The sequence below is a fragment of the Artibeus jamaicensis genome, unplaced genomic scaffold (genome assembly GCF_021234435.1).
Source record: "Artibeus jamaicensis isolate MK-2021 breed Jamaican fruit bat unplaced genomic scaffold, CSHL_Jam_final contig_519, whole genome shotgun sequence".
NCBI classification, from domain to species: Eukaryota; Metazoa; Chordata; class Mammalia; order Chiroptera; family Phyllostomidae; genus Artibeus; species Artibeus jamaicensis.
The window spans coordinates 1,441,772-1,685,564 of record NW_026521871.1 but is presented as its reverse complement, the minus strand read 5'-3'; the positions used below and the strand labels follow the sequence as shown (position 1 = coordinate 1,685,564).

At 40.2% G+C, this 243,793-nt stretch overlaps 1 protein-coding gene and 1 pseudogene across 3 annotated transcripts; both read right to left on the bottom strand.

Annotated features, from left to right (window-relative positions):
• Positions 1–3,227: 3,227 nt before the first annotated feature.
• On the bottom strand, positions 3,228–187,407 carry ADAMTS9 (ADAM metallopeptidase with thrombospondin type 1 motif 9). Of its 3 annotated transcripts, XM_037136121.2 has the most exons (40): positions 187,293–187,407; positions 186,372–186,775; positions 181,226–181,388; positions 147,699–147,985; positions 144,922–145,005; positions 144,719–144,834; positions 143,761–143,801; positions 143,561–143,666; positions 138,160–138,306; positions 136,790–136,931; positions 134,722–134,835; positions 128,747–128,892; positions 118,864–119,045; positions 118,639–118,775; positions 116,987–117,104; positions 116,643–116,738; positions 108,622–108,788; positions 108,396–108,525; positions 107,195–107,321; positions 99,262–99,472; positions 98,639–98,803; positions 96,496–96,660; positions 93,287–93,406; positions 91,471–91,575; positions 91,168–91,335; positions 89,090–89,359; positions 84,352–84,513; positions 82,032–82,208; positions 54,317–54,484; positions 46,172–46,345; positions 32,990–33,163; positions 29,170–29,364; positions 28,030–28,162; positions 27,471–27,565; positions 27,261–27,355; positions 27,036–27,169; positions 25,051–25,142; positions 20,429–20,533; positions 7,026–7,120; positions 3,228–4,698 (listed from the first exon to the last, which is right to left on the bottom strand). In XM_037136121.2, exons 1-39 carry the CDS (start codon positions 187,405–187,407, stop codon positions 7,031–7,033), a joined length of 5,820 nt encoding a protein of 1,939 aa, XP_036992016.2. In that variant the 3' UTR covers positions 3,228–4,698; positions 7,026–7,030. The 3 variants fall into 3 exon arrangements, with proteins under 3 accessions (XP_036992016.2, XP_036992017.2, XP_036992018.2); XM_037136122.2 differs by lacking the exon at positions 144,922–145,005; XM_037136123.2 differs by lacking the exon at positions 46,172–46,345 and having other exon boundaries at positions 187,293–187,400.
• Positions 69,691–73,630, bottom strand: LOC128628029 (tubulin beta-3 chain-like; annotated as a pseudogene).
• Positions 187,408–243,793: the final 56,386 nt, after the last annotated feature.

Here is a 243,793-nt window from a genome sequence, read left to right as displayed (position 1 = left end):
TCAACCTTCCTTCCTTCCTCCCAGGACAGAAGCCTTACCTCCGCTTGTCAGTGGCTGGGTGCATGGTTTCCAGCCTCTCTTGCAACAACATGAGCTTATGCATCTAAACAATTGCCAATAAATTGTGAATAAAAGTTATTCTTTAACTTCCAGGTCTTGTCTCAAAATGATTGTCCCCTTTTTGCAGGCTAGACACAGACATGGTGAGGATGAGCTGTATAAGAACAATGCCTTTGACAATGGCCAAGCCACAAATAGAAGGAGCCTGAGTCCTCTGATGCCACGCTGAACAGAGTCACCTACTAGGCCCAACTGCCTGTTGACCTCAGCACAGCAGACAAGAGAGGAATAAATGCTCATCTTATTTCGGGGTCTCTTTGCCATAGCCTCTGTTATGAAGTGCATTGTCTTCTGAGGTTTTATATGTTGGAGCCCTAACTCCTGATGTGACTGTATCTGGAGCTAGGACTCATAAGGGGGTTAGGGTTAAAAGAGGTCATAAGGATGGGACCCTAATAGAATAGGACAGGGTCCTTAGAAGAGGAAGAGACAGCAGATCTCTCTCTCTCCCTCTCCTTCTTTACACTGAGGAAAGGCCATGTGGGGACACAGCAAGAAGAAGACTGTATACAAGCAGCAATGAGAAGCCTCACCAGAAACCATCCATAGCAGCACCTTGATCTTGAACTTCTAGCCTGTGAGAAAATAGATTTCTGTAGCCTAAGCCACCCAATCTGTGGCATTTTAATATGATAGCCCTAGAGGGTGGCCCCCTAGTCCATACCCTAGTATACTGCTGCACCTCCAGTGCCCAGAACAGAGTAGAGATGTAATACTTATTATTTGGATAAATAAACATGAGTAGAATACAAACTCAATATTTAACTTGTACAGTGATGTAAAAATTAAAGAATTAATGGATTCTAGCAGATTGGATCTGTCCATTTACCCACCCACCCAGTCACCTTTCCATCAACCCTGTTTGTATTTGGAGGTAAAGTGAGACCTCATCTTGGGCTTGGACCAGTCAGTGCCTTCCCCCCCACAGCCCACCCTGAACCTATACATCATCAGTGCCTGTTCATTTTGCCACCCATATCGCTGTAATTTTCTACCTTTACAATGGTCACAGCTCTAGCCCAGATTCTGTGATCTCATTTGCTCTGATAACTATTACCAAAGCATTCCCTCCCCAGTCTCTGTACCTGAATCTGCTGAAGAGACTTCTACTCGCCTCTTTCAAATCCACTTGCCTTCTTTTCTAGGAACTGATCCCTCACTGTATGCAGTTTGACAGTGCACTCTGTGAAACAACCCCATTTCCCCCAATGCCCCAGCAGCTTGGGTGCAGCCACATGACTAAATTCTGGCTGAGGAGCTATAAGTGGAATCTGTGGGTGAGGTTTTTAAAAAACTCTTAAGAAGGATAGAGATCTGGGACCAATCACTTTTTATACTTCCACTCACTCCATTTTTCTTGTGACCTGGAATTTGGAAGCAATTGCTGGAGGTCTAGCAGCCACATTGAAGTAAAGAAGATTGAGAAGTAGAGAAAAAAAAACTCTGTCCCTGGAGATTTTGTGGAGCTGCCACACCACCCCTGGATTGCCTCTCTCTAGGTTTATTTTACTTACCAGCGAAATACACTTTTCAGTGTGAAAGCCGTTGCAGTCAGTCTCTGTAATCAGCAGTTGAACACAGTTCCTAATTGTCACAGCAACTGGGCCTTAACAGCTGTCAGCTCACACTTGTTAAAAATACACATTTTGAGGGCGGCTCTTTTGCCACCACTGGTGCAGTGCTCAAAGGGTCTTCAGAGAACACTTAATCCTGCAGGATATATGGGTGGACTATCAATAGCCTCATTTTACAGATGAAGAAACCAAGGCTTGGATCATTCAGTTAGCAGATACTAGAGAAAGGATGAGAACCCAGGTTTCCGATGATGTTGAAGAATGACAAGGGACTGGGACTATGGTGTGAGCTATGGGACTTGAAAATTTCATACATGTATGTATACACATGTGCATGTATACAAGTGCTCACATGTGCATGTATGTGCATGCATACACATGCATCCAAACACACATACACAATTGGAGTCTATCTGCTGCTTTTGCTTGTCTCCATACCATCTAACCCTTCTCTGATAGCAAAACCCTTTTCTTCTGGAAAGTGTCTTTTTTTTCCAACTGAAGCTGTCAATCACTGGACATGTGATCCCACCCTCCCTGGACTATGTAAGGGGTCCAGAAGTGGCCTTGTAACCCAGCCAGACAGAGTTCTTTGGAGACTGCCACATATTCACTGTACAGGAATATGGGCCTATTTACATCTCAAAGGCTCTGCCTCCTTATCTACAGAATGATGTAAATCTATGCTTGCTCTCCTTGGCAGCTGTGAGGATGAGCTAAAACAACTCAGTGAAGAGCCTGGTATATGGTGAATATACACCTACTATTAGATTTCTTTGGAAATATCTCATTCCTCTGGACACCATCAGTCTACAGTATATAAATTGCTGTTACAAAAATTGACAATTAAGCTTCCAAATCCCACTTAAATCTAGTTTGCTAGCTCATTTGTTCCCTATCACACAGACAAGAGGTTTATATCCCTGATTTTCAGAAAAAAACACTTCACCTGATTTCAGTGATAAAAAGACAGACTTGGGGGACAATTCGAGTCCCTTATCTGTCTCTAAAACAGCAACTATATGGATGGGGTTAAGAAAATCTGCATTTCTTTTCAATCTGACAATCTTAAAAACTAGAGACATTTTTACTCCATCAAGAATCAAAAGAAGTTAAAGAAACATGAACAGTGAAAGGACAGCAAACTCACAGTTATTAACAACCACACCTAAAACAAAAGCAAACTAAAAGGACAGCTAGATCAGGAGTGGAAACATAGAAATGAAGATCTCAAGGAGGGTTAGCCACAGGGGAGTGGGAGGAGGAGATGGGGGGAGAAGGTACAGAAAATAAGTAGCATAGACAATAGATAGAAAATAGATGGGGGGGCAAGAATAGCATGGGAAATATAGAATCTAAAGGACTTGAGACACATGGTCATAAACTAAAGGGAGGGTAATGGTGGGGATGGGGGGGTAGGGTGGAGGGGAATGAAGGGGGGAATAGAACAACTGTAACAGCATAATCAATAAAAAAATTTAAAAAAAAAGAATCCAGAAACCACGTGCAACAGAAATGTTTGAATGTGGTCATGGTATTTATTCATAGCATATTTTCACAATGTGTTAATAGTGGAGAATAGCACATATTCATACGCTGAGTATAACTTCTCCTGGAGCACTCTGGAGTGTGGAGGGTTGGAGAACACTGCCTGTGTTTTCTAATCTCTTTGGTGTTTAGAAGTGGGCAGGATTCCTCCAAGCAAGTGTCTGCCAGGGGGCATTGGCAATGACTTCCCTCCGACCAGGTTGGGAAGGGCAGAAAGACCGTGGCTTTGGCACTTCCATTTTGGAAAGAAGTAACAGTGGTGTAATGGATGATCAGAAAGACTCAGGTATCTTGTACTCCAGAGTTCATTTCTTGTCACCAATGACAGTTCCTGCAGTAGCCATGAAAACTGGCAGGGTCTTAGGCTCACAGCCTGAAGACAAGTCACATCACTGGCAGAGGCACGCAAGAGGCAACGACTAAGAACCTGGGTCTGAACTTCGCCGGGTATTCTGGGCTGGCTGAAGGCTGCCCCCATCCTGTGCATCCTCTGTCTTGGAACTGGTAAACCTGTACATCACTTCAGAATATCTTGGCAAAATGTTGAGAGGACCTCACTTTCTCAAGGTCACTGTGTAATGAGGTTGCTGGTGGAACCCTCCATTTATCCACAGGAGGACTAAGGCACCATGAACTGAAGCAAAGCATATTAATAACAATAACAATAAAAAGAATCGAGTATAACACTTTCCCCAAAAAGGCATGTCCCAAAATAAGGGTAAACAGCTGGTCTTACTTTATCCAAATGATTATGTCCATTGGAAATGCGCTTCATTCCTCCCTTTTATTAAATGTGTTTACATTTCTGCATCTGATGATCACTTAAATATTAGCACCAAGGCAGAAATTTTGTTCCCAGAGATCACATGAAAGTAAAAAGATACCTAGTGTAATTAATAGCTGGTATAATCTGTGACATCATTAAATTCTTTCTCGGCTAATGATGCTTCCATAGAAATGTCAAAAATACCCCTGTAGCACCATGATGATGACTAGATTGTTTTAAAAAAAACAAATTAAAATTTAAAAAATTAACAATAAAACATTTACAGAGAGAAGGTAAACAATAGTGTACCGTGATAATGAAGGATCACTTTTGTCATAATACTACATATAATGTAGAGTACGTAAAATGCAGTGGTCTGACTGCAAGAAACAAAATAATGCAAAAGGCAGTCATAATAGAATCATTTTACGTACAAAAATATTACATACATCACAATAAATAATTCAAACATAAATATTAAACTTTACATCATTAGAATACTCCACAGATATACACACACATACACAGATATATATATGTGTGTGCATATGTGTATATATGCATTTGTATATACACACACACACAAGCATACATGGCCACACACACATGCACACACACGCCCGAATTTAAGGTGGAGGTATTGCATTATGATCCTTCATCCATCCCATCATGGCTTCCTCGTCAGAGCACCTGAAAACAAATAAACCGACCAAGATAGGTAAATCTCCTTTCTTAAATGCCATGTCAAAAGTAGGTAATCCATACATTTTTACATATTCAACTTAAAAACCATTATTTTCTTTAGATTTTAAAACTTATGTATGTCTGCTATCAGAAACATGAAATATTTCAGGACAGCATAAAGAATGGAAAAATCACTGGCTTGAAATTCCAACCTAAGATAACCCTCTTCAAATATCAGTATATTTTCTTCCAGCCTTTTTTTCTATACATACATGTAAATATTATGTAAAACACATACACAACTTTATTTACTAGATATAAAATATATAAAATACACATATAATGGGGATCCCTAGTGGATACTTTCTGACTTTGCCTGCCTTCATCCCATCTCCCCATTTCTGATAACAAACACCTTCTTGTGCTTTGGGAATATGTCTCTTTCAAGTGAAGCTGTCAGTTATGCAACTCTAGGTGGGTACATGATCTCCATTTCCTGGACATTGTGATTGGTTCAGAAGTGGCCATGTGACTCAATCAGAGCCAGAGTTCTTGTGCAAAATGGATGCTGGGGGTGAGCATTCACTTGGGATCAGAGCTGTAAGGATGATGTAAGCCTAGAGGTGCCAGAGGTCATGGTGTGGGGGAGATGATCTGCTTGAGAATGAAGCCACTTAAGAGACAAGCATTGCTGACTGATGGAGAAAGAGTCTGATGACTTTGTTTGAGCCTCTGGACCCAGCCATGCCTGAAGTTAGACCACTACTTGTATAGCTTGGTTATTTAAGACAAGAAGTTTCCTTTTTTCTTTTGCCTCTCACAATGGAAATAATCCTAGCTTAAGACCATGACTTTGAATAAGATATTTAATTAAACACTGAAATACTGATTTATAAATGTCAACTAGGAATTCCTGTGTCAGGATCTTGAAGGCTTTATAGGGTAATGGGCTGCTGGAATCCTGAGGACAGTTGTAGTGGGTGCTCATATGGGTAGGCTGAGTTCATCTCTTGTAGCTTAGGCACTGAGATGAGAAAAAGAGTGACTGATTCCGTCCTCTGACCAGCAGAGGCAGCACTTGCTGGCATAATGTAGTTAGACCAGGAATTGTCAAATTTTAACATGTATGACTCTCTGGGGAATTTGTTAAAATGCAAATTCTGGTTTCATAGGTCTAGGATGACTCCTAAGATTCTGCATTTTTAACAAGTTCCCACTGTGCACTGAAAGTGTGTGCAACAGTGCAGTAATGAGAGCAGTGGCTTTTGTATAGAATATGCCGGGGTTCTGTCAAAGGACCTCATTGTGCCCACAGGCAGGCTACTTAACTGCTGTGGGGCCCAGCTTCCATCTGTAACATGAGGATTGCAGCCCCATTATTGTGGCTTTCTTGTGAAGATTCAATGAAATAATGCCTAGTGCTCAGGCACAAAGAAAGTGTTTAGCATGGTACCTGACACACAGGGTGCAGTGAACACCCTTCATATTATTATTACTATATTTCTAGGCAGTATTTTGCAAAGGTTGATCTGAGTCATCTGCATCAGAATTCCTTGCACTACAGATACAGATTCCTGAGTCTACAAGAGACCCAATGAAACCGGACCTCTGGAGATGGATCCCAGTAAGCAGCATTTTTAATAAGCACTGCAGAGAAATCTGATGATGCAGGAAGCCTGGGGACCTCAAGGGTGGAGGGCAGATGAGAAGGAGAGAAAAAGGCAGGATAATGCTGAGATGCTTAATAGTCATCCGTCTTAGGGCAACAGACCTGATCACATTTGTTAATCATTAGGCCTCAGAAAGAATGAGATAGAAAGTTAGAAATGTAGAGAGAAAGAAGGAAGGACAGAAAGAGAGAGAAGGAAAGAAGGAAGGAAGGAAGGAAGGAAGGAAGGAAGGAAGGAAGGAAGGAAGGAAGGAAGGGAGGAAGGAAAGAAGGAAGGAAGGAAGGAAGGAAGGAAGGAAGGAAGGAAGGAAGGAAGGAAGGAGATAGAGAGAGGGAGAGAAGGAAGAAGGGGGGGAGAGAGAGACAGAGAAGGGGCCCTGACTGGTGTGGCTCAGTGGGTTGAGCACCATCTTGCAAAGCAAAAGGTCACCAGTTGAATTCTTGGTCAGGGCACATGCCTGGGTTGTGGGCTCAGTCTGGGTCTGGGTGTGTGTGAGAGGCAAGTGATCAGTTTCTCTCTTACTGATGAGAAACTGATGTTTCTCTTCCTCCTTATCTTCCTCCTTCCCCTCTAAGAATACATAAATTTAAAAAATCTTAAAGAGGAAGGAAGGAAGGAAGGAAGGAAGGAAGGAAGGGAGGAAGGAAGGAAAAATTGACTTACCTTAACTATAAAACTCGAACCTCCAGGCCAGTACCCGAGGATGGAGTACATTTTCCACAGTAACCACCACATGTTCCTACAACTCGGGTACCATCCTGCAAGGAGAGGCATGATCTTAGACTTCCTGTTTGGCTAGTGTTTCCAGGATTTGCACTGGCTTTACAGAAAATCATGTTTGAGCACACCAGAGGTAGGCCTGTTGAATGAAAGCAAAGCCCAGCACGCTCACCATGGTGTAAAGCAGGGTTGGCGACCACTGGGCTCAATCCAGCCAGCCACCCACTTGTGTATGGCCCACATGTTAAGAATAATGTTTACATTTTCAAATGGTTGAGAGGAAGCAAACCAAAAATAATACTTCTTGACATGTGAAGATTTTATGAAATTCAAATTTCACTGTCCATTAAGTTATATTGGAACATAGCCACGTTCATCCATTTGCCTAATATCTACAGCTGCCAGCCTGCCATGACGGCAGGCCTGAGTGCCTGCGACGGCTCTCCTGCTTCACACACTACACAGCACACAGAATGTCACAGTGACACTCTTCCAAGGGGACCATGTTTTGAGTGCCATATTTATTGCTGTATCATAGCATTTTGCTTAACTTTTTAAAATTACCAGTGTATACCATCATGCCAAACAAGAAAAGTGGATTCTGAATGTTAGACTTTTAATGTACAGCAATGTGTGACTATGTTATAAATTGAGAGAGCAAAGCATTGCATTTATCATGCAATGACATCACAGCTGTGCTAGAAGAATAGACTCTGCACCGACATTACCATGCAGGCTTTGCCACAATATTCCCAACTCACGGGAAAGTTATGGTCAGAAGTTCAGAAAATTTAAAAAGGAGTATCTCAGCATAGGACAATTTCTTCACAAAAATAAAAATGAGTAAAAATAAAAAATGAAATGAGTAAGTTTCCAAGTGGCTCATTTGTTAGCCAAACAATGGAAACAGTTACCCAGGGTGAGTTAATGAAGCCTTGTTTTATTGCAGCAGCTGAAGAAACGTGTCGAGAAAACAAACCCACTTAAGACTACCATCCTTTTGGCAAGGACAGCCACTCCAAACGTTAACATTGGCATTGGCAGCGACATTAATTAATCAATTAAAAAAGGAGGCAAATAATTTTGAGTAATTTTCTTTGGCTCTTCATGAACTGGTACATGTTATTGATACTTCTCAGTTGTTCACTGGAGCAGCTGGTGCCACATAGGATGTGACCAAAGACTATGCCTCCATGAAGAGTCCATGTGGAGCAAATCCAGGTGAGAAAATGTCAAAGAGGCTGAGAAACACAAGTGCAGAACAACTAAGTGCAATCTGTGAGACGGGTTGACAATGATGGTGGGGGGGAAACCTCTGGGAGCAGAAAGAACTTTAGCCAGTCAAATCTACAAAGCGTGTGGAATGTCACAGGTTCAAAGCTTATTCACTGTGTCATCCAGCAGCTGGTGCTCTGTGGAAAATGTTCCGGTCTCTGAGGGGTGCAGAACCAGCAGTGCCCAGGGGGAACTCCTTTGCTCTCACAAACTTAATTAACCATCACTGGTTTTGTAAACTTTTCATTAGATCTAGAAGCTGGACACCCTGACATGTCCTACTAGAAGCAGTTTGATGACTTAGCAGTGATTACATTTTATTGTGAGTTGTTGAGCTCAGTGCTGGGATTAAAATTTTTCTGAATGAGAACTGCACTCAATCACTGCGACTGAACCCTTAATGGCTTTGGACATTAGCTTTTGCTACAGACTCGATAGCATTTCTTAATGAATTGACTCTAAAATTACAAGGCAAAACTGCCACTTACAGGCCAAACTCATACTGTGATAAAGTCATTCCAATAACAGCTAACATTCTTGAATCATAAGTAATAGTGAGCCATTTTATGAACTTCCTGTTCTGTTCAAAGGTAAGATGAGAAGCTACATCTCCATCCCACACAAATTCACGGTGGAGGTGTTTTCCAAGCAGGAACTGCGGTTCCAGCAGTAGTTTTCTGTACTTTGATGTAAGTGCAATGAAGATTTTCAAACTTCAAAAATCAAATTATTTATTTATTTTTTAAATTTAATTAATTAATTAATTAATTTATTTATTTAATTTTATTTAGTTACTTTTCAAGTACATTTTTTTCCCTTCCCCCCCCGCCCAGTCTCCCCCCTCCCTCCCATTCCCCCCCACCCCCAGTCCTCATCTCTGTGTCTTTCATACTTGTTCCTCAAAATCCCTCCCCCTTTTTCCCCTTAAGTTCCCTTCCCTCTCCCCTCTGGTCGCTGCCCACTTGTTCTCTATTTCAGCGTCTTTGTTTTTATTCTGTTTGCTTGTTTGTTTTATTCTTTAGCTTCCTGTCAAAGGTGAGATCATATGGTATTTGTCCTTCAATGCCTGGCCTATTTCACTCAGCATAATGCTTTCCAGTTCCATCCATGTTGTTGCAAAAGGTAGTAGCTCCTTCTTTCTCTCTGCTGCATAAAATTCCATGGTGTATATGTACCACAATTTTTGGATCCATTCATTTACTGATGGGCACCTAGGTTGCTTCCAACTCTTGGCTATTGTAAATTGTGCTGCTATGAACATTGTGGTGCATAGGTTCTTTGAAATTGATGTTTTAGGATTCTTGGGGTATAATCCTAGCAGTGGAATTGCTGGGTCAAAAGGCAGGTAAATTTTTATTTTTCTGAGAAAATTCCATACTGTTTTCCATAATGGTTGTACCAGTCTACAATCCCACCAACAGTGTACTAAGGACCCCTTTTCCCCACAACTTCTCCAACATTTGTTGTTTGTTGCTTGTTTATGATAACCATCCTGACTGGTGTAAAGTGGTATCTCATTGTGGTTTTAATTTGCATCTCTCTGATAGCTAACGATATTGAGCATCTCTTCATGTGTCTCTGAATGTTCTGTATGTCCTCCTTGGAGAAGTGTTTGTTCAAGTCCTTTTCCCATTTTTTAATTGGGTTGGGTGTCTTCTTAGAGTGGAGTCGTGTAAGTTCTTTGTATATTTTGGAGATTAAACCTTTGTCTGAGGTATCATTGGCAAATATGTTTTCCCATACAGTTGGTTGTCTTTTTAATTTAATACTGTTTTCTTTAGCCATGCAGAAGCTTTTTATTTTGATGAGATCCCATTTGTTTATTCTTTCCTTTATATTCCTTGCTCTAGGGCACATATCCGTAAAAATGTTGCTGCGTGGAATATCTGAGATTTTCTTGCCAATGTTCTCCTCTAGGACTTTAATGGTGTCATGGCTTATATTTAAGTCTTTTATCCACCTTGAATTTATTTTGGTGTATGGTGTAAGTTGGTGCTCAAGTTTCATTTTTTTGCATGTAGCTGTCCAGTTCTCCCAACACCATTTGCTGAAGAGGCTATCTTTCCTCCATTTTATGTTACTGCCCCCTTTGTCGAATATTAATTGACTGTAGAGGGTTGGGTTGATTTCTGGGCTCTCTGTTCTGTTCCATTGGTCTATGTGCCTGTTTTTATGCCAGTACCAGGCTGTTTTGATTACAGTGGCCTTGTAATACAGTTTGATATCAGGTATTGTGATCCCTCCTACTTTGTTCTTCTTTCTCAAAAGAGCAGCTGCTATTCGGGCTCGTTTATGATTCCATATAAATTTTTGAAGTGTTTGTTCTATGTCTGTGAAATACGCCATTGGTACTTTAATAGGTATTGCATTGAATCTGTATATTGCTTTGGCTAGTATGGACATTTTGATGATGTTAATTCTTCCAATCCATGAACAAGGTATATGTTTCCATTTGTTTGTGTCTTCCTTGATTTCGTTCTTCAGTGCTGTGTAGTTTTCTGCATACAGGTCTTTTACCTCTTTGGTTAGGTTTATTCCCAGATATTTTATTTTTCTTTTTGCTATATCGAATGGGATTTTTTCCTTGATTTCTGCTTCTGCTGATTCATTGTTTGTATACAAAAATGCCTTTGATTTCTGGATATTGACTTTGTATCCTGCTGTTTTGCCAAACTCATTAATTAGTTTGAGCAGTTTTTGGGTAGAGTCTATAGGATTTTCCATGTACACTATCATGTCATCTGCAAACAGTGACAATTTTGTTTCCTCCTTTCCTATTTGGATGCCTTTTATTTCCTTTTCCTGCCTGATCGCTGTGGCCAAAACTTCTAATACTATATTGAATAGGAGTGGTGAAAGTGGACATCCTTGTCTTGTTCCTGATCTTAGTGGAAAAGCTTTTAGTTTTTGTCCATTGAGTATGATATTGGCTGTAGGTTTCTCATAAATGGCCTTTATTATATTGAGGAATGTTCCCTCTATTCCCATTTTGCTGAGTGTTTTTTATCATAAATGGGTGTTGTACCTTATCGAAAGCTTTTTCTGCGTCTATTGATATGATCATGTGGTTTTTGTCCTTGCTTTTGTTTATGTGATGAATTACATTTACTGTTTTGCGAATGTTGAACCATCCTTGCATCCCTGGGATGAATCCCACTTGGTCAGGGTGTATAATCTTTTGGATATATTGTTGGATGCGATTTGCTAATATTTTGTTGAGGATTTTAGCGTCTATGTTCATCAGCGATATTGGCCTGTAGTTTTCTTTCTTTGTTGTATCTCTATCTGGTTTTGGAATTAGGATGATGCTGGCTTCATAAAAGGAGTTAGGGAGTTTTCCATCCTTTTGTATTTTTTGGAATAGTCTGTGAAGAATGGGGGTTAGCTCTTCCTTAAATGCTTTGTAGAATTCTCCTGTGAATCCATCTGGTCCAGGGCTTTTGTGTGATGGGAGTTTTTTGATTACTGCTTCAATTTCTTTTGCTGTTATTGGTCTATTCAGGTGTTCTACTTCTTTTTCATTGAGTTTTGGGAGATTATATTTTTCTAGAAATGTGTCCATTTCCCCTAGGTTCTCAAATTTCTTGGCATACAGTTCTTCATAGTAATTTCTTACAATCCTCTCTATTTCTGTGGTATCAGTTGTAATCTCTCCTCTTTCATTTCTGATTGTGTTTATTTGTGTCCGTTCCCTTCTTTTCTTGATGAGCCTACTTAAAGGCTTGTCTATTTTGTTTATTTTTTCAAAGAACCAACTCCTGGATTCATTGATCTTTAGAATTGTACTTTTAGTCTCTATGTCATTTAGTTCTGCTCTGATCTTAGTTATTTCCTTCCTTCTACTTGCTTTGGGCTGTTTTTGTTGTTGTTCCTCGAGTTCTTGCAGGCGTAGAGTAAGTTCATTTGTCTGAAATGTTTCTGTTTTCTTTAGGTAGGCCTGTATTGCTATAAACTTCCCTCTCAGGACTGCCTTGGCTGTATCCCATAAGTTTTGGGTTGTTGTGAGATCATTTTCATTTGTTTCCAGAAACTTTTTGATTTCTTCCCTAATTTCATTCTTGACCCATTCATTGTTTAATAGCATACTGTTCAGTCTCCATGATTTTGGGTGTTTTGGGTTTTTTCCTTTGGGGTTGGTTTCCAGTTTCAGTCCCTTATGGTCAGAGAAAATGCTTGGTATGATTTCAATATTCTTGAATTTGTTGAGGCTTGTTTTGTGCCCTATCATGTGATCTATCTTTGAGAATGTTCCATGTGCATTTGAAAAGAATGTGTATTTAGCTTCTTTGGGGTGAAGAGCTCTGTATATATCAGTTAGGTCCATTTCATCAAGGGTGTTGTTTAATGCCGCAATGTCTTTGTTGATATTTTGTTTGGAAGATTTGTCCATTTTTGATAGTGGGGTGTTAAAATCCCCCACTATAATTGTGTTGCTGTCTATATGTTTCTTGAATTCCTCTAAGATTTTCCTTATATATTTTGGTGCTCCTATGTTGGGTGCATATATATTTATGATGTTAATGTCTTCTTGGTGGATTCTTCCCTTGAGTATTATGAAGTGACCTTCTGGGTCACTCTTTATGGCTCTTTTTTTGAAGTCTATTTTGTCTGATATGAGAATTGCTACCCTGGCTTTTTTTTCTTGTCCGTTTGCTTGGAAAATTTGTTTCCAGCCTTTGATCAAAAATCAATTTAATGAGCCCTGGCTGGTGTGGCTTAGTGGATTGAGCACAGGCTGCAAACCAAAGGGTCACGGTTCAATTCCCAGTCAGGGCACATGCCTGGGTTGCAGGCCCAATCAACAGTGGGGGCATGTGAGAGGCAACTACACACTGATGTTTCTCTCCCTCTCTTTCTCCTTCCCTTCCCCTCTCTCCGAAAAAAAAGAAGAAATAAAATATTTAAAAAATCAATTTAATAAGATAATTGAGGAGCTTTATCTCATCTTCAATTGCAACTGATTAATCCGTAATGTTAACATGTTAACAATTGTCAACAGAAAAATCTTATAGAATTCTGTGCTTGCTAAGCATAAATACAATCGATTAAAACTATATAATTGTTGGCAATGCTTATTTGTGCTAAAAAATTTATATAAAGATAAAAATCACACTTCCAATCGGCATTTATAGGTAAACATTTGTAACCAATTTTGATAATAGAGAACACTAATTAAGCAAAACGTTATTTTCTCAACATTCTATTCTTCTCATCGGTAGGTCTATACTAAAAATATACTCAATTATTATTATTTTAAATTCAACCAATAAAAATTTTGTGCAAATTTAACTCTTATCATACAAACACATATATACTATCACTGATTTTTGCCTGTTGGCTGGCAAAGTCTAAAATATTTACTCTCTGGCCCTTCACAGAAAAAGTTTTCCGCCCCTTGATTTAAAGTATTTTGTGGAGTCTCCAGATATCATTGTTGCCCTCTGCCCCCCCATCTCTGAATGTCTTCGGGTTGTTTTTCTGACATGCCCCTCGCCACATTCCTGTTCCTGGACTTCTCTTTCTCTTCCTCTTCCTCTCTGCGTGCATTGGACCATGCCACCTTTTGACTGGTAGATTCTTCAAAACCCAAGCCAGAGACCATGTCCTCTGAGATACCTTCCTGACGCAGTTACCTGCCACACGACATCCTGTAAAGCTAGGTGATTCTTTCTTTATATCTGTCTTCCTACTAGAGTGGAAGCCCCATGATGGGAAGGCAATGTCTTGTTAAAATTCCAGAGTCTCCAGAACCAACCACAATATACAGGGTAGGGCAAAAGTAGGCTTACGGTTCTTCATATTGAAGATAATACAAAAATTAATAAATAATAATACAAGAATAAATTCTGTGTTTCATATAATTGCAACTATATGCCCTACCCTGTATGGGTCAGAGTAATACTAGATACATGTTTGTTGGATGAATGAATGAAAGAAGCTGAAGCTCAAGCTGAAGTACACTCTTCTTTTTTATCTGCAATTCAGATTGCTCTGCTAATTAGTTCTTGTAACTCTGTACCATGCGATGAGAACTTTTTTAACCGTGGCATCATATTGTGTTGTGTAAACTTACCACACCCTGCTAGAGTCCCACCCACCCCTTCCCCCTCCCTGTACAGTGTCTGGCATCTCACACACTTCTGTAGTCCGCTTGTGAGATAGCTCTGTGATGGGCCGTACCTGTGCCTGAACTTTGGGCTACATGCACAGAACTGGGTCAAAAGGCATGAAGATTTGGTTCTTTTCGATAAACTAGGAAAGTCTCTTGCAAACAATAGATGACCTTATTTTAAAAACTGCCAATTCAACAAATAAAGAGAACAAAATAGTTTCTCTCTCTCTTTGATTTGCATACCTTGGATTTGTTGGAGGTTTCTATCACCCTCACGGTCCTGGCAGCCCCTGTGAGTGCTGCAGCTGGTCTGACCCCACCAACCAGATCTGACCCCAGGCCAACCTTCTCCCCAGGCTGAACTAGTGGGATGGTGGTCTTAAGGACGCCAATATGTTATGAATGACTTCTGTCACGTCAGAGCTTATGTTTTACCTATACTCTCTCCTGCCCCAGCAGTGAGATAACAGACAGCTTGTGCTATATCTTTAAATAACCTTTAAGCCTCAGTTTCCTGTGGCACCTGTAAGTGGGGATAATATCAGTTTCCCCTGACAGGTTTGCTATAAGTCAACAAATGCGTGTAAAGTGCTTAGCCTGCTACTTAGCCTAGTATTCACGCTCAGCAAACACTGACTGTGTTTGTCATACAGGTACATTTTATGTATGGATGCCCATCATTGCCTATTTTTATGGAGATGAGGAGAAGTCTGGGTAATTATAAAATTGCTGGTAATGACTTTGCAATTTTCATGTTATATCATTAATTGAGACTGTTAATTTGATTGAGATAAAAGCTGACTCAAAACTTATTTTTATTATAGAACAAAAAACCCCTGAAAAATGCATAACATAAACATGGTTGTCATGGAAACAGTGTCTGTTTCAGAAAAAAAATCTATTTTCCAGTACTTTAGAAGCACCCTCTCTCCCTCAATAGAAGAGTGGTTGTAAATCATTTTCATTTCTTCATTAAAACAAATGAAGCTTTCTAAAAATAAAGCTTACTAATCTTTCAATGAATATTTTCTTAGCCAGCATGGTTTGAGCTCTTACATGTAATTAAGATGAATGACTCTCTGTCCCATTAAGGATAGTTTCTATTTCACACATTTTCCTAATTTCTCTGTTCTCTCAGTCAGTATAAAAGGGAAGGTGTCCATGTGACTTAGGAAAGCCAGCACCTCTTGGACTGAAGTGTGCTTATTCACGTTCCTTTGGAGTGTGCTGGTGGTGAGAATGCCCATAAAACATGGTATGTGTCTGATATACCTTTTCTAATACAACTGCAGACAGTTACAGACATACAGATATATGGATAAACATTGTCTAATTTCTACAGGAATGCACAGGATAAATATATCATATAAGATATGACTTTACTGGTCTGTAGTATGATGTTTACACTCGGCGGGTGGCTGTATATTCACAGTGAATTGTGGGTTAGCAGCAGCCCGTGGTGGGTAGAGACCTGATTCCGTACCACACACATTTACCTCCTGTTATGGTCACTCTGCTGGCTGTGAATGAACTGAAATACAGGCACCAGCCCATCTCCTCCTCTATGGCAGTGCAGTTTCACTCATCTGAATTTCAGAGCAAGTCCTAGATGTACAGCTTCTCCCCAGCACAAGAAAGGTCAGAGGGGCCCTGGGGCCAGGCAGCCAGGTCTTGGAAACACAGGCCTCTGGCTCCACAACCCCCCAGGTGCACAAGGAAGCACAAAGACCTGTGGGCACCTCTCCCATCCAGCATGAAGTGAACCCCGCTTCCTTCTGCATGGCTCTGAAGGCTGTTCCAGAAGTGACTCCCAGACAGAGCTATTCTGCAAAGGGGTATGGAGATGCAGGGCACTTCTGGACGGGCTGAGGGCCGGTTCAGACCCTGAGCACACCCACCATGTGTTCAGTGTGCACAGAATGTTACTGCAGAGGAGCTCAGAATTTCAACATCTTCTCCCCAATCTCACATCTGAACCATGCTCCCCATTCTGTCTGTCTGTCTCTCACACACAAGCAGAAGAGAAGCACATCATCCCCTGAGCCACGTAGGTGCAGCCAAAGCCTTTGCCTGGAAGTCCATCCCTGGGCCAAGGCGGTGTCCCACATGCCTCACTTCTGGGTGGGGTGGGAGCTCGCGTGGACAGAATCCACGAGGTGCTGTGTGTTCTAGCCAGGTCCAAGTTCAGCCTTGGATCAGACCTGACCTTCTGCTTTTTATCTCAAGCAAGCCTGCTTCCTTTGTCACGTCCACCAACTTCTAAAACCTATGGTAAGCCTCAGGGCTATGAAAATGTTGTAACTTTAATGGCTAATATTAATAGTGGGCACACGGACTGTCCTGTGACATGCAAACAGCTTTATTATTATTTATTATCCTAACTCATTATTATGAACACCATGGGATAAGGGCTACCAAGATTTCTTATTTTACAGATAAAGAACTCAAGGCCCCCAAGAAGGTAAGTAACTTTAGCAACACCAACACGGCAGAGCCAGGAAGCGCATGCTCAGGAGATCCAACTTAACAGTTTGCTCAGAGGTCAAGCTCTGCAGCTGCCATGGGCTGGGCTGCTGCTGGCAGTGGTGGGAGGGGTGCACGAGTTCTACCACCAAAAACATCACACACTCACTTACACTCTATCCACCTTCTCAAGTTACCTGCATAAGAATTTGATGAGCACAAAGAGAAATGGGATTTCTGTGAGTGCTGTAGCTGGTCTGACCCCAGCAACCAGATCTGATCCCAGGCCAACCTTCTCCCCAGGCTGAACGAGTGAGATGGTGGTCTTAAGGATGCCAATAGGTCATGAATGACTTCCGTCACATCAGAGCTTATGGGCTGGAGAAATGGGATTTGATGTATATACCTTGCCCAGTAAATAGTAGCTATTTTGGTTATGAAACTATATTTATTAGTTAAGAATAGGAGAATTCTTTGTATTACAGACATGGGAGGCAACAATGAACTAATGTTGAGACTTATTTTTACCAGTTTTGTTCCTGATGGTGAGACATCATCCTTGCCCTCCATGTGGTTCTGGAGATTCAGTTTTACCCTGAATGACTAGAATTTTCCTTTAGTTTTGCTTGGAAAAAACATTTTATTGCCCAGTGGGTTTGGAAAATTGAGGTTTTCTTTGTTTCTTTCCCTCTGTAGCTCTCAGCAGAAAAGTGAAGGGCAGTGAGGAGTGACCATCTGAGGGCTGAGTCCAAGCAGGGCAGTTGGGAGAGGGCTGTGACTCCTGAGGGGCAAGTGACTTGGGGGTAGGGCTGGTCCTGGTGGAAGGAGGGCATGGAGTACTTTTCCAAAGAGCGTTTCATGGGACACTAGTTGTTCAGGTCAATTAAAAGGGGTAACTTTGAAAAGAAGGTTGTATTTGGTTTAACTTATGTTGGTGGTTCTCAATACCTGGTCTCACCACGGCATCACATCCCCCAGGCACTTGCTGGAAATGTCCTGTTGGGGCCGACCCGCTGCTGGCTGTGTTTCAGTCAGTCCTGGAGGGGGTGCTCATGCAGGTTCGGGTTTGAGAACCACTGATTTAGGGGAACACGGGTTTGAAGAGTCACACAGATTTCCCTCCTGTATACTATACTCCGACCTGTAATATCCCAGTGCTTACTGAAACTCGTCAAGAAGGAAATAAAACAGCAATTTCCTTCTGAGTGTCTTTGGCTAAGGGTGAGGGGGGGGCATTTTCACGGAGCGTCCCTAGCGCATGGGTCTCTGCGGACTGGACAGCATGTCAGGCCCAGAGAACCGCATTTCTAGAGCCTGCTCTTAGCTAGAGACCTCTCAGTGCAGAGGAGGCATGAGGAATGCTCTGCAGTCCCAGGAGATTAATTTTGAGCTCAGGTTGTCTGAGCTGTCACGGAACACCAAGGTTTAAAAAGAAAATGCTGACAGGCAGTTGTGGAACCAATTCCCTCCAGCACATGGGGAACTTGGCCCAAGGCTCTGTGATCTTGGCCAGGTAGCAATCATTGTTTCCACGAGGTGGCGCTCCTGCCATAATTATTTTTTGCTTCAGGGTTGGGGAGCAGCCTCTGATTTTGGCCTGGTAGTAATCACTGTTTCCATAAAGTGGTGCTCCCGGCTATAATTATTTTTAGTTTCCCGAGTAAAACTGCAATATTGACTCTGGCTGCCAAATGGAGTTGAAACTTATGTTACACAGTTTACATAGATGACTTCCCACATAATCATGCTTCATGTCTGACCATGTTTGGAGCAGTTAATTATTTTTTGTTCCCATGGGTCACTGAAAACACAATAATATATGGACCCTGGATGGCAGGGTCCTACCCCGGAGGGGTAGGAAAGAGCATTACAATTTCAGGGCACATTCTAAAGCACGTGTGTGCTCTCAGCTGTCTTTATTCCTCAGTGCAAGGAAAAGTATATAATGATTAATTTATGAGCAATCAATTACATTACAGGTAATCAATTGGCTTAGAGACAAGAGGGAGTGAGTTAGCTTTTTTTCATAAACACAAATATAACCCCGGCAGCTTAAAATGAGGCATCAAGAAACTTGGATTTTCCTGGGAAGTTACAGTGGGGTCTTTCTTCCTGTCCCGGGGGAAGCAGACTGAGCTATTTCTTTATAGTCTGATTCTAATAGGGTTTAGCAAATAAAAATACTGGATGCCCAACAGAGCCATGTTTCAAATAACAAATACTTTTTAGAATAAGCACGCCTCATGTGATGTTTAAGGCACAGGAAGAACTGCTCCTTGTTTATTTAAAATTCAAATTTAACTGGGCACGATGTATTCTGTCTGGCAACCCTACTGTGGAATAACACCCTACTTTCCAGTTCTCTTTTCCCCACTCCTGTCCTCCCATTTCTGAGGGGACTCTGAGGTAGGGGTCACAGCGAGGCAGGACAGGGGCCACGGGCTGTCCTCCGGCAAGTTTCCCACTTGTCCACAGGTCAGGGTGGTCATTCTGCCACAGGAACTCCAGATTCTGCCTCTGCTTCAGAGATTCCCATTCAGTGACTCTGGCGGGGCCAGGGCACTTGCACTTTCAACTCTGCCTGGTGATTCTAATGTACATCCAGGCTAAGGTCAGGGCTTAAGCTGTACCGTGGTAATGAATCACCCAGCAACTTTATCCAGCTGCAGAAGCTGACTCAGAGGCTCTGGGGCCCCAGAAACTGCACTGCAACGACTTCCCAGGTGATCCTGATGCTCTACATCAGTGACTTTCCCCCCAGGGTGCTGCAAGAGTTTTTAAAACATGCAATACCTGACTATTTAGTCTGGGGCACTGACCTCTTTTCCCTTAGATTGTTAAATAACAAAATGACAACATCCAACACAATAATGGTGGATTATGAATGGATCAAAATTATACCTCACGTATTTTTGTCAGATCAGCAGAATATATATTTTGGGTGTGCCACAGAATTTTAATAATTAGTTTATATGTGCCACGAGAGGAAAAAAGGTTTAAAATCACTGCTCTACATGGACCAGGCCTTGAGTAGTAAGATTTAAGAGCATGAGAAACATTATTGTAGAAACTGTTTTTCTGACTCTTCAGAAAGTTGACCTAAGTTATCCTTTCCTTTCAGCCCCCTCCGCATCTCAATTTTTCTTAAATATCCCTTTCCCTGGGTTCATAAAAGGGAATCTTACGGTGACTAATTGCAAGGAGTCGGACACACACTCTCTTGGTGGCTGCGTGCTGCTTCCAGCTCTGTGGCAGCATCCTTCTCATGACCTGACTGGTTCACAGGCTCCCATCTGCAGGGAGAATTCCCTGGGAGACAAGCAAGGCTCTCTTCCTTGCTTTCACCTATATACCCTTTGCCTTTGGTTTATTTCCTAAATTTTCTAACATTTTGAAAAATGGTTTGAGGAAGTGGGGAAGCACATTCATACCACCACAGAGGCCAGGACTAAAGAGAGAAAACAAAACTCACCCCCCAGCTAATAAGGACCCTTACCAGTGACTTCTTAATGTCAGAGACTGCATAGTTCCCTTGTGATATCCATCTGGCAGATTCAGTTAAAGAAAGGCCTGTTCCATAAAGGTTGATGCTAAAACGACCCTGGAAAAATAAGACGATACAAGAGATTTTTAGTCCACGTGATGCCCAAGTTGTTAAAACGTAACTTTGAAAGGAAATGGGTAGTAATTAATAACGATAGCTACTAATTATTGAGGGTTTTTTTTTGGGGGGGTGTAAGTCTGGGCCAGGAACTTTACAAACATCATGTCATCCATCTTCGCAAGAGCTCTATGAAAGAAGTTTTCTTTACAGATGGGGAAACTGAGGCCCAGCAGAGGTGATTAACTTCTTCAGGATGCGGTGCGAATCCAACTCAGATTTTCCTGACTTCAAAGTCTTCACTCTCAGCCTAACACAGCAATCCTGATGTTGCTCATAATTATCAGATTCCTTCAGGAACAAAATGCCACAGTGTAATTTTTCTAACAAGATCTCGCCGCCAAAGCTTCCTGGGCTTCAGCTCTGGGCACACTGCCTTACTAAGCACAGCAGGGCGGGACTTCAAAGGAGAGGCGCAGTCTCCAGGATGTCCAGCAGAGGGCGCACGTGGCCTGCTCCAGGTCCTTGGGACCAGGCCGCCCCCACTGGGCACAAGGAACCCACAGCTTCCAAGAATCTCCAGGGTTCCTTAGGAAACGTGACCTCGGCAGTTTCCATATTTATTTCTAAGGAGACGGTGCGGTAGCGATTTTTCTCTTGCTCTTCCCATCTGTTTCTGTTCTCTCCCTCTCTCTTTCAAAAATTACTCTGCAGAGGCAACTGAAATAGTGTCTTCTTAAGGTTTCTTTCTCCACATGAACAGTTTCGAAGTTAAAAATGTTCAGCACGAACATGCTCAGGGTGAATGCTTCCTCTCTGAGCCTTCCTTACACTTCAGTATTTCCTTACACCTCAGTATTTTGTCGAAAGTCTTTATTTAATAAAGCAAGGAGGCGCCGCGATCTGGAGACTCAACAGCCAATCAGTCCTGTGTAAGTTCACAGGGCCATGTAAAGCTCTTTACACCGGCAATGAGCCACTGGGCACATTTTTTCACCCATGAGAACCTCAGCTTGTCCATCTGTAAAATAGAAGGTAGTGGCAGCCCTATTTTATAGGGTCTGGTAAGCGAGCTAAACTGGAGCTGGAGGGTTGTGATTGGTATGTTAGCTTTCCCTGACAGGGGTTTGCGATAAGTTCAGGCTGAATTAGGTGTAGATTTGTGACATCTGCCAGGCCACAGCGGGCAGCCTCAATTCCGTGGGTCCTGACATACAAATTAACTTTCTCAGATCTAACCTGTCAATAACAGGGGGTTAGATAGAATGTATAGTGCACCTAACTCATTATCCGGAGAGAACTGATATTTTAAAATGTGTTCTGGAAATTATTCTGTGACAGCACTCTGCAGTGTTGGGGGTGGTTAATTTGAGCAGCCTCAACACCCAAGTGTCCCTGATTGTAACAGTACTGAGGTGCAGAGCCCTCCCTTGCCTGGCCTCCTCGGGCTTCTGTGTGCCCAGTTGTCTGGCACATAGCCAGACTGTCTCCTCAATCTGGCTTCTATGTGCCAGAATGTCCCACCAGACCAAGTTCTTATCTCTCTGTCACCCCTGCCCTGAGGGGTGCGTCCACACCCGTGTGATGACCAGACCACACTGTTGCCAAGGACTCCTCTCATTTCTCCCTCCCCAGCCTGCTTCCTAGGCACACTGCCTGTCCTACCTGCACTCCAGGTCAACTGGATCTGCTTAGATGTCAAAGTGCTTGGAGGGTCCAGTCCCCTGAACCGGCTCCTAGCCTGAGAATGCCCCTCTAGCCCCTGACCTGGGTGTTCAGTGTCTGAGTACACTCCACACACAGATCTGCCATCTCGAGCAGGGCAGGTGATACACCTGAATGGAACACACCTTCCTCCTCGCTCTTTCCTCCTTTTCTGGTTCAGGATTTGCATTGTCAGTGAGTGCCCTAGCTGATGATTGGCACTCTAGAAGTTTGGCACTGCCAGAGGAATAAAGGCTTCATGTCCTGTCGAGCTCTAGTCTGGGACATCTTTGCCCCCAAGGCCTTATCTTCAGAGTCTAAATGGCAGTAGTTTTACCTACTACTTTCTGTTGCTTATTTAAAAGAGAAAACATAATGGAGTCATCCATACACTGATGACCCAGAAAAGCTTGTAAAGGGTGTGCCTTAGACGGAGAGTTTGTCCTCTGCTCAGACAAAAGTGAACTCTTCAGAAATCTCGCCAGGAAACAGCCAGACAGGGATGCCTGCCGTGTGTACTCAGACACCTGAGATCAAATCCAGCCTCTACTGAGCACCAGAGGCGTGGGTTTGGCAAGTGGCTGAAATGCTCCACACCTCAGTATTCCTACCTGTGAACAGGGAGCATTTCCTGTCAAGGGAGACTGCAGGGATTACATACGGCGCTGACTTGAAACTGACAGGCACAGGGCCTACAGCCTGGTGAACACAATCAGTGCTACTCATCCCAGCCTCGAAAAAAGGAATAATAATGTCATATCCACTAGGATCAGGAATTTTCCCCTCTGTTTATTTTTAAAATATTTTGTGTCTTTATTTTTGGAGAGAGAGGAAGGGAGGGAGGAAGAAAGGGAAAGAAACATAAATGTGAAAGAGAAACATTGGTTGGCTGCCTCTTGCATTCACTCCAACTGGGGACCGAGTCCACAACCCAGGCACGTGCCCTGATGGGGAATTGAACCAGTGACCTTGAGAAGCAACCGAGCCACACTGGTCAGGGCTGATGAGGATTTAAAAAAAAAGATAATCTGGCTATATTTTCAGGTGAGGGCTTTTGGAGGATCCACCTTATTAATAAATAACCCCCCCCAAACGCCAGCAATGGGCGAGGAGAGAGAAGCAGACTGTCAAACAGAGCATCCGCCTGCTCCGGGGTCTGTGGGCTCACTAGGTCGGGGTGGACCATCTGCTCTCAGGCAGCCCACATGATCCTGCGTTCCGGCCCTTTCCTGGAAAACTGATTTGAAAAACTCACGCCTTTCATTTATATAGTTAGTGTTCGATAAATGTTTAAGGAGAAGAATTCTTTAAGTACCCAATGTGGTTTGAAGAATGGGCTGGAAAAAAATACAAATTAGCCTTTCACTGGCTTTGGGGTTTTTCACTTAGCAATTGCTTCAGTGTCAGGATTTAGCAAATCAATCTGTTCATTTGTTTATGAATTATTAAAGCAAATGAATGCAAATGAACTCCATTTGCTTAAGCTTCCTAAAGGATGTGCATGTGGAAAGGAGAACCCTGAGACTTGAAAAAGGCGGGACAGGACCAGTCTGTTAGCCGTTGGAATGAAGCCCTTACCTGTGGGGTTTTGAGAGTCATCAGCTACTCTAAAGAAACTACACTTCAAAAGTTTTCAATTCCTGGGTAATGGAGAAAAGGCCCTTTTTACAATTATGTCTTTTGTTTATTTTCTTTCACCCCTGAGAGCTTCCTTTTCACTTCTCTAAAACATTTAGCAATGCTTTCTAAATCTTGGGGCTGAGAAAATACTTCTTACAAGAAAATTCAGATGTGTTTGTCTTTGGATGGTCCCTGTGGTTGGGTGTAAATCTATCCTGGGATTCGGAAGGCATCACCCAATCTCGAGCCTTTCCAAGGTGCACAGGCAGAGTGGGAAATTCCAGACACAGAGTGTAACAACAGCCTTGTGAAGAACTGATGCAAGCCAAAGAAAAAATAGGGGCCAAGTTCTCCTGTCCGGAATCACCCAACTCATCGTTCGTCCTGACTTCTCACTGCAGAAGATTCTTGCAAAGACTGGTGGCTGTCTTACCGAGTTAGCCCAGGCTGAGGGTCACGGCATGTTTCAGAAGGCAAGTTAAAACCTGTCACACCTCTAAGGAGGCACGAGGGTGTGGAACTGCAACGTGGGCAGGCAGACTGCATCGGCTGTGCTGCTGAGGCGCGAGTACAGTGGAAGACGCGGTGTTCCTGCTCTGAACACTGCGTGGTTTATATACATCTGAAGTCAGGGTGACAGCGTTTCTATATCATGTAGTAGTTGGGATTTTCTAGCGCTGACAGTGGGGTGCTGGAGTGCATTTGTACTGGCTGTTGAGAGCTGATCGTATCTCTCCTCAGCTCTCCATTTAGTGACATATGTTGATGGCTTGAAATCAGTAAAGCAGGTGGTGGGAAGATACTTGCACCATGGAAATCGGCAAATGCTACAAAGCAGGGTTGTTGTTTTTCTTTTCCTTGGAGAGTTAGTCACTAAACATTTACCAGCATGTCACTGACTTTATAATACTCATTTTATTAGCTACCATCATTTGCTTAACCAAGCCATCCAGTATCCACCATCTAATTTGTTTCTACATTTTCACCATTGTAATAGATGCATTTTGCTAAATGGAGAGGGTTGGCAGGTAGCTGTAATCATTTCCTAGGAAACAGTCCTAGGAGTAGAATCAGACTAGACTGAAGAGCTGTGAGCATTTGAGGAGCCAAGCCCACTTCCTCAGCAGCTGTGCTGAGTGCATTCCCAGGCACAGAAGCCGCCCAGGGTGTCTGGGGGCGGGCTCCCAGCTTACCTGTGGGCACTTGCTGGCGCTGTAGCAGTCTCCAGCCGTGGCAAAAGGCACAGGATGCCCTTCGCTTGTCCTTGCAAACTGTAAGTCAGTGGCTGTGGGGTTTGGAGACGGGTTAAAGGGAGAAGAGAGGTGACAGGGGGAGAGTAGGGAAGGGACAGGATATTAGCAAGGAGAGAACAGGGAAGAAGAATAGCCAGAGAAGTGGTAAGAGGAGTGGGAGAGGGGAAAAAACAAAAAGTATGATTAGTGAGCAAATGGATCCAGATGTGCTCTGGCTTTTTCCTCATTATACTGTGGTTCTGAGAGCCTCTCCCCGGGTTTTATGTCCTGTCTCCTTACCGCAAGGAAGCCAAAAAGGGGGTTCAGGATGGCTTTGGAATTCATTCCTATATAAATAAATATGGGAACTGCCTTGCTTAAACGGAGACTAATGGGAAGACTGTGAGCCCCTGCACGTGGGCTGGCCTGCGAGACTTCAGGACCTGGGAAGCAAGTTGGAAAAGCGTTCCAGCCACTTCAGAGTTATTCCCTGCGGCTTCCTCTGTCCTCCCGTGGCCCAGGCACTATTATTGCCAAAATGTGGAGCAATTAGAACCCACATCTTGAAAGTATTAATGGCAGTTTCTCAAGTTTGGGGTTGACTTCTAGTTTTTTTTTAAGCCAATAAAAACAATGCTTATGTTTTTAACCATCTTGTAGCTCCTGAGACCAGCTCTGCAATTGGGGGGCCAGGAGGCAGGCTGAGAACCCTGCAAAGCTGTTGCTGGTGGAACCGGAATCAGGGGCAGACTTTCACCTTTCTGCCTTGTCTTTCTGGGATCTTCTGCAGTTAACCCTGTTTTGGTGCGAGGAAGATCTGGGTCCCCTGTCCTGTAGGAAAGGGGCCCTGGAAGAAGCTGGGGGGCAGCAGGGATGTGGGGGTGGTGGGGTGTTTCTAAGTGAGAAACTGCAGACCCTTTGCCATTAGCCCTGATCGGTCCAGCTAAAAGCAATGAGCACTGTCTTGGCACAAATCAAGTTTAATGCACCTCAAGAGGAAAGTGGTGTGGTATTATGGGTGCGGTGTTAATGAGGAAAATTAATTATCCATTATTTCTGTTTGGCTATCTGAGCTGTTTTTAACCACTCCTGTGATGAATGCCCCTAACAAAACTGCAGTGTTGGCCAGAGTATGAAATCAGTCCACTCGCAGGCCAGTTTAAAAAAAGGTACCGTATTTTTGGGACTATAAGATGCACCGGACCATAAGACGCACCTAGGTTTTAGAGGAGGAAAAAATTTTGAAGCAAAAAATGTGGTAAAATATTTAATGACATAAATAACATAATATTTCACCAATGTAAATGTAAACTACATTTACGAGCCAGGTACGCTACATTTGGACTATAAAACACACCTCCATTTCCCTCCCAAATTTTGGGGGAAAAGTGCGTGTTATATTCTGAAAAGTATGGCAGTTCTTTGCTGCATTTTTTTCTGTGTCAACCAACAATCAAATAAAATTAGTTTTGTGCCCATCCACGTGTCACACTGTGCCGGGGGAAGCAGTGGGGAGTGGACGGGCCGCGTGCCTGTGTGCGTTCCGGGCTTTGCACCTGCTCTTTCTCTGCTACGCCCACACAGGTGCATCTGCCTGGCCAGCTCCTACTTGGCCTTGGGGACTCAGTTTTGATGTCGTATTTTGAGGATGCTGCTCTGACTCCACCACTGCAATGGGGCCCTTTCAATATGCTTACATCTCCTCCCTTCGTTTATTCATTACACGTCTGAGAGAGCAGTTTCCAGGCTGAGGTGCAGCAGGGAACAGAAAGGAGCAAGCCTGACCTCAGGGGGCTTAGGACAGCAAGTCCTAAAGGACAGTAAGAGGGACACTAAGCGGGACAGTAAGTCCCTCTTTGCATCCTGGGCTCCTTGCCCCAGCCTCCATGCTCACTGAATGGAGAGACGCATGAACACATTAACACGTGATGTCCCACTGAACCTACTTATTATCTGCATGGTGATCAGGTCTATTCTGATTTTCTGGAAGCTAGAAAACCCAGCTGCTGTGTAGTCCTTCCGACACTGGCAGTCATCACGGCGGCTCCCGTTGTAGGGGCATTCGGTGGGGTTGTGCAACCTGCATCACAAGGAGAACGATCTGATGAGGATGGGAGGGTGTTTCCAGGGGTCTCTGGGGGCCTGGCCCCTCTGGGCCTGAGCTCTCCTACCTGTACCCATAGACCTCGGAGAAGTTCTCAGTGTCACCACGGACCAGGGTCAGGTACTCCTTGGGGTGGTCAGACTGCATCCCCGCACAGAATATCTGAAAGGCAGACCAGAAAGAACCCCACGGGGGTGGCTCAGAAAGGGGAAGCTGAGAGCCAGGGTCACTCACTCAGAAGACGGTTGAGGAATAAGGCCTGGCGTCTGATGTTCACCTTCAGGGGCTTTCCTTTGATGGTCAGAAAATATTCACCATCTTCGGTGGCACCATTCAGTCTTCTTACCTCCTTGCAGTTCTGGGGTAACTCGCCTAGAAAAAGTGAGATGCAAAAATGATGTGTGATGTTCCACAGTAGGCTGTGCCTCCTTATGAAGTGAATTAACTGTTTACACTGAAGCTGTTCAGAAAAGGGGGAAAGTTCCTTCCTTTCCTTTTTTTCTTTAAGATTTTATTTATGTATTTTTTAGAGAGAGAAAAAGGAAGGGAGGGGGGAGAGAGAAGGAGAGAGAGAAAGAAACATGGGCGTGCCAAAGGCACATTGATTGGTTGCCTCTTGCAGGCCCAGAAGCAGGGACCTGGCCAGAACCCAGGCACGTGCCCTGACTGTGAATAGAACTGGGGACCTTTCAGTTTGCACCACAAACTGAGCCACACCAGTCAGGGCAAGGGGACAACTTCTGTAAAATAAACTTTACATTTCCAAAATGGGAAGGCGAACAAATAGAGAAACCCTGTTCTTGCTTCCAAAAGATGGCTTCGCTTGGCCAACTTACAGTTATAGGTATTATGGCAGGTTTTTCTCTCCTCTGGCTTCAGATCATCGGGACATAAGTGGCTGGGCTGGTCCTCATTGGTTAAACATTGCACAGATCTGTGTCTCACTCCAGTGCCACAGGACACCGAGCACTACAAGGCAGAGCAGAATCAGTGATACGGTCCCTGAACCCGGGAGGCCTGGTCTTCCATGGTGCGGTGCCCCGGGCCCGACGGCATGTACAGGGTGTCATTTTAGAACCTCTGTTACCAAAACAAATAGCTGAGAAAACTGAGCACTTACTATGGACCCATCCCTGTGTTGAGCTTTATATTACACATTTATGTAGATCTACCTACCTACATACATAGTTCCTTACGTATTCATACATATGATATATATAATTCCATATTCTCATTTAGGCCTTATAGTAACCCTGAGATAGCGCTTCCATTATTCTATTTTTACAGAGGGGAGATTGGGGCTCAAATGTTAAGAAATTTGTTCGAGGTCATGGTAGAGCCAGGATTCAAAAGCTAGTGGTTTTCAGTTGCTCCTGTATTTTTGCCTGGTCACTTTATGACACTGAGCAATCAAGAGGCCAGGGGCTGTGGAGACTTCCCAGTGCAGCTCCAGTTTAAAATATCCTCACTGTAACCCCTAATGCAATGAGGAATTCCTGATGCCATGCAGAAGAACTAGAACACACAGACTTCTTAGCAACAGGAGCAGCAACTAAAACTCACTAAGTGACAAAGTGCTGGGTGCTTTTCAATCTTAAATTGTGGAGAATATATGAAACTTAAAACAGGTCATTATAATCTAAGTGCTTTTTCTGTGTTAACCACTTCCATCTGAATCACAGACACCCATTTTGCAGATGAGTGAACTGACACTCAGAAGTTCTGAACTTGACCAAGGTCATCGGACAGGGAAGTGGCCAAACCAGGAATCAGGCAAAGGCTGCCTGGCTTCAGAGCGTGTACGTTAAGCACCCAACCAGCCACACCACCAAAGGAGCCCATTTCGAGTGCTAACTGCTGTTTCTCATCAGGGTCTCTTCTAGAAGAATGACTCTGGGTAGGTCAGGCAGGCCACTTTTAAGACAGGGTTTTCAATCCAAAAGCTTTCCTATTTGATAACTCAGCCATCTACTTACGCTTCCCCAGTTGCCCACTCTCCAGGTGGCCGAGATGGGGCACTCTTTCAGGTAGCAGGGGTGCACACTGGGGGGCTGTGTCCCCGGGCAGTTGGTGGCAGTTTGGTGGCCATACTCATAATTCTCCTTCCCGGTGTAAATCTCACTACAGGACACGAGCCTTTGCTTGTAGCCCTTTCCGCAGGTCACTGAGCACTGAGGAGAGAGGAGGGGAGAGGCTGGAGCAGGGCCCGGGGGCGGCCGCAGCGCACCCCTACCCCACCTGGCAGGCTGAACCCGTGACAGTGCTGCCGAGGCTCTCAGCTTATTAGCCCGTATGCTTGGAGCAGCAGCCCCTAGCACGCAGGACACAGGTGCCCTACATGACGTGCACTGCCACCACCTCCGCGTGGGTCTAGTGCTCCCACTGCCCCTGTGCGGTGGGTGGGGGGACCTCAAGTCTCTTCTCTGGGTTCAAGGGCAGAGGGCAAAGGTGGGGGCTGAACTCCAGCTGTCATTGGTTCAATGACAACCCACACACTGGCTGACAAAGCATGTTTTTCTAAACCTACAATGACCACAACAGAGAACTGACCAAGTGGGATGGAGAGAGAGCCAGAGCCCATCTGAGAAGAATGTGAAATCCAAGCACTCAGCCAAAAGAGGACCCTGGGACAGTTTCCATTCCTAGTCAATGCCCCCTGCTTTTCCATCTGACTTCCAGCTAATGTCCTTCTCTCTTCCCTCTCCGTGGCCACATATATTGACTAAAATGTTACCTTTCTGCTTCTCTCTCTCCCTCTCTTTCATGCAGTCATCTAGCCTTTTTGCCATAATTAGAATGCATTTAACAATACTGAGAGATACAGAAAAGGAGAAGGAACAAATGTCTTATTAGTGTCCCAGCTCCCTTCTGTGATGGGACATCTAATTGGTTGCTTATAGTCTCTTCAACACCCCCAGCTAAGTATTTTATATAATAGATTATTTAAAAGTAAGTCTGAATTACAACAAATTTAGTTTTGATGATGTTTTCAGTCAGAGTCACCAGACAACTGGCCATCCCCAGTGCGGGTGTCACTTCAGGCTCCCTGAGGAGGGCACGGGGGCAGGGGTGGGAGCAGGGGCAGCCAGCCCCCTGTGGTGTGTGCTGCTCTTCTGGGGGGAGGGACCGACGCTTCCATCAGTTCCTACTTGCCATTAAAAGCCACAGTGTGCTCTTTCCTAACATCCCCTGAGCTGTTACTTTAAGCCACATGGCTTTCCTTTCCTGAAACTTTTCCAGGGAGAAGTCTTTTCCTGAAGCCGTCCCCTGAGGCAGCTGGGGTGGGGGGGTTGGGAGGGAATGGGGAGGCGGGGGACGAACAGGCCCAGCCAGAAGCACGCAGAGCATTCCTTCCAGCTGGCTCGAGACCTGCACACACGATGCTGTGGGTACATTTCTTCCTTCTTTGGCTGTGCTTTTCAAATGCCCGAAGACCCAGCTGACATCATGCCAGGGCCCTGGGAGTCTAGTCTGGGGCATTTCATGTGTGGACAGGTGGCTAACAAATGCCCTGTTCTAGGTGTAGGTATTTTAGAGTGTCCACCCCAGCACTGGGTGCCGTGCCCTCAGTCTGTACAAATTCCAACAGGGCTGCACGTCAGAGAAGGAAGGCAAGTCCTGGGAACTGGATCCCAGCGAAACAGAAACTGAAGCAGCCCCGTGGCCACCGATGCCGTGATGCAGTGGCAAGCAGGCCTTTGCTGACGGAACTGAACCCAAACATGGTCAGGTTTTATTCTGAGGCCTCCACATCTCCGAAAAGAATCTGGAAAGAACACGTGCTGCCTCTGGTCTCCTTAGTGCATTTCGGACCAGAGGTTAGACATGTAGGAGACTCCCTCTGGGGAGGGGAGGGCGGCGCAAGGGCAGGAAAACCTTACTGTTGGTTCTCTTTGCTTTGGGGTCACATGCTCGTTTCACCATGAATGTGGCTTACTTTCTACTTGGAAAATAACAGTGATGTAAAATAAAACAGTAAGATTGTGGGCTCCCTGCCTCAGTTATCCACTCAGGCCCAACAGGGAGATGTACCGGCCAGGGCTGAGGGAACCCCTCCTTTCCAATCTGGCCGCAGCCTTCTGGGATTCAGGTGGGGCTGTGTGCAGACCACAGTACCCAGAACGCCAGCGGAGAGTGCTCTTCTAGAGGGAATTCCGGTTCTGTCCCTTTGGCACCATTTCCTGTGCAGGTCCCTCCCTCCTCTAGTTCCTTGCACCTGTGGGAGGCCCTGTCTCCAACCCTCTAAACTTTGCACATTTGTAGATTTTTCTGAATCTCTGATACATCTGAGAATTTGCAGATATGTGGTAGGCTATTTTTTCTTTTTCATTTAAAAAAATCATCCTCTACATCTCACCTTTTAGGGGTTAAGATTAAGGTTTTATTAAAGTTGTAGTGGTAACATGACTCAAATCTTAGAAAGAAACCAAAACTCTTTTGGCAGAATAAGAGCAACACACCAAAGACTGGCTCAGGTGATGGGAGTGTCCCGGGAATGACCGGGGGGTTGGCAGCACCCCTGGCCTACCAGACGTCAGGAGCATCCCATCTCCCCAGGTTGTGACAACCCAAAATGTCTCCAGACATTGTCAAATGTCCCCCTGGGGGGACAGAAGACAAAATGACTGGCGTAGAGGGAAGGACGGAGATGCAGAGTTAGAAAAGACTTTAGTATACCTTTAGTACAGAAATAATAAAACACTCAACACACTCAAACTTGAAGAGACCCAGTGACAGCGAGCACCTTTGCTATGAGCCCAGGTGCTTCCCTTTCCCATCTCTAGATTTTTTGGGGGGCAAAGGGCCACTGGTTTTGATGTTATAGATCTTTCAGTATTTGAAAATATCATGAAGTTTGAATATAGAATATAATCATGCCATTATTACTATTGGTGGATTAATAATAAAAGTGTCCAGATAGGCACTGTATCTGGAGGAGATAGGGAAAGATGGATACTTGAGGCCCTGGCTGATGTAGCTCAGTGGATTGAGCCCAGGCCTGTGAACCAAAGGGTCACTGGTTCAATTCCCAGTCAGGGCACATGCCTGGGTTGTGGGCCAGGTCTCCAGTAGGGGACATGTCAGAGGCAAGCACACATTGATATTTCTCTCTCTCTTTTTCTCCCTCCCTTCCCCTCTGTCTAAAAATAAATTTTTAAAAACATTAAAAAAAGATACTTGAGATTCCTTGGATAATATGGAGAATTATTCTGTTCTTTGGAATCAGAGGTTGTTAAATGGGTAACCCACATCTGGCCCATGAATGTGTCTGGTTTGCCCCCTCCAATGTTTCAAATGGAATAATCTGAGTCCACAGTTTAACATTAGGAGATCTCACATTTACTTCCAGATTCGTGCCCTCTCTTGAAAAGTCAAGTTTGGTAAGACCAGGCCTGCATTTCTGCACAGCCTCAGCTGCAGTGGGACACAGCCTGTCCTGCTACACACCATGTACTGATTTGTCTTCCTGACACTGAGACATCTTCTTATACTTAGTTCTTTTCAGGCACTGAGAAGCATTTCATGAATTTGCAGCCCATGTAATAATTTCTTCCTACTCACACCAACAGGACATCAAGATGAATCACGGAATGAAAAGTTGAGGGGAGCTCAGACCACCCGGTGCATCTCCCCCAATATGTACCTGTGGGGCTCTGGCCTGGGAAGGAGGAGGGACTTGTTGTTGGAGGACTCGGTGCTCATAGGCAGAACTGGCCAGTGGGTCAAGTCTCCCACATCCCTGCCTTCATCACTCTGTTCCCTGAAAACTACAGTAACAGAATCCCCAGGATGTACCTCCGACCATTCTCCTGTGATCCAGACATATTCGCAGGGTTGCAGACTACAGCTCTCCCGGTCGGCAGGTCGCTTGCTGCTGTCGCAGTGCATGCCATGAACCTCGCTGCCTTTTTCTTCATCCACACACATCACCCTGCGGTACCTGGAGCCTTCGCCACAAGTCTTGGTACACTATTAAAGACAAACGAAACAAGTGTTGATGTGGAATAATAGAATGACATCCTGTTGTTATATGTAAGTTATCTATTATATGTAGAAAAATAATATCCCGTTGTTATAATTATTTGTTTTCCTGTCTATAGCCTCTTAAGACCATGAGGTCTCTGAGGCCAGGGGTTATCAGAGAACTCAAACTTTTACCCAGTCCCCTGCAACACTCTCCTGGCACGTCGAGAAGCATTCAGTGAGTGGCTGTCTGAATGCAGGAAGGAAACTGGAAAGGAATGAATGTCAGATGTGGAAAGGACTTGTTTATTTCAAATACCCACTCAAACATGGAATCTTTTAAAAACTATGGTCAAGTGGTTTTCAAACTCTTATTTCCTCCTTTCCCTGACTCAACAGGTGGCTAAATACCTCTTGAGTCAGGAAAGTCATTACTTGTCTAAGTGGCCCATTTCATCTTAAAACAGAAATAAACATATCTCTGCAGATTCAGTGTCTTGTCTTAGTGGTTGAATCCAGAGCAGCATGAAGGACGTGTTTCATTTCTCACCAGTGAGTCCCTTTTAGGGACTTGATGAGAGCTTTTCCTGTGGCCCCTACAGCCCTCTCTTCTCTAGGCAAACTGCTCTCATTTTTAGTCAATTTTCACCAAGATCCTAGTAAGTGTCAGGCCCTGGGGTGGGTCCTGGGTGAACAAAAGTGCACACAGTGGCATAGCCACTGCTCTTGCAGAGGACTGTGTATCTCCGTAGCAAGGACAAACATTAAAGACTGAGGGAGCTAGGCAGTGAGGGTTAGTAGTTGCTCTGATCTCCATTTTTCAGATGAAGAAAGTGAGGCTATAGTGAGCCTGAGTATCTTGTCCCAGGTCATACATCTCTTCATGGGGTAGAAGGGACTGATATTTTTATTCCCATGAACCAAGTGAGGAAAACAGAGAAGTTGGTATGTTTTATCCTAGGATGACCTATCTCTATGCTGTCCACTTGAGTTTCAGAGTCAATTCAACTCAAAATTCTTTTTTGAGAAAATTGAACAGACACATGCATGCGACCCCCCCCAAAAAAAAAACAAACCCAGGTCACCTTATTATGCCATGTACAAGAATAAACTCAAAGTAGATTAAAGACTTAAACATAAGACCCCAAACCATAAAGCTCCCAAAAGAAAATATAGGCAGCAAAATCTCTGACATTTCTCTTAGCAATATTTTTTTTTCTGATATATCTCCTTGGGTAAGAGAAACAAAAGAAAAAAAAATAAACAACTGGAATTACATCAAACTAAAATGTTTTTACACAGCAAAGGAAACCACCAACAAAACTAAAAAAAAAAAACACTGAATGGGAGAAGATGTTTACTGATGAAACATCTGATAAGGGGTTAATATCCAAAATTTATAAATAACTCAAACAACTCAACAACAAAATACCAAGCAATCCAATTAAAAAATGAGCAAAGGATCTGAATAGACACTTCTCTAACAATGGCCAATAGTCACATGAAAAGATGCTCAATGTCACTAATCATCAGAGAAATGCAAATGAAAACCACAATGAGATATCGCCTTACACCTGTCAGGATGGCTGTCATTAATAAATCCACATACAAGTGGCGGTGAGGATGTGGAGAAAGAGGAACCCTTTTTCACTGTTGGTGGGAATGCAGACTGGTGCAGCCACTGTGAAAGGCAGTGTGGAGGACCCTCAAAAATGAAAAATAGCATTGTTTATGAATCATTCCATTTCTGGGTATATATTCAAAGAGACTTAAAACACTAATTTGAAAGGATATATGCACCCCTATGTTAACTGCAGTGTTATTTACAATAGTCAAGATATGGAAGAAACCCAAGCTCCCATCAAGAGATGAGTAGATAAAAAAAGTGGTAGTACCTATATACAAAAAATATTACTCAGCTATAAAAAGAATGAAATCTTACCATTTGTGACAGTATGGGTAGACCTAGAGGTTATTATGCTTAGTGAAATAAGTCAGTCAGAGAAAGGTACCATATGATTTCACATATATGTGGAATCTTGGGAACAAAATAAACAAACAAACAGAACTGAAACAGACTCATAGATGCAGAGAACAGACAGATGGTTTGCCAGATGGGAGGGTGGTAGGGGGACTGGGTGGAAAATACAAAGGGATTAATAAATATGAATTGGTAAAAAATAGTCATAAGGAATGTAAAGTACCGCATAAAGAATACAGTCAATAATGTAGTAACTTTGTATGGTGCCAGATGGGAACTTGAAATATCAGAAGGAACACTTTGTAAAGTATATAATTGTCTAAGCACTATGTGTACACCTGAAACTAATACAAAATAATATCAGTATAAACTGTAATTGAAAAATAAAATTAAAAAAGAAATTCTTTCCTGAGATGCTTCTTGTTTTTCTTGACCCGTTGAGCAGTCACCCTCCATCCCCATCCTCCCAGCCCATGGCAACCACGTCTCTGCTTTCTGTCTCTATGAATTTGCCTATTTTAGGTATTTCATGTGAGTGGAATTAGCCTGTGTGTGTCCTTTCGTGAGTGGCTTGTTTCATTTAGCATAAGGTTTTCAAGGTTCTTCCATGTTAAGCATGTATCTTGTCTATGGCTAAATAATAGTCCATTGTATGGATATACCACATTTTGTTCAAATGTTGATGGACACGTGGGTTGTTTCCTCCTTTTGACTACTGCAAACAGTGCTGCTGCGGACATGCATGTGCAAGGGTTAAGACCTGATTTCAATTCTTTTGGGTACATCCCTAGGAGCGGAAACGCTGGGTCACATTGTATTCCTGTCTTTTGTGAGCCACTTCGTTTTTCAGGAAGTAGAAGGTGTATATGGTATGTCCTGTAGTCCCTTATCATTTACAAACTTGACTCATTTATTTTTCCTGCTTGGAAGAAAGCCTCAATATCTAAAATGTGAAGTTATATGCAATTTTTTCTGGGGCGCAAACATGAATCAAAAGCACTATAAGATGAGCACAAGGGAGCAAATCCCTTCCAGCCAGTGCAGGAGGCTGGCTGGGTCCAGTTCCGAGCTCAACCCCAGCACAGTGGGTTTTGGGTTTTCTGTGCCCCCGGAGGATGCTGGAAATGACTGTGAAGTAATAACATTTTCATTTCTTCATTTAAAAAATGCCAAGTATGTTAGGGAGCCACTGAATGTTACAAAACAAAACATGGTTAATCCGTGCTGTGTAGATATACGCAGAAGAAATGCTTAACTCCCCTTAGAGAAAGGAATTCATTAGAACGTAGGTGACTCAGAAGATCTCATTGAGCAGACAACCTGTACTAACCCTTCCAGTGTCCTGTCATTTTCACTGACTCATAGGGCTTTCATCTGTGTCAGTGAGTAACAGGTTAGAGCAGAAATACAAGGATTACTAAATACTTTCTGCTTGTTAAGTGTCTCTCTCTAGGGCTTGAAGAATGTTTAACTACTATAAATACTCCTTTGCCAATGGTAGAAAAGGGAGTTGGGAAACCTTATCTGGTGTAAAAACACCCAAACTTGTAGAAGATTTTTATGAGTTTATTTGAGCCAAACTGACGTCAATTGCCAGGAAGTAAAATCTCAATGGATTGAGAAAATGCTCTGAAGAGTGGCAATTTTGCAGCTTATTCTATACATTAAAATCAAAGGAGGAAATGTAAGGGGGTTACAGGAAATCCATTGGTGATAGATTAGGGTGGTGGGAGAAAGCAAAGTGGGGAAATCTCTGAGATTGGATAAAAAGTAAAAGGAAGAGACACATACTTCTTTTACATAGATAGTACAGGATAGATAATAATTAACATTTACAGCTTTTTTTTTATGGTATTCGGGGGAAACAAGGTAACAATGACGGGTACTTGAGTCTCTTCTCTGGTGCAGAGGGTGTGGCCTGAGGGGTCTGGAAAAGGAAATCACTCTGACATTTGAAAGGTATGTTATCTTAGATGCAAAAGGACAACAGACAGGCTCACTTAAGTAAACACTGACCTTTGTCAAGGAAGCTACAGGCCTAGGACGTGACTACCCTCAGGACCCTCTTTTACTTAGAAATTTTTATGTTCAGACCTTTGTATGTGGTTACTTTTAGGTCCCTGAGTTTGTAGGACCCACCCTGCTGGCGTTCCGTTCCTTGAGTTTGTCAGGTTTAGTATGTGGACGTTTTAGTCCACAATTGAGTATAACTTTTAGAAAAACAGAAATAAGTAACTGACAATGCTCAAAGCTTTAGAATTAGTCAACAGAAACTCTAAAATCACACAGCAAGTCTTTTCTCCTGGAGTCCTACATCTTAACTAGAGCATGACTCTCTGGGTGACCAGAAAGCGAGCCCAGTCCCATGCTGTGGATTTTATCAGCCTTTGGTAATATCACTTCCCCACTGTGATTTATGAAATCTTTCCTTTCTTGTAGAAAATGATCTAGAAATGTCCTGAAAAACAGCTAGAAAGATCAACTAGCCTCATTTTAATTCTAACAGGTTTTCTCAAATTTCATTTTACAGCTTTTAGGAAAAAGTATACCAACTGTCTAAGTCATACCACCAGCCTTCTGGAAATCCAGCCACACTGGGATTGAGAAAGCAAATAACCCCGGCACTGGGCTGAACTGGGTAGCTGACCCATAGTCTCATAGGCTACGTGAGCCTTTAAATGTGTTGAAATTAGCAGGAGCAGGGTTGGGGAATAACTTTCCAAATGTGAGGGTAAGACCTAAAATAAACGTTTAATGTACTATTTTATTAAGCTAGGTAGGTTGGCCACAGGGTAAAGGTCTAAAAATGGTTATTTGAGAAACTGTCTTTCCTTTAATTAAAGATTGCAATCAAGCTGCTTTACACTCTTTTGGTGAGATTCCCTCACCGTTGTGAGGGTTGGGGGTGAAAATCACTTCATATTCATGTTTTCTACCTTTTAAGGTTATCGCTTTTCTTCACCAGTGAAAGAATCTGTTGTGCTGTTTCCAGGGCCAGCTATCATTGTCAGGGAGTGTGAGCACAGACAAGTCACAGGACAAATGCAGAACCTCACAGCACCGTGTTCTGTGTGCTGTGCAAAGGTTTTTGTGCTAAGGAACAGTGTTGACAATTTATCTAACCTGGCTGTAAATGACAGGAAAAGGGGTCTTTAAGTTACCAACAGTTTTTATTCTCAAAGCTTATGTTACAGTCAGAATGTGAATTTTTGAACACCTTTTGCACACTTTTACCCCAAAATAGTATATTGTGCGTAGGAAAAAGGCAGGCACAATACTGTGGAGACATTTCATAACGTTAAAGTCATTCACACTTTCAGCCAGTACTTTCAGCTGGCCAATTCTGTGCTGGGTGCCTGGGGACAGCCCTGACATCCTCTTACTCCCCTTCTCTCTTTATTAGGACACCCGGGGTGGCTACTTCTCACAGTCTGGGGTCCACGGGTCAGGATAACAGGTTAACTGGTGGCCCTCGGCTTTAATGTTTAGGGTGCTTTATGTAGCTGTGTGAGCAGATGTGGGTTCACAACAGTGATTGTGACAGAGGAAGGAGCCATCAAGGTCTTCTGCAGTTGTGACAGCAGAAGAGGACAAGGGTGGGAGTTCCCACAGTGCTGAAAAGGATGCTGCATAGCAGGGGACAAAGAGGAGGAGTGCGGGTGTTGGTGAGTGAATCAGGCAAGGAGGAGACGGCTGCCCGCTCAGGAGGGGCTCTGCATGCATGGAGGCTAGAGGTGAAAGTCAAGGGGAAGTGGGGCCAGGATGATGACAGCCCTTTGGAGTTGTTAGAGCCTTCAGTCTGAGATAGGAATTCCAGAAGGTGGGCAGAGGTCAGGTCTTGAAGGGGCCTGTAAACCTCCTACACTGTTCCGAAGAAAATCCACACCCTCGCCCTGGCCTACCGGGCACAGCATAACCCAGCCACTCGCGCAGTCCAACTTCAGATCAGCATCTCATCCCCACTCCCGCTGCTCAGGCCATGCTCTGCTTTTCTATGCAATGGCACTGGGCTCTGTCCTTTTTCTTTCTTCAGTGTGGAATCACCTTCTCTTGCCCTTTGCCCCCTGACCACCCTACAGAGGTAGGCCTGACCTGTCATTCTCTGTCTCTCTCAGCATCTAGTTTCTTTCCCATCATGGCACTTTTCACAATCAGCAATTTCATGAAACATGTTTGTTTGCTTGTTTTCTCTGTCAACCCCACCATGGCAATTCTATGATCTATTCTGCAACCCTGATGCACACCTACTTACCTGGCACTGTAGTAGGTGTTGTGGGTACTTGATAAAGATTTGTTGAATGAATAAAAGAGTTAATATCTAGCCCTTGTACATACATCAAAACCTGATCACTCTCTATTGGAAACTTGATAAAATCATTATATCATCTGACCAAGGACTTGCTGCTCTAACTTTTCTGTGTTAAGAAGATAAACTTGGAAATCACTCCACAGCTGATCTCAATAAAAGTTCTTAGAATCCAAATATGTATGAGTGACCCAAGTCCCTGCCTTGGGCTAAACAGCTGTGGGGTGGGCAGCTCTGCAAAGGCCAGACATCTGAGCACAGCTTGTCCGTGGCACTGTGACAAGGAAATAAAACAGCTGTACTTATAAGAAAACAGAGTTTGCTTGACTGTTCTAAAAGACATTCTAAAGATTTAAAGAAGAAAGGCTATCAATTAGTAGACACTGTTCTTTAATGTCTTTTTCCTTCCTTCCTTCCTTCCTTCCTTCCTTCCTTCCTTCCTTCCTTCCTTCCTTCCTTCCTTCCTTCCTTCCTTCCTCCCTCCCTCCCTCCCTCCCTCCCTCCCTCCCTCCCTCCCTCCCAACTCTCTTTTTGTCCCTCCATTCATTTTATTCATTCAACAAGTGCCTTCAATGCTCTAGGTGCTGTGTTGAATGCGGGGTGGGGGGGAACTAGTGAATAGGCTCTCTGACCCCAAACAGCAGATAACACAGATAAGGAAAGCAGGCAACAACAATTCAGACTGGAGCTGCTACAGCAGAGTATTTCCAGGGGGGAGTAAGAATAGTAGAGGTCCGTCTGAGAAAGTCACTAGTGTGGAGGGGTGATCAGCATGGGCTCCTGAGAAAAAGTGATGTCTTGGCTCAGGCTCGAAGGATGCACATGGGCAACTGAAGTAAGGGAAAGAGCAGGGCAGCCTTGTGATACAGAGTTCCTGGGGAGGAGAGAGAGAGTATTCCAGGCAAAGATTAAAAAAGAAAACAGAAAACTTGCAAGTCCTGGGAAATTTATTTATTAGTGCTAAGAGATGCATAAGCCACATACAGTTCAAATTTGATAGAAAACCCTCTGCAACTGTAAGAAAAACTTTGTCAAATTATAATACTATTAATAAGTGAATCCTTTATGATTTTATAATCATAAAGAAATTTTTAAAGTATTCATTTTTCTTTTTTAAAATTCCAACAACCTCATGAGCATTAAAAGCCTAAAGTGAGTAAAACTGATCACTGTGAGGCCAAGTATCTAGCCTAATATTAAAAGCCCAACATTGTGATAATGGAGGCTAAGCTGAAGCACTGGTTATCACCTGAACTCTCCACCGAGGCTACTATACTGAAGAGAAGCAGCATTGGCGGAAGATCTAAAATGTGCAGAACCCCCTCATTTATTCTCACTTAATCTTCAGCACCACCCTTCAATCCCTTTAACAAAGTCTGCCCTATAATCCCCATTTAGCAGATGAGCTAAAGAGAGATAAGGAGCCCAGAGCCCAGAGATAAGAATTCGATTTCTGGCCCTGGCTAGCAAGGCTCAGTGGATTGAGTGCCAGCCTGCAAACCAAAGGGTTGCTGGTTCAAAGGGTACATGCCTGGGTTGCAGGCCATGTCCTCAGTAGGGGGCGGGTGTGAGGCAACCACACATTGAAGTGTTTCTCTCCTTCTCTTTCTCCCTCCCTTCCCCTCTCCCTAAAAATAAATAAATAAATGAAATCTTAAAAAAAAAAAAAAGAAGTCAATTTCTCAGAAGAACACATGGAATGATCTTTTGTTAACAAATAATACTTCCAGGGCATAAACAAAATGATACACTAATGTCTGGATAGAATATTTTTCTCTTCTCCAATTATTTTGCCCTACATCTGAAAATCCAGGGGCTATACTGTGCTGCCATGAAGGCACACTGATGTCTCTTCCGCCCACATAGCCAACAGGCCTCACAATAAACAAAAGTGCTCCAGCATCATTGAGACCCCCATCCACTCAGTTCAACCACATGGCTTAAGGTCTGATCACCAACCAACTGGACCAAGAATTTTATTTTTAGAAGTAGGTGGGGGTGATCACCCAGTCAAGGGAATTCTACTTTGATGCCAACTCTGCAGTGAGAGGCTGGAAAAGCCATTAAGAAGGAAATAAAATTATTCAAGTTAGGTAACTGAAAGGCAGGGGAATATAAAGATTCAGAGCATGTGTTCAGAGGTCAGGCTGCTAGGCTTTGAATCCCAGCCTTATTACCTGGTAAATGCATAAACTTGGATGAATTAACCTATCTAAGCCTCAAGTTTCCTCACCTTTAAGTGAGGATAGAAATTTAATTACTACATTAGAGACTTATGGAAAAGGCTAAATGAGGTTCTCCACATAGTGTTCAGTCTATAGCTTAAATGATAAGATGTATGATAAGATGATTTAAAATCATCATCAGTTGTGGGGCCATTGTGCTATACAACTCTAGTGGGTACCTCTGCTATTGCAGCCTATAGAAACAGCACCTCCAGAGTTGTGCAGTGCACAGCATGAGTGGCTGTATAAAATATGTTGATGATGCTATTGTATGTATGCAGAACTTATACTTCTCAAGGTGGATGTGTGGTTTCTCTCTCAAAAAGAGGAGGGTGCCATTTGCTATGTGCCTAGCATGAAATGCATCTTGTCAACAAACAGGCAAATTTTAATAGTTGAGAGGGGGAAGCAAAAGAGGAAAGTGTACACTCAGAAAGCAAACAAGAGCTCTGATGGCTGCCAAGGACTACTAAGAGAAAGACAATTTGCTGTAAAGGGGTGGGCTGGGGAAACCTCCCGTTCAGTGGGCTCTCAGGCTGTGCCTTGGCAAGCTCACTGACATCAAGTCAAAGAGTCACTAGATGAAGGGAGGAAAGTCAAGACTGATGCCTGCCCCAACTAGGTATCAGGTTAAATGTCACAGAGTGAGTGGGTGAGAGAGGAGGTGGGAGGAAGAAAGAAGGTGAAAGCCCAAAGGAAAGAGATGACTGCAAACAATGGGACCATTAGTGGGGAGGAGGGAGAGGGAAGGATAGGTCTGGAAGGCTAGATCCCCACACATTTGAAGCCTATAGTTCTTTAAAAAAATCCCATTTAAAATTGCATCAAAAAATTAAACTAGGAATAAATTTATTCATGAAGGTGAAAGATCAGTACACTGAAAACTGTAAGACACTGATAAAAGAAACTGAAGAAGACACAAATAAATTAAAAGATATTCTATTCTCCTGAACTGCGATCTTGACAAAGAACAGCAAAGCTGGAGGCATCATGCTCCCTGGTTTCAACCTATAATACAAAGCTATAGTAATCAAAACAGTATGTTACTGGCATAAAAATAACACACATATCAATGGAATAGAATAGAGTACCTAGAAATAAACCCACACATATATATGTTGGGATGATTTATTACAAAGGAGCCAAGAATATACAAAGGGGAAAGGACAGTCTCTTCAATAACAGTGTTAGGATAATAGCTACCTGCAAAAGAATCAAATGGGACCCCATATCTTACCTCATACACAAAAATCAATTCAAAATGGATGAAAGACTTGAACATAACACCTGAAACCATGACACTCCTAATAGAAAACATAGGGGTAAGTTTCTTGACATCAATCTTGGCAATGATTTTTTGGATTGACACCCAAAACAAAGGCAGCAAAGGCAAAATAAACAAGTGGGACCACATCAGACTAAAAATAGGCAAAGGACCTGAACAGACATTTCTCAAAAGAAGACATACAAAATGGCCAATAGGTATATGAAAAGGCACTCAACATCACAAATCATCAAGGAAATGTAACTCAAAACCAGAATAGATATCACCTCACACCTGATAGAATGGCTATCATCAAGAAGACAAGAAATAACAAGTGTTGGTGACGATATGGAAAAAAGGGAACCCTTGTGCACTGTTGGTAGGAGTATGAATTGGTGCAGCCACTGTGGAAAACAGTATGGGGGTTCCTCAGAAAATTGCAACCAGAGCAACCAAATGAGGCAGTGACCACACTTCTGGTTATTTATCCAAAGAAAACAAAGTCACTAACTCAAAAGGATGTATGTACCCTATGTTTATTGCAGCAATATTTACAACAGCCAAGATATGGAAGCAACCTAAGTGTCCACTGACGGATAAAACATACAGAAAATACAGTCTCTCTATCTCTCTCAATTATACATATACTTTATTCACACATATATATATGAATATAATTTAGCCATTAAAAAAGGAAATCCTACCATCTGCAACAACATGGATGAATCTTGAAGGCATTATGGTGATATAAATCAGACAGAGAAAGACAAATACTGTATGATATTACTTATATGTAGAATATTTAAAATACCAAACTTACAAATATGGAGAAGCTGGTCAAAATGTAGAAACTTTCAGTTATAAGATAAGTAAATCCTGGGATGTAATGTCTATCATGGTGACTATGGTTGACAATACCATATTGTATATTTAAAATTTGCCAAGAGAGTAGATCTTAAAACTTTTCAGCATAAGAAAGACAATTTGTAGGTATGTGAGGTAACCAAGTGAAGTAAGTTGGATGGAAAAGGGCGAGAACCATATGATTTCACTTATATGGTTCACTATAGCTAATAGTATCAGTATTTAGCTATATAGCTATACCATTTCACTATAGTTAGTGGATATTAACTACAACTTACTGTAGTAATTATTTTGCAATATATACATATATAAAATCATCATGTTTTCACCAAAAATGAATATAATACTATATGTCAATTATATTCAATAAAACTGGAAAAAAGTGGAATAGCCACAGTACTAGTATGAAATAATAATAAAAAAAGCACACAGTATAGTATTTCATAATGTTCTAAGAGAATGAATATAGTATTGAGTCTTGATTCTTCCATTTGCTAGCTATGTGGCATTTGGACAAATGACATTGGCTCTCTGAACCTCATTTTCCTTAACTGAAAAATGGGGTCATAATAATAATGCCCACTTTGTCTAGTGGTTATAAAGATTAAGTGAGGTGGTGAACAAAAAGCACTTAACGCCATGCAGGCCACAATTTACCCCTGTTATAAAAATTCCTCCTGGTAGTAAATTTCTGTCTTACTATTTGTATCTCTAAACCTTTTACAGAATGCATTTTCTTTTTCACATTTGAACTTACTGGGATAACATTGGTCAATGACACTATGTAAATTTCAGGTGTACAACTTCATAATCTGGCATCTGAACACTGTATTATATGCTTACCACCTGAAGTCAGTCTCCTGCCATCACTGTATTTGACCCCCTTTATCTTCTTCAACCTCCCCACCTCCTTTCCCTCTATTAACCACCACACTGTTGTCTGTGTCTATGAGTTTACTTCTCGCTTGTTTGATTAGTTGGTTGCTTTCAGTCTATATTCCACATAGGAGTGAAATCAAATGGCTCTTGCACTTTTCCATCTGATTTACTTCACTTATCATGATACCCTCAAAATCCAATATGTTGTCACTATAACTTACTGTAGTAATTATTTTGCAATATATCAAATCATCATATTTTCACCAAAATTTATATAATACTATATGTCAATTATATTCAATAAAACTGGAAAAAAGTGGAATTGCACTTTTCCACCTGACTTACTTCACTTAGCATGATACCCTCAAAATCCAACCGTGTTGTCACAAATGGCAATATTTCATCTTTTTAATGGCTGAGTAGCAGTCTATTGTAGACGCAGGGTGGGACAAAAGGAGGTTTACAGTTGTGAGCACGTAAAACACAGAGTTTATTCTTGTGTTATTATTTATTAATTATTGTATTATTTGTATTTCATGTGAAACAGTTTATTCTCATATTATTTATTAATTATTGTAGTATTTATTTGTATTTCAACTGTAAACATACTTTTGCCCACCACTCTGTATTTACTACATCTTCTTTATCTAGTCATCTGTTGAAGGACACATGAGTTGTTTCCATGTCTTAGCTATTGTGAATAACAGTATGCATTTTCTATTTCATTCCAATATCAGTGGACATGGTTTTGCTTCCTAAAGCTCTTTCCCCCCTATTCTACCATTGAATTTTCTGTTCTGGATACAGAGGTTAGCTCCTATTAATGTCTTACCTTTTTAGCCAGACTTTTCCTTAGGGACAGTTAGTATATTCTTTGACAAAACATTAATATTGTTAATTAATAATGTTAATAATGTTAATTAACATAATAATGTTGACTAAACATTAACATTTTCTTTAACCAAACATTAAGTGGGAGAAAAACAAGTCTATTTCATCAACAGAGCAATTCTTCAGATTCCATGATTTTCTTAATGTTGTGAAATACTTCACTAATTAATTAATCGGGGTTTCTGGTGAGGGCCTCTCTCCTACCTGACAGCCAAGGTCTGGGAGGAGGAGGAATATAGTCCTACTGGAGTCTGACCGTGGCTGTCTGCCACAGAACAACCAAGTCGAGATACACGTGTTTAAAATATTTCATTCATTTCCCTTCCTCCTGTGACAGTTAGCTGCATGCATTTGGCCTAACGCCCGTTAAAGGTCTCTGGAGGCAGCCAGAGTAGGAACATTCAAGGACTCAGACAGAGGAATTTTGAAAAAAGGAGGAGCCATCCCAGCCTGGTGGGAGTGAGCTGCCTGCCTCTGACCACAAACCTTTGGGAGCAAGCCAGCCTGGTCACTGTGCTTGAAGGCTTCACAGGGGATAGATGTGATGATAGCAAGGGGGTTGAGTGAAATGCCTGGCAAGTGACCACTTCATGGCTCTACTTACTTCTTGCCATTCCTCTGCCCTCCAAGCATAGAGAGGACACAGCGGGGCTTGGCAGGTGCGCTCCGACTCGGGTCTGACGTAGGGGTTGCACTCGGTCTCGCTGCCTACCTTGCGTGTTCCCATCTGACAGCCCACATTTCTCCGCTGCACGCCTTGGCCACAGGACACAGAGCACTAAGAAGACAAGAGTGTGTAAGTGGCAGCTTTGGGTCTTTGGGTCTTTGGGTGTGTGTGTGTGTGTGTGTGTGTGTGTGTGTGGTAGGGGGAGCCACAGACCTGAGGAATGCACCCCTAATCCAATGCCTTTCACAGCTATCACAAGGATTTCTAATTTCTAATGAACAGACCCAAAGTAAGGTCTTAAATCTGCAAACTCACTGCCTATCAGTATTGATGAGTGAGGAAGGTATTCAAGTTTCAGGAATCTCTAAAGTTACCAAAATTTTAGGACAATTGAAGAGACTGAGACAGATCATTAGGAAACATTTAGTACAACCTAGAAATAGAGCTGCCATGTGAAATAAAAATCCCAAGTAATTTCTATCTCAGAGGATTTGAGGTTCTTCTAAAGTAGAACTACAGAACTCTACCAGAATAATTTCTTGGCAGGTTAAGAGTATAGCCCAAGGAGCTGAAACTTTTAGGACCTTGTATGTAGAATTATTTTCTCCAGTCTCTTCCTTTTCTTGCTCTGGAGACAGAGGAATTTTTCTAAACTATGGAATTCACCAGTATCTTTGTCTATCTACAACCTAAGTTGACTACATAAAAATAAAAGCTGAGAAGGAAAAAAACATTTCCTTAGGCACGATGTTTCAGCTCTCAACAAATACTGTTCATCAGGCTGAAGCATTTGGTCGACCAAGTTGCAAAACACCATATTAAACCTGCAATTAACTTTCCTCTAAATTAATTTTTAAATGTTTTTTTCATTGATGGATTTTATAATCTCACTTACAGTCAGGCCAAAAATTATACTCTTTATTAAGGCTTTGACAGAAATGAAAGGCGCCATCTGATTGAAAAAAAACCCCAGCATACTATTATACTTAGCAAGTTGAAATTTTTACCAAGTTTTTCTGATAGCTTTGCCTCCATTAATTTGCCTGGCATTGAGAAAACAAGTTTAACATACATTAAAGCCATATGCCTAAGAGGAAGTCTTAATAAAAAATAGAACCATGCTATTTTAAATTAGGAAAAAAAATGTTGTCCAATTAACCTGCAGTAAGACTCCTCTCATTCTGAGCTAATGGAAATGTGGTATCAAGTACACCCACTGAATTTTGCTGAATATTAATTGTATTGCCATTTCAGATTTCCAGATCATAGGCACCTCGGGAAATCGCATTGTTTCAGATGAGTCTAAGCTAGGCAGGAACTCAAATGTTCACAGCAAAGCCAGCTAAAGAGAGGAAATGTTTTGGCGCAACACAGCTATTATTGTTTGGATTTAATTGTATTAATTGGATTTAAGGAGTTTGTGACCCACAAAAAACAGACTTTTAAGGTCATCATATGCTGATGGAACCGGGGGTGCCAGGACACAAGTGACTGCTTTATCTACAGAGAATGGCCATATAATGTTATGGGAGCCACACGTATAATATTTCCCATTGATTACCCTGGAAATGAATGAATGGTAGCACGGGAGAGTTACCACATCAATGAGAGAAACATTCAAACGCTGTCATCATCAGCAAACAACAACCCAAAAAGCCTTTGGCTATTTGAATTTGGGGTCTAAAATGTAAAACTGTACATGTCCAGAACAATGTATCCAAATGGCAATACAAAGGAAGAAAAGGAACATTTACATAAACAAATTTGAGTTGGGCACAGGGTTGACACATATTCAGAAGCTCACGATGCCTTAATAGCCTAAGGAAGAAGGAAATGACATTAAAGACTTTTAGACTGCATACTATTCAGGCTGTAAGTCAATGAAACCTCTTTTTAGTCCTATCATTATTGAGTAAATTACATATGGTTGGACAAAGGGAAAGTATTAAGAGCCCTAAGTGTGCAACATTTAAAAAATCACTTCCTTCAATGTTTGATAATTTTTCAAAAAGGCAAATAGAGACACAGGGAAGTTCAATTACATAATATATCTTTGTGGCTTCTGATTTTTATTATGTCGAAACCAGCTTTGAAATAATGCAAAAAAGTTTCAGCCTGACTTAAATGCACAACAGGCACAAGCTCTGCCTTTCTGCATCCTGCATCCACTGTAATCTTTGTCCAAATGAAGCAAACCGCCTCAGCTCCTTGTCTGGGCTCCAGTTTTCCTCCTGTGCTGTCTCAGGGGACGCAACAATTTGCATACACAGCCAGCCAGGCTTGCTTGGTGAATTCTGAGAGATTTGTGCAGAAACCCCATGAATAAAACAACATGAAAAAAACCTCGGTATGATCCTGGAGGTGGTGATGGTGGTGATATGTGCACTTGCATGTGCTTAATTCTTCTGGTTTTACTTACTACATCTTTTGGTTAGTTTGTAGAGAAAAAAAGATGAGCAGTCTCTATTAATGTGTTCCCCACAGCCATCATTCTGCGCAGTACTCTATTTGTGCAGGTTTAAAAGTAGATGTTTTTAGTTCCGAACTACTGAGCCGGGAGCTGTTTCATCTCTCTACAGTCCCTGCTGTGCAGAGCTACTATGCAGAACTCACTGACTTGATGCTTATTTACTTCCATAGATAAAAAGAATCTCTGCGGAAGTTCGGATGCTTGGGGAATCATAATATACACTTGAAACCCTGGAAAGAATTTCAGATACTTTCTTCTAGTATTACAGTGGTCACATTATTTAAAGGAGAGGCTAGCTTGAAAAATAACTATATGAACCAACTATAATAATATAATTGGTAACAACAGAAATAGCAAACTTTTACTTAGCATTTACTACGTACCAGTCTCTAAAAGAGGGTTTCTCAACCTAATAATTCCTTTTGGTTACAGACTGTATCGTGCATTACAGGAAGTCGAGCAGCACTGCTGGACTCTGCCCACTAGGTGTCAGTTGCATTTCCCTTGCCCCGCCTCGTGGTGGCAACCAAAGCTGTCTCCAGACATAGCCAAATGTCCCAAGGGCTACAAATTCACCCTGGCTGAGAGCTGATCCCAATGTTAAGCATTTTACATAAAATACCTTTTGTATTTTTTAGTAAATTTTAGGCAGGTATTCTGCAAGTAAATTAAGCAAAGAACAGAGATAATTACTCTAACTCACTCAAAACAAGAAAAACAAAGTCAAAGTAAATTCTGTCCCAAGCAATGTACTGAGGATAGGTACTGTGGACACCAGTTTTAAAATACAATACTAACAGGATGCAGCCTTCTGCACAGTGTCAGGTAGAGTGCAGGTGGGAAGCCTGTATGCAGGCAATTCAACACCAATGCTCATAGCTCAAACACAAACACAGTCATGAGAGCACACATCTATCTTTAAAGCAACTCCACTTCTCACTGACCAGATGCATATGATTTCCTTGATTTCTCAAAAGATGAAGCTACGTATTTTCCATGTTTCTCACTTAAATACTTGCAGAATACTTCAGAATATGACACCACAGCTTCTGTTCTCATTGTAGTTAAGACAAAAGCCTTGTCCTAGCTGGTTTAGCTCAGTGGATTGAGTGCTGGCCTATGGACTGAAAGTCTGCCAGTTCGATTCCCAGCCAGGGCACATGCCTGGGATATTGGCTAGGTCCCCGGTTGTGTGAGAGGCAACTGATTAATGTTTCTCTCACACATGTTTCTCTCTCTTTCTCCTCTCTCCAAAAATAAATAAATAAAAATCTGAAAAAAAAGGTAAAAATCCTAACTCCAAGTGGCTGGTTGATTCCTAATGCAATCGCCAGCTTCTGTTTTGAAGCTGAATTGAAGAGATGGAAAAAAATGAATGATTTCCCTCAATCGAAGACAGCACTGATTGTAAGCACAGCATTATGTTTGTATCAGTGAGACAAAAAAACAACAGCTATTAATTAAATCATGGCATTCCAATTGAGTTGTAGCCCCATCCTGACCACTGAGATGGTAAAGAATAAAAAAAGGCAGGTAATTCAGGCTTGATGAATGATCCACTGAATAAATTCATGACTTATAAATTCTAATTGAATCATTTATTGTTTTTGTTTCTGATCTTCATTTTTTTTTAAAAGGCCTTCTGTTAGGAACGGGATAAGGTAAAGAAATGTCACTCTGGAATGCTTTTTTATTGTGACAAGACAGAGCTGAGCCAGGAATTTGATGCTGATGTTTGCCTTAAAATTTCATAGGCACCTAACCTTAGTTCTTGATCATGTAAACAAATTGAACATGAACTTTTGAAAAAAAGATGCTTTAAAACTATAGTGAGGATGCTTTTCAAGAAAAGCATTCCTTTCTTTGGAGACTTTTTCTTTACAATTTCAAGATTTTCAAAAGATGTAGGTTAAATAAAACATTTCACTTTAAATCTCAAAGTGCCAATTTTCAGGGAGAGACTATGAAGATTAGTATAACTACCCTAGACTCCTATCCCAATATTCTATATGTCTTATCAGCAGGCATTTTGACAGGATGAGAAATTGCACTAATTATTCTTCCTACCTTGAAGAAGAGATGACCAGAAAATAGCTATCAGCAGAAAACAAAGGGACCAGATGTAAAATCTTCTAAATTTGGTGCAAATGGATAATCATTACTCTTGCTTTAATATCACTGCCTTAGGGATATTCCTGTTTACTACCAGATCATTAGTAAGCCAACAATCTTTAATCATGTAGACCATCTTTCTCCATCAGCCACCGGGTCTGAGTACTTTTAGGTATACTTTTAAATTGCAGAAATTGAATTTTGCATAAGCAGCACCTTGTCTTGCCTGCTTTTATAAATAATTCATTTCTGCAAATCAAATTAGGGCATTTAAAAGCTAGCCACAGACCATTACATAACTATGTGTACTTGTATCTTCTACAAAAGAAACTAGACTTTTCTAAGCAATTACTTTGAACAGATATGGTCTTTTGTGGAGAGGCATTCTGAAAATCCTGTTACCTTATGTTTGAAAAACAAAAACCACTCAGGACAACTAAATAATGAAGACATAGCCAACTTATCAGATACACAGTTCAAAACACTGGTTATCAAGATGCTCCAGGAACTCACTGGGCACTCCAACAGCATAAAAAAGACCCAGGCAGCAATGAAGTTTGCATTATGTGAAATAAAGAAAAATCTACAGGGAACCAACAGTGATAAAAAAGAAGCCAGGACTCAAATCAATGGTTTGGTGCAGAAGAAAGAAATAAACTTTCAACCAGAACAGAATAAAGAAACAAGAATTCAAAAAAATGAGGAGAGGGTGAGGAACCTCTAAGGCATCTTTAAACTTTCCAACACCCAAATCATAGGGGTGCCAGGAGGAGAAGAGGAAGATCAAGAAATTGAAAATTTATTTGAAAAAATAATGAAAGGAAACTTCCCCAATCTGGCAAAGGAAATAGACTTTCAGGAAGTCCGGGAAGCTCAGAGAGCCCCAAAGACATTGGACACAAGGAAGAGCACACCAAGGCACATCATAATTACATTACTCTAAATTAAAGAGCAGGAGAGAATCTTAAAAGCAGCAAGAGAAAAGGACAGTGTTACCTACAAAGGAGTTCCCATAAGACTGTCTTCTGATTTCTTAAAAGAAACCTTGCAAGCAAGAAGGGGCTAGAAAGAAGTATTCCAAGGAAAGGCAAGGACATACATCCAAGATTACTCTATCCATCAAAACTTTCATTTAGAATAGAAGCCAGATAAAGTGCTTCCCAGATAAGGTCAAGTTAAAGAAGGTCATCATCGCCCAGCCCTTATTATATGAAATGTGAAAGGGACAAGATAAAAACTATGAACAGTAAAATGACAAACTCACAGCTATTAACAACTGAACCTAAAAAACCCCCAAAAACAAAAAACAAACTAACAACTATGACAGGAACAGAATCACAGAAATGGAGATCACTTGGAGGGTTTTCAGTGGGAGAGTGGGAGGTGAAGGGGGGTGAAAAGGTACAGAGAATAAGTAGCACAGACAAGGGGAGGTTAAGAATAGTAGAGAAAATGTAGAAGCCAAAGAACTTATATGTACGACCCATGACATGAACTGAAGTGGGGAAATGTGGGTGGGTGGGGGTGTGCAGGGCAGAGGGGAATAAAAGGGGGGAAATGGGACAACTGTAATAGCATAATCAATAAAATATATTTAAAAAATCAATTGATTGTCACACACAAAAAATCCAACCCACTCAGGGTTCAAACATAATCATTACAGCTTTGTGAGGAATTTGAGACTTCCCATCGAGATCACAGGATACTGCAATAAAACTCACACTGTGTTTACCAATAAAGAGAGGAAGATTCTTTTGACTATCTTTTTATCAAAAGAATTGGACTTTAAAATGAGCATCATTTTACATGCTGTAAACTTAATATTCGGGGCAAGATGCAAATGGATAAATTGAAGCTGAGGAACCTAAAGAAAAGTAAGAGCATGGAAGTCTACAATAGGACAAGCTAATTAGTGTGGTTTCTTAAGTAAGGTTAACTGTGGACATTTACATGAATTGAACAGCTCCCCAAATCAAAGGCCTAGGAGTTGGGGATGACAGGAGTCACTTAGACAACCATTAAGGAAGACTGGTATGAAGCACTGCCTTGAAAGTGCATCCCTCAAGGAAACCAAAGGAGGATATGCCTCTGGCTGGGCACAGGTGCTTTGAGGATTAAATTAAAACAAAGGCGAAAACAAACATGATCAATATCTTAAAAGCCTTGAGAGGATCAGAGTCCTCTCTGCTGGAGAATGATGCAGAGAAGTGAAATACAGCTGGGAGGCATCAGGGACAATGATGCCACCTCAGAGCACTTAAGAAAAATTCACATTTCTAGGGGAAATGTGAATTTCATAGAAAATTACCAGCCATGTAGAAATGAAGGATTTTTCAGTTCCTTCTCACATTAATATGGATGCCCAATTCTTCTATGGGCCTTAGGTATCAAGATGTAGGCTGTGGAAAAATCAATCTGGAGGCTGCCAACCTTGAACCTAGTTTTTTAAAAAACTGATTCTAAAGAATATCCGCATGGTTCTTCACTGTCTGGAAGAACCACAAATTCACTCAGATCTCCTTGAATCAAAGCAATGGAGAGAAGGGAGCAACATGAAATACAGAATAAGTGAAAAGAAATTCAGCCTTAATTACTTTTAAGTAAGCACCTCCAACCACTCTGAGAAAATGAACAGGTGTGGAGTGATGAGATTTACTTTAAGGACCACATGCCAGTGACTTCAGTTCATGTATCCATTGTTTATAAAGAAATAGAAGTTTTGAGAATTTCTTCTTAAATGCATCAGGGAGACTCTCACACCCAATTTCTGACTAAATTACCAAACGTTTAGAATTAGCAGAGTCTAACCATAATCAGTTTCTTGGGCAGTAACACCCTACCCCTTATACACACATCACACTTATCCAAACAAATTATTCTTGAGAGCCTATGAGATTCAAGGACATGGCATTCGTTATTGCATTAAATCATCATAAGAACTAGGTGAAGTAGGCTCAGGAAGGTTAAAGAAATCACCCAACGTTACATAAACTAGGAAACGACAGAGAACTAACCTGCTGTCCCCCACCTCTCTTATATACAAGTAAATGGGGAAAGAAATAGTCTCTAATACTTTATATTGACAAGCCCTTTCTTTAAGAACCTTGGAAGTAAATTCGGACTCATTTCCTGCCGGGTGACTATTGTCAACTTCACTGCAATGTGAATTAGTGGTTTTCTAAGTAGTGAATGATAATACAAATGCCATTAGGACAGCATTGAGCAGCTACTCTGCTAAATGTCTGATACCTACACCTGCTACCACTGAGAATTAATCCGCACAACCACTCTACTGCAGGTAGCATTCAAGGTGCCAAGGACTGAGGGCACTTGCCCGAGATTCCGCAGCTAATAAGTATCCTCACAGAGATTCTTCCCTCCCAGTCCCCGAGCTCCCCTCTGAAAAAAGAAAACTAGGCACAGGAACACAGACCAACATGCTGGTCTCAGCCACATGCCTGAAGGTAATGAAGCAGTCATAGAGGAGAAGCATTGCTCACCTGACTCCAGGCGCCAGCCTTCCACTTGGGGCATCTTCCTCCTCGGCACTTTCTGTGCCCATTTGGCTTAGCAAGGTGTTTACAGTAATCACTTTCTAAATGGCTTCCATCTTTTGCCATGCAGTAAACATTTCGTTGTTTATGCCCTCGACCACAAGAGACAGAACACTGAAATATAAAGCAATGGCAAGGTTGTTGTTGTTTTTTTTAATCACAGTGAGTTTGATAAAATTGTGTGTTGTGAGATGTTAAGATCATGCTTAACAGGAGTTACCATCCCCCCATTTCCAGCGCCATTTTGCATAACATCTCAAGGCACAACCTGGAAGGCAAGTAGCATTGGGGGGAAAAGTGTCTACAGCATTGTAGCAGCAATCCTGTGTAGTGTTTGGGGCCAGAGTGGGCAAATCTGGATAATTTAGGCCAGGAATGAAGCCCACAGACCTGAAATTGCCATGCAATTCTGATTTAAAGAATTCATCTTACTATGAATAAGGACTTCTTTTCATGTCTCATTTCATGCAGTCTCTGACCAAGATATTTCTTCAACAAAATGCCTCATGAGTCACTGATTTGGATAAAGTTGCATTTCCAAAATACAGCTGTGTCCAATTTCCTAATTAAATGATAGGAGGAAGCTCTTCGCCATTTTTCAGAGGATAAAGTCTCAATTTGGGGAGGGAGGCATTACCTTTCAACTTCGGTCTGCAGGTTCACTGAACTGTTTTAAATGTGACCTTGTCTGACCACATCTAAGCAATCTGACTTTGATTTCAGATTAGGTTTCTCAAAAAGGTTTAAGAATCAAAGTGCCCAGGGAGTTAAGACAAAAATTTGATATGACAGCTTCTTGTAGAACAGGCAACAGGCTGCCCGAGTGAATGCCTGAGATATTCAACTTCCATTGCCTCATTAGCAATTATAGGAGTCATTACTACTTGGCTTATAAGCTTGCTGGCTCAGGTTTTCATGACACATTATTTCCCAATATATAACGTTCTTGCTTTCCAGAGGGAAATGAGTTTAAGAATGAAGGAAAATGTGAAAATGCAATGAAAACATATTTCAAGTGCCATTTCCTTCTATTCAATATTTCTTATTCCCTCTACTAACTCTGTGACTTTGTTAACTTAAATCACTAAAGTGCCCTTTCATGTGTCATAGATAAATAGCACTATGTAAAACATGCAGCCTGATATCAATTCAACCACCATTACCATCCAAGCATGCTCAAAGTTATACCATTCATAAACTTGCCAGACATGTTTTTCTAGTAAATACAAACCATCATAAAAATTTCAGTAGTAGCTGATAGATTTAAAATATGTATTTTAACAGGTGTGATGCTAACTTTTTATTTTAAGAGATGGTTACATTGCTGTTTTCAATTGGGCTCTCATCTTCTGTGTATTATAATTTGGTGCAGTCATTCTGGAAACCTTAATAGAGTAGACAGTGTGGAAGGAAGGAGCCAACTCTGAATATCTATACCAAAACTAAAATATCCATAATTCAACTTACAGTGTTCTAAAGTGCCTTAAGACTTTGGGATATGATTCTAGAAGGCTTTTAGGATGAAGTTCCCAGAAATCTTCCTATAAACCAGTGATCTAATGACTTGCACACAGGTATTCCCCGTTATTAGTAACTAATTTTAATATTAAAAATGTTACTTTGATAAGAAAATAACATAAGGTCACAATTAGAATTTGGGGTGAGTTCACTTGTTCATTCAACATTTATTAAGCACATACTAAATTCTAGGAATTATGCCATGCATTGGGGGTATAGTGATGAAAAAAACTGATAATATTACTCCTGTCTTCATAGAAGCTTATAGACCAGTGAGGAAAAACAGCATTAATCAAGTGATAAAAAAAATAAATGCTTATTAGTTGAGCTGAGTGTTATAAAAGAAATGGTCTGGAGTGGTTAGAAGAGGGCTCCCTGAGAAGACATTCCCTGGGGCCAGAGCGTGCAGAACTCACAGATTACAACAATGTATTTGGATTTTATTCAGCATGCAATGGGAAATCACTGAAGAGTTTTTAAGTCAGGGTAAGACATGGTCTTATTTTTCTTCAAAAATTCCACCTTGAACACTGAGTGAATGATGGCCAGGAATGTAAGTGTGACTGAAAACAAGAAAACTGCTCAGGAAGCTATTGCACTTATCCAAACAAGAGGTGACGGTGGCTTAGGATAGGGTGTAGCACTACAGTTTGGGGTTGGTGGATTTACAACACTTTTTTTAAAAGTAGAAATGATAGTACCTGATGGATCAGCTGTGGGGTGGAGGAAAGAAGGCAGAGTCAAGGATGATTTCTAAATTTCTGGTATAGGCAACTGGATAGATAAATGACAGTTATGGAGATAGGGGAAACGACATTGGGAGTCAAGCATGTATTTATTTGTAGACAATAAGATTGGCTTAAAGGAGACAGATTTATGGATGAGAACATTTGGTTTATTAGGGTGAAGACACAGACATAGCTGTCTTCGAGTAATCAGATGAACACGGATGAATTTAAAGCAAGTCTATGCTCAGGGATAGTCATTTCAACATAGAAGCAGTACAAACTGTCCCTTAATATCGAGAGAAAGCAGGGAGTCGACAGAAATAATGATTTAGTAATCTAAATCAGTGGTCATTGGAAGAGGTAGCCTAAAAGTAGTCAGCAATCTTCAGAGGCAGAATTAGAAAAGGCACAGCTTGCTCACATTACTTATATGCCAGGCACTGCTCTAAGACTTGAAATGCATTATCTCATTTAATCACCCCAATAACCATAGAGATAACTGTCAGGAACAGTAACAGCACAATGAACACAGTTAAATTGCCAGGATCACTGACAATTCATCTGAGGTGCAACCAACATCTTATTTATTGCCCATGAAATGAAGATGAGTGAGTAAATTTATAAACATGTTGACTTAAAGACTGTGTATTAGCTGGATTAGGTGGGTCTCACCCATTTCTATATACATTTTTCTTGTTTGGGACCTCAATGTAACTGTCTTGGAAAAAGAACTCAAGATTTTGGCAGGACTCATTGCATATACTATTTGCCTACAATTGTTAGGATCTAAAAGCAATTAGAAAATGCTCCGTGTATCCAATCTGATAGAAAAACTCTTTTCATTTTGTGTTTTTTAATTTACCAGTGAAGAAAAGCAGCTGCTCACGGAAATTTTCATATCCAACAGTTCACTGGGTTATGACCCAGTTATGACTTCATAAAAGAGCTAAGACTTTGATAATCAAATGAACACAAGTTTCAGCTCTATATTCTGAGGGAAATTTCCATCTGATCATTTCTAGTCCTTTCCCAGGCACTGACTTTTGCATTGCCATGTGTCACTGAGAGAATAGTTACATTTAGTGTGTCACCTAGTACATGTTATTTATTGGCTACATATCTGAGCATTCTTGCTCTGGAAAATATTTAATTCTTTGACTTTGCAGCTAAAATAGCCTCCTGGTTTGCCAATAGAAATGTGACATTTATTTTTCCTCTGAGGAAACAACCCAAGTTGTTTAGGAGAATGATTTCCCCACCCTCAACCTGGAGCAAGACTCCCTCCCAAACAATGTAATCTCTGCTTGTTACTTAGAAATGTCAAGATCTGCATCTCAGATGCCTGGTCTCTCAAGGTTTCTGTGAGGTCTTTGGAAGGGGATGTTTAATGTGGAGCTTTGTTCAGGTGTTGTTTTACCACTTGTTACAATCTAAGGTCTATGAATCTGAAATCCTTGCATTTGAGCTCCTCTGGGGAAAACAAAACTCAAGGCATGGGCAGTCTGCTTGTAACCTCTACAAAAGGCATGCCCCTTCTGAGTGTTAGCTCCAGTGTGGGTGTGGATTTGGGTCTGGTGTGCTGTCCCTGGCCTTTCACTTATATTGAAGGGCATAATCTCTCAGTCCTCAAGAAGCCAAAAAACAACCCCAGTGTGTGCCTGGAAGAGACGGGCTGAAGACCTAAAGACAATGAGAACCCTGAAGTTGCTGAGGCTGCTGAGAACCTGAGCATCCAAATGAAGATAGAGGACCACCACAGAACTGGTAAGGACTACATAGGAGGAATAACAAGGGGAGGGTGGAGGTCAGGGATGCACACAGAATAGGGCTAGAAGGAAGCTTCTCAGAGGGGCTGAAATATGGTGGGTGGAGTGTGAACCAGGATGGCTGGGTTACAGCAGATGCCTCCTAAATGTGAGTTAATACATGGTCATGGTCCAGGAGGATGGCCCTTACTATGTCTGGGCACAGTTTTGTTTATCTAGGTGATTCTCATCTCCAAGTGATCTAGATACATGAGATTCTGTGTACATGAAATGTGTCTCAGAGGATGGTGATCAGCTAGTCTATATTTCCAAGCACAGGACTGGCTGACAGCAAGGTAGAAATCAGGAAGCACTGAGTGGCCATAGGAAAGGTTATATACCAGAGCCATTAAATCAAGACTCTCCTAATCTAAAAATTTTTGACAATTGGAAAGCTAACCATCACTCCAAGACTGGTGGGCAAAGTTCAGTTTTGAGACAAGAGACCTTTAATTATTATTCAAGGCCTTTCTCTGTGATGCTCTAAAACATGATAATAACCTCTAAATCACTTCATTTAAAATGTTTGGTTGTGTCTTTTCATAACAATAACCAGGTCTTCTTGATTCTACTCTCATTTTAACTTTGTTTAACAAAACATAAAGTCAACCTCATCTGGAAAGTATGCTATCAGAATGATGCAACGCTTGCACCCACAGTTCAGCCGCCTTTGCTAGTCACAGGCTGAATGAAGTGAGTGCTGTGTATCACACTGTCCAGAAAGGTAAAGGTAAAGGGATACCAGCCTGTACCTGCTGCTACACTGAAAAAAGAAAGTGAGCACAAAGATATAGATTTCAGGATCAATGTTTCAAATACTAATCAATGCAAGGTGTGGAAGACCACATGGCCTTGTCTCATCGCAAAGAACTAGCAGCAACTCGCACAGGTTTATTTACTGCCTTCCACACTGCAGGCAGTCAGCAAATATGCATGGAAATGAATGAACCCATAACTCCTGGAGCCATCACGGAAGTGAGGAAATGCCATATTTTCCTAAAGGTAAACAAAGATAAAACCACCTAGAATCTGCCCCACAGTGCTAAATGCTGAACTGATCTGGCATAAGCTATTTAGTTGCAGAAAGGCGCCCCCAAGAGCATTCCTTCCATTGGAGCACGACTATCCTAAGAATCCTAAAACATCAATATCAAAGAACCTCTGCACCACAATGTTCATAGCAGCACAATTTACAATAGCCAAGAGTTGGAAGCAACCTAGGTGCCCATCAGTAAACGAATGGATCAAAAAATTGTGGTACATATACACAATGGAATTCTATGCTGCAGAGAGAAAGAAGGAGCTACTACCTTTTGCAACAACATGGATGGAACTGGAAAGCATTATGCTGAGTGAAATAGGCCAGGTGCTGAAAGAAAAATACCATATGATCTCACCTTTAACAGGAAGCTAAACAACAAAACAAACAAGCAAGCAGAAAAAAAAAACAAAGACACTGAAATAGAGAACAAAGGGATAGTGACCAGAGGGGAGAAGGAAGGGAAGTTAAGGGGGAAAAAGGGGGAGGGATTTGGAGGAACAAATAGGAAGGACACAGGGATGAGAACTGGGGGGGGTGGAAATGGGAGGGAGGTGGGGAGCAAGGGGCGGGGGAGGCTGGGATGGGAAAAATAGACAAAAAACTGTACTTGAAAAATAACTAAATAAAATCAATTAAAATTAAAAAAAGAAAGAAAGAAAAAAAAGAAATCATACTAGACACCTTCTACTGAACACTCACCATGAGTGGGAAGGGAAATGGGGCTGAAGGTGAACTTTGTGGCTCAGGCACTGCTAGGGCTCCTTTCCACAGATAAGGAAACTGAGGACTAAAGGGGTGACGTCACTTGCCTAGGCTCACAGACATAAGGTTAGGCTTCAAATCCAGCACCTCTGCCTCTTGAGCCACCGTTTTCTTCCTCATGTTCTACTGAAGAAAGGGTCTAGTTAAGAAAACAGGCTGCTCACCTCTGCTTACCCAAGGTGCCAACAGAAAACAAGGATCTCAGAGCAGTGTTTCTGAAGACTATTTTAGAGACCTCTGATTCCTTGGTCTCCCAAGAAAAGAGTAGCTAAGCAATGTTAGTATTTTGACTTTAATATGTTCTCCACCACATCATTAGCACCCTGGGAAGAAAGGCACTATGAAGAGCAAATATATAATCACATCAGTAAAGGGCCACATTTCCCTTTGGCCAAAGCCACACCCCATTTTCTCTTGGTCGTTTTTTAGGGTTTGTCTACCCTCTGGGGCGTGCCAGATACCGCATGGTAAATGACTGTTTTCCATCACTGGTGAAGGGTTCTTTGTGTGGTCATGAATGGAAGGTTGCAGGTTGTAAATTCTGGCCTGCTGAATCACCAAGGACTATTCTCTCAAATGTCTGAGCTGTACAGCATCTCAAATATTATTCAGTGCCTCTATTTATTTTACAAATTCAGCACTAGAGAAAAGGAGACACCGCATGCTCACAGTGAGGGAGGAGTACATGGAGGTTCAGGACTATGAGCGCCTGTCCCTAGTACACAATACTATTCACTGCCCATCACACTGGGGATTTGTGGTCAGTTCCAGAGTTCTGCACATGCTGCTCAGGAACCACAGCTAACCAGACAACTGATTCTTCCTATTCCGAGTCAGTGATGCTCACAGAGAGCTAGCAGGATGGACAGGGACTAGAGAAGCAAGCACAGTTTCTGCACCTCTGGCCTTGACATATAGTAAACACCAGTAGGAACAAGAGTTAGTACAACCATCTCTTGTTCTGAGGTACCAGTCAAGAAAAAATTCCAAGGGGTCCGTATGCATTCAGGAGCCCAGGAAATGACAGCTCACTGTCTTCACCTCGCTCTGAGATGCAGCATCTCAAGGCATATGTTTTAGAGTCGGAACTAAGCTGGAGTGCCCTCTACTATTTTATGCTGGTGCCATTTGGGATGGGTGACTTAACCTTTCTTGGTTGAGGTTTGTTCTCTATAAATGGACACAACAGTATTACCTATATTCAGTAAAGTTGTGCACAATTAGTGAGTCAATGCATGCAGACAAAGCTCTGTTTGTTTGGGCTGAACACTATAAAAATCAAAACACACTCACTATTACCAGACTAAATCTTCTATTCAGTGGAGTCTTTTAGACTATCTCCTAACATGCTGTTAAAAAGGTGAGCATTTTTTAAAAAGTATGTGTTAACTAATGGAACCTAAGATTAATATTCTAACTCAGGAATTTGCTGGGTGAAGGAGGGACTTAATCTGGCAAAATCTCACCTGTGGGCATGGGTGAGAGCTTCCCTTTCCCAAGGTCACAGAGAAGCGTACAGAGCAGGCATAAGTGTTGAAATGCCTTCTCTGCTGCTGGGCCCTTCCACTCTTACAGACCGTCCCTCACTCACATAGTCTCTTCTAACCACAGAAGACAGGAACAAGTGAGGGAAAGAAAGACCACCTCCGAATGCCACATCTCTTTTCTGCTCCATGATTTCTTGCTCTCACTTATTATCTCAAAAGCTACTCCTGTTTCTCATGTGTTTTTATTATGTTTTTTAAATGTCCTGAAAAACAGATTCAACATCAGTGATCATCATTACTGAATACATATCCATTCACTTCTCTGCTCTGGTCACAGTTCTTTGTCAAAAAACATCTTATTAACAGGTATGACACATTTAGGAATTTTTTATAGGGACTCTCACAACACAAGAATGGCTCTGAATGGGGGCATCATGGAACCAAAGTGACTTAGGCGGAAGGAGAAAAAGCTTTGCCAGGGAACAAGGGCTATTATGTCAGGGCGTAAAGCCAGTGCTGACAGGCCTGCCTGTGGCTGTTGATGTCCAGGACCACCATGGCACTTCATTCCTTGAAAAGGAGCTGAGAAAGCCTAAGGCTGGCAGGGAGCACCACGGTAGAAGGCAGATGCAGAGTCACAGTCTCCCAGCTAGAGCGGGTATTAGGCCACCATCCCATCCCCATTGCCCCGACATCCCCAGCCTTTGCAGTGCTACAAAGGTCTAAGACTGCAAGAGAAATGGCACTAGGATCCACATGTCAGCATTTGGCACACACTTGTAGGTTGCCATCAATACTATAGCCAACTAGGTGTCCTTGTATGTGCCTCCTTAAGACAAGGGCAGTGCCAGGCAAGTGGGGGAGACCGGAAAAGGTGCGCGCTTGTGCCCACCACCTCTCATTACTCCCAAGAATTACGAGGCACAGCTTCCCCCTCCCAACCTCAAAATAAAGTAAATTTATACAGGGAGGGGTATAAATTGTAACATTAAATATAGCACTATATGAGATGATCTATGTAGGTTGCGAAACTCAAATTGAGGTTATTTTTGTTCTGTAAGAATTTAAATACTAGTTTTTCTACTTACAAGGATAGAAAACAAAAACCAAGCAAATCTGCACAAGCAGCTTCTTATGGCTTCGATTGTGGCTACATCCAGTGGTGCCCCAGGAACTTGAGGCATCTTATATTGCCAGGCTCTGTGACCCCTGCCATGCCCTCCAATTCCCCACTCCCAAGCACTTTTTATACAACTCTTTTTATACAACTTCTTTTCCCTTTCAGCATCATGCATGATGATTACTTGTAACTGACTTCAGCAAAATAACGATATTGGCATTTTTCAGGAAAGAGATGAAGATGGTACAAAGACCCATACTCTGTGCTTGCCACAGGATTATCTATGAAGGTAGCTTGGAAGACAGGGAGGATAGTGGGGGAGATATTTGTTCCAGGATCCTCATTCTCACCTGTTGCAAAGGTAAGCAAAGAAGTGTCCAAGTACGTAACAGATGGAAAAGCTGTGACTGATGAGAATGGTGACCAAAGTTTCTTGGCATTCTGAAGGTGGACTGTGATTGAAAGCCCAGGTAGGAGGGCTCAAGTCTCCCTGGAGATGTCATTCTGCTAGAAGATGACTGTGCTCAGGAACACCCACTTGTGACTCGTGCTACTGTCACAGGCACCCAGAAAGCTTAAAGCATCTTTGGGAATGCCTCTACAGAGAACCATGCAGGTGGTCTCTGGACTTTCATGTACCTAACCAATGTCCAGCCCTTGCATCACTTCCTTCTACCAAAGAGCTAGTCTATGTTTCATTTAGTAATTTGAAAGATACTAGGACAGAGTTGGATTAATTGCATTTTCCAGTTTTGCTCCTCCACCAATCTGGTGTGAAAAGGACATCTTTACATCCCAACACATGAAGCATCTTAACTCTGAAAAATTTACAACTTTTTCTGAAAAGTAGTCCATGTAATCAATTTCCTTTTGGGTAGATATCAATGCTACCTAAGAACTCAGATGTGCATATATATCTGAGTTTGTATCCAGAGAAATATATCTCAGAAGGAGGGGAAAGGTCTTTTTAAGCATTATTAAATTAGATGCTCATCCTCCAACTTTGCATTGCTGTACTGAGAGTTCAGATAAGACCAAGTCACTGTCAATATGCACTATTCAAGTTCTTGGTGGCTTTCCTTGTCTCCTCGTCCTGCTTATCTCTTGGTAAAGAATTGGCTCAAAAGTACCACTATAAAAGAACGAGTAGAAGCAATAAAAACTAGCTAAGGTGTAAGTGGCTCATGACATGGAAGACTTAGCATTAGAAGTGGCTAAAATTATGTTTGATGGTTTTATGTGAATTTAAATTATTCCGATACTACACTGACTTATTCAAATGGAAATACGAGGATTTAGGCAGAAGAAGATAATAGTTATAAACTTGGTTTTGGAGTCAGTCAGACCTGGTTTGACCAATACTCTCTTTAACTTTGTGCAAGATACTTAACCCAGCAAGTATTTCTTTCCCATTTTGTTCACTTAGAGGTATGAAATAATGGCTAATAAGCACCTCAAACTAAACATGTTCAAAACAGAAGCCCTGGTCTTCTCTGCAACTCTGTTCTTCCTACAGCCTTCCCCATTCCCATCAACGGAAACTGCATCCTCCCACTTGTCCAGTGCATGGCACTTGGAGTCATTGCAACTCCTTCCTTTCTCTTGTTCCCATATCTGAGTGTTCAGCTGATCCTTCAGCGGTACCTTAAAAATACATCAGACTCTCATCACTTTCACCACTTTCATTGTGAACATTCTCATCTGAGTTACTGCAGTGGCTTCCTAATGGTCTCTCTGCTTCTATATTTGTTCCTCCTCTAACGTCTTCTAAATTCAGAAGCCAGAATCATTCTTTTAAAACAAATTCATGTTCCTTCTCAATCCCCTCTTCCCTCAATAGCTTCCTACTTCATTGAGCATAAGAAAACCCTCGTCCAATGTTCTAACCTCCTGTGGCATACCTCCACATTCCTCTTCCACAACTGTATCTCTATTTCATATTCCATCCCATCCCCTCTCTCATAGTCGTACCTACCTCCTTGCTATCACCAAGATATGCATGGTGTACTCCTGTCTCCAGGTCTGACCCTGGAATACTCTTCTCCCAAAGGTTTTCCCAAATCTTTGCTTGAATGTCAGCTTCCAAGTGGAGACTTGCCCGACATCCTTCAAATTACAGTTTCTCCCTCCTCTTCCTTGCTATTTCTATTCCTCTTCTCTAATTTATTTTTTACCTATGTCACTAGTCACTTTCACAATATATAGTTTACCCTTTCTTTCTTGTTTGTTATCTATAGTTTATCTCCCCAACCCCAATAGAATGTAAGCTCAGTGAATTCAAGGATTTTTGTGTTTTATTTGCTGCTATATCCCCAGCAGCTAGAGCAGTGCCTGGCTTATAGAAAACACTCAAATACTTATGGGATACATAAATGAATGCATGAATCAGTGAATGAATACATCTAAAAGAATCTAGAAGCACTTCTATCACAAGAACTTTTAAGGATTGAGTAAACATTCTGCACAATGCTTAGCTCACTATACAGACCAAATGAATAACTATTGCTCCTTCCGATTGCCTGTGTCTATTCAGTCCAAAACCAGCTAAGCACTCTTGTGGTTTAATACTTAATTTATGGTTACTAGACTAAATACTTCGCTGGGGACATCTAAAAGAAAGGTTATCTGAGAATGTGATATAAGATAACAGATGGCAAGCAGCAGCAGGCAGGAGCTCAGAATGCTCCACTGACCTGCAAAGCCAAGACTGACATGGAAACCTTGGCTCTGAGCCACGGATACCACCACATTCCCTGGGTGTCACAGAACATATCTCTTCCCCAAAGATGTCACCCTAGAATGATACCTTTGACAGGTGGGAAAATGTAGATATACAGATTTAAAATAGACTACAAAGGAATGTAATAGACAAGAATGGATTCTATCGAGGCCAGGTATTATCTATTTCCATTCCAGGGGGAAACATCTGTAAGCAGAAAACTGAAAACTCATACTTTTGTTCCAAAACATTGTGTCAAAATGTTCAACCTGATTTTTTAAAGTTTTCTTTCATTTAGAAAAAGGCCTTAAAATTATACAATACCCAGGACTACAAAACCAGCATGAGTCCTGAGATCTTGTAACTGTACAGTGAATTTGACAGAAATGAATCATTGCCACTGCCTGCACACTCTCTACAAACTAGCCACTACAAGCCTCTCTTTTAAGGGGATAATTGCTACCTAAATACTAGGATCAGGCCATGTCTAGAAAGAGCTAGTTTTCTCTTTGTAAAAAAATTTTTAAAAAGATTTTCAGAGACAGAGAGAGAGAGAGAGGGAGGGGGAGAGAGAAACATCCACTTATTTACACACTCATTGGTTGATTCTTGTATGTGCCCTGAATGTGGATCAATCCTGCAAATTTGGAATATTGGGATGATGCTCTAACCACCAGAGCTACCTGGCCAGGGAAAGATCTAGTTTTCTTAGTCCTGTAGACCTCTCTGTGCAAATGTGCAGAATAGCATGTCGTGCTGTTCTAGGGAGCTGTAAATGTCCAAACCGTCCAGGGACAGGCAACCCTTTTCAGAGCTCTGGTCTGGGAACTCCAGGTAAGCAAGTCCAATTTCTGAGTTCCTTTAAAATCCACTCAAAACAAAGTGCAGTGTTAAAATTGTTTTACTCAAAATTGTAACGATTTAGCTACCTCTCACTTTTGATAACTAAAATAAACAAAACCAGGGGCCTGGCTAAAAACCTGTGGGAAACATTCAGATCCTAAGGACTAAGCATCCATGGCTTTTAAAATGCAGAGGAGCACTAAACTGGTTTCCACTTGGACAAGAGACTGTTTCTTTTATGTGTCACACATCAAAATCAGTATTTCTAAAAGTTTTGAAAGCCTTACCAGAAAGGAAGTGGGAAAACATGGGGATTGGGGGTCAGTACGTCTGGAATCCAAGATGTTTATAAGATGTTGGGAAACTTGCTTAGCCTCCCTGCAGCTCAGTTTTCCTACCTGCATAATAAGATCCATTTTGCAAGGATTACATGAGGATTAGCGGTAATGCATATAAAGTACCAAACCAGGGCTTGGCTCATAGCGGATGCTCAGTAAATGGGGACCTTTGCTATTATTTCTCCACTTCCAGTCAATTCTACCTGGTCAACTTCAGATGGGCACCTTTGTGTGCCACATCAAGAAATGTAAGACTGGCCCTGGCTGGTATAGCTCAGTGGATTGAGCATAGGCCTGCGAACCAGAGGATTGCTGTTCGATTTCCAGTCAGGGCACATGCCTGGGTTGCAGGCCAGTTCCCTGCAAGCTATTTCCCAGCAGGGGAAGCACTAGAGGCAACCATACATTGATGTTTCTCTCCCTCTCTCCTTCCCTTCCCCTCTAAAGATAAATAAATAAAATCTTAGAAAAAAAGACTGGTTATCATTTGGTGACTGTGATATGGAAAAGCTCATTATTTTGAGAAGTGAGCTTTTCATTGGTAGCTGTGTCTTCTCACTTATTTTTTCACTAAAGATTTGCATGTGTCCAATTTATAACCCAGAAATCACTGGTAAGTTTATAATTAGGTAACAGGCAAAACTCAATATCTAATTTAATTAATTAATTAATTAATTAATTTCCTCACTGGAGGATAGGTTTTTATTGATTTGAGAGAGAGAGAGAGAGAGAGAGAGAAAGAGAGAGAGAGAGAAACATTGATAAGTCGTCTCCTGTATGTGCCCCAGGTAGGGATTAAACCCACGACTGAGGTATGTGTCCTGACTGGGAATCAAACCTTCAACATTGTTGGTGTACAGGACCACCTGATCCACCAGGCCAGGAATCAATTTCTAATTTTAAAGGGCTTTTTACACAGTCCATTAGTAATTTAAGGTTTCACTTAATTCTGGAAGGTGGCACCAACTTGTCCGGTGAAGAACCAAGACCTCTTATACACTGGGCACCAGTGTGCATCTCTTCTTTTAATAAAAATTTCCATGGTTTTCCATCAAATAACATTTAAACTTTGTCAGAAAGGTCCAGTATTTCATTAGAGCTTAGGTCCTATCATAAAATTTCTGATGTTGATGACAGTGTCTTGGGTTCATTTTGCTTCCTTTTCCTCTACTGATAGATTTCTTCTCCAGTCTCCATACTTTGGAGTCACTACTAGTTTTTATGGCCATTGCTAGTGATGTTTTTGAAGGAGAACAGCTGAGATTGATTTTTCTCATAGGCCCAGGAGATGTATCACCTAAATGTTCTCTGACCCACCAATCTTAGAATTGTGCCTGTTATTGAGTCTATGTATGTGTGTCTGTGTGGCGTGAGATGATTTGGAAAGTGGAAAAGGACCATGTGGAGAGGCAGAACTTCAGAAACTTTCTTCCCCAGAAATTCATGTACTGAAAAGCCAAATTAATGCCACACATCTGGGAAAGCGGAGCATCTATGAATAGATTCCTCTGGCAGGTTCAAAACAAAACAAAACAACAAACAGGTGGGGAAATAATGAAGGACAAAAGCTGATGTAATGATTTATCTTCCCCAAGAGGAAGAAGGAAACAAGTTTATAATCTCAAAGACCCTCTGACTTAAAAAAATAGGGACTGTTATGAAACATATTTGGGAAATGCTGCAGACCATACATGAGACTGTGAGAAGGAAAGTTCTTCTGTAAGAAGTCCATAAAATTATGGGAGTTGGGGTGATATTATTGCCAAGGGGACATCTGGCAATGCCTGAAGACATTCTTGGTTATCACAAAGAAGAAGAAATGCTATTGGCATTCATGCCACAGTGCCCACAACCAAGAATTACATAGTCCAAAATGTCAGTAGTACTGAGGTTAGGAAACGTTGCTTCATATCTGTTTACAAACCACAGAATACTTTCTGTGCCACCCCCTATCTTAGTCCTCAATCAGAAAACCAGTCTGCTGTTTCTTAGATAAAAGATGAACTAGGATTAATCCTACTCTTAAAAAAGTACCCCCCCCATCTAAATATTCAACTCTTGACACCAGTTCCTAGATACAGTTGGGCCACTGCATATGTGCTGATTCTATCCTGGATGAGGGAGGTACTGTTTGAAATATAAAATCAAAAGAAACACATACATGTGAACTATCTGTGTTATCAGAATGATCCAAATTTATAACATGTTGGAGTAACCCTGGTTTTCTTAGAGATGTTCATCCTCATGTTATGTCTTTCTTTCCAAAGTGGTCACTCCTGTCCATGTTGCCATGCGGAGTGCCTGTGGGTCACCTGGGGTGCATTTGCATGTCTCTACAACTCCCCTCCTTCCTCCAAAACAAGAAGAAGTGACACTGCTGCTTGGTTTGCAAATTCAGTCTGGTGAGATGATTTGGAGACTCTGGCATCTTAGTTTATCTTGAGAATCTCTGACTGACTTTGATGGCTTCCTGAGATCCCACACGTAATATTTTATGAAAAATTTAACTCTCCAGAGAGAAGTGCTTTCTAACGGCTAACCAGTGTCATTCAACAAGGCTTGTGACTGTGCCTTCAACTCTGACTTTTGACTATGAGTCCTTTTTCTCTTCACCAGATGTCTCCACAGAGTTTCTCAATCTTAGCACTATTTCAGCACTTTGGGTGAGATAATTCATTGTTGTTGAGGGCTATGCTCTGTATGTAAAATGCTCAGCAACATCCCTGGTTTCTTTTCTTTCCTTTTTTTTTTTTTGCACTATCAAAATGCTTTAATGATAGTGCCTGTATAGCATGTGACGTCAAGACAGGCAGAAGAGCAGGTACACACAGTGAGACGGGGCTCTCAGAGACAGGTTGTGAGTGAATGAAGAGTTTTCATAGCTTCCACGCTTTCCTGGGTACCAGACAGCTCTAGGCTACCTTCTTCTCTCCTTCCTCCTCAAACTTGCCCTCCTCTTCATCCATGGCATCCTAGTACAAGATAGCTGCTAATTTTATTCTAGATATTAAGCATTTGCTTGTTCACTTCCTTGGTGGGCATGAGGCCCCTGAAAACAGCTGCCATGGCCAGGGGGCACAACAGGGTGCAGGTTGCAGGCGGCCATCATGTTCTCAGCGTTGAACATCTGCTGGGTGATCTCAGGGACCATCAGGGCCCAGTACTGCTGGCTGCCCTGGCTGGTGAGCAGGTGGTAAAGCTGGGCATGAAGAAGTACAGGTAGGGGAAAGGCATCATGTTGACAGCCAGCATAGAGCTGGCCAGGAAAGTGCAGGCAGGTGGTGACCCCACTCATGGTGACTGATGCTAGGTGGTTCAGGTCATCATAGGTGGGTGTGACCAGCTTTAGGATTCTGAAGCAGATGTCATACAGGGCCTTGTTGTCCATGCAGTAGGTCTTGTCTGTGTTCTCTACTAGTTGGTGGACTGAGAGGGTGGCGTTGTACGGTTGTATTATGGTGTCCAACACCTTGGGCAAGGGCACCATGCTGAAGGTGTTCATGATGCTGTCTGGGTGCTCCTCCCTGACCTTGCTGATTAGGAGGGTACCCATCCCAGACCCAGCCCTGCCCCCAACCCAAGGAGTAGGTTCGGTGGAAGCCCTGCAGGCAGTCACAGCTTTGGCCTCCTTCCTCGCGACCCCAGCACCAAATTGACAAGCTCCAGATCTTCCCTTTAGTGCCCCTTGGCCCATTTGCTCCTGGCACCACTCTGACCAAAGACAAAGCTGTCCAGCCATAAGATTGAAGGGCCCCACACACACACAAGGGTGCCCAGCTCCAAGTTCATGAGCATGGGGGCGTGGGCACAAGCTTGCCACCAGTGGCCTCATTGCAGTACACATTGATCTGCTCCAGCTGCAGGTTGCAGTCCCCATGGTAAGTGCTAGTAGGGTGGACACCAAACATCCCTTACCACCTCCCAGAACTTAGCACTGATCTCACTGCAGCACTGGCTGGCTTGCAGGTGCACAATCTTCCTCACGGCAGAATTGGCAGCAAGTGTGAAAAGACAAAGCAAGAACCCAGAAGTGGCACACAGAATGCTCCACGTACCTGGTTTCTAATGACTAGAGACCAGCAACATCCAGAACTCACTTGGGACAACTAACAGTATCTCCAGACATTTCCCAGTGTCCACTGAGGGTAAAAATTGCTTCCAGTTGAGAATCACTGAATTATCCAGAGGCTTTGAGAAAGTCCTTTAACAAGCTCTCAAAACTGAATTGATTTTAATTGACAGGGCAAGGCACACAGAGCCTCTTTGTGAATGGCCTGCTGAACATCAATCCAACAAGGTCAAGACCTTAGGCTAGAGAGTCAGGAAGCCCTGATCTATAGAGAAAATGACCTGTACATTGTGAAATCAATTCCCATGTATAGCCATGAAGATGCTAACTACCATGAACAAACATGATCTTCTGCACAGCACTTCCTCCCTGACATTTTCCATGACCTGTTTTGTTGCTAAGGGGACCCTGATGGTTCATGTCTGATTAAGAGACAACCAATGAGGAGAAAGTAATGATTCCATTAAGAAATGGAAAACTGAAATGCAGGAATAGGTGAGTTGGTTGGAGAGCTTTTGTTAAGTGCAAGGAAAACAAACAGTACACATTTTTGTTTTCAAAGGAATCTGGGCTTTGACTGGGAGCAGTGGATAGAATATATGAGTCTGTATATGTCCAAGTATACTGACAAGACTTGCTATGAAAATGTGTTATTTCCCTGGGAAAAGGGGAGAAAAAAAAGAAACAACAGCATTCCCAGAGGCTTTTCATTTCAGCTGCCTGGGTGGGAGGAGGTGAAGGGAGGGAGGGAGAAGGAGACAAGAAGAGAAAGCCACAGGGAACAAAAGCCAATAAAAAATGAGGAAAGGTTCTGTTTATGCTGAGCTCTGGCTAGAGTATCCATTTTTATTATGATGTTACAGCACAAATCTGAGATTGAAAACTGCTCTGTAAAATGTGTCAAAAATTTTAAAGTCCTGAAATAAGTCCAGACCTACTACTTGTGAAGTAAAATACACTTTTAACATATTTATGTTTTTCTAAGAAAAATTTTAAAGTGACGTATTTTGAAAATTTTCAAATTTAAAAAGAAATGGCAAGAGCATACCAAGAACTCTTAACCCACTTACCCAGATCCCCCAACTTCCAACATTTTACCACACACTCCTTCTTACCTACACATACATATACGTATGCCAGTATTATTTTATCTTTTCCTGGACAATTTGAGAGCAGTTTTTAGACATAATGTCCCATCACCTCCAAAACACCAGTTTCCCCAAGTCAGGGACATCTCTTACATAAATACCATACAGCTGCCTAAGTCAGGAAATCACTGACACAACAGCATTGTCCAATCCTATGCATTTTTAAATGATTCCTTCCTACAAATTATCCCTTATTTCCACGTTTCTAGGCTAACACAATAAGGAGTTCAGCTCCTGCGTAACTAGACTCATTCATTCATTTCTATGTTGTTTACAGGTATACCCACATTGAGAAAAGCAGCAGGTTTGAACAGCGGGCCTCTCCAGCCCAAAGGAAATTAAAGTTTGGGTGAATTAAATAAATGCTTTGGGAAACACATTTTTCACTTCTACTGTCTGTGTCTACATTTCTTCCTCTGTCTATCTAAGAAAAAGTAACCAAACCCACTCTTTTTTCCCTGTTATATTTTCCCTCCCTTCATCTTACACAGCTCCCAACCATAACCAAGTCTTATCATTCACCTGCTACATGGACCAGGAGAGACAGCGGCAGTGGGGAACCGGGGTGAAGACAGGAAGAGAATGCAAGGCCAGAATCCAGAATGGCTGGCTGTGCTACCAGTGGGAATGAGTAAGGCTTGCCAAAAGTAGAATTCCACTCTTGAAGCTTAGCTTCAGCTCCAAAAATAGTTTGGGAGATATCTCAAAGCACTTCATTTGTTTTAGCTCAACTAGAGAGTTATTAGTGGGAGATAACATTTTAATAATTTTAATTTTATCATTTCAGAGTTTACTTGTAACACAATAGCACGCATGTTCTACAACAAGCCTTATCATCACGAACATCTGCAAATTCCCTTATGGGCTTTAACAAATTCTAACTTATCATCCCGATTATCTCTATATCTACCAAATAAAGAAAACACTTAGATTTATTACCTCGAGTTATTGTATTTCTTTTTGTATATTAAAATGTCAGAAATATCACCTAAATTTGTGCTTGCTCAGTACCACATGCTTCCCCCCACCTCAGAATCATCTAGAAGGCCCAAATTTTGCACTTTACTACTTGGTTTAATTTTAAAGGAAACTGTTTTCTCGTATGTATTCCCTTATATAGCTCTGAGCAAAATTTGTAAATGGCTCATTAATTCCAGAATGTTTCAAGTAGTTACAACCCAGGAGAACAGAAAATCTTAGATGGTAGCCTTTCTCTTTCCACAGAGGATGCATTTTACCACTTCGCCAACTGAACATTATTCTGAGATTATGCACTGGTTAATACCAGGGGTTTTAAAGTCAGAGATCCCTGGTTCAAATTCTGCTTCAGCTACTTCCTAGCAGTGTGACCGAAAACCAACTGGTTAACTTTTCTGATGGTGTTATCTTCATCAAATAGAGAAGGTTAAATTAGATTATGTGAGTAAACTGCTTTGGCACATTTCCTAGAAAAAAGTAAATGTTTCAAAATGTGGTTGATACATTAAAGAAAAAACAAAGTCCTCCCTAAAATTATGGAGGGAAATGTGGTAGATACTTAAGACAGACATGAGCAGAGGAAGCTGAGCCAGGTACAGGTAACCATGGCAGAAAGCCATGGGTATCTAGCAATGGGCAAAATAGGGAAAACAAGATCTTGTCCTCAGGGTTACCTTTCCTCCCCTAGCATATTGCTGGTCATCCGGTTTTGACTTCCTGACTTTTCATATTGCTAGTCTTGTGGTTTCAAACCTCTCCCAACATTTCATATCACTGGTCATGCAGTCTAACCCTTCCCTGACCTTTTGTGCCCTGGCATGTCACTAGTCATGAGGTAGACTCCTTGGAGGGGGAACAAGGGGTCTGGGAGTGGCCTCATGTGATTCCCTTGTGGGCCCTTGCAAGACCACTCCCTTAAGCATTAAGCCCTAGGGATAACATCTGGCTCTCAGTTGTGTTTCAGCTACAGGCCCAGAAAAGCAGCAAATCCAGACAAAGGTGCCATGGCTGACATCAGGGCCAGTTGCACTGACTCATGACTGCCTGCCTTCGTGCTGACCAATCAATCAGTGGAGACCATGAGCCTTAGAGGACACACCTGGAAAGCTGATGGATATTCTATTGAGATCCCCCCCTGGGACCTCCCCTAAAATCTCTTCCCTTGAAAGCCCTTAGGATGGAGGACCCAGCACACTCTGCCCCTTGAGAGCACACTCGAATTGTTTCCATCCCCCCCTTACGCCTCATTGGTGTGCTGCCTTTGCCTTTCTTTCTCCTAAGTCCCAAGGGCCCTTCTTTTGCCTCTGTAACTTGTTTTCTGACTCCATAACTTCTTGTACCTCTATGAATTTTAAATAAACTTTTTCTCATGGTTCGAGTCTTCACTCTGAATTCTTTCTTAGCCAGAATTCAAGTATTGAGGTTGCTGAACCAACGTCCAGTCTGACTCCAACTGTCTAACACCTGGTGCCATTTTCCCCACCAACAGGAGTACATTGTGCAAAACTGAAGGAGGGAAAAACTGTTCTTTGTGGATTACTGGAGCTATCCATTCATCCACTTTTTGAGATATTTCAGAGGACAGTGGCTCAGGAAGAATTTTTTAAATTGTTTCCCATTTTAGTGCACAGATAACCTGAGAATAAGCATAATAAATTTGTAAGAGCTTTTAAAAAACAAACCACCTGAATGCTTTAGTTTAATTCAGGACATTGCCCTACAGGAAAAAATAAACAAATTTTATCTGGCCACTGGAAAAGGGAATTGATGACATCATAAGTCAATTTGCAGCCAATGTCATTGCATACACTTTAATTTTGGGGGCATCAGTATGGAATATGAATGTTAATGAACCCACAAGGGTTTTCTTAACATTGCAGAAACTAAGTTTTGGGAAGTTAAATGATGACAATTACAGTGATGGAAGAGACATTACATTAACTTTGCTTCTTCTGAAGTATCTTTGAAACAGAGCCCTGCAAGGCTAATCAGCTCAACCTTCACCTACTGGGCTCAGTAAATGTGAAAAGAAAGCTTCCACAAGGTGGCTACCTGGTGGTTTTCATTTTTGCCTTCTCCTAAAAAGCATCAATCAAGCCTTGCCCTTTCAGCCCACTGAACATATAAAACATTCTTTCTCCTTAACTGAACTTACTGCCACGATGAACTTGAACTCTGGGATGCACAAGAGGAGCATTTGTTTTAACAGCTGTTTTCACATTGCGGCTCTGGAGTTACTACTCCCAAGACAGCTGGTTCTGATAGCCTCTCTTTTTTATTGTCCTGTTTTTTTCTAAAGCCCAGCTGTCAGGGAACACCCACTGAAGTGTTTCAGAACAAAGGCACAACACAGAAGAGACTATGGCAAGAGAATGTTACTCATTGCAGGGAAGGGCATCCTACGTAGGGCCTCATATGCTGATACAGGGTTTTTCTCCCCAACTTATTTTTATAAGTTTATTGACTTCTTTCCTAGTTTATTATTAATTGTTAAAGTTGCACTCTTGCCTGAGGTTGCCTTGGCCAATATAGTAGTCACCAGTTACAGATGGCTGTTTGAATTTAGAGTAATTAAAATTAAATACAATTCAAAATACACTTCTTGTGGAATGTAGCCACATTTCAAGTGCTCAATATTAGCCCATGTGGCTAGTGGCTTCCATATCAGAGAACAAAAATAGAAAACATTTCCATCATGATAGAGTTACTGGGCCATATTGGCCAAAGCACAATCTCTTTCTAAGAGGAGAAAAAGGAATGCAGATTTGGCTAAGAGTGATGGCTTTGTAGAGTCAGCCAATGCTGACTATCTTCCATGCAATTTCCTGCACACTCTTTTCTGGGCTGCCCATGCTCTACTATATAAATTCCTGGAAAGGGAAGTTGTGGTCAGTAAAATCATTCATGAAAACGATCCCACTTTAGAGGAAACAACAAGAAGCAAAGGTGGTGGGTGGCAACACACAGATTCCAGATCTTATTGTATCCACTGCATAACAAAGGGGGAACTTGCTCTTGGCCACAACTTCCCACTTGTGTGTGGAGGCTGAGAACTGTGGCAGGGAAAGGCAGCCAGCCCAGCCCTCCACTTATCCTGGCTCTCAGACCACTGAACGCACTTCCAGGTTCCAGTGTAAAAGTGAGTAGAAGGATATTCCCTGCTAGGAGGTTTTTAAATGTTCCATGCCATCAGCCAGGGAGCATTCTTCCCTGAAATGGCTGGGCAATTGCACATTTAAAAGGAAAGATAGGATCGATAATTTGTATTTATTAAACAAAGTTCATGAGCAGCCATAAAGAGTATATATAATATGTTATATAAATAATATACACACATATAATATTGTATACACACATATATTATATATACACATATACGCATATACATATGTACATATACACATATATACATATGTGTATACAATCTAGACATATATAATAATATACATATTTATACATATGGGCAAAAATAGGTTTACAGTTGTGAGTATGTGAAACATTTATCCTTGTCCTATTAATTTATTATTTTATTATTTATTATTATTAACATAATTTTGCCCACCTCTCTCTATATATCCTAATAGCAATATATATTTTTACTTTTATGGTTGTAGTGAGACTGCCAGGGGAAAAAAGGGTCTATTCTTTAATTACATGTGTAATTTTATTCCTTTAACTCTGACTTTTCTCTTTCTCCACTAGAATGAATAGCTGACTTGTTTAGTGCTATATCCTTAGCATCTAGAATGGTGCCTGGCTCACAGCAGGCACATAAAAAGTATTTGATGAAAAATGAATGACTTTTATTTTTTAAGGAATGACCCAGAGTTTTTTACTCCCCCTTCATAAAATGAATGTTCCTCAACTGAATCTACTCATCAGGATTGCCTGCCAGCCAATCAGACTTGGACTCACCTCTACCTCCCACCCTGAATTCCAGACCCAGTGGGCAGCTCTCTGATGTGCGTCAGCACCAGGACCTGCCCTCTTCCTCAGAGTCTCATCAGCCTCCAACCCCTGACCCGCCCATCCTCACCTCTGGACTTTATAAAACTGTAAGAGTAGAAATCTGTCAAGCTGTCACAAAATATCAGCCGTCAGAAGGCATACAATCACTACAAATACTAGGAGGGAAAAGGACAGCTAAGTTTTACATCCAGTAAAATAGATGCAGGGCAGCGTTGGACTTGTTTTGAACACATTTTCAGAAGAGAGGTTTATAAAGTCTTAATCTACACTGAATTCAAGTAAATTTAATAATTTTATATGTTGTGATGTTTTGATTAAAAAAGTTATCTTATTTTTATACTCCAATTTGATAAGCCAAACAAATAATGTGTTTATTTCTTTTTTAAAAGGCACTCAAACAGTATGTTTAAAACGTGTCTTTGTTAGTAAAAACATCTCATATTTATAAAAAATGTATATGTATTTAATGTGATATTCCTTGTGGTCAAATCTTTACATCATGGTCCTAATCTGGCTAACATTATACCTTTAAAATGAAACAGAGATGTGTTTTGCCATTCCCTCAACATAACTAGCTATTTGAAGTATTCCTACCTGCTGGTTATAGGCATTTACCAATCACAGTGCTAAATTTGGGTTTCCTGTCATTGGAGTGAAATGGGCACTGTTCGCTCAGTAGTGTTGAGGTTCGATGGGGTGTCTGTTAGGCACATCCTTTACTGAATGTGAACAGGAGTTTAAATGTTCCTTTTGAACATAGGTTGTTTGTTTCTATCAAGATAAGTGGGATTAATATAGCTAGTGTACTGACATTGGAGTCCTATCACTAAGGCAGATTATCATACAGTCAAATATATTTATAAAAACACCTCTGTCACAGGGTAACATGGGGTTTGAAAGTGATGTGTATCTGCTTGATATGGCTTGGTACATAGTTAATGCTCAGTAAATTTTAGCTATAATCATCTGTTTTCAAGAGTTACTAGTTTCACCTTATAAAGTTATTATTTCTACCTTATTCAGCACCTTATAAAATGTGAAACTCATATAAAAAACTCCCTTACTTTAGTCCTTTCACCCTCAATTACCATAATAAGCGATAATGAAAACTGGAGGCTTCCTAGGGGGATGTGCAATCAATAGGAGACTGGGCTCACCTTTATGATTTATAATTTTTTGAAAAGCGTGACTTTCTTAAAAGTTACAAGCTTATTGTTCCAGTATTTTCTTTATTTCTCTTTAGTAAGAAATGCTTTCTGAAATGTACTGCAGGCAGGCAAATAACAGAACTGACAAATGTTGAAGTATTTTACTGTTACCTGAACACAAAGAATAAGGCATGATGAAATTTATACACTTCAGGTGAGCTCTTTCCTATACCTAGTCCTCTTACATGTATAGAATTATTTCTTCTAATCACTAATTCTATCTTCTGGCTATGTTTTATTATTATCTACAAATTCAATAAATGGAGCATTAATATTTCATAGTTCAGGCTCAATAAATCAGGACAACAGTATTAAAAAAGAAAAAAACCAACAAATGTTAAGCCTCATATATTTTCATTTATATCCTAAGCATCATTTCCAATTCAAGAATATTTGAAAAAGTATTCCCCTTTAGATTATACATTTTAAACTATCCAGTTACATAAAGATTGCCATTTGGCTACTCAGATTTGGAGAGGGATGGTACAGGGTGAAGGCAAATAAAATTAAAGTGTACCTTTTGAAAATCAAAAGAAACATACAAATGAATTTCTAATTCACATAGCCTATTGACTTTACAGTCTGCTAATAAACACCAATTTTTAAACATTACATATAAAGTTAAATAACATAGAAAAAATAAATTATACTTTATTATATAAACACATAGAAATCTGTACTGCTCAAAATGTTCAGATAATACTAGGCTTGGTTGTTTAAAGCTGTATTCAGAAAATATGAGTGATATTTATATTCTTTATTTTTTACTAGAGAGAAATGCAGTGAGGTGACAAAATCGCTGATGTCAAACATTTCCTCTTTCTACCTACAAGAGCTGCAAACTTTAATATGAAAATGAGGTAGACAAAATTCATAAATTGGCCAGGCAGAAACAAAAGCACCATTCCTTTGTGAAATCATAAATTCTCATTGTTTGGGTTAACAAGCATTATTCCGAAGCACCTAAAGCAAGGCTGAGAGAACACTTTTAGGTTCGTCATGGAAAACAAAATGAGCAATTTCTCCTATAAAAGGCTAGTCTGCAAGATGATCAGCTAGCAGATACAAGGAGCAAGGCAAAAGAGGTATGCCATGGGACCAGCTTGGATGGGTAACATCCCTCACCTAGCCACTTTTTTCACTTTAATTATCTTGACGAGTCAGTTTCTCTAAAAGTGTGGATTTCTAACCTACTTTGAGATGCATTTGATAGTACACAGTCCTCTTTCCAATGTATCTCTCTAGACAGGGTATGTGTGCATTCACTACACAGTCAGCTCCTGAGGCTGGCCTAGGAGCTTATCAGTGGAAGAACCTGATTTCAAAAACAAAACAGTCTCAACTAATAGTGCAAGGACACATTATAAAGAAGGCAGAAAAGGCTGAATTTTTGGAGGATGTTTCTCACAATCAATTTATAGTGACTTGAGGTAGAACTAAGGGCCTAAAACAGGTACTTGAACCCTATGTTCACAGGAGCTTCAGTTTAGAGACTAAAACTAACACCGTTTTGGAATTTCTTTCCTAACTATTGCTCCTTAGTAACGATTGTTGAACTAAGCTGTCTCCATTTCGAGTTTGGAAAAAGCCTACTCACGATGGCAGCTGCTTCTCTGTGTTATCTCCAGCCTGGGAGTCCTTGGGGACAGAAAGCAAGCTGCTGAAGGACTAATCGTTAGCCTTGGTCTTTGATAAATTTAGTCTGCTTTCTGTTGCAAGCAACATGTTAGTACCTCATATATACTTTTTGTTGTTCATTTTACTGTCAGTTATAATAATGAAGCACCACAGAAGTGGCTTATGGATGTTGACACAATTCACTGAGGTATGCTTTAGAATTGCTATGAAATTGTACCAATGCATCCACAAAAATCAACATAAAAGTAAAATGAAAATCCTACAGTAAGAATCTGAAAAATTGCCCTCACACACATACATTTAAGTAATATAAATATATCTATTTAAATAAAGTGGTTTTGATTGAATTTTTAAAAAAATCACAAATGTCTTGAAGGAGTGACCTTGCTGCTAGGCTGCAGAGGTATTTAAATACATATTTGAATAATGACCACTTTATAAAGTAAGCATTAAAATCATAGAGGCAGCAAAAATATTTTAGAAATCCATGTATTTCTTTCTGTGCATAACAGAGGATTAAAATCTCTATCTTTTTCTCTCTGTGTTTCAGAAAACTCTGTGCGGTCCAAGAAGAACAACTATAGTAAAAATGAAACCCTTAAAATCTTCAGTTAAATTAAATAGCAGATTGTATTTAAAATTTTAAGCTCTTAAAATATGTGTGGGGTAGGGTGGTGATCCTGTGTAAAAAATTTTGAACAGTATTTAGAGAGTGTTCAAAGAAGAGAATGCTGTGGAAACTAATGCGTATATATTATATTGTATATGATACATACATGTATATCATATACAGTATACAACATGTATTCTATTATTATATTGCATTATACATGCATACACCCCTCCCCCTGAAGGTTAGGTGACATTTTTTTGATTGAATTAAAGAAAGACAATGTTTTAGAGAGCCAGTTGAGTTTTTGAAACATAATTCTGCTGTGGTGGTGTTCTTGACTGAGTAAATAGGGTGAAAATATAAAGGGCTCAAGGGGGAGAATTTCATGAAGAATAGTACGTAATAGGCAAATTAGAGAAGTTAAGAATGTCCAAGGATGTTCCTGACAATCTGAGGTTATTTCCAATCTTTTTCAAAGTGTTTGCTTTTGGGTGGGGGACAGTGGCAATCTGGCTGATGAATGCTCCAGGTAAACATTCATCTGACCCTGGCATTTCTTAAGCCCTTGCATAAAAGCCTACAGCTCAGCTAAATAGTACCAGTTGAGACGATTCTCTAAATGCCTCTAGATTTCTACTTAATACAAAGGACAGAGGTTGTATAGCTAGTGCTCTCCCTTCAGACACTGAAACCCTTGATTATGAGAAGCATCAACTGGTATTAGGCATGCCACGTCAGTTAATCTGCTCTTTAGCTGGTTCCAGGAATGGGTAAGACTTTTCCTAGAATCATATAAAAATTTCTGGATATGACTTAATAGAACATAATTTCAGCTTTAGTGCAATTACTGTATTTAAAGGAATGTTTAGTATGAAACAGCCCTAATGGCTCCACAGGTTGTGGCACAACTTAGCCAAAGTATCGTTTTCTTATTGCTGATCCTTCTGTTTGCCCAGAGCTGCCCCGGACATTTGCATAGTGTTTACAGTGGAAACCTGTCTCACAATGTCAACTAAGCAGACAGGAGAGGAAGCCCAGGACCAAAGCAAGAAATAGTCTCAAATGGGCTTTTTGTCTTCGTGGGAAACATTTCAGACACAATGAAAAGCATCAGGTCAATGAGTGCGCTGTTGGCCTATTGTGTATTTCAAATGATTTAAGTCTATTTTATGAATACAATCTTTGTGGTGATTGTGTTGAGAGTTGTACCTGAGTCACACAGTGGCAAATTATAGTCAATGAAAAAAACAATGCTTTGGCTTCAATAAGCAGGAATCCTCCCAAAGTCAAAAACAACAGCAGCTTTGAAAAAGAAAGTATGCCTGCTATTGAGTTGCCTGTTTAAATCACTTTGGAGCTTAACAATTACACTAAGTTATTTTGTTTCTTTAAAAAAATCCATATATATATAGTCTAGTCCCTCTATGAAAAGAAGCTTTGGCTTGGCTATTGGCACCACTCTTGTATGAGGTACATGTTTTCTGTAAAGTCACATTGGCAATAAACAATCAATTCCGTTGCATATCAATATGAAGAAAATGAAAATAATATACTGTTTATCACACAGTTTCAGGAATGCCCTTGTGAGCATCTGTTGCAGAGGAATGCCCCAGAGTACATTGGAATTGGCTATATTAGTTAGATAGTTTGGCTAACAAACATTAATAGTGCCGTACCGAACTCCAAGGGCCAGTGCTCCATGCAGCATCTTGAGGACAAGCATGTGTGTTACACAGCTCACGATCTGGAGGCTTATCAAGAATTTCACAGCTCAGATCTGGAAACTGTTCACTGCTGGGTCGCTGACACACCACCAGTCTTGTTCGCAAGCCTCCACCGCATGGCTTAGAACACTGCAAAAAGGAAAAAGAAGGCTACAGTTGTTTTGTCTGAAGAGCCAATGGCAAATTTTCTTTTCCCATAAGAAATATTTCTTAGTTGAACTCCATTTTGGCACGGGGCAAGGTAAGTCTTTACTTCAGTGTGCAAAGAAGCACACTGAATTACCCAAAGTAGTATCTACAACAGCTCTCTACCTCAATGGTAGGTATATTTTACTGAGTGCTACCTCTTCACCTGCACTCAATGCTTATGATCTCATCAAGAGGAGAGAATAATTATTTGCCCTATTCTATATATGGGGCAACTAAGCTTAAAAGAGGTTAATTAACTTGATCAAGGTCAACCGAATAACAAGCGTTTAGGATAGGATTACAGTATACAAAACCAAAAATCAAATATCCCAAACCCACCCAGTACCACATAAAAGAAATAATGACTTAGCCAGTTTTATTTCCTGGAAACTTTTAAGAAGCTGTCACCAACCTCTGGCTATCATGTGACTTCAATCTCCAAAGACCTTTATGATGTCAAAATATTTTACATTACCTTCGAATCTTAGAATAACTATGACCTTCCCTGAGAATGAATAAACAGCATGATGGGAATGTTGGATCAAGTTTTGACTCCTGGCAGATCCAAACTTCTGAGGCAGGAACAAGTTGTATTTCTTGGATAGGAAACTGCTGTGCTCACATCCAGGAACACTGAGATTTGGTTTCCCTGCTGTGTCAAGGCCAGATCTCCCACAGAATGTGGAATGATCTGGTCCGTGCTGAAAGCAAGCATCCCAGTGAATGCGTGTATTCTCCTGGCTTCAGTCCAATTACAGAAGCTTAATCATGGGTCCCACGGGACAAAACGTTTTGAGGAGTTTTGGGAAAGCCATACTACATGACTCGCAAAGCCTGACTCTCCCTTCCTGCCTTTGAGCCAAGCCCTCCAGAATGACGCACTGTCAACGAAAGTCAACAAAAACCTCTGTGATGACTGCCTATGACTACTGGGTTACGTGTATGAAACCATGAAATGTGAACATATGATTTCGGTTAGGCAGGAGGGTGCACTAATGTGCCTGTTCATCTCATTTGTCTTTTCCCCCTCTTGGCACTGGAATCTCCAAGATGTTAATCCTCATGTTTTATTTTATGAACTTTACAGTCAAGACAGAACAACTCAACAAGCTTTAAATATGTGATCTCTCTGTAAATTCAAGAGAACAAAACATTAAGTATATAAGCCCTACATGTAATAGTGGCCCAGTAGCCCATTTAATAATGATAGTAATAATAATGATAATAATTATTACTACTAATAATTATCACTTTTATCATAGCAGTCATCTTAGCTCGAAGGCTATGTGATAGGCATTTGATATGCAGCATCTCTTATACTAGCCACAAAGATGATGAATTTGATGACTTTATCATCCCTGTTTATAGAAGAGGATGCAAATGTTTGGCAAAGTTACATTTTGCCAAGGCCACGTAGCTTATATGAGTCAGGGTTGGGAATGGTACCCAATTTTCTCTGGTTCAAATACTCCACTGCCCTTCACCAGTCAGACTCTTTAAAATGGTCTAAAAAGTAAGAACAGGCAACTTTTTAGGAAGGTCTAAAAAGTAACAGCTAAAGAATTTCACTATTTGAGAATACACAGCTAATTATTTACTTCATGTTTAAAAGGAGTCATCTTTGATAGGAAAAATAGCACCCATTCATTCTGGTTTCATTGGGGGTTTAAAATAATGGGAGACATTATGCTTTGAGAATAAGAGTGACATCCCAAACATCCCAAAACTCTGAAGAAGATGTCAAAATTTCTGTTAACTAATTTAACACACACTTTCAATCAGTTTACAGGCCTCCACCTTTTTTTTAACTAGCAGAGGTTAACAATTTAAACGAGCATTTATCTGAATTCTTTCCTAATTTTCCTCTCCAGTGTAATCAAGCTGTCTATATAATTAGTCATGAACCCATTTTTAAAGTAGTTTAGCATTAAGACAGGTCTTCTAGTTAATCTCAAATCAAGAAGCTTTCACTGGAACTAATTCTTCTTCCTTCAAATAAACTACGAACAATAACACAGTTTGGTCATACAAAATTACGTGTCTGTTTTTTCCAAAGGCTGTATAAATGGACTTTTACTCTCACCTCTCCCCAGCTGCCATAAGCCCACTGAGGACATGGCCCAGACTCGCAGGCTCTTTGCTCATCGGGTTTGATTCTCTCCACACAGTCACTTGCGGTGTATCCGTTCTCATCCTGACATACAACGACACGGCGCTGCCACCCTCCAGCACAGGTGCTAGAACACTGAACATATCAGACATCAGTCGACAGGTTAATCCCCACCTCCATTTCCACTTTAGGATCACAAAAAACAGCTGACTGAAAGGTCAGAGACAAAAGTGACAGAAATCGTCCACAGTGGACAGAAAGCAGTTGTGAGATGTCCCCTCCTGTGGGGTTGTTTGATGTAGAAGGTCTTAAATACCTGAGGGGCAGGAACATGGCTTCTCCTTTGCACAGGTTAGGCTTTGAATAGGTGTTCAGTAAATGTCTAATGTAGGTATTTGGTAAATGCCGGTGTCCAGAAAATGTCTAATGAGTGATAATGTGTTGTTATTTCCAAAACAGCCCTATTTATGGTCCTCCTTTATCTTCTCTGCATTCCTGACAGGTACACAGGTATTGAATGACACCACACCTACTGAGACATTCTTTTCTTTTCAAAACTACCAGTGATTATTTAGAACCAATATTTTACTTCCCTTTCAACATAGGCATCAAATTACATGGCTTAACTAATAGCCAGTTGTTGAAATTAAGCTTTCATATTAACTCATTCATTTATATGGAATACCACTTTGACATCATTTTCTCACAGGTAATGATGCCATCTCTCCCTTAATTATAGAGTCTACCTTAGTGGCTGGTGGTAGCAAGATTTATTTTCATTCTTTCTGTGTATTTCCCAATGAACTTCACTGAATTTTATATGGATAAACCTCTCTTCAAATGGACATTCAGTCTAGCACCCCTCTCATGCTTGTCACAGAATTATGCTTGCATTTCAGCTAATTTCCCACACAAGCTTCTCAAAGCTCTTTTATTTATCTACATCTTGAGTGTTTTTTCCATAACTTTGTTATCTTTTGAAACTCAATGTGTTTGCTAGTATCCTTCAATCTGACACTTAACAGTTTGCCTATAAAAAAACCATCTAGTTCTCAAAGCAATGCAATTCCCACGAGTTATCACATCAAAATGCATTTGCAACAGTGTTTTGAGTTCCAGGTTCTAATGGCTGCTTTGTGCTTTCTATCAAACCTCAGCACACACCTGTGTTATTTCAAAATGCCTGTAAATTTTGCTGGTCAGCTACTTTTTGCTGGTCAGCTTCTTTCATACAATGTTGTGAATATATTTTGCTCATCATATTGGACCTCAGTTCAATTTCCCTACTTATGCTTGTCAAATTATGAGAGGTTTAAAAATATATTGAGCTTAATTAAAAAAATATGCATAGAGCAAGAAAATAGATTTATGAATTCTGTCTGAGAAAATATTTAGGTAATTTTTGATTTAGGTAAATTTTTAATGTTTTAAAATATTCTACCTCTATTCTCAGATGGTTCTGGTATACTTACTCTAAACTTGAAATATTTTTTCCTACTTTTGAAACAGCTTAGTCCATAATAAAAAAAAACACAGAGAACTATTATGTTAATTGGCTTTGTCTGAGGACCAGAATTTGAAATGTTTGGAAGGAACTTCCATACTATAAATAGATTTGGAATACACATATTTTGGCCCTTGCATTTTCCCCTTCACAACAAAATCTTGTGTTATTCTTTTATTATGTTTCCTGTGAGTGCGTGGCCCAACAAAATGGTAAACCATTTGAGGGAAGGCTCTGTCACCATTCATATCCCTGTTAACGCCCATGGCACTGGTCACAGGATTTATTGCCTGGTCCCATTCCAGTTCCTGGAAGAAGCAGCTCTATAAGACTTCTCTACCTTCTCTTCCTTTTTACCCTCTCATCAATATGGCCTACTGGAGCAAGGATGGATAGCTGATCCAAGACAAACTAATCTACAGCTGCCCAATGACCAGTCAGATGTTTCCTCCTGTGGATCTGACCAAAGAGATGGAGACAGTGCTCAGCTGGGGCCAAGCAATTGAACTGCACAGCCCTGCAACCACACTGCACAGCTCTAAACCCACGGTCAGCATAGGTCTTTACCCTCCCACACGCAGGTTCAGTGTTGTACCTGATCTTCTCCAGGTTCACTTTTGTCTTTTTTGATTAACAGGGATTCTTAGTTCAAGGACTATGTTGCAGAATTTCATTCTGCACTTCTTTTGTTGACAATGTTCTTTAGATGACATATATTTCTAGGTAGATATTTCTTTGAACAAACCCTGTACCTATCATCCCCACTGGACAAAAAAAAAAAAAGGGTAAATGGCCTTTAAAGAAGGAAGAGGTAATGGGCATCTTCTTTTCTTAGTTGCCTCATATACTCACCCTACGTCTGGCAGCCCAATTCTCCCATAAAGAATGATTCCTCCAGCAATGGATGCCACCTTAGTGGGACTGTCTATTACAATACTCTGCCCTGCCCTGGTTAAGGTGTGAGCAAGTGGAACAAGCTGGACAATCAAACTTTCCTGGGAATTTGAATCTTGAGTAGAGTAACTCAAGGGTGGTTCAGAGGTAAAGGGGATTCATTAACAGAGAAACTCCTTAAAGAAGTTATCCTTTAGTTACTGCTCCCCCTAGAGCAGGATTGGGCAAAACACAATATAGGAGCCAAATTTGGCCTACAATCTGTTTTTATAAACAAAGTTTTATTGGAACATAGCCATGACCATTCCTTTATTGTCCATGCCTGCTTTTGTGCTACAGCAGCAGAGCTGGTTAGTTGTGACAGAGACTGTATGGTACACAAAGATAAAAATATATTCTATCTGTCTTCTTGCAGAAAAAAATTGGCAAGACCTGAGCTAGATCCCTGAACATGCACTGGTTTCTGCCTGTACTGGGGCTAAACAGTTTTGTTGGCTTTGCTTTCAATTGAAAGAGTCAGTTTCTTTTCTTCTGCTTGCAACTAGAGACCCCTAACTGATAATAATACATGGAAAGCCTCATACTGGGTTCAAGTTTATACAGAAGTCTACTGTAAAACAAGGTTCTTTCTCCAGAACCCAGGGTAAACTTGAGATTCCCACTCTCTAGTGCTTATGATTCTTTGCTGCCTTTTCTGCCACAGAAGGCACACACATACAGTTTGCACATCCCACACACTCCTGGGAGGAGGGCAGGCATTCCAAGGGAGGCCTGAAAGATCACAGTGTCCAACTTCAGCTTTACTTAAATTAGAAAAAAAATCACCAAACACAAAACAGGCACAATGGGGAAAAGAATGGTGGTGCCCATTGCTGCAAAAAGGTTACCTAATCCCCCCTAATTGGGAATTCTGCCTGGGGCAGAATCATTCAGTCTCGAAGGAATGTATCACTCCCTAAATGCAGTCCTAAATAGGAGCAGCTTTAAAATGTTTTAAAAAAATTTCTAGTGCTATCACTTGAACACACACTCAAGTTCTGAATTTTTCAATTAGAAAAATTGTGGGACACCTAGTGATTAGTTACCCTTTGATTTCTCAGAACCAAAGTCACTTCTGAGCCAGGCGAAGGAACATGAAGAGGAAAACAAGCCAGGAGAACGAGAGGCCGGAAGGTCCCTACAGCTTGCTTGGCAGATATGCAGCAGCTACTCGCAAACATGAAGGAGCTACTCAGAATTCCTAGGAAAGTCAGTCTGATTTACTGAAACAACTGGCTGAAAAACAGTCTCCTTCTAATCCAGAAATAATTGGTCCAGAAATAATTAAACACAATTAGCAGTACTGGAAGGAAATGGACAGTAAATAATTTAAGCGAAGACCCCAGAGTGATGAATAAACCCTTAATCCTCACACCAACCAGGGCCAGTGCTTCCTCCCCCTGCCTGCAGTTTCATTCCACATAACCAACATTCCACAATGTAACTATTTTTATTGGAAAATTATGTAGCAAAAAATTAAAAACATTTAAAAGCATATTTTTCCTTTGAATATTAAATATTTTTCAAGGTCTTCCTATTTTGAAGGACAATGGTAACGATAAAGATTATTGCTGACATCTATTAAGGTCTCACTCTGTGGCAGGCAGAGTGCAAAGCACTTTATTTGCATCAATGAGTTTAATTCTTACACCCCAAGAAAGCCAGAATTATGGTTAACTTTGTTTTACAGATGACAAAACTGAGGCTTGAAGAGCAGAGGGGACCTGCCAAAGTCCACAAGTTACAGTACTTCTCCCCTTACACACAGCTTTTACCTAGCCTCCTCTCTCTCCCCACCCCATCCAGGACCATGATCTATTGCTACAAATTACACAGCAACCAGGCCCCTTTGACATCGCATGCATGTGGAGGAGAGCAAGAAGGAAAATGGCATTCAGTAAGAGCTCCCTTTCAGCAAAGTTCCTTTGCCCTTTTAATTTCCCTGCAGGTAAGAATGGCCACTGCTGCCTCCAGGCTCACTCATCCCCGCCTTGACAGCACCCCCCAGGAGGTCACCTGATCATGTCACCCAGCAGCGACACCCCGTTCTCCACCCAATCAAGGTAGCTTATAGGTGCATGCAGGCAGCATTCTGTGGCACCTTCTCAGGGACTGCAATTTACCCACTGTGGTTGACCCCCAAACAAGTGAAAAGCATGTCAATTCATTGTGGAAAAAATGCTACAAAGGTGCTTTGAGTCTGTTTTTCCCTAAATAGTGCCTCCAGTGAAAGAGAAGAAGGCAAGTTAGGAAAAGACCTCAGTAAATACTCACTGCTCCCCAGGGTCCAGTCCTCCACTGGTTTCCACCAAGCACATGGGTTTGGCTAGGGCTGAAGCTCCTGGGGTGATAACCCACATTTTGGAAAGGGTTTTGAGCCAGGACACTGTCTGGGGTTCGTTGAGGGCATGGTGACATGAAACAGTCTTGGTTGGTTTCTGGGATATACTCTGGGTCACAGTTGCTTTGATCAACCACGTGGTCACTGTAGTTGACACACACCACTTGCCTGGTTGTTCTACCTTGCCCGCATGTCACAGAACACTACGTCGAATATTCAGAAAAAAAAAGGGTCAGTCATTCAGCAGTCATAAATTCATGAAAATGCATTTTTTTTGTAAATTGCCCGCTACTCACCAGGTTAATCAAAAAAATTGGTGTTGTCCTTCATTCCTCCCTTTTCTTCCCACCCCGTAGCCTTTTCACTGAGAAATCGTGTCAGCTCAGTGTTCAGATACACACTTCTCACTGCCTCCACCATCACACCTCCAGTCCCAGCCATCACCTTCCTTTGCCAGAACTATTGTAATGGCCTTTCATCTGGGCTCCTGCACATAACTTTGATCCCACCCCCAAGTCTGCCATCGACATATCACAAACAGTGACCCTCGCAAACGAAAGTCAGATCATGTGACTCCCAAATTCACTTTGGATGTTATTGGATGTCCAAAGTCCTTACTTGAACTGGTAGATCCCAATGATACGGTCACTGGCTATCTTTCACTCACCTCCTGCCATCCTCCACTCACTGCATTCCAGCCACACTGGACTTAAGGATTTTTTCACTATGCCAAGAATACTCATATCTCAGGTCTGTGCATCTGCTGTAACTTCTGCTGTACCATAGGAATATCCATGTGGCTTACTCCCTCACTTAACTTAGTCCTACTCAATCAAAGCCAGCCCTTTTCTGACCACACTGTCTGAAAGCACAGCCATCTTTCTCTACATCCGTACTCTGCTGGACTTCCTCTAATACTTACCAGTATCTGTTGCTATATCATATATCTATTTTTGTATTTCCTCAGGGCCTGGAATCTCCTTTGGACTAATCTCCATGACAGTAAAGACTTTATTATTTGTTTTCCCTGCTTTTTATACAGCGAGCCTTATCAAATACCTAGTGAGTAAACAGATGTACCTGATATCTGTTGGTCTGTCTGCATGTATGTATATATGTTTGGAGGCTCAGGGTATGAGAATGAGATTATCTACCATTTATTGAGCACCCACTTTGTGCTAAATATTTAACATATATAATCTCAAATAATCCACACAACATCCTTGAAGGTATTCTTTGGTCTTCTTTGAAGAGCAGAAGAAGTTAAGGTCAAAAACTCTAACCAGACAGCTTAAGGTCATGCAGCCAGTAAATGTCAACATCTGAATGTTTACACAGCTCTCTTTGAATCTACCTCTTAAATTTTATATATATGTTATGATATTTCTTGACATAATAGTCTCCATTTTCCTTGTAATGTCTCCTCACCTATCCTAAGCTTTGTCCTTCCTGGTCTCTTTGGTTTTGGCAAGGCAGAAAGCAGGAGCTGCCTGAGATAAATGTTTCTCTACTTCTACAAAACCCCATAGATGGTTTTTGGTGTGCATGGAGGCCTAGTACAAAGCGCACAATGAAGATTCTCACTTTTTACTTTTGGCAGGAAAGCCAAGGGTGACTGGACTTCAAGGCATGGTAGGATGCAGGAGAGCCCCAGACTCAGGGTGAAAGGCCATCTTTGCACTCCTCCCTTCATCTCTGCTGCCTTTGTTACCTTACACACCTACTACATTCTCATGTGATTCAATTAAGACTGGCTTTCCAATGAGCCCAACAAGATAGGGGCTTAAGTAGATTTTAAATGGACTTACGTGTCTTTTTAAAAATGTGCATTTCTTATCCATCTGGCTAAGATTTATACCAGCTACGCATACATGAAACACAACAATTTAAATCCCAATCTAAATTTAAGTCCAATTCTAAAATGTTACCCATTGACATCTGAGATCTGTTAAATTCACCCCCTTTACTGCGCCCCAATCCTCTCCCAACCCCAAAGAATGCACTTGCTTACAGTGCTCCAGTCCAAAGCCTTCCACTGGCCACAGGGAGTCACAAAACATTCTTTCTCTGCCACTGGTTTAGGCAGCATTATACAGGCTCTTTCATCAGCCACAGAGCCGTCTTCATCCCGGCAGCTGACATATCTCATCTGGGTACCTTTTCCACAAGTGGCTGAGCACTGGGTGTTGGAATAAAATAATGCAGAATGTTATTTGAATCAGTTGCGAACTGGACAGCAATCCACTTTAAGGTCATGTCAGAGAATGCCTTCTTTGCCCTCCACCCCTTCAACTTCTACCATTCTATTTCTTACTGGAGTCCAAGACCCAAATCGCCACTGGGTTCTGGGCACACTGTGTACGTCTCTCCTTGCTTCTGGGACAGCTGGGAGAGGGTTACAGGATGGTAATTCACAGTCCTAGATGGGAGAAGGGGGGAAAGCCAGTTACTTTTATGTCAATAAACACTTTTCATGGTCATGGCATATAAAAATATAAGAACTAAAAATTCTAAAACCTCAGGGATCTTTTCATACAGGGAAGAAATGATTCACATACTATAACTTTGGGCCTGCCCTCTAGTCCAGTGGATACTATAGAGCAGTTTAGAGAGAAACACATGTTTGGAATCTTTAAGGGAGTTGTTGAGTCCTTACTTTATGACTTCTCCAATGTAATAGCTAATATTTCCCAGGCATTTATAGTATGGTGGTTTGGAATATTTCAATAAAGTAATAGAAGTAAAGAAGACACAACTCACAAGTCATGTTTGATTAATCGATCAGCAATGACAACATGGGCAACACTGCCATCTTCATTTACTTTTTCTGACACACTTCATCCATAAACAACACATGCTGGCATGCAGCAGACTAAGGGTGCTCAAGACAAAGGCAGTGCATTGCCCGGTGGAGCCTCGGAGCATGAGTTCTGGAGAAAGTCTGGGTTCAAATCCTGTCTTCAGGAATTGGCAAAGCTGATATATAAACCCAAGTCTTCCCTTTACATAAGTGATGCCAAAATTAAGGTCCACGTAACATAGTGTGCTGGTAAGTGATTATCAAGTAGCTCTCTTGAGAAAAAAGGTGTGCATGTGTTTGTGTAGACAGATATGAATATACACATATGTTTATATATGCACATATGTGTTTATTATTAATTGTATTGATATAAAGAATGTGTAGCATACAACTTGCAAATGACAACAAAATATATTACTGTTCACTAAAAATTCCATATAGCCAATTGATTCTCACAGAATAGTTTTGTTGAATTTTGCCAAACTCTTGAATCTGTTGACAAACTATGGTTATAAGGGCTGGACAAGTGTCACTCTTACATAAATGTTAGTTGATGTTTTGTTTACTTTTAAGAGTAGGATGAAAGTGAAATAATGAAGATGCATAGAAGAAGTTTACTCATTTATCAATGACATGAACAATTTCTTTGCAAATACTGGAAAAGCATTTTCTTAAATTTTTCTGCTATTCACAATGTAACAGCTGCAGACAGGACACTCTTTTAAGTTTAATTTTCATTATTAATATTTTCTCCATCACCTTCTTATTTCTAAATAATCAACAAAACAATAAATAAAACCCTGAACTATATAGTATTTGCTGACTTCTGTGCTGAAAATACTCTCACCAGGGCCAATTTCAAGCTACCAATTTGATATCAAGTTGGGAAGAGAGGTACAGTAGCTCACCATTATATAGTATTTCCATCATATGGACACACACATGTAAATAACTCAAGGGCATAGATAACAGTAAAATGTAGGAAAAAGTGAGCACCAGCACACTGCTGCCTGAACATACATGACTCTGCTGAACCCTACTTGAAATTATTTTAAAAAACTAAGTTCAAGAAAATAAGACCAATCAACATTTGCCATCCAATAAAAATCAGGATCAAACCTACATACACTTCAATGACCACATAACAAAAAAACTGGTACATCAAAATACCAGATTCCAAATATAACAAGTAAATCCAGAATAATTTAATCAACAGTTTTCTCTACCTAAATACTTATCTATAAAAAGACTTCAATTTGACTGAAGTTATGGGAAGTTTTAGCATCTCAGTGCACAAAGGTAACAACTGAGTTGAATGAAAAAGACTTACCTGGGTCTCAGTGGGCCTAGTTGCTGCATTGCAGACATCGTCATCCACCTCTGACATGTAAGTCCTAACAATGCATTTCACGGTTCTGAGCTGGTATCCCTGCCCACAAGTGACACTGCACTGGGGGAAAGAAATAAAACAAAAGCACACGTAATTCAGCAAAATTTCTATTTCCCTTACTTTTCACATGACATTCTACATGAGAAAAATTATTTCCATCATTGTAGGCCAGAAGGTAGGCATCTAAAGAAATCAGTTAAAATTAGGTGATCCTTTCCTGTACAAATTATACTGATCAATTATCACTCTAATTTGAAATTATTTCTACCTCCACTGGAAGTATATTTGTAGGAGTTCAGTTCCTTAACTGTTAACCCATAGAAGGAGGAGGGTACATTTCAATCATTTGTATATCTTCCATACTATAGCTACCAGAACCATGAAAAATAGTAGGGTGGTTCCTCAAAAAATTAGACATAGAATTGTCATATAACCCAACAATTCCACTTTTGAGTATATATCCAAAAGATAATATCTCTCTGAGACTCTTCAAAGCAGAGTCTCAGAGAGATATTAATACACTCACTTGTTCATAGCAGCATTATTCACAATAGCCAAAAGGTGAAAGCAGCCTAGGTGGCCATCGACAGATGGATGCATAAACAAAATGTGATAGATACATACAGTGGATTATTATTCAGCCTCAAAAACTCCAGGAAGAAAATTCTGACATCTGCTGCAACATGGGTAAACCGTGAGGATATTACACTAATTGAAATAATCCCATCACAACAGGACAAACACTGTATGATTCTATCTACTTCTAGAGGTATCCAGAATAGTCATAGAGACAGAAAATAGAATGGCAATTGCCAGGGGCTGGGTGGAGGGCAAATGGGCAGCTAGTCAATGGACTGAGTTTTTATTTTGCAAGATGAAAATTTCTGGATATTAGTTGTACAGCAATATAAACATACTTAACACCATTGAACTGTATACTGAAAGTGGTTAGGACAATAAATCTTAATGTTATCTGTATTTTACCACAATTACAAATTTTTAAATAATGGGCAAAGGACTTGAATAAGAATTTCTCCAAAGGAGATATACAAATGGCCAATAACACATTAAAAGATGGTCAACAAGTCCTTAGGGAAATACAAGTCAAAACCTTAGAAGGGTCATAATTAAAAAGTAGAAAAATAAGAAGTGTTGGCAAAGATGTATATAAATTGTACCTTTTGTGTATTGCTGAATGTAAAAGGGTACACGTTCTGTGGAAAACTGTTTGGTAATTAAAAAGTTAAACATAGAATGATCAAATGGCCCATCAACAGTTCTCTTGGGTATATACCAAAAAGAATTGAAATTAGGTACTAAAAAGAACACTTTTCTTTTCATACATAAATATCCATAGCAGCCCTATACGCAATAGCCAAGAGGTGTGAATAATGCAAATGTCCCATGGGGGACTACTGCATAAACGAATGTGCTATATCTGTGCAATGGATTATTACACAGCCATATAAAGGAACAAGGAAAAGATGTATGCTACAATGTGGATGCTACAACGTTAAAAACATGTTACATCAAAGAGCCAGACACAAAAGGTCCCACATTGCATGATTCCATTTATGTGAAATACTTAGAATAAGTAAATCCCTGGAGGAAGAAGGCAGACTGTGGTCTGCAGGGGCTAAAGGGAGAGCAAATGGCAAGTAACTGCTTAGTGAGTACTCTCGGGGGATGAAAATGGTTTGGAACTAGACAAAGGTGGTGGCTGCGTAATAACATTATGAATGTACTAAATGACACTGATTTGTTCACTTTGAAATGGTTAATTTTGTATGTGAGTTTTACTTCAAACAAAAAAAGCAAAATATAATCTTAATATCAGTTTTAAAAAGAAAATCAAACCTATTAATAATAGTAATCTCTGTAGTATAGAGTTACAAGTATGTTTGGTTTTCTTCTTTTTGCTAAATAACATTTTGCACAATTTTCTTATGAACAGGCATTACTCTTAAATGATATTTTAAAATGCAGTTTATTGCCCTCAACTGCATGTTCAGGCAAAGGAAGAAAAAATCTCTGGTTAGGACTGGCCTGGTGTGGACAAGGGTAAAAAATAGGTCTACCAGTTATAAAAGATATAATATTCAGATCTTAACAGTGACCCTGAGCTGAGCATTTTTCCTCTCAACTATTCCCTAAGAGTTATGCAGATGGAGACAAAAAGGAGGCAATATTTGAAGTGTATGTAGACTCTCCCTGTTTATGCGGAGTGATCAGACCTTTTGACTAGGGATGCTGTGCAATGGGGAGGATTTGAAAAAGTGTTAATGCTAATGACAAAAAGTGTCAGGGAGTAGCAATAAAGGTGCCCCCTTTACCGCAGCCACACTGGAAATAAAGATGCGAGCTAGACAACTCAAGTGGCTGAGGCAGTGACTGGACAGGGTGGAGAACAAGTCATTCTCCAAGATACTGTGTAAGTGACAGTAGACAGCTGCTTTGCTTCTCCTGTGAACCCGGAGAGCTACTTAAATAGTACCAGAATGCTTTTTGCTTCTATATTGGGAAGGACTTGATTCCAAGAGTAGTGGCTTCTCTAATGTGAGCCCAAGAGAGACTTTCATTCTGTCCTTTAAGAATACATCTAGTTAAGACTTAAAACCTCCAGACAAGGGGACTTGGAAAAGATTCTTGCAAATGAGATAATTCTGTAGCCTTGGATCTAATTAACTTGCTTGAAGAGTCTGACTTATTTATGAGAGGTGAGCTCTGGAAAGATTGAGAGCCAAAACATCTCACCCAAATTCCAGTCCGGACCCTCCTGATGAAGATGCTGGGGCTAGATCCCATTTTCTCTAACAGATGCATAGGGGCAAACTAGAAAAGAACATCCGATAGACTCGAGATCTGTTGTGAACTGTTCAAATATTCATGTCTCAATCTAGTTTTAACTATGAGTGAAAAGGTGCGCATGGGTCTGTAAACGGGATAATCAGCAGCAGGAGGGCAAGTGGCAACCCCAGAAAGTGTGAGGAAATGGCTGCAGAGTTTCTCTTGCTTTGACACAGAGCCATGAAGGTATAGCGCAAGTCACAAACACAGCAGTGAAATCCCTGGTGCTGGAATGCCCGGCTGTAAGCCCTCTTCAGATAAAAAGGAAAGAATGTAGTTAAGAACTTTATCATTTGAAATACCTGTCCCCAGGGACCTGCCTGCCAGGACGCACATTCTGGCTGCTGACAGGTCTGCGTGGAAGCTGGCTTGGTCTCAGGGTCACAGAGTCTATCGTTTAATCGATCTTCACCGAACTGACACCAGACCTGACGGTGTCTGTGCCCTTTCCCACAGGTGACCAGGCACTGGAATGAAAGCACAGCCAGTCAGTGTCAGTTCTGGACAATGTGATGTGGGTCCTGGGGTGGTTTGTGGGTCAACAAGAGCAGGTGTGCCCTTTTCTCACAGCAATTCCTCTGTCTCAGGGAAATTTGTAAATATATCAAAACTAACTCCCTCCCTCCCTCCCTTCCCCCAACCCTCCCTTCCTTCCTTCCTTCTGTATTTATACAGGCTCTGGGCCAGTTTCAAGTACAGAATAAACTCGACATAGTACCATGAAATATTGAAGAACAGCGGTCATAGTTTTCTAGCATAGAGTTAAGTGTAGGGAATTCATGAGTCAGAACAACCTGGGTTTTAATCCAGAGGTCATGTGACCTCTCTATGCTTCAGTTTTCTCATCTATACCATGGGAACAGTAGTGCTTACTGCAAACAATTGTGAAAAATTGAAAATGACTCTAAGTAAAGTGCTTACCACATGCTCATTTAATAAATGTTAAATATAATCATCATTATTGTCTGTGCTCATTATAAAAAACTTGAAAAATGTTTGATTTTCCCAGCTTCTACTTTATCAAGCATTCTTGCAAAAGCTTGCTACTTAATTTGAAGTGATACTTCAGCTAATATTAGCTATCTAATAAAAATAAACCCACTACCTTCTTTTATCTTTTAAAAAACCATACTAGAGTTTAATCTAAGGCAGCTTATAAACAAAGAATGAAAACACTAAGTTCATTGTTAATTTGTTCAGGAATCAGACACTGTTACTTGTCTGCCATTAAACAGGCAATAATAGTAACCTTTTAAAATTCACATTTTAGCCCTGGCTGGTGTAGCTCAGTGGATTGAGCATGGGCCTGTGCAGCAAAGGGTTGCCAGTTCAAGTCCTAGTCAGGGCACATACCTGGGTTGCAGGCCAGGTCCCCAGTAGGGGACACATGAGAGGCAACCACACACTGATGTTTCTCTCCCACTCTTTCTCCTTCCCTTCCCCCTCTCTAAAAATAAAACAAATAAAATACTTTTTTAAAATTCACATTTTATTTGATGCTGAAAGTAAACAGTTACTCTGCCTTTTTATGGATGAGATAAGGGCATGCACACAGAAGCTGTTAACAGAAAAAACCTCCTTCCTCACATTCCTGGCATTGCCCATAAATAAATAAACTTCAGTTTTCCTTCTACTTGTTCTCCAGAAAGAAGGTAGAAGGAGTCACGTACTCAGTGAGACTCTCATGGGGCTATGTTATAATGAGTGCTAGCACGAGCATAAAAGCAAGGAAGAGGCTCTAGCATATTTGTCTAGCTATCCTGGGGTCACCTGTGCTCAGTGATGAAGGGTTCACCTTGCACTTCATAAGGGAAGGGGCAAGGAAGGCATACCAGGACCACTCAGCCTGGTCCTTTCCCTTTTCCAAGTTTCCACTAGCAACTGAATAGATAAGTCAGGTAAGTCACTCACTGGTGTCTAATTCTCCTATTTTATTTTTATTATTAAAAAATATTGTTCAATTACAGTCATCCCCATTCTCCCCCATTAGTCTCCCCTGCCCTACCCACCCCCATCCTACATTCAATTCTCCCCCCATCCCATTGTCTTAATTCTCCTATTTTAAAGACGAGGAAGTAGGACACCTTATTATTTACTTTAAATCTAAGCCAGTGCAGCTTTATAATTACTAAAGCCTCAATTCCTTTTACAGTGACTTAGCTAGGGCTCAAAGAGGAGAGGAGGTGAGGGACTAGAACTTGAAAGTCACCAATAAAAGCTGCTGTGGTGGGCAATCCAGCTCAAACCACTGTGCCTCTGAAGTTGCAAGTGGAGCAATCACATCCAGTATGACAGCCATGGGGTGAGCAGAGGACTAGAGTTGCTGTTTCCTCAACAGGAGAAGGGAGAAAGGTGCAATGGGCTTAAACTTGAACAGCCCAGGGGGGAACTTGGACTTAGAGTATCAAGGATGACCTAGGGGAAATAACAACCCCCCCATCTCACCTCTGACCAGTCTCCTGATTTCCACTGTGGACAAGGTAACTCATTGCACCTCTGAATGGTGACTTTATCTTGATGTATGCATTTGCTATCATCCAGGACATCATTTCGTGTGTTGACACAAATAGCCCTTCTCCTCTGGATTCCACCACCACAGCTTTCAGAACACTGAAAAGACAAAAAACTAAATAAAATGGAGTTTCTGATCAAGCATGCTCAAGATCCTGGCTTGTCTCTGCCAGAGCTTAGAAACAGCCAACCAACCAACCAACAAACCAACCATCCTTGGTCAATTCTAATTGTTATTTTGGGACAATCTGTTCAAGTTATCAATTTATTTGCCCAATTTATAATGAAGTCAGTATTAGTGAATGGGCAAAGGAAAGCAAAATTGGAAATGGCCTATGGGGTATGGAAAAAGTTATTGAATAATTTGGTCTACCATTACCAATTTTCCACATGCCATAGCCATGTCAAGCATTACAAATTAATTCTGCTACTCTTTTTCCATACAGCTAAATGGGGCTTCTTAACACAGCCCTAATGAATGAATAAGTTGATTCATTACCATCAACTAATCAGACTTTGCTTTCAAGAAGAATCTCTTTCAGAGAGAATCAACTTACTTCAGTCCAAGCAGAATAGCGCCAGCCTCCTGTGTTACATTCTCCTGAGCATTTTTCCTGGTTGCTTGGTTTGGGGTGACTGCTGCAAAAACTGTCATCCACCTTCTCGATCTTCCCATCTAGCCGGCTATATTTGGCACAGGAGATGTCTAATGTGCGGTACCCTAAACCACACTGGGCACTACATTCACTCCTGCTAGCAACGTGCCACCTGTGCATAACAATGGAGAAAGACCAAGAGTTCTGTCACATGTCTTATCTACACTCAACTGGTGGAAGACTTGAGTTCATTGTTCTTCCTTAACTCCTCAAATACCATGAAACTGAAAGCCACAGTCAGCAACTGAAATTCAATTTTAAACCAACATATTCCTGTAGTTTTTCATGGCCACCAATGTACATGGAAGTCACGGAATGATAACTAGAGGCTCTGTTTTTGTAAAGATTTTCCCATGCTACAGTCAATCAAAAAGTCAAGCAAAAAAAAAAATCTACTGAAATTCAACGGAGGAAAACAAAAGCAATTTTATGTTTAAAAGGTTCACGTTCCACAGCATTTCATTTATCAAGCAGGCTGCTTTTAAGAGAGAACTACTGTAGGAAACTCTCCTCAGAAAATCTCCTTTATGTAGGCCTATGCCAGAGAGTGCTCAGTAAATATCCTGTGAATTTATAAAAGAATGGATAATTTGGACTGTAATTGTGAATTTCAATGTGCTGAACTGTGAGTAAAGGCCTTAAGTTCCTTGAAGACAAGGATCATAGTGCACACAATTCAATTATACATTAAAAAAAATCCTTATTTTTTTAGAGCAGTTTTGGGTCCATGGTAAAGTTGAGAAGAAGAGATTTCTGATAAACCCCTTGCCCCCTCAGTGCACACAATCAACTCTACCACCCGCATCCCCCCAGCATGGCACATTGTTGTAATAGATCAACCTAAACTGACACACTGTTATCACCCAAAGTCCATAGTTTACATTAAGGTTCACTTTCAGTGTTGTACATACCATGGGTTTGCACAAATGTATAATGACATGTATTCATCAGTATAATGTCATAGAGTGTTTTCACTGCCTTAAAAATCTGTGTTCCACCTATTCACTCGTCACTGAATTATACATCTTTATAATTAGACTTGAATCTATAAATCTTTGTCATATACAGTACTTTTCATCTATAGTACCCTATAATGAGCCTTTCTTGGCACATAGTAGGTGCTTAGAATGGGATAATAAATTGACTTGTTTTTTGATGCCCAGGAATATGATCAGTGCTTATAATAAAAAAAATGCTTAAACTGAATAGAATAGTCTAAATAAATACACTAAAAATATTGTGCTGATTAAATCTAACAATTAAAGATTATTTTCTTCATAGTCTTCATTTGGATTTACTCTTGACTGTTAATTCTGTATTGTTCAGAAATTCAGTTGTTTGGCAAACACCAATGCCCTATGAATTCTTCCATGCACACCTGTTCTGGACAAGGATTCAGGAAGTAAACGTGTATTGGATATGGACATGTGCTTATCTTGCAAACCCTCACAAATGTTCAAAAGTAGGCCAGAGTTGACCTACTTTCGTATTCGGCAAGTAAAGTGGGCTACCAAGATTTGCTGTTCCAGTGATAGAATATATTGGGGATTTTGCCCTAACTGGAACATTTATAAATGAGGGGCAGTAAAACAATGCTTTATCCCATCCTGTCCAACTTTAATCTGGGTGAAGCCCTGCTTCCCTAAGGAAGTAAGGCAAAAATATGGACCAATTCAGCAGAGGCATCTGGAACTTCGATCTGCCATTTGATTCTTGACTATCTTCTCTTTGCCTTCCTTACCATTTCCTTGTGGAATGGTTATTTTCCATCCTGGATAAGGGAGGCAAGAGTCCCACCCCACAAGAAAACATCCCAGCAGCTCAGGCTGCAAAACTATAATAGAGTCTTTATGACATTCACACAATCCCTGGAATTTGAGCAGAGAACCTGAAAAGTGCAAAAGGTCATAAAACTGCCTTGGGAAACTTTTCCAAAATAATACTTTGGGGAAAGTTCTTCTCAAAAGTATTATTTGCTTCATAGTCTCTCCCTGGAGGGTTGTCTCAACTTCAGTGTTCTGAATTCATTCAGTTTGTTTCATGCAACGATGGTATTTTATTACCATATTTCAGAAAAGCAAAGTGTTAAGTGGAGACAGAAAAAAAAAAACATGATGTCCCTGTGAGTGTGTGCAGCACTATGGCATTAAATGATTTGGGAGCTACTGGTTTAAGCAGAGTTCTGTACTGCAGAGCTTCTCAGGGCCTTCACAATGTTAGTCAGCTCTGTGAATGTCCACACAGAGGAGGAGATGGTCAGTAAGGGTTCTCCAACATGCTGGTCTGCCACAATTGTCTTGTGGGATTAAGGTTCCACAGACGTGCTTTGGAAAAAACTATTTTAGACTGTAACCAATTAGTAATAATCCTCTCTTCAGTCTTTCAGTTTTACAAATAGCCACTTGACAATAATTAGTACAAATCACAATTATAGCAACTGTCAGGTAGACAGAAGAAAGACAAAACACCTTCTTTGGGCTTGGTTTGTATCTTTTTTTCTCTTTTCTTTTTTTTAAATTTATTTTTTTATTGATTATGCCATTACAGTTGTTCTATTCCCCCCTTCATTCCCTTCCACCCTACCCCTCTATCCCCACCATTACCCCCCCCTTTAGTTTATGACCATGTGTCTCAAGTTCTTTAGATTCTATATTTCCCATACGATTCTTGCCCCCCATCTATTTTCTATCTACTGTCTATGCTACTTATTTTCTGTACCTTCTCCCCCCTTCTCCTCCTCCCACTCCCCTGTTGCTAACCCTCCTTGAGATCTTCATTTCTATGTTTCCGCTCCTGATCTAGCTGTCCTTTTAGTTTGCTTTTGTTTTAGGTGTGGTTGTTAATAACTGTGAGTTTGCTGTCCTTTCACTGTTCATGTTTTTTTAACTTCTTTTTCTTAGATAAGTCCCTTTAGCACTTCATATAGTAAGGGCTTGGTGAGGATGAACTCCTTGAATTTGATCTTATTTGAGAAGCACTTTATCTGTCCTTCCATTCTAAATGAAAGCTTTGCTGGATAGAGCAATCTTGGTTGTAGGTCTTTGGATTCCATGACTTGGAATACCTCTTTCCAGCCCCTTCTTGCCTGGAAGGTCTCTTTTGAGAAATTAGCCAATAGTCTGATAGGAACTCCTTTGTAGGTGACTGTCCCCTTATCTCTTGCTGCTTCTAGGATTCTCTCCTTCATTTTAATCTTGGCTAATGTAATGATGATGTGCCTTGGTGTGTTCCTTCTTGGGTCCAACTTCTTTGGGACTCTCTGAGCTTCCTGGATTTCCTGGAAGTCTATTTCCTTTGCCAGATTGGGGAAGTTCTCCTTTGTTATTTGTTCAAATAAGTTTTCCACTGGTGGCTGTTCCTTTCCCCCTCTGGTACCCCTATAATTCGGATGTTGGAGCGTTTAAAGATGTCCTGGAGGTTCCTAAGCCTCTCCTCATTTTTTTTGAATTCTTGCTTCTTCACTCTTTTCTATTTGGCCATTATTTGCTTTCTTTTGGTCCACTCCATTGATTTGAGTCCCACTTTCCTTTTCATCACTATTGGTTTCCTGTGCAATTCCATTCATTTCAATTAGTTTTGCTTTCATATGTTTCTCTAATTTGTGGCTATAATCAACCAGTTCTGTGAGGATCCTGATCACCAGTGTTTTAAACTGTGCATCTGAGAGTTTTCTATTTCTTCATTGCTTAGATTTATAGGCTTTGGGGATTTGAGATCTTCTTGAGCCATTTTTGGTCTGTTAGTGCCCGTTAAGTATGAGGAGTGGAGCCTTGGACTCCCAGGTCACTGGGTTGTGAGGTTGTATGTCGGGGTGTGGTCAGAGTGGGGAAATGGCGACCCCCTCTGCTGTTTCGCGCCACTGGGTGAGGAGCAGAGCCTTAGGTGGTTCACCAGGGCAGGGCCACTCAGGTCGCTGGGTTATGAAGCTGTATGTGGAGGCGGGGTCAGAGCGGGGAAATGGAGGCGCCCTCTGCTGCTGCTTGCCGCTGGGGCCTGCTGGGTCCAGTCTAATCACCCACTCCCTCGCTTGTCTATCTGCACACGAATGCACGACTACAGTCAACCCACAGCCCTGCTCCCTCGCTGGTTCCCTGCGGTTGCTCGCTGGGTGGCTCACTAGGTCCAACCCTGCACCTGGGTTCCATGCGCCTGAGTCTGTCTGACCAAGTTTTCCTGTGCAACCCTGCTCCGCCAGCTGCTGGTTTCACCCCTCTTACCAGTCAGGCTGAAGAATTTGTTGTTATTAGACTTCCAAAAAGTTCAATTTTCTGTGTTCTGGTTGTGTTTTCTGTTGCTAATATTTAGTTGTCTCTAAATTTGGTTGTGTGAGAAAGCACGGCGTCTCCACCCATGCCTCCATCTTGGCAGAATTCTCGGTTTGTATCTTTGTATGCTTTTCTGTGAACAACTTTATTTTTCCAACAATCCATAAAAGCCATAAAGATATGAGTGAGTGATGACAAATGAAAACAATCTTCTATTTAATTTTAGATATAAGCATACACGTGTCTAGTTATTATTAGGCTTTATAAGCTAATCCTAAATTTCCCTTTTCTTCCTTCCATTTTTAAATTCTTACTCATAAGCTGTTACTTGTACCAGACATTTCTACCAAAAAACACAGCTACAATTCCTTCACCTTCTTTTCTTTAATCAGCTAGAGGTGCTACCATCATTGAAGCCTGTTCCCTGAGCTGCTGTTTTCATTTGGTTTCAGTAGAGTCTAAGTATTTCTTTTTTAAGTATAAAAAACGTTGACTTTCTCTGAATGGGAAATTTAGAATAGCAACTTTGATGCACCTACTATATAATGAAATAAGACTTTAAGCCCTGGTTTTACCTAGGTATTATGAAATGATTTTTAATAAAAGTTAGAGAATGAGTTATAGAATCAGAAAGAGCTGGTGTGAATGCAAGCTCTAACACTTTTAGGTATTTACCACAGGTAAGCAACTTAACTTCACCAAGCTTCAGTATCCTCATCTGTGAAATGGGGGAAAATAGGATCCATTTCCCAGGGCTACTATGAAGATTATGAAGCAAGGCATACATAGCACTTAACATGACGGTATATGGCACCCTCTCAAAAAAGTAGCTATTATTATTATTATTATTGCCACTACTACTACTATTACTACTACTACTACTGGATATTTTATTCACAGCCAACTTCAAGTATCATATAACTCCACATAAACAAGGGGTGTCAAACTCATTTTCACTGGGGGCCACATCAGCCTCGTGGTTGCTTTCAAAGGGCCAAAATAATTTTAGGACTGTATAAATGTGACTACTCCTTACCTGTTAAGGAGCTGAAATTACATTCAGCCCTTTAAAGGCAACTGCGAGGACGTGGGTTTGACACCCCTGACATAAATCAATAACACAATTTGAGGAGATATCCAGTTAAGATCTTCCATACAATTCTACAGAAAAGTCTCATGGATTCAAGGCTACCTTTCAATGTATTTGTTTTCTAAAATTTGCGTTAATATTTGGTTTATGTCTGAAAGCTTCAAGTGCCAGAGAGACTTTGGAGAACATTGGATTAGCCAGCATCATTACAAACTACATTGTGGCTTATTGTGGAATCTGTTTGAAGTGCAAAATTTTAGTTTCTTGAAGTAACAGTTCAAACATTAATCTCCATCATGAAATTGTTGCTTCATGGGTAAACTTAAGCAGGGTTCTTAAAAAATCTTTTCTTTTTTATGGTCATGTTCCAGTACTTGAAATGCTTTGCACTTCCCTACAATTATAATTGTCATCCCTACAATTATAAGAGCATGCTTAGTGCTACAGACAGAAGTCCCACAATATCTGCATTTACCTTTCGGAACTGCCCTGTCACCAGACTCTCCTGGTCTGATTCCATGCAGAAATGACAGAGAAGGGGTCTAAGTAAGATAGAGAACAGGGATGGGGCAGAAAACTCCTGGGAGTTATTTCTTTTCACAAAGAAAGAAAAGCTACACAAAATGAAATCAGTGAGTATTGCTAATTATGCCTGAATTAAAAATGAAAATAGCTTTCTCCAAGGTTTTAAGAATTCAGGCTCAAGGATCAAACAGAGCATGTTTAAGCCCCACCTTTTCACTAACTAGTTGTGTGACCTTGGGCAGTTTGCTTAACTTTTCTCAGCTTCTGTTTTCCTTATCTGTTAATTTAGAATAATAATAAAAATGCCTATGTCACTGTGTTGTTTAGTAGGTTACTAATAAGATAATTAATAGAACATTAATTTAATATGATATTAATTAATTAATAAGATTTATATATAAAAGAACTCTTACTAACATAAGACTATTAATAAGATAATATATAATTGTTAAATGTAGTCCTTAGTAAATGGTTGACTCTATTATTACTTTCAGAGTAGTTATCACTCTGAATAACATAATTATTATTAATGTTATAATGGTGTTTTCAGTGATAACTGATATAAGGCTAATTATAAAATGTCACCTTCCCCAGTTTATTGAGGGTGTGCTTCAAGGACTCTACCCTCCAATTCAATGTTTCCCCTCTAAACTTTAGTGATTGATTCAGGTCAGCATTAACTAGCTAATTATTTTTCTAAAAAGATTTTTAACTCTAACTTAACTCAATTCGCTGAAGCAATGGGTTCATATGGATGTTATCTATAACAATAAATACTGCCTAGTATAAATGTCTGCGTTTTAATGCCTTGGGTTTTTCTTTCTACAATGACCTCCATCAGTGCTTTTTGACAAGCCATGAGAAAGCACATTAGTGACACTGAGTGGAGAGGAAGTGTTGTGGGATGGAAAGAGCCAGGGCTTTAAAGTCAGAGACTTCAGATCGGGACTGGCAAAGATGTAACACTTATGCTATGTCTCTCCAACCTATTCCTGTGACAGACATGACTAATTGATGACAGCACTGCTCTTCTCTCTTATAACCTTGAGAATGCCTTACTATTTTCACTCCAGCACTACAGGCTGCCAATACCACTTAAGAGGATTTGGCATGATGATATGGAACATGAAAATGCTTGTCCATCTTGCTTCTCATGAATGGTGAGACCTTAACAGATTTCCAAACTATTCTACATTTATATGTGTGTGTGTGTGTGTGTGTATATATATTTCTGTAGAAGGAGGTTAAAGCACCAACTCATCTTACCAGCATTTAACTGATATGTAGACTATCCAATGCAACTTCCAGGTTACTTAATATTCAAACACAACACAGTCAACCTTGCAGGCAAATGGGGAAACTAAAGAATTTTGCACCCATCACTATTTTTTTGGCTCAGATTTCAGATTTCTCTTAGATAAAAAAGTGAGTGGATATTTAGACATTTATATACAGATTTTCTTCTAATTCCTTCTATGACTCTACCTCAGTACACTGTAACTTTCATGTGCATAAGAGTTCTACCGGGGCTTATATACTCTGGGTGAGTATAGAACATCACAGGTATTTTGAATAATAAAGTTTCCCCCTTATCTGTTGACTTTCAAACTAAACCTTTGCATAAGATGTGACTCAACCATAATAATGCCCACAGGAAAATAATGCCCACTTGCCAAAAACAGGAAAACTGTTTTTGGCAAGTGCCATGTTTTACTAGTTGGTTTTAATCCTTAAGAAAGGGATAAGATGTTTGCAGGTGTATGTGTTGGATTATCAGTTTCAGAGGGATGGGAAATTGGTTAATGCTTCATTTCACAGAAACACAAGGAAGGGGATTAAAGCCCAACACCCCGTGCACCTGCTCCTGCTCCTGTTCCTGTTGCTCACATGCAGAGACCTCCTGCAAGACCCTCACAACTCATTCGTAAAGACCATGGGGAAACACTGGCCTTACCTCAAATCACAGTCTGTGCCACAGGGTTCAGTGATGGGTCCTGGCTGGGGCAGCCGATAGCACCTTTGATCAGAAACTGCAAGCTGATCAGATTCCCTGGTACAAACAGGTTTTCGTTTCCGCTCCCCTAAGCAGCAGGAAAAATTAGAGAGAGTATCCTATTCCACTTACTATTTAGACCAGGGATTGGTAAACATTTCCTGTAAAGGATTAGATAGTAAATATTTTTGTAGGCCATACGACCTTTGTTGAAACTACTCAGCCCTGCCATTATAGGGCAAAAGCAGCTGCTCACAGGCAGCATGTAAAAACTTGGTGTGTCTGTGTTCCAATAAAATTTTTATTTATAAAAGCAGGCAGTGGGCTGGAATTGGCCCACTGGCTATGGTTTGCCAACCCCTAATTTAGACAAAAGGAAACAAAATAAATAACATATCATACAACTCCCAAATCTATGTTTCTGGAAAGTCAAAGTGACAGCTGATTCATTTGGCTTCACACATGTGTGTGGACCTCTCAGGATGAGAAACCCCTAACAGGATCCCAAAGACCTAAAAAAGCTTAACAGGCCGACCAAAAGTGATGAGACAGACTCAGTACAGAGGTTAGAGAATGCATGCAGAGAGAAAGTTGTATAAAGAGCATGCATATTTGACTGTTTCTTTAAAAAATTTAAAAACACCTTAATTCTTTTTTTAACTCAAAATATCTCAAAGTGAAACAAATCAAATAGAGAAAGAATGATGTGACCTCACTTATATGTGAAATCAAAAAAGAATACCAAACTCAGAGAAATAGAGTTCAGAAAAGTGGTTGCCAGAGGTGTGGGCAGAAGGTAGGGGGTGGACAAAATGGCTTGAAAGTGGTCAAAGCTACAAACTTTCAGTTACGAGATAAATAAGTCCTGGGGCTGTCACGTGCAGCATGGTGACTGTAGTTAATAATACTGTCTTGTCTATTTGCAAGTTGCTAAGAGAGTAGATCTTAAAAGTTCTCAGGGCAACAAAAAAATTGTAACCATGTGTGATAATGGATGATAACAAACTTATGGTGGTAATTATTTTGCATTTATTAAATCATTACATTGTATACCTTAAACTTATAGAATGTTATGATATCAATCATATGTCAATCAAACTGGAAAAACAAACAAACCAAAGGAGTACCTCCAATCCCCCAAACTCAACCTAAAAGCTGATACCTTGGCAGGGTTTGCTGCAGGCCTGCCAGGGCCCGTGAATGTTCCAGTAGAAGTGCTGGGGCTCATCTTCTATTGGAATGTTGAAGGAATAGCGCACATCGGGGTTGTGCAGCTTCCCCACCGACAACACCTGGGATGTTCAGACAAAAGGGAGATGATGTCTGCAAGTCTGTCTGGTCATCCCGAGTGGAGGAAAAGGGTTGTGGGCTCGTGGTCAAGATTTTACCTGAAGCAAAAGGTCTTCTTCAATGCGATCTGTGCAGTTAATTCTCTCGACTGCATTGTAAGACCCACTGTATTCTAGCAGAGTATTCCCAACATAGATTTCCTTTTTGGCCATTGTGACAACAAAGTCTCCATTTAGCAAGAATTCACCTGTGCTGTTTGATAAAGCTGTAGATGAGAAAGCAGAATACACTGACTTGCTGCCAACTCAATGTATAAAATACAAAATAACACTTTGTTAAAGGATCCATAGTAATGGACAATAGGGTGGGGAATGACTGAGGGAGCAGGGCTGGGTGGGGGTGGGCAAGGCAGGGGAGAGCAATGGGGGAAAATTGGGACAACTGTAATTGAATAACAATAAGAATTTAAAAAAACAACACTTTGACAGAGAGTCAGAGTGCAAAGAACATGGACTTTCAGGCAAATAGGCATGGACTCAAATCCTAATTTTGCCTCTCGCTGGCTATGTGTCCTTGGGGAATCACTTTCTCTCACACACTCTCCATTTCTTTATTTCTAAAACAGATAGCAACACCACCCTTCAAGGTGACTCTCAAAATTAAGAGACAATATAAGCATCCTAATTAGCCTAAGGTTTGTTACACAAGCCTCACAGTTGCAGGATTACAGAGGGAAGCAGAAGTGTTAGGATTTGAAAATATTTACAATGAACTAAACATGTACAAAATTGGCTGTCACACGAATATCCCTCTCTATTTTACATTACAGTTAGTTGGGATTATTAAATCGATGTTAGTCTTCTTTGACAGATGTGAAAATCTGAAAATCCACAGTCAATGTGATGCTACAATGTCACTTTTTCGGTGAGGCCCACAGTAGTGACCAGCCTCCGATACAGGCCCAATGACCTTTGCCTTCTCCAAGTCCCCTCGTGTGTCATTCCCTCCCACACTGAATAGCACTGACTGTGTTGTCACTAGGACATTGCAGAAATGACAGTGTGACTTCCAAAGCCAAGTCAAAAACACTGTGGCTCCACCTTGCTCTTCCTTCAATCTCTGGTCTTAGGAAAAGCCAGCCATCATATTGTAAAGAAACCAAAGCAGCCCCATTGAGGGGCTTGTTGGAAATAGCAGCAAAGAACCCAAGCCTTCTACCAACCTGTCAAGTTTCAGATCCCGTCACAGTCTTGACTGCCATGTCATGAGACATCTCAAGCCAGAAACACCCAGCTAGGCTGCTCTCAAACTCCTGTCTCACAAAAACTGGGGCACAGCTTACATTTGTTTTTCTAAGCCATTGTGTTTTGAGATCATTTGTTAAACCATAAAAGCTGTTCAACAGACTTGCCCAGATCACTATTTTTTAAAGCTGCAACACCCTGCCCCTGCCAGCACAGATGCTCACTTCCTACACCATTTCCTGCCTTCCTTTCTTCCTGCGGCACTTTGTTGATGGGCTCTCTCCCCAAACAAGAATGTCTTCCCCGTGAGGACAAGGATGTAGGGACGGCCCTATTCACCTCTATGCACATCCCAGCTTCCGAAAGAGAACTTGGTGCAATAGATGCTCAATAAATACTTTGGAAGAATAAATGAAGCTACTGCAGACCTTGCAAAAGATGAAACAAACAGTAAAGCTGAAAAAGTAATGTTGGAAAACTGCCTGCAACGAATGCCAAAATGTTGGCCAACAAAGAACCTGACAGACTAGTGAAAAACGTAGGAAAGAAAACAGACAAGGAGAATGAGGTGACCTCTGCTTTCAGAAGAATAATTTGTTTATCAAGGTGTCAAAAGAGACCATTGTGAAAGTGAGTAAAGCCCCAGAAGTCTTTTTAAAAAATGATTTCCTTTCAGAATTTACTGTTAAAAATTCAAATGTTAAATGAAGAATATACTACTCTGATATATGACTTGACTGGAAAGCTCAGCAAAAAAATTTATCAACTGGTTTTTTCTCCATTCTCAAAACCTGGGCACGGCAGAAATTAAAATGTAATTTCTTTGAACCTAAGAATAAGAAAAATAAATGTATTCTCATACTTTTTGATCAGTTTCTTTCCCCTTAGTATTTATGATTAAAATTTTGGTTTTAAATAGTAGTGCTCCTACTCCACAGTACCCCTGCTCTTTGAATAATGAATCCTCCTAAGTATTGGGCTGGACATGAAGTAGGCACTCAACAGATCAGAGCTATTAAACATTCAGGCTCTGAAAAAAATACTAGAGAAAAGCCCCCTTATCCTTTATAAATTGTACATGATTAGCAAATATCAGCAGGAAAGGAACCCTTGAAATGTCCAGGCTATGTGTTTAGGTTAATAAGGGGAACATGGAAATTTAACTGATGGTTAGCAAATAGGTTTTGTCCTGAGCACCAATGCCCACCAGTTGACACTAACTGACCAAGAAACTATGCAGGACAGGAGTCATTGGCAGCTTCATGTCTCAGCATCATTTTAATGAAAATTTGTCTTGGTTGTGGGATGGGGAGTGGCCCAAATGTCCTAATCCTAAGTGTTTGCCAGATCATCATCTGTCTTTCATCAACACAGATAGTGCAATGTCTTTCACTGTGCAGGCAGAAGCAATGTGTACGTAGGAGAGGTTTAGAGGATTTAGGGGGAAGTAGGTATGTAACCCTTACGTGGTGATCAAAGAGGGCTGAGACAAGCTCTGAATGTTCTTTGTGGCTCAGTAGCAGTAAGGTGCTTGCTCTCCTGCACAGGTGAACCTCACAGAGCTCACTAAACTGAACACGGTCCTGATACAAAGACCGCTCTTTGCAGGGTCAGGAATTAAGCACTGAATTCTAACCGTAATCCAGCACTTCACTATCACAATTCCCACCCAAGTAAGCCCCATCTGGGCCTTGAGGGAAGAATAAGATGCTTAACATGAAATGGTGGGGAAGAATGTAGCAACACAGGAAAAAAACTTTAAAAAAGATTTAAAAAAACCCTCCAAAATCATGGCTGCTTTTTCTTAGCTCAAAATTCTTTGGTAGTCCCTAATACCTACAGAATTTTAGTTCAAATTCCTTAAAATAACTTTTCTATATCTTTACAAATCTTATTCTGACCTATTTTTCCAGCCTAACCATTCAGTCCCACTGATTAACCTCGATTTCCAGTCACGTGTATCCCTGTCTGGTTAGTCATACAGTTTTCTACAGAGAGGCAGAAACTGAAGTGGTTAAGGGTGTAGGATCTGAAGTCAGACCGACAAGGATTCCAATTCTTCCTTTCTGTTTGTGTGATCTTGAGTAAGTTACTTAACCTCTCTAAGCCTCAGTTTCTTCCTCTGTAAAATGGATTTCCCACAGGATTGTTAAGAACATTAAACACAATAGTACACACAGGCTTCTGTTCCTGAGAGATCATCATCCCTTTATATGCACTGTCGCCTTACCATATCTTTATTGATGCCTAATGTACGAATGAGAAAAGCATGACTTAAATAACAGTAAAACATTTTCCCAGGGCCAGATGACTTTCCATCATGGAAGTCTGTCTCCAAAGCCTGTTAACTATGAAAGTTTCCCAGGAAAGATGTCAACAAATGTTTGTTAAATGAGTAAACAAATTCATGCATTATTTTTCCTATGTACAAACAGAAACCAAGTATGTTTAGCTATGAATTTTTTTCAACTTAAATACTTTGCTTTTGCTAGGCTGCATAAGCCCCTGTAGTAAAATTGCCATTTAAAAATGTACTTTTATAATGCCAAGAAAGATCCTAGTCCATAGTAGGTGCTCAAACAATAATGTGGAAATGAGGAGTGAATGACTGAACCTGACATTCATGACTGCTTCCTGCCAAGTAACTGTTTTTTTTGTCAGCGTGAACCTCTGACAACCTCATCTCTCCTGCAACTTCCACCATATGAGACCCAGCAGCCAGGCAAATGCACAAATTTCAATGGGTCACTGATTGGACATGAAGTTGTTTCCATGGCACCTGGGGCCTCCTGCAGCTGCCTCCTACTGTGGCTCCCTTACGTGGTGATGGCAGGACATGCTGCCAGCAAAATTACCCAGTTCTTTCAAGTGAAGTGGGTACTAACTGCCCAGTCGATGTTTCCCTAAAGTGGGGAAATGAGATGTCACAAGGCCAGTCTGTAAATTAAGCTATAATTCAATTTTGTTCATATTCAAAGAGCAGCCATTTATTTTAGGTCAACTCTGGGGCTCTTTTCCAAAGTCTCCAGGCTTCTTCTTGTACTCTTGCTAACTTGATCATTTCACCCTCACTGTATCCCCTTATCCCAGAGACGGTGAGTAAGGAATGAGATAGGAGTCACTGCGTGAAGTGACGTTCCGCTTTACCTTGAACTGAATCGATTCCTGTCTTCCCATTGCTACAATTAATCAAGGGCTACATGTACTGGAGACAAATAAGTATCACAGAAACCACTCCTTTTTCTCCTCAAGAAATACCATCATGGTGGTACTGGGTACAGCCTGGCTTTAACTCAATGGGAGGGAGGCATCTGTGTGAAAGAGTGACCTTTGACAGGGAGATTTTCTGCTTCAGTACCTTGTGAAACAAATAGTTTCCTGAAAATAACAGTCTATTGCCCAACCTCCTGCTAATGTGATTAGAGGAGCTAATTTCCTGGCTTCATTTCCCCCACATTTCGCCCATCAGAGCTGGGTCGCGACAAAGACCCTCTCTCTCCTAGAAATGGCTCCCTCCCCAAAACATGGAGAAAGAATATGGATGGGGTGACCTTACAAAGATTATGGGGGGTAAGGATGAAGATTGCTTAGCAATGAAACAGCTGTGAATACACTTGAGAAAGGTCTAGTAGTGGGTTTTTAGACCTTCTTAGAGCATTTACTGCACCTTTCTTGAAGTCAAGAGCAAACTTTCACACATACCAGACCTGATGACATCATATTCTTCCTAACTTGTTAAGAAACCACTGCCAGGCTCAAAGGCTCCGAACTCTCACCCTTCACACTCAGTGACCTGTGACCTGCCATCTCTGCCTGCACACTTGTCATGTGCATCCAGAGACATGTTCTTTTGCTAACAGATGAGTTGACCATTCCATTCCATTAAAGAGCCATGACTGCCTCAGACTGCCTGTCCCAGATGACAAGTCTTTAATTCTGCTTTCATTCTTTACCAAAAGATTCAGAAACCTTCAGTGAGGAATAAAAGGTTATCAGAAGGCCTTCCTCACTTCAGGTACCTGACCTGATTAATGAAGTTGAATTGAATTGAGGCCCCTACCTTAAAAAAAAGATTATTTTTTCAAGAAAAAGAAGAGTAAGGGAGAATCCTTCTCCCTTTCAGGGAAAAGAAAGGAGGTCAACATGGCTTTCAGGTCTCAGGAAATTAATTTATAAAGGAGGTCGTATGCAATGCTGCTGGATTTAACTAGAAAGTAGTAAGGTGACATGCTCAAATTAATAACCCAATGTATGAAGAAAAATGTTTAACCCATTTTCACAGTGATAGAATGACAAGTGTGGGATTGTCAAAAAATAATAATTTGAAAAGAACCCCCAAGACCTTTGTTAACTGTCTTATAAAGTTGCCACTCATTTAGATACTTAGGATGTGGAAAGTTGATTTAGCCACTGAGTAATTAATTCCAACTAAGACTTTATGTTCTTCAAAAGAAGGGGTGACTCTGTCTATTTCCATGGTAATCCCATCCCCCATTAAGCACACAGTAGGTACTCCTTAATGAGAAATGGTTGTTCAGCAATTCAGTAATCATGTACTTAGCATCATGTGTAGGCTTTATATCAAAAGCTACAGATATAAAGACACAGCCTCTGACTTTAAAACCTAGTGGTCACATGATAGATAAAATACAATTTGTCCCATGTTTGTCGATGGCCACTTCATCCTCTCAGTTGCTCAGGTCCAAACCTTGAAGTCACACTCTCTTTCTCTCACATACCATAATCAATCCATCAACAAATCATAATGCCTCTGCCTTCAGAAGTTTACCATGTACCATACCTCTGCTGCAACCACTTGGGAACAAACCACCAGTGTCCCATGGATTATGGCAGTAACTTCCTAACCTAGTCTCCTGCTTCTGCCCTATACCCTCCCCAATCATCTATTCTTAACATACCAGCTAGAGTCCTTTGAAAAATAAACACAATTATATCATGCTATTACTCACTCAAAACCCCAGGTAGTTCCCCATTTCTCTCAGTATAATCCTTTCAATGGTTACCTGGCCCTTTCTGATCTAGCCCTGATACATGTTTAAACTAGTCTAGGATTCTCTGTGCTCACTCTGCTCCAGCCACACTAGACTCCCTCTACTCTTGGAACAATCCAGACATGCTCCTCCTTCAAGGATCTCGGACTGGTTGTTCCCTCTGCTTGGAATATTCTTCCATCAGGTATCTTGTTACCTTTTACTACATTTCAGATAGTTCAACATCACTGTTCCCAGCCCATCCTCAATATCCCTATTTCCATTATGCTGCTCTATTTTCTAATAGCCTATTATCATCTTCAAACACTATGTAGTTTGCTCATCTATTAAGTTAATGTCTATTTACTGTAGTGATTCTCAACCAGTGTGCCCTAAGAATTTCAAAACATGCAATACTTAACTACTGAGTCAGGGGGACTGACCTCTTCTCTTTTAGATGATCAAATTTAAAAAATGACCAATACAACAATTGCAATCCTGCGTGAATGAATAAAAGTTATACCTATTTTGCCAGATCAGCATAAAATATAATATATTTTTGGCATGCTGCAGAATTTTAGTAGTTGGTGTATGTGTGCCATGAGATGAGCAAAGTTGAAAATCACTGCTCTACCCCTACCGAAAAATTAGTTTCAAGAAAACAGATTTTTATTTATTTTTAATTTTTTCCATTTTGTTATTGTGCTTAGCACATATGAAATAAATGGCTGATTGAATGAATAATGGCACACTGAAGAAGACACTATAATGGAGTCATGTCTAAATACTGTATTTAATTAGCATGCTTGGCCCAAGGATCACTGTCTATCTGATGAAAGATTTCATACAGACATTCAGAAATATAGAAAGAGGTTTTAATTTAAGTAATACTCATTTACTATTTCAGTATGCTCAAATGTTTGGAGAAGCCGCAACAGAGATTGTATTCAGGTGGGTAAATAGAGTTCCTGTCTAGACATTATAAGACAGAATGTATATTAGCACATTCATTTCTTTTAAAAACTGAATGCCCAGCCAGGCTGCCCTGATTTCATCTAGATTGGAGTGCAAGCCATGCTGCTTTTCATGGCCAGGACGACTCTGGCTGTGCAAGTTGGTTGTGACCAGTTGAACCCCTTTCTATCATGACACCATGTCCATGTACTCTTTTTAATTAAAAATGGCTGGCAAATTTCATAATCACTAATTGCAGTTTATGGAATGATAAATTGAAGTGAGAGTGGGCTGAGCAAACTGTTGAAAAATGAACACAGGGTTGTTGGTGTCTTGTGGTTTAAATATAAGGAACAGATATGAATTAATCATGTGCCTGAGCATGGTGAGAGAAGGATGAAGAATCTGTAAAGTAACAAGGTGGGCCATTCTAGTAATGACATGAGAAAAATATTACCACTATAGAACCTTTTAGAATGATCAGGCATATTGAAATACTGAATAAGTCCACCAGAGGTCTGCTCTTGGTTAGAGCTGATAATGTAAAAATTGTCAGGTAATACCTCTAATAAAACATTTGCAAGTCAGTTATCCACAGGATAGATTATTTGAAAAAGACTCAAAGAGTAATGATTTTATGCTAACTTATAAGGCAAGTACTTCAAAATTTGATTTAGGGCCTTTCTATTTTTTAAGACACAGAGTAAAGTCCTTGATATTGACTAGTATAACTACGTGACTCTTAAATCAATGCTCTGAGTGTGTACATATCAGGGAGAAATGAAATAGTGAATTTCAAGATCAATTTCTTTTATGAGAATACATGACACCTGAAAGCTCTCCATGTGCAATGGGGAAAGGAAGTAGTTAGTATCTGCCAGCTGCTCCAGAAAACCAGATTTCCTGCAAATAGTAGGGGCACCATCTCACCTAAGTAGTTATCATCCTCTGGTCTCCCTGAGAAGCTGTGCTGCCGCACATCAATACTGGTAGCACCAGCTGGAATCCGGACCACTGTATTATAACCTGAAAAGAATGAAGCAGAAATTCAGTATTCCATAGGACGGTTCACTTTCTCTAAGCTCAGAAAAAAGTGTGGGAGACAAAGGAATATAATGTAGCTCTCACTACGGGTGCCTTATAGACAGATGGGTAATGCAACTCAACAAGATTGATCTTACTGCTTGACATTACTTTTTACATATTACATATGGTGAACGATTGTCACACTTGGAACACTTTCTCTCTCATGGTTGTTAGGAACAGAATCTTACCATATTTTGCTGTATTAAATGTTCCTGCCACTGTTTTGCATGAAGAATTATCGCCACCACACACCCCACATTTATCTTTCCGGGCTTTTGAGTTTAAAACATGATCACATCCAGCTTGCTTTTAAAAAGAAAACATTTGAAGTAAGTATTGCTTCAATAGTCTACCTCCATATAATGTTTATTATAATTATAATTAAACATTACAATAAGTATTATAAAGATTATAAAACAATAAGCTATGTGTTTCTTTGCATGATGTACCTTCAAAATGACAACCAAGTTAAATCTCTTTAAGCTTGCAAGGGTTGAGAACTCAAACTTGCTATGGAAAATATGGTCCTTGGACCAGCAGCCCTGAGCATCCCGGGTGCTGTGAGAAAGGCAGATTCTTGAGTCCCACTGAGATCTATTGAATCACAGTAGATTTTCTCGCAGGTTAACAAGCTCCTTAGGTGCTGCATCTACAGATTCAAGTTTGACAAGCACTAGTCTACAGATAAGTGGAGTAAATGAAAATAATCACTTGGGATTGGAAAAAAGGAATCAGTGAGGACTGTACCTAATTAAAGAGCTCACATCCTATCTTAAGGGAGCAGCTGCTGTGCACTCCAGGCTACTTCCACCATAAAGAAACAGGAGCCTAGTGTTGACATTTCCCAATTTTTCAAGACAAGCTGGAAATCTTATTTTATGTGAAGTTGCCTATGGTTAAATATTGACCATGAATGGAGGACAAAGATGGCTGCAGACCACCACTTTGAGGCTTGAGGCTCCAGATATCCTCCTGAATTTCTTCACATCTCAATGCAAAGCACAAGTGTAGACAACAGCAATAACCAGAAGACCAGGAAGACAGAGTTCACATTCTCATCCATATGATTCCTTTGTAAAACTAGTCTCCAAGGAGAAACTCAAGTGCTACTATAATGTGAACTGACAAGGAGGCAGTATGCACTGTAAGCCATGAACTGGGAAGTGGGAATGCTCTCAGGTGCTCTGTCAATCAGATCCTCCTGATCAAAAGCTCAAATCTGCAATGGACCATGTGAAAGAAACAGACATAGCAGCTCATAGGTCTGCTGTGTTAGGAATGATTTCTGACTGTGAGCCCAGTGAAATGGTATGAAGTCCTTGAGAAATCACTGCTCTAGTGCTTTACCATTGGTCAGAAATTTCTGGATTTCTCTTTGAAGGGTAAATAACAGGCATGACTCAGGCAAAAGCTATCCTGCTTAAATTCAGAAAGACAAATCTGAGTGAGGCCAGCTCTTCCTCATATGATCATTCTGAAGCAGAGCTATTCATCTTAGAAACTGCTGTTAGGAAGCATTTGGCTCTAACCTTAAGCACCGAGGTTACAATACAGTAAAGAAGTGTTTGTGTAAATTATTGCAATAAATCTTCACAGGGAGGTTTTGTGCAGACCCCCCAGAGAGGCTGATAATGTCAAGAAAAATCCAGAGCAGTGGTTCTCAAACTTTGGTATGCATCAGAATCAGGGGATGCTGATGCTGCTCTGGGGACCTCACTTTGAGAACCACTGCCCCAGAGACAGTGCACAGGAATTAGCAGCTGCTACCCTGTCAAGAAAGCCACAGACCGCAGCTTGGCAGTAAGACAACACAGTGACAAAAACACCATTTGGTACTTACCCGGCAAAGGCCTTGGACACAGATATCACTGGTGTTCTCACCACATGGGGTCCCATCTATCACTTTGTCTCGGAGCTGATAATAGACTGTGCTCCCTACCACCCTGCAGAACAACCTACATCGGTCCTTCAACAAAACTAGAGAGGAGAGACATAATGCAGTGTGACTTTCGAGCCTGGACCCACACCAACCTGCCAACCATGCACACAACCCCTAGACACTTACTTCCACTGTACTTAGGCACCCAGCGCACATTTGGAGGTAGACCGTTGATATTAAAATGCTTCCCATCAAACTGAGAACACTGTTCCTCTCGGAAGTCTCGAATCTGCTTGAGACATGGCTCTGTGTTGCAAGACTTAAATTTCATTCTATTCCCTATACAGTACTTTCCACCGTTTTTCGGCCTGAGAAAAGGTAAAGAACACACATACTCTCTTATAATGTATTTCTCAAGCATCACTCTCTTATCTGTGGCATCCTGTGTTGCAGGGAAGTAAATTTGAAGTAGCTGGAGACAGAGAACAGGACAGGGGCTCTAAAATCTGGGTTTGCATTCTGCCTTCAACACCATTTAGTGTCTAAACTTGGGCAAGTCACTTAACCTGGAAGCTCAGTCCTTCCCATTTGTGAAGTGGGAAGGTACTGTTTGGTAAGGCTGTTGTAAAGATAAAGTACTAGAATGTGTTGCTTAAAGGATGAAATACAAAGCCTGTGTATTTCATACTTTATGAAATGGAATCTATTGTGTCATTTTGTCTCTTCTTTCTCTCAAACATTCACAGTCCCTCAATTTAAAAATATAGAAGGTGAAAGGTAGAGATGAGTAAATGTACCCTACTTTCCTACTGATGTTCTCATGGTAAACCACCCCAAACCTTTGCATCCCACTTCCATGCATTCTGTTCCTCCTCTTTCCCCACCAACAACCATGGTTTTTGTTTGTTTTAGAAATAAGATGGAATAAAGGGAATGGGTTTGCCTGTATTTTGACTAAATTAATAAGAGAAGCAGGAGAGAACATATTGGCTTCATGACCTTTTGTGTGACAAGAGAATGGAGTATGTCTTACAAAGTACCACAGTGCAGATTTAATTTCTACATGCAACCTGTACATGTATTTTCCAGATGTGACCCAGAGAGTAAATTATACAACACGTCTCCCAGCAGTCAACAGCTTGCCAAATTCATCAAGGAAACTGGAAGATCACAGAATCATAGGAAGTCTGGCTCACCCACCCAGGGCTGGAGCAACTCAGATTTCACTGCTACCCTAGGACACCTCTCAAGCCTACCCACCTTTCTTTCTTCTCAGAAATGAATCTGTCAGAGTGATTTGGACCAAAAAGACATGTTTTTCATTTTGTTTTGTTAAACCAGGCCTTGGGAGAATAGGAAATATATCCAAGCCCATACAGTACAAAATAAGAGGCAGCCTAGCAGAACCGGTAAGAGTTGGATCTGGCTTCTACTCTTCCTCTGTCCTCACTGTGTGACCTTAGACAAAGTTCTTAGTCACCCTGCACTTCAGTTTTCTCCTTCCCTAAAATAAGTGCACACAGTAGATACCTGAAATATTAACTACTATGATATTATATGAGTATTCCCAATCTAATCTGATGCAATTCAGCAGTTTGCTTGTTCTGAGCACCAAACCTGAGCTGCAACAAGGTTTGCATTGTGAGGTGGGACTCAGTGCTTCTGCAGAGCGCCCAAGTCTCAGGAAGGGCTACGTGGCCATGACGCTATCATAAACATGTTCCCTCAATCAAAGATTTGTAGAGTAAGGAAAGAGCATAAGCTTTGCACTTACAAGCTGGGCACTTCTATGTAAACTCCCTGGCCTCTCTGAGCTCTGTCCTGCACATGTAAAACAGAGATGATACTGTGCCCATGAAAGGCTTGTTATGTATCTGAGTCTGATAAATATTTATTATGAAGAAGACTGTACCCAGTGATGCAAAATGGCACATAACCCAGCAGTATCTGATTGTTTTCCCATTAAACACAGTTAGGCCCATAAGCTTTATATCTGCATTGTGCATTTGAATAGTCAAAAGTCACTCATGTTTTGCTCAAGAGAAAGGGAGAAGTAGTTTTATACCAAGCAAGAGGAGGTTACGAGACACTGAATACTTTGCTCAAGGTCACACTGATAATAAAAAATCAGAGACAGGACTGGAAGTCAAGTTTTCCAGGTTCCTTCTCTATGCTCCTTCTGCTACGTCATCTAGGTGCTATAGTCCAGAATCTTTTATATGTCTCTTTTGATGCCATTTAGAAATACATACAACCTTGGTCTCCTGGATACCAAGCTCTTCTCTCAGTACAGAGGCACCCAGTCTCATGCATAAAATATCTACTAATAAGCCCACAAGCTGTCAAGTGATTGGCCCACCCTTCCATGTTTCCTCAAACTGAAATGATCTTTGTGAATCTTTCTAAATGGCCCGACTAAGTGGATTGATCATTTATTTATTGCCTGAAAATAATTCACATCTTTTTCTCTTTGAAAATAAAATTTTTTAGAAGTTGATTTTTTTCTTTTGGTTTTGTTACATAATGAGTCTTAGCTGACTTTTGCAGTTGACCAAACGCAGCAGTGCTTTGAGTTGCAGATTGTTAATGCTCGTAGGTGGCTTTCCTGCAGATAATGACACTTGCCATCTCTGCTTGCTTGGACCACTAGCAAATGACAAATGCATTTAGTGATTTATTTTTATAAATGACTTTTTAAAGAGAGGAGGGGAGAGGGGGATAATAGGGAAAAATAGGGAAAGGGCCATCCAGGAACATGTAAAAAGGACACATGGACAAAGCCAAAGGGGGTAGATTTGAGGGTGGGAGGCAGAGATGGGAGGAGGGTGGAGGTGGGGGGTGAAAATGGAGACAACTGTACTTGAACAAAAATTTTTAAAAAGCACATGGAAAACTCTCTATGTCAGGAGCCATATTTCTGAGGATTATAAAGATGAACCCTAAAAACAGAGGGTCTGAATCCCAGCCCTGCCTGTAATAACAGTCCAATCCTAAGCAGGAGGTTCTTATCTCTCTAAGCTTGTGCCCTTGTCTGTAGAAGGGAGATGATACTATCAATGTCCACTTTGCAGGGATGAGTGAGGGTTAACTGGGTTAATACATTCAAAGCACTTGAACAAGGCCTGCCACACATTAAATGTTCAGCTATTACAAGAGTCCACAAACTACAGTGTGTGGGCCAAAATTTGGCCCACAGCATGTTTCTTACATAAGTTGTGAGAAAATTATATTTTTTACATTTAAAAAAAGAATGTTTCAAAATTTGGGATACAGGGACTTCCGCCAAGATGGAGACGTAGGTGGAGGAACCACCTTGCCTCTGTGCACAACCAAATCTAAGAACAACTATTTTTAACAACAATCACAACCAAGCCACACGGAAAATTGACAATACGGAGTCCAAAGACAACTAAATGCTCAGCTAAACTGGTAAGAGAAGTGAAACCAGCAGCGGAGCAGGTTAACAAGAAAAAATTCCCGGGTGGTGCGCGGTGCGCAAGCAGTCAAAGGTGCTGATCGTGAGCTAGCTATGGGAGCCCACGGGGAAGAGGCGCAGCGGGCTGTCTTGGTCGGTCACGCATCTGCGTGCGGAGAAACCAGTGAGAAGGGAAGCCTGCTCGGGGCAGCAGGCTCGCACAGTTCCGATCAGATAAATAAGCCCGGGGCGAGTGGTGTGACTGGACGGGCTGGGCTAGTGGAGAGGACCACCATTGCTCCCTCTCTGACCACGCCCCCACACACAGCGTCACAAACCAACGACCTGGGTGGCCCCATCCTGGTAAACAACTAAGGCTTCGCTCTGCTTACTTAACAGCACGAATAGACCAAAAATGGCTCTAGAACAACTCAGAGCCCCAGAACCGATAGATCTAAGCGATGAAGAAATATCCAGTCTTTCAGATGCACAGTTCAAAACACTGGTTATCAGGATCCTTACAGAACTGGTTGATTTTAGTCACAAATTAGAGAAACATATGGAAGCTAAACTAATTGAAATGAATGGTAATACAAAGGAAACCAATAGTAATGGAAAGAAAATTGAAACTCAAATCAAGGGAGTGGACCACAAGGAAGAAAAAAATGATCAAACAGAAAAGAATGAAGAAATAAGAATTCAGAAAAATGAGGAGAAGCTTAGGAACCTCCAGGACATCTTTAAACGTTCCAACATCCAAATTATAGAGGTACCAGAAGGGGGAAAGGCACAGCCACCAGTGGAAAACTTATTTGCACAAATAATAAAGGAAAATTTCCCCAATCTGGCAAAGGAAATAGACTTCCAGGAAGTCCAGGAAGCTCAGAGAGTTCCAAAGAAGTTCGACCCAAGAAGGAACACACCAAGGCACATCATCATTACATTAGCCAAGATTAAAATGAAGGAGAGAATCCTAGAAGCAGCAAGAGCTAAGGGGACAGTCACCTACAAAGGAGTTCCCATCAGAATGTCAGCTGATTTCTCAAAAGAGACCTTATAGGCAAGAAGGGGCTGGAAAGAGGTATTCCAAGTCATGAAAACCAAAGACCTACAACCAAGATTGCTCTACCCAGCAAAGTTTTCATTTAGAATGAAGGACAGATTAAGTGCTTCTCACATAGACCAAATTCAAGGAGTTCATCATCACCAAGCCTTTATTATATGAAATGTTAAAGGGACTTACCTAAGAAAAAGAAGATTAAAAACGATGAACAGTGAAAGGACAGCAAACTCACAGTTAGTAACAACCACACCTAAAACAAAATCAAACTAAGAGGACAGCTAGATCAGGAGCAGAACCATAGAAATGAAGATCTCATGGAGGGTTAGCAACAGGGAAGTGGGAGGAGGAGAAGGGGGGAGAAGGTACAGAAAATAAGTAGCATAGACAGTAGATAGAAAATAGATAGGGGGAAGGGTAAGAATAGTAGGGGAAATACAGAATCTAAAGAATTTGAGACACGTGTTCATGAACTAAAGGGGGAAGTGGTGGGGGAGGGGTATGCAGGGTGGAGGGGAATGGAGGGGGGAATAGAGCAAATGTAATGGCATAATCAATAAAAAAATTTGGGATACATAGTAATTACATCAAATTCAAATTGCAGTGTTTATAAAGTTTTATTTATAGAACACAGTCACACCCACCCTTTACATGTTATCTATGTATGTTTCTTACTATATCAGCAAGGTTGAATAGTTGGAACAGAGAGCCTATGATCCTCAAAGTCTAAAATAGATAAGAAATCTTTTACAGAAAAAGTGTTTGTTTATGAAAAAAGTTTGCTGGCCCCTGAGCTATTCTTATGACTATGCATGGACATGTTGTAAGGTAGTTAGTGGCATTCTTGTTCCTGATACTTTGTTGGAACTGGGCTCAGAAATGTTAAGTATTCTGGTAGGGTCATGTGCCAATTCAGTGAGATGTACTGGCTGAGGCCAACCCAGACCTTTCCCTCATGATCTGGCCTCTCTGCTATGCTGCCTCTCTTGACACAGGACTCTTCCCATATCAAAACTCCTTTTCTGATCTTATTTCCTTTTTATAAAAAGGCAGATTATATTTGATTAATAAATGTAAATTTGCCCTTTTGAAATACATTGCTTATCTTATATCCTAGCCCAGGGGCGTCAAACTCATTTTTACCAGGGGCCACATCAGCCTCCTACTTGCCTTCAAAGGGCCAAATGTAATGTTAGGACTGTATCAGTGCAACTACTCCTTAACAGTTAAGTGAGAGTTCAGTGCTGCTCCTGGGTAGAAACAAGGTGCCAGCCCAGATAAAACAGGTGGAGGATCAAATTCTGCCCTCGGACCTTGTGTTTGTGGCCTGTGTCCTAGCCAATATGATCTTTGCCTGATTGGCATGTACTATGTAATGGGGAATGCTTTAGCCAATTTAATTTACCTTTCAGTATGAAAAAAATTCATTTTATATTTTAGTAATTTAGTTGGTTAGGAGTATTTTTTCATGTAGGGCAATACTAAAAATTATAGGAAATGTAACTGGAAAAAATATTAACCACATTTTCCAACTACTAAGATCTTTTAAAAATATTGCATGTCAAATAGGGATGAAAAGGGCTTAGGAAATTGCTAGATTAATTACTATGAAAGTAACTATATTTAGCACAGCCAAGCTGAATCTTTCTTTCAAGCACAACCATGCCTATTCATACATACAAAGAAAATCTGCAATGCTTCATTGCCAAAGATGAAGGAATTTTTGCAAAGATCATCACAGGTGCATTCTACCCTCAAGGAAAGCTAACCTTTAGTCTGCAAATGGGTTTGAACAGAAATCTCAACTTCTACGTTTACTTACAATGGGTTAGGGCAGGTTGTTTAGGGTCAGCACAAGGAAGAAATTTCTAATGATGCAACAAGAAGCCCCAGAAGGTAATGTATTTCCTAAGCTTGGACGATTTTAAGGAGGAGTCAAATGGCCAACTACAGAGTGTGCTGAAAAGCTATTCAAGGATTCAAGATGGGATGAGCCAGGAAGCTGTACTAGTCATCACTGATGATCCTGCCAGATGCGACAGTGTATGGAACTGGATATTAAATCCATTAGTTAACGGCGGTCCCACTGTAGCCATTTTGTGATATTTTCAAGTAAGTTCATCCAGTTCGATGCCTCAAAAAAACTTTGCTTCAATTCCTTACAGCCAAATGAGAGGTTTTCTTTCTTAGATGAAATAGACAAATGCTCGCTCTCTTTATGTAAGATTGCATCAGTAGTTGCTATGGTGAAAACCTAAATGAGAAATATCCAGTTCACAATCATGTCTCTTCTCAAGTCTGTGAATTTATTATTATTTTTAAATGTAACCTACTTCCTAATTGAAAAACAAGACAGAAGCACTAGAAGAAAAAAATACTTTGACTTTCATAAAGAACTGGTTTGATTTTCATTTTGATTATTTTTATGTAACAATTCCATAAACCATTTTTTTCCAGTCACCAGGATGCTCAGAGCCAAATTCAGAACACAAAAGAACAAGCACGGGCCCACTGGCCTGAGAATGCGCCTTCTAGTTCCAATGCTGGTCTTGTTCTGACAGTGTCTAATGATTTGGTGGTTCCCATTTAAATTTTTACCCTATTACATATTTCTCATAGATTTACATATAATTAATTGTCCAATCCAGGACAACCTGAGAATTAAGAAGGGAGCTATTGAACTTCTCCAGGAAGACAGATGTAAACTAAACTGTTCTTACAAACCAGAACAAATGCTCATTTTACCTGTAGGACATGGGCCAAAAATTAGATTAAGAAAAATAAATAAAGCATTTAAAGAAAATATTAGAGCCCCACTGTCATGATGGCACACCTACAGCACTGTAGACAAACTGAGAACAAAAAACTTTTTGAGTAAAATTAGAAAGCCTGTGGTTCACAGGTACAGCATAATCCATGTGCATGGCAATGCTACTCTTCTCTTTCAGCTTCTATACTTTTAAGGAGAAAAAACTAAAAATGCATCATAACATGTCTGAATGAGGAAGAAATACATTCTTGAATCACATGAATACTGTGAAAAAATAAAAACAAACCAGTGTCCTTAATAGAGACAATCTTGGATTCTGAAACTGGAGCTCTACATTAAAATCTTGGGGCTCCTCAAGCTGAGAAAAGGCAGGTTGCCTGGAGGGGCAACCATTCCCCTCAAACTGAGAATCAGGACAGCGACCACTTCTGTATTCTACACAGTGAGTCATCTGCTCTGCGAGTTTCTCTGAAAAAGCTTTTAATCTTATTTTCCCTTTCCAAGTCCCCTTCTCTCATCAAATTGACTTCCCTGGTGCCACTGTAACTTCGGTTTCAGAAGCACACACCTTGCTCAATGCACAGGGACATCCCACAGTGCAAATAACTTGGAGGTGTTTTAATGAAGTGATGTCTGTACAGACACTCAACTAGGTGGATTGTATATTTTAAAATCTCCCATAGCAAACAGCAAGTACAAGGACCTCTACTGAAGTCTTTAATGATTGGTTCCTAACTTCTGAATGTGAGGATCTTTGCTTTACTTTGAAGCTCGATCCTTTCCCGCTGAAATATTTACATGGGGTGATTTTCTTTGTATGGCCCTTTTCCATTATAGAATGCTTTACCTCTCTCCACTTTCCACAGTACTTCTACAATTGCTCTAATACTTAAAAAAGAAGAGAAGAGAAAGGAAGAAGACGAAAAGAAAAAAGACCAAACACTTCTTTTGAATAAAACATTCTTGAGTCAAAATTTAAAAAGTGCCTACCATTCACAGAATCCACATCCTCATATTAGTATAGCTTATGATAATACTGATTTGGCTCAATGTAACCACCTAATAGTTTCAACTTTAGAAAAATTCATATTTGCTATTGGCTTAAAATATTTTATTTTAAAGTTTCAACAATGATATATACTTGATTTTAAAAAGCAATTCGTAGAACACTATATGTAGTGTGATCCTTATTTTGTGTGATACTTATTTCATATAATACATTACATCCATAATCTTGTTGGAAAGTACAAAAGAATACACATACAATTGTTTTTTGGCAGTTATTTCTTGTGGGGATGATCGGGGGTTAGAAACATGATGATAGAATTTTTATATCATATACTTTTTAATTTTTAAAAATATGTACTATTTTATACCATTATTTAAAATTAATACTAAATATAGGCAAATCTAATGTTTGTTTGCTTTGATGCACAGATATAAACCAGAGTCTATATCTTATAGCTCTTTAGTTGTCTTCTATAGAGACTAATAATTTGTGGATATGAACTAAATGTTGGGGTATAAACAAAAATATATTAAAGTAAATTGACCATCATCTGTGATTTGTACTACAGACTATTTATTTAGACCAGGGCTTGCAACAGTGGCCTACATGACTCAGATATTTCTTATCTACATTTTGAGAGCTTTTTCAATAGCAGGCCGTTTTCCTACCTGCAAACTATCAGCTAGATCTGAGAAGCACCCAGCACTTGGTCTCCACCACTCTGCAGTACAATCCTATACATAATCCTGTACACAATATGATCCTGAACCAGCCCACTTTGCTACTTTATGTGCATGCTTCTCTCTACCATCCAGTCTGCTACCCTTACTGCAGACCGTTAAAAATGAATATTGCTGTGCAAAATCATGTTACATCATCACAAAGCAGCTGGTTCTTTAAAAAATGGTTGTTGCTGCTTTATACATCTAAAGACTACCCCTAATCTGTGAAGACTTCTTGGGGTGTCCAGTCTATATAGGTTCAGTGGCTCTAATGTCATATATTATATTCTACTCCTTTAAATTTGATACGTCTTACAGCCACACAAAATTGGATGTCATTCCTCAAAATGAAGATAGCAATTTTTAAAACCTACTTGTAAACGGGCTCCCCAGCAATCACAGGTCTACTATAATAGATGCTGGGGCAAAAAAACCACTGGCTTTATGCGAATATGCAGGTCTTAACAAGGTTAGACTGTTCACATAATTCAAATTATCCTGACAAGTAGGATACTCCCAAACTATAAACTGTCAGGTTGTACAATAGGTATCTCACAATACAATAGACCTCAGGTATCTCCCCTGTAAAACAACTAGACTGATACAAAAAGTAATTCCTGGCTTGCTCTCCCAGGTTCCTTGTAATCTGCTAATGCTGCCTCAGGGGTCTGTGCAGCCTTTTTAGCATTTCAGAAGCTAACTGGAAAGGGCGTATTTGTCTACAATCTGGATGGAAGTGACCATTCTTTTGTTTCCTCATGAAAAACGTTATCTGTTCACTTTATTAGCATGCTATCTATCCCAGGCTCTGGGGATGGGAGGGCAGTAAGGTGTGTCTGACTATCAAAATTGTTAAACAGGCCAATCAACATAAAAGCACCTACTGTTCATTAGACAAAACTTTTAATAATAAAGGGTCATGGGAAAAAAGAATAATACAGAAGGGAATTGCCCAGGGATAGAGCTTGGACACCATTCATTTTAGCAGCCGTCAAGACCGCCCACTCTCTTAATCTGGAAAGAGCTCCTTATCTGCCTCCAGCTAAATTTTCCCTTTCGGCATTTTTCTTTCCTGATGAGTTCTAGGACTTACTCTGGTCTGTTGCACTCCCGAACAGCAACTTTGATGCCCCCTCCGCATGTTCTTGAGCAGGTTCCAAAGTGAGTCCAGCTTCCCCAGGAGCCGTCAGTCACAGGGCCCTCCATTTCTTTGGGAACACAAAATCCAAACTTGCAGTGCTGTATTTAATAAGGGGAACAATGAGGGACAGCTTGGTGCTTGAAACATTGTAAGACCCACTGTCCTTTCAAATACACACAATTCTAAATGTTTTCCATGTGCTGGTGTGACATGCTGCAATTTCATCATCCATACGAATCATGGAAGCCGGAAGGGTTTTATTCTCATTCTTTTGATTTTAGGCTGTTTTCATTTACAATTTGATTAAATAAAACTGGCCAATGAGAGGCTGTCAGGGTAACTCCAGTGGCTGGCTTCGAGGTGCTCAGTTAGTTTACTTGAAAAAATGAGGAGTGAAAATGGACAGATTGGCTACAGATAGAGCCAAAATGAGTTAGTAGATTTGCACAGCAAATCTCGATTGACTAGACTCAGAGATGCTGTGAACCTGTTAAAAAGATAATGCTTTACTGCTTCCCATGGGTTTGAAAACTCAATTTTAATTAAATGGAAAAAGGAAAAAAACTAATTATAGGATTCCTATATACTCATTCCAGGAAGGCACACAGACAACACTAAGGCAAAATAGACACATTATAGAGAGCCCTAAACTTTATTTTTTTTGATACCAATGATTTCACATTCTTCAGCCTGGAGCAGGAATAAGGCCATGATATTTACAATGAAACAAAAAATAAAAGTCCTCAGCAGGACAAGGGGGTCAAGAAGCCCACTTCAGCCCTCTGCCATTGTTGGGTATGAGGTCTTTACACAAAGCCGAGGTCACTGAGCAGGGGACAAAGGAAGAGCAGCAGCCATGGAGGCAGGAGGGTGACACCCTGCAGCTCACTCAGATCTCTAAGCAGAGCTGGTGGTTGTGCCGTGATTTATCCACAGGGAGAACCCAGGTGTGGAGCCACAGAGGCTGGGGGGGAGGGTATATGCGGGGAAAATAGACAAATAAGAGGCAAGTGAAGGTCCCAGTCTGCATGGCTGGTCCCAGGAAAGGCTTGGTGAAAAATTATTCAAAGAGTACAATTAAATTTCCCTATTCTGCTGCACCTTGTCCCTTGGAATTATCCTCTTGGAGTATCTGAGGACGCATCCCTTTCCCTGGGCTGTTTGGTTGAGGCTTAAAAGGTTCTGCTGAGGCCAAAGAATTCTGGGCAACTCCGTATCTGAGAAATGTGGGCAGAGGCAGAAGTGATCACATCACTCCCTGAAATCCCTGTATGCTTGCTTGTGTCTATAGCGTTCTTGAACATTTTTTGAAATATATGCCCACGAAGATAAATGAGAGAAGCGGCTTGGTCCAGAGCACCACTACCTAATAAAAATGTAACTTGAGTCATGTATTTAAACAAATTAAAAAAATTTAAAAAGCCACATTAAAACAAGTAAAAAAAAATCCCTGAAATTAATTTTAGTACCTCTTATTTAGCTCAACACACCTAAAACATTATTTCTACAGGGAGTCAATACAGAATCAGAAATGAATTTTTAAATACTTTTTTCATACTAAGTTTTCAATACCTGGTATGTTTTTTTCACTTAAGCACATCTCAGTTCAGGCTGATATTTCAAGCACTCACCAGCCTCATGTGCCTAATGGCTGCCATATTGGACAGTGCAGGGACAAAGCTTAGCGGGCAAAAGTCTAGCTTCCACAAACTCTGTGACCTCGGGCAAGTCACTGAACTCCGCTTCCACAGATGAAAAATACTTACCTGCCAAAGTTGTCTTGAGTATACTATAAGACGGTATATCTACAGCACCTAATACACAGCTAAGCACATAGGGGACCACACTTCAATAAAGTTAGTAATAATAATGGCAAGCATTTACACTTGATATTTGTCAGGCACTGTTCTAAGTATATATCAACTTTCTTAATTTTCCCTGCACACTATGACATAGGTACTCTCATTACTCCCATTTCTACAGAAAAGAAAATGGTGGCAAAAAGGGGTTGAGGCCAAACTTCAGTAACAGAGACTAATCATTAGACAATCTGACTTAATAGTGCCCTCTTAACTGACAGATGCTGTGTCTCTCTCAATTGTGAGCAAATGCAAACAATTTCTGACATCTAAATAAAGACTAAAATTTAAAACAAAAGGAAATAAAAAATAATTAGGTAAGGCTAAGGCTAAATTATCCACCTAATGTCCATTGTTCCTTTCATCATGGTACGGAATCTGTATTTCCCCAGATTCTTGTACAGATAAGAGTGGTCAAAGAGATGTCAGCAGGATTTGTTGGGTGAGATTCTGGGAAGGTTCCTTTGGCCCTTCGTTCCTTGCTCTTTGGCTTCATTCTGCCTAAGACTCAGACTTGATGTCTGGGGCTGCTGCAGCCATTTTGTAATTTTGTGGGGAAAGACCATTTGCATATGACAGTGGAACAGAAAAAAATTAGGAGTCTGGGTCTCTGACGATTTTGTGGAGCTACCACAACAGCTCCATAGCTTGTTTAATTCTGGGCTAGCTCTTTTTTTTTTTTTTTTTTGTCAGAAGAAGGCCAATTTTCTTACACTATGATAACTGGATCTGACCTGAACAAATTTCTAATTAATATATAACAGAGGTCATAGCTGACACCCAAATTCAGCCTTCAAGTCTTGGTGCCACATACACATTTTATAAATTCTACAAAGTAAGGAAAAAATCCTATGAAGATTCATGTGGTTTCATAATGAGAAATGATCTGGGAATATATTTTCTCCTTTTGACACTTAAGTCTTTGGTCTGTTGACCTCTCTATCCTATAGACTCTACTTGCACAAGAACAAGCAGTAAAGTTCAGAGCAAAATGAGGACATAGGTGCTGGCATCACTAGAGTGTTATCATTCAGCACTGCACTCAAATGCCCTCACATGGTCCCTTTTTAAAGTAAAACTGCAAGCCAAAAAGTGATCTTCAGATGAAACCTGTCTTACTGATCTGACCATTGATGGGTATTCAAAGGAGAGGAAGGGCCTCGGAAACACAGAGGAAGTGCCCGAGATGACAGATCCTGGAAATTGGGGCTGTTTGGCAAAAATGTACCAAGATCATCTATTTTTCCAGGCAAATTTGACAAACAATAAGGACATGCTGGAATAGCCATTAAGTCATACCAAAGCATTAAGCAGCTAGCGGGGTCCCAGCCAAAATAGAGTCAGCCTTTCCTAAAAGTGTCCAGAGCCATTTAAAAGATATTCTACCTAAGTAACCCACAAACCCCTTTTTAAAAAGGTTGGAGAAGGGACTTGGTGATCAATTTCATACCAATGAGGTTTAAAACAAAAGTTTCAAACCTGAGAGTCACAAACAGGGTTAAAATAAAAATGTCAATGGACTTAACAAGAGAATGAAAAAAAAGAAAGAGACATTAGAGTCATTCATCAAAATAACACTGTGTCAGCAGCCCAAGACAGATCACTGCTCAGGGAGCAGGGCAGAAAGAACAGAAAGAAAAAAAAATTAACCCCTCAGTAAAGAAAGTCAGAATTTGCTATAGAAAGGCATATGGTTTTATTGCCAATTCTACAAAAACAAAATGAAAGAACCAAAGAATTTTTATGCCAACATATCTATTATCCCTGGCATTTGAAAAATGCATAAATATTCTTCAGGGGAATAAACACATTTACTCACATCTTTAATAAAAGCTACTAGAGTTGGCCACTTTTCATTTTTTTCAGTTGTCTAAAACACAACTAAAAATGTACCTATCATTTTCTCTGCAGAGCTGCTTCTCTGAAAGTGTTCTGAACCTGCCGTTTGGAAGGTTTCGAAGTCCCTGACTCTTGCTGAATCCAAACATACATCGAAAAAGCCTTCTGAAAGATATCCCAAATAACCCATCCCTCAGGTGTAGGAGTAGCCTGCAATCCCTTGTCTTCTGCTTCCGTTCCAAAAACAGAAGATTAGAAAAGACACAACAGACATTGTCCCAAGTTCTTCCATGTTCCCCAACCAATCGGGATACCATATTACTACATGGCAATGCGTAGCCTGTTCATGACAATTGTACTAAATATAATTCACTTCATCATATTATTGAGAATCCTTCTATGGTATGGTTTTTAAAGCAATAGTATGTGTCATAAATAGACATATTATGTGGATGCCTCGGATTCGCTAAAAACCACAACACAATACCAGTGACTTTTCCAATATTAAACAGTTTCAACACAAGCAATATAGTTGGCTGGCTCTATATCAAGCCAACTAACCAAATCATCAAAGGACTATCATGCCTGCTGTCGTCTCCCATCAACTGGTAGCAGCTGTCTGGGTCACTGTGTTTAGAAGGACTCTGAGGCCACTTCATCTCACAACAATGAGTGAATTCTTAACGGCTGCCATGGAAATCTAAGAAACATATTTCTACTCAAAGCTATGATCCTCAGCCATCAACATGTTGAGTTAAATGTCCACTCAAAAGTTAAAGATTCGTTATGACCAAGGAGATGTATTTTTTTTAAGATAACGAAAGGTACAAAGTTGTTATACCAAATCTGTATATAGTTTTGGTGAGGTTGTTATTGGGGAAAGGTGTATTCTTAACTGCTGAGGTCCTAGCCATTAAGAAATGATAACTTGAGGTGGCTTAGTCACTGAATCAAGTATAAAATCATCTTCATTGTCATTTCTTATTTTTGTATTGAACTTTGTGTTTTTCAAATGCCTTTCATGACCTCGAGATCATGTAACTTTATTACATGAGAGATGAGTGAAGAAACCACCAGTCACCCTGTTTGACCACTAGAAACTGAAGGAGCTCAGTTATAGCCACAACAGTACACTTCAGCTCCTTTAGAACAAACAAAAGGGGGAATTGGGGGGGGGCCAGGGGTCCAGGTGTCAGAGAGGCTCTGCCCTGAATGAACTGTGTGATCTTGGGCAAGTCACTTATTTTTTCTGTTCCCTGTGTATAAAATCAAGTTAGAAAGAATTAAGTTCTGCCATCTCTTTAGTACTCCTTCCACGGAAATGTTCTGGTGCGATTGATTCTACAAGGTAAAGTTGAGGAAAAAAGTGAGATGAGAATAAAATATTAAAAGTGAGCAAAGTAGACAATGGGAAGAAGAGAGGAGAGAGGAAAAATATATGGAAGGAAGACAAAAGGCTCAGAATTCTAAGGATTGTGTTGTTGGGTGACAGAATGCCATTTTTCATGTGGATTTTTAAAAAATCAGGGTTTATATCTAAAACATTTTCTCACCAAATTTTTGAGTAATAATGATGCTATCACATAGTACCTTATTTTGTTTTGTTTTTTAAGATAGACATGAGGCGAAGCAGGTTACATTGATCATACTCCAGGTGCCTGAGACATTGCTATTTATCACTGGGCTATGCAAGTAGTGGCTTTTGTTTGGTTAGTAACAAAGTGGAAACCAAGATAACCAAATGAGGATTTGGACTTGGATATATCCCAGGTGACATCATTGCTTCTTAAAGGGACAGAGGTTGGGAAAAGCCAGCAGTGAACACAGTAAGTTTACTGTATTTCTGGATTTCTTTGATTTTATAATGCTTCATCATTTAATAATAGACTTCCACTGCCACCCCCAAAAAAGACAGAAAGAAGAAAAATGCAACCTCACATTAAATGTACCCATAAATTAAAATGCACATTGGAATTTCGGAAATGTGAAAATGGGAAAAAGTATGTCTTAAAATGGAGGCAATAATGATAGCCACGTCGAGCACATCAGTAGTACACAATAATGTTTTCGCAATTTTCAATATCAAAGCTGAACCCCTTGCCTCAAAAAAGTATTATGCATGCCAAAACACTGAATTTATTTACATTCTAAACAGTGGTGACTGAGCCTGTAGTTAAATCTTGCCCATTTCTGGTCCAAAAGAGAAGGAAAGGTTAGGTCATTACTTGCCTTTCCAGACTCACACTCGGTCCCATCCGCCCAGGGTGTGTGCTGTGTCCGGCAGCCTTTGCTCGCTCCTTCCCCTCCGTCCCCGTTATTGCACCAGAGTCGTCGGCACTGCATCTGCTCATTTCAGTGAGATGACAATTCAGTGACAACATGGTTAGATGATATCAAACAAGGCAAGGATTACTTTCAATTAATGTTTTGCCAATGATGTGCTATAGATTGGAAAGGAATTTTATTTCCTGATATGATAAGTGATAAAGTATTCCAAGGGATAGAGAGAGCAGTAAATGAGGCACACTTGTATGCCTGGTAGGACTTGAAATGGTGTAAAAAAGGGGCTTCTATGCATCTCATAGTGGCATCTTCCTCAGTAACCCGTCCCCCGGCTGCTGACAAGCACACTGAGGCAGAGGTGAACAAGCATGCGCACTTGCACACTGGAGCTGTGTGATGAGAGCTTAGGTTTGTGAGGAGCTGTGTCGGGAGATAAGGTTCAGAGTTATGCTGTGATTAGCTGTGATTTGAGTTTTGGTTTGGCTTGCCGACAAAACTAGTGTTTTAGTAGTCCGTATACTATCATGGTAATAAAATAACTGTTTACTAGGGCCTTAGGGGTTATCAGAGGAAAGAAGGGACAAAATATTGTGAAATATTTCAGGCATACAAAAAGCACAAATAGCAACATAATGGATAAGCATGAACCTACCACCCAACTAAAGAAAGGAAACTCCCCAGGCCCAGGTGAAGGCCCAGTATATTCCTCCTTAATCCCCAAACCCTTTCCCTTCTCCCAGAGATGACATTGTCCTGAGGGATGGCTATCCTGTCATTCCCATTGCTCTATGACAAATGTGTAAGTATCAAACAATAACATACATTTCAACTTTAAGCAAACAATATTATTCAGCATTTCAGAATATACTGATAGGCCTTGTAACTTGCTTATACTCACTACTCACACACATACACACACAGCATTTTTTAGTTTTACCCAAATTGATATATTTAGCTCTATTTCAGAGCACACATTTTAAACACTTTTCCCTGATTATTAAACTAAACCATGCTCATAATAAAAAATCAGAAAGTTCTAGTAATTTACTTTTTTTAAATAGAAAAGCCTCAAACTACTAGGCTTTCCTAGTTTCTTGCCTTTTACAGTTGAGAACATACTCTACAAAATAATTATTTATCCTGTTAACTTAAAAAAAATTAGGAACATGTTCCTATGTGTGGTTAATTTTTAATTATTGTGTACTATTCTACTAAACAGAAACACCATAATTTGCTGAACCATTTTATTGTACAGAACTTGGATTACTCCTAATGTTCACTGTAATGAATAACAGAAATAAGTATAATCTTGATTAAATTTTAGTCAAAATATTTTATTTTTTTTCATGGAATCACTATACTTCCCAATTCACCATTGAACCTCTGAAATTTCTCTCAGCAAAACAAACACACACATACATCCAAAGAGGTAGAATGAGGCACCCCAAAGAAGCACAGTGCTGCACATTTGAAATCTGATAACCACTAGATCATATTATTGGTCCAAATTTCTACAACACATACATCAAAGTATCACACACCCACCAGCTGAGCTACCACCAGGAATGACTTCAAGCCCCACTTGGTCACAGGACACAGGTTTGACAAGCTAGACCAGGGAAACAGGTTTTTCCCATGGATTAGTTTTACTGCTTCTAGAAGAGTCCCTATAATAAAGGTCAATGGTCATGAAAGGAGACAAGAAGAGAAATGGGCTGAACTCTGCCATTATAGCTCTGCAACGTGTCCTCTCTGAGCCTCACTTTCCCCTCTGTGTGAAGAAAACAATAACGGCATCTCCCTGTTGGACTGTCCTGAAAGTGAAATGAGAAAGTGCCAGCAAAGCACCATCCAACAGTGAGTACTGTGACTGCTTATCACCATCATTGTTAGTATTATCCTTAAGAGTCAATGGACCATTCTCAACTTTTCTATGAGTGGTTTATATTACAGTGAAAATCTAATGGAAAACTATGACTAAAAAGAGGTCCAGAATCAACCTCCAAACACTTACCATAAATGGGCACACCTGAGAACCCGGTCCAAAAATCAATTCACATTGTTTATTCACGTTGTAAAGGAGGCCTGGCAGTTGGGAAGGCAAATGGTAGTATCTGGATTCAGGTTTGTTAAGCAAACACTCGCCGTAACCAATGCTATGGGAAGCAAAAAGTACAGATGATGAGAGCGATGGGTGACACATGACTTGTCGACACCTCCAGATGAAAGGGAAGGCCATCTGCCATTATAACAGTAGAGAGGACAGTTCTTTATATTTGTTTTACTCTTTTCATCCAAGGTTAAGTCTAAGAGCTGAAGTTGTATTTTGGTATATATGTTTTTATACTGATTGGCTATGTATACAACACAGCAGGAAATGTGTACCTCTTACAGCTTTTATCACATTTCAAGGCAATTATCTTTTTATATATTTATTTCTTTTTTACCATCTTTTCCAATAGGCTGTAAGCTTCTTAGGGGCAAAGATAGTGTCTTTTCATCCTCTGTAACAACAGATGTTTAGTAAATGTTTGCTAAATAGTTGAGTGAATTAATCACCGATGGCAAGAAACACCTATCATCTGATTAAAGAGGAAAAACAATAGCCCTCCAGTTCTTCTGACATTTCTACAAACACTTCTGGATGAAATTCACACCCAGTGAGTTCTGATTAATAAAACGCCCTCTTTCCTGTGGTTGCAAAAATATACACCCAGTGACCTTAGACAATCACTTAACCTTTTGTACTTCTGGGAGAGAAAAGCAATAAATCTGTGACACAGGGATATTGTATAATGTAATGGGATCTTTAAGCAGCCTGGCAGGAAGCTTAAAAAACAAAACAAGAACAGAGAGAAGGAGAGAAGGTGTGTATGTGTGTGTAAGAGAGGGAGGGGGGAGAGGAAGAGAGAGAGAGAGAACGTCCTTCATTCAACAGCAGGGAGGACTGCTGCAATTTTCATCCGCCCAGATAACCTTCTTTGGGATTGTCTCACTCTCCTACCACTTTCCAAGCCAAAATTACTAAGTTAAAGGTCATAAGTATTGTGGCTTTCCTTCATCATGTAATCAACATTCATGGTTCTTCTTCCAATACCTGAACATCTAGATTTCCTATCTTTACCAGAAATAAAGCAACATTTACACATTCTCTGTAAGATCCCAACCTTCTTTTTAGCTCAGTCTGTAATCTTCTAAACTGAGGCAAGGACATAAACGGCACAGATGGCACAGAGTATTTTTTCCCCTCCTTCAAGGAATGTCAGTCAACAAAAATAACAATGCAAAAAGAATGTTTGACTCTACATTTTCTTTTCCACAATTAGGTTACTACATAAAGGCTACACACCAGAAGTCTGTGCTAAAACAAAGTTCAAGTCTTACTCTAAAAATTCAGTGACATATTTTCGACTACACTTTGACCATATCCAGGGTTTGGTGTGGAAGTTCAGTGTTGGAGCCATGACTTGCTGGGGACTCTTTACTCCTTCTTCTTTGCACTTATTGCTGTCATCATGAGGCATATTAAACCTAAGGCCAACAAGACAAGGATGAGACTGTCAATAAACACAAAGGGATTGAGCTGTTATAATTGCTTTCAAGAATGTACATGTCTAAATTTTTTTTATACTGACTACTGCATTGTGGATAAAAACCTGAATCCTGGTGAGCAGAACAAAACTAGACAATTACAGATGCAGTGATGATAAAATATAATTCTCACTCAATTTAATATGCAGTGTCTTTAATGTATAAAAAATGTGGACTGAAAAAAATGTGGACTGAGCCATTATGTGGCTTAAGTGTACTTTCTGGGATTGCAGAAGCTTTGAACATGCTGTAGTTGGTGCTAGAATACAGCAGTTGGAGTTTCTAAAAAGCAATTAAAGGCCAATTTATAGGGGCAAGATTTGGCAGGTTATGATAACACTGTGAATATAAAGAGTCCGTCAAATGTCAAAATTTGCAGCCAGTGCTTCCTAATAAGAGGCTCACTGTGGGTCTTGGCATCTCCTCTTTAGATCAGGTTGACAAAAGGTCATAACCCTGTAGGTACATCATTATAAAGGTGTGCAAAGTTCATGCACAATAAAACAATTAAGGAAGGCTGCAAGCATGGAAACCAGAAACCTCCACTTCAATTGGCTTAACTCAAAGATGGCAAATAGTTTCTTGCTTCATGCCAGTATCAACTGATTGATACTGGCTTCCTGAAAAGTTGGGCGTAAAATGAGTCTTAAATTAACCCAGGTTTTCTCTCCTCTGTCCCTGTCCCTCCCCACCACCACAGAAGGCTGTGATGAAGTATCAATGTCCTCCTGTTGGGTCTGGGAAAGAACCTGGCCACAGGATTAACACATACTTGCCAGACAAAGTGGGGAAATATGATAGGAAGCATCTGTCAGTCCAGAAACCTCAACTGTATGATTTACATGCCATTATCAGCTTTAGTATTTATCCACTGGCTGTCTTCTCTGGATGACTTTCCCCAGTCACAAATTTGATGCATATGATTAATTGAACATTTAGGGAGGAATTTCCTTTACCAGTTCATTTTGAAATATGGAAATAAGTGAGTCAGGAGTGTGTAGACTTGTTTCATATGAAAGTAAAGCTAGGATAAAAGCCTATGAAGTCCACTCCATTGATTTCTCTTGTGTTTTTTTTTTTTAAATTTGGGCCCCACAATAATGGACAGATAGAATAATTGCCTGATGGAAATTGTGAGATGGAAAAACTCAAACTGTCTCAGTTGAACTTAAAATTAGTTCTTATTGCTTATGAGTCCATTTTCTTAAAACAATGACTGCCTACGTTTCTAGTTTCCAGCTGCTGAGTCAGTACCCTGCCTATACCAACAAACCCAGCAAGCGCAACATCCAAATCTTAGTTTAGCTGTTTCTCTGTAGTGCAAGGGGACTGATGTTTACCCCCCACCCTCACGAGGACTTGACAAAATCCAGTTTATTTCATCATGTAAAAAACCTTCCTTTCATTCAATGTCAGGTACATTTGCTTATAGCAGAAGCTAGATAATATGCATTAAGCACTTATGAAACAACAATAAAACTTTTATTGCATTCACAACACACTGGGTAGTGTGTTAAATATGTCAGATGCTTTATTTCACTTAATTAGCTATTTGATCTAATGACCAATACAATTACTATCTACATTTTACAAGTCAGGAAGCTGAGATGTAATTACTCAATTGAGGTCATCAGCACTAAAATGGGGAGCTTGGATTGGAATCCACTTCAGTCTGATTCTAAAATCTCTTGCTCGGGAATATATATATATATATAATATATATATAATATATATATATATTATATTCCCTGCTGTTAGACAGTTGTGGAATTGTCAGGAATACTATGAAAAGGTTTCTACATCCAGTAGAGGTAACTGACCTCCCAAATTCTTTCTCTTAGACTCTGTGTCTATGAAGCTGTATAAGAAGGTAGGAGCTATTTTTGAAGCAGCCAATAATGCTCAACAAATACAAGATCAACTGATTTTCTCTTTCAATGACTGTTGGGTTTTTTATTATCAGAAAGTCATGACTGGAACAACTTAGCATGTAATTTTTTAAAGATTCATTAGAAAATCTGTGGATTTTCACTTCCTTAAATGTGAGCGAAACTAACTATATGAGACTAAGCACTTAAACAAAGGTAATTCTTAATGTGTTAGGAATATACCTTTTGCTTAAATAACAACACACATCATTCATTAACTATTTCATACTTCACTTCCTGACACCGCTGAGATAATATATGTATTATCCTACTTTACAAGTAGGGAAGCAGCATACATTTTCCTCAAGTCAAGCAGAATGTGGAACAATTCAGTCCAGAACTTGGGTGTCTGGCTCTCAGCCACTGTCTGTCTTGGAGCTGGGAGCCCAGTCTAATCTCACTAAGTCAAACACAGAGAAACAATAATACCTACCTCTGGGGATAATGAAGATTAAGGGAGATAATATAAGTGAAAGCTCCTCAAACAATGCCAACAACATGGTTTTTGTGTCAGGAAGATGTTTGTTAACTATGCATTTAGGTTTCTCTACAGCTGAAAATATTTACTTTTTGCTACTTATTAGTCTTATTTTCTTTAAAATGTCAACTTTTAAGCTGGCTCCCCAAAGAATTTTATAAGCTCTTATTAGAAATTAATTAATAGAAAATTAATTATATTTATTTAAGTGGTATACTTAGCCATATGTTAGGAAGAAATGTTAATAAAATTATGTGCCCTTTGAATACCTTCCTATCTCTGTAACTCTTCCAATTCTATTTCCTAGAAATAGAATAGCTATCCTGTTGAAATGCAACCTATTCTTCATGGTCAAATCTGTCCTCCTATTTAAAGTTCTAAAGAAATTTACTAAATTTTATGCAAAACAAATAAAAATCCCTAAAAGATTCTGCTAAAATAAGTTTGGGAAAACTAAGTTACACAAAACCAACAATTTAATACAGAAGTTGTCAAAGCCTTCACTTTTATACCATTTAGCCTTGTGACTCCAATCAGGGGTAGACTACAAATACATTTTAAAAAATCACTTTACTGTTAAACTGATAAAAACAGATCCTACACTTGATATTAGTCAAAAGGCTGAGAAGCAACTTGGACAGCATTATGCTAAGTGAAATAAACCAGTCAGAGAAAGACAAATACCACATGATTTCATTTATATGTGGAATCTAATGAACAAAATAAACAAACAAAATAGAAACTGACTCATAGATACAGAGAACAGACTGACAACTGTCAGAGGGAAGAAAGTTTGGGGGGTTGGTTAAAAAAGGGAAGGAACTAAGGAAAAAACCTCATAGACACAGATAACAGTATGGTGATTACCAGAAGGAAAGGGGTGTGGGACAGGTATAAGGGGATAAAGGGGAGATAAATGGTGATGGATGGACACTTGACCTTGAGTGGTGAACACACAGTACCATAATACAATATACAGATGATGTATTACAGAACTGTACACTTGAAACCTATGTAATTTTTTAACTAATGTCACCCCAATCAATTAAAATAAAATTAAAAATCACTTGACTACAAAACTTTTTTTTTGCACAACAGCATGGATGGATCTAGAGGGTATTATGCTCAATGAAATAAGTAATAAGTCAGACAGAGAAGGAGACATATGATATGATTTCACTTATGTGTGGAATCTAATGAACAAAATACACTAACAAACAAAATAGGAAAGGACTCATAGGTACAGAGAACAGATTGACAGCTGTCAGAGGGGAGGGGAGTTGGAGGGCTGGGTAAAAAAGGAGAAGGGATTAAGAAGTACAAATTGGTAGTAACAGAACAGTCACAGAGATGTAGATAGTCTATGGTCATAGACTATATTCTCTATGCTGTATTCTCTATGCATATATTGTGATAAGTATGTATAGGGCCAGATGGGTGCTTGAAAGCAGTGGGGGACCACTCTGTAAATTGCATGATTTTTTAACCAGTTTGCTATATAACTAAAGCTAATACAGAATAATATTGAATGTAAGCTGTAGTTGAAAAATTTAAAAAATCATGACTATAAAATTCTTTTTCTTGTTTTCACAGATCATTCTTTCAGAAGTAGTGTTAAAGATATTGCACTTTGGGAAACAATGACAGGATCAGTAGTTTTCAAACTCAGTTCCAAGAAATCCTTGAGTTTCATGATAACATTTCAGAAACCAAAAGGACAGAGAGAAAACTGACTAATAGGATCCTGGCCTGCTACCATTGTTCGATGGAAAGCCAGGCTTTTTTTGTGCCATAAATATTGGATGTCTGATAATAGTTCCTTTAGAGAAAAGAAAAGCACTATACACTTAACATATGCTTGAAAGGTACTAGTTTTTAAATATATTCATTATTTGTTGAACAGAATTGGTGGTACCTCTGTATGTGCACCTTGCTTTTTGCCCAGCATGGCACACTGCACATAGGTGCCCTCATAAGACTGGTGAATGAAAAAGTGTGCTCAGTAGATGATTGTTGTTATTAAGTTAACACATGACCTGAAAATTGATATACAACTACATTAGTAACATCTGAGAAAATTATTTCATAAGGGTATAAATAATTTAATTATTCTAGAAAGAAAATAATGCAGCTCAAATATCAGAATAATTTCTAACAAATTTGCGTTCTTTTGCTACATGTTCTAGCTATGCCCTGTCTCTAAAAGGATAAAAAGGAAAAGCCAGTTTCACAATGACCACTTAGTGACCACAATTAGTAAATGTGTTATTTGCTCCATTTTTGTTCATTCTCTTCCATGAGAGATTTCAGTGTTTCTAAGGCTATCTAAATTGTATAGACTTATATAACTAGAACCAGGAATAATCTGGATGTGTGAAAATCTCGTGAGACTGGGCAATAATGGGAACCCTCCTAGACAAAGATGCCAGGTCATAAAATTCTCCTAGCTAACATGCCTTTGGCTTCAGTGGATGGTTTGGAAAGGCCCACTCCCTCCAATTGCCAGTAAGAAAGGAGAATATTAGACTTTTCATAGAATATGTGTGCAGTTTAACCAAAGAGTCTCATGAGCTATGCCCAAAGAGGGTGCACTGCATTTACTCAGCCTTCTGAAATCAAGTTATTTCTCACAGCTAGGTTCCAAGGTCTTTAATCCTGCAAATTCTATGACTCAAAACACTCAAGAAGTGTCTCCCACCCTCTAAAGTCTAGGGAAGGCTCACTGTTGTGAAGGAAGAAAAGTTTTATGTCACTCTGAATTCAACAAAAATATGGAAAGGAAACATACAGATGGCCCAGTTCATGGGCTATTGTAAAAGCCGTGCTCAATCCATTATCTTCGTTAATAGAACAGCTTCTAGGTGGATCACAAAGGGATCCCAGTTCAGCAAGGCCTATTGGGAGCAAAACAACAAGGATTTACTTGAAAAAGCAGTTGTGGCTAGAATAAAAACATGTAGCCAGAGAGAAGATGCATAGCAAACTCACCTAAGGTATCACATTTGTCATGAGCTCTGCAGATATCCTGTCTGAAAGCAAAGCAGACTTAAGGCCTTGATGACACCAAAGAGGAAACATCAATACAAGTAAACATTTTAGAGTCTTCTAGGAATTCACAACAGCACCCACGTTAGGGAGCGGGTAACAAAAACCAAACTATCAAGGTCACGGTTATTAGACTGTCAAAAACAGTTTGGAAATCACTTGATTTAAGGATAAAAAAAACTGCATTGAAAGGTCTTCTGCCTCAGCAGTGGCCACAGAACAAGCAGAAACCTCTCTGAACAGGATTTTTCCTCATACATTGAAGGAAGTGATTGTGTTTTCTTAACAAAGATTCCTGACAAACATGTTTTCCTTTATGTTTACAAGTGTGTGCCTGTAACCATGTCTAAGCTGAGTGGTGGGCAGTGCACTAGGCCAGCAGACCTCTTTGGTGCCCCACACAGGTTTTTAAATATTTTTGAAGCAGGAGTTACCATTTAAAAGTTGGAAAAGTGCACTTTTAAGAAAAATCCACATCTCTGACTTATTACAAAATCACAGAGGTTGGCATTACTGGGACTGTAATTTGCCTGGTAACAACTAGCTCAGTCTGAAGAGCTGCTGCCCCTCTCTCCGTAAGGTCACTTTTCTTCAGGCCTGCCTGACACTTCCACTGTCAGAGGGCATTTGGCAGCCTATGTGGTCTGACCACACTGTTGGTTGTCACAACTGAGAGGAGGGAATGTTACTGTTAAGTGATGGGCAGAGATCCTGGATGCTGCTAGACATCCTGTAATGCACAAGATAGCCTTACAACAGAGAATTATCTGCTCCCAAATTTCAACAGTTCTGAGGTTGAGGTTGAAAAACCTTGTAGTGGGAGCTGCCTACCAGCAATATATAACCTCATCCCATCAACCTGACTGGAAACTGAGAGATGTGAAGAATAAGAAATTCATACCTTGTTATAAGAACAGCAGTATCATGGTGGATTCCACCTAGATTGTTCTTTGAATGCTGCCACTCACAAAACTTTCTTAATGTTGTCTGGGCATTGAAAGATATGGAAGGTCCTTCCTAAGTACAGAAAAAAATCATGGTTCGTTCACTGTACCAATTAGGTATGCCATACAGATAGAAGAAAGAAGAAAAAAACTTTATTACCTGTTCATTATGAATCATAACTAAGTTCACAACAACAATATTAATTAAATTTCCAATACTGGGGTCTTTATAGATAGAGGCTACCTGCAACCGAGATAAATTTTTCAAAGTTAATTGTGAACTCTGTGTAAGCAATAAGCAATTTACTTCTTATGTGGGGCTCCACCTCTTTTTACAATTCATGCAACAAACATATGCATTTTTGAGTCTTGAATTTTCATTCAATAAACATTCAAAGTCTCTTTGTAAAACTGTTCACAGTTGGAAGTTTTAAATAATAATAAATTCTAACAAATTTAAATTTCAAGGTGCTTTCTTTGGAAATTGCATGGTCATGCAACTCAACAGTTCTCTATGCCCAATACTGGATATTAATTTTTTTAAATAATGTAAACTTTATTGGATTGATTCATTTTGCATATGGTACATCTCTCTGAGAATTATCCCAATACACAAACAAACAATCAGGTTTAACGTCTAGAGTGGTGCCATTGTGTACACAGCAGGTGCTAAATAGTGCAACGAGTCCAAGAGTTTGATGACAATTTTGTTATTCCATCTCAGCTCCAACCCAATATAGGAGTCTTTATTCCTGAATACCAAATATTAGAATTAAAAAAAAAATGTTAACAAAGGGGAGGTCACATGCTTATCAAGCTCCTTTATCCCAGTTGATGTCCTGAATTGTCAAATTATGAAATCTCACTTTGACCACATCTTTGCTAATACTGCTGTTCTTCATGTTTATCACCCATTTCTGTTCTCCACAACCTGGTAACCTATTTGTCATCATTATTGTTAATTATGAGAGCTAACATTCATTGAATACTTACTGTGGACTAAATTTTGCTGAAAACTGAATATACATTTGCATTCAGTCTCATAGCAAAACTCTGGGTTAGGTATTATTCTAAACTCTGCTCAAGAAATGAGGAATCTAAGGCCCAGAGAAATTAAGTAACTCATATACAGTGGTGAGTAGCAGAGCTGGAACTCTCAACTTCTATCAGTCTGACCCAAAGTAATATGCTCGCAATTGAAATTCTTAGGGTAGGTCTGGATTTATGAGTCGAAAAAAGAGTTGAGCCCTGATGGGTCTGGCTCAGCTGGTTGGGTGTCATCCTGCAAAGCAAAAAGTTGCCAGTCCCATTCCCAGTCAGGGCACATGCCGGGTTTGCAGGTTTCATCCCTGGTTGGGTGTATATGAGAGACAATCAATCAATGTTTCTCTCTCACATTGATATTTCTCTCCCTCTCTTTCTCATTCCCTTCCCCTCTCTCTAAAAATAAATCTCAAGAAAAAAAGAAAAGAAGGAAAATGGAGTTGAGTCTGTGTAAGTTCTAATTAGGTTTTTCTTTCTCTGGTCCAGGACAGGAGAGGGCTAGGGTACATGGGCTTAAGTGTGGAGAAGGCAGGTAACTGGAGGGTGGAGGGGAAGAAGGTTGGGGTGTGGAATGGGAAACATGAGGGACTGGTTCACAGCAGTGAGGGAAAAGACAAGGAGAAGCACAGACTGCGGAAACTCTAAAGCAATATTCCCAAACATGGCTGCTTTTCATATACATATGTGGAATATATTAATAATAGATTCCTGTTCAAATAAATTAGCATCAATGCATTAAAAGGAATCTTAAGCTGAGGCTTAAAATGAATGAGGGCAAGATCATAGAGATTGCTATAGAAAACAATCTCCAATATTTCAAGAAAAAAGCAACGTATAAAAAAGTATAGGACAATGCTCCATTTCTGTTTGAAAAAAAAGTTGTATGTGCACACATATATGTTTAAGAAATGTCCAAAGCTATGCTGTCCACTTGCCATATATGGTCACTGAGCACTCGAAATGTGGCTAGTCCAAATTGAGATGTGCTGTGAATATAAAACATCCTGGATTTTGAAGGCTTAAATGAACTAAATGCATTATTAAAATTAATTTTACCTGTCTGTTTTATTTCATGTGGCTATTAGAAAATTTGAAATTATATGTGCTGTTTACATTATATCTGTAAACAACAGATATTTATCTGTATTGGGCAGAGCTGTTTAGAAACATTTGCAAAAAACTTAATAGTGGTTGCCTCTAGGAAGGAGCCTGAGAGCATGGGTAGGGAAAGACACTTATTTTTCATTGATGGCCTTTTGTTATGTTTGATTTTTTAAATCATGCAAATATACTGCTTTTTCAATTCAAGATAGAACTAGAAAAAAATACAGTAAAAGATTTCTAGACCTCACCCCAGGGCTAAATAGAATCCTAGGGAAGATGCTGGAGGCAGGCAGCTCTGCTTAAAAAAGCTCCACAAGTGACTCTGACTCACAACCAGCATCCAAAAGTCTTAGTGGAGACACATACCTGGCTGTGCAAGTTCACATGTCAGACAAAGAGCACTGGTTTGGGTGACTGGACAACCTAAAGGTCATATTAGTCTCCAAGCTTTCACATAACTATTGGCAAGTGACCCAACTCCTCTGGGGCTCAGTTTTCTTATCTATAAAATCGGTGTGACAATCCTACCTAGTTGAGTTGCCTGGGGGATTAAAAATTATTCCTTTTAAGTAAGAAGCACATTGTCTAACACAGAATAAAGACTCAATATTGCTAACCATTATTGTCATCATAAATGGCAACCAATGAATAATCTTATGTTCTTTCAGTCACTTGCCTGAATCGTTGAAATGCCAGCCCTGAATGATCCGCCAAAGTACTGCATGGAAACCCATTCCCCAATGGCATATTTAGGGCTCTCATAAAGCACCTTCTTTTGAATGTACTTACAATTGACATTAAAGTTAAAACATAATGTTGAAGGTTTGCTCCATGGTATGAAACCATTTGTCGGTCTGCTACCACCATCACTTCTACAAACCGTGGCTGGGATAAAAAACGTTTTGTTCTTCTGTGCGTTCTTTCTCTTGTGCTGTCTGTCCTGTTATCTTGGTCAGAAAGCACCTTTGTGGCTAAGCTGCTTTGGAATATTGCCACATCATCAGCCAGGCTACTTCTTCCTCCCCATGTCCTGGTTCTCTTTATCCTCTTGTCTTCACTGTAACTACTTTTGTGTTCTGTAACAAATCAGATGTCATGCATTACACTCAGGCCATATCTATTTTGTATTAAGAATTGAACTAGACACATCTTAAAATGATGTCTGTAAAGTCAACTTACATACAAAATCAAGCTCTACACACTGTGGACTCTACAGGTGAACTTCAATCTGCACTCCTATCTAAATGTCTAAGGACTTCAAATTAGCTTCCCTGGAAGTTTCCATAAATGCTCACTTAAGGTATTAAAAAAATCAGGCCTGAGTTTAAGGAAAATAATCACAAATGATTGTTTTCATGTGATTACAAAAGTCTTGCTAAGACTTAAGCAGTTTCTATTCATTGTTCTTTGCCATAGATGGAGGCATAGGTGGAAACACTGTGCCTTCTTGCAAAACCAAGTTTAAAAACAACAAAGTTTTAGCATCAAAAAAACGCAGCCAAAACACAGAAAATTGAATTATACAGAAGTCCAACAACAACGAACCACTCAGCTAGACCAGTTAGAGGGGCAAAGCCAGCAGCCGAGCAAGGTTGGGTAGGGAAGATCCATCTGACTGACCCAGGTGCATGACCCAGGCGTGACCCAGGCACACAGGCAGCCGTGGGCAGATCCCATGTGTGGAGTAGCAATGGGCGGACCCACTGAGGGTGCAAGGCAGCAAGCTGACCTCAGTCACACATTTGCACGCAGATAAACCGGCGAAGGAGCAAGCAGTTAGACGGACTGGGCAGGCCCCAGCAGCGGAAAGCAAGAAAGGGGACCACCATTGCCCCCTTTGACCCTGCCCCCACATGCGGTGTCACAATCTAGCAACCTGGGCGGCCCCGCCCTGGTGAACACCTAAGGATCCACTCCTCATACCTAACAGGTGTGAACAGACCAAAACATGGCTGAAGAAGAACTCAAAGCCCCAGAGCCCATAACTCTAAGTGACCAAGAAATAGCCAACCTATCATATGCACAGTTCAAAACACTGGTGATCAGGATGCTCACAGAACTGGTTAATTTTAGTCACAAATTAGAGGAACATATGAAGGCTAAACTAATTGAAATGAATGGTAATGAATAGGAAACCAATAGTGATGGAAAGAAAACTGGGACTCAAATCAAGGGAGTGGATCAGAAGGAAGAAAAAACAACCAAACAGAAAAAATATGAAGAAACATGAATTCAAAAAAATGAGGAGAGGCTTAGGAACCTCCAGGACATCTTTAAATGTTCCAACATCCGAATTATAGGGGTACCAGAAGGGAAAGTGGAACAGCCATGAGTGGAAAACTTATTTGAACAAATGACAAAGGAGAACTGCCCCAATCTGGCAAAAGAAATGAACTTCCAGGAAATCCAGGAAGCTCAGAGAGTCCCAAGGAAGGTGGGCCCAAGAAGGAACACACCAAGGCACATCATAATTACATTAGCCAAGATTCAACTGAAGGAGAGAATCCTAGAAGCAGCAAGAGATAAAGAAGGGACAGTCACCTACAAAGGAGTTCCCATCAGACTATCAGCAGATTTCTCAAAAGCGACCTTACAGGCAAGAAGGGGCTGGAAAGAAGTATTCCAAGTCATGAAATCCAAAGACCTACATCCAAGATTGCTCTATCCAGCAAAGCTTTCATTTAGAATGGAAGGGCAGATAAAGTGCTTCTCAGATAAGATCAAATTCAAGGAGTTCATCATCACCAAGCCTTTATTATATGAAATGTTAAAGGGACTTATCCAAGAAAAAGAAGTTAAAAAACATGAACAGTGAAAGGACAGCAAACTCACAGTTATTAAGAACCACACCTAAAACAAAAGCAAACTGAGAGGACAGTTAGATCAGGAGCAGAACCATAGAAATGAAGATCACATGGAGGGTTAGCAACAGGGGAGTGGGAGGAGGAGAAGGGGGAGAAGGTACAGAGAATAAGTAGCATAGAAGGTAGGTAGAAAATAGATAGGGGGGAGGGCAAGAATAGTAGGGGAAATATAGAATCTAAAGAACTTGAGACACGTGGTCATAAACTAAAGGGGGGAATGGTGGGGGAGGGGGTGTGCAGGGTAGAGGGGAATTAAAGGGGGAAATAGAACAACTGCAATGGTATAATCAATAAAATATATTTAAAATAATAAATAAATAAATAAACAAACAAACAAATAAATAAATAAAAGATATAGTCAGGGCCACTGGCAGCTACGACCTCTAGAGAATGGAAATGGAGATGCTTCATGTACACCACTTTTGATATTCAACGAGACACAGTATAGAGGTTGGAGAGGTGGGCAGGCTAACAGACAATACAAGGGAACTACAGAAAATGCATGACAAGGTAGGGATAGTATTATTTTATTACTATACTTAATCATTAAAATATGCAAAACTTAAGAACAGAATTACTGCTATTCAATGCCTCTGAATTTTTTCATTAACTTATTTCAGCACTTAGTTAAGGCAGTAGATTAAACTCAGAGAGTATGAACTGATAGCTGGAACCATGATATACAATGACAGGCTAGCTCTATTCATTTCCAGCTCTTGCCTAGCCCTCCAGAGTTCTGCACAGTCTTGCTATTCAAAGTGTGGTCTTTGAATAAGAGCATTGGCAATCCTTGGAAACTTGTTAGAAATGAAGACTTTTGGCGCCACTCCAGACCTGATGAATCAGAATCTACAGTTTAACAAGATCTCCAGGTGATTCATATTCAAGTTAATGTTTTGAGAGGCTCTAACCTCAAACTTGGCTTGAAGCTTGTATGACTAGTGAGCATATTCAATTTCAAAGCCATCAGTCACACAATAAACAGAGTAAGCATAAAGTGCATGCCAAAATATGCTTCGAGTAATAATATAATTTAGTCTTGCCTATCAGTTCATAAATGTACTTTAAAGTTTTAATGTGTGGGTGAGGAAGAAATTTCCTTTTACCCTTCTAGGTTCTTTGCCTGATCTAATAATGAAATCAACATGAAACACATTAAGAAGAGAAAGTAGGCAAATTCACTTACAAACATATATATGGGAACACATACATGAGACAGAGACCCACACATACGTGAGGGGTTCAGATATGGAAAGATAAAATGAGATATACATGACATTCTGAGCTAAAAATGAGGTAAAGAGCCTTGGGACTTCAGAGGGGAGAAAAGTAATTCATAAGACAATAAGAAGAGCAGGTATTAATTAGGTGTTTGCTCTGCCACATGCATAGATCGTAAAAGTGATTTCTGGTGATAACTCTAATATTTGCAAGGACCTTAATTTAGATTCTTTAAGAGAGAGGTAAAAGTTTCTTGTGAGCCTCCATGTTGTTCACAGTCTTCAGCTCAAACTCATTCAAGTGTCGAAGGGGCACATCCTGGGGTGCCTGTTCTGAACCCCTTCAAATGACACTAGCTAGCAGTCTAAAACAGTCAACAGAATTATACAACTAAGAAGTGTGCTTACCTAAGACATAAGGGATAAAATTTATTACACCACTAAACATACACAATGACAGGAAGAAGTTAAACTGTAAGTGGTTTTGTCTTTTAAGGGTGCAAATATTTGACCTTTAAAACCTATTGCTAAAATAATCAATTCAGGCAAGAATGTATATTTTGTCCAATTTGAGTATTTTAGCTGTTGTTAAAACAGTAAAATCAGTCCAAACTGTTAAACAAGCTATATGTGTTCCAGCTACAGATAATGTGACTAGACCAAAGCCTGGTACATAGGATTCAGCACTGCTTCCTTCGCCAACTCTTTTCTTTCAGGCATATTCATATATGTATATTCATGCCATATGGCTAGGTAGGCTTGTCATTCCATTTTAAATTACCAGATGATTATAGAATAGATACTAATCAAGCACTCGATATGTGTCAGACATTGAACTAGGTTCTTTTGTGTATATTCTCTCACAATTCCTCTCAGACTGAGAAAATTAACTGCTATTTTACAGAGGAGGGAAATAAGTCTCAAAGAGACCAAGCAACTTATCCAAAGTCACACAGCAGGAAGTGGTGGCACGAGTAATCAGGCATGGATTTGCTGCACACCCTAACCAGTGCCCTATTAGGCAAGATTTCTGAGAAGCTTGGAATTGAAATGGACTCATGGTTTGATTAACAGTTTCCAAATAGAACTTTAATTAGGAAAAGAGAGTGCCTGGTAGACATTTTCACAAAGGCTAGCTTCTGACAACAGGTGTATAAGAAGTGTTTTTAAATACATAAGAAAATATGTCACTTATTTTGTGAAAAATAAATAATCCCTGTTTAATGTTTCCTGTAAAGATTTTAATACAGTTTATTATAATCAGACATGTTTAGCCTTTTTGATCCACCATCTATGGTGGACTTACCACCAAGATGCAGATTTTTGTGGAAAACCTTATGTGGAAGACCATTGCTTTTGAGGTAGAGTGCTCAGTAGGTCATGCAAAGGCCAAGATCCCAGATAAGGAAGGAATTCCTCCTGATCAGCAAAGACTGATATTTGCTAGCAAGCAACTGGAAGATGGATATACTTTGTCTGACTACAATATTCAAAAGGAGTTGACTATTCATCTTGTATTGGGACTTTGTGGTGGTGCTAAGAAAAGGAAGAAGTGTTACACCACTTCCAAGAAGAATAAGCATAAGAGAAAGAAAGTTGAGCTGGCTGCCCTGAAATACTTACAAAGTGGATGAGTTCTTCCTTTCCAATTTAGATGCCTTTAATTTCTTCTTCTTGTCTGATTGCTATGGCTAGGACTTCCAGTGTTATGTTGAATATGAGAGGTGAAAGTGGATATCCCTGTATTGTAACCCAATTTTAAGGGGAACAATTGTAGTTTTTGTCTGTTGCTATGATGCTGGCAGTGGATTTATTATACATGGCCTACTGTGTTTAGGTATGTCCCCTCTATTCCCACTTCACTGACAATTTTTATCATGAATGGATGTTGGATTTTACCAAATGTTTTTCAGCATCTATTGATAGGATCATATGGTTTTTATCTTTCATTTTGGTTATGTGGTGTATCACACTTACTGATTTGCAAATGTACCAACCTTGCATTTCAAAAGTAAATCCCACTTGATCATGGTATATGATATTTTTGATGGATTACTATATTTGGCTTGCTAATATTTGGTTGAGGATTTTAGCACCTATGTTCATCATGGATATTTGGCCTATAATTTTCTTCTTTTGTAGTGTCTTTACTTGGTTTTGGAGTTAGGATAATGCTGGCCTTGTAAAATGAGCTTGGGAGCCAAAACGCTAATTTGGAAGGAGGCACCCCTATGTTCATTGCAATGTTACTTACAATTGCCAAGGTATGGAAACAACACATATGTCCATTAGTAGAAAAGTAGAAAAAACAACTATGGGACATTTACACAATGGAACACTAGTCAGCCATAAAAAAGAACAAAATCTTACCCTTTATGATAGCATGGATTGACCTAGAGAACATTATGCTAGGTGAAATAAGCCAGTCATAAAAAGACAAATACCATATGATTTCACTCATATGTAGAATCTAATGAATAAACTGAACTAAAAGCAAGACAGAGACAGAGAGAGCAGGATGACAGCTATGGAGCAGGGAGGTTAGGGGGTGGAGGGATCAAGTAAAAAGGAAAAAGACTCATGGACATGGACAACAGTGATGTGATTGTTGGGTGGGGCATAAGTTTCTTTTTCAAGTGATAAAAAGTGTCCTAAAATTGACTCTGATGTTGGTTGCACAAATCTGTGAATATGCTAAAAACCACTGAATTGGACACTTTAACTGAATGAATAGATAAGGTATTTGAATTATATTTCAATAAAGCTATTTCCAAAAGACAATATGTCACTTATGTCTCCTGTAAATATTTTGACTTATCAGTTATTTAGAGGAAAGTATACCACAATGAGGAAAATACTCAAGAAATGCTGTGCAGAATTCACTCTTTTTGACCATTAAAGGGGAAAAAATGTAGTCTCAGAGAATCTTTAGGAGGGATTTGGGCATGGGAAAACCAGAGCATGATTTAAGGCCCTAACTGGAAACAAAAAACACTTATTGTAATAGCAAAATAAATAAATAAATAATAAGGCATTAACCCCTAAAAAGGCTACAATTTCTATAGCTCAAAGTCAGAAAAGGCTGCATTCTCATTTGCGTGAGAATGACCCATGTAAATTCTAACATACTTGGAAGACCTTTTATTTGTAAGTGACCTGCGGCATGAAAATTCAGAAACAGAAACCATCTTCTAACACATAACATTTACTTATCTTTCACCCATCTGGCCTTTTATCCTAGTGAGTTCCAATCAGATTTATTGGCCCAATTAGCCCAACTAATTTTCTACCACATCAATCATTTTAGCAAGCAATTTTGAATTTAGTATTAAAAATAGTATGAGATTTAAAGATTCATATATTCATTAGGACTACAAACACAAACAGTTTTTGCTGAGAATGGACATTATAACTTGTGATCTATATAGTCAACTCTTGCCTCTGAACAGAGTATGATTTCTACCAAGTGACACACACTATTAGGATAAAAAGAAAGACATCACATTTTTCTTTAATGACCTTTTAAGCATAATGATATTGGGACTAATGTTCTAAATTTGCAGTGGGTTACATAATGAAATTCTTAAAGAAAAGAACCATGAAACATGATTTCCTATTTCTGAGTGGCACATCTGAACTTCAGGAAGAGGCACAAACATGAAGCAGCCACTGTGGGAAACGGTTTGGTAGTTTCTCAAAACATTAAACATAGAGTTACCACGTGGCCCAGGATGGGCTACATTATGAACTTTCATCTTTATGAGAAGCACAGTGCAAGTGGTCTGTATATATTTTTTTATTTTCCTTTTCTACACATTTATTACTTTTTATTGAGATACAACTTACATACTACAGAATCTACACTTTAAAGTATACAATTCTTTGGGCTTTTTTTATTTAGTGCTTTCATGGAGTTGTGAAATAATCACTATTATTCCATTTTAGAATATTTTCATTGTTCCAAAAAGAAGCCTTGTACCCATTAGCAGTCACTCCCCATCCCATCATTCCCACCCCCACCCCAGCATCTGGCAATCTCTGAGCTAGTTTTGTGTCTATGAATTTCCAATTCTGGCATTTCATATAAACGGAGTCACACAATATGTGGCTTTCTGTGTCTGGCTTCTCTTACCTGGCATATTTTCAAGGTTCATCCATGTTGTAGCATATATCAGCACTCCGTTACTTTCTACTTCCAAATAATATTCCACTGTATAGCTTTATCACGTTTTGTTTACCCACTCATTAATGGGTGGACATTTGGGTTCAACAACTCAATTGAGTAATGCTTTTATGAACATGTGTGTGCAAGCTTTAGTGCAGTCATGTTTACATTTCTCTTGAGTAGCTCTACCTAAAAGTAGAACTTGTGGGTCATATGGTAACTCTATATTTAATGTTCTGAGAAGCTGCCAAATTGTTTCCCACAGTGGCTGCATCTTGTTTGTGCCTCTTCTTGAAGTTCAGATGTGCCACTCGGAAACAGGAAGTCATTTTTCATGGTTCTTTTCTTAAAGAATTCCTCAATAATTAATTTTGTTTACTTAACTAAATTGCTTATGAGCAACCTGGCCTAGTTCATATCGTAAAATAGCAAGTTGAACAAATGAAGACCTACAGATGGCAAATAAGCATATAAAAATGTGCTCCGCATCATATGTCATCAAGGAAATACAAATTAAAACAATGAGATATCACTACGCACTGATTAGAATATCCAAAATCCAGAACAAATGCTGAAGAAGATATGAAGCAAGAGGAACTTTCATTCATTGCTGGTGGGAATGCAAAATAGTTCCACTTTGGAAGACAGGTTAGGTGTTTCTCATAAAACTAAACGTACTCTTAATGTATAATCCAGCAGTTACACTCCTTGGTATTTATTTAAAGAAGCTGAAAGTTTATGTTCACTAACAACTTATATGTGGATGCTTATGGCAGCTTTATTCATAATTGCTAAAAGTTGGAAGCAACCAAAATGTCCTTCAGTAGGTGAATGGATAAATAAACTGCGATATACCCAGATAATGGAATATTATTCAGCACTAAAAAGAAGTGAGCTATAAAGCCAGGAAAAGATTTGCAGGAAACTTAAATGCATATTACTAAGCAAAAGAAGCCAATCTGAAAATGCTATGTACTACTGTATGATTCCAATCAGGTGACATTCTGGAAAAGGCAAAATTATAAAGATGGTAAAATAGCTGTGATTGCCAGGGATTTGGGGTAGGGAGGGATACATGAGCAGAGCATCCAGAGGTTTTTCGGGCACTGAAAATACTCTGTGTGATACCACAATGATGGATGAATGTCATTAAACATTTGCCCAAACCCACAGAATGTAAAAAACCAAGAGGGAATGGTAAGTAAATTATGGACTTCGGGTGATTGTCATGCATCAATGTCGGTTCATCAGTTGCAACAACTGTTGAACTCTTATGAAAAATATTGATAGTGGGGGAGGCTGTGCACATGTGGGGACGGGAGATATATGGAAAATTTCTGCACCCTCATCTCAATGTTTCTGAGAACATAAAACTGCTCTAAAAATATGAAACAATAAAAAAATAGCATGAGGTACCTCCAAAAATCAAATGCACATTTGCCTTATTTTGCAATCTGAACCCTGGCATGAACATTTAAACAAAATTAAGGCATGTTAAAAAGCTCCAGCTGGCAGTCATGTGCTTCCTAATGACAAGTCACAAGCACTATAGTTGTTACATTTTGTTCCCAGAACGTGAGTTAATGCTGGCTTTCACAACTGTTTGGCTTGATGACTATGAAGGGGGAGTGGTGATGCTTATACCACCACAGCCAGTGTTCTCAGATCTCCTGTTCTAATTGGAGCAAGCTTCAAGTTCTATTTGATCTTGGGCAAGTATGGGACTCTCGCTCACCCTCTTTTTTCCCCAACTTAGATTAGTAAGAACATTACTCATTTCATAGAGTTGCCTTGAGAAACAAATGGAGATCATACATTTAAAGTGTCTACCACATAGGAAGAAACCAATAAATATTGTAATTTTTCCTATTTTGAGCAGTCATAAAGTCACAAAATAAGTTAGAACTAAAAGGAACCACTTATAGGGGTGTGACTAACCATTAAAAACAATTTTCTGGCTTACAATAATAATTTACCAGCTAGAAGCTGTTTATATCCTAGAATGATCTTTCCTAAGCCACTTTTCTGGGTCCCACTTTTCTGACCTCTTAACTGGGCATAAAAATACCTACTTCCATCTTAACACTATTTTGAGAATTAAATAAGAAAGTATATGGGAAAAGTCTATGCTAAATTATAAATTAACTTAAAAGATTTCTTCTTGAGTACCTATTTTGTGAAAGGCACTGGACTAAGTTGAACAAAATAAGCACAATGAAACAAGAATAAAACTTGGGGGGCAGTCCTTTAAAAAACTATTATAAAAATTTAAGATGATATCATTATTTAAACATCTCACAGCCAAAAACTTTAACATTTGCTTACCTACTGGTAATGTTTTAAACGAGCTTTCCTTTCACATTACCATGAAACAAAATGAGTATTTTTTACATATCTTTTTAAAAGATTTCATTTATTTCGAGAGGGGAAGGGAAGGAGAAAGAGAGGGAGAGAAACATCAATGCATGGTTGCCTCTCATGAGCCCCCACTGGTGACCTGGCCCGCAACCCAGGCATATGCCGTGACTGGGAATCGAACCTGCAACCTTTTGGTTTGCAGGCCTGAGCTCAATCCACTGAGCTACACCAGCCAGGGAACAAAATGAATGTTACATTACTAAATAACTGGACTAATTTAGAAAATAACATGCAGACCTAACTTATTCAACAGTTACTCATTGAGTATTTCCCACCAGCTGCAGTTGGGCTGAGAATAATTAAGTGCTAACATTGACAGCTGAGAAGTTAATTATTGTCTTCTACTTTTATAAGGTTTATCAAAACTTAACTGAACTTCCTAAGGTGTTGAGCTACCTGGGACCTCATGGTCTAAGTGGCCCAGGAACACAGGGAGGACGGGAACAAGCCCCCTTTCTGTTCTACCCAGGGTTGACAGCCAGGAGGAAGGTGGAGAGGAAGCATTAGCAGTTTTGCCCTTGGTACTGGAGCTGACCTGCCCTGGCTCAGGGTCCTGCCTTTTCTGCCTCTACCTGCCCTTTCTGCCTCTGCCTCTGCCTCTAAGCCTCAGTCTCTTCATCAGTGAAAGGAAGATAATAACAGCAAACACCCTAAAGGCTAACTGGGACCATGAAAAGAGATAGCATATAAAACACCCCCAGAGCAGTGTGTGACACAGGGAGAGGAGCCATGAAATGTTTCACAGGATAACAGTTAGTAGCTGTTACAGCTTCCCTAGTAGAGAGGATATACAAAATATCCTCTCTACATAGGTTAGTATGTGGACATTATGGTTTCTCAAGCAGAACAATTTTATTTTTGGTGGAACCTTTAAAGGAAAGGAGAGTTAGGAGGGAGGAAGAAAGGCAGGGTGGGCAGGAGAGGGGGAGGAAGGGAGGAAGGAACTCAAAGTAGAAAAGGCCAGTCCCTGTCCCCACAGAACTTTTAATCTAGGTAACAACTCAAAGGGATCGATAGTGAGAAGACCAAGACTGAGATGTAATCAGATGTAAAGATGCAAATCCTTGCACCTCTCAACTGCCTCCAAGGGCTAGTACACAGGAACAAAATTGGAAGCCAAGGCAGTTCCCTGTTCTTTCGTCTTAGCTATATCTAAGCTCTATGCTTTGTTTAACTGTCCAGAGAGTTACTCAAGGAAGCCTTCAGAGAAGGGCAAGAGAAACAAACATCAGTGTAAGGGGGATAAACAAGCAAAATCTAGGGGGAAACGTAAAACAGAAAAATAAAACTAGCCATAAACCAATGAGTGTTCCAATAATACAGAACAATGTGTTTCCAGAAACTCAGTAGGGAAGGTGCTGAGTGGGGGTGGGAAACTGTTCTGTGTTTATAATTCTTAAAGAGCATGAGTGAAAACTACCAAATTTTAATTGTTAAAAAAAAGGGTCCTCAGTTTGCTAGCTTTAAAAATAAGAGCAAATCCCTGGATACTCACTACATCCAGTCCCCAAATCCATCACTCTCTTTGAGTTTGGGAGCAGGGGTCGGAGGGTGTGTAAGACAGGCCCATGTCTGGTGGTGCTCCATGCTCAGTACTTTTGAAATTCATTCGAAGGGAAGTGGAGGAAGAGATTATATTGCTAAGCTTTCTTTTTAGCTGGCCAGAGCCTTTATGAACAATGTTTCCCTGCAGTGGTTTACAGAACATTAGTCCCAGAAGATATTTCCAAAAACAAATCATGTAGGTTTGCAAAAACACTTCAACAGCATTCACATCTGGGACCTCTTCCAGGCACATTAACAGTTTAAAAGCTCTGAGAAGTCTTGTACCAAAGAAGCCGGTTTACATTGCTTTACTCAAGCAGCTAGGAAACACAAGACCTTGGCCAGTTTGTGGGACAGGTGATGGGGACAGAGCTATCTCTGGAAATAGAACTGGATGGAGAGGAGAGTATTGATAGACTTCTCATGGAAGGGAGAAGGCAACTGAGAAACTTCTTATAGTTCAAGGGGCTCTGGTGGGTGGGAGGCACGTCCAAGGGTCATCACACTATCTTCTAAGGGGTGGATACCTCCAGCTACCTGGAGAACGAAGTTTGCTGACTCAGGTCTGCAAGCCGGGGCACGACCCCCAAAGGCCTTGCTGCATTCCCTCATTCAACATCCTGCCACTCCTTCAACTCAATGCAGTGATGACAACAAAGACTGCTGCAGTAACTCTGGCTAACACAGGCGGTAAACACAAGGCCCGCAGGCTGAATCCGGCCCTCCACCTTGCTTCATCTGACCCGGTACCTGGTTTCTACCCGGAGGCAGCACCAAGCTCTTGCTTAACTGTTAAGGAGTAGTTACATTTATAGTCCTAACATTACATTGGGCCCTTTGAAGGCAACCACAAGGCTGAAGTGGCCCCTGTGGAAATGAGTTTGACACCCCTGGAACTGTTGTTGAGAGCTTTCCTCCATGTCAGACACTCTTCTAAGCACTTCGTATGGATTAATCTGCTTATTCCTCACAGTAACTAGATACGATAGGGACATCTTATGTTCTAAATGATTCTAATTAGTTGTGTGGCAATGTGAAAGCAAAGCTCACTTAAAACATTTGATCAATAAATAAGCCAATTTCCTCATTTCATCTATAAGGAAATCGAGGCACACTTGAAACAACTTGAGAAAATAGTTAAGAATATCTGTTTGAGGTAGTATAAAAATCAGAACATAACCAAGCCTGTATTTTACTAAAAGACTGATTTTGCTATTAATATCCTGCAAAACACTCTTTGGGAAATGTTGGTTTTGACTTGTTCTATCTCTTAGCAATAAGGGGAGATAGGCCGTTCTGGCTGGTGGGGTGCCAGCTGCCCACGTCTACCCTGCACTACCAGTGGCTGCTTTGTGACAAGGCCTGGAATCTTCTAGGTCAGCATTCTCCAGCAGAAATAAAATGTCAGCCACACATGAAAGTTAAGAATATCTATAGCTGCCACATTAAAAAAAAGTAAAAGAAAAAAAACAGGTGAAATGAAGTTTAATAGTATACTATTCTATTTAACCCACTATATCCAACACATTGTCATTCCAGCATGTGGCACTAGACACATTTCAAGGGCTCAGGCATCATGTGAGGCTACTGGCCGACCTATAAGACAGTGTGTTGCAGGCATTAAGTGTTTGCAGGGTGAATACTGAGGCAGTGTGATATGCTAGATAAGAGTTTGGGCCTGGAAGTCAGAGAGACCTATGTTCAAATCCCAGCTGCTCCACATCAATCTGTGGGACCTTGGCAAGTCACTTAAGCCCTTTCTACCTCCATGTCCTCATCTGTGAAGTGGAGATACTAGTGCTTCCTCCCTAATAGGGGAGTTAAATATCTTAATACACATAAAAAGTGCAGAAACAGGGCCCGAGGCATAGCAGACACTCCAGGGTGTTGGCTGTGGTGACTCATTCCTGAGGGTGAGCACCCTTTTAAGGCTGTTGGAACTGACTGGATCCAGGGCTTCCTGCTATCTGACAACAGCTCCTGGGTGGCCCCAAGTTGTGTGGTGGGTCTAGGTATCACTCCCTTATCAGAGATTAAAGAGCAGTTGGGCAGGATCTCTTTAAAAAAGCTTCCAAGCAACTCCTGGAGAGCGTATCTTCCACATTCTTTTGATACACAGGTCTCCCAGTGCACACAGGACTGAGGACAAGTTTATATACACTGCAGTGTGCAGTACAAACCCTTTCTTGTCTGATGTCCATGTTCCAGCGACCATGGCGATGGGTGGTCGCAGGAGTACACTGTACTCCGATCGCAGTGGAAACTCACTCACAGGAAACCCTCCCAAACACAGGCTATCTTCTCACAGCACCTGGCCCAGCTCACATATGTGGCTGCTGTAAATTCAGCTCTTGCTATGATGACTTAATTCCTTAAAAGAATTAAAAGCCTAATATCTTTTTCCATAGCCTTAAGATAACTTAAATGGTATCACTGGTTTTTCTTAATTGTTCTTACACTTAAACCCAGTGGTCCTTCCAACACCTCACCTGAGCCGCACTTTTGAATGTCCTCTTTCTAGTCACCCTCCACAGGCAGCTTTTCTGAGAAGTGAGGGGCCTGTGTTCAGGGCTCTCCTTGCCTTTCACTGTAGCTCTAAGATTACGAAGCCCTGTGAAATTCTAAGTTTGGATCCTCCTACCAGCGAAAAGAAGAACTGAAATAGAAGTTCTCTCTGAAGTTCCTTCAGTACTAAAAATGTAGGAATTCTCGTATTTTATAAGATAAAAGTGAATAATGATGAAAAATGAAGTCCTAAGATTCAAAAAAAGCAAAACCCAAGAGTCCATTCTTCTGGCCACTGTCTCTCTTCCAATGGGTCCAGAAGAAATAGCGCGACAGTAAACAGGGTGGGCAGGTAGGAGACAGAAGAGCCCCAACAGAGAGACCAACACAAAAGAAGTGAGCTGTAGCCGACATTAAATAGTATCAATGGAGGTACAATAGTATCAATGGAGGTACAATGTACCCATTTCCACTACTTACTGTGAAGTTTTTATTCTAGACCAGCCAACACAGATCATTTCTAAAAACCACTTTCATGTGCTCTAATCTGCCTTGTTACAGTGGAGTAGTATCAAATGTGAGGATTCGGAAAACTTTGGAGAAACTCTTGTACTGCTCACAAAGCACAGAACAGGAACTGTGGGAAATAATGGAGCCATGTCTCCCGTTCGTCTGCCCCCCAGAGCGTGTGGTCAGAGAGGGCTGATTTCACGCCACTAAGACTTCTATGTCTCACTGTCCTCTGGCTTTCTCCTTCTTTCCCGTGTATGCTATGTTGAAAAGAACATAGTTGCATTCGTAGGTACTCAAAGATTCTTTTGTAACTGTTTCACTTTTGAATCAAGAGAACACATTCCTATCATAAAGTACACTGGCTTAAAAATGGAAGTTGCCTGTAAATACTAATTAGAAATAAAAACAATAATAACATGCCTTTTCTGTTGGCATAGACACTGGTTTTAAAGAGAACGTCCTAAATAAGCCTTTCCTTGTCCATCTCTCGTCACCAGTGTCTTGAATAAACTCTATACTCAACTCTGCACTGTGCTTTCCTAGAGTGTAGTCCTGCGACAGCATGACATCTGTGGTGCATGAAATGTTTGCAATAAAATAAGAAGGCCGTGTATGCAGTAAGTGTCTGCAAATAAAGACAATGAAGAAGACAATGAAAAAGTCAAGCCACATATATTCAACTACATATCTGATAAAGGGCTTATATCCAGAATATATAAGGAAAGCTCAAGCTTCGATAATAAAAACACATTCCAGTTTTTTTTTTTTAATGTGCAAAATATTTGAAACACACACTTAAACAAAGAAATATCTGGATGGCAAATAAGCACATGAAGAGATTCCTAGTCATTAGGGAAATGCAAAATAAAACCATGACCTGATACCACTGTTAGAACAGCTAAAATTAAAAAAAAACAAAACCAGAATATTGGCAATAACACATGATAGCAAGGATGCAGTAATATGGAACTTCTACACCCTGCTGGTGGGGCTGCAAAATGGTACCGCCACTTTGAAAAACAGATGGCAGTCTTAGAAAGTTGAACATATTCTTACCATATAACCCAGCAATCGCCTGCCTAAGTATTTACCCAAATGAAATGAAAATGTATGTTCCCCCCAAACCTGTATGCAGACGTTTATAGTGGCTTTATTTGTCATTGTCAAAGGAATTACTCTACATCTTGACTGCGAGGATGGTTACATGACTACATGCATTTGCTAAAATGTGCAGAGCTCTACACTAGAAAGCATGACTGTCATTACATGTAAATCATAACAATAGAAAAATGGAAAGAAAACACTAGGAAATACAAAGATTTGTAAAATAAATAAATAAATTCCTAACAGAAAAATGCTAAGGCCAATCACACCAACTTCAAATTTTTCCATATGCCACAGGCCAACTGCATTTCACCACCCCAGTCTAATTCTAATGTCATATGAGAGATGGGAATCAGTAAAAAAGGAAGCATTCTACCAACACTAGCTCTACTTTTGATTTCCTTACTTCTCAAAGCCCACCACCCACCTATACAAAAACCACCACATCCTGTATCTCCTCATGCTCCTTTTGTGAGACTCAGAATGCTTCCTATTTATTAATGATTTTCAGTTGTACAGAATATCCATGCAGGAGTCCGGCCCAGAAATAAGCAGACTTTGGTCACCCATAAATGGCTACAATAATGATTCTGTAACAACCTGATTATTAAAAAACCTAACTTTGGGAGGGAAGATGGCAGCGTGGTAGGAGGGAGCAGATTCCACTTCCCCTTACACACAGGAGAAAAACCTAGCTGATCTAAGGAGGAACAGAGCAAACAGCCAACAGTACCACAGCATATACGAAAATAGGAAATCAATAACTGCAGCAGACATTGAAAAAACAGATGGTAAAGAGAGTGTTTCAGGACAGTAAGGGCCCAGGGATCAGCATGGGAACTAGGGAGGCTGTAGCCCCAGGCCAAGTGCCTGCCGGGTCTGCCACAGGGTTCTTGGAAGAGAGCTGGGTCAACCGCTCTCTCCGCAGCCAAACAAAGGTTTGAGCAGCACCGGGAAAGACCTGGTTGCTTGAAGTCACAGAGAGGGGAATAAGGACCAAGTGGCAAACAAATGGGCTATAAGCACCTATGCATAGCCCTAGGAAGAGTACACGGCCGAGCCTGGGGCAACCAGAGGTGGCCTGGCCACGTGCCCGCACCCACAACCCAGGGAGATTGTGCTTTGTGGAAGGCCCAGAGTCCACATGTATAAACCAGGAAAAGTGCGTGCACCACAGGAGGCCCAGAGCCCACACCCAAGGCCCTGCGGAGAGGCCCAAGGTTAGCTCTGGGGAGAGTACTCGAAAGGTTGACTGAGTGCTGAACAGGAAGGGAGGAAAAGCCATACCAATCGCCCCCTCAACCTGCTGTAGCCAGCGAGACCAGAAAAACCAGATTGGCCACACTGAAACCAGCAAGAGGGTTTTTTGTTTGTTTGTTGTTTCATTTTTGTTTTTTTAAGTAATTTTTAATTCTTATTATTTTTATATCTCTCAGTGCTTTTTGCTTCTCTTTCTTTCCTTCTAGTTTTATTCCTTCTTCTTTTCTTTTCAATTTCATCCTTTCTTACTTCCTTCTGCTTTTTCTTTCTTTTTCTTTTCAAATACCCACAAGTGAGACAAAAAAACCTGGAACTGTGAAAAACACCAGAGTTGGATCAAAAGAGGAGGCATCCCGACAGCTGAGACAATGAGACAAATTTCACTTTGCCATTACAGAGAACCTGCAAGTTATTGCATATTTGTATCATTATTTCTTATTATTCTGAATTTTTTTTTGAAATTTTTAATATTAACAGTATTTTTGTATTCCTCTTCTTTTTGTTTAGTCTTCTTTGCTTGGCTGGTTATATTGTACCATTTGACAGGTTTCTCCTGTTCTCTCATTCAGAGTATATTGCTAATTTACTGTCCTTCACTTCATTTGTGTTCCATTAGCAAACTACTCAGGTCCTATACTCCCTATTCTTGTTAACTAGATCTCATAGATTGTGTCATATGATTGTTGCTCTAATATTACTGTAAATAATAGTTATTCCATACAATTGTAAATACTACGCAACACCCCTCCCAGATCTTAGCCCACTTCATGGTCATCTGAACTCTATTACTGTAATGGTTAACTCTATTCTCTCCCACACTACACCTATTTACTATCCTTTACTCTCACCTTACCTCAGAATCTGACCTCCCACAACCTCACTGCTCTCTAGACCCAACTCACAATCCTTCCCTCCCCAACAAGAGTCTTATCTTTTTTCCATCCTTTCTAAAAAGTGGCTAGTTGAGTGGAATATCACAGTCAACACTATACATAGCCAAAGGATCTCCTATCTCTTCTTTTCCGGCTGCTACTGTAAAAAGCATAGAATACTCTCTTGCTGTCTTAAACCATTTTGCTTTACCCATCCAACTGATCACAAAAAAGAGTAGGTGGAAGTGGCGAACACCAGGATACCAAAAAAGAGAATACATCATTGAATTTCACAGGTATTCTACCACAGAATTTCACAACATAAACCCAGGGAGTAAGAACAGCTCAATATAAGAAGCTGAGGCTAACAAGAAGAGTCTCACAAACAATGGGAAGACAAAGAAACAATCCCCAAATGAAAGGAAAGGAGGAAGCCTCAGAAAGAATGTTAGATGAAATAGAGGCAAGTCAACTATCAGATATTGAATTCAAAGCACTGGTTATCAGGAAGTTCAAAGAGCTCACAATGAGCTACCAGAAACTACAGGGGAACTACAATGAACTCACTGCAAACTACATCAACAGAAAAAAGGAAATAGAAACTATCAGCAATGGTGAAGAGGAAATGAAGAATACAATATATGAACTGAAGAGCACAGTAGAAGGAATCAAAAGCAGGATCAATGAAGCAGAAGATCAGATCAGTGAGCTGGAGGACAAAGTAGAAAAAAATACCCAGAAAGAGCAAGAAAAGGAAGAGGCTCGGAAAAAAAATAAAGAGAGATTAAGAGAAATGCGAGACAATATGAAACTTAATAATATCTGTATAATAGGAATACCTGAAGGAGAAGAAGAAGAAGAAGAACAAGGGATAGAAAACCTGTTTGAAAAAGTAATGATGGAAAACTTCTCCAATTTGATGAGAGAAAAAGTCAAACAAATCCAGCAAACACAAAGAGTCCCAATCAAGAGGAACCCAAAGATGCCCACATCAAGATACATCATAGTTAAAATGGCAAAATTTAAAGACAAGGAGAGAATCTTAAAGGCAGCAAGGGAGAAACAGGAAGTAACATACAAGGGAGCGCCGATAAGGTTAGCAGCAGACTTTGCAATGGAAACACTCCAAACAAGAAGAGAATGGCAAGAAATATCCCAAGTAATGAGAACCAGAGGCTTGCAACCAAGGCTACTTTACCCAGCAAGGCTTTCAATCAAGATAGAAGTCCAAATAAGGAGCTTCTCAGACAAAACAAGTCTAAAAGAATACACCTCCACCTAAGCAGCTCTGCAAAAGATGCTAAAGGGCCTACTTTAAAGAAAGGAAGGAGGGAAGAGAGCAAGAGAGAGAGGAACATAGGTTCGCAAATAGCAATGAATAAGTATCTATCAATAACAACTTTAAATGTAGATGGATTAAATGCACCAATCAAAAGACATAGAATAGCTGAATAGTTAAGAAAGTATGACCCACACATATGCTACCTACAAGAGACCCACCTTATGACAAAAGATCTACACAGACTGAAAGTGAAGGGCTGTAAACAAATTTTCCAAGCAAACAGACAGGAAAAAAAGCTGGGGTAGCAATACTCATATCAGACAAAATAGATTTCAATAAAAGGGCCATAAAAAGAGACCCAGAAGGTCACTTCATAATAAAAAAATAACCCACCAAGAAGACATAAATATTGTAAATATACATGCACCCAATATAGGAATACCCAAATACATAAAGAAAATCTTAGAGGACTTCAGAAAAGATATTGACAGCAACACAATTATAGTAGGGGATTTTAACACCCTACTGTCAAAAGTGGACAGACATTCCAAACAAAATATCAACAAACATATTGTGGCATTGAATAATGCCCTAGATGAAATGGACTTAACTGATGTATGTAGAGCTCCTCATCCCAAAGAAGATTAAATACACATTCTTCTCAAATGCACATGGAACATTTTCAAAGATAGACCACATTACAGGACACAAAACCAGCCTCAACAAATTCAAGAAAACTGAAATCATACCAAGCATTTTCTCGAATTACAAGGGACTGAAACTAGAAAAAAAACTCCAAGGCAAAAAAGAATGTAATTCTTTTCAAGAATGAAATTAGGGAAGAAATCAAAAAGTTTCTTGAAACAAATGAAAATGAACTCATGACAACCCAAAATTTATGGGACACAGTGAAAGCAGTCCTGAGAGGGAAGTTCGTAGGGATACGGGCCTACCTAAAAAACATAAAAACTTTTTCAAATAAACAACCTAACCCTATGTCTACAAGACTCGAGAAACAACAAAGACAGCACAGAGCAAGTAGAAGAAAGGAAATAATCAAGATCAGAGCAGAATTAAATGACATAGAGATTAAAAGGACAATTCTAAGGATCAATGAATCCAGGAGCTGGTTCTTTGAAAAGATAAACAAATGAACCAGCCTTTAAGCAGGCTCATCAAGAAATAAAGAGGGCCCAAATCAACACAATCAGAAATGAAAGAGGGATAACAACTGATACCACAGGAATACAAAGGATTGTAAGAGAGAACTTCTGGCCAAGATGGAGGCATAGGTGGAAACATTGTGACTCCTTGCACAACCAAGTTTAAAGACAACAAAGTTTTAGTAACAAAAAACGCAGCCAAAACACAGAAAATTGAACTATACCGAAATCCGACAACAACGAACCCTTCAACCAGACCGGAAAGAGGAGCGAAGCCACCGACTGGCGGAGCAGAGTCAAGCAGGAAAACTCGGCCTGACCAACGCAGGCACACAGGCGGTAGTTGGCAGATCCCAGGCGTGGGGTTTTGATGGGCAGACCCAGTGAGGGCGCAAGGCAGCAGGCTGACCGTGGTCACACATTACCGTGCAGATAAACCAGGCAAAGGAGTGAACAGTGAGATGGACTGCGCAGGCCTCAGCCACGGGAAGCAGCAGAGGGAACTGCTATTGCCCTCCTTTGACCCCGCCCCCACATATAGCGTCACAACCCAGCAACCTGGGTGGCCCCGCCCTGGTGAACACCTAAGGCTCCGCTCCTCATTCCTAACAGGTGTGAACAGACCAAACATGGCTGAAGAAGAACTCAAAGCCCCAGAGCCCATAACTCTAAGTGACCAAAAAATAGCCAACCTATCAGATGCACAGTTCAAAACACTGGTGATCAGGATGCTAATAGAACTGGTTGATTTTAGTCACAAATTAGAGGAACAAATGAAGGCTAAACTAATTGAAATGAATGGTAATGAATAGGAAACCAATAGTGATGGAAAGGAAACCGGAACTCAAATCAAGGGAGTGGAATAGAAGGAAGAAAAAAATGACCAAATAGAAAAGTATGAAGAAACAAGAATTCAAAAAAATGAGGAGAGCCTTAGGAACCTTCAGGACATCTTTAAAAATTCCAACATCTGAATTATAGGGGTACCAGAAGAGGAAGAGGAACAGCTATGAGTGGAAAACTCATTTGAACAAATAATAAAGGAGAATTTCCCCAATCTGGCAAAGGAAATAGACTTCCAGGAAATCCAGGAAGCTCAGAGAGTCCCAAAGAAGGTGGGCCCAAGAAGGAACACACCAAGGCACATCATAATTACATTAGCCAAGATTCAAATGAAGGAGAGAATCCTAGAAGCAGCAAGAGATAAGGGGACAGTCACCTACAAAGGAGTTCCCATCAGACTGTCTGCTGATTTCTCAAAAGAGACCTTCCAGGCAAGAAGGGGCTGGAAAGAGGTATGCCAAGTCATGAAATCCAAAGACCTACATCCAAGATTGCTCTATCCAGCAAAACTTTCATTTAGAATGGAAGGACAGATAAAGTGCTTCTCAGATAAGACCAAATTCAAGGAGTTCATCATCACCAAGCCCTTATTATATGAAATGTTAAAGGGACTTAGCTAAGCAAAAGGAGATTAAAAATATGAACAGTGAAAGGACAGCAAACTCACAGTTATTAACAACCACACCTGAAACAAAAGCAAACTAAGAGGACTGCTAGATCAGGAGCAGAACCACAGAAATGAAGATCATATGGAGGGTTAGCAATAGGGGAGTGGGAGGGGGAGAAGGTACAGAGAATAAGTAGCATAGACAATAGACAGGGGGGAGGGCAAGAATAGTATGGGAAATATAGAATCTAAAGAACTGAAGACATGTGGACATAAACTAAAGGGGGGGAATGGGGGGGAGAGGATGTGCAGGGTAGAGGGGAATGAAGCAGAGGAAATAGGACAACTATAATGGCATAATCAATAAAAATATATATTTTTTAAAAGCTAAAAGAAAGGATTGTAAGAAGTTACTATGAAAAACTGTATGCCATGAAATTTGAAAACCTAGGTGAGATGGACAAATTTATAGAAAAATATAATCTTCCAGAACTCAATGAAGACGCAGAAAGCCTGAACACACCAATAATAGCAAATGAAATTGAAGCAGTAATTAAAAACTCCTGACACACAAAAGTTCTGTACCAGATGGTTTCACAGGAGAATTCTACAAAGCATTTAAGGAAGAGCCAACCCCTATTCTTTATTTTTATTACAAAAAATAAAAAATGATGGAAGACTCCCAAACTCTTTTTATGAAGCCAGCATTGTCCTAATCCCAAAACCAGATAAAGACACATCAAAGGAAGAAAATTTTAGGCCAATATCATTGATGAACATAGACACTAAAATCTTCAACCAAATAGTTGCAAACTGCATCCAACAATACATGAAAAAGATCATACATCATGACCAAGTGGAATTCATCCCAAGGATGCAAGGATGGTACAATATTTGCAAATCAGTAAATGTAATACATCACGTAAACAAAAGCAAAGACAGAAATCACTTGATCATATCAATAGATGCAGAAAAAGCATTTGATATGGTACAGCACCCAGCTATGATAAAAAAACACCCAGCCAAGTGGGAATAGAGGGAGTATTCCTCAACATAATAAAGGCCATATATGAGAGACCTACAGCCAACATCATACTCAATGGGCAAAAACTAAAAGCTTTTTCACTAAGATCAGGAACAAGACAAGGCTGTCCACTTTCACCACTTCCATTCAATACAGTATTAGAAGTTTTAGCCACAGTGATCAGACAAGAAAAGGAAATAAAAGGCATCCAAATCGGAAATGAGGAAACAAAATTGTCACTGTTTGCAGATGACATGATAGTGTACATAGAAAATCCTATAGACTCAACCAAAAACTGCTTGACCTAATAAGTGAATTTGGCAAAAGAGCAGGATACGAAGTCAATTTTCAGAAATCAAAGGCATTTTTTTTGTGTACCAACAATGAAACACCAGAAGCAGAAATCAAGAAAAAAAAATCCCATTCACTATAGAAAAAAAATACCTAGGAATAAACCTAACCAAGGAGATAAAACACCTGTACTCAGAAAACTACACAACATTGAAGAAAGAAATTAAGAAAGGCACAAACAAATGGAAACATATAATGTGTTCATGGATCAGAAGAATTAACATAATCAAAATGTCCATACTACCCAATGCAATGTACAGATTCAATGCAATACCTATTAAAGTACCAATGGCATATTTCACAGACATAGAACAAACACTTCGAAAATTTATATGGTACCATAAACCACCCCAAATAGCAGCTGCAATTTTGAGAAAGAAGAACAAAGTAGGAGGAAGAACAATACCTGATACCAAACTGTATTTATTACAAGGCCACTGTAATCAAAACGGCTTGGTACTGGCATAAAAACAGGTACATGGACCAATGGAACAGAATAGAGAGCCCAGAAATAAACCCAAGTCTCTATGGTCAATTAATATTTGACAAAGGGGGCAGCAACATAAAATGGAGTAAAGATAGCCTCTTTAACAAATGGTGTTAGGAGAATTGGACAGCTACATGCAAAAAAATGAAACTCGAGCACCAAAAATAAATTCAAGGTGAATAAATGATTTAAATATAAACTGTGACACCATTCAATTTCTAGAGGAGAAGATAGGCAGGAAAATCTCAGATATTTCACACAGCAAAATTTTTACTGATATGTAAAATGTTGCCCCTAGAACATTTTACAATGTCCCTAGAACAAGGGACATAGGGAAAGAATAAACAAATGGGATCTCATCAAAATAAAAAGCTTCTGCATGGGTAAAGAAAACAGTATTAAAATAAAGAGAGAACCAACCATATGGGAAAACATAGTTGACAATGATACCTCAGACAAGGGTTTAATCTCCAAAATACATAAAGAACTTGCAACGACTCCACTCTAAGAAGACAAGCAACCCAATTAAAAAATGGGCAAAGGACTTGAACAGACACTTCTCCAAGGAGGACATACAGAGGATCCAGAGACACATGAAAAGATGCTCAGTATTGCTAGCTATCAGAGATGCAAATTAAAACCACAATGAGATACCACTTCACACCAGTCAAAATGGCCATCATAAACAAAGCAACAAACAACAAGTGTTGGAGAGGTTGTGTAGAAAAGGGAACCCTAGTGCACTGTTGGTGGGATTACAGACTGGTATAACAGCTATGGAAAACAGCATGGCATTTTTTCAGAAAAGTAAAAATGGATCTGCCTTTTGACCCGGCAATTCCACTGCTAGGATTCTATCCTAAGAACCCTGAAACACCAATCCAAAAGAACCTATGCACCCCAATGTTCATAGCAGCACAATTTACAATAGCCAAGTGCTGGAAGCAACCTAGGTGCCCATCAGTAAATGAATGGATCAAAAAACTATGGTGAATGTACACAATAGAATTCTATGCAGCAGAAAGAAAGAAGGAGCTCCTTCCCTTCAATTTGTGACAGCAGGGATAGAACTGGAGAGCATTATGTTAAGTGAAATAAGCCAAGGGGTGAAAGACAAATACAATATGCTCTCACCTTTAAGAAGAACCTAAACAACAAAAGAAACAAGCAAGCAAAATATAACCAAAGACACTGAAATAAAGAACAGGCTGACAGGGACCAGAGAATAGAGTGGAGAGAATTTCATGCGAAAAGAGGAAGGGTTTACAGGAGCAAGTATAAAAAACACAATGACAAAAACTAAGGGAGGTGGAAATGGGAGCAGGAGCTGGGTGGGTGGGCTGGGATGGGAGTAAAAGACAGAAAACTGTACTTGAACAACAATTAAAATAAAATTTAAAAACAAATAAATTAATTCATTTAAAAAACAACAACAAAAATCCCTAACTTTGGTGGATAAAAAGTTTAAATATTTAAATCTCAACTTCATAGCAAATGAACACTTCATTAAACAAGTGCGTTTATTCCCTGAGATGAAGAGCACCAAAAGATTCTACAATATCTTACTTCAAAAAGACAGCTCTTGTAAGTGAAGTGTCTGAGGGCCCTCAAATTTATCCCCTGACTGCTCAGCTGTCTGCCCCAGCCTTTTGCCATTTCTCACATCCCTTCTTTTGTAGGGGTGTGCATCTTAACTTGTTTCAGGGGTTACCAGGAAGATGAACAAATTAGAGAATACCTCTGCGACCCTTTTGCCTCAGCAGATAGTGGGTTTCTGAAACTAAGTGACATGAACAACTAAGATCTTATGATAGGTGACAAAGGCCCTGATTTGGGACTGCAGGTAAAGTAGGTAGCTTTCAGGTTGTCTCTGGATCCAGAAGTAACCAAAAGGGCTGATGGAAGGGGCAGGAAAGTACCTGTCATACACAAGGAGCCCTGATTTCAGGTCCAAACCTAACCTGTCACTTTCCATCCCCAACTGCACACTATCTCTTCTGGGCTTCAGAACACACGGGAATGAAATCCTTGAATGGTAGATAAAGTCGTCTCAGCAAATACTATAAAGTGAGGATCTTTCTACTGGTGTGTGTGTGTGTGTGTGTGTGTGTGTGTGTGAAATATGTTTTTTAATAGGGCTATCAAGTTTCTCCAGACAATGCTTCACAAAGATCACCTAACCACACTGCCTTTTGTGCTCAGTGAAATCACTCTGATAAATGGCTTGTTCCATGGCTACATGGCTGCATTCTTGGTACCTGCTCTGGGTTTGGAGGCTGGTTCTGCTCTTCCAAGTTGTTGCAGATGCAGCCTGACCTTATGATAAGGGTGAATAAAAGAGTGAAGGAAGTAGAAAGGAAAAAGGGGCCATGGAAGCAAAACTAAAACGGAAACAACAGCAGTTTTAACAACAACAACAAGTGAAGTTACTTCAAAGACATAACCAATCGCAATGTGTGGGTCTTGTTTAGATCACAGTCTAAGCTAAAGGAATATAAAAAGGCATTTCGGGGACAGTTAGAAAATTTTTAATTAGGTATTCTTTATGTGACTAAGGAGATATTATTGTTGATTTTGATAGCCATCATAAATAATGTTACAGTTTTATAAGGAAATATCTTCATTTTCCAGACAGGTATCTTAGAGTATTTAGAGGAAATGTCATGATAACTGAGTGTAGTTTAAAGTTCTCTAGCAAAAAAGAAAATTAAGCAGCAAATTAAGCAGCAAATGTGGAAAATTCTTTGTCATTGTTAAATGTAGGTGGCATGTTTATTTTACCATTGCCTCTAATTTTTAAAAAACAAGATGAAAAATAAAACAAACAAACAAAAAAGAAAACCTCAATGAAGAAATAAGAACAAATGAGAGAAGAAACTCTTCCTGAAGTAGAAGTTACCTTTTCACTATCCTTTAATCACTTTGTTGGAATGTTGTACTATAGATTTCAATGTAAAAAAAAAAAGCAGTGTTTTTACATAAATGCCACAAAGAAGATAAAGCTGAAGAAATAAGCTCAATAATTCAGTTACTTAAAACAGTAATTTTCTAATAATTTACAAAGAATGTTAGAGATCATTGCTTATACTTGACTTTATTAATCCTAAACTCCTTGAGAAATATAAAACAGAAAAAGGTATAGAGACTGATGAGGAAGAAAAAGGGGTAAGTGAAAGGAAATTAAGTCAAAACAATAAACCCCAAAGAGCAGGAACTACCTTTAAAGGTCAAATCAGTCCTGGTTCACTGACCTCTCCCAGTTCAGTTTTCTCATTTGTAAAGTGGGAGTGCCTGGAGCATCTTCCTCCCTCCCAGTGAGCTCTTCCAGGAGTAAGTGAAATAACCCACAGTGTGATTACACATTACCCCGCACATGGCTCCTCACATGTTGCCTGTCCTTGTGTTCACAGGCTGAACAGCTGAGGGGAAAGGTCTGAGGATGTGAAAGTGTGTGGGAAAGTGGAGGCAGACTGGCTGCTCACTGAAATCACTAATTAGCCAACAACCACTGACCTGTTTGGGCCCAGAAGGACTGTGAGGTCAGCCAAAGTTTCTGTTACTGCCTGGAAGGCTGGAGCTATCCCAGAATTGTTTATTTAAAGCCCCCTCAGAGGTCTGTTTGCTCCTTAGCTCTGTCTCTCACTCCATTTGGGCCCCACTCTCTAGGCAGCTAATCTAATCATCTAATCTATGCTAAATTATTAATGGATCTGAGAGGTTAATGTATAACAAGTATTCACTCCAACAGAGGCATGCTGGAGACACCAGGCTGCAGTGAGTCATTAGCCTTTGGTGGGAATTCCGGGCGCCAGGCAGCCCTCCACAAATCAAGTCAAATTCTAGGAAGACTTGTAAAAAATCCTACTGGAAAAAGTATTTCATATGTGAATGCAATCAAATCGACAAAGCAGTAGGGGAAAAACCAACTAATGGGACCAGGACAAAAGGATATGTTTATGAGTTTTGTGACCTTGGGTAAGTCAACTTCATGGACTTCTCTGCATCTTTGTTTTCTCAAGTGCAAAGTCAAGGCTGAGGTAAGGATTAAAATACATATTCCATTAAAACATGTAGGATAGTGCCTGCCACATAATGCATGCTCAACAAATGCTAGCCATTGTATTGTTTAGAAATTAGATTAGATGAAAGTCAAAAGATGTTCTGAAATCTTGAGTAAAAAAGGATTTTTTAGATGGCAACTTCTTCCACTTGTGTTTTCTAGGTAATTTGTCCCACAGTGTCGCACATTGGAATCAGATTTGGGCTCAGGTCAGCCCCACTTCCTACTAGGACAAACTGTTCCTAGGACTTGCTACTAGGACCTTCCTGAGTTGTAATTTTTTTCATCTGTAAAATAAGGATAATAATACCTACCCTGTAGTGTTGATGAATAGATTACATATGATAATGTATAGAATGTGTGTAGCACAGAGATCCCATATGCACATAATATGAGTCCAACAAATAATGACTTATTATCAACTTATATTTTTCAGGCTTTATGATCACATCCTTGGGACCCCAACCAAGAAGTCACAGTGCACTTTAATGGGGGTGATGGATAGAGTCCCCAGTCCCTAATGGAGACTAAACCACGGTGATCCCCAAGGTCAGTCCAATAGGCACAGGCCTAATTTAAACGGGTTTAGGGGAACTCTCATCTTTGATCAGGCCCAGTGTTCCAAAGAAGTAGCTAAAAGCAGTATTTTTATCTGTATGGTATTGAAACTATCTCATTCCCCCTTACCCCCCAAAAAAGAGAAAGAAGCAAATCACAGGATCTTGGCCTGGCTGTTGGTCCCTGGTGACAAGTGTCATGGAGCTACAAAATAACTACATGCCACTACCTCCATTCCTCTTTAAACTACATTTGGTGAATATGAAAATATTATAGAACCATGGCAAGAATATAAGAATATAAAATATAGAGGTAAAGATTGCCTATGTTCCTGCCAACCAGAAATAATCCTATTAACATTTTCATGCATATTGCTTCAGATATTTTCTTTACACATATACATCTACACACACTTGATTATTTTTTAAAATGAGATCATACCATATACATTGAATCATCACTGCCCATTCACTAAGTACACGTATTTCTCTGTTTGTTAACATACATCTGTCATCATTTTTAATGGCTGCATAGGAATCTACCCAATGCACACCTCATAAATTATTGATATATTCCCATATTATGGGCATTAGGTTGTTTTCAGCATTTTTCTATAATAAACACTCTATTGCGTATTCTCCCATAAATACCTTTACACAATTGTCCAATTATTTCCTTAGAAGTGGCATTAATGTGCCTTGGCTGGTGTAGCTCAGTGGATTGAGTGTGGTTGGGCAAACCAAAAGATCACTGGTTCAATTCTCAGTTAGGCAAAATGCCTGGGTTGCAGGCCAGGTCCTCAGTAGGGGGTGCACAAGAGGCAACTACACATTGATATTTCTGTCTCTTTCTCCTTCCCCTCCCCTTTCTCTAAAAATAAATAAATAAAATCTTTAGAAAAAGAAGTGGCATTAATGGGTCAATCAGTATACAATTCCTAAATGTGTTAAGAAACAATAAACAGCAGGCCTTGCTGAGATGGGAGGGTGAGAGAAGTATTTTAGTAACAGAAAAACACTGTCTTTTATGCCCAGGCAAACAAAATAATCTTTTTTTCTGTTGGCCTACTCCCCTGCTTTTCTCTCACTCACCTACCGAGCATGTCTATTTCACTGATAAGAATAACTAAATTCCCTCCTGCAAAACTCAGGGTCACATAGAGAGTGTCTGTGTGATAGAACTTGAGGTCTCATCTGGAAATGCAGTATGACGGGGATGGGCGAAAGTGGCTTAGAAAAGCAACAAACTCTCCTGAATGGATCCCATGGGTCTGACACTTGGCCCCCCCCGGTGTTCAGGGCAAGAAGAGGGCTCAGTGAAGTCTACTGGGGACCCACTGTGTATGGGACCCTGTAGTCACAGGGCACACCATAGGAAAGAGAAAACTCCCCACACCCCATCCTGAATCCTGAGGAACTTGCAAACAGGATGAAAACTGCAAATAAATGCAGATACAATCAATACACACACATCTCCAATGATGGCAAAACAGAGACAGCACAGAAGGGCAGCCACTGGGCCAAGAGAAACTTTCAAGAAATAAAATCTTCAAATGCAGCATTATGTGTAGAGAAAGAAAGCAGACAGAAAAGGGTCTCAGCCTTGCCACTGGCTAGCAGGGTGACCTTGGCCAAGTCCCATCAGCCCTTTGTGACCATATTACCAAGGAAGTCTAAACTTAATCACAGGAAACTGGTTCGCTTTGAGTTTTGATATTTTGAGTTTTCCTTCCCTTGCAATAGTGTTTTAACTTCTACTTTCATAATCATTTTTTAAAAATCTGCCATTCAGTGCTGTTTAGTAAACACTTAAATCTCTTAAACACTGTTCTGGGAACCTTCATTATTTCATACTCACTTAGTCCTGACTATTCCTTTAAAAGCTATATGTTATTCCTTCTTTATGCTCTAAATGTGCTTGAGGTCACATAATAAATAATGACATAAAGATAATTCCCCGTTTTATGGTTTTATCCTCATGGCACAGAGGAATTACTCCATAAATACTTTATGGCTGAATGAGTAAATGCACACGGGAATGAGTAAATTCAGTTGTAGATGTCTTTCTAAACCCCATGAAGTTTTTTCACTTTATAAGATTCTTTCTATACACGTCATTTTAACCTGTTACCTCAGAATCTTGCTTTGAAAATTGGATACATGTGAAGAATCAGAAATGAGCAAGACTTATGTCCCATCTGCAGGCAGGGGTGTAAGCCACACTGCCCTGTCCTGGGTAGACTCCCCTGATCCAGCAACTAAAGGGTTACACACAGCTCAGCAGGGATGCCCAGGGTCTGTTCCAAGGATTGAGCTATCTTAAATTCTGATGGGTTGATATTAAATATATAGGTTATTACTCCTGGAAATACATAACTTAACATTCCAGGACTACAATTTGTTCATTTATAGAATGGTTTGTTCACTCAGTTAGCATGGTGGCCTAGAGCTGACTGCTAAGGTTTCCTCCAGCTCAAATAGTCTATCATCCTGTGAGAAGAGATGACACAGAAAACAATAATGGAGAAGGCCAAGATGAGGGCAAAGCAAACAAGCTATGGACAGTGGTTAGTACCTTAAATCCAGCTTTAGCAGGGACTCTTCTTTAGCTGAACTTCTGAATCACTTGGAGCACTTACTAAACCCAGTGATCTCACTCCATCTTTCTAGCCTGGTACAGGGGTTTTGTTTGTTTAAAGAACACGGACAGCAGATGGGGATTGACTGTGGGGGGATGGGGGCTGGGCAGGGCAGGAGAAAGCAATGAGGGGAAGTTAGGACAACTGTAATAGAACAACAATAAAAAAAATCTACATTTGTATGAGGCTCAGAGGGTACTTCTAAAATTTACTCTGGGCTACCAGTCACTGCTCTTGGGGTGTGGAGTGGGAAGACCTGATGTTGAATGGATAAATGGATTGATATTTACAGACAGGATGCTTTCCTCTCTGGCCTGAGTGTCTTCTCCACACCCCCCTCACCCCCACCTATTTCCCTCCCTGTGCAAAGACTACCCGGTTTCAGAGGTTTCCATGACCTGCTGGTTCATCTATCTAATGGCTACTGGTGAACTGTGTCATGTTTCAAAGTTCTTTCCAGGTATTGTGAGCCTCCTGCATCTGGACTGAGAGAAGGGATGCAGGAGCAGCTGGAGGAGAGAAACCAGAATAGCAGGGTCCAGCAGCAACCTTTGCAAGAGCCAATCAAAGCCACTGGATGGAGGAAAGGCCCACGACACCACTCACTAACAAGCCAAAATCAGAAGGAAAAGTAAAAGTTAGTAGTTGTGATTTGGAATGCGGCACTTAAAGGCCCCAGTACCAATAATGACCAGAGCCCAAATAAGCTGGTTTGAAAAAACAAGGCATCTTCTGCTGTCCTCAATCGTCACCTTTTCAGATTCTCTTTTCTTTGTGTTTTTAACAAGTTTTGACAATGTCTTGTCTTCTAGCTCCCAAAATCAACCAAATGCCCATTGACTTGAGCAGTTAATTTTTAAAAAAACTTGAGGATATTTTGAATGATATTATTCTTTTTCTCTCTCTTTCACACACACGTGCACATACACCACGCCTGCACAGAGAAAACGAATCATGGCACAAGGCAGGCAAACATGGGCGCTCGTTATGGTCTAGCTGTGAGATCATGCGTTGTTCACATCTGCAAGCCTCAGCTCCTTTACCAGGTCTGATGGAAGTTAAGAATGCTACCCACCCCACAGGCTGTGGTAAGGATTAAGTGAAGTTGTGTGGGCAGAGTGCTTTGCCCAACACCAGTAGAGAATAGTAATAAATGGTAGTTTTTTTAAATGTTGGTTTTCTGCCACTTCAGGGCACAAGAATGTCACAAAGTACCATTGGTCAACAAACTGATCAATGAAAATATTATTTAAGTATCTTTGGAACACATATCAGTAAGTTAGAAAGGGAGGAATCATGTATTTCCTTTCTATCACTTGTTATATATGTGTGTGCGTGTATATACATGCATAAAATACACGCTTGATAATTCAGATTTGGGAAGTCAAGAAGCAAATGTCAATATTCTTACCAGCATGGTCAACAAAATATGATATATGTTTTCCCATTGAACTTGCTAGCAGCTGGCAGTCTTGGCACCATGCAAGCTGCTATGACTATTGCTTCTAAGTACACTCCTCATTCATACTGCCTCTCCTACCCCTTGGCTCTTTAGACAGTCTAACAGACAGAATGTTTCAGTTAGATTCCACCCAGCTCTGGCAGTAAGAATAGGACATTGGATGGGATAAAGCCAAAAGTCCCACAGTGCTATGCCCTATGATGCTGCTCCCTATGACTTGACTACTCCAGGCTACAGACAGCTAATGTTCTTTTGTTAAATGATTCACTTTAGAAATAATAGATCCAGGAGGGAATAGGACCTACACTGTCATAGTGGAAGAATTGGACACAGAGATGAGATGAAACAAGTGATTGTTTGGGGAGCATTTTAGGAAACTACCTATTGGTCTTAAATTTTTATCTTATTTGGAGAGGCCAGAAAGACCCTGAGAAGTTATTAAATCCAGAAAGGCAAGTTTTAAAAATAGAAAATAGGGATAAAGATAAATTTGTAGAAATGGAAAGTCCAAGAATTAAATATGTATATATATATATATATATATATATATATATATATATATATATATATAGTAACAAACATTCTAAAACAGAGGAACAAATTGAGGGTTGACTTCTAATCATAGGCTATCACCACAGAGAAAGTAATCAGGCTTCAAGGACAGTGAAGGGTTTTTTCAAAACTGCAGACTGAGTAACACGGATAAGCATAAGTTCTAGAGGGTGCCTAGAATGACAGACACATCCTTGGCAATGGCCAAACACTGTCAGCATAAGACTTCAACAAATCTGGCTAGAATGGAAGGAAATCTAGCTGTAGGCATAGATGCATCTGATAGAAACCTGACTGTGCAACCCAGACTTCCACCTTGTATTTCCTGAAGCCACAGAACATGAGCTAACCTGAAGTGGACAGGAAAAATTCCAAGAAACACATTGAAGTTTTATGAGTTTCATTTGTAAGAGTGTTTTGTAACTTCACATGGTAAAAACATAAATAAATAGAAAAAAAACATAAACAATTGTTAACTGAAGATATGGCTATAATAGCCTAGAACATTATTAAAACTTAATCACAAAAATTAGCAACTTCAATGAAAGAGGCAACTCTGCCCATAGTGGGCTGGGAGTCACTGCTATCTCAGTTTGAATCCTGGTCTTGACACTTATTAACTGTGCAACCCTGGACAAGTTGCTACCACTCTCTTTAGCTTTCACATCGGTACAATGGAGATATACCTACCTCACTTGAATATCAAATAAAAGACAATGTAAATGGTAGTGCTCTGTAGCATGTGAAAGAGCTCCATCTTTGTGGCATGACAATTAACCCATTTCACAGAGGTGGGATCTCTGCTGAAGCAAGAAGCAAATACCTGAGGTGGCACATGCATGCCCTCCTGTCGAGGACTCCCTGTGTGGGGTGCTGCTCCTATAGATTAAGTGGGGTTTGTGTTGTTCCTCTTCATTTTCTTGTTCATCAGTGGACAGTAGTGGTTCAATAAAATAATCCCCATCGTGGGACCGGAATGTGCCCAGCTGCAAAGGAGGAGATGAGAGGCTGATTTAATAAATAAGAAAACGTTTCAAAGTGGAGATGGTGCCATTTTACCCAATCCCTTTCTCATGAGGGCTGCTTAAATATAAAATGCTGTGATACCCTTGGAGAAGCAGTTTATTTCATTCTCTGCCACACCAGTACCTTATCCTTCATTTGATTCTACACTATTGCACCTGCTATCCAAATCTACCTGTAAGACACACTTCCTTGGTGCTGAAGTTTTAATCACATATTCCCTTCTATACACTTTTTGAGAGAGAGTGTTTCTCTGTGTGAACACAGCCTGGAAACTGAAAGACGGGTAGGAGCTCCAAGGGAAAACTTGACCCATGGAAGCCTTATCATGAATTGAAGTTCAGGAAGTAGATGCTGACCACAAGGCACTCACGGTGGTGCCACCTGTGACTCTAGCACATGAGTCTCTTACCAGCCCTTCCCTTTGCAATAAGGAGTGATGCAGCACAAGGCTTTGGAGTTGGGCTGCCCTAGTTTCTAGTCCCAGCACTGCCACTTACCCACCCATCTTGGGCAACTTCCTTAAATGCTTAGCTTCAGCTTCCTGGTTCATCAATTAGGGATAAAAATACTCACTACAATGGGCTATCTTGCAGATTAAGTGAAATAATGCACTTAAAGTGCTTAGCAAAGTGACAACTTTTAAGGGCTTAGAACACATTAGTGGCTTTTGCTGTTGAGGTGTTAGCCTCTGACCACTAGGATACAATTTGTGTTTGCCAATCATTCTAAGCACCTCGAAAGAGGTAACCCTTTCTCCTTCTCTTCCCACGTACCAGCAAGTTTTGCAAATGATGCATGAAGTATCAAGGTTGAACCACCCAAACCAAACATTACGAGAGTGCCAAAGTTCCCCGTGCCATGCAATGTTTAAAGGGAGAAATCAAGCCCTTCTCTTATCCTCCACTGTTCCTTTTCCTGCACTGAAAAAAGTAGATGGAGCAGGAGAAGAGAAAAAAAAAAGAAGAAAAGCAGAGGACTTTAATCTTTCCCTAGATACAAGGGGAATGACTGTCCTTAAAGGTCATTAGCATCATCCAGAAATTTGTTCGAAATTCAAATAATCACAATTCAACCCAAGTCTGACCTACCGAATCAAAAATCTCAGAATAGTGCCCACGAATAAAAATTTTAATGAGGACTCCATGGCATTCTTATGCATGGTAAAGTTTATGAAGCACAAAGTTAAGACACCGGTTCCCAAACCCAGCTAAGTGGCAAAATTGCCTGGGACGTTTTCTAAAAATTCAGATTTGGGGCATTATTTTTTATTCTGCAAATTTCTACATTTCTAATTCTAGACCAAACTTTCAGGAGTAAGATCTAGAATCTATATTTTAAAAAAAGTTCCCCACATGATTTATGAGCCGCTGACTCAGTGAGGGGGCAGCTCTGGTGTGGTCAGACTAAGCAACAGAGCAGAAGAATAGAGAAGTGATTCAACAAAGTCCACCTCATCCAGGCAGCTCCCTCTGTTTCAATACACAACTCGAGTATACTCTGAACACAGTGCAGGATACATACGACCATGTGTAAAACCTACTAGAGACAGGCTATAAATACTGGGAGAGAAGTTGGGAGTTCATCTGTATGGATCTGGCACCTCTGTTAAAAAGGGAAACTGAGGCCCAGAGGGAGGAAGTGACTTGTCCAAAGTTTCTTTTTGGCAGTACAGAGGCATCTGAATAGTGCCAGTGCTGAATCTATAACTTGGGTATCCTGACTTTACTCTGGTGCCTTAGCAAAACAAAACAAGACAAAACACCAACCAAACAACCCCGCCCCCAAATTCTCTTTCGGGCTATAGAATCAGTGTCTGAATGGTTAAGAGCATGGGTCAGAGAGGCTGGGTGGGAGCCCCAGTTCTGCCACTTAGGAGCTATGAGGCTTTGAGCATGTCTCTAACTCTCACAGCCTCAGTGTCCCATCCTGTAAAGTGAGTTATTTGAGGATTGGGTTGTTGTGAGGGTTTTGTATGAGACATACAGATGTAAAGTACTCATTACAGGGCAAAGCACGTAAGAGTTCAATAAATGGTATCCATGTAGTACCCAATTAATTTTGTTGTTGATTCACAAATAGCCGCTTGATCAAAGAATAATCCTTTCTTGGCCAAGGCAAACATTTATTCAAGCATAGGGACTATGTACCTATAATATATAAAGCTCCAGTACAGGAAAGAAATGAATTGATGTTGATCCTGCTGCCAAGGTGAAAGGGACAGAACACACGGTACCAAGAACTATATAATACAAAGGCAAGCATACTAAGAACCATAGGAGAAATATAGAGAAGTGTCTATGAAGTTGGAGAGGAAGATATAATAGTAGTCTACAGGACCAGGAAGAGGTTTTCTGGAAAAGAAGACATGTAAGTTACTCTTCAAAAGAAAGACATAATTTAAGCACGTGATGCTGGGTGAGATGACGAAATCCAAAGGCCCAAAGGCAATGAGGTAGGATTAGGATGAGAGGTAAATTTAGAAAAAGAAGCAAAAGCAGACTGCCTGAAATACAGGACTTGTGGAGGAAGCTTGAGAGATCCCCCTGGACATTTGGATGTGAGAGGGATGAGAAGGTATATTGTAAATGGTTTGATATACCAGATAGAGTTTATAACTGATCACTGGGCAGTAAGGAGCTGCTCAGAGTCAGTGAACTGGGTAGTGATGTGATTTTTGCACCCAGTCGTCATTAATCTGTTAGTGGCAGAGATAAGAAAGAAAAGACTGGAGGAAAACCAGATGGAAATATTTTTTAGACATGAGTCTTAATGAGACAGCAGGAGAGAAGTAAAGAGGGCTAGAACTGGGTTAGGGTGGCTCGGAAAACGTAAGAGACACCTTTGAGATGGAATTCAGGGAAGCATACTTTACTGGTGAGGTGTACGTGGTGGGGGAGGGGATATAGCACAGCTTGCTCTGTAGAGTGAAAGATTTTCTGGCACATTTCCTGGGAGGGACACCACGAGCTTCACAATTCTACTGATACAAAGAAATGGTAAGGGGAAATCTTGGGGGGGGGATAAATTCCAGAAGGAGGACAAAGGGGCAAGGGTTTGGGGCTAGATTAATCACTGAAGCGTGCACCCCCAAAGAGGCAGATTGCAAATTAAATGTGATATAAATAGGGTTACAGACACTAGCCATCTTTTCTGATGCCTGGGTCTCAGTTCCCTCAGAGTTACCACTTGCCATTACACGTGCGAGTTACTGCCTAAAATTGCCAATAGAAATTAAGTTCCTGCGCAGTAAAATATTCATTCAACTGCTGGGGCCACTCAGCGGGGTGTGGAGGCGGGGCGGGGGAGGAGTAAAGGCTGTTTACAAACGTGACGTACAGACGCAGCTCTAACCGTTAGGTTCTGAAATTGGGGGTCACAGTCTTGGGATCTACAATCACTGTGATGCTTCTGATATTGGCGACTGACATACGTCCAGCTCGGCGGGCCGTAACTTTTCGAAGAACAGGAGGATTCCTGGGTTCCGGTCCTACCTAGGTCTTGAAGCTGCAATGGCTCATCGCAACACCCCCCACCGCCTTCTCCGAACTGCAGTATCCGTCCACCCCCAAACAATCTCGACCACGCGCCACAGTGCCAGGCTCTCTGCTGGGGGTTAAATGGGCTCATTCCAATGCCCGGGTCCCGGCACGCTAAACCTCCCCGCTTCCAGTCTTTTGGCTTTCCTAGCTCCCCACCCGAGCACTCCGTGGAGCGGTGGGGATGGATGCGACATCCAGTTGGAGATCTCTGGCCCCAGGAACAGCAGAGCGCGGAGGGGCCAGCCGAGCACCCTGGGTAAGTATCCATGCTCCCACTGTAAAAGGTGGCAGTGGGGATTGTGGGTGCTTTGGAAAAGACTAACGCATCACCTAGGCGCTGTGCGCCGGGAGAGTCTAAGCGGGAAAGTTTCTGCGTCACACGCGCGTAGCAGTAACGCACGTCGCTTGAGAAAGTCAAGGACTACAATCACTGGGGCCAGAATCTTACTGCGGGTTCTCAGATGTCACGGGGGGGAAAGGGCAGATGCCGTGTAAGACCTCTTGGAGGGCAAGTCGGGGGCGGTGGTGAGCAGGGGATCAGGGTACCAGCTTGGATCCGCTGCTTAGTTTGTATTTGTTGCGTTGGGAGGTTGCCGCCCCGTTCTCTTGCCCTCCCTCTCAAGGGAAACGTATTCCGCAGGCTCCCTCTTCCGATTCTCAGGAAACCCCAATGGGGTTTAAGCCCCCAAATCCCATCGGGTCAGCCTCTCCAGGCTCTCTCCCACTATATCTACTTCCCCGTGTCCCACCACCAGCAGGGTGCAGAATCAGACTGCGCCACACCCTTCTACCAGTTTCCACCCAAATTCTCGGGCCCGAGACAGCTCCGCCCTCATTCCCGCCCCCAAAGCACTGGGCCCACCCTTCCCTTCCTGGGACTGGTACTGTTCCCTGTCAATCCTGTTCAGTCTCAGGGTTCCTGGAGCGTGAAAAAAGGCCAGAAGAGTACGCAAGGACTCTAGATTACGCACCGCCCTCCAAGGCACACAGAAGGAACTCCCCAGACCCAAGCACGGGGATCTTCAGCCTACACCCCCAATTCAAGATGCACCAATAAGGACTCGTGTCCTCCCTGCACTCAGCTGCTCCTGGGCCGCCGAGTGTGCTTCAAACTCTCCAAGTTTGTATACCAATTCCAAGCCGCCACCCGGCGTTAGGCAAAGCGCAGCCGAGCCAGGTTAGGACACTAGAAAGCTCCCCAAATCCAGAACCCCCTCGAGCGCTCCTCTTGAGTGTAAGCGCAAGCTTTGGGATAGCCACCCAAACCGCAGGATGCAAACCAGCTTCCAGCTCCTACTTAACACCAGACCAGAGACTCGCCGCTGTGAGTGAGAGTCTTAGGCTAGAAAGCAATTAAGTCTTCAAAAGCGGGTAGGGGGAGGGGAGGGGCGCGCGCCCACTCACCATTCCTGAGCAGAGGCTGATGACCGCCGTGTGTTCGGACTTGGTATTGACATGGCCTTTGTAGAAACAGTGTTTGAGTTCCGCTTCTTCTTCGGAATAAAACTTGGTCTGGTTTTCCTCGGGCGCCCCGAGGAGGGTGACAGTGAACACTGGAGCGATAAATCCGGCATGGGCGGTGAGATTAAATAGAAACTGCTGGCCGAAGGCAGAGAGGCGGTAATGCGCCTGGGAGGAGGTAGAGGAGGAGGAAGAGGAGGAGGCGAAGGCAGGCCAGGGGTCAGAGGCAGAGTTAATGCTCCGTCGCCTTCTTTTGAAGTGCACGTTCGTGGGAAAGGGTTCTCCGAAAGCGTTCACTCTGATGGGAGACGCGATTTCGTATTCGCTCAGCGTCTCTAATAATCTCACTGCAAAGAGAAGCAGAGACATATAAGCCAGTAATTCAGTTTTCCACAAGTTTTAAAATAAAGGTGAGGGCTTTGTCCTATTTCCCAGCGGGGTTTTCTTCCCATTTGAATCAATCTCTTTACCCTCAGTGGATAAATATTTTGTAGGAGCCAGAAAAATGAACAAGTCAAAATATATAAGGTAATTTCAGGTTCTGGCAAATACCCTGAATAAATAAAACACACCGGCCGCTAGACGTTGCCTCCAGTTACTGAGTTAAGATAGTTTGGGGTACGGAGGTTGGGAAGAGGAAAACTCAGGCTAAAAGCAAAGGGTGTGGGGCATAAGTTACTTTCACAGTGTCACTCTCTAGAAATTGGCTGGGAATGACCTAAAGAAGGGAGAGGCTGCAAAGCGGAAAATAATTCTTTCTAGGAAAAGGAAAGAGGCTTCCGCTACGGGGTGCCCGCTCCCGGGAGTGGAGGCTGGGAGGTGGCGACAGGAGTGCAGGGGTCCCGGGGTCCGGAGCCTCGTTACCTTGCCTCGGGTGTAGCCTGTCCTTGCGCACGGCCGCCGCGGCGTCTGGGCTAGCCATCTCGGCCAGGTCCCGCACCAGGAGCGTTAGCAGTGTGGCCCAGGATACAAACTGCATGGTGCTCCTCACCCCTCCCCCGCTGCTCCCACCCCCCTCCCTCCTGCCCTCCTTGGCTGCAGCAGCGACGCGAGGCAGCGGCCGCGTAGAGCGCGCGGAGACGGGCGCTCGCTGCCAAGTTTTAACTTTAGGAGTCGCTGAGGTCTCGCCGGGAGGGTCCAGTCTGCGCTCGGCTGAGCAACGCCGCCGCCTGCCGAGAGCTGAGCCACTCAGGCCGCAGGAGGAGCCGGAGGAGTAGCAGTAGAAGGAGGATTGGGGCTCGGCTGCTCGGCCGCATAATGTCCAGGGAACGAGTGGGAGAAAGCGCGGATCGTGCGCTCCGAGGCGCGGCGGGCGCCCTGTGCTGGCGGGGATAGCGGAGCTGCTTCTTGAATGGGGGGCGGAGGCGGGGGGGCCGCGGGTCCTCAGCCGCTCAAATACCCCGGGTGCCCGCCTCTAGGAGAAGAGGGGAGGAGAAAGCGCAGTGAGTGCGGACCGCCTCCTTCCAGACCGCAGCCCCCTGCTTGTCCGGTCCGAGCGAGACTCCCGACCGGCCTCCAGCTTCAAGATGCCCGGGCCTGAAGCACCCGGAGCGCTGGGGGCAGTGGGTCGTGGTCCTCGCCACCTCGTGGAGAAGAGCTTTTCTGAGACTCCCTGCCCTGCAGAGGGAGAGCACAGGACGGTCTCCCTTTCCTGGCGCTCACAGCCTAGCGTTCGGCGGCTCTGTGTCTCTCGTCTCCTCTCGGCTGGAGGAGTCTCTCCTTTCCCTCCTCGCTCCGTCCGTAGGCTTCTCCGAGTCGCCCTCCCTCAACCCCACCCCCTCCGTGGTCTCTCCTCCTCCTCCCACTGCTCCCCTCTAATTTCCCACATTTCTCTTTCCTTTTTTCTTTATTTTTCCCCGTTTCCATCTTTTTGCAAGTCTTCTTCCTTATTTTTTCCCCGTCTAATCCCTTCTTTTGGTTTCTTACAAGTGACCAAGTGGAGGAGCGCCTGCCTTTCCACAGTGTCTCACTAGGGACGAGATTTATCGTCTAATTTCCCCGAATCAGAAGTTTTATGGATGGCGTTCTTAATCTTGCAGTTTAGGGTGTATTTCACGTCGTTGGTCTCCTTAAAGTTTCGCAAAGCTTTCAAACTCTGCTCTGTCCCCTAGACTCTGTCCCCATTCTGAGAGGGTCCACAGTTTTCTGTAGGTCTCAACCCAAAAAAGGTTAAGAACCACTCTTGCTAGAGAGGAGAGGCGGGGACTTTGGCGCCGAGATACTGGGAGGAGAAGGAGGCGAGTGCGAAAGGAGAGTCTTGACCCCAGAGGGGAAGCACCAGTTCTAAGAGGGATTTCTCAGTCACTTCCGCTTACTTTCTGCCAGAGATGTTTGGGGCAGCAAAAGGCTGACGCGTCAGCGCGTACATTTACCTCCGTCCTTGGATGCAAATTTCAATCCCGAAATTAATTCAGGGAGGCAGGATGCCAGTATGTGAGTGTGTGCGCGGGTGTGTAAATTGTTTAATCCAGGATGGTTCAAAAGTACTTTTCCTTTTACTAGTCCTCAGGAAGATAGATTGTGCTAATTTCAAGAGAAAAGAAATTACCATCTTTGTAAAAGATATGACTAATGTATACATTTCCCAAGTTTTCCAGAACTAGAGCTTTCTGTTGATTAGTAGGCTGACATTAAGGTATGAAAATACTTAAGTTTGCTAATACCAGAAACCAAATAACAGTATGCTAAAAGTGTCCACTATTCTGTAAATATTGATGAATATATTTCTCCTGGTAGGAGGAAAAATAACTTGGTAAGACCGAAAAATCCTAAAGAAGTTGTTAATTCAGATGGACTGCTATTAACGTTGTCCACCTGTATTCCTGGAATTTATAGTGGATATATACAACGGTGTATAAAGAGGGTAAAATAATAACATCTACATAGTGCACAGTAAGAGATTCTTTAAGAGATGACAGTTGTCATTTTCTTAAACTTTCAAAATAATTCACTAAAATACATTTCTTGTAATACACAATCTTTCTTGTCATTATGTAATAAAATTCTTCACAGTCACAGCCTGTGGGAGTTGCTCAAAGTTTAGCAAGGAACAGAAAAAATACCAAGAAATCAAACTGTTAGCTGATTCTTATGGAAAGTATTCTAGAACTTGTGCTATAAAACGACTAAGATATATAGCAGTTTTAGAGACACATAGGTGAATGAAGCAGAGTAGAGAGCCCAGAAATAAACTTATGCATACATGGCCAATTTATTTATGACAAAGGAGCCAAGAATATATAATAGGGAAGGGACAGTTTCTTTAAAAAAAATGGTGTTGGAAAAACAGGACAATGCATGCGAAGGAATGAAACTGAATCACTTCCTTACACATCATATACAAAAATTGGCTCAAAATGGTTTAATGAGTTGAACGCAAGACCCGAAATAAAACTCCTAGAAGAAACATAGGTGGTGATTTTCTTGACAGTGTTTTTGGTGATGATACTTTGGATTTGACACCAAAAGCAGAGGCAACAAAAGCAAAAATAAACAAGTGGGACTGCATCAAACCAGCAAGCTTTTGTACAGCAAATGAAACCAGCAACAAAATGAAAAGACAACCTATGGAATGGGAGAAAATATTTGCCAGTCACATATATCAGATAAGGGGTTAATACCCAAAATATATAAAGAACTCATATAACTCAATAGTAAAAAACAAATAATCTGATTTCAAAAATGAAAAATCTGAATAAATGCTCCCCCCTCCAAGACACAGAGATGGCCAACTCCAGGGAGATGCAAATCGAAACCATAATGAGATACCACCTCACACATGTTAGAATAACTTTTATCAGAAAAGGTGAGAAATAAATATTAGCAAGGATGTGTTAACTGTGAAGTTTTGCAAAAAATTAAAAGTAGAACTACAATACAACCAAGTAATTCCACTTCTGGGTATTTACCCAAAGGAAATGGAAACACTAACTTGAAAAGATATCTGCACCCCTATGTTCATTGCAGCATTATTTAAAAAAAAGCAAAGACATGGGTTAATCTAAGTGTTCTTCAGTGCATAAGTGGATAACTAAATGTGGAATATGAATATATAATTAAATATTATTCCACCATCCAAAACGAAATTTGCCATCTGTGACAACATGGATGGACCTTTGAGGGCATTGTGCCAAGTGACATAAGTCATACACAAGCAGATACCATGTGATCTTACTTATATGGAATCTAAAAAATAAAAATATGAACTCATAGATGCAGAGACCAGATTGGTGGTTGCCTGAGGTGTGTGTGGGGGGGGTGGAGGGACTGGGTGAAGATGGTCAAAGGGTACAAAGTTCCAGTTATAAGGTAAGTCCTGGGGATGTAAAGTACAGCATGGTCACCATGTTCAACCTTTTAGCCTCTCTGGGCTACACTGGAAGAAGAGTTTTCTTGGGTGACGTTAAATACGTGAGCACTAATGAAAACTGATGAGCAAAAGAAAGATCTGTGCATAATTTTTGTGATATCCACCACCACAGATAAGCAAAAAAGTTCTGCATGCTGCTTGCTAGGAGTTGGACACCCCTGCTATACTTAATAATACTGTAGTGTAGATTTGAAAGTTACTAAGAGAGTAGATCTTAGACATTCTGATCACAAGAGATGAACATTTATAACGGTGTTGTTATTTTTCAATTGTTTGTTTATTCTGATCTTTACATTCCACATATAAGTGATGTCATATGATTTTTATCTTTATTGTATTTGTTGTTACCTTTTAGTCCTGTTATGCCCCCCTCCCCTCAGCACTCATCACATTGTTGTCCATGTCCATGAATCCTTTTGCTTTTTTGCTCAATTTCTGCACCCTCAAACCCTCCCTCCCCTGCACTAGCTACCATCCTGCTCTCCATGTATGAGTTCATTCCATTTTTCTTGTTAGTTCAGTTTATTCATTAGATTCCACATATGAGTAAAATCAGTGAATGTTAGCTAGACTTACTGTGGTGACCATTTCACAATATGTACAAATATCCAATTATCATGTTATACTGCTTAAACTAATAAAATGTTATATGTCAGTTACACTTCAACTAAAAAATAAAGTTTATAAAGGATTAAAAATACCACTTTTCAATATTTCCCATTAAACAATTTTCCTCTATTTTAATTTAAACCACTCCTGATAAAGAGAAGCTAATTATTATATATATATAGGGACAGAAGCCTCCTTGGTTTTATTCTCCCTTTAGCTTACTTTTTAGGGTTTGGCGTTAAAGGATGAACTTTTGTCCACTGTTGTTTAGAATTGCTCCTGATACAACCCAGTCATTCCACAAGAGCTGCTAAGAAGGAAAATACAAAGCAGCTTTTGGTGACCCCCAGAGGTGACCACCAGGCTGGGATTCTGCAGTTCTCATTTTCTGTCAGTCTATTAATCCTTTCTTAAGTGTATTATCCTGCCTTTATGCACAAGTCTCAAAGAGTCTTAGGAAGATGTTTGAAATAATAAGAAATGAGTATAATCATTGAGATAACTGTCTCAATAATTCAAGGTTAAGGTATTTTGTCTGAATAATAAAGATGATAATAATCAACTTTTATCTTAATACTTTTCACATTCCAGACTATGTGCTAACATAAGCATTAACTTTAATTCTTGAAACAGCTCTGTGAGCAGTTGATATTAGTAATTCACTTTACAGATAAGAATATCCTGGTCTAGAGATGTGAAATAATTTGACAAGTGTCCCCTAACAAGTAAGTGAGAGACATAATGTAACTTCTGTTTCAGCAACTTAGGACAAGTTCTTAGTTATTATCACATATAATGAATTAATGACCAGAAGTGTTGCAGGTTTGGTTTGGGAGAAAGTAGGTAAAATTACCTACAGAATTGCTTCAGTTGGCTTTTCTATATATAGTACTTTTTGGCTCTCAATCCTTTTTCTGATGCTTGGTATTTCATGATAACATCTTAGCTGTTTCATTGATAGTTCATACTTTTTCCTCAGCACCTGAAACAGGCCGACACATAGTAGGTGTTCAAGAAATATTTATTGAATAAATATAACTCTCCTACTTTGGTTCAACTGTGATAAAATGACTTCTTTATTACACACACACATGCAATCTGGAGGTTGGTCCTGTAAATAGGAATGTAGAATTACCTGAGTTCAGGGGGAAAGTGGTTTCTATTATACATTGGCCCATCACAGAAGTTTGCCCTGAAAGAAACAGAATTTCTTGAGGTCATCTGGAATTAACAGGGAGACAGTTTTTAGTTCATTTTCTTCTCCCAGGTTTTAATGGAATTGAATGATACTGAAGGTTAAGTAGAAGACTTCTTTGGCTGATTTTTCATGAAAATTGGATCCTGGGGGAAGGATGATTGACATTAGTCACTAGGGAGAGATAATCTGGTCAATGGATATATGAGAAGTGACATCACAAGCAACTTGTTTGCAGAACACCACTGAAAACAGCAGGAAGGAGATTTGAAGCAAAGTCATTTAGTTTCACAGAAAGAGAAAACACACACCGACAGCCAGGGGCAGACCCTGGGCCAGTATTAAAGTGAATAGTTTCCTGAGTGGTCAGCAGTGGGTGGTTTTTAGAGCAGATAAGCTCACGGGTCCCACAGGATTCTGGTTAGTGAAACACCAAGGGGGAACTGGTTGTGGCAGAACTCTCTGACCTCAGGCAGCGTCATCTCTGGTCCGGTTTCATGTTTGCAGACTAGATGTGGGGAGAAACTCATATTGTCTTGCCATGTGGGTGAATGACCCTAATGTATTTTTAAAACTAAATTTATTGGGGTGACTGGTTAATAACATACACATTTCAGGTATAAAATTCTGCAATATATTAACTGTGTATTCCATTGTGTGCTTGCCACCCAAAGTCCAGTCTCCTTTTGTCACCACATATTTGACTCCCTTTACTCTCTTCATCCCCAACCTTTTCCCCTTTGAGTGCCACCGTACTGCTGTCTGTATCTGTGAGTTTGTTTGTTCATTTGCTACTTTTTGTTTTATATCCCACATGTGAGTGGAATCATATTGTCTTATCCTTTACCATCCGACTTATTTTACTTAGCATGATATTCTCAAGATCCATGTTGTTGCAAATGGCAATATTTTATCCTTTTATGGTTGAGTAGTATTCCATTGTATACATGTATTTATCTTTAACTGGTCATCAGTTAAAGACACTTCGATTGTTTCCATGTCTTGATCACTGTGAACAATGCTGCAGCGAACACAGCAGCACCTATATCTTAAAGAATAAGCCCTGGCTGGTGTAGCTCAGTGGATTAAGTGTGGGCCTGCGAACCACATGATCGCAGTTTGATTCCCAGTCAGGGCACATGCCTGGGTTGCAGGCCAGTTCCCAGCAGGGGACTCACAAGAGGCAACCATACATTGATATTTCTCTCCTTCTCTCCTTCCCTTCCTCTCTAAAGATAAATGAATAAAATCTTTAAAAAAATAAATAAAAATAAAACATGTCAGACCTTTTAAAATTAAAAAAAAAAAGAATAAATGTTTTTCAGGTTTTTCAGGTGGATACCCAGGAAAAGGATTGCTGAGTCATGTGGTAATTTTATTTTAATTTTTTGAGAAACCTCCATATTGTTTTCTGTAGAGGCTGTACCAATTTACATTCCCACCAGCATTGCACAAGGGTTCCCTTTTCTCTATAGTCTCTCCAACACTTATTCCTTGTCTTATTGATAATAGCTGTTCTAAGAGGTGTGAGGTGGTATCTTGTGGTTTTGATTTGTATTTTCCTTATAGCTAATGAAGTTGAGCATCTTTTCATATACCTGTTGGCCATCTGTATGTCTTCTTGGGAAATTGTCAGTTCAGGTTCTTTTTAAATTGGATTGTTTGGAGGTTTTTGTTACTGTTGTTGATGTGTATGAATTCTTTACGTATTTTGGATAGTAGCCCCCTGTAGAGTGCTGTCATCATTCATAAAAAATGAACTCAAAGTGCATTAAAAGCTTGAATATAAGACCTGAAACAATAAAATACATAGAAGAAAACATAGGCACTAAACTTACGGACCTTGGACTCAGAGGTTTTTTTTTTTTTGTGAGCTTGACCCCAAATACAAGGAAAGTAAAACAAAAATAAATGAATAAGGCTACATCAAACTAAAAATCTCCTGCACAGCAAAAGAAACCATCAACAAAACAAGAAGACAGCCAACAAAATGGAGGAAAGTATTTGCAAATAGTACCTCCTAGTGTATTTTTTAAAGTCTTCCAAATACTGACTTCAAGTAAAGCATGATATACAGAAAGTGTTAATGTTATTGTACTGTGAGTATTCCCGTATTGTACTGAAAATTATACTGAGGTTATACTGTTAGTGATAGCAATGTAAGATTCTTTTATTGAATTCTTACTTTTTGCTAATTATTTAATCCTCCTGGAAGTCCTGCCATCTGGCTTTTATTCTCCACATTTTATATTTGATGAAAATAAGATTCAGCAAAGTTAAAGGACTTGTCCAGAATACAGAACTAGAATGTGCTAAGCTGGGATTTGAACCGGGGTAGGTTACTGCCAAAGCTGGTGGACATTAGTCCATTAATCAGAGTAGTTTAGACATTCACCTAATTGTTCTTGACCATTCAGCCTTTATATATAACTTGATGAATATGATTGGTAAGACCTTTATTTTTCTTCTAACACTAAATCTAAAGTTTTAAATAACTTCTATTGAGCCAATTTTTAAGTTCCAGTTTTTAAGGTGGTTCCATAGCTCTTGATGAGCCATGGCAACTCCATGATGATGTTTGTTTTCCAGGTGCTCCTTGCTTTCTTGTCATTCCAGAAGACCACACTTTTACTATTTTCCACACTTTGGAGCTCCAAATGAATCCATCTAATATTCTCTTGAGACCTCTTTAAAAGGTATTATTATTATTGTTATTATTTTTAATCCTCACCCAAGGATATGTTTTTATTGAATTTGAGAGAGAAATCAGTTGCTTTCTGTACATGCCTTGACTGACTAGGGATTGAACTTGCAACTTTTGGTGTCTGGGATGATGCTCCAACCAAATGAGCCCCCCAGCCAGGGCTGTCTGGAGACTCTTCAGTCCTCATCCAATTTCATCCCCTTTAGTATCCTGTGGAAGGAGATCTTCAGACCTTGGGTTCAACATCACAACTTGAATGATTCAATAGTGCTGGACTTCTAGCTTATATCCAAACCACTCTTAAACTGAAGCCAAGTTAGAAAGAAGTACAATGTGTGTGAATATAGTTTCACCAATTTCTAAAAGTGCACATTCAACATAGATAGTTGTTACACATAAAGCTAGCGTGGAATCTGATAATTCAGAGTATTTTGAGATGCACCAGGATGCTGTGTGCTCACTGAGCCTTGAACTTCTCCTGTTCTAGTTCATTTCACACTTTCTGTTGTTGCTTAGTTCCCGTGTTGGACTTTAAAATACATGTGGCATATACACAGGAACACACATCCATGCACTGTGAATGAAACCACAGGAATGACTGAGGTAATCTGTTTCTCGTGGTATCATTACTCATGGAACACAAGTCCTACTTTAATCAGAACCTTATCAAGACTCCTTTTTTTTTTTTTTAGAATAGAAATTTCCAGCACTAGGCTTTCCTCAGGATTGTGAGCATGGTAAGTTAAAGACCAATAGTGTAGGCAGGTTCCGTATCCTTTCTGTATCCTGAATATAGGGTAACCATAGTAACGTGCCTCACAGGGATGCTGTGCGAATGAATTAATCAATTGACCAATGAAAGCCCTGGCTTAGTGGCTGGCACAGAGCAAGTGGTCTCTGCATGTTCACATCAGTGGCCTCACTCTGACTCACCTGCCAGTGAGAAAGAGTGGGTCCTGACTCAGGGTGACAGAGAAGGGAGCCTGCAACCTCATGTTCCTTTCTCAGCTCCTTCCCTGCACCTTCACCACCCACCCATGAGCCTTTGTACCACTGGGAAAGAGTGGGCTGTGTATGGGCTTGTATTTCTTTGTGTATTTTGTCACACTCAACTTTGCCGTTAAAATGTTTTTTTTGCTGTTAAAATGAAAATGTTTTTCATTTTTAAAAATAGCTTTACTAACCCTCACACTCTACATAAATTAGCATTTAATGTAAGTCCAATTTAGTAGTTTTTTACCATTAAACTTTTTTCTGGAAGAACTTGAAAACATAGCTAAACCATAATAAAAGAACGCTGTTTTATATGGTAAACAATTTTTACATGTGCAAAAAAGTAATTTCCTCTGCCAGGTAATACTTAATCAGTAGTTTGTCCTAGTGGTACTTATTATGACAAACCTCAGTGATTGCATCCTGATAATATTGTATTCAGAAATGAAATAGGAATGTCATTAGCCTCACTTTTCAGAAAAGGAAATGAAGGCACAGAAAGGATAAGCTACATGCTCAAGGTTGCACAGCTAGTGAATAGCTGATCGGGTATTCAAGGACAGGCTTTCTGATTTCAAAGCCTGTCCTCTTAAACCATGACATTATGCGGACCGTCATATGTATTCATGCTTCATTAAGCTTAATACAGGATAAGTTGTGATGTTTGGGGATGCAATCATGAAGAGTAGAAATTCAGACGTAAGTAGAAATTTAGGTGTCAGGTCAAATGGGGGAGGAGGCCAATCGGAGGTCTGATTTAGGGTGTCGGTCATATATGGTTGGATTCAGGACATCAAGTCAAGTGGGGCTGAAGATGATGTCTTTTCAGGACCCCAAACCACTCATTTGCTTATTAAAGAGAATAAGACAGGCCCTTGGGAACTCTTGTCTTCAGTGGCCTTATTGCTATAACCATTCTTTTAAACTCTCTTGGCCCTTAGGTCAGCCCAGTGTCTTTGTGTTGTTCAGTCTGTGTTGTGGTCCTTGCTATGAAAATAGCATACGGCTGAGAGCCCTGCCTTGGAGTTGTAAAGGGGTGCAGGATTCCAGTTCTCCATGATGAGTTTATGGGGGAGTCAATTACAGTGAAGTTTTTCAAAGAACTATTCAAAATATCTCCGTTACTGTAACTACCAAAGACAATGGAGAGGGTCTGGAGGCAGAGGGGAATACCTTCATTTTCCAAATTAATGTGCAAAAATGTAGATGTGTCACCTGTACCACCTGGAGGTGGAAATGAGATTATGTGACATCAAGTCAATCCCAGTAATAAATGGTTTATTTACCATGCACTGCCTTTGTATTAATTTTACCAGTAACACAAAATTGGATGCTTCCTGAAATGTAAGCCTGTTAATGCCTTGTCACATCCCTATCAGATGCTGGCAAAATAAAATAATTGGTTTTGCTTTTTTTTCTTTCACTTACAAACAGGACTGACCATGTATATCAGTGGTATTCATGGCAAGCATTACTGGAATAAAACTTCAGCTACTGCTGTGCTCTGTGCAGGAGGTGCAGTTACAAAAAGCAAGTGTTTGGAGTTATCACTTTCTTTCAGGCACTCTCATCATAGTGGTGGTGGTACCTGGATTCTGGTTGTAGTAGGCAATGACATTTCATCCATTTCAGTTTTTTTTAAAGTCAACAACTCTGACAGCTGATTATTCAGTTTATTAGTTATCAACACAAATCCGGACCTCACAGAACTTCTATGTGCTCTAAGATATCTTTTCTAACAAAACAAGTCTCAGAGGAGAAATGGCTCCCTGAGCAGTGACTTTGATCCTTGTGTCCAGGAGTGGCAGGGGTCCTAAAAATAAAAACATACTACTCAAGACTCTCTCCCCACCCCACTTCACTGATCAGGTGAAAACAAAAGGAAACAAACCATCAGAAATAGTAAGTGTAATGAAATTTTAGGCGATTACTAAAGAGTAAGGAAGAACTGTCTTTTCCTTTCTTCTTCTTATTTTTTTTAGAGCATAAACATGTCCAAGATGTATTATTAACAAGTAAGTTGCAGTGTTATTTTTCTAACTTGATCCTGAAGTAGAAAAAAAAAAGAAGCCACAGCATTCTAGCCTGTGCTAAAAAAAACTGCATAGAAAAAGTCTAGAAAGATGGGCATAAATTCGACTATGATCAGATGACTATGATCTCTGGAACTGGAAATTATGGAGATACTGTATACTTTCTATAATACCCATTTTCATTTTAAGAAAAAAATATATATTTACTACCTGTAGGAAATTTTTTCTCATAAATTATGTATAACTTAAGCTTTTCTTACAGCATTCAACGTGTGTTTCACAATTTGAAAATAATCTTACCTATACTGTGTATATATGAACAAACACCAAAAGATTTATAATAGGTCAGGCTCTTGAGAGGATTTCAGGAACATTTGTGACTTTGTTAGAAATATAAGCCCTTGCTATATAGTAACTGAGGACTTAAAATGTGAATAGAGAATAACAGCTGCATAGCAGAAAAAATTGTAAGTTTGCCCAACCTCTGACTATATAAAAAGGGAAAACGTTTGTTTGTTTATTCATTCAGTAGATATTTACTGAACACCTACTATGTACCATATACCTTGCAGATAGCAAAGTAGTTCACAATCTAGTGAGGAACAGAAACACAGGTAAACCCTGAACAAGCATATAATTAAATATTGTTCTAAGTTTTATAAAGTAGAGTAAAGGGAGTTATTGGGCTGGCCAAGAAGTCCATTATGTTTTTTTCCTTAAAATAAAAGATGCATTTTTCATTTTCACCAATTATTGTATTGATTTGGATATGTTGAGCATGTTGGCTATCTCCCACAATTGGCTTCTAGTGGATAGAGGCTAGGGTGCTGCTGAGTATCTTCCAATGTATAAGACAGCCCCATAGCAAACAATTATTTGGCCAGAATGTCAATAGTACCAAGAAACTTTGCAAACCACTTTTGACACATTTGATCAGTCACAGCACCTTCTCTGTATACTTCTCCATATGCAGATTTTTTTTGCATTTCAGTTGCATTTTTGCTTTTGTTGAGATAAAAAGCATAATACACTGAAAATATTGCCTATTTTCTTCCATCTTCAATATTAAAATGGCTGCACAGAAATTTAACAATTTTGATGTTTTTTTTAATGCACACTTATATGACAGCTGTTGCAATGCAGTCTAACAAAATTGTTTTGAATGAAGTTATACAACTAAGCACCACTAAAACCATTACATGGAAAAAGTATAACAGGCTTTTTGGCCAACCCAATAGCTTAAATTAGGTGAACAGAGAAGGCCTCTTTGAGAAGTGAAAGGCAAACTAAAACTTAGAGAATAAGGAGTCAGCTCCTTAAGGAATGGAAAGAAAAATATTCCTGGCAAAGAGAACAGCAGGACAGGGTCTGAGATAGGAAAGAAGTGGTAGTATTTCACAGCCTAGAGAAGCACTGTGGCTGGAGTTCTGTGAATGAAGAGATGATTTAGAATGGGACTGGGAATGAGCCAGGAGTAGGTGGTTATACAGTGTTTCAGGTTCGGAGTTCTCATTTCATTCTGAGTGCAAAGCCATAGAAATATTTTGAGTAAGGGGATTCCAGGATTCACTTTTTGTTTTGAAAAGATCCCTCTGGCTGCTCTGTGCAGGATGCAGTCAAAGAGCTATCGTGTTTTTCAAATGAGGGTCAAGGTGGCTTGTAGGGTGGTGTTAGTGGAGGTGGCAGGATTTGGACACATGCAAAGTGTATTTTAACAATAGAATTAGCAAGACATGGTAAAGGATGTTGCAGTGTGAGTGTGGAGAGAGTATCAAGAATGAGTCCCAAAATTATTATGCAGAAATTGCAGTTTTAATAACCAGATAGAGAATAAAAATTTATAAAAACCCTAAGCAAAATAGCAACAAAATCATGTAATAACAATGAAGTTGAAGTTATCCCTTGTACTTTACTTTAAGTACGTACTTGATCCATACAAATTGGGTCAAGAGTTGAATGTAAAATAAACCAAGGCAGATCTGGAAGGACACGAGAATGAGTACATGGACAAAGCCAAAGTGGGGTAGGATTGAGGGTGGCACAGGTGGGGAGGGGTTGGAGACTGTACTTGAAATGTACTTGAACAACAATAAAAAAAAGTGAGTAATTATATCTATTACGTAAGGAAGGTCTACTAATTATAACTCAAAATCCATAAGCCATACAAGAGAAAAAGTTGAAATATTTAACTTTATTAAAAACAAATTCTGCAAGACAAGAAACACCCTAATCAAAATCAAAAGTCAAATGACAAACTGAGAAAAAAATACTTTCAGCTCATAACACAAAATCCAAAAGAAAAATCTGCAAAAGGTGTTAGTTGACGTACAGCTCACAGTCAAGAAAATAGAAATGGTGCAAACTTGTACTCATAGTAAGGAATATACAAATTGAAACTTTACAAATACCAGGCCCTGGCCACTGTGGTTCAGTTGGTTGGAGCACTGTCCCATGTACCCAAGGGTTGCAGGTTCAAGTCCACGTCAGGGCACATACCCAGGTAAAGGGTTTGATCCCTGGTTGGGGGGTGTACAAGAAGGCAACCAATCAATCTTTCTCCCTTGCACTGATGCAGCTCTCTCTCTCTCTAAAAGCAATGAAAAAATGCCCTTGGATGAAGATAAAAATAAAAATGAATGAATAAAACTATATGTTCCAATATCTATAGTTCCAATATATACCAATACTAGGTTTTCAGCTATCAGGTAGGCAAAACCCTAATGAATATAGTTAGTTACTAAGGCTTTGAGGAATATATATATATATATATTTTTTTTTCTGTTGTTGTCATTGTTGAGTGTGTACATTAGAACAACTCCTAAGAAGGTAATTTCACATTCGTCAAAACTGCAAAATCATACACTATTTGACCTAGCATTCTACATTTTATATATCAGATCTTTTTCCATATGTGGAAAATGAAATATACAAGACTCTTCATGGATTGCAGTACCGTTTACAATGACAAAAAAATCACAAGCTCAAGATATAAACTAGAGGTTTGATAAAATGAATTAAGATGCATGCGTGCAATGAAACATAATGCATCTGTAAAAGGAATGGTGCTTTTTTGTGTGTTTGTGTGTAAAAAATGGGGGAAGATAATATTACATATTTTATTTGCTTATATATTTTAAAGAAACTTGAAACAGGTACATAAGAAACTAGCTACAGTGGTTATCTGGGGAGGAATATTGGGAATTGGTTAGCCAGCGAGGGCTGCAATGACTCATGGTCCTCCAGAGAAACAGAACCAAGAGGATATGTGTGTATGTGTGTGAGATTGATTTATTTATTTATAATTTAAAAAATTTTAATGACAGTGGATGTTCAATATTGTATTATTTTCAGGTGTACAGCATAGTGGTTAGACAATTCTATAACTTATGAAATGATACCCCTGATAAGTCTGGTCCCTCTGACACCATACATATTTATTACAATGTTATTGACTATATTCCCTGTGCTGTACTTCACAAACCCGTGACTGTTTTGTATGTGCCAATTTGTACTGTTTAATCCCTTTACCTTTTCACGCAACCTCCACCCTGGCATCTATCAGTTTATCTATGATTTTTGTTTCTGTTTGTTCATTTACTTTGTTCTTTAGATTCTACATATAAATGAAATCATGTGGTATATGTCTTTCTCTGAGTGATTTATTTCATTAAGTATAATAACCTCTAGGTCCATTCTTGTTTTTGCAAATAGTAAGATTTCATTCTTATTTATGACTGACTAATATTCCATTGTATATATGTATCACCTCTCCTTTATGCAACCATCTATACATGGACACTTCAGTTGGCTATTGTATATAATGTTGCAGTGAACTTAAAGCAGCATATATTGTTTCCAATTGGTATTTTGAATTTGTTCAGATAGATGCCTAGAATTGGGATTGCTGGGTCATATGGTAGTTCTATTTTTCATGTTTTTGAGGATCCTCCATACTGTTTTCCACAGTGGTTGCACCAGTTTGCAATCCCACCAACAGTGAACAAGCATTCCCTTTTCTTCACATCCTCAACAACACTTGCTGTTTGTTAAAATCTGCCAAGTGAGTCAACAAGTTGGAGACCCAGAGAACTGGTGGTTTAGTTCTAGTGGTAGAAGTGGAAGAGATGATAGTTGCGTTTTGTCCAGAGGCTGGCAGAATACCATAAAGCTCTTTCAGTTCAAGCTGAAGACAGGAAAAAGACAATGTCCCAGTCTGAAGGCCATCAGGAAGGAAGAATTATCTTTGGCTCAGGAAAGGGTCCGTTTTTTTTCTATTCTGGGCTTCAGCTGACTGGATGAGGCCTTCCCAGATTATGGAGGGCAATCTGCTTTACTCAGTCTACCAATTTAAATGTTAATACATGCAAAACACCCTCAAACAAATACCCAGAATAATGTTTGACCAACTATATGAGCACCTTGTGTCCCAGACAAGTTGACACATAAAATAAATCATCATAGGCTGCTATAACAAAATCTCATAAACTAGGTGGCTGGGAGTCACAGTTCTGGAAGGCTACAAGTCCAAGATCACGGTGTCTGCAGGACTGGTTTCTCTGGAGGTCTCTTTTCTTGACTTACAGATGGCTGCCTTCTTACTGGGTCTTTATTTGGCGTTTCCTCTGCATACCACACACCTGGTGTCTCTTCATCTTCTTATAAAGACCTCAGTCCTATTATACCATATTAGAGCCCCACACTTATCTTATTTAATCTTAATTACCACCTTAAAGGCCATATATCCACATATAGTCACATCAGGGGGTTGGGTTAAAACATGAGTTTCATAACTGGATAAGGGCAGGAGGGAGACTTTCATTGTTTGCTTCTTTTCAGAACTTCTTGGGTTTAAGATATACCTATTTAAAAACATTTTTGAAGTTTCACTTTTCTGTCTGTAGCAGCTTAGAGGACTTGGTGCCACTTGCTGGGATGAAAAAGATTGAGGTAAAAATAGTTGGGTAAGGTGGGAGCGGGGTGGGGAGCAATGGAGATGTGGGAAAGGCACCCTAGTGGAGTGTCGGCGAGGCAGCTGGTGTCTAGGAGAGGAGTCTAGGGTGAAGATGAGAAAAAGGAAGTCTTCTACATGTTTACAATCAGACAGATTAATGAGGTCACCCAGGTCAGTGGTTTTCAAACTTCATTTAGCATGCTTCAGAGTCATCTGGAGGGCTTGCTAAAACAAGTATTACAGGGCCCTGCCCTCCAGTGTTTGATTCAGTAAGCAGTCCTAAGGTTGGGCCCAGGAATTTGCACATCTAAGAATCCCCAGGGGATATTGATACTCCTGGATGGGGACCTCACTTGAACCATTAGCCTAGGGCTATGCTGCTCCATTCTTAGCCTTGCATTAGTATCACATGGAAAGCCATGAGAATAAATACCTGTGACTCTCTCCATTGCACACCAAAAAGTCAGAACCTCTGGGAAGTGGGCCTGGTAAATTTAAAAGCTTCCCAGTTGTTTCTAATATGCAGCTAGGGATAAGAGCTTCTGACCACGGTAAAAATACTCCAAAGAAACAAGAAAAGACAAGACCAAAGACCTGAGGACGTCAACCTTTTAGATGACCAGTAGGCAAAACCAACAGATTGAGAAATGAGAAGATGAAAGGAAAACCAGGCCCTCCACTCGTGTCATGGAAGGCAGCTATTAGCTGGCAGGCTCTGTTCAGGCTTCTGGTGATACAGATGCTAATAAGCCTTACACAGCTTTCAAAGAGCTTCCTTGTTGTAAAGGGCCAAGCTGCTGTTTTAGAGAAGCAATGACATAATTTATCCACTTCTTGATTTTTGCCCCTGAGAAATACTTGCTCACGTGAACAAGAAACCATATTAGGGATGTTCATGGATTTATCGCTTGCAACAGTGAAAAGCTGGAGACTCCCTGTCCTCACCAGAAAAAGGTCTACTTTCTAGAAAATGGCACACATATATGGTAAAACACTGTACAACAGTTCAAAGGAGCAAACTAAGCAGACATCAATTGGGAAGACCTCAAAAAATACTGTTGAAGGAAAAGAAAAGTTGCAGTATGATGTGTATATCATTTATGTGAAAAACAACTTACACATACATGTTTTTGTACAGGAAGATATAAAAAGTCACCTAGAAGGATGCACTCCAAATTCATACCTGGAGAAGAGAAGAGGGGATAAGTTTGAGAGTGATGTGCATGAAGGGCTTGAGATTTACTTGTAACATTCTTAAAATTTTTAAGGCCTTTGATCAATGCACGTATTTAATTATGTCAGTGTTGTACTAATTTTAATTTTTAAAAGTAATTTACAAATGTTGATAATTACTATAAAATCTGAAGTTCATGCAGGCACGCATTAGAACTTTTGACTTTGTGTGGGGGCTTGAAATAATTCTCTCTGCATTCCCTCCTGACTTCAGGGTTAATTCAGAACTTCACTGACCACATGAATTATATCTCTGACCCATTTCTTAAACTGAAACAAGGGCAGAAACTATGACTTAAAAGAAAAAAAAACACTGCTTGGCCATTACTCTCCTATGAATTATACTGTAAAACAAGCATATTTGGAATAGCATTTCAAAGATACTGACAACTTCCTTCCCCAGAGCCTTGCCTGGCTGGAATGCACCTCTGAAAAGGCAACTTAGACTTTATTTTACTGACCTCTGCCTTTCGCAGAGCAAGTAAATGATGCTGGGAGACTGTGTAGGCGAAGATGTAGAAACCCACTGAAGCACTCTTTATCCTGACCATACCTGTGACTTTCTAGACTAGAGGATACTTTCAGAACTAGCTGTGGTCACAAACCTCAGTTGTCTCCCTGGAAAGCAATGACTTTTACATCCTCAGATGTTTATTTTCAGAGTAGCAAGGCAATCTCCCTGTGAACATTCTAGGAGAGTGAGAACCTTGTCTGATTCATTGCCATTGTGTGTTCAGTGCCCAGAATAATACCTGGCTTATAGCAGATGCTCAGTATAGAGTGGAATGAAACACACAAAATTAAAATAAACATAAAATCATGGATGTATTCTATATAATGTTGAGTGAAAGAAACCAGAAAAGTACATCCCACATTTTTCCATTTATATAATGTTAAAAATAGAATTAATTGATGGTGGTAGAAAATGGTTACTTTTTGGGGGTTAGTGACTTGAAAGGACACAGAAGCTTCTGGGATGCTGGTTATGTTCTGTCACTTGATCTTGGTGGTGGTTACTGGGTGGGAATACTTTGTGAAGATTTATTAAGCTATACAACTATGATTTGTGCACTTTGCTGTTTTGCATGATATTTAAAACTTTTAAATTTATTTTTAGAGAGAGGGGAAAAGGAGGGGGAAAGAGGAAGAGAAATATCAATGTGTGGCTGCCCCTCACATGCCCCCCATTGGAAACCCAGCCCGCAACTCAGGCATGTGCCCCTACTGGGAATCGAACTGGCAACCTGTTGGTTCACAGGCTGGCACTCATTTCACTGAGCCACACCAACTGGGGCTGCATGTTATTTTTAGTGTTCACTTACAATAAATCAACTTTGCCATAAAAATTCATTATTAAAGTCATGTCAACTAAGGTTTTGAAGTTTTAATCCTTTATGTTGTAGATGATCAAATGTCTGGAAAATTATTTTCCAACCCTAAACATACTGTCCTTTTCTATTTCTGAAGAGACAACGCATCACATCAATTGCAGGGCTTAAAAGCTTAGTGCTCTATATTCTAAGGTATTTGCTCTTCCTTATTGGAATTCAACTGATGGCACAGCAGCTGTTGTAGGATAGGAAGCAGCTCTGCCAGTGGGTTTTTAGCGCCCATTCTTCTTCCTGCCCCTGCTCTTTTGAAATTTGTAACCCCTCAAACAGGCGAGACAGATACTGAAAGAAAACCAGAAACTTCAGAGATGTGCAGGCTGGGAAAAACATGTGACATTTCCCACCATTTAATAACCACCAGATTACCTAAATTTTCTGATTTTTTCTTTGCTCTCTCTCCTTCTTATTCCTTTCTATTTTACCTTCTTGATAATAATATTAACAAAGTATTTTTAAAAATCCTTGAACCCAGTAATGCAGAAATTTAACTTACATACACACTTGTGCACATACAAAGTAATAGATTTACAATGCAATTCACAGATACATTATCTGTAACAGCTAAAGGTTAAAGGCAACCTAGTCCAGCAAAAGGGGGCTTAAGTATATAACATTCAACAGTAGAGAAGTGTGTGGCCTTAAAAAAGAATGAAGAGGCTGAAGAAGTTGTGTTCGAGATATCTCCGTAAGTGCAAGGTACAGACAGTATGTTTAGACCGCCGCTGTGTCTGGATGCGTGTGTTTTTGGAGGATGTGCAAGAAACTAATATTGGTTGCCCTCAGAGCAGGGAAGGTGTACCTGGCAGGAAAGAGACTTTCCTTGGCACACCCTTTGTTATTTAAACCATGTTAGGTATTATCTAATCAAAAATAAAATGTAAAGACGTATTAAATAAAACATTTGGCAATAGTTGTTAGAGACAGCCCCGGTTTTTGCAAGGATGTGGGGCAGTGGCATAATCTTACCCACTGCTGTTGGAAGGGGAATTTAGATAAACTCACCAGAATGCAGTTTGCCAAAATGTGTCAGAAACTTCTAAATTTTCCTTTTGATTATATATTTCTGGTCCTAAGAATTTTTTAAAATAATGTAACTGCATATGAATGAATGACTGTAACGGAGCATAGCAAAGGACCAGATTGCAGAATATTGGGAAAAACTAGACGTATGAAAGAGGATCAGTTTCACAAATTATGGTATAGCTATACATTAAAAATGCTATTTCACAAGACAGGGAAAATTGTGAATAACATTGTTAAATGAAAAAATACAGTATAACATTATTATTTTTTTGCCAAAAATTCACCATTACAACTGTATAGATGTGTGGGTGTGCACATGTGTATATAAAACCAAATTTAATACTGTTATTCTAGGTGGTAGAATACTGGGTATTTTCATTTTCTATTTCCATTCTTATGTGGATTTTCAGAAGGAATTATATTCTGCATATGTCTTATACTAGAAAGTTTACAATTAAAAGTTAATGAGAATTTTTTAAAGGTGCTACAAATAAACCCTATCAGATCAACAGGTGTTATCCAGAATATTCAAGTGCACACAGTACAGCACTGCGGTAACTTCAGGTAAACGACAGAACTGAGTCTGTTGTAAGGACGAGAGCAAGTTACTAAAAAACTGCTTCTGGTTAAACTACCCCCAGAGTATCTTTTATTCTGTATTACTCTATTCAAGTTGAAGTGAGATTCACATAACATCATATTAATCATTATAAAGTGGACAATTCAGTAGCATTTAGTGTACTTGTGATGTTGTGCAACCACTATGTCTTTCTAGTTCCAAAATATTTTCATCGCTCCAAAAGGGACCCCCATAGACATTAAGCAAGTTGCTCCCCATTCTCTCCCTTCAGCCTCTGGCAACCATGAATCTGCGTTCTGTCTCAATGGATGTACCTGTTGCAGGTGTTGTATGGGAATGGAATTGCACAATATGTGGCCTTTTGTGTCTGGCTTCTGTCACCTATGTGATAGTATGTATTAGTACTTCATTCCTTTTTATGGCCAAACAATATTTATTTTAAGGACATACCACAGCTTATTTATTCCTTTATCTGTAATGGGCATTTGGGCTATTTCTACTTTTTGGCTACTGTGAAGACTGCTACTATGACATCTGTTTGAGTCCTTGATTTCAATTCTTTTACCTAAAGGTAAATTTCTGGATCATATTGTAATTCTAAGTTTAACATTTTAAGGAACTATGAAACTGTTTCCCATAGTGGCTGAACCATTTTTAAATGCCCACTAGAAATGTTCAGGGGTTCTGATTTTTCCACAACCTTAACAACTCCTATTATTTTCATTAAAAAATAATAGCAATGCTAATAATGTATTTGAAGTGGTACCATTGCAGTGTCAGTATGCATTTCCCACGTGACTAATGATGTCGAACACCTCTCTCTGTGTTTGATGGTCATTTGTATATCTTCTTTGGAAAGTGATCTGTTTAGGCTTTTTTTCCCCAAGATTTTATTTATTTATTTTTTAGAAGGTAAGGGAGAGAGAAAGAGAGGGACAGAAACATCAATGTGCGGTTGCCTCTTGTGTGCCCTCTAGTGAGGACCCAGCCCACAATCCAGGCCTGTGCCCTGACTGGGAATCAAACCAGTGACCCCTTGTTTTGCAGGCCACCACGCAATCCGCTGAGCCACACCAGCCAAGGCATGTTTAGGTTATTTTCCCATTTTAATTAGCATATTTTATTGTCCTTGAGTTGTAAGTTCTTGATGTATTATAGATACTAATTATACCTATCAACTCTTACCAGGTATTTGACTCACAAATATTTTCTTCTATTCTGTAGGTTGTTTTTTACCTGTTTTGATAATGTCCTTGGATGCGTGTGTTACTTTTACTTACGAGTGTTTACATAGAGAAATATTCTTTTCTGTTCTGCCAGTTTCACCTAAAATTATATCTTGGATATATTTTTATGTTTGACATTATTATTAAAATGACATTATCATTTTGCTGCCTGCATGATATTCTGTCATATTGGTAGTAATTCAGGGGTTGTTAGCAAATAGTTAAGGTTCTCTTGGTAACAGAAACAAGTTAAATACAGTGAAGCATTCAACAAGTAGGCTTTGAAAAAGGCAGGAACCAGGTGGCTCTGGGGATCACATGAGTATGTGGACTTTGCCCTAAACACTGCAGTAAAATTTCCTCCCCACTTCTGGTTTCTTTGTCTCCCATTTCAAACTCTCATACAACTGTATCTTGCTGGCTCAGATCAGGCCATCTGGGGTCAGTTTGGGTTGACCCCTGCAGGGGATGCTCAACTACAGGGCCCAGATCCCCCTTTAGGGCTGAGGTAGTCTTCCTCCCAGATGTCGGCAGTGTGGGCTGCTGCCAGCTCCCTGGGACTTGTCTTTGCTTGAAGATGACTTTTCACTCAAAGTCTTGTCTCGTTTCCTAGGGCAGCTCACATGGAATGCTGGCTGATACAGGAGAACTCTGAAAGGTCATTCTAGCTCCCGAACTCCTTGTGAGATGGGCTTAAGCCTTATTATAACTGCATCATAATTCACTTTTCCCTCTTTCCCAACCTGTTTACCTCACTTCCTCACAGGTGTTGATCCAACAGATACTTCCTGCACACTACTATCTGACTGAGACCCACCTTCAAGGAACCCAGACAGTTAAAATCTTTAATGCAGTCACCACTGACCCAGGAACTAGGCCAACATCAGGGTATTTAAGACCAACACCTGAGGATTTCAAAGCTGGAAAGAAGGGCTGTGGTCTACTCCTGTGGACTATTAGACGATTTACAATTGTGCTTTTCCAGTAACAGGAGAGTAACAGCTTCTACTTCTATTATTGCATTTGAATAAGTCCCTAAGAGTTAGATTATCATCATTCCTATGTGTTTTTATGCTGATTTCCAGAAGGATTTTGCCAATTAACAAAGCCACCAGCAAGGAGTGAATGCAAGTCTGAATTCACTTAGTTCCTAATATACCTGAAACCAAAAAAGAGATGGATAAAGACAATATCAGATGTGCCAGGAAATCTGCCAGGGAGCTTAAGTAAATCCTGTCAGGTCCCCTAGTTTTCTCTTTTATCTCTAATATTAGAAATAATTTATTAAAAATCTTCACTTATTTGAGCCATTACTGCTGAGAATGAACAGTGTATTTACTAACTTCTCCTGTACTAGACATGTGACTAGGTTCTGTCCACTGGAATGTGAGTAATCAATGTAGAAAATGTTCGTGTCTTTGAAGAAGGGGCATACTGTCCACTTCTCTTTTCCCTTTTCTTTTGGCTGGAATGAGATTATGGTGGTAAGCTCTGCTGGACAATTAAACACGAAAACAACAGTCAGGATGGAAGAATCACAAGATAGAAGGAGCTTGCATCCGTGATACTGTGGAGCCACAATACCAGCCCCAGACTCCTTGTACATTGTTTATTACGTGGGAGAAAGATAACTTGTTTAAACCAATGATATCATGGATCTCTCTGTCAACACCTGGATATGTATGCTAACTGATACGTAACTTTTTCCTTCTTATTCCAGCCTTAGAGCAATCCTTTGGCAATAGTTATCTGTGTTATTTTAGATACTAAGAAGTGGTGGATTGCAAACATTGAGAAATTCATCCCAGACTCACAGAACAGGGAAGTCCAAATCAAATCCAGGTATCTGATTGGAAAGCCCATGTTCAGTCACTGTTCTTTTCCTGAACAATTTATAGTTTTTATAGGCACTTAATTTTCAAATCTCTACCTTGATGACTATTTGATAAGATTTTTTTACAGATTATAAATCACAGTAATCACATTGCTCACAAACATAGGTATGCCTTTTTCTCCACATTTGTCTGTTGTATCTTTCCTGATTCAACTTTTTTCTTTTGTTTTATAATATATATATTTTTTAGTTTTAAAGGGAAGGGAAGGCTGAGAGAAGGAGAGAAACATTAATGTGCGAGAGAAACTGATTGGTTTCTTCTCTTGTGCCCCAGCCGGCGACCTGGCCCACAGGCCAGCCATGTGCCCTGACTGGGTCCCGACCAGGGAACCTTCATGTTTGCAGGATAATGCCCAATCCACTCAACCATATTGGTCTAGGCTGATTCGACTTTTTCTGACCTCTGAACAAAATAGGTATAAAAGCTATTTTGAGATGATCCTAAGTTTTTAAAATTATTTTGGTGCTACTAAATCTTTTGAGGTCAGAAAATCTTTAGGAACGTGATGACCTTGGGAAGGAACTATAATTATGGGTAGGGTTTTCTATTATTGAGAGGATTTGGGGGGTAATAGAAGCCCAAATCAAACTAGTTTAAGCAAAAATGGAAAAATACATTGGCTTGGCTAACTGAACAAATCCAGGAGTATGTACTTCAGGCACAGTTGGATCTAGAATATCTAAATGATGCCATATCTTGGTTGTTTAATCTTTTGCTGGTTTTTTTTTTCAGATAGGCTTCTTCTTCTTGCAGGTAAGGACAAACACCAGCTTTTCCAGGCTCCCCTTGTTACCAGCTCCCTTACCACAATGAAAAGAGAATGTCTGTCTCCTGATCAGTCCAGCAAAATGTACAAATGGGGCTCTGCGTGGCCAGGCCTGGATCACAAACCCACTTCTGGGCTCAAAGATAGGCTCAGTCTCACCAAACTGAGCTTGGTGGGTGGACTGAGTTTGGATAGGAGTGGTTTCCTAAAGGAAAAAAGGATGTTTTAAACTGAAGAAAGAAGAGAAATGGGTCCTGGGTACTCAAGAAAAAAAGATGTCTATTATAGGTTTCACAGGTGGAAATAAGAATGGGGAGGGAGTTTTGGGGGGAAGCCACAGCTTGAATAAGGCATGGAGGCAGATAGTATAGGAAAGACAAGTTAGAAGCAAAACCAGGAAGACAGAAAAATTAAGCTGGAAATGTGTGGTAGAAAGCTCATTGTCAAGGTCAAGTGTTTATACCCAGTGTCAAAGGCAGTGGGGAGCCAAAGAAGCACCACAAATCAGCACATATTACAAATATAATATATCATCAACTGTAATTGAAAATCAGTTAGTTTCCTGCATTTTCTTCAAGAGTCTGGTATGTAGTTGCATGCTCATTTATAAGGCATTTATTTTCAATTAAATTATATAGCTTGCTTGGTCTACTATTGGGAAGAGATTCATTATGTTTGCTGAATGCATCCATCTCCCTCTGCTTATTAAATTTCCTATTGCCTATAACTTTGGGATTTGGCTAAAATGAGAAATACGTATTGGTATGGTCAATCCCAAGTGAAGGACCAGGGAACTACCAGATTTAAATAAAAATAATGCAACCAACCATGATTCCTTAGACCTAATGGCCAATTTACAACCCACCACTTGAAGGCATGTACTTATTTTTCAGATAAAGTCCTCTCAACCCTAGCAAAGACTGGAAAAAAGAGGGTTTTTTGTTATAATAATGATTAAAAAACATTTGGAAGAAATAACTTGATGAAGATTAATTTCTCTCTTCCATCCTCTCCTATTTTCTATCTTCTCTAAAAACGAAAGTAAGAAAATGAATGACCAGAGCCCAGAGTAATGGGCCATGAAGTTCCCGATGAAGGGTCAACCTGATCTGACCATAACTTAGTTTTAATGGCCTCATTTCAGTATAAGTTAAATGAGAAAGGGCTTTGCAGGCAGTGAAATGCTACACATGAATTAAGTATCATCATCTCAATAACCAGGTAAGACCCATGAGGTAGGGTTACTATGGTTCCCATTTTTCTGATGTGAGGCAGTGTAGCTTCATCATGGCTCAGACTTGGGCTCCTGAATAAGTTCTGGGTTCTTCCTTAATGCATGAGAGCCTTCATTGCCTTATTTGTAAAGCAGGATAAAAAAATCTTTCTGTATATAATAGGGCTTTGGTGAGAATTAGATGAAATAAAAATGAATTTAAAAAATGATTGCAGTGCACATGACCCACTCGTTTCACTCTTCCCAGAACTTTCCTTGTTTTAGCTCCATAAATCCCATAGCCTAAGAACTTTGTCAGTCCCAGGCAAACTGGGATGGTTGGTCAGCCAAGAATCAGGAACTCAGAGAACTTTCTTAGAAAATACTGGCTACTTATTTTAGAGGAGAACAGTGAAGATTGAAATACTCAGTGTGGTATAGGGAGCCCAAACATTTTGTTAAAAATTATTCATTATGATTATAGAGTTAGACATCTTATGATTCATATGTAAGTCTTCTCAATCCAAATCCTGTTTTTTTCTATGATGTTTTTATTCATTCTTTCAGTTCTTCATTCATTCAATCAATCCCTGACCTCATAGAACTTACAGAACAGGACACAGACCTTTAATAGATACATTACTAATAACTTAAATTATCATTGTGCTAAGTGTACTGGCTGGCAATTGGTTGTGAATGGTTTTCTAGGCATTTTCCAGAATCCACCCACTCTCAAGTGTTTCCACGTGTATTTTCTCATAATGTGGACTCCCTGGGGTTTCAGTATAGCCTTTGGTTATGGAGGAAGAGAAAGATACTCAGCCTGAAATGACCACATTTGGTCTGGCCTTGGGGTTCCTCTTTTTATAGTTTCATAGATTAGCAGACTCAAGGGGTACGGTGTCCTCATCTCAGTCACGTGGATTAACCCATAGTCGGCAGGCTCCTAATTAAAGGGGAGGCCCTCCCTGATCCTTGTAGATGAACCAAGGCTGGTTTTGCTAGCCCAAGGTCACAAAATGCAAAAAGACTTGAGAGCCTTACATTTCAACCCATGTTCTCACTATTCACAGGAAAGGAAAAGTAGGTTTTCCAAATGTGTTCCCATTACAGTATTTCATGGTCTTTTATTATCACTTTGGGAGAACCAGGAAATACAGAACCAATCACTAAGTCCAAAATGTAATAATGTTTTGGTATTATTTTTATGATAACGTCTCACAGGGAAAGAAGATATTTCATCTGGGAGCCAGGGCAGTCACTGGGGGACTTACTTTCCACAGCAGTACTGTGTTAATAAACTTGAGAAAGCCCTATGCTGGGCTGAAATGCAACTGTTTTTACCCAGCCCCACTACCACCACATGGAAAATTGAACCAGGAAGGCAGCCTGTAGCAAAATAGGATTAGATTTTACAAAAAGATATGGAAAAGTATTCAAAATCCTTCACTGTGTCTCCTGCAAAATTAAAAGAGCAAAAGAGCCAGTGGCCATTTATTCAAAGAAGATCCTTACCCAGACTGTTTCCGTTTAAAATCTAGTTCTTGCCCTAGCCTGTGTAACTCATTTGGTTGGAGCATCGTAGCACAAACCAAAAGGTGGCCGGTTTGATCCCTGGTCAGGGCACATGCCTGGATTGTGGGTTTTATTCCCAGCCAATCAATGTTTCTCTCTTGCATCAACATTTTTCTCCTTCTCTCTCTCCCTTGTGTCCCCTCTATAAGCATGTCCTTGGGTAAGGACTAAAAAAATCTACTTCTCTCTTATATTTAGGATTGGGTGGATGGTATTGAACAGAAATCTTTACAAAGTTAAGTGTTTATTTTAGATACCTTTTGGTAAGTACTTTTAGGTGTTTTCATTTGGTAGGAAGTTCTATAATTAGGTCTTGAGAAGAAAATAGTGTTTATTCTTGGTCTAGGAATCATCGGGACAGGCAGTTAGGATATTGTCAAAGAACAGTGGTTCCGTGGCATCAAGTACCAGGAGGCTGCTTTAAAAGTATTACCTCTCCATTGAGCAAAGGGTTGTTGTGGCAGTGGTTCTACCCTTCTCTCAGTCAGATGGAAGCTCAGGAAGCTGCATTTGGAGGCCTGAGACATCCCTTGCTTATATGACACCAAGCCAAGAGATCCAAGAGCCGACAAGCAGGGCAGAACTGAAAGTAACGACAGACAGTTACCTTGGTTGTTACCAGAGGTGTGGGGAGTCGGGGATGAGGCCACAGAGTAGAAAACCAAGAAAGCAGGCAGAAGGGACTGTTTCAAGCAAAGAGTGAGAGGCATAGTCTTGGAGAATTCTAAGTCATGAAAAAAGATACTTTTTATAAGTGGGGGTTGGGGGAGGAAGTGAGCTGAGAAACTGCTCAGTCATTGTAACCAAAGAATGAAGGCCACGAATGTACCAATGCTGGGCAATAAGGTGGTGGGTGTTTTGTTCATTCACTAGCCCTCCTCTAAGATGCCCTAGAGTATCTTTACTTTCCACCACAGATTTATGGTTAGTGAATAAAGAACTAACCTACAGAGAGTCAAAATGCATGGATTATTTACTTTTGGATTTGTGCTGGCTTATCTCTTTCTGTGGTTTTGGACACATCTTCAGCACAGGACATGATCAATCTGAAAAATAAGATACCAGCACTCAGTGACGTGGAAGTTGGAACAGACAAACCTCTCATGGCCTGGCACCCAAAGCCTGCCGAGATAGTCTAGCCACCCACATGCCCACTGCTGACCGAACAAGCTGGACATCAGTCCACACGGGGGGTGAGGAGTTTGGGACACGGCAAATCCAAGGCGGCTGGATGATGACAGGCCCTCGAAGGCGGCTGGAAGGCGAGGCAGGGTCACGCTGTAGTTGTGGCCTCTGTGACTCAGCAGAGGCTAGGCTGGAGATGTGAGGGAGCAGAGGGGCCCTGAGGGGCAACGGGGGTGCTGGCTGGCAGTGAGATGGAGAGAATGGAGAAGATAGATGTCCAGAGAGAAAAGCCCTGAAGCTTTTACCAGAAACTCAACCTTTCAAGGAATAGTCCATTCCCATGACATTTAAACTACTCCTGTGTTCAAATAACAGATGGTGTGGCCCCAGGAGGAATGAAGGTCAGTACCTTGATTCCAGCCTTCCAGTGGGTGAGTCACTTACAGGCCCTGCATGTCCTGGGGCTGTCTTTTGTTCTTTAAACCTCCATATATTACAAAAGGTCATCAGAGTTAACATCTGCTCCCTGCTATAAACAAACAAACCAACCCCCTGACTATATGCATAATATGTATTCTCACAACTGAAAGGTGCCTATGGCTACCTGGTCATTATTTGCCTTTATTTTGATCATACTAAATCTGACCTCATTTCTCTGATAATTATTATCATTCACAAATATTTCCTGAGTCTCTACTAGCTTTCTTGGCACTATAGGGGATACGAGGAAGGAAGAATATTGGCTCCAGCCTCCAGTCCCACATGATTTCAGGGAAGAGATGATCCCACAATAGAGGAAAGGAACTCCCTCAGGAGGCAAATGAAGCACATCATAAGCAGGAAGTGGGTTTCCAAGGGGAAGGAAGTTCCTTTCACCTGGAGTGGGCAGAAACCCACAGAGAAGGCAGGAGAGAACGAGGGAATTTCAATGTTAATGAAAGAAGGAGGAAGGGAGGTGTGACAACTGTATGCACAGAGAATGGGAAAAAACTGATGGACAACCAAGAGATGGTAACCAGGCCAGATCAGCTGAAGAACAGGGTTCTTGGAGGGTGGAGTGGGTTGAATTGTTGCCACCAGAAAGATATATCTGTGTCCTCTGGAACCTGTGAATTTGATCTTATTTGGAAAAAAGGTCCTTGCAGTGGGTTGGCCCTGAATCTAACGAGTGTCCTTATAAAAGACAGACAAGGAGAAAATACCCACATATACAGAGGAGATGGAGATGGAGATGGCCATGTGAAGATGAAGGCAGAGACTGGAGTGATGCAGCTACAAGCCGAGGACAGCTGGAAGAGGCCAGGATTCTTCCCTAGCACCATAAAGGGAGCTCAGTCCTTCTGACACCTTGATTTCAGATTTCTGGCCTCCAGAACTTTAAGAGAATAAATTTCTGTTGTTTAAAGCCCCCCCCAAATGTATATGGCAGCGGTATTTTTGTTAGCAATTTCTTCTTCCTTTTTCTTTTTCTTTTGAAATTGCAGCAAGCAAGTGGGTGTTTCTTAAAGAAATTTAGTGCAGACGTTGTGCCCCTTGCTATTCTGAGATCTTGCCCAAGATTTGAAAACATGCCTAATGCAGATATGTGTTCAGAGACTTCAAGTGAAAAAAATAAGTTAAGAAATATTTTTTTTCTTGGTGGAGGTATAGGGTGGGGCTGTGTTAAAGATGAGCTACATCTCTTTCTCTTTCCTTTTTCTTTTATTTTTTAAAAGGAAGGTTCTTTGTTAATCAGACATTATAGCAAGAAAGAAAAAACGAGAAATTTTGTCATTGCTATTCTTGTTAAATGGTATGAATTGAATTGTATCTCTCCCCAAATTCCCATGTTGAAGTCCTAACCCCCATTACCTTAGAATGTGACTGTGTTTTGAGATCTGGCCTTCAAAGGGCTAATTAAGGTAAAGTGAGGTGTTATGTGGAGGCTCTAATCCAATATAGCTGATGTCCTTAGAAGAGGGGAAATTTGGACTTGGGCGCGTGTTCGTAGAGGGAAGGCCACATGAGGACACAGCGAGGAGGCAACAACCAGCAAGCTGAGGAGAGAGGCCTCAGAAGAAATCAACCCTGAAAACACCTTGATCTTGGACTTCCAGCCTCAAGAACTGTGAGATGATAAGTTGCTCTTATTTAAGCCACCCAGTTTGTGGTACTTTGTTCTGGCAGCCAGAGGAATCTAATACAAGAAGTCAAATGAGTATTTCTGCCAAAGGATGTTGCCAGTGGGGCATGGTAACTCCTGTCTGAGGAGAGGAACAGTGGCTTCTTTGAGGTGTTTAGTTATCTTTTAAAACTGAATACAGAACTCAGTGAATTTAGTAAAGTTACTGGAGGGTAAAAGAAGGGATGTGGGAAGTATTTCAGTCACATTTGTTCATTGGAGTGCATTTTAATATGCTTAATAAAATTCTAAATCAGGTATGGCCTATAAGATCATTTTTAAATGAAAGAATATTAATATATTTTAAAAGGTTTTATTTCTTTACATGGCTCAACTTGAATTTCTTGTTTTTAACTTAAAATGACATGGCAAGTTTTTTCCTGACCTTTGTAAGTTGCTTAAAATGTCAATGTTCAACCTCAGAGTAATTAAGGTAAATATGGTACAGCCGTAGAGAGACTAAAATGCAGCTATTTAATGAGACTGTAACAACACCATATCACAAAGCATTTTTAGTGTTAACTGAAAAAATAATTTTAAATCATTGTATGTATATTATTACTGCAATTATGCATAATTATATGTAGAGTATATATATTATAATTATACATATAGTCATTGCAGTTAGGTTTTTTAAAAAAGCCTAGCCATAGAAAATTTACTGTGAGGAACCGCACTGAAGAGTGATTACTTTGGGGAAATGGGGTTATGACTACACTTCTCCCACAGCTCCTGCTTATTTTCATTTTTGCCTACATTTTTTAATAAGCACTATTACTTTTATGATTAAAAGATTATCTGCCACCAGTATGAAAATGTTTATGAGTTCATTACATATTGTAATTGAATGAGCTAACTGCCAGGTATAAACAACTGGCATAGTGCCTGGTCCAGACTATGAGCTCAATCGCGGTCGTTCTCTTTCTCTACACATGTCAAACTAGTTTCCAGCCACACAACAGGATATAGGAGTCCCAGGGATAGCTAATGATATTCCGTGTGACTACCAGAGACAAAAAACAATTTAAAAATGTGGGTAGGAGGTGAAAGGAAAGGGAACCGAAGTCCCAGAATTAGTAGAATTTAATCTTAGTGAATTAGTAGTGTACACTCTTCCATGGTAGAATTACATATTGTTTATTAAGAATTTATTAGTTGTATATTTTTGAGGAATTGCAAATACTACGATGCCCCCATTCCCACAAAAGGGCATTGTCTTCCAGAAAGATGGGTGGGAAGATAAAGAGCATGTTGCAAGTTAGAAAAGTACACTGCCTTGAAGTTTCAATTAAAAAACATTCTGTAGGCACCATATAGTCTTCATGTAAAATACTGTTTTAGGAATTTTGGAGTAAGCGAAGCTTGTTTCTTTGGTCAGGGAGCCCTGGCATGCTGACACAGGAACGCATCGGGTGAGCATATTGAGGTGCCATGAATTATTTGTTCAGCACATATTGCTAATTTCAGTAGAGGGGCTGACACTGGGGCCAGAACTCCCATAACTGTGATGTGGCCACTCAGCTTCCTGACCCTCTCCTTTCCCTAGGGAAAAAGTCCTTAGGCCACTTTTAGAACAACTAAGGAACTTACGCAAGGCAGCACAGGAAACACTGTTGATTCAAAGAAAGGGATTTTCAATATGGTCTAGCCAAGTACAAATTTAGAAATTCTGGATTTTTCTGGAGACCTAGAACCCAACAACACTGAAGATAGATGACTTTGCAATCTGAAATCTTAATTGTCTGTGCAGGTGGATGAGGACCTTCAATAATGACAGGGAATATTCAGGCTTAGCACTCTACCTCACCTGATACAATTCGATCGGGTTCTCAGTGGAGTAGAGATATAAGAAACTGGAAAGAAACCTCTGAAAGACTGCCTGAGACATGAGGGGATCATGAATCACTTGTATCCATAGGTTCTGAGCGGAGTAGTTTTGCAACTGAATAAAGTATTTTATTTTCTAGTTTAGCGTGTGTCAACCTGAAACTTTAGGCCTGGGCCCAGTTACAAATATACCCCACCAGGAATTGGCCTTGTTAACAAATTCCTAACTGTAGTCCCATTTTTACTGAGGTCTAGCTGAAAGTTACAACTGCAGTAGGGCATATTGGAACAATGTGAGCTTTCATAGCTTTGCTATTTAAGATTCTTTCTCTCAGACTAAATAAGCAAAACTGCTCCCAGACATCCATCATGAGTATCACAGAATGACTTACATATCATGTAACTTACAATGGGGTGGTTGAATCCCTTCAGGCTTCCTGACTTCAGTTAGCTGCTTCTGCTAATGTTGGAAGTATGTTTTGAAGACATCGCATCATTTGCCCAGGAATATGGAGGGCCTGATGGCTCTGAAAGAATATTAAGTGGCAGAAGGCTCTCTCAGAATTCTTAATTATTTCTAGGCATCATGCTTCCTTTTTCTTGATAGTATCCTCTTTTGGGTAAAATTTTGTTATTTTATTCAAACCAGAGAAAATAAGACGAATACTTGCTGGATATTTTCTGAAACAAAGATGAAAGCTTTTTGAAAAGTGATAAATATAATTTTGAATTTCTTTGATGGTGTGGTGGTTTATTTTGCTGACACATTCTGTTTTATCAGGGAAGGCATAATATTTACTGTTAGCATTCAGCAATGTGTTTCCTATGGTAAAGGAGAAATTTTGAAGACTAGAATGATGTCCTTTGCTCAGAATGTGGAAACTTAAGTATACACCAGGAAGATTTGAAGAGTGAATGTTGATCTTTACTGTCAGTAAGATAATAAAATATATACAAAAAATCTTAGAATGCTGCCTATAACATTATAACTGCTGAATAAATTTAATTGTTATTTTGATGATGATTGAGTTGTAGACTCAGGAAGTTGCCTTCTTATTTGACATCTCTTGGCTATCTCCCAGGTACCTCAAACTTGACAAATCCAGAGATGAGTTATTTATTTCTTCCTTGTTGAATCTGGCTCCTCCCACAGTTTCCCTCATCTTAATAATGTCACTCCAAAAATTTTAAGCCAGAAATCTGGGACTTGACACCTGATACCTCTCTTTCTCCCAACACTCTATATTCATCTATCACTAAGTCCCATTCATTCTGCACCATTGCCAAACTTCTATCCTAGGGTTTTCAACCCCTGTACTGTTGACACTTTGGGCCAGATAATTCTTTGGTGTGGGAGCTGTCCTGTGCACTGTAGGATTATTAGCAGTACCCCCACTTTCTACCCAGTGAATGCCAGTGGGACCCCTCATTTGTGACAACCAAAAATATCTCTAGACATTGTCAAATGCCCCCTGGCCAGGGATCTCCCACAGTTGAGAACCACTGATTGAGACCAAATGACTGCCAACTGCTACTTTAATTCCTACAAAGCCTCTTCAGTGGTCTCTCCACATGAACAAGACCCTTCCTCAGTGCCATTAAAGAGCATTCAGAGAGGTCTTTGCAACCTATGAGCCTCATCAGTGCACATCCCAGCCTAAACCCTCTACCCACTTTCATTCATACTTAAACAGTACGCTAAACATGTCCTGGTCTTCTCTCCAACCTAATCTTGAGCATTTCTCTATGTTCCAGCCTCAGTGGATTCTTCCTCAACATACCATGCATCTGTGCACCTCACACCTTCACATGAGCTGTTCCCTCCTTGGAGAGCCCTGCGGCTGACTTAATACTCATCCACATAGTAGCCCCCATCACAGGTTTTCTCCTTCAGTGCCTTCATCACAATTTGTAATTGCACACTTTTTATCTTATTTTTTGCATCATACTAGGCTACAATTTTCTTGAAGGCAGGAGAAGTTCTGTTTTATTCCATAGCAATCCTAGCAGCTATCACAGCGTCTTGCCCATAATAGGTTGGAAGTTGCTTTCCCCATTCTTCACACTAGGGGGTGCCAAATAAAATAAACATAATTTTCAAAGTATTCAGAAGTTTGGATGTGCCTTTCCCATGATGCCATTTAAACTTTGTTGCTCAACAAATTGTTCTTTTCACTTCGGAGTAGTTTTTCAGGTCAAAGTCTTGTGCTAATTATTGTTTTTATAATTTAAATTGTTTTATTATTTGTGCTGTTACAGTTGTCCCAGTATTTCCTCCTTTGCCCTCTTGCACCAGGCTCACCACACCCTCAGGCAGTCCTCGCACCATTATCTCTGTTCATGGGTCATACGTATATATTCTTTGGCTACTGAATTCCCTATGCTGTACTTTATATCTCCATGACTATTCTGTAACAACCCTTTCTACTTAATCCATTCACCTTTTCACCCAGCCCCCTGACCCCACCTCCCACTTGGAAACCATTAAAACATTCTCTGTATCTATGATTCTGTTTCTGTTCTGCTTGTTCATTGATTTTGTTTTTTAGATTCAATTATTATAGATATGTATTGTCACTTCATTTTTCATATTTTAAATTTTCTTCTTAAAGAAGACCCTTTGACATTTCATATAATATTGGTTTGCTGGTGATGAATGCTTTTTTTTTGTATTTTCAAAAATATGCTTTATTGATTATGCTACTACACTTGTCCTGTTTTCTCCCCTTTAGTCTCCTCCACCCTGCACACCACCTCCCAACAACATTTCCCGTTCCCCTTAGTTCATGTTCATGGGTCATGCATATAAGTTCTTTGGCTTCTACATTTCCCATACTATTCTCAACCCCCCCTGTCTATTTTTTACCTACCATTTATGCTTCTTATTCCCTGTACCTTTCCCCCATTCTTCCCCCTCCCCCTTCCCACTGATAACACTCCACATGATCTCCATTTCTGTGATTCTCTTCCTGTTATAATGGTTTGCTTAGTTTGTTTTGTTTTTAAAAAATTTTTTTTAGGTTTCGTTGTTAATAGCTGTGAGTTTGTTGTCATTTTACTCTTCATAGTTTTGTTCTTTTTCTTAGATAAGTCCCTTTCACATTTTATATAATAAGGGCTGGGTGATGTTGAACTCCTTTAACTTGACCTTATCTGGGAAGCGCTTTATCTGCTCTTCTATTATAAATGATAGCTTTGCTGGATAGAGTAATCTTGGATGTAGGTCCTTGCCTTTCATGACTTGGAATACTTCTTTCCAGCCCCTTCTTGCCTGTAAGGTCTCTTTTGCAAAATCAGCTGACAGTCTTATGGGAACTCCTTTGTAGGCAGCTCTCTCCTTTACTCTTGCCACTTTTAAGATTCTCTCCTTATCTTTAATCTTGTGTAGTGTAATTATGATGTTCCTTGATGTGTGCCTCCTTGGGTGGAACTTATTTGGGACTCTTTGAGCTTCCTGGACTTTCTGGAAGTCTATTGCCTTTGCCAGATTGGGGCAGTTTTCCTTCATTATTTGTTCAAATAAATTTTTAATTTCTTGCTCTCCTCTTCTTCTGGCACCCCTATGATTCAAATGTTGGAACACTTAAGGTTGTCTTGGAGGTTCCTAAGCCTCTCCTCACTTTTTTGAATTATTATTTCTTCATTCTGTTGATTCTGTTGAGTGTTTATTTCTTTCTTCTGGTCCAAACCATTGAGTTGAGTCCTGGTTTCCTTCCCATCATTGTTGGTTCCCTGTACATTTTCTTTTATTTCATTTTTCATAGCCTTCACTTTTTTCTCTATTTTGCGACTATACTCAACCATTTCTGTGAGCATCTTGATTACCAAAGTTTTGAACTCTGAACCTGATAGGTTGGCTATCTCTTCATCACCTAGTTGTATTTTTTTGAAGCTTTGATCTGTTCTTTCATTTGGGCCTTTTTTTTTTTTGTCTTGGTGTACCTGTTACTAGTAAGAGGTAGAGCTTTAGGTATTTTCCAGGGCAGGGCAACTCAAGTCACTGTGTTGCAGTGTGGGGGGAGAGGTTCGAGAGGGAACAATGATGCTTGTTCAGCTCTCTGCTAGCTTTGAGCCACTTCTGCTTCTACCCACAAGCAAATTGGGCCTTTCTGGTGCTGATTCCTGGGTGGGTGGGTTTGTGTATATTCTAGAATCCCATGGGTCTCTCCAACAAACTCTTCTGTGAGGCTGGGAATTTCTCTCACCACCTGGACCCTCACAGATTTTTTCAGTCAGAGTTTTTGAGGCTTTATTTCCACTCATTGGAACCCTGGGTTGAGTGGTCTGTTGTGCTCCCCAATTTTTCCTACCAGTTTACATGCAAATGCAAATGTGGGACCACCATCTTGCCAGCTGCCACTTCGCCAGGTCTACCAGTCACCATCTTGCCATGAGTCCTTTCTACCCAGCTGCTCATCTTCATCCCTCTTACCAGTCTGGATGATTGTACTTCTTTAACTCCTTGGTTTTCAGACTTCCATACAGTTCAATTTTCTCTCAGTTGGTTGCTTTTCATTTTTAAATTTAAATTTTTTGTTGTCCTTTTTGTCGTGTGAGGAGGCACAGTGTGTCTGCCTATGCCTCCATCTTGGCTGGAAGTCTCTGGTCTCAAAGTCTTGTGCTAATTAAATGAGATATGCCTGCAACATGATGAGCACAACAGCATCAGACAATTAGCACCATATATTCTCAGTAAGTGCTAATTATTACTTTAATCTATTTTATAAAAATTCAATTTTTATTAGCCTTCCCACGAATATGATTAGGGGAAAGAATTTAAAGCAGAGAACTGTTAAGTAGTAACTTATATTTCCCTTAAATGACTCCATTTCTATGTGTCCAGGGTTTTCATAATTTGCATTGCACATATAACTTCTACCCCTTAACAAAATGTGATCATGTTTAAAATAAAAAATAGCTAAAATTTGAAGAATGAGGTGTTCAATAAAAGATTGATTTTATTTTAAGCCAATCATTGATGTTCTAATTTTTAAATAAAAATGTCCTATGTTGAAATACATGTATGATAATTCAATCTTGACTTCATTTGAAATTTATTAGGGTTTTTGAAAACACTGTTGCAGAGTGAGGATTTTATGACACATTTCACTAAATTGGAATAGCTGCAGGTTAAGTGTATTCCTTTGCCAAAACAGAAGCCAAGTCTGAGAGAGTAGTGTGAAGGCTAACTCTGATTCTTCTCAGCACATTTTGAGTTGCATGCCAGTCACAGTCTTCATTTCATGCTGAAATTCTACCATCTAAGGGCATTAAAACTTTTAGATAGACAGAGTATGTTACAAAGTAGTGTCTTTCTCACACTGCAAAGACTATGTATTTAGAAAGTAGATGTGTAACTTCACTGTTTTGTGCTCTCTCTTTAGATTTTCAGATTGCCCTGATTTCTTTGTTTTCTTTAAATGCCATTTTTAAATTTGTGTCTGTTAGATCATTATTATGAAATGGATTGGTTATTCTTAAGTCCCAGAAAGGCATGTCACTTCCTTCCCAAGCCGTTGCCCAAGGAGCCACTGTGATTATAGTTAAATATCCCCAAGGAAAAGTCACTGAGGATAAAAAAAAAGAGAGAATCCAAATAATATTTCTTGTAGACAGTTTTATTTTACAGCCAAAGAAAATAACTCAGGGATTAGTGTGGGATTTCATTTTAACTATGTGTCAGTCTAGTTAGCTCAGTTGGTTATGCAGTTCTAGTGAGACCATGATATCCAAGTTGGGTCCACATCTTGTTCACAGGATAATTGGGTCTAGGGATTCTGGAAGAATAATTTTAAGTTTGTCTATAAAAGCAGAACACAATTCAAAGGGCTTTGTCCTGTAATGTTAGAGCTCTGTTATTTTTCATGCTAGTATATGCATAAAATTGGCCTTACAGTAGTATCATGGGTGAAGGTAGGAATTAGGGGAGAGAGAGAGAGAGAGAGAATCACTGAGCTCACCAAGAGCATGCTCATGCAAACCTCAGAGCAATGAGGCTGCCAGCTTCTGTTCTATGCTAACCTTATATCCAAAGTTTGGATTGTCTTTTTCTAACAAAAATGTTAGTATGGGAAAGCCTAAAACTCTTCTGAGGGAAAACTTCACAGTGACCAAATTACTTGTGACCTAACATCTCCTTGTTCTTTTATAACTGATACCCTTTAAAAATCACATTATGAAACAAATTTCTGTTCAACTCCTATAAAGAGTACACCCTGCTTAGTGTATGCCCATGTACAAATGAAAGCTGCCTCTTAAACATCTGACACCCGGAAATGCGGTGGAGATAAATCCTGCCTTTCTATAAGGAGCACCTAAAGGACACTGAGAAGAGATGTGCCTAATAATGACAGTAGCTAACATTAGTGAGCATTTCTCCACTGTCTCCAGATATCATCAATCAATTATTTTAAGCATTTTATACATAAGATATTTGTGTATCTATAAAATATTTGTATATATATTAATGTTTGTGAGCTTACCTATTATTTTTTAATTTGATGTGTGAGATCCTAAAAATAATGGTATCTTATACTTGTAGCCACTACAGTTCTTTATACATAATAACTAATCACCAGATGATACTGACTTATTACTAGAGGAATAAATAGACTTACTGTAATTTCTAGTTTATGAGCTCCACAAACAATGTCTGCCTTGATTATTGCTGTATTTAGAGCACCAAGTACAGTGCAAAGAATGTAATAGAGACTCATTATAATAGTTGAGTAACATTGAATTAGAACTAAGGCTCACTTTTTTCACTATGTCCTGCATTTTGGATGTCCTACATGCTAGATGGACACCTAGCATGTAGTCAGATATATTTTAGAAATTTTACAGTGGCTTTTGGTTGAAGGAGTGGAGATTTGACTACTGCTGCTTAGCTCCCTGGTTATGGATTTGCACTGACCTATCCATGCATTTCTACTTTGTAACTTGAAATGGGGTTGTCCATGGAATAGGGCTGATCATAGCAGCCTGAGCATAACACCATAGCAGATGTTATATCTTAGGGCTTGAATAAGGAGAACTGACTCTTACATGGATCAAAACCATGACCTTCATCTCTTTAGTTATTGTGATGATAATCAAAACAAGCAATGTGCCCTGGCTGGTGTAGCTCAGTGGATTGAGCACGGGCCTGTGAAGCAAAGGGTCACTAGTTCAATTCCCAGTCAGGGCACATGCCTGAGTTGCAGGCCAGGTCCCCAGTAGGGGACACATGAGAGGCAACCACACATTGAAGTTTCCTTCTCACTCTTTCTTCTTTTCTTCCCCTCACTCTAAAAGTAAATTAAAAATATTTTTAAAAAGCAATCTAATAAAAACAAATGGGTAGGTTAGGAACAAGTGACTACCATCTGGTCAGAAACCCTGTATCACAATGCTGGATGCATCCAAAGATTGCTTCCTAGCACCCCATTAAGTTGTATTTTCTAAAGTGAGGTGTGAGCTCCTGGGTGGCATGTGGGGCCACTTTGTGAAGAAAAGTGTTTTTATTGCTATGAAGTTAGTCTAGAAAATTCATGGGCCAAGCTCAAAACAAAACAAAAATGCATCCTTTTATAAAACCTTGAAGGAAGAAGTTTTAGGATAAAATGATTTTGAATAACAAAATAGATAATAAAAGAAGATGGAAAAATGAGCCTGTTAACATTTAGGAATGTCATTTAGCAACCTGGCACAGTGGAATGACTCAGAACTGGCCCTTGGAAGATTTTGATGTGAATATAAGCTCCGCTATTCCTTGTGTTGACCTTGAACAAATAATAACTTTTCTGAAGGTCAGTTTCCCCATCTGTAAATTAAGGATTAATTTCTTAGCTTAACACAATGGGGTCACAAGGGCTATTGGACCAAATATCAAATTTATGAAAAGTTTCAAATGTAGATGTTTGACATAATTATCAAATGAGGTTTTGTTCAGTGGTCCTTAGATACACTGACAAAATGGAAAGAAGTTAATTATATTGCTTTAAACCTATGTTCCAATACTAGACCATACTACTTATGGTATATTATAAATTAATATATCTTTTGTAATTTTGTAATTATCTTGGTTTAGCACAAGTGAACTGTGTACTCTGAAGGCATTAACCTGGTTAATGCAGATATTTAAGATGCAGCACAACTCTTTGGGCTGAGAAAGTCTTTCCCTGATTTAGCAGCAATGCAGTAGGAAGGCTTGGCCAAGGTATTTCCTTTGTGGCTCCCCCAGTCCAAAAAGTTGTGCTGAACTCTTCATTTAAAAATGGTCAAGATGATATAAATTTTGTTATGTTTTAGCATAATTAAAAATACTTAAAAATGTAAAAGAAGATGATTATTATTTCTCATTTTAATCAGTTAATTGCCCAATGTAAACCCAATGAAATAACTAAAATCTGTAGTACCAATTTGGAATTTTAGATGAAAAAAATGGAGCATTGTGATTTCCTTCCCTTCTACACATAGTTAGCATTCACCCACTTACTGCTGACACTCATTTGAAAAAGTTGGAAAATAGGAAGAGTACAAAGTTTCAGTGCTCCTGGATCTTACATCCTAATGAGGTTGGGACAATAAACAGGAAAACAAAGGTGGAGATAAATGCTATGAAAAAAAAAAAGTCAGGAATGAATACACAGAGCGGGGGTGGATGGGTACTGCTTAGGGACCAAAGGAAGCCTTCCTGGAAGAAGGGCCATTTGACTAGAGGGACTTGAGAGAAATAAAGAGCCGGTTCTAGGTAAAGAAGATAACAATAGCAAAAGGCCCTGAGGCAGGAATGTGCTCAGCTTTTCCGGGAGGACTGTAGGCAGTCCTTGTAGCAGAGGATGATGAGTGAGGGAAAAAATAGTCAGAGATGGGGTCGAGGTACAGCCGGGACTCAGAATTAGTTAGGGCCTTTTAGGCCATTTTATAATAAAGTGACTGAGGCTTAAGGAAAATAAGTAAGTGAAGCCATGGTACAAACCTGACCCTGTCTCCTCCTCTCTTTCTCCTCCTCCCACCTTTTTTTTTTTGTTTGTTTTTCCTGCCGAAAACTCAAGTTCAAGATGTTAACTATATTGTATGTTAACGACATTTTATTATCTCCCTAAAATTGTGACTCTACATGTACGCTTTTAAGGAAACACAAAAAGAGGGGGAGGCTGAGAATGAAGAACATTCTCTTGTAATTCAGATCATAGGCATTATAATAGTCATTTTGGAATTGTTTTTAAGTTAAATACAAGAAAAGTTTGATAAGGGTTGTACTGTGCACATTTATGCAAATTTAAATTTTGTATCCACATATATTTAGGTGCTATGCATATTAGATGCATGAAATTATAATACTTTCCATTAAATGATTTTTTAAATTTTGCATAGCATATTTCTAGCTAGTCACCTGACTTTCAGGTATGCTCTATATATCTTTCTGATAGGTATTCATTGTTTTGTTTTTGAAACCAAGATTTTTTAGATTATTATATAGCATTAATTTCTACTTAGGGGCATTAAGTTGTTTCTTTTTTTCCCAGAATTTTAAACATGCTTCATTTTCTAACCACGCTAATCAAATTTCAATATTAAAAGGGGCAGAGCCAGAATGCAGTTACTCTAACTGGAAGTTGTTCTGCAGTTCTGTAGTTATTTAGAGAGGCTTCTCCATCTGTGAAGGCAGATATTTCTCCTTGATGCACCTCTCCAGACTGTTGTTTGGTAAACTGAGAAAGAGAGAGTTTTATAAGTAAAAAGAACCTATACAAATGCTGGGTCTAGTTATTTCTGATGTGCATTCAGTGGAAGAAGTTCTAAAAATCTCTTCAACTCCCTGAGTTACTAGAACCATGGTCTTCAAACACTGCAGCAAGATAAATAGCCTTCTCTTTTTTTGACTTCCACACTGCTGGGAGAGCAGTCTTTCAAAACCAAATCTTAATCCTGAAATTTCTTTTCTGGAATCTCTGCATTGACTCTGGAAGGCTCAAAGGACAAAACCCAAGCTCTCTTTAATATAGCCTAAAGGCCTCTTTGCTGTCTTGGCTGTTTCTTGCCTCTCCTTACCAGGCAAAATCCAGCCATGACTAATGAACGAATGTAGGCCTTTCATAGCTCAGTTCTTTTGCTGGGAGTGCTGTTGCCCACTTAGTCAAACTCTGAAAAGTACTGGACCAATACACAAAACCACCTCACTAACTCCATGTTTCTGCTTCTGGGTTACCTCATTCCTACTGATGCTGAGAGCTCCAGTCCATTGATGCTAATGAACAGAGAAATTCCTGTTGAACAATTGTCTGTTTTTGTACCAATGTTATTTTTAAAAGTGATGTTTTTAAAACATTACTGCTATATGAGTTTGGAGTGTATTATACATCTTAATTCCTCAGGCCCAGCAAATACCTCAGGTTGACTTTTTTTTTTTAGGTTACTGCTAATATTTATTTGGATGTTCCCAGCACATACCAAGAACTGCTTACTACTGTGTGAGCCACACAGTGACTTCTTCAAATGAAGTGTTTCCTGTGGGTAACTCCCTAAAGTATGTTACAGGCACATAAGTAAAGTTATTTTTACTTAAAAAATGGAATTTAGGAAATATAGCTGTACTATTCAATGAGCCAATGTGTATTTATCACACATGTAAAGCCCTGGGTTGGACATTCATTCTTATCTGACTTCTGTATATTAGGGTTTCCAAATTCTTTTCTTTTTAGCCAGTGCTTCCATAGCTTATGCTTCCAGTAGGGTTTATGTTCATTCTGCTCTTCCAGGATAGTTTAAAGGGACTGATGACAGGACACGGGGAAAGCCCTTTGGGAAGTGAAAACCCCTATACACATAGGAGGCCTCCTAATCACTATTATCACTGGCTGTGCTTTATTCTGTCTGCTGAGCTGCTTCTAGTTGTCCTAGAACTAAGGAATTGACTTCTTATCAGTCTACTCACTGCTCAGCACTTCCTAACTTCCTTACAATTTTCCTGGGACAGGAAGGAATCCACGAATAAAGTCTGCTCTCTGAAAACCTTGTCTCCTCACTGCATGCCCTGCTAGTTCAGGGCAGACCAAAAGAGTGGGCATCAGCATAGATAAAACTCAAGACTCTTGTTTCATGCAGGGTTGGATTCAAATCCCCAGATGCTACATATCAATGGGTGGTGATGAGCATGTTACTCAGCCTCCATGCACTTTGGTGTTACCTATGATGTGATGATATTAAGAGGATCCTTCTTGCCCTTCTTTGTATCAAATGAGGTAACATAGGGAAAGATGAGTATCAAATAAAAATTAGGTACTTAAATGCAATGTACATGGTGTTGGGCAATTTCAGGTATGTTGATCTTCAAATCAACCCCCTCTCTTGTACTAAAAAATGGTTTAAGATACAAATAAGAAAAAATAGTGTAGTTGGTCTGGATAGCTCTGTTTCCCAATGAATTTATTTTTAATAGAAACCTTCATATACATTGATACCTTAACTAAAAGTTGTAAAATATTTGTCAATCTTCACCCATCTGATTGGGACACATCAGGTTATTAGGACACCAAGTTCATATAGGTGTCCTGGTCTGGAATATTTTGTCCTCCTGCAGTCACCCTAATTGCTACCAAATGCCTTGCGTCCTTCTGAATGGCCATCAAGTATCTGCTTCATGATTGACAGCCTACATTTCTAGTCATGAAAAAAGACTTCTGAAATAACAATAGTTGAAAAATAATTATTATGATACAACTATGCTTTACTGGTGGCTGCTGAATACCAGACCTTGTGTTTGATTTGTATGAATTGTTTCATTTAATTGTATAGAAGCTACTGAAATGGGTTCTTGTATTGTATTATAGTTGGGGAAACCAATTTAAGATGAAGGAAATTACCCATGCTCATACTCCCAGAGTAAAGCAAAACACATGTTTAAAACCAAGTTGTCTAATTCCAGAGTCTGTGCTCAACCAATATCGTATGTCTAGTTCCTGATTCTCTTTTTTTTTTCATATTTTTTCTTGCAAGTTGGAGAACCTCAAGAGATAATCTAATAATAGGACCTCACATTCCTGTAGCATGTAGTACATACTGGGATTTTTGTTGCTGTTTTCGCTGTACTTCTTCTCCACTTACATTTCTAAAAGTCCTGGGATGGGAGGAAAGAAGCTTACAGTGTAAACAACAGATGAGGAAACAGAGGCCCTGAGAGTCTCTGAGAGGCTGGACAACTTAAAGTCAGATAGCTATGAGGAGGTCTCTAGTTCCACACCAAAACACATCCTATTTACAACTACAAATATCCCTAGGCACCTAATAATTGCAAGGCCTTGAAAAGATATGTAGACTGTGCAAAGACATACTGCAGGGATTTGATGCTCTCTGACTAAAGAACATACAGCCACAAGCTATTTTCATTGTGTTGATTCAACAAACCCTAGAATGAAAATATTTTCTTCTGAAAGAAAAACAGCATTTTCAGCCAGAGGCCAGGCTTGTAAATCATGGCACCCTTTTAAACCTCTCCAAAGTCTACATGGCTCCCTTGATGGTGCAGGTAGGAAATATCCCCAATGTTGACATCCTACTGCATGAAAGAAGACAACGATGATAAAAGGGGACTTTCCCAAAAGTGATTCCAAGTTGCTGTTGAGATGTTTTCAGGTTCTGAAACAGTCATTTGTGGAATAATTGTAGCTTTGCCATTATTCCTGGATTGGCTGGGATTCACAACTCTGTGCTCATGACCTCACACTGCCTCACCTCAGATCTGACAGAGTCCTTTCGTATGATTGTGGGGACTTGTTTAGCATTCTGAGCATATATTCAGTCCTGGACACCCTCAGCATTCCTGAATGATCTGGAGTAAGCCATGAGGAAGGAGAATTAAGAAGTTAACTTTTAAAAAAGAACAGAAGGTATTAGAGCAAATGGAATGTGTTTTGTAGTGGATAAGGCAGAAGTTATGTTCTTAATTTTTTCTCCAGGTTTGGGTGTGTATTTATAGGCTATTAGAAGTGGAGTGTTTTAAATAGACCAATTTCTCTCTTGAAAGAGAAAAGAAAAACATCCTCCCTAACCCCACTTCTTTTTAAGGCCACAGTTGAAGTTATGCTCATCTTCCAATACCAAATGATGTGTTTCCAATTGTCTGAACTCATGCCTGTGCACTTCCTTGACAACAGTCCTCCTTCCTGTCAGGGACAAGTTCCTGGGGTCAAGCATGCAGCATCCAGCCCAGTGTGTCAACTCAGAAATCAGAAGCCACCTTGTCCTCCAGACATGTGGCATGGTGCTCAAACTTCCAAACTGGGACATGACTAGAAAGCCAGAACAAGCCTCCACACACTGTGGCTGAACTCAGGTGTTCTCTGCCTCTCTACACTGTTACTTGACAGTCCTTCTACAGTAGTAGTCTGAATCATCAGAAGCTCCTTGGCCAACACTGGAGCTCTGTGAATGGCTTGTCCAATCACTAGAGCTCTGTGCATGGCTTGGCCAAGCACCAGAGCTCATGTACAGAAGAAGTGGTGTTAGCTAAGGTGCGTTGTCATCACTCAGAGCAGTGCCTGGTGCTTCCCAGACTTTAATCTCAAGTAACTTCTTATAACCACTTCCCGGGATATAAGAGCTCCTATTATTCCTATTTTACAGGTACAGAAACTAAGGTTTAGAGAAAGGAAGACATTTGTCTAAAGTTACTCAGTGTCTTCTTAGTTTGTGTTCTGACTTGAAGCAGAAATGTGTGATAAGGATCTGAGTGAAAGTGGCTTATTTGGAATGTTCAGGAAATACCAGTAAAGTCATGAGAAAAATGGACATGGAAGAGATGGCTGCCCATAAAGAGTATGATATCAAGCCAGCAGGACCCGAGCCTTACCCTGCAGGGAAACCCCTAAAAACAGTGTACAACATATGCCTCGGAGTTATCCCTTCCAGAGGTTGAGGGAACTGGACTGTTTTTTTTTAATACCAACTTATGTTGATCATTGATTAAGGGTGGGTGGGGGTGCAGATGGAGTGTTAATTTCTTAGCTTGGGCAGAGACCTTGCCAAGGCTTTGGAGAAAGCCCCAGGCAGAGAGATCTAGATACCAGTAATTAGAAGCCAGCCAGCCTTCACTGAAGTGGTGAGCTTGAGATGATATGAGCTGGGAATAAAGTGTCAGCCACATACATTAAATGGCAGAGCCAGGGCTGCCACTTTTAATTACCTCTTGCTGAAGAATAAACTACCCCAACAGTTAGCAGTCTATGGCTCTGCCATCTGGGCTGACTTTAGGTGGACAGTTCTACTTGTCTCACGTGGGGTCACTCATGTGGTTGTACTGGTCTGGTAGTTTAACTGGGAGCTGCCTGTTCTAGGGAGAACTTACCCACCAGCAGCAAGATCAGGATTCAGCAAACTTTTGTGTAAAGCAACAGATGATAAGTATTTTTGGCTTTGTGGGGCATTCAGTCCCTTATACAACTATTCAACTCTGCTGTTATAATGTGAAGGCAGTATAGATAATGCATAAACAGATGGGCATGGCTGTTTGCCAATAAACCTTGATTTACAAAAGAAGTGATAGGGTGGATTTGGCTCATGAGCATACTCTGCCAGTCCCTGAGCTCGACCAGACTCCATCATATGGGGTTGCATGTTTTGAGAGAGTTAAGGCGGAAGTTACAAAGCCTCTTGAGACCTAATTCTGGAAGTCACACAGTGTACCTTCTGTTGCATTCTAGTGCTCAAAGCAAGTCACCAGTACAGCCCAGATCAAAGGTAGGGCAGTAGACTTCTTCTGATGGAAGGTTCTTCAGTATCATATCACAAAGCGATGTGCAGTCAAAGATGGGAGAAGGTTTTGTGTCCATCTTTGCCAGTAGTTTACCCTTCAATTCCAGAGTCCTCTATACTTGACCACACTCTTCTTCCTCTCTATACTGCCTCATGTGACTGGTTGGGGAAGAAGGTCAGGAGGCTAGGCAGATCCTGAGAGCTTTGTATCATATTCAGTCCAAAACGGGAATGAGGTCTTTGCTGCCCCAGAGTATGAACTTTGTGTCTTGGTATACTAGATCTCAACCTTAGAAATGAAATTTTAGATTCCTAGAGGGATTTCCAGTCCACTCAGTTACCCCTTGAATGAAGGAATTGCTTCTACAAACTTTTCAGCAAATGGCCATTGAATTTCTTTTGAATGACCTTTTGAGACAGGAAGCTCACTACTCCAGCCCTTTTTCCTTCAGCCATTTGTATGTCTCATCCATTCCTCCATTTGTCAAGTCATTCGGCCAAGTGTTTGTTGAATGCCTCCTGTGTACCATGTCATGAGTTAAATGATGTACCAATAAACCTAGTAGCTTCTCTAATGGAGCTTAAAGTTAGTTCATCTTCAGCATGGCACCTGTCTTCAATTTTCTTCTTGGTCATACAACTCTTTCCTTGTTATTTATGGTCTTTACTCTCTTATGTCTAGAATAGTTATTCTTTTTCTAAAATATTTTACTTATTTATTTTTTAGAGAGAGGGGAAGGGAAGGAGTAAGAGTGGGAGAGAAACATCAGTGTGTGGTTGCCTCTCATGTGTCCCCTACTGGGAACCTGGCCTGCAACCCAGGCATGTGCCCTGACTGGGAATTGAACCTACGACCCTTTGCTTCACAGGCCTGTGCTCAATCCACTGAGCTACACCAGCCAGCAATGGAATAGTTGTTCTTAACTCTGATAATCTTTAGAAATATTTTCCCCTCCTTACTGAAATGAGTTTTATTCCTTTCCTGAAATGAGTTTCACAGATACATAGACATCTATACAATTTCAAAAGAATCAACATAATACATTAATTGTAATTAATAACACTTAAAATGGAATCAACACAATGAAATCATGCATATTTTAATAGATATATATTCAAGGATTGAACTAGAGTAAGTACTCAAGTAACTGGGTGTTAGTAGTAGATACAGAATCAGGTTTATATCATGGATTGCTAAACCAACATTTCTCCAAAGGGTCAGATAGTAAATATTTTAGGTTTTGTGGGTCATTCTCAGCTCTACTATTGTTCTGCAAAAACAGCCATGGACAATATATAAATAACAAACATGGCTGTATTCCACTAAGCTTTCAAAACTGCTGCCTTTACAAAAACAGGCAGCAGGCTGGACTTGGGCAGTTTACCATAGTGTGCTTACTCAGCACATACAGCGGCTATGTGTGAATACTACTACTAAGGATACACTGTGTGGACAATTCAAACATCTTTAAGAGCATTACTGTCACTGATAGGATTTTTCAAAATGGTGGCGAGTACAGTTTGTCAAAATTCTAAAGAACACAAAGCACAATTCTCCCTTAATCTGCATAGTTGTTACTTTCTTAGGAAACTTGGTATATAATAATACTTGGCCCCCTACTTTTATTGTAACTTTAGGTAATTATACAAAGGTTTCGCCTCTACATGAATGTCCTGAGGGACATTTTAAAGACAGAATTCTTTTTTGTTGTGAGGACTGAATTGGGCACTGAAAAAGGTTTGGTCTCCCTGGCAACTGCCCATTAATGGCTCCTGTGGCCCTCAGGCTCTGCGACACCCAGAAGTTCACACCTCCATCTTCCCGCCACCAATTTCTTCAATGTACCCTGTCGTGCAGTTCCATTCACTACTAACAGCCACAGTTCTGGTAGTGCTCAGGCTTCTGTGACAGAATACCGCAGACTAGATGACTTGAAAAACTTATTTCCTTTCTGGTCTGGAAGCTGTAAGTCCAGTATCAAGTATCAGCAGGTATCATTTCTTTGGAGGCCTCTCTCCTGGGCTTGCAGAGAGCCACCATCTTGCTGTGTCTCATTGGCTTTTCCTTTGTGCGGGTGTGCTTCTGGTGTCTCTTCCTCTTCTTATAAGGTCATCGGACCTATGGGATTAGAGCCCTAGTCTTTTGACCTCATTTAACTTTAATTATTTCCTTAAAGGACCTATCTCCAAATATAGTCACAGTAGGGGTTAGGTTTTAACATAGGAATTTGGGGGGTGCACAATTCAGTTTATAGCACTCCTTCCCTTCCACTTCCTAGCTCAGTCTTCTCATCTTGCTCTTTGTCAGAGCTCATGGGAAGTTCACTCCTCCACACAGCCACTCCTGGGTAATGGTCATGGTGATAATAAAATACACTGCTTTACATGTCACCGTACATTTGGCAGAATACTTTTGTGTAAATATCCAACTGTGTTTTAAAACAGTCTCTTTGTCTTTTTCATCCATTTGAAAAAAGTATAGAGCATTTTAAACATATAGAAAATATAGTTATTTAGCAAATACCCATGGATTCACTACTTTAGTTTAACAAATGTTAAGATTTTTTGCTACATTTGAATCAGATTAATTTTATGAACTAAACATTACGGGTTTGGTTTAAGTGCCTTCTATTACTTCCCAATTCCACCCCTTTCTCCCTCCTTGAAGTTGGTGGGTTTTCTTCATATTTATGTTTTTGTACTTTCAGTATATATGTATATATTCATAAAGTAAATGGAATTGTTGTATGTGTTTTAAAAACATATTTAGCAATATTGTACTGAACCCATGCCATTCAGTAATATTTCTTTTTCATTTTACACTTTGGTTTTAAGACTTATCTGTGTTGATATGGGTACATATAGTTCACTACTTTTTCATTGCTATGTGGTATTTCATTGTGTGAATATGCTGTAAGTTACCCATTTCTCTTTTGATGGGTACAAAGATTTTTGTAATTTTTCACATTACGAATTTTTTGTTTATGTCATCCTTTGCACATATGTGAGAGTTTCTCTAGAGAGCTCTGAAAAGAAACCCAACTAACTGTGAGTTAGTGGCACAGGAGGTTATTTTTCCTAATGTAACAAGAGCCTGGAGGGAGGCATTCCAGGACCACCATGGGGGGTAAGTGATGCCAAGGGGATCCAGGCTTGTTCCATCTTTGCTCTACGATCCTTAGAGGATGTACTTTTATCCTCAGGTTTGTTGTTTCATGGTTACGGAATAGTTATAGTAGTTCCAGGAATTGTGTCATGTCACAGCCAGAAATAACGGAAAGGAACAAAAGTCTAATAAAGCAGTCTAGTCATATTGTCATTGTAAGCAAGTTTCCTAGAAGCCCCATTCAGTGATTTTCACTGATACCCCATTGGCCAAAATAGGGTCATGCTGTTCACCCCTCAGCCAATTAGAAGAAAATTTCTGGATGGCATGGGGTTGTGAAAGGGGGTTAGGTTGGGTCAGTTGAAAAGTTGTATCTGCCATTCTGACCAGGGAATCATGGCTGGGCCCTAGGATATGCACATCTTCAGTATTCCTAGGTGTTGCCAAAGTGATTTTCAAAGTAGTTGAACCAATTTATAGTCTTGCCAAAAAAGTATGAAAGGTCTTGCTTCCCCTTGTCAAAAATCAAAGAATTATTGTGAAGCTGCTGTATACACAATGCTGGATCAAGTCATTTACAGAAAAATAAATAGACAAACAAAAGCCAATTTATTAATATCAAATGTCACTACTTTTAGATCTTTAAGCACTGTGACTGGAGCTTAGAGTGTACTGTCAGACAGGCCTGTTGGATTCCCTTTTCTGCCACCTACAGGCTGGTGATTCTATTTCAGTTTTTCTGGGCCTCAATTTTCCCATCTGTAAAAGGGCCATAAAGGTAGCATCTATTTGATAAAAATGTTTTAATGATTAGAAGAAAAAATATCTATGAATGGCTAGCATAGCACCAGCTAAAGAGGGAGGCTTCAATCAAAGTTTCCTATTGATTTTAAGATTGTTACCTGTAGATTATATGCTACATGTAGGTTGATCATATTTTTTGAGCCCCAAATTAGGAATTTTCCATGAGTTCCACTCATGAAAAAAATAGGTTCAGATATTTTAAATGGGATCATTCTGAAAAAATATGAAATTTCTAATGATTTAATGTATATGCTTAGATTAAACAATGGGCTTCACATCATCTCTATCTTCTAGAAAATGCTCCTATAGAAAGTAAAGTATGTTTCAAAATATGAGTTTCAAAGAACAAAATAAAATAAAATTAGGTAGATTGAGACCAAATGATCAATACTAAACCCATATTTTATTCTTCAATTTGTACATAAAACCATTGAATTTTTCTTCTTTTGTCTTTAAGCCCCTGGAAAACAAAGGTAAGAACGTGAATCTGAAACTTATTTTTTCTTCATGATATTTAACAATAAGTGTTAAAATATGACTAATATGAAGAAGTGGGAAAGCAATAAATATTATTGATAGATTTATTTTTCCATATTCCATAATTTTTTATTTTAATTGTTGTTCAAGTACAGTTTTCTGCCTTTTATTAATAGATTTCTATAGGGAAAAGTTTAAGAAGCTGAAGTTATTAAATCCAGAGAAGAGAAAGCTAAAGGAAAATGTCACAATTATCATTCAGTCCCTGAGCATTACCTTTAGAGGGAATGAGATGAAGTGGAATGATTTTAAATGACAGAAGCATGGATTTGAGGTCACTTCAGGCAAGACTGTTCCAGTAACAAGCACTGTTAAACCTTTTCCAGGTTTCCAGATTATTGAGTGACCTGAGAAAATAGAGGGGTTGTTACTTTTCTGCCATTATTTTATGTCCTTTCAGGTCATGAAATACTTGGACTTTAAAATTTTCGTTACACAATTCTGAGCCTTAAAAGGAGTGACATGCCTTGTAGTTCTCACAGGTACTATTCAACATGTTTTTACCGAGAGATCTAATTATATGTACATATCAGGCACAATGCTAGACTCTGGGAATGTAGAAGAATGCCTGCTGGACTCATGGAACTTACAGGCATTGCATTTACAGTACTGTGATGGATGATGCAGGAGGTCAGGATAGGCCACTTAATCCAGATGGAGTGGGCTGGGCATGGTGGTCCAGGAAGACTTTTTGGAAGAAGTGCATCTAAGCTGAAATCTGATGGATGAGGAGGAATCAGTTCGGTGAAACTGGAGGCCTGTAGGAGGTTGGTGATTAGAGGTGGGAGGGAGAGGTTAAGGACAGAGGATAGCAGATTTTCCTCTGGGAAGAGTAAGTCTGGGCGATGGGCTCAAATGGAGAAATGAAGGGCCTGAGCCACAGTTTATTGTAACACTTTTACTGCTTTTCTATTATTTTTCCCTGTCATCTTAATAACTGTGTCATCATCATTTTATCTATGAAATTGTTGAGAGGCTCCACTTGAGAAAAAGCTCTGATAGAACAAACCTCCCCTCTAAGTTCTCCTTAGCTGCATGTTGGCTTTAAAATCAAAGAGTGTATCACCATCTGTTAACCCATGTCATTCCAATAAATTTAATAAAGACACAAAAAGGAAAAAAAGTCAAAGAATGGAATAGGACAGGGAGGAAGAAGGAAGGAGAGACAAGCAGAGGCCTAGAGGCTAAATGAATCTTCCCCTCCTGTTTCAGTGGTTCGTGCCAGACATCCACACAGTATTACGGTCAAGAGCATGTGCTCTGGAGCTAAAGTGCTTGCTTCCGATGGCAAATGACTGGCAGCGTGACCTTGGACAAGTAAGTGTGCCCCTCTGGACCTCAGCATGCCCATCTGTAGAATAGGAATAAAACACTTTCTCATAGACTTGTTGTGAACATTAAATAAGTTAAGGTGTAGAAGGTGCTTAGGACAGGGCCTGGTATGTAGATAACCTGAAATAAATGGCTACCAATGTTTGTCATTATTATTTATGCTATATAGAATCTAAGGCAGGGATAAATAATAATAGATCTCATTGAGCATTTATTCTTCAATTGTCATTATGCTTTGCCTTTATTATCTCACTTAATATTCTCAAGCACTTCCTGTTATAGAGAAAAGGGCTCAGACTCAGAGAGAGTAACTAACCTGCCCAACAAGAGAGGTGGTATGGCCAGTGCACCAAACCCAATCTTGCACCACTTCGATGAAGAAGACTGGATCTTGGTTTCTTTTACTTTCTATTCGGAGTGCCTTGTTTTCTTTACAGCTGTGTTGGCAGACCCATTTTAGAACTCTGTGTTCAGTCTACAAGTATGATCAGCTCTTTAAAATCCTTCTAGCAGTGATATTAACAAACATGGCTTAGATAAGTGCCAGAGAATTGGCCACCATAACCAAAGAACAGTCAAAGGAAAATTACCCAAATAACTTGTGTTCTGACTATCAACAAATAGGTCTGGGGCACATAATGAGTGTGACTGGCTACCAGGGACATGGATGGTGATGGAACTGAGAAAAAATGTTTATTCTCAGTCTTTAGCTGCTCACACTGGGTCTCAGCAGTCCTGCTTCTGAGAAGCAGAAATGACAGCACTCACAACCCCTGTGAAACAACAGGACCACAGAGCTAAGTGCACAGGCTCTCTGCTCTGGCTTACCAGGTTGTGATGCCTGCTTTCATCACTGCTAGCTAGGTGAACAGAGCCAAATATTTTAGTTTCTCTGAATCCCAGTTTTATTTACTGTGACATGGGAATATGAGTACTTTCATCCACAACTCCGAAGACTTTTCTTAATATTAATTGGAATAAAGAACACAACACCTATAATACCATATAGTACAATTGGTTAGCATCCATCGTTAGCTATTACTCTTCAGGTCTAGACAGCAACATACTTAGTGCTTTGTTTTTGGAAGGAGTACATTACTTCCAAAAAGGTTCTTGGACAATGTCCTCTGATGCAAAAGAAAGTTGTGAAAAAAGGTAGGAATTTCCAAAAGAACAAAGACATTGTTCAGAGGGCTAATGGGGGAAGCAGTGAGCTGAGTTTTGGATGCAGCTTTTTGTAGCGCTCCCTGTATATTGTGGTACCTGGGTCCCTTCCCAAGCTTTAAAGGAGCCCCAAAACTTGGTGGGGGGGTGTGATGGTAGGGTAGGGGGAGAATACTAGTACTGGGAAGTGAGCAAAGATGGCTTCTTGGGTGGGGAATAGGGTGGTCCTGTCTCTCCTTCCAGTTGTAGATTAACAATGACTTAATTCCAGAAATATTGTCTGCAAGTAAAATAAATAGACTAATCACTGTGGGCAATTTGTATGTTAATGTATCTAGGCATCGTTTCTAGTCTGACCCTTAAATATATGTTTAATCAATCTAGATGGATGAATCATCCTGTTCTTAATTAATCTTTTCAGACATTTATAGAGAAAAGGCAAAGTCTTTACAAAGACCTTATTAATGTGTTTAAGTTTAGTATGGATTTTTATTTATGTGCATAGCACGAGCAGCCGTTATTTCTAAATGATGGCTTATTTTGAATGTTCTCAGACCTTCAAAATGTTTTATTTCCACCCTTGGGGAGGAATCAGGGGTGAGTTGAAAGGAAACATATGATGGCCATTTTCCATGGCATGAGCTGGCTCAACTTTCCGGAGCTTACACTTTGTTTGGATTTCATAGCATTGCAAACAGACTGGGAGAAAGAGATGGGTGCCTTCACTTTTCTGAAGCCATTGCTGGGAAATGGTGTCGTAGTCAGAGACTTATCTCAGTTAGGAAGACCCTGGGCTCAATCTCCTTTGCCACAGAAATCATCACTATTACAAACACAGTTCCCTGAAGCCTGAAGACACTGGATCTTACAACAAACACCAAAGCAGTACCCAAGTGCACTTGTTGTCATGGGCTTTTGTTGTGTCAGACATTGCTTGGGATCAACCATTTGCCGGGACTCTGAGAGTTCATTTCTAGTGCTATTTGCTGTAGGGATTTGACTTAAATTGAAGTCAATTCCTCTAGGACACTAGGCTACGTGTGTGTATTGCAGTGAATGGCATTATCACTCAGTCATCCAGCTCCTCTTGTCTAACAGAATGTTGTGCCCCAGGATCAGTTGCTTTTGGCACTCATTTGTATTGAGCATCTGTGTTGTAGCAGGTACTGTGCTAGGTGTTGAGAGTACAATAGTACATACTATAAGTTTAGAATACAGTTCCCTTTGTTGATTAGTGCCATTAAAAATGAAGGTGCTGTGAGAAGGATGGCATATTTGAGAGGTAGAGGTAAGTCTAGGGTGGCTGGAAGAGAGTGGGCAAAGCAAGGAACAGGCTGAGATCCAGCCAGAGATGTGAGCAGAAATGTGGGCCAGAACATGGTGGGTGTTAATGGCACAATAAGAAATTGGGTTTTACTCTAACTGCAGTGGAAAGCTCTGGGATGGTTTTAAGCAGATGACTGACATGATTTAAGTTTTAAAGTGCTCTCTTTGACAGTTGTATAGAGCCTTTCTACTCAAAGCATGGCCCATTGGTGGACCAGCAATAGAATCTGGGGAAAGGAAAAAGGATTCATGGACAAGACTGTGGTGATTACAGGGGGGAGGGAATATATGGTGGTTGAATGGTAATGGAAAAATACAATTAAAAATGTTTTAACAAAAAGAAAAGAAGAGTCCTGAGCCCCACCCAAGCCTTCTGAAGCAGCAGCTAGAGTTTTAACAAAATCTGTAGTCTGAGAAGTGCTTTTGCAGAGAATAGGTGGAGTAGGGCAAGAAAGGATCATTTTACAAACTCCCCAAATTCACTGTCTTCTCAGGTATAGGAAGTAAGTCTTAGATTGTGAAAGGTCAACCGAAATTTCATATTCCACTTCTGAGTGAAAGATTTAACATAACCTTTTATTTGTTCACTGATTTTTCTGGTACTTAGGTAACTCTCTTTCTTTCCTTTTACCCAAAAGCTGAACTTTTTTCTTATTTACTATATCACTTACTATTGATTCATCCCTTAAGAAATGAGTACCATTTTTATCATAATCAAGTGGCAGTTGCATAAAATATGCATATCTCAAAAGATAACTGGATCCTGTTATAAGGTTGATATAAGGTTGATGTTCATATTTATAGTCTAGCTATTATTTCTTTTGGGGTCTAGTGCTGCTTGCATTTAGGTAAGTTAGGGTTAGGTTTGCCTTAAACAAGTAAACTTATAACAGTGACTTACAGATAGAAATTTATTCTCCATCATGTCAAAATTTAGAGGTAGGCAGTATGGGGTTATTATGAAGGTTCTCTTTCATGAAGACCTTAGGGACACAGGCTTACTCTACCATATTATTCCACTGTGTTTGGCTTCTGTTGCCAAGGTCACCTCATGGTCTAACATGGCTGCTTTATCTTTAGTCAACACATTAAAATTCCAGCCACCAAGAAAGAAGGAATGAAAAAGATGGTGCAAAGGAATCATACAGCAGGCTTTTCAGGAAGATTTCCCCTCATACGGTATTGGCCAGAGTTTAGACAAATGGCCCCAACTCTGATAAGTGCAGCGTTTGTTTGGGGTGACCAGCTACCCAGCAGTCTGTTACTACAGAGGAAGGGGAAAGCAAGTATTAGGGAACAACTAGCAGTTCCTAACACAGCATGTTTCAGGAATGTAATTTGACATATCTAAATATATAGTGGTACCTCCCTGCTAACTTTAATCTAGGCTGAATATTTTGCACCATCATCTCATTACAGTATTTTGTAATTCTTTCCACTCTTCTCTCCAAAGAATAAGAGGTGTCTGATTTAGCAAGAATGCATTTCTGCATT

Coding starts and splice junctions, on each gene's coding strand:
- ADAMTS9 (XM_037136121.2), bottom strand. CDS start 187,407: ATGCAGTTTGTATCCTGGGCCACACTGCTAACGCTCCTGGTGCGGGAC. Junction 54,485..82,031: donor GCACTGGCCCTTGGAGTTCG/GTACGGCACTAT, acceptor TTTATATTTCAG/TGTTCTGTCTCTTGTGGTCG. Junction 25,143..27,035: donor GATCACCATGCAGATAATAA/GTAGGTTCAGTG, acceptor CAAACCCCACAG/CCACTGACTTACAGTTTGCA.